Source organism: Agelaius tricolor, unplaced genomic scaffold, assembly GCF_023055355.1.
Source record: "Agelaius tricolor isolate 1412-34295 unplaced genomic scaffold, bAgeTri1.0.p SCAF_17, whole genome shotgun sequence".
In the NCBI taxonomy this organism is placed as follows: Eukaryota; Metazoa; Chordata; class Aves; order Passeriformes; family Icteridae; genus Agelaius; species Agelaius tricolor.
In genome coordinates this window covers 5,536-289,856 of record NW_027269277.1, presented here as the reverse complement: position 1 = coordinate 289,856, position 284,321 = coordinate 5,536, and the positions used below count along the sequence as shown (strand labels likewise).

General features: G+C 43.5%; 9 protein-coding genes, 3 long non-coding RNA genes and 1 other non-coding gene across 37 annotated transcripts; 7 read left to right on the top strand and 6 right to left on the bottom strand.

Annotated features, from left to right (window-relative positions):
- Window positions 1-44,149: 44,149 nt before the first annotated feature.
- Window positions 44,150-71,805, bottom strand: LOC139597128 (transmembrane 9 superfamily member 2-like). 2 transcript variants are annotated; one of them, XM_071442120.1, is made up of 17 exons: window positions 71,579-71,805; window positions 71,137-71,204; window positions 69,746-69,839; window positions 68,030-68,157; window positions 67,676-67,805; window positions 66,594-66,721; window positions 65,289-65,400; window positions 63,086-63,165; window positions 62,117-62,225; window positions 58,814-58,946; window positions 57,732-57,851; window positions 57,497-57,554; window positions 54,490-54,649; window positions 53,695-53,846; window positions 52,627-52,738; window positions 52,040-52,211; window positions 44,150-44,789 (listed from the first exon to the last, which is right to left on the bottom strand). In XM_071442120.1, the coding sequence occupies exons 1-17, from the start codon at window positions 71,693-71,695 to the stop codon at window positions 44,722-44,724; spliced, it is 1,941 nt and encodes a 646-aa protein (XP_071298221.1). In that variant the 5' UTR covers window positions 71,696-71,805; the 3' UTR covers window positions 44,150-44,721. The 2 variants fall into 2 exon arrangements, with proteins under 2 accessions (XP_071298221.1, XP_071298222.1); XM_071442121.1 differs by lacking the exons at window positions 69,746-69,839; window positions 71,579-71,805 and having other exon boundaries at window positions 71,137-71,201.
- Window positions 71,806-74,779: 2,974 nt separating this feature from the next.
- On the top strand, window positions 74,780-85,293 carry RBMX (RNA binding motif protein X-linked). 4 transcript variants are annotated; one of them, XM_071442118.1, is made up of 9 exons: window positions 74,780-74,886; window positions 76,123-76,252; window positions 76,450-76,556; window positions 81,987-82,158; window positions 83,234-83,350; window positions 83,702-83,816; window positions 83,933-84,058; window positions 84,150-84,238; window positions 84,744-85,293. In XM_071442118.1, exons 2-9 carry the CDS (start codon window positions 76,144-76,146, stop codon window positions 85,049-85,051), a joined length of 1,143 nt encoding a protein of 380 aa, XP_071298219.1. In that variant the 5' UTR covers window positions 74,780-74,886; window positions 76,123-76,143; the 3' UTR covers window positions 85,052-85,293. The 4 variants fall into 4 exon arrangements, with proteins under 4 accessions (XP_071298219.1, XP_071298216.1, XP_071298217.1 ...); XM_071442115.1 differs by having other exon boundaries at window positions 84,135-84,238; XM_071442116.1 differs by having other exon boundaries at window positions 74,787-74,886; window positions 76,126-76,252; window positions 84,135-84,238.
- Window positions 76,305-76,376, top strand: LOC139597531 (small nucleolar RNA SNORD61). Its single transcript, XR_011681634.1, has one exon. It is a non-coding gene; the product is annotated as a small nucleolar RNA SNORD61 (small nucleolar RNA).
- Window positions 78,367-80,814, top strand: LOC139597127 (uncharacterized). Its single transcript, XR_011681517.1, has 2 exons — window positions 78,367-78,509; window positions 79,087-80,814. It is a non-coding gene; the product is annotated as an uncharacterized lncRNA (long non-coding RNA).
- A 7,494-nt stretch (window positions 85,294-92,787) lies between the features above and the next one.
- On the top strand, window positions 92,788-131,762 carry ARHGEF6 (Rac/Cdc42 guanine nucleotide exchange factor 6). 6 transcript variants are annotated; one of them, XM_071442109.1, is made up of 23 exons: window positions 92,793-93,203; window positions 94,210-94,293; window positions 101,959-102,043; window positions 106,685-106,812; window positions 107,208-107,409; window positions 109,941-110,011; window positions 111,187-111,281; window positions 111,946-112,041; window positions 112,887-113,009; window positions 114,300-114,438; window positions 116,318-116,377; window positions 118,449-118,595; window positions 119,455-119,541; window positions 120,523-120,601; window positions 121,431-121,564; window positions 121,844-121,969; window positions 124,695-124,715; window positions 125,515-125,608; window positions 126,717-126,806; window positions 127,514-127,613; window positions 128,440-128,494; window positions 129,415-129,580; window positions 130,026-131,762. In XM_071442109.1, the coding sequence occupies exons 1-22, from the start codon at window positions 93,039-93,041 to the stop codon at window positions 129,553-129,555; spliced, it is 2,322 nt and encodes a 773-aa protein (XP_071298210.1). In that variant the 5' UTR covers window positions 92,793-93,038; the 3' UTR covers window positions 129,556-129,580; window positions 130,026-131,762. The 6 variants fall into 6 exon arrangements, with proteins under 6 accessions (XP_071298213.1, XP_071298212.1, XP_071298210.1 ...); XM_071442108.1 differs by having other exon boundaries at window positions 92,795-93,203; window positions 129,415-131,762; XM_071442112.1 differs by lacking the exon at window positions 121,844-121,969 and having other exon boundaries at window positions 92,788-93,203; window positions 129,415-131,762.
- A 3,883-nt stretch (window positions 131,763-135,645) lies between these two features.
- On the bottom strand, window positions 135,646-159,798 carry CD40LG (CD40 ligand). Of its 2 annotated transcripts, none has more exons than XM_071442949.1 (6): window positions 159,672-159,798; window positions 140,092-140,229; window positions 138,868-138,910; window positions 138,511-138,567; window positions 138,171-138,233; window positions 135,646-136,229 (listed from the first exon to the last, which is right to left on the bottom strand). In XM_071442949.1, exons 1-6 carry the CDS (start codon window positions 159,732-159,734, stop codon window positions 135,838-135,840), a joined length of 756 nt encoding a protein of 251 aa, XP_071299050.1. In that variant the 5' UTR covers window positions 159,735-159,798; the 3' UTR covers window positions 135,646-135,837. The 2 variants fall into 2 exon arrangements, with proteins under 2 accessions (XP_071299050.1, XP_071299048.1); XM_071442947.1 differs by lacking the exon at window positions 159,672-159,798 and adding an exon at window positions 142,402-142,614.
- A 1,434-nt stretch (window positions 159,799-161,232) lies between these two features.
- Window positions 161,233-166,859, bottom strand: VGLL1 (vestigial like family member 1). Its single transcript, XM_071442107.1, has 4 exons — window positions 166,516-166,859; window positions 165,530-165,949; window positions 163,379-163,438; window positions 161,233-162,754 (listed from the first exon to the last, which is right to left on the bottom strand). Exons 1-4 carry the CDS (start codon window positions 166,742-166,744, stop codon window positions 162,714-162,716), a joined length of 750 nt encoding a protein of 249 aa, XP_071298208.1. The 5' UTR covers window positions 166,745-166,859; the 3' UTR covers window positions 161,233-162,713.
- Window positions 166,860-171,541: 4,682 nt separating this feature from the next.
- HTATSF1 (HIV-1 Tat specific factor 1) lies at window positions 171,542-186,299 on the bottom strand. Of its 2 annotated transcripts, XM_071442102.1 has the most exons (9): window positions 185,985-186,299; window positions 182,225-182,429; window positions 181,870-181,917; window positions 180,599-180,753; window positions 179,434-179,597; window positions 177,748-177,847; window positions 177,124-177,213; window positions 176,507-176,644; window positions 171,542-176,141 (listed from the first exon to the last, which is right to left on the bottom strand). In XM_071442102.1, exons 1-9 carry the CDS (start codon window positions 186,159-186,161, stop codon window positions 175,857-175,859), a joined length of 1,362 nt encoding a protein of 453 aa, XP_071298203.1. In that variant the 5' UTR covers window positions 186,162-186,299; the 3' UTR covers window positions 171,542-175,856. The 2 variants fall into 2 exon arrangements, with proteins under 2 accessions (XP_071298203.1, XP_071298204.1); XM_071442103.1 differs by lacking the exon at window positions 181,870-181,917.
- A 2,734-nt stretch (window positions 186,300-189,033) lies between these two features.
- BRS3 (bombesin receptor subtype 3) lies at window positions 189,034-196,885 on the bottom strand. 2 transcript variants are annotated; one of them, XM_071442104.1, is made up of 4 exons: window positions 196,301-196,885; window positions 193,276-193,645; window positions 191,765-192,692; window positions 189,034-191,710 (listed from the first exon to the last, which is right to left on the bottom strand). In XM_071442104.1, exons 1-3 carry the CDS (start codon window positions 196,714-196,716, stop codon window positions 192,285-192,287), a joined length of 1,194 nt encoding a protein of 397 aa, XP_071298205.1. In that variant the 5' UTR covers window positions 196,717-196,885; the 3' UTR covers window positions 189,034-191,710; window positions 191,765-192,284. The 2 variants fall into 2 exon arrangements, with proteins under 2 accessions (XP_071298205.1, XP_071298207.1); XM_071442106.1 differs by having other exon boundaries at window positions 193,276-193,627.
- Window positions 196,824-233,533, bottom strand: ADGRG4 (adhesion G protein-coupled receptor G4). Its single transcript, XM_071442101.1, has 24 exons — window positions 233,341-233,533; window positions 230,457-230,807; window positions 229,036-229,140; window positions 225,490-225,567; window positions 224,948-225,042; window positions 224,498-224,550; window positions 223,741-223,780; window positions 223,408-223,433; window positions 222,193-222,341; window positions 221,141-221,273; window positions 220,534-220,652; window positions 219,592-219,802; window positions 218,308-218,473; window positions 218,037-218,186; window positions 217,104-217,226; window positions 215,343-215,388; window positions 214,414-214,517; window positions 212,973-213,094; window positions 212,087-212,355; window positions 210,808-210,901; window positions 209,464-209,753; window positions 208,782-208,883; window positions 207,233-207,391; window positions 196,824-196,956 (listed from the first exon to the last, which is right to left on the bottom strand). Exons 3-24 carry the CDS (start codon window positions 229,124-229,126, stop codon window positions 196,889-196,891), a joined length of 2,688 nt encoding a protein of 895 aa, XP_071298202.1. The 5' UTR covers window positions 229,127-229,140; window positions 230,457-230,807; window positions 233,341-233,533; the 3' UTR covers window positions 196,824-196,888.
- A 2,827-nt stretch (window positions 233,534-236,360) lies between these two features.
- Window positions 236,361-260,186, top strand: LOC139597120 (uncharacterized). 12 transcript variants are annotated; one of them, XM_071442098.1, is made up of 15 exons: window positions 236,361-236,524; window positions 236,608-236,688; window positions 236,766-237,851; window positions 237,950-237,977; window positions 238,062-238,228; window positions 238,312-238,392; window positions 238,470-238,569; window positions 239,502-239,562; window positions 239,639-239,680; window positions 239,776-239,819; window positions 239,921-239,964; window positions 240,047-240,087; window positions 240,179-245,282; window positions 245,414-246,670; window positions 248,544-252,360. In XM_071442098.1, the coding sequence occupies exons 7-13, from the start codon at window positions 238,557-238,559 to the stop codon at window positions 240,282-240,284; spliced, it is 351 nt and encodes a 116-aa protein (XP_071298199.1). In that variant the 5' UTR covers window positions 236,361-236,524; window positions 236,608-236,688; window positions 236,766-237,851; window positions 237,950-237,977; window positions 238,062-238,228; window positions 238,312-238,392; window positions 238,470-238,556; the 3' UTR covers window positions 240,285-245,282; window positions 245,414-246,670; window positions 248,544-252,360. The 12 variants fall into 12 exon arrangements, with proteins under 12 accessions (XP_071298199.1, XP_071298198.1, XP_071298197.1 ...); XM_071442097.1 differs by having other exon boundaries at window positions 238,470-239,562; window positions 241,459-241,552; window positions 243,642-245,282; XM_071442096.1 differs by having other exon boundaries at window positions 238,470-239,562; window positions 241,459-241,552; window positions 243,456-245,282.
- Window positions 260,187-272,161: 11,975 nt separating this feature from the next.
- On the top strand, window positions 272,162-273,260 carry LOC139597503 (uncharacterized). The gene is made up of 4 exons (XR_011681618.1): window positions 272,162-272,201; window positions 272,296-272,463; window positions 272,547-272,627; window positions 272,705-273,260. It is a non-coding gene; the product is annotated as an uncharacterized lncRNA (long non-coding RNA).
- A 1,847-nt stretch (window positions 273,261-275,107) lies between these two features.
- On the top strand, window positions 275,108-282,946 carry LOC139597119 (uncharacterized). Of its 2 annotated transcripts, XR_011681516.1 has the most exons (9): window positions 275,108-275,476; window positions 275,555-275,596; window positions 275,679-275,792; window positions 275,876-275,956; window positions 276,034-277,144; window positions 277,222-278,309; window positions 278,386-278,714; window positions 278,796-278,836; window positions 278,918-282,946. It is a non-coding gene; the product is annotated as an uncharacterized lncRNA (long non-coding RNA). The 2 variants fall into 2 exon arrangements; XR_011681515.1 differs by having other exon boundaries at window positions 275,109-275,476; window positions 277,222-278,714.
- The last annotated feature ends 1,375 nt before the right edge of the window (window positions 282,947-284,321 follow it).

The following is a 284,321-nucleotide window of genomic DNA, read 5'->3' as shown; positions in this document are numbered from 1 at the left end:
TGGATATTGGAAAGTATTTCTTCACCAAGGTGACTGTCATGCATTGGAACAGGCTCGCTGTCCTTGAGGCATTTAGATGATGTGTAGATGTGGCACTTGGAGGCAAGGTTCAGTGGTGGGTTTGGAGGTGCTGGGTTCATGTTGAACTCTCAGAGGGCTTTGAGGGCTTTTCCAATGTAAGCAATTCTATGTGTGCAGGTATGGGGGAACTATCCCATGCCAAGGAAAGTGAGTGAGCTGGGTACTCAACAGCAGGAACTGATGGAGGTCCCTGGATACCCTCCAGGCATCATGCTCTCACTATGTCTGCAGCTGCTTTCTGCTTCTCCAAAGAATCACAGAATCATCAAGGTTTGAAAAGATTTCTGAGATCATCAAGTCTAATTACTTGTTTACATATTACTCTAAGAAAGTGGAAGACCTGAAGCAAATTTCATGAGTATAATTCCTTCCTATTAATGAAACTATTAATGAAAGTAAGAGCTCTTCTCTGCCACCTCATGTCACCCCATCTCACAGCCAACAAGGAGCTCCCCACATCTCCATCCAGCTCCCAGGTGACTCCTGCATCCACGTGCAAAACCCAGAGGCACCACATGGACAGGAAGCAATCCTGGGGCACCCAAGCTCTGCATCCAATGGCAAATCAACCTCCCCTATCAATGAAGCTTGACTAGGTGCACAGCTGATGTAATATTGGTAAAGTACAAGGAAACATGAGACTTCAAATAAGTTCCATGCACCCTCCTGCACCACGGCATCACAGGGCCTCCACCAACACTGGATCCCACTGCAAGTGCCTGTGTGGTGCAAATTACCATGGCAGGCAACTGCTCTGGGGAGGAAGGGCTGCTGCCTCTCCAAAGGTACTCAAGTAATTTATTTTAACAAGTGTAGCTTGGTTTTAGTCATCAATAATTCTTCTGAGCAAAGCATCTTCGATTAAGTGGGCTGTAGCCTATTTTGTAAAAGTAATGAAGTTGGAGTAAGAGGAGGGCTCGTGCAGTGTTCTGCTGTTAATCACTGCCAATGAAAGTAGGAAAATTATGGAATTTGCAGATAAGCAAAGTGTAAATGAGTGAGGTTTGGTGCAGGCGAGATACTTTCACTTTGTGCTGAGAACAGATACAGCAAAGTACTCAACCCCTTGGTTGTATTTTCCAATCCTACATATATTGGTTGGGCTATTTGGGCTCTATTGATACAACAAAGAGATCGGCTGCTTCCCAGAGAGTGAGCACTACAGTTTGTAGCCACTGAGGAAGTGGAAAACAGCTGCATTTTGGAGGAGAAGAAAGAGGTACTGTTACCCAAACCATGGCCAAGTCAAGAGAAGTCACCTTCATTAGAGCTTTGTGACTGCCATTTGTTTGCACCCACACAGCACCAATGGTGTTTGTTACCAGCTGATCTTCAGCCTGATTTGCAGGCAAAGCCTCCTAGAGGCTTTGCCACTGGTGAGGCAAAACACCATATGACAGTTTTGATGTACCCAGACCCTTTAGAAAGCACACAGCCTGTAGCAGAGATGGTGACACACTCACAGGATAGCTCCTGCAGATGAACTTTATTGCTGCACACCGGTGCAACCATGCAGAGCTGCAGGAGCAGGGGAGTTGGTGTCCTACCCACCACACGGCAGCTTCCCCAGGACCTGCTGCACACACACACACACACACACACACACTCTGGGGCTGGTATGAGCCAGCGACTCTTCTCTCACAGCGGCCAGCGTAAAGCAGGCTATTGCTCAGCAATGGCATTGTATTCCTCCTATAGTCTTACAAAGCTCTGGGACTCTCCAGCGTCCCAAGAGGCAAATCAGCTCAGCTGTGGCAATACTAAAGTCGCAGGTCTCCTTGTTCCCAGGTGGGAAGTGAGGAACACCACATCTCCCCCTTCTCCAAACCCCTAGTCCTGTTTTAGCAGTGCTATCCACAGCTACAGCCATGGAGAAAGTGCTAATGCTGGTGTTGAGGCAAGCAGGAATTTCTGCACCATTTATTATGAAAAAATACGTGTGACTTAGTTTCTCTGAGAGCTGCTGACTTCAAAGAGAGAGTTTTGCTCCCAAGCCATGGAAATGCAGTAACTCCCATGTGATGCGTTTTGGTGGCCAACACAAGATAAGAGGAGCGGCATTTGTGGCAACCACTGCAGGGAAGCCCTTGTACAAAGGATGATACTAAGAGGTCAGGAACATCACTAAACTGGTGCAATTGCCCTTTTTTTTTTAAATTAAAACAATATTTTCTATCAACACTAAAGAAATTTTGCTGAATTTTTATCTACTGTTTTGAAGGCTGTTGCATCACATCGTTACTTTAAATTTCCATATTTGTCAATGCAAAATGATATTCTGTTAACATCAAAATATCTGGAGAACACTAGCTGACATTTCTGCTTGCAAGTGTGTTTGGGGAGCATTTATACATTTATTTGCCTGGAAGAAATATGGTTTTAACTGACTCTTGAGTTGCTCAGAAGAGATTATCAAAACACTGGATGAGAAGCTCAGCACAAAGCTTGGAAGGAAACCAGAGCAGAATTATCCTATAGGAACCGACCTCATATATCAAATCAGACTTGAATGTAACAGCCCAAGTCATTGCTGTGCCATTTGTATTTCTTTGCATCACTTTATTCTTCGGGGAGTGGGGGGAAAGGGCCACTTTCTCAAAGAATAGACGAGCCCAGCCACAAAAGCTCCTCCCAGCGTAAGCTGCTTGGCCCGGGAGAGCCCTTCCCGCAGCAGGGAGGCCGGAGGGGAGAGGCAGACCCTGCCCAGGGCAGCGGCTGGGCTGTGCCCGGGGTCCCCGGGCTGGGCAAACACGGCCCCGGCCCCGCGCTGCCTTCCGTCCTGTCTGACACAAAGCGCCAGAACGCAGCCTTGCGCCAAGCTGGCCTTCAACCAAAAGAGGGCTAGTTTGGAATAAAAAGAATTATTTTCAAATCCTTTCCATCACATTTTGCTTTTTATGGAGGAAAAACTAAATATGAAGTTACTTTTTCTCACTCTAAGGACTAGCCATCACATTTACCAATTTCACTATGAGACAACAGAGCATTTTCTCGCTCTGCAATCCAGCCGGTTTTGCTATGACTACCATTTCCTAGTGCCAAAAAAGAGGAGGGGGTCTGGGGGGAAAATCACCTGTAAAGAATTAGGTAACGGAGTGTGAAAGGTCTCTGCTATTCAGGAAATACTTACCGCTGGATTTAATTACAGATTGCAACTAAACCCCCCTTCCTTTTTTATTTTTTTTGAACTTCAGACGTACAATAACATGACATTTATTGAATGTGGTAGTGCTGCAGTGCTTGTGATACTAAAAAGCTTGGAGAACTCTGTTGCTTACAGTAAACTTAAAAAGTATACTTTATACACAAGATTAATGAGAGTTTAATGGAGAAAGCACGTTTCATCCATCTGCATAAGGAAATAGCAATTACAGAAAGAAGAGGGAATGGTGCCTGCCCAGGTGCCAGGGCTGTGCTGGCAGCAGCACTGCCCAGCCACATCCTGGGGCAATCTGCCTTTTACAGCCCAGCAAACTCCCTCCCTGCTCCCAGCACTCGCCTTCAGCCCGTCCCTACACATTTGGTCTAAATTGCATATTTTCCTCTCAGAGTCTCAGCTGAGATGAGCCGTCCTGATACAACAGTATTAAATGTCAAATGAGCAAAAAACAACGTGCAAAGCCAATGCAACTCTGTATTTAATTTAGGCAGTGTCAAAGCAAGGAGCAGAAAGGAATGGCAATTTTTTTTTTTCACATTTTTATAAAACCACCAAATCCAGCTCGTACTTGAGACTCCTGTCCTAACCACCTCGCCAGAACCCATTTCTTCCCTTATTCCGTAAGAATATTAAGTTAATCAGCCATAAGCAAAAAAATCTAGCAATATCTGCCTACATTTGAGTCACTAATTATACATGACAGTGTTAAAATTTTTGCTCTGCTGTGCATTTAATTTCCCCACTTTGAAATGAGACATTAGGACTTTATTTCTAAATGCATTGATTACATTTTGTCTCTGCTTTTGCAGGCAGAAATACAGCAGCTTTCCTCTCTGCATAGGTAACGAGGCATCAACACCCTGGAATTCATTTAAAAATTTGTATGCCATCATAATTATCTCCAGTCATTGTCCATAATAAAACAATTTGTTATAGATCAAATACTGTGCATACACATACATGGATTTGCTATCATGAGTGTCTCTTAAACTCACAAAAGGGAATAAAACTCAGAGTCCAGGCAAAAAATCTGTTCCCTGGAAGGTGTTATCCTGTCAGTGCTACGGGGTAATTTACAGGATCTGCCACATATAGGAGCCTGTGGCTTGACTTTTTTTGGCTTTTATGAGCTAAAGAACAGAAGCAGGGTCACTGGAGAGATTAAGTTTCCTTTCTGCACTAACGTTAGGGAGGGAGACAGAGAGAGACTCGGCAAATAAGTGCTCTGCTCTACCCTGAAAATTAAAATACAGCTGGATTACGGCTCTGAGGATGCCAGCTTTTACAGGGCTCATAGACTCCCAACACAGCCACGGGCACAGAGGACTTGTGTCCCTAGTATTTAACCAAACAAGGAATTGGAAATTGTTTTCTTGCCTTTTTTGCTTCTTGATTTGCTTTTTCACAAAACAAAAAACTGCTCCCGTTCATGCAGAGCACAGGGAAATCAGCAGGAAATTCTTCTGCTAATACATTTGTCTGCAAGGAAGCTGGGTTCACTGAGGTACCAATGCCAGTGGAGGCAGATTTTTCCCTTCCTCTGTGCTTCAAACAATAAAAAATTCGGGTTCTAATTTACTCCACCGTGCAGCACCCAAAGCAGGAGCACAGGTCCTCCCACTGCATAAAAAGCACAAGCACGAGGGATAAGGAAAAATAAAATTGGAGGCATATTCAATTTTTAAATCTTTTCTTTTGATACGTTGTAATTGTAAATCAGAGAGGGAATCAGATTTCACATTCTGCCTGCACTTTATACATCTGCACTTTTGATTTACCCAAGTTACATGGGAGCAGAAGAGGCAATGTTTGCCTCTATGCCTCTGAAATGAAGACATAAAACCTTATTTTGCAATTGCAGCAAGATATGTAGGCTAAACTAAGAAAGTATCTTTTTTTAAATTTTATTTTCCCTCTCTGTTTCCCACAAAAAAATAATAAATTTTACATTGCAAGTCTATTCTGGAGGAAAATAATATTCATTGTGGAAAGGGAATTTAACCTGATAAATCAGCTTTCTGCAGCTCTTGCTCGAAGTGGTTCATGTTAATGTTTGAATGAGTTTTCTTTACCTACATATTTTTGTTAACTGGTTTAATAAATTATGGCAGACCTTTAAAACAAATCGAAGTGTACAGGGTATAGCCAAACAGGGCAGCAGAAGGTTCACAATATTTTAGTGCTTTCAGTAGAAAGACTCTAATTTTTTTTATTATTATTATTTTCATAATCATGAAATGAATAGCTGAAGTTTAATGCTCTTTAGTGGTTATTTTTCCAAGTAAACTGCAAAAGCAGAAGGAAACCTTTTAAATCCAGAAACTATTTTGAACTAGTTAGTTGGAAAAACTAAATTAAAATATTGTACTAATATACTCAGATCATGGAGTAATTTAAACTGCAGCAAAACAACAAGAGGAAAATTAGACAAACAAATGATTTTTCCACCTAAATTCTTTGGGATAGTTTATGGTGTTAACGTCTCTCCTTCTTTCCATACTTCCTTACAAAGCATTTGCTACCAAAACCTCAACGACTTTACATTTCTTGGGAGGTGGCTGATGGGATCAAAATGCCATTTCTTAAACCAGAGAACAAACCAGGTTCGTGCCCTGCAGTTTTGTAGGTGTTGTTATTAAATGATGGATGGATAAGACAAGTGTACTCTATTGTGAACAAATTGTGAGATACCAAAGGGATAGTCCCTTAAAAAATAATACCATGTTATTTATATTTTAAAAGTAAATTTCACAATTTTGTAGGAATATTTGTATTTAGGTATTTACTGTGTTTAACATTATTGCAGAAATCCAAACTAGATATGTAGATTCTGCTTTTTTTTTTCTTTAATTGAGATCCACAGAAAATACAAACTAATTAGCCACATGTATCAAAATTATTAATGTAACCTCAGCTATTCAGTTGACTTGCATTATGCAATATATGATCCAATAAATTAGATAACATAACAAAACCAAAAATAAAGGCTTCGGTCTCAGTACAAATTAAACTATAAAACACTGTAGTCAGTGCTTGAAAATACCCCATCTTTCATTTCTAAATTATTTAAAAACTAATAAAGGTGGTTTCAAAAAGTAAGGAAAACAAACTTATTCCAATTTGGTGTGAAAAATAATTTAATCTGAAAATTTTATGAAAGGACTTTCTCTAAACAGAGCTACAAAGCGCAAATAGACCATAGTAATTACAAAATAGCCATAATCGTCTGACTGGTATTTTACGTGCTAGATGCTCGTAAAAAATGGAGATTATAAACTGAGCACCATAAACCTCCACACGGTCAAGAGGAGAAAACCCCCAGACTCAAGAGCACAATTGCCCTGCACCCTCCCTGTGCTGCAGCCTTTCACTGAGAGAGGCTTTTAACCAAATCTGGCTACAGGACGGGAATGGAAAAGGGAAGAAATATAGGTTTGTTCTGCACTTTGATTCCTTTCTCGTTGCAGTGTGAGAAGGGACCCTTGGGGTCCTGTTTGTCACAGGGCAGAATTTCTTCCAGTGCCCGTGGCTGGTCAGGGGCTGAGCTGAGCAGCCCATGCATTGCAGCCAAAGCTGGCTCCTGAAGCAGGGGGTGACTCTGTCCCTACCTGTGCCCTCCCCTGCATCCCGCCGCCAGCTAAGGACAATTCCTCCTACACCACCCAAGGGAGAAATTCATGCAAAAGGAAACAGCAAACTTCTGTTTAAAAGTAGTGACAGAGGCAACAATGAATGCTCCAGAAAAAGCAGACAATGCTTTAAGAATTTATCTAATTAAATTAATCTGGTGCTTATTCTCTGAAATATCACTCCTGAATTTAGAAAATCCATTCAACTGAACTCTGCATTCAAAGACCTCTACAAATCTTTAAAAATTAACTGATGAGGATTAGGAAAAAAAAAGACCAAAAGAAATCCCCAAAGCAGCCTCCCCAGCTGAATCAGTGTCACATCGGAAGAGTGAAAATACTGGAAATTTGCATAAACTTTGAGGAGAAATTTTGTTGTGGTGCTTGTTTAGGAACTACACTAAGCAAGAAAGCTATGGTAAAAACCGCCACCGTTTACAAAGGTAAGCTACCCAAACCAACACTGCTTTTTTTTTTTTTTTTTTTTTTTAATACCTTGGTGCCCCCTTTTGGTCTATACAGTTCAAGGCATTTTCCCCGTTTAAAAATTTAATCATAAAAATACAGTAACTTTTCACTAGTGAAGTCTTAATCGAGAGTCTCATGGCTGCTCCCTCCTAATGACAGTCCACTGTCCCTGCCATCGATTTAGCCCCTGTGAACACGCACGAGTAGCGGCTAAGGGCAAAGGAACGGGCTGATTTCCATTAGAAAAATCGCCCCAAGTGCAAACCCCTGTTTTAAATAGTTATCTTTATAGACAGTAGGAAAAAAATTTTAAATAATAAAAATATAATTAAAAAAAAAAGAGAGAAAAAGAAAAGAAAAGAAAAGAAAAGAAAAGAAAAGAAAAGAAAAGAAAAGAAAAAAGAAAAGGAGAAAAAAGGAGAAAAAAGAGAAAAAAAAGGAGAAAAAAAAGGAGAAAAAAAAGGAGAAAAAAAAGGAGAAAAAAAAGGAGGAAAAAAAGGAGAAAAAAAAGGAGAAAAAAAAGGAGAAAAAAAAGGAGAAAAAAAAGGAGAAAAAAAAGACCCATTCATTACCTTTGCTACAGTACACTCAATGGGGGAAGGCTGAGGCGGGTGTGCAGATGATAACTTTGCCTTGCTACATTTGTATGTGCAACACTGAGCAGAGGAAAGCGCCCCAGCAAGCGGAGCCTGTGCTCGGGTCCAGGTTCTTGGCATGCTGCTAGCACCCAAATCTCCCCGATCTTCGAGGAGAAGAAAGCAAAGTTTGATATATATTAATTAGACCAAAAAAAAAGAAGTCTCATCCTGACGACTTTCATATTGCGGTGCTAGTAATTATGCCACAGAAACAAGATCTTTCCACGTTCAACATCACTGTGTGAAGACGAGCTTATTTCCAGCAGGGATATTGAGTCCTGCCATCTGAAGGGCCAATCAAGTGTGAAGTACAGTATAGTTTTAGACTCAATTGAAAGGAAAAAGCTTGACTACTAGTTCATAGCATGACAACTTTCATGGATTAGCTCAGACCCTATTCTACTCCGTGAAAGGGTATCACAGCATGAAGACAGTTTTCAATGCACTAAACTTTAATAGCTGAGTGGGGGAGCCAAAGCTTCCTTTTGGTCTCTATAGAAACAGTATAGCCAAAATTTGAGCCAAAATTAAGATTCCTTGGTTTCAGTCCTGTATTTACCCTCCAAGATCTCTATTCACAAGAAGTCTTCAGACTACATATTGCTATATATATCTATATATATGTAGATATACACACATATTAAAAAAATAGTTATAGAGAAAACTACATACATGCTTGTGCATGCCATTTTTCCAGTGGAAGATAAAGTGAGTTAAATGCAAGTAACAATTCCCCAGAGCCCCAACACTGCTCTCCAGTGTCCCAGAGTCCTGGAAGGAAGCAGTGGGTGCAGAGGAGGCGCCACCAGCACTCACTGGCTTTTCCCTCCCATCCCAGCTGCAAAGCTGTACACCCTTCATATCCCCATCCCACCAGAGCCTTCACCCCTTTAGCATGCTCCAGAAAGTTGGAGATTTTATTTCGGCACCAGCTCCTCCTCTGAGCATCTCCATAGGGAATGCCATGTTTTGGCTGTTGATGCCAGAGGCTGATGGAAGGTTAACCTGCCGTGGCAGTGTTCAACCCAGCAGTAGAAGCTCCCCATCTGCATTTTAAGAGAAGCACTCTCATGATGAAATTAAGTTCTGAGAACAAGGGAAAAAACACTGTCCCACAACAAACTCTTCCCGCACTCCTCTTGCCCAGCCCATGTGGAGATGCAGGTGGGTTCCTGCAGGCATTGTGTCTGCCAGGCACACGGGACACAGGGCCAGCCACAGAGGGTGTGCCCTCGCACAGGGGTGCAGAGCTGACAGAGCCAGCTCCTTCACAGCGTTAGCCTCGGTCCTTGTTTCACACTTGACCGTGCATTTCCTAACTGCAGTTCCCAGCAAACGTTAGCCCTGAACACCGACACGCAGGCAAACACATTTTCTCTTCCCAGCTCTTACACGTCCTCTCTCTGCAATCCTTAGATCTGTGCTGCAGGACCAGGGCTGGGGCTCCCGTGGGGCTCCCTGCAGGCACACACGCTGCGCTTTCCACCCGTCCTGTTCAGGTTTGGCACCTGTGCCTGGGCACTGGCAGGGGCAATCTGGCTCCTTCTGTGAACTTGCCTGGGCCACAGGTGCCTCTCTCCCCCCTCTTCCCTCCCCGCACCATTGGGATGTATGAGTGCCTCCTATGGAGACTCCACATTTCGCTATAATGCTCCTACCCTCCCTTTCTGGAGCACTAATCCTAAGTCACCAGAGCCAGAAACTTGCCTTGCATGGCTAGAGAACTGATTCTACACCCCCTACTTTGGGTCTGAAATTAATCCAGCTCTGGGCAAGGTCTCTCCACAACTTCCATGCTATCAGAACTGTGAATTTCTGCAGAGATGCAGGTTTTGGTGAGGTTTTGATTGTTAAAGCAGGGCCATCCCTGGGATTCCAACAATCCTGACCAGCCCTCCTTGGCCATGCAGAGAGCCAGGATCAGCCCAAGGCTATCTCCTGCTGGGCAGGGAGCTGGTCTGGGAGCATGGACTCCACCACAGGGATTGCAACTGGTTGCACATGGAGGGGTTGTGCTGCCCCAGCTGCCCTGCTCTTTTCTCCCAAGGCTTTCCCCGGGCCCTGCTCTGCTGTGCCCTGGGAATCCCACAGACCCTTCATTGCCCTCCAGGCCTCCCCTCAGCAGCATCCCAGCAAGACCCAGGACTCCCTGCAAGGCTAAGGAAAGTCCAACATCACCCGTCTTCTTCCAAACCCCTCCCTACCATTTAGCAGATGTACACTACCATGTACATTTGCTGAAGGGCTTCTGCAAAGAAAAATTTTGAATAAAAAGTTCACCTACTCAAAAAGAAACAGAAATTCCACATTACTTTGTTAAGCCAACATGGTTCAAAGCTGCTGTATCCTCTTTCTTCACTGTTGCAGAGAGTCACAATGTCCCAGGACCAGCAGCTTCGCTACTCTCCCAGTACATGCTTTCTACAGAGGTGCAAAGAGCTGCTTGCTGTGAAACACCTCTCCCCTTTGGGACCCTCTGTCCAACTGTTCCCAGGTGAAAAGTGAGGTTCTGGGGCCGCAAAGAGCAGCCAAAATGAATAGACACCTAAATGTCCTTAATAAATTTCAGTCATAACCACAGCCCACGTAGAGCCTCCCTACTTGGGCATCACTTCAGAGGCTGAGTGCACGGGTCCAGTTTTCTGAAGATCCCATCTGTGTGCTCCAAGGAATGCTGACAGGCACCTCACAGATGAGCAAACACCTGCACCCAGGAGGAAAAACATCAGCACCTTGCTGTGTGACAAACAAACTCACATTCCCTCCTGGAGGAGGTACCTTTGGAGCAGCCAGGCCTGCTCAGGTGCCTGCTGTAAGTAAAGGCTGTGGTGGCACACTGGGCTGCTCCTGGAGAGCTCAGCACTGTGCGCAGGCTGGAGGGAAAGTTGCCTGGTCACAGTCCCCAAGGCCATCTCCATCTGGAGAAGCCTGGGCTAGAAGCAGCAATCTGGGGGAAAATCTGTCCTTGGAAAGCAGTGACTTTTCTTGGGCCCCGGTAAAAGGGATGAAATCCCTGTGGTCTCGGCCTCAGCAAAATTGCCTTTGATACTCAGACCCACTCATCATTAGGACTGTAAGCAGAAATTAGAGAGACATGCTTATGGTTAAACACTATTTCCTCTGTTGGTTAAACACCATCTACTTCTCTCTCTATTAGGAACAACATCTCCAAAGCCCCAGGGTGTAATAATAACCCTGAATGGAGACTTTTTCCTTTGTGCAGTGCTCAGCTATGGAGGGAAACAATTTGCAGTTGAAATGATTTCATTTCAACAGATTTGAGAAAGCCATGCTGTACTAATTACACACACAGTGGACAGGTCACGTACCCCCTAGTCACTTCCTGAGCAGCCAAGTATTTTTCCAAGGCTTCGATCAGGCCCAGTGCACCAAGACCAGTCATTTTTGCACAGGACAGAAGGACCAAAACGGGGTCCATGGGCACACACTGACAGCTCAATCGATGGCTGGGCTCCTGCCATCGCCAGTCATGTGCACGGGTGGATGAGTCAATGTTCTTATTTAAACCTGTTCCCAGGGCCCTCGGGCCCTACATGTGTCACTGTGTTAGACGCCATTGATGCTGCAGCAGCTTCCTTGCAGGACATCAAAGCATATTGGAGCAAATCCCTCATGTGTGAAGCGAAAGCCAGCCGTTTGCACTGAGGAATCCCCTCTATTCAGCCCCAGAGAAGTTTGTGTTTGGAGTCAAACCAGACAGACATCAGCGTGGCCAAGCCCTACCGGCGGGGCAATGCCATGGTGAAGCCAGCCTGAGCATGCCACTGCCACCCAACCCCACCCTGGGCGGGCACGGGAGAGGGGGATTGGGGAGCGGGCAGCAGGAGGCGAGTTTGCCTCTCTATCTGCAAGCACCCAAAGGGCCAGGAGCCCAGCCAGGCTCACGCAGGACGGGTGAAAGGTGGCAGCGCCATCCCCAGAGCAGAGCAGGGACACGATGCTGGCAAAGCCCAACTTCTCTGTTTCTCCAGCCAAAGCAAAGGCAATGCCTGCTCAAGGCAGCTCTGCCACTGCCTGGCCCAGCAGAGAGGCCTGAGAGCAAAAACCACCCAGCACCACACAGGTTCTGAGAAAAGCCAAGAATGGTTGATTACAGCCAGGAACTGCTCGGTGCCAGCTGCCATGGGCACAGGAAGGCACTGGGCCTCACTACAGGAACGATGCACACATCTTGCACCTCCAGTTACACTTGCAGGTCCTGCTTTGGCACCGTGAGACCCTGCACAGCCTCCAAAGACACCTCTGTGCCAGAAATGAAACACTGTTGGAAGCCTCACTTTGCTTCAGTTTCTCCTCCTCATTCAGCTGCAGATTCCCAAATGGCTCTTACTCTGATAATCCTTTTGTCCAAGGCACATCTGCTTCTCGTGTTCTCTGTTCAATCTGCAACCCAGCCTTCCCCCTGGTGGAATCACCTAAAGGATCTCTCACATTTTTTGCCGGCCAATTTTTGTGGTATTTGGTATTTGAGGCATAAACTGTTTGATAGATTCTGAACGGTTGCCTTTGTTTCCCCAAAAAGGTGCTATTTTGTTCACAAACACTCCAAGGAGCTCAGCAGTCTCTTTTCCTACATATCTTTTCATCATTTTAACACAAAAGCAAAAGCTTTTGAAATCCCCATTTCATGTTGGTACATTAGGTATCTGAATTCCTCCCACATGTGAAGCCTGAGTCTGAATATAAGCTCACCCCAAAAATCTCAAGTTTGCAATTTAGGCATTTTCCTTTGATGTATTATTTAAATACACGTGTTAATTATTAATTGAGACAGCTTAGCACTGTAATTTAATAGCCAAACCCTGCATTGGGACAGACCCTCACCTGCTGCAAATCCAGGCTGCTCCCATCCCAGCACCCCAGCTTTCCTGCCCCTCCCTCCTCTGCTCCTACCAAAGCATTTCATTCAATTATTCCAACAAGCTTCTCTAATTGGACTTCAAAGAATTCAGCTAATGAAATATTTAAACATTTCTGTACCCAAAATTAATCAATTTAAAAACACCTGGAGAAAACAAAATTATAGTTTTATGGAAAATCATGCTTCACAATGACTCTCTGGAGGAAAAATTGTGCCCCTGCTGTTTAACTTGAGGAAATGATCATCCATTACTTTTCTTGATTTCATGAGAAGTGGGACATCTCTACATACATTTTACCCTCTTTGTTCCTATATTTCCCAACCTGTTTAGTTGCAGTCATCATTCCTCCAAGAATGGAGTGATGATTTTTCTGTTCCTAACCCAGATGGGTCCATCCTTCCTCGGTGCACTGCTGCACCAAGAAGAGAGCAAAACTTTTTCCATGGCTTCTCCATGTGTGGAGAGAGCCCCAAGCAAAGTCACACTTTCTTGCTCATCTCCTGTCTCACTGGGACTAGAGATTCCTCCTCCTCAAATATCCTTTCATCAAGGTCCATGCTGTGCTTACCAAGTTCAACAGATGGGTGCAAAGGGGCAATGTGCACCATCTGAGGCAAGTAGAAGGGGAATGCTGCATCCACCCTGTTGGATGGGAAGAGTGCTCAGGAATAGGACTGTGACTGGGGCTGGCAGGAGAAGGGAGCAGCCCTGGAAAAACTGCAGGTGTTGGGGCGCATGCAGGGACTCACCCGGCTCTGTGCCCCCAGGCCTTGGGAGCACAACTGCAGCCAGGGGTCTTGAGCACTCAAACCCAGGATTCCTGCTGGATTTGGAGTGTGAACGGGGAGTTTCAGGGTGCTGAGCGAGCTGCAGGGAAGGCAGACTGCTGCACCCAGGTGCGTCAGTGCTGCCTGCAGCAGGTGCCCAGGGCTGCAGTCAGCTCTGCTCAGTGGGATCTCCTACATAGCACCACTGGAGCTCTCGGAGGGAAACATTAGAAGACTGCATGGCCTGCATACATTCAACAGCAACCTACTTCATCCTGCCCCCCAAACAAACCCCTGCTTATTCCAACAGATGAGCAGGAGCCTGGGCCAGCCACGCCCATGCCACAAGCACCAGTTTTACACATGCCCCTCAGCATTTCAGGCATCTACCTGATGAAGGTCTCTGCTGTCCACCAGGAATTGCTAAAGGTGATCAGCAAGCAGCTCCCTGGCATTTGCCAGGGTATCCATGTTATCCCTCCCTGGGCGTGCACTGATAGCCAGGAGGAGCTGCTGCCCACAGTGCAGGAAAAGCAGGGGCTGTGGAAAAAACCAGACTTTGCTGCTGCTGCTGCTCGATACCCACAGAGGAGCCAGAGGGTTGATTTATTATGGCTGTGCTTTGGGTTAAAGTCATATGCTCTTCAAACCATTATTAACTGCCATACTAAAAAAATTAAATAATAAACTACAATAAACAAAAGCCCAGGGGCTGCCTCAACATGATGCACTTTGTGTGATTACCCAGCACAGCACGAGGGTTGGACCTCACGGGCTGGAGTCACTCATCATATTCACCAGCACCAAATTCATCCACCCTAAATCTCCTGTCCTTCATTTCTGCTCCCTAGGTTGCCAACAGCAAAGAGATCTGAGTATGCAGGAGGCTTCGATATGTCCAGAAGATGTAACAAACCCCCACCCTGGGGAGCACTTCCATTTTGTCTCAGTGGTTGTAAAGGAGGCTTGCTATAATTGCTGCCTCTTCGTCTGCCCTCCGTCCCTGTCAGCTGCCCATGTCTGGCACTGATCAGATATGATTTGCTCACCCTACACACACAAACAGTCACCAAAAGTTAAGGCAATTGCAGCAAAAATTTCTCTACCTGCAATGGACACTGGGATGCCCACAACACCTAAGACTCTGGTAAATTAGCTGCATGCAGTGAAACTGAATTTGGTTTCCTTTCCACAAAACCATGAAGATATTTATATATAATTTATCTTTCTAAGTTGTCATGTGGCAAAAGACCTCTCGCTGTGAGGCAAGCTTCTCTTCCTACTTAGAGAGAATTACGTGATTAAATAGAGACCTGAAAAGTTGTGAACAAGCATTGAAGAAGAAAAGGTTTCCTCTTAAAGCCTTAATGAAGTGGGTTCATTCCTCCTCCAACATCAACTTAGCCTTGTGTAGTTTGTTTTCACTCTGGTTAATCACTGACCAAAGCTGTAGTGCGGACCACCAGTTTCCAATAACCCATAAAAGGCAGATCAGAAGCTATTGTTCTTTTCTGTAGGGCTTAGCAGACAACAGCTGAATAAACCTGTTCAAAGTCAGAACAGTCAAGGAGGAACAGAAGCCCAGCCATCGGCTGCAGGGAATCCTGAAAAGGAAATTCATTTATTATGACATAATTGATAGCACACACGCAAATACAGCACGCGGGCCTGGTGCAATCTCGGGTAATTAAATACAGAGCAATTACCGGGTCGCAGTTAGAGATACTGATGTTGTTCCAAGGGAAAAAATTGTGCCTGCTTGCTCCTCATGGATGCTAACACTTGGTGGGTGCTCCTGGCATCCTGTGACTGCAATTTTGGCAAAAATCTTTCCATGGGGCAGAAGAGGTGAAAAAGGGAAACCCATGCAAATGTGTGTCCAGAAACAGCACCCCTTAAAACTGTGAGAGCTGAGCGAGAGGTAGGAAGGGCTGGAACGTGCTGGGAAAAGGAAAAAGTGCCTGCTCATGGTGAGGGATTCAGGGAAGTACGAATGCAACCTCCTAAGGGAGGCACATTTGGTCTTGTTTCATTTGGATTTGCAGCACTTCTAAACATGCACAGGAGGTTCTTGGGATGCAAGAGGAGTTTCTGATGCCATGAAAGTTCATCCCTGTCCTACAATCTCCTACCCAAAAGGAAAAGTTTTGCAACAACATAACTATCCCCTGAAATAAAAAAAAATTCATTAAGTGAAGCATTGAGATGGTGCTTTTGCTCCAAATAGACTTCTGACCCTTCCCAAAAAATCACGTGAGAGTTTCCCTGGTGGCTGTGCCCCCTCCAGTTCCCAGCAGTGACTCCATCAATCCTTTCTGCTCTGAGACACTTCTCAAGCCCCATCCCAAGCAGGGTCCAGCTGAGGGAACAAGCTTGCTATAGCAAATTTAAAGAAAGGGCAAACCAACCACATAGCAAGCCTGAACAGACGTGCTGGTGAGGAGGAACACGTGCCCTCCAACCCACAGAGCAGGGTCCAGTTCAGCCAACTGTTCCCTGCCCCAAAATCTTTGAAGCCCGCTTGAAAGTGGCTCATGCCCTTCACCCCTGCACTGGCGCCAGCACGCAGGGTGAGATCTCCTGCTTTATGGTGGGAGGGGAGGATTCTCATCCCTGTGTCTGAGAGGGGACCCTCCCCACTGTCCCTTCCCAAGGCAAACAACAGCACCAGGCTCCCTCCATCTGCTCCAGCAGCTCCTTTTCCCTGCAGGGTGTCATTTCTATTCTCCACACTGCTGATGCTGAGCCATGCCTGAGCGCTGCTCTCCAGGACACCCAGGGCAGAACTTGCCTTCGCCACTGCCTTTCCTCTGCAGCCCAGAACCAGCTTGTCTTCCAGCTGAGGTGAAAGGATTTCCAGCATCACTGAGAACCACCCAAAAATGAATAGCAGGACCCATCCCAGTGAAGGTAGATGCCAGGCTCTGCTCTTCCCAGTGGATGATACACTCAGGTTAATGGGAAATTTATGACACACAAAACTTGTGGTTTCAGGGAAAACAGAAACCATGAGGAGAACAGCAGGCACCAGGGGGACAGGGTGAAATCCCTGTGGGGAGTTGCTCTGGAGTGATGCAGGCAACAGATTTTGGAGGTCCCTTGGGAGAGACGTGGCACTGGCTTTGGTCTTGGTGGGGGGAAGAAATAAGTGGAAAGATTCAGGGAAAAGCAGCAGGAGTCAAAGGAGCTGTTCTCTCACCCCATTTCTTGCCTGAGATAAAGCAAAATAAATAAGTGAAATGTGTGGGTAAAAATAAAGATTGAAGAATAATAAGCAGAGGATGATGAAGAGCAATGAAGTGTTTGGCTCAAACAAGGATTTGTTTTTGCTGCTGCCTGGAGCAGGGAGGGAGGGAGGGGTCATGGAGGAAGAGCCAAGATTTGCTGAGAGCACCACAAACTTTTAGACATAATTTTCTATTTTTCAGCACTTTATTCCTCTCACCTGCATGCTTCATGGGGAAATATTGGTTGCTTTAATTCTAACATTTGGAGTGGAACCCATTCACGAAACTTGCTGGCTGTGTGATTCAAACGAGCCTTCTCTTTCCTCTTTTTGTTCTCACAAGAAAATCATTCACTTGAAGAGCCTCTTAATCCCATTTTTGCAATCAACAATTGCCACTTGTATATCGCTCTAATAGATTAAGAAGTGGGATGATGCGGTTGTCTGGTCTAATTCAACCCTATTCAGGTAACTGCAGCCCAAGGCACTTTGTAGTGCCAAGTGTAGAGCTCTACAGGAAGACTTTTGCTATCATAATTTCCTGTGGAGCTATGCACTGCCCCCACTGAGTAGCCTGAATTACTTTGAATTAGGCCCGACAACCACAGAGAGCAGAAATCCAACAAGCAACAATAACCAAGTCTTTGAGCATGACTTGCATGGGTTATTTTTTTTTCTCTTTTTTTTTCTTTGCATTCGAACAGAAAGAAGGAATTTCAAAACGCGCATCTATTTAAATGACAGCGACCTGCCATAAATCAAGTGGGAAACAAAAGAGGAAAACAGTTTAAGTGAGAGAGAAGTTGAAGTGGAGGAAAAATTAATCAAAACAGTTTTCAAAAAAAACTTCATCGTAAGAGCCTGTGAAAAAAAATTCAGGCCTACAGCATCTCCATGGCAACGGAGAACAAGCACATGTTGGATATCAAAATCATAAAAGGTTTGTTTTGCAGGAATGAAACAGAGACAGATGGATCCATGTTAGTTTTAGCTTAATTTTTAAAAACATTTCAGGCAATTTATCAGCCAGCATGCCCAACTAGTAAAGAAATACTGGGAAAATCATAAATAAACCTTTAGTGACAGTTCTGCAACATGCCCCCCAAAAAGAAGCACCAGAGTGCATTTAAAACCATAAATATAAGGCTTAAAACTGAGATGTGACTTGAAAGTCAGGCTGACATCACATCAGGTAAACCAGGCTAACACTGCTTTTCAAATCATACAGGCAGCTCTACAAAGGAGTAATTCTGTGTTTAGGGGAAAAAAACAACCCTGGCATATGTTAAATTGTTGTCTGGTTCCAGAGAGTGAATAAATTGGACAACAGAGTTAAAAACGTGCCTCTCAAGGGGTACAAGTTAAAAATGCTCTGGGTAGCAAAACTCTGATCTCAGGGGAGTGAAAAGAGGTTTCTTTCCTTTTCCTTTTTTTTCCTCCCTCTTTTTTTTTATTTGTCATCATCCCTTAATTATTACCAACATGGCAAAAAATGAATTAAATCTAAATAAATATCGAAGGTTTCTCTTCTTAAGGGTTTCAATCGCTATTCCTACTCTTTTACCTTTCTGTGTTCAGAAAATAAAGAGAACAAAGCAGGAGCCCTACTGGTTCAAAACTACCAGAACAGACAAACAACAGAGCACAACTGTTCCCTCATGCATGCCTGGGATTAGGATAAAAGCAGAAAAGACTTCTGAGAAAAAGAAAACAACAAAAGAAACAGGAGTGCTGACAAAACTTTTTTTCTTTCTATTGAGGCAAAAGAGAGAGAAAAAAGGAGCCCTGCTAATAAAAAAAAAAAAAAAAAAAAAAAAAAAAAAAAAAAAAAAAAAGAGAAAGAAGGAAAGAAAGAAAGAAAGGGGGAGAAAAAAAGAAAGGAGAAAGAAAGATAGAAGAAGAAAGATTAACAAACAGAAGTAAAAGGGTTTCACCTCCTGTTTTACTTTTTACTTGTAGCCCAATCTGGTCAGGGAAACAAGGCGCAGGAAGAGAGCAGGTCCCAGGCAGGGCACACAGGGACAGGGGCCGTGCTGCCCTGTTCAATCCTGGGACAAGGACAGGGGCCGTGCTGCCCTGTTCAATCCTGGGACAGGGACAGGGACCGTGCTGCCCTGTTCAATCCTGGGACAGGGACAGGGACCGTGCTGCCCGGCCATCATTCAATCCTGGGACAGGGGCCGTGCTGCCCCGTTCAATCCTGGGACAGGGACAGGGGCCGTGCTGCCCTGTTCAATCCTGGGACAGGGACAGGGACAGGGGCCGTGCTGCCCTGTTCAATCCTGGGACAGGGACAGGGACAGGGGCCGTGCTGCCCTGTTCAATCCTGGGACAGGGACAGGGACAGGGGCCGTGCTGCCCTGTTCAATCCTGGGACAGGGACAGGGACAGGGGCCGTGCTGCCCTGTTCAATCCTGGGACAGGGACAGGGGCCGTGCTGCCCCGTTCAATCCTGGGACAGGGACAGGGGCCGTGCTGCCCTGTTCAATCCTGGGACAGAGGGACAGGGGCCGTGCTGCCCTGTTCAATCCTAGGACAGAGGGACAGGGGCCGTGCTGCCCTGTTCAATCCTGCGACAGGGACAGGGGCCGTGCTGCCCGGCCACCGCTCCCTGCCGCCTCCCCAGCCCCCGGGCACCTCCCGGCGGTGTGCCTGACTCTCTGCTCTGCTCTGCCTCTCCCCACCGGGGAGCAGCTCCACGCCATGCCCAGGTGCTCCTATTGCCCAAACTCTTGAGTTTCTAAATTAATTATTAAATTTAAAAATCCAAGACAAACCAGAATTGTTCCAAAGGGACCCAGAGGTCAAAGTGGTTAAGGAGGAAACAATTTAAGATCTTATAAACTACAAACTTCAATGAAGTGGGTCAGTCTCAGTTAAGGTGACCGACATTGCAGTTGGACATCAGCATCATAACACTGGTTTTGGCAACTCACCAAACTGAGACATACAACATATTTGCACTGGGACAAGAAAGACTAAAAAGTTTTCCCCAAAGCTTTCTGGGTTTCAGCAAAATTTGCCTGTTGAGACCCAAAATGTTATAGGGACATCACAAGTGCCCGTGGGACAGTTTGATCCAACACCAGTCACTGCACAAGAAGGGTCAATAGCCTTGGGCTGCGTGTGCCAGCTCACAAGGGTCTTACCTTTGTCCTAAATTCTCAAACGTCCAGATCTTGCAAACGGCACCTTACTGGCAGTCCTCGAGCTGTTCAGACCCTTGCTTATGGAACCACAGTTTCCCTGTGCTATCACCAGATATTCACATCTGTGTCATCTACAGATTTGAGAGCAGCAACAAGGAGCAGGAGCCTTTGAACTGCCAAACGTGCAGATGAAAAGCAAACGCTGCCCTCCCCCATGTGCCCTCCCTGCAGTGGCCCTGGGAAGGGACCAAGCCTGCCCAAAACAGATGGCAGACGTGGAGCAGGAGGACCTCAAGCCCCACCAGCTCCCACACAGCCCCAGACTTCTCTTGGGAGGGGAAAGACTGTGCTAGGACGATGTGCTAGGCACAGCACTGAATCCTTGGTATGCTGTGAGTGGGATACAGCAGGGCCCGGGTGGAGGCAGGCAGGGGAATTTCTGCTTTTCCCACAATAAAAGTGTTTGGTCAGCCGTGGGGTTCTCTGCACACAGTGCAGGACAAGCACTTTGGGGTCCAAATGATTTCTTTGATTTTGAGGAGAGGGAAAAACAAAGTCTTACATGAGACATTCAACCACGTACTGTTTTGTGCTGTGCCTGAGGTCACGTCCATTTAAGCACAGAAGGGTGCAATATGGAAATAAAGTTATTGGAGGCAAGGCACAACTCCAAATATAAACTAGTACAATTAGAGATATAGTATAGTATAGTTAGTTATATCTATTAGATCTAGTATAATTAGATAACCTGCCCCCCACCCATGCTCTGCCCTCTCCAATCATTCACACAAAATGTCCTCAAATTTTGTTCCAGCAGCTGAGTGCTCAGTAGCAGAAATTCAACCCCAAAATGCTTCACTAACATCTCTCCCATTAGCAATGTGGGATCATGACCCAGAAGATGGAAACATCAAAGCCTGCCACGCTCAGGAGCCTCTCTGGTGGATCCCCAGTGCCTGGAGAGAGCTGTGCCAGTGCGACTCCAGAGCCCCGCGGCGCCCGGCTCTGGGCTGGAGGGATGGCACTCATCCCGGATTAGCCCAGCTGGCCGCTGGTTGTCACTGTTGCACCATTAAAATTGAGCTATGGCCGGTTGAGCCCATCTGCACTTAAGGCAATCTTTAATGGCAGGAGTTCCAAAATATTCCTGGGAACACGGTGGCATTTACTCTCTCCAGTTGTGATGCTGGATTAGGTGCCTGTGTCGTGGATTTATGCTGACAGGTAACACCAGAAATACCAATGGGCACAGTATCCATCTCTCACCTTGGCTGTGTCTGCTCCCCGAGGTTTCTCCTAAAATAGCATCGTGTTATGCACATGGCAGCAGCAGTAAGAGTTACAGAACCACCCAGTGCTGGCACCTAAAGTTTGCAAGGTACCCCATCCACACAGGCCCCTCTCCTTGCCACCTCCATCTCCCACACCACGGAGAGCACTTTCCTTTCACTGCTTGCTGCTCCATGCTCCTCTCATGTTGCCTTGAATCTAGCTGATATGATAAAAATCCCTCACCCAGGATAATTCCTCTGAAACCAGCAAGACAGAAACACCAATCACAAACCCATCCCCAAGAACTAAGTCCAAGCCACACAGCTGTACACACCCCACTGCTCCCTGGAGTATCACCTGTGTTTGTGGTTTCTCACCAGGTTTATGCCCTGAACTTTCTACATCCTCTCTCTCCTGCCTGCATCTTTCTGCTGGGGAAAACACACTTGCAGTGCCCGTCCCCAAAGAAGAAACTGTCAGAGGGACAGGAACCCTGTGGGCTTCATCAGGGTGGGCTTGGGTTTTAAGGAATGGGGAAAGAGCAGAATAACTCTCAGGGATGTAAATCAAAATTAAAATAATTGCTTGCTAGTACTTTATTAAATAGGATCCTGGGCAAAGCTGCAGGCTCAGATCTCAGAAGTGCTGCTGCATCACATCCTAAATGGGGGAATGGATGTGTTCATGCCTTTTCCACCACAAAACAAACAGTTAGCAGGTGGTTAAAAAGCAAAATTCAAAGACAGTGGTTACAATCATGACTTACTATTCCCTCTTCATGGTCCAAAACCTCAGGCCTTTTAGAAATGCTAGTAATTCTTATTCCAACAGTAGATTATTCTCTGTCATCACTCCTATGGACCAAACACGTGCATGCCTTTACTTTTCCAAAGATTCTCTAGGGGATTTTTCTCCATCACAGCAGATTCCTAAAGGACTCTAAAACACAGGGAAGAACAACAACTGTCCTGCTGTAATTAAAATAAATAAGCATATAAATTGAGATTTCAGTGATTTTTTGCAGTTGTTCTTTTTTTTTTTGCAATATCCTAGTTTGCTGAACTTCATACACTGTGAGCAGTGCTCAAAAAACATGTAGAAGAAAGAGAACAATTCCACTGAAAAGTAAATATAAGGATCAAACACTGAGGCTTCATCCCCCTCCTCTGATTATCACAAGTTCATACAAAAATTAGGGAATAAAAAGTCTGTTTAAAAAATCACATGTCAAACACCCCAAACGTGAAATATTTTGTCTTTGAAATGTTTGGGATCTAGTCTGACAGATCCTTAATGTGTACATATCCTTAACACGTGCCTCCCGATCCATGGCAGGAGATGCTCCAGGTTCCTGTGCCACAGAGCTCTCACTGAGCTTGAAGAGGCTGATGAGAGCAGTTTTCCACAACACTCACCTCAAAGGATGGATCACAGCAGGGCGAGACCACGGCCTGGTGCTCCCCTGACTGAAAATGCTGTGGGGTGCAAAGGGGCGTACAAAGCTGTACAAACAATAATGGAAGGAGAATGAGGCAGAACCAGACTGGAAGGGAGATAGGCACTACAGCAATGGCTGTGCACAAAAGGGAACATCCCATGAGGTGATGACATGTTTGAAGAACATGTACTGAGACCATAATGCTGTTTGTCATTAATGTGTCCTTAAAAACATCCCTGATCACCAAAACCATGAGCATGTGCTGAATTGCACCAGAGAGCTCAGTTCCAGTGCTGAAATGCTTTGCTGTGTGTGGCCTGGGTGATGGGTAGCTCTGGTCCAGAATTTCTGCAGGGAAAGGCCTCCATAACAATCTGAGCAGGATTAAATCCTTCAAACTTATCCCAGAGCCCATGGAAATTTCATTCACCTTTCTGCCTGGATGTCCCTAGAAAGCAAATCATCTCAGTGGCTCACCTCCTGGCTTTTAAATCCAGTATTCAAATCACATGTACACAAAATCACACGTAACTATCAAGATTAATTATGTAATCAAGTCTCATTTGGGCAAGATATCATCTTGCTTGTACTAATATTTGATTTCTATTACAAATTTCTCATGCTGCTAAACCTCCCCCTCCAGATTAGTCAGTAATGTTTGGTGCTGAGGATGTACATAGAAGTAGAGAAGGAAAACACCAAACCTCCACACCAAGGCAAATTTCAGATTATTATTTAGTGTATTTACATAGAGATAGTTTTAGTTTTACAGTAGGCTAAAACACTGGACTATATGCAGAATTAATCTGACACAATGAAGATCATTTTCTGGGTTTATATAGCTCATATCTCTCTTAGAGGCAGATGCCAAGGACCAAAAAGGTTTTCAGATGGCAGCATCACTGCTTGGCAGGCAGCTCATTAGCAACTGAGCACTTGTTTCAGCAATACTGATGCAGCTACAAGTGTTGTATTAACTCCTGCTAGGTGATCTGGGCTTGATGCCACATGCTTCTTTAATAGCAGGAGTGTTTTTCAGGGCAAACAAATTTCATTCCTTTCATGTTCAAATATGAAACACTTTCATGCCACATAAAATTATGTTAAAACACCCAAACTTACATACTGAAGTTTATTTCTACCAGAGAGTCTTCAGACATGTACAGATAAAATGGAAGGATATTTCTGAGTTGCATATTATAAATGTTCATTGAAGTCAAACAGAGTGGCTTTCACTGACTTCAGCACACACTGGATGAGATCTTTGAAGATCAAAGGGTGCAATTATATCTTACTTGCTGCTGTGAATTTGAGGCTTAAGCAAATTATTCTGTTGGTCTGGGTTTTTTGGGGGTTTTTTTGTTTGTTTTTTGTTGGTGTTTCTTTTTTTTTTTTTTTTTTAATAGCATAGCTTGTCCTGAAAAAGAAAGGACAGCTTTGAGTTTGGAAGCCTGCAAATAGCCAAAAAAGAGAGTTGCTATGTTACCTAAAAGACATCTGTGATACCTACCAGACTCCTTTAGGGTGGGAAAACGTATCTTTAGAGCCATATTACAGCTAAAATGCCTCAGGAAAAATGAATTGTGCATGTAAACATCCGCAGCCACTCTCCACCAGCAGGTATTTGTGTGGTAAGTGACATCCCTGGCATCCACATAGTCCAAGGACACCACAGCTGCCAGGCCCAGGGTGCCCACAAGGTGCAAGTTCTCATCAAGAACAGCAGAGGTTGGAGGTGTAGCAAGGCTCATCATCCTCAAATTTGACGGTGGGTGCTTTTTATTTTTAAAGGGAAGGGGTAATCAGCAGGAGGGGGCATTTGCCATAGAATGGGACAGGCAACAACTAAGAGTACCTGATTTTCCAGAGGACTGAAAGCACTGTGGAACATCAACAATTTGAATTACACCAGGGTCAGAGAAGTCCCCAGGAGTTCTCTGCTCTTGCTGCCCAGCCACGGGCAGGGTAAGCCCTTAGCTTCTGCTTATTACCTGAATTACGCACTCATTACCCTCACATGAAGGAAGACTGGCAGTGCGCAATCATTTATTTCATTCACTAATTCTTTCCCATCCAAGTTTCTTCTTGACTTGACTTACTGTGAAATTTTCCAATGCACAGCTCAGCATTTTTTCTAACAGGGACACCGGTCAGCAGCTGAGAGAGGAAGAGCCCAGCCTGTGTCTCCAGGGCCAGGCTGTCTCCCACACACTGGCTGCAGGCTGGGCACGTGGCACTGACAGGTCCTCTGCAAGGTGTAACCACACAGCCAAAGCACACAGGGATGGGCAGATCCTGGGAAAGGTGCAGACTCATCTGAGTACCTTGTTCTGTACAGGGATTTGTATCCACTGTGATCCAGTACAAAAAACAAAAATGCATTCGTGCTGTCCAGAGTTTGGATGGCTCCAGACCTGCAGCTACCTTGGACAGTTGCCACTTCCAATTTTCACATGGCCATATCAGGGGGGTGATTTTGGTGCAGCCCCACAAAAACCACCTGCATTCAGAGGTTTGAACCAGCCCATCTCCCAAGGCACCTTTCTGGATAAGGGCTGAGGACCTGAGCACCCTCCAGGACAAGGGGCATTTTTAAACTAATTGCAGTAGCCTCTATCTTAGTGTTGGCTAGCTGACACAAATGTCACGTCTGGATAGGTAGGTAAAACTTGGCTGAACCTCCTGCACTTTATCACTCCTCCCATCCCAAACTGCGGCTGCTCTCCAGCCCCCAGAGCCAATCTCCAGCCCCCTCGCCATCCATCGATGCACAGCCAGGCACGTCCCGGGGCGCAGCTGGGTCCCGGCATCCCGGCAGGGCTGGGACAGCAGCAGTCAGCATCCTGCCACCCCGAGAGCCGCGGCGGGTTTCAGCTCAGTCGACACTGTCACCAGCAGAGCTGCACAAGGACTGCAACCCAGCCGCAGCAGCGGCTCCCGCGGGACAGAGCCGGAGCCTTTAAGAGCTTTCAGCGCTCAAGGGGGAACTTTCACCCAGCCAGAGAAGTGACAGCTGTGCACGGGGACCGTCCTCTCCCTGATCCAAATCAGAGACACGGTGCCACCTCCCTGCTGGGCACCGTTAGCTGGGGCCTCTGTACTGGTGCCAGCCCAACCATCACCGTGCAGGGCAGGAGGAACGCAGAAACCCACCTTGGGCAAAGACTGATGACAGAAAACGTATATTGCAACAGACCAATATTTTGTCCCAAAATGAGGACTGCTAGCAGAAGAGTCTCAGCAACCAGCTCTCACTTTACACGTGTGGCAGTAGCCAGCCACTCCTCAACCTGGCTGGTGATAACTGAGGGCAAATCACAGACTAACAGATCAAATGAGGTAGAATTAATTAATCAACACATGTAAAGAGGTTTGAAGACGACAAGGACTTGTAGCTGCTCTGTCTTGGACTCCAGTGGACCCTCCTCAAGGTCAAAGCCACTTTGCCATCCCCTTTCGCTCCCACAGGAATGGCCCACACCAACGCTGGGAGAGCTCCAGGGGCCCAGTGCCATCACTGGGATGTGCCCTTGCCCAGCTGTCCCCACAGCTGCTTAAACCAGAGCAGAGAGAGCAGAGCCCCAGAGGTGCTGAATTTCCCCATGATGTTCATTTATCCCTGCATTCCCTCATCGTTCCCTCCTTGAGGACTGTGATCCACCTGCACCCCAGCTGACGGCAGACAGAGGTAAATGAGATTTGCATTTATACAGCACTCTCCATCCACCAGTATTTCAGTGCTTTGATTAAAAAAATAAAAATAAACCCCACCACAGCAGAGATGAAAAACCTCTGAGGAGAAGTGCTGTCAACCCTCACAGAGCCCTTGCCTTTGTCTGTCCCACTGCCCCATGCAGGCTCACTTGCATTTAAAATGCATTTAAAGTCCAGCCTTTAAAATAAAGTCCCAAAACTTTCCCTGAACTTGGATCAAATCCTGTAACTATTAAATCTTCTGGGAGGAGCCCAATGAGTTTCATGTAATCAAGGAAATAGAACAAATTATTACAATAATACAGGATGAGTTTCAGTAGAAACCTCCCCACTTCAGAGATTTTCAGGTCCAGTTGTCCATTCAACAGACGGATTTGAAGCAGATAACACAGCAAAGTTTCACCGAATTAGCCCCAAAGTAACGAGTTTCTTGTTAAGTGCATTTTACTGCCATGTGCCTTGAGCACTTTTCTAGGCAGAGCCTGAGCCTCTCCTTTCCCCCAGCAGGAACTCCCCAGTTTGTGTGTATTCATTTAAATTCTGTCCTAATTGCTCCCTCATCAGCTATGAATCTTAAGAAGCTTAACTGTAAAGTGGGTAAACTGTGTTTACTGACAGAAAATGGAATATTCACTAATGATGAGATGGTGATGACTCAGGATTACTGTGGGGCCCTCACACCTAAGGCTTCGGCAATGAGGCAGTAATGCTTACATTGAGATTTTTGTCCTTAAAGATGACAGAGAGGCTTTTGCGTGGACTGTACAGCACAAAACACAACCCTGTGACGCCACTGGGTTCCTCTCCAGGCAGGGGATGCTGGAACAGCACCTTGCAGCCCTGCATCTTCCCAAGGCAGCTCCCTGCCCTGCAGGGAAGGGGCTCCACCAGCCCAGAGCAGGGTGCTCCAGTTTGACAGCACCTCTCCCATTTCTCAGCAATGTGCACATCAACAAGCTCATTTTTTTCAGATTTAACCCAGCAGAAAGAACACAAATATCGGTTTAAATTTCAAAATTCCCATCCTCTGGCTTTGGCTCAGTGGTGGCTGCTGTGGGGCAGCCCTGCATCAAGTAGTTGATATATTTATGAAGTCCTAACTTCCAAAAATATTGCCAGCAGCAGCTCATAATTCTCTGACGTGTGACCTATGGTTTTTAAATACTGACCTGAAAAGACTGGCTGCTGGGAATAGATGTGGGTTTTTTCTTTCTCAAGTTCTCCTCTGAGACATATTTGCTGAAATACTTTATTACCTCATCACTGAGCATAATTTAAAACTGCAGTTAAGCACTCAGCATTTAAGTAAGAGCATGCATCATTCTGACAGTGTTCAGTTGTGAGGGTATAAAAACTTCACAAACGTTAGTCCCAAAATTTCTTAAAATCCTCAGCTATTTCCTCTGCAAAAATGCTCTGACTTTGGCACATTCATTGACATGCATTTTGAAGCTTTAGGTTCAGCCTTCTGTGTTTCAAGGTAACTGTTATGGCTTGGCAAAACGTGTGAATTTAATTAGTGTAATCTAAACAAAAGAAGCATTTCAGAGCTGCTTTAATCCATACAAGACCAATATGCTGATTTGTCAATGTGAATTTAATTAGTGTCTTCGAGTCTAAACTCCAACTCCCTCTTCTTTTATCTAATTATCACATTTATAAAAAATATTATCACATATTCGTTGGCCTGACTGCCTTGCCGCAGTCACACTGAAATCTCAGTCATCATGCACTCCTAATAAGCTCAATCTGTTTCAAGGTCACCGCCCTGGGCACAATAGCTTCCCATACAGCCATTGCACACTCGCTCTCCCAGAGGCCAGGACAGCTCCTCCAGCATTGTGTCTTTTCCCCGTACTTTGCCACGCAAAGTGAGATCCTTCTGGTGTAATCATCAGTTAAGTGCATCAATTATGCACCATTCCGGGGATGTCCACCACAAGGCATTCACTTATATAAGAATAATTGAGCAGAGAACAATTGCTATTCCTTTCACAAGTGGTTCCCAAGGGCTGCAAGGGGACTGAAGCAATTCACTCTTTATCAAGTAAACATTCAAGTCATAAGCATGACCCAAATCTCTCTGAGGACGTTAAAGATGTTCTCATTTCTCCCTACAGTCCACATTTGTTAAATCCAGCGGGGCAGTTCCCGAGGCCAGTGCTCCAGCTGAGAGTGGGATGCCAGGCCCTGGGGAGGGGGCAGCCAGAGCCAGGGCCGCAGCTGCACCCACGCTGCGACCCCAGAGCCCCGGGTGGCCGAGGGCCTGCAAAGGAGCCGGGGGCAAAGGAGCTGCGCCTCCACTCAGGCCGCCCCTCCCGCAGCAGGGAAGCTCTCGGGGGTGGAGGGAGACAGCTTGGGCAGCTCCCACCTGGCCACCCTGACCTCCACGAGTGTCGCACACACCCTCCATTGCTCTGCATGCCAACAGCACCGGCTCCAAAAACTCCTTTCCATCAACTGCCAGAAATCTGCAACCCTTAGCTTTTAAGATGAACAGACGAGCCTTTGTTACAGGGAGCAAAAAATACGTACCTGGGCAAACTCAACCTGCTGGAGCCAAGCAAGGAGTGGGTGACGGCTCCACACCTGCACTAGAAGCAATGAATTCCCTTACCCCCAGCTCCAACAGCACTGTGACCTGCCTTTCCCCAAAGGAGAAAAATCCTTCTACAGGTTATTCTTAGGAACTGCAGCAATATTGTTCAAGGAGGTTAAAAATTTACACCCAAATACCGTTTTTCTTTTAAAGTTAGTCAAATTTCCGTAAATGCAACTCATTGAAGGTCATTCAAATAATACCTGATAAGTGATCCCAGATAATTCTTTTTCCTTCCACATTAGAAATTTGTAAATATCCTGAATTGTCCCCTTTCCCCTCGACAAGCAAAAATCCAGTGGAGCAAGGTCAAAGGTTGGATTTCAGACAAGCCTAGTACAGCAGCAGCCCATCCTTCAGGTCATCCTGCAGCCCATCCTCCTTAAGCAGGGCAGCAACATACAGCAGAGCACTATGCTCAGGGTTTTTTTCTTCTGTATAATTGTTGTATTTTAAGATAAACTGTCCTTGCTTGGTCAGGTTGTGATTATCAGCCAGTTTGGCTCAGAGTTATTGTCAAGGAACTTAACCACTGGACTACTGAAGAAAATAAGAGCTTTACAAGAGCAGTAGGATCAGGTTTCTGTTCAGAAACAGGCAGACAGCTCTGCCAGAAGAGCAAAATCCTTGAAATGCTCCTCACTGCACTTTAAAGACTAAACTAATGCCTGATTGCTCACCTGAGGTGGTCACCTTGCCTGTGCTACCAGCAGAGATCCCCCAGTCCGTGCCAGGGGAGGGGAAGAGCTGGCCTTGTGGAGGCCCACTGCAGGAACTGTGGGTGGGAAGCTAGAGAAGGAAACTTGAAAAAAGCAGCCTGGGAAGGTAATTTAGGTCAAAATTCTCTGAAAGTCTTGAACCACAGAGATCTGAGGAGTTGTTGCCCTCTAGAGACCTTGCCCCATACACGCAACCCTTGTGAATTTGGCCTCCCTGCAGTCAGTCTGGGCAGTGGGAGAGGGCAGAGCATTTTTGGGAGCTCACTTACATAGCTGGTACAAAGAGAAAAAGCTTGCTTTCCCTTTGGATGGAGAGACTTAAAGAAGCATGCAAACAAAGCCAGATTCAACTGATGAACAGCCAAATCCTTATGAAGCTTCCCAAAAAACAGTAAAACTCCAGGAGGCCACTGCTGGGAGCAGGAGAGCTGCACACCTTCCTCCAGCACCTGGGTCCAAGTTGCCCAATAGACAGCTTGGAAGGTGCCAGAAATCATAGGAAATTGAGCTAGAAAAGATGCCTGAGTCTCTTCCCCCACTTCAACGCAGACTGTATAAACCTGCATGGCTGCAGACGCGCTCACCACGCTGCTCTCACCCCACAGTGCCACAGATGTCCCGGGCAATCCCACCCTTTACACTTAGGAAGGGTTTCTCAGCATGAAGTCTACCCATTCCTGCTGCAGCCCAAACCCTGACTTCTCACCTTACCCCTTTCAGATACAGGGAACAAATTACTTGCGATCCCTGCAGCAGGTCTGGGTATTTGACTGCCATGTTCCTCTTGTGTGTATGTGTGAGATGGGGTGGCAGGAGAGGGGGAATCTCCACCAATGACAGCCACTTTTTTTCATGCAAAGAGATGAAATTCTGCATTTTTGGCAAAAGTGAACTTTCATTAATTCTCCCAGCTGGAGCTTCACCATTTTCCAGAGGAATTTGGCCATTTTCCCAGTGTGCAAAGCCTCTGTGGGTTAGCACCAGCAGGGTTTCATTTTCACAAGATCAGACTCCAAATACACAACACAGCCTATTGTCTAAATACAGTGTGAGCACAGCTCAAGTCACCTGATCAGGGCCTGGTTTCCTGGCATTTACTTTCCCCATCTGTTGGCTTTTAGCACAAATTGAAGCGCAAATGCCTACTAATGCTAGTCTCACATATGAACGTGCTCACAAAGCCATGTTCTATCATGCAGAGCATATTGGACCCAGTTCAGTTTGTGTGAAATGGAAGGCATATCCCAAAGGCAGAACTGGAATTGCTTTGAGGGTGTGCTCCTTGCCCAGACCTCTCCCTGCTGAACATACATATGCTGGAGACCTCTTTTGGAAAAAAGAGAAATGCACATAAATGGAAGCTTCCCTCAGGCTGGCTCTGATCCTGCTTCATTTCTCATCTGACCCCCAAACACGTTCCAAATGAGCTTGGAGAAACCAATCCTGTTGTGTGAGAGACACAGAGTTTTGAGTGATGATGCCCTGAGTTTCCTTGCAGGGACCGGGACGTGCGAAGCAGTGACGCAGGCCCCGCAGCAGGATGGCTCCTGCACAGCCCCACGCCATCCGAAAGCCAGCCTGGCATTCCCAAGCTGCCCACGGCTTTTGTTGCCTCCAAGGATCCTCTCTGCACAAGGGCTGCAATAAACCTGAGCTTCAAGACCACATTAAACATCTACCCTCCTAAAAGTGCAATGGATGAGTACAGAAACCAAAGCTGGTGTTTCACCACCAGTCATTTTCAAAGGATCCTCTTTAAGCATTCCAGATCAGTATTGTCTTGGGAAATTGGGAGTCGGAGTAGGGATTTGCCCTGTGCCCTTGGCCATTTCCTTCAGTCTTCTGCCCTGTGTCAGAGCCCCGTGGAGCGGGGCCCTTGCATGCCACCACCCAGCCTCAGGGATTGCCAGTGCTCATCCCCAAACCAGGTTTCTGAAGGTCAGTTCGCCCATAACCCGGGCAAGGAGGGATCATGCCAATTAAGAAGCTTACCAAAATCAGCACCTAGACCTAACCCACAAGGCTTTTCTGGATTTGTGTGCCTGTAATTTCAATAAAGGAGCTTCTTCCATATGTGCACCTTCTCAGCATCCCAGTTTGCCTTTATCTCTTTGATTCATCCTTAAAAACAGCTATAAAGTCTTGTGTCACATTCCATCCTCTGTTTCTCAGAAGCAGCTGAGAAAGCACCAGCTCCCTTCTCAAAAATGGGCAGTGTGTGACTCCTCTGATGGGGCTTGCACATTGCCATATCTGCTCCTGGTGATATATCCAAGGGCAGCTTCGGGGCCCCTTCTCCTTGAGCATCCAGGCAGCAGCACTGTGCTCCTGATGGATCACGTTCAGGACATCTTTTTGCTTTCTCCACTCCCAAGAAAGTGTGCTATTTTCTACTTTATATCCCTTGGCAATTCCAGACAAGGTCTTAACCACATCATTGCATGTGGACAGCAGACAAAACTCCTTTGGAGCCCAAGTCTCTATTCATCTTCTTTCTCCAGTGCCACATGCAAATTCTGTCCTCCGTCAGTGTTGCACGCACATAAGAAGCCAAGCAGGCACAAAGCCAAATGGGCAACAGAGGCCTCAGCAGGAGGACTGGGAGCAGGTTTGTGGTCCCAGGAGAGCTGCAGCAGTCAAGGGACAATGGACACACAGACAGCAGTGGTAGTTGCATCTGCAAGCCCGTTTTGTGGCACTCCCAGGGCTGGGGCAGATGAAACTTAAACTGGAACTTAAAGGGAGCTCCCTCAGAGACTTTTCCCTCCCTTTCCTGCTCCTGCCCAGGGAAGTATTCAGGTGTATTTTTCTACAGGAATTGTCACACTAAAGCTGGAGCAAAAGGAAAAGGCACAGGTACCTCAGATCTCCTGAGTCTCTGGCTAGGCAGCTGCTTGCTCCCAGCAGCCTTAGGACAGGGTGTTATTCCCCCAGAGAATAGGGCTTGGCAGGGATCGTGCTGTTCCTCCAGAGGAGCAGCAGAGGGATGTGGGCTGGAACAGTAGCACAGGTACCTCCCTGTAGAGCCAGATGCTGTTCTCACCACACACAGCCCCTGCCCACCCTGTGCTCATGTGCTGCACCAGGCACAGCCAGGGAGCCCCGGAGCGTGCCCAGGGCCCCATAGTGACCTGTGAGAAAGCTCCACAGGGCCAGGACTGCTTCCCATGCCCACGCAAGCTGTCCCACAGACTCCAGCCCTGCTTCCACCAAGAGCTGTTCACTAAGTGATGCCACATGGACATTGTCGCAATAAAGATTGTGCACAACTTGGCCAAGCATTTCTCCAAGAAAAAGCAAAGAGCTATTCGACTTGCACACACCCCGGGCAGCTCCCCACAGATGGAGTCTCAGCTCTGCCCTTCAGCACTGGCCATATCTGGAAACAGTCATTGCTTTGCAATGCCAGGAGATTTGTTCACCAGCAGAACCCACCCTGGGAGCTTTGCAAGTGGTATAAGACCAGCCCTGGGAGCACACAGCACTTCTGCCCCTTGCCAAACTCCTCCTTTAAAGAAAAAAAAATAAAATTCACCTCTCAAAGTACAAGGAGTTGCTTAGCAGTGCATCTAACTATCTTTAATGTAGCCAAATGGTGTGGCTGGGAGTGCAGCCCCACAGTCTGGCCCCAGCACTGGTGAGTTTGGAGATGCTGCTGCCCCACTTCACAGAATGGAGAAAAAAAACATTGATGTGACTTCCCTCTAACAAATTGTTTTGGTTGAATTTTGTTGATGTCCACCACCTTTCTGACAACAAACCAAAATCTCAGCTGCCAAACTGTTTTTTTTTTTAATGCTGAAGCCATAAATTCCTCCCTCCTGTGAGTTTACAGCAGGGAAGACTTTGCTGGTATAAGAAGGGGTAAAAAAAACTTGCACCACCCCAGACCTCCTCAACTAGATGAAAGCTGCTTTGTCACTTGTCACTTTGTCATTTCAAGATGGGTGGTTTTCACTCCACACCGCATTGTGACAGCTAATGGGCACCACAGCCCATGCCAGGGCATTGTCAGAAACAGGCTGGGTTCTGGCTGCCCCGGCTGTCCCCCTCACAGCAGTCCCATGCAAAGCACACCACCCCCTTGTCAGCCCTGAGGATCCCAAGTTCTGGTCCCGTCCTGGAAAAGATGTTCTGAGTGTGGGCAAAGACACCTGTATTACCCCTACAGGAACAGTCTCTTCAGGCTCTGATGTAACACTTCTTTCCAGCACAGCAGGGGTTGTGCCCTACTCCAAGCACTGGCAAATAGTACATGCTTTTAAAATGCAAAGTACAGCATCCAGCCCTCAGGCTGAAGTTTTTAAAATAGTCAGTATGATGTGGGCCAGTATGTACTGCATTTAGATGTACATGTGTCATTTGATAATCAAGACTAAGTAATGATTTTTTGAGTTTCTAGCTATAAAAACATCTTTCAAAGAGCAGCTTTGTCAGTACAGCATCTTTCCACTATGGCATAGAAAGAGGCAGCCAGCAGACACAGGACTGAATACTTGAGAAAGTGCCTTTGCACACATAGCGTGCAGAGAACCGAGCTCCTGGAAAAGCCTGCCTCAGTCAGACAAATCAGGCTTATAAACTCACCCCTTTTGGGAAGGAGGGAGTGCAGAGAGGGGGCTAATGGCTGCTTTATTGCATTAGGCAATATCTTCATTAAGGCAGAAAAGAGTAACTGAGGGGAATGTGCATGTAGCGTGACTGCTTTGCTAGAACCCCACAAACCACCAACTGGCAGCTCCTTGGCTCCTCGCCACCCAAATCCAAGAGACCATCTGGCAACTGGTTCAGTTATCCCTCCCCAGTTAACAGATGTACACTAGATGGTGTGGGAATGGCATTTTGCAGAAGCAATTAGTTTAATCCTCAGATAAACAGTTTAAATTCCAAGTGGTTTGAGGAAAAGAAAATCCAGAAAACAAACCAAGTTGTTTCCACTTTCAGTGAGAATAACTAATGAACGGCCAATTCAGCTGGTTTCACCACCAGTGTGTGCTCATGGGGCTTGTTCCTATTTCCAGCTTCATACGCTGGACAACACAAATCCAGCAGATTTATTCGGAGGCTGCAACTGCATGGCCCCCACTCCCGTGGCTGTGCAATAGCTGCACCCACTCTCCCACAGCCAAACCCAGCTGGGTAGAGGCTGCTCTCTGAAACACTGTTCTTTCCTGACTTCAGCTCTTTGTCTGGCCTTGGGCAAATCATTTAACCTGGTTAAATCAATTTGCCTGGCTCACACACCTCTCTGTCTCCAGAAAATGAGGTAAATTATGTGGTCCTGCTACAGGGAGTACTAAGGTGGAATCAATTAAGGTTTGTGAAGCACTTGGAGAGTCTTGAATTGGAGAAATTATCGAAATAGAGAACATCCTTATTAATTACACTAACCGATTAATTATTATTAAATTAGAACAACTTTGTTCTCTTGAGAGGAGAAAAATATTTTTTCCAGCCACATCCTTGGAAAAGCGACTTCCAACTAAAGAAGATTTAATGAAGAGCTTAACCCAAATAAAATAAATTGCCAGTAATTTCTGGTATCCCCTATGCCATTATTGAACAATTTGCATTTGAATCAGGGCTTTTTCTATCACAATCCAGCTTCACCTGATCCTGCTCTATAATCACCATCCCCATTTATGAAATCCCAGCATGTTGCCGTAGAAATTATGTCACAAATTCATCATTATGACTTCCCCAGCAGGAGCAATTGGAGCTGGAGATTGGCTGTAAAAGTTGCCTTCTTACCAGTCATGCTTTAAAGATATTTTAATATTTTTTTAAGGTAGAGAAGTGAGATTAGCTACCATAGGGAATTAGACAAGCATGCCATGAATATCCCAGGGATACAAGATTACATCCATGAGTCACAGGAAGCATAAAATATGATCAAGAGACTTTATGGAGGATGATCTTTGAAATTACCTCCTAATCGCTGAGCAGTTTGCATAAAATTGACTATTCGTTAAAAAAAAAAGTAATTCAAAATTCAAAAGTGAACCCGACTGATAATAGTGAAGTTACAGCTATTCCCATCAGGAAGGCTTATCTGTCAAGCCATTCCAGGCCTACAGCTTATAGGTTTGCACACTCCTTTGATAACATGATAATTGGTCAGGTACTATGGCAAGAAACATTCAGAGAGTAAACTTTTAAGGCAAGTTATTTAAATATAAATATTTTAGACTTTTCTTGCGAGGCTACACTCCTCCTGCTGCTGCTTGTGAAAGGCTGGCAGGTACTGCAATTCCTAATGAGAGCAACTGAAGAACCTGGACACAGGAAAGCCTCAAAACAAAGACTATTTCTGCTATAAGCAATGCACTTTGCCAGCAATTGTCTTATTATACCTCTTAATCATGAAAAACAAACATCAGAATAAAAGCCTCTTTTTATCAGTGTTAAAACTGAAAATAATTCAGTGAAAAAATAGCACCTTATATAGAGTGTAACACCCAGTCTGAGGGCCCCACACACAAACCTGGGTCTCGTCTGGATGCGTTCACACTTTCCCTCCTTCCTCCCACAGCCCCGTCCCCCCACGCAGCTGGAGCCCACCCGCTCCTCTCAGCTTTGGCAGCGAAGCCTGGGTGATTTGAGAAGCGCCTGGTCCTTGGCTGAGGAGATCAAAGCTACACGTGCCAGGTCCTCACTGCATCAGCTATTAACTCAGACTGCCATCAGGTCTCATTTGAGCCCACACAAATTATGGCAGCTGGAAAATTACCCGGCCGGGAATCACCACCGTGTGCTTGTCAACCAAGTTCTCCACTTGGATGCACAGAATTCTCCTCTTCTCCCCACCAGCTTTGCACCTTTTCTAAATTTAAAACAAGCAAACTAGGCAGCAGATATGTCCTGTATTTAGTTAGAATAAATGTTTTTGTAATGTTGTTGAGCAGTCTGGCAGGTTAATTAGTTCTCTGAGGTATCCTAGAGAACAAGGTTTGGCTGGTAAGGGACACACCATCCATTTAAGCCAACTAAAGACAGTGAGGATGAGCAAGAAACCCCAAGATTTTGCAGAAAAAAACCCCAACCAATGGAGGAAAAGGGGAACAAAAAAAAGCATAATACAGACAGGGGCTTATGCCTCCTGTGTCCCCAGAAGAGCAGCCCTACAAGCAGAGAGCAACCACCAACCTGCAGGTAAATAACAAGATCATTTAGCCCCAGTAAGCCTGTTAGACTGCAATTGAGCCCTTCTGCTTCTCAGCAGTGACAGGCAATAATTAATTAGCAGCAAACACTCTGATGGGTACTTGGTCCTTATTCCAGCAACTAGACTCTTTCAGCCAAGATGTCTGTCCCAGTGCAGCACAACTCATTAAGAGAAAGAGCGGGAGGAAACTCGGGAGTTATTCAGGGCTGGAACAAGAGGGAAGTAAAGAAGCAGACACACCTGGTTCCACACATCCTGTGGCAAGATTCTGAGGAGCTGGGTAACTGGATCACACGGGTATGTGGTTTTCTACCCAGGAAGCATGTGTCTGAAGCCTGGTCGTCTCTGGACAGTTTGTAAGGAGTATTGGACATAGTACACGGGAACAGTGGTTTAAGGTTGTTAACAATGAGGGAAGGCACCCTGTGCTTCCTAAAGGATACTTGCATTGGGCCAGGAAAGCATGGTTGGGCTTACAAACTACCCACTGAAGTACCTGCCACTCAAAGAGCAACCTGAAGAGAAAAGCTACCCACTGAATCTGATCCATGCCATGGAGCTATTCAGATCCTCATCTGGGGGGGCAAAAGGCACCCTCCTCCCTACATCACACAACACAATGCTATCTTACAAGGTCTGTAGGAGTTCTTTGTGGCCACAGCCACCCCAGTCAGCCCTTTCACAAACTCCAAACAATACAGACATGTCTGCCCCAGCCACAGCACAGGCCACTGGGTGACAGCAGAGCAGCTGAACAGAATACATGCCCCAAGAGCCTTTCTTGGGCAATCATAGGCTGGTCACCCATGGCGGGGACAGGCCTGTCCTTCCATCTCTGAGGGATAAACATAGCAACCAGGAGACAGGGACCACTCTCCTGGTTTTATACCCAAGGCAAGAAAAACCCCAGCTGATGGAAACATGGCAGGGTCTAATTCCCTGCTTTAAATGTCCCAATTCACCATAAAACACTTTGGTCTCAAGCACTGGACAAGTCATTGCCCCACATGCAGCACCAGAGCCCTGCTGTTTTCCAGAGAGCATTTATTTGCCAGTTCTTGGGGAGGTACATGGTCTGTGGAGAACAACAAGTTTGCTGTGACAGCAGCATCACAGCCTAGGGGCACAGCCACCATCCTGCCTAGAGACACTCCCTGCCCCAAGAGAGCCTCAGAAGCCAGCCCACTTCTGCCCAGAAAACCTCTACCCCAAGTCAATGGCATAACAATTACTGCCACAAACACCTCCCTTTTCCCCCTTTGCCCTCAGAGAGGGGAAGTTCAAAACCTGTGGATTGTTTAACTCACATCTTTTCCTGCTGTTTGGGATCGAGAAGCAGCAGACACTCCAGCCAACAATCCAGAACACACTCCTTCCCCCAGCTCCCTCTTCACCACACCTGAAAGCCCTAACAATCCCATCAAGTCACCGGTTTTGCTGCTTAACTACCCTCAGCTGCACAGGCAACACCAGTTCACTCAGTTCCCTCCTTTCTCACTGATGCTGAGGCTAGTGGATCTCCCCAGCCTGTCCTGCAGGAAGCTGCCCATGCATCCTCCTGAGACACGTGCTAGATCTGCTTCAGCTTCTCCAGTCCCCGTAGGACTTCTTCCCTGAGCATGAGATCACCCTGCAGGGCTGCTGTTTTGGAGAAGGCATCTGCCTTTTTGTTTTCTTCCTTCTTAACCAAAGCTTTCCTGCTGATGCAGCCTCCAAAGGAGGTGTTTGGAGAGGAGAGACAGGAGGAAGCTGGAAGCCGGCTGAGGCTGTATGGAGGCCAAGGAACCAGTCAGCTGAGTGACCCCACTTCCCTGGGTCTGGCAGGGAGCCTCCCACTGCCATCCCTTCCACGCCTGTGCCAGAGGCATGCCTGGACAGATGCAGACATTTCACCCTGCTTGAACATCACAGGAGCCTTGCAAAGCTAACAGTCCTTCTCTTTCTGTTCACAGACCACTGCCACTAAGAAACCTGGAGGGATTCTCCTGCTGCTGGCCTGGGAGAATCAGAAAAACTCGATTTGCTGCATCCCACATGTCCATGGTCTATGGATGACTGGTCTAGAAAGAGTAGCTATAACAGGCAGGATGGAGATGGTCCTGAGACACCCAGTGCCAGTAACAGCAGGAAATTTGTTGGAAAAAGTACTCCATGCTAAGCTCAGGGAAAACCACACTTTGGTTCCTTCCATTCTGATGGATTGCCTCTTTATTGGGACAAAGTCTAACCCCAAGGGCACATCCAGGCTGTACATTTGCTCATCTGGCAGATGCTGCTCATGCCTTTAAGTGCAGCCACAGTTCTGCAGTTTGGGAAAACCCCTTTCTGCTGGTCACTGCACCTCCAAAGACACAGTTTTTCCCTACAACCCCTCCCAAAATGCTCAGATGTTACTCGGACTGGTATTGCAGAAACCCCCAAGAGGCAGGGCTGTGGCAGCCACAGGGATCTCAGGACAGCGGTGGGAAGAGGTCTCCAGGCAGAGGGAATGTCTTACTGAGCCAACCAAAACAACCAGGACACTTAGCTCTGGGATATCCTCCCCAGGTCCATTCCACTGGCCTATTGCTTCTACCAGCTGGGGTCTGATGTGAGCCACGAAGCTCCAGCTTGCCCTGTAGAGCCATTCCTAGCTGCCTTCTAAACAGTTTCTTTAGTTTATCTCTTTTTACCTGCAACCATCATCCTTTAGGATGAGCGTTTCTCAGGTGCTGACATCCCGCTGAGAGCTCCAGCACAGTCTGGGAGCACCCTCTCAATCCACCCACTGGGATTTCTTGTATTGCCTTTCTCCCGAAGTTGCAGCCTGATCAAGAGCTCAGTTGTACATTGTCACTCCTCTACGAACAGAGGGAGATAGACATCCACTGGACATACAAATATAATTCTTCTCCCATAGACTACAAAACCTTTTGCCAAAGCACCCAGGACTTTTCCTCTACAGCTGAGCTTGTCAAAGAGCAGCAGGGAAACAAACCCAGAAAATACAAGAGACAGGTGTGCATGTCTGAATAACCCAACTTTCTATGATAAACAGAGCAGCTCAAGTGCCCTCTTGTCTCTATCCCTGTAATAAATCTCCCAGTTTTACTGTTTTGTGATGTAAAACACCTAAGAGCTTTCCCCAAGTTGCAAATAGAACATAAATTACATTGGGTAAACTCTGCAGACACTAATGTTATCTATAAAATCCTGGCACTAATAACTTCACAGAAAGTCTGCAGGCTCCCTGTTTGTATGAGCAAAGCTAATTAGTGTGTGCAGCCTGTAACTCAGAGGTATCAGGATTAGGAAGATGAAGCACCAAACTGGGAACTCCTGAACTGTAGCTACTTTGGATACCAAAACAGATGGTGACCCTGACCTGAAGTTTTTGGTTGGGAGCTGTAGCATCTCAACAGAACACAAAAGAAATCCATCCTGCTTTTATCCCAGCAAAGTTAAAGATATCCCACCCAGAGGCAAAGAAACCATTCTAAGAAGGATGAACTGTGCCTCTTGGAGGGCTGCATTACTGCTTATTATCTCAGGAAAAGACTAGACTGTTGTTAAACCTTTTCGTACTTTCTGCCATAAAAAAGTCCACTCTCCACAAGGAAATCACACTGTGGGCAAATTATGACTTCAACATTAATGAAGAAGCCAAAACAGTTTGACCTCTTCTCATGTGCACGAGCCCTGCAACACCTGCAGGGGCTGTGCCCTCCAGGAACTGCTCTGGGCTTGGTTCCTGCAGCAGTGCACTGGAGAGCTCTGGGAAATGAAGTCAGATCCCCTTTTTCACATTTTTCTGGCAAAAGGAGCTCTTCTCAAGGCAAAGGAGTTGCATGAAAGTGAAAGGGAAAATGGAGGCCACAAACCCAATTCCACCCACATGGCCCTAAATATCTTTCCTAAAAATAATGTAGTGCACACAATTCATATTTAATAAAAAATAGAAATATTGAAATAACTCATCTCCACAACATAAGTTTAGCTGACACTATTTTAAAACTTAGATTATTTTATGATTCAGAAACATCATGGTTGTAGGTGAAGAGCACAGCTTCATCTCTCCAATCTTAAGCCTGGAAGCACCAGCAGCTGCTCTGTAGAAATTATTTCAGTCCTACTTTGCAAGTGAAAATGCAAAGTTGGTATCACACTCAGCAGAGAAACAACGACACCCATGCTGAAATTTACCGCTTCATTTCCATTAGATTTGGTGATACATCTCATGGGGATAAGACTGGGCAGCCAAACATCTGGTGTAAGACTACAGAAGACACTGCACACCCAAGAATCACCCTTCTCTTTACAGCTTGTGACCAGCACAACCCAAATGTTTCCATTTGCTTCAGCAGTCATTGAACTTGGTCCTCAGAAACGTTCACACAGGTGTGTGCATGTATCCCATGTACACACCAGCCCCAACTCCCCTCCCTTGCTGCACACGTGTACCTTGTTGGCATTTCCTCTCAGGAATGATGCTGTAGCTGTTCAACACTGTTCAAGCAAGTGGAATGAAATGTAAAACATCACCTCTGAAATCCCCCTTCCTTTGAGGTTCTGTTGTAACTTGTCAAGTTTTACTTAAAAATATGACAAAATTGTCATTCTACAAAGTGTGCTGGATTTGGGTGGTTATTACCAGGAGAATCTCACACTGGAGATGCTTTACCTCATCTGTTGCTGAAAGCATCACAAAAACACAAGGTAGGGAATGCTTTACTAAGTCTATTGTTCTCACAGGAGTAGATGAAGAATGGTTATTTCCATGTGACAGCTATTATTCATAAATTAATATGAAAGGGATATCAAGGAATCAGTTGCTGGTATCTAAGTACTCAAAATGACCCCATAATGACCATTTCATCTTCAAAACCCATCACTGATTCAACACTAAGTGGAAAAGACCTTCCATCATGCTTGAAAACCTCCCAAAGAGTGCTAAGACTCATTAGAAAAAAAATCACATTACAGTCCATTCTGTGCTCAATAAAATTAAAATCAAGAATTTTGTCTGTTGCCATCTTATTGCAGGGATTCCATACTGTTGTCTCCTTATTGCAAAAATTTCATACCTTCTCGGTGTTTTCTCATGGGCAGCTCCTCAGAGCACTGACTCTTTCTTCTTCACAAAGCAGCCACTGACTCCAGCTCCCTTCTTAACCAGCCACCCACTCTTTATAGCCCTCTTCTTCTCATTGGGTACAGCTGTGGCCTGTTAAAGTCAGGCCTGTTCCTAATCTTTGATAATTGGCCCAGCTGCAACTCCTTAGGGGTAAGATTACTTTCTACACTATCTTCATTTTCTTATATTCTATCCCCCTAACATCTGTCTATTATTTTCTGGCTAGGGCTTACACCACCTTTAAATGACACACGCTCAGAACCATTCGTATTTAGCTGACAGCCAAGGGGCTTTCTCTATAAGCACAAAGCCAAATGACAGCTGGCTCCTTTTCTGTAGTCAAAAAAGGATGCCAGAAAATCCTGAGGGGATGTATTCAGATTCCCTACAAAACAGCACAAATCAGTGATATGGGGAAGTATACAGCACAAGTATTTAGATGTAGAGGACCTCAGGATGAAAAATGGGTGGTTGTCTCTTTGGCAGGGGGAGTGCAGCAGCAGTAGCAAATCTCACACACATGCACACCAAAGTTCACTGATAACAGTTTAAGAACAATCAATTTTACTTCACGACTTTGGCTCTGGACTGACTGGCAAGCTTCAGAAACCTGTTCAACACACTTTCTATGTTTTAGCTCAGTAGTAGTCACAGTAAAAGCACCACAAATACAATTTTACAACCCATTTTACCTTGCCTCTTGTGAACTGCATATTTATTAATTTGGCAAAATTTCCTGCTGGGAGTTTATGGCAATTGTAGCTCCAAATTCTTTCATCAATTAATTTCCCTTTGAACATGTAAAATTTAAAAGCAGCTTCATGCAACATAAGTATCCAATAAAATCCCCCCAACTTTAAATATAAAATTTAATAGGAAGGGCCCATATAAACAGACCAGCACCGATTCCAAGAGCATGAAATCTCTAGAGTGGTGCTCTTGAACCAGCTGATAACCAACCACAACCTGATTTCTCTGAGAGCAACACTGTTGTTTCCCACCTCTGCAAGGGAACAGAAGGGAAACAGAGGTTTTTCTTGGTAGGAGGGGAAAATACTTGTGAGGCCAAGTTGCCATCAAGAGCATATCTGAACCTCATTGGGAACTATGTTTACTGTAGCCAGCTCCTCCTGGTATGCCAATGCTTGACACTTTTTAAGTTGTGTAAAGCTTCATTTTTATTCCTTGGGCACCGTTCAAAAGATGTGGCCTGGCAGTGATCCCACCTGAGCTAGGTGATCTGTCCCAACATTTCAGTAACCTTGAAGGAACAGCTTCCATAGAGGCTTGAAATCCTCATACCAAAGATTACACTATTGAAAGGATAATAAACATTAACTGCAGACACCTGGTGTTTACATGACTATGAAAAAATACAGAGTCATTTTGGGTCTTGTTAAATTGTGGGTTTAGGTGCTGAAAAGTAGCTTCCAGTGATGAATGTTTCCATATGCCATTTAATAAGCTTTGAGTATTTCACCCATTAATCTGAGTGAATATCCCCCTACTCATCTCCAACAGCATCTGTAACACAGCCATTGGAATTACACGTCTGCAATGACTCTGCTCAGCTTCCAGGGCCATTCAAGATTTTGGGGAGCCTCTTTAAAACTTTGACATTCCTTAGAGAAGAGCCTTTGCCATCTTATAGCTGAAGAGGCTATTAAGATGTTCCATCTCACACAATCCAGCACTGAAGCTAAGCTCTGCATAGGAAGGAAAAGGCTTCACCTTTATGAAATACCCATTTCCAAGCCCCCTAGATTCATGTCTAAACTTCCCAACAAGCTCAATTAATCTTCACAGGATGAAAACTAAGGAGACAGATGTGGCAAATGGCTACAAGAAATAGAGGGTTAATCTTTGATAGAAGGCAATGGTTTTCCCAGCAAAAGGTATTTTGGGGTAAGCTGGAGAAAGCACAGAGATGACACACAGGTCCAGAAGCCCGTGCCCATCCTACAACCACAGATTCAAGCAACCCACCGGTCCTCGCACAATCTGCACCAAAGACATAATCAAACTGCTTATGAACAATATAAAACTCAAAACCAATCAACTGGTCCAAAAAATATGATCTGTGTCCAAGTAGTGAAGACCTAATCAACAAGAAAGGAAACACATCAGCTAGAGTTGTGCAGTTTTATTTGAACAAAAACCAGTGTCGATATTTTTAATAAAGTCTACATTACACTAAATGCATGTACATTTGTAAGACGATAACCTAGTTGTAAAGAAGGTGCAGGATAATATGTACAATCATAGTTTAGTTTAAAAAATTCACATTTTACATAGATTTACTTGACAGTCCTAGGCTTTCATGGCATATAAATGGTAACCAAAAGAGGTAACAAAAAAACCCAAACTCCAGTCACAAGGAAATTCAGCTGGAGGACTGCATAATGCACTCAATTTTTCAAATAAACTGTTTCACAGAATTCTTATTCATCCTAAATCAAATTTTGGATATAATTTTTGAACTACTATAATTAACATGTTCAATGAGTATATTGATGTAAACATTTTTGTTTATATCAAAATGGCAACGGTGCCATTTTCTTCAATAAAAATATGCATTTTTTGTTGTGGTCTGGTCTTCCACTTTTACAAATTAGAATAATTACACAGGATGTTTCTCAATACATGGTAAAAACTATCAAACAGCAAGGAGGATATGTTCAAAAGACACTTTGAAGTTTTTCAGTCCACCTTCACAACACTGTAAATCTTACTTACAAACCAGAAGCAGGCAAAAAATCCAATAGTCCCTGAAACAAGAAAATAATAATGGTTAGTTTATCTTCCAGCTTGCCCTGAGAGAGAAATCTAACATGTACTTCCCAGCAGGACAGAATATAACACTGTAATCCAGCTAACTACCCAGAAAAACACTTCTTAAATTTAACAACACACATTCATCCTCAAGCTAGGTTATTGATTTAGATCAAAGATGGCTTTTAGGGTCCAGGCTGCTTCACGTACATTTAAGCCACCGATGACCGTGTTGCCACCACTATGAGCAGGGGCACAAGCACCAATTCAGAAACTGACTTTTATAAACATGCCAAGCCAGCTCCCACCTGATTTTTTTAGGTCTACAATACTTCACTGCCACCCATGAATTATGACACACAACTAGGCCTTGAAAAAATTCACCCATCCCAGTTTTATATTCATCGTGCTCTATTTATACTTGAGAATAGAAATTTCTTCTTCTGTGTATCCTGTTACTTCCTTTTGGCAAAGGAATGCTCTGAGTGCTACAGCAGCTGGAAGTAAGCAGCAAGTGAAAGCAGCAGTGACAAACCAAAACACTGAATGAGATTAGTATATAACAATTTTCTATTTTTAAACTGATGAAGAAATTTGTCGTTTTCACCAGCAGTCACTTTTATTGGGCAACTGCAAAGACACTGTCCATCACATTTACTTTTAAATTACTTTAAGAATTTCATATGCAAGGAGACAGAGTTCAAATTTAGTCTTCAGTCTCTAAAGGAAGCAATTCATTACTCGTCACACTTTTACTAGTTGCAAACTGCCACAGAGATGTTAACCCTTAACAGACAAAAAAGGGGAAGATCTCAATTGCACAGAGTTCCCTCTCAAAAACACAGCTACAAGCCAGCCCTGGGACAGCCCTTCCCAGTTCCACTGCAGGCATTCGCAAGATCATGCACTCAGCTCCCTCCAGTTTCATATTATCCTTTTCTGTCTGTACAGCCCATGTTTAACATCCAATCTCTTTCACTATTGTGACTGACTTAATAACTAGAAGATTCTTTATGAAGCATTCGGGTTTTTTACGAGTTACATTTCTATCTTTCAAACTATATCTTCACATTTCCTAAGCGAACAACCCATCTTGGGATGCTTATTATCTGTATGCCAATTCTTACATTCCTCATGCTACCATGTATATTTTCAGTTAAAGGCTTTTTGACAGACTATTATTATATGCCACAGATTACCCTTTCCTTCGAAGTTTGCAGTTGTTGTTCTCTGGAACAGTAGGAGACAGCAGATTTATGGCCGTTGATAGGAGATGAGACAGCAACCGCACAAAGAATGCGATTCCTTTGTAGGCTTGACATCACTAAGTCTTTGCAGTTCACGGTCATATCCCGCTCCTTCCTACTGTGCCAAATATTCTAATACCAGCATTGTTACTCTAAACCTTACTCTCATAGTTTTGTTCTAATAACGGTTCTCAGTCTCTGCTTCCTGGTTTTTATAAAATAACTCTCTCCAAGCCTTTTATGGCTTTGAAAGCAGTTTCTTCCAAATGTTTAACACATTAGATACCTTAAAAATTGTGTTCTAGAACAAAAGTGTACTATCATAATTACAACTGTCCCAAGAATGACAGCTACTGTAGTTTTCTGAGCATGCCACAACTTAATATGGGAATACACTCTAAATCCACATATTTTCCTCTGATCCTTGTTAGTCTGAATCTTTATAACACATCAGTTTTCTATAAGACATTGCCTCAGTTATAACAGAACTTGAAGACTTCATACTGTGAACAAGCATTTTATCTATAAACAGATTTACACAAGTTTCAGTAACATTGATTTTCAACTCCCCCTCCTAAAAAGTCTGTTTAGCAGATCAAAGATGAAGTACACCCTGCTTATTTTTCAAACTTTATCAAAAATTCTGCCAATGTACTAGAAGCAGAGTAAGACACTTTTTAAGTGGTGATGTTTGTCAGATATCAGATTTGAATAATAAATTCAGGAGAGAAAGGCAACACTCATCACCAAGACACAGACTTAGGTAGTCAGAACCTTCTCTGGTGAGCACAGATTCCTTCTGTTGCTACCTCTACATCAATAATTGGGGCTAACCAGCACTGTAATTTCTTCTTCCCTCCCATGAACAAATATATCCTACAAACTCCATATGTGGATAGCTCTAAGGAGCAGAAATATCAAAACCAGAACATCAAACTAAAGACCCCATCATCTATCAAAGGTACCTCCTAAAGAGCCACTTGATGCTCTAAGTTCAGTTTAAAGGTAGTGGCACAAACTAGGTTGAAAACTGGTTATCAACTAAGTTAGAAATCCAACTGCAGATTTAGGAGTGCAAATGAATCACACCAAATCAACTAGGTGGTTTTAGTGCCTTTTTTTTTTTTTAATAACATGGGCCAAATAGACTAGAAGCTTCTAAAGGCTCAGGTCAGCAGAGTTGTGTTGACATTGCAACCAGTATTACTGGACAGAAATTAATATAAGGTAAGAGAACATTATTTATAAGGTTCTCCTGAACAGTAGCTTTACCTACATGATTGCTTATGTTAGTGCAAAAAAAAAAAAAAAAGCTCAATTTTTGCCTCTATTTTTAAGAACATGAACCACAGCACAGTGCCTGGTTCCACTGAAATTCAGTGTTTTCCCCCTCAACCCTTGGGATGTTTGTGATTCCATGAACACTACAAGGCCCAAAAAAGGTAAAGCAGTAAAAATGTTTCTGATTTCCTACATAGCAATAAATATTCCAGTCAAAGGGATCTGCAAAGGAGTAGCAACTGGGGAAAAAAACACTTCTGAACTAGCGTGGCTTGTTTGAAAATTCTAGCCAGGATGTTTTCCACATTTTCTGCATTTTAACCCATTTCACAAATTTGCCACTTGTTCCAGATTTGAGCACTTCATACTGGATCTTTAGGCTGGTGCTGACAAGTACCACAGGTTTTCAGATTCTCCTTTTAACTACTTTGTCTAAAGCCAATCTTAAAACACAGACAACTGCACACTCTGTTTCCTACACCTGTACCTCTACCCAGTAGAACTGCTATTATTAGTGGCACTAGTTAAAATCCAACCTTGCCATATCACATTGCATCCCTTGAAATGTATTTTCTTGAAGAGCATAGGTAGCACTTTAATCTTGACCATTTTTCTAAGCTCATCTTGCACCAAAATGAAAATCATCCCTTATTAAAATGAGCCTCTCATTAGAACAGGAGAAGTATTTAGGTAAGGATTAGATAAGACCATACCAGGATGTTGCTTTTATTTGTCTCTTTCAAAACAGATTCAAACTGAAACCCAAGTTTTGAAGCACTATCAACAAGATGCACACCTCTGCAGCTCAGGCTTTTCTCAAGACACCAATGAACACAACATGACAGAGAACAGATACGTAAAGGCGTTTTTGGAAAAGCTGTTAAAAAAAATTCTAACACTAAGTACTTAAAAAAAACCACCAAAAAACCACAACAAAAAAGACCCAAACAAAGCAACAAACAAACTAAAACTACAAACAAATGTGTAAAATACCCCGCTAGTTGCAAGAGTTGAGACCATTACATTTATTTTCTGATTAGTCAGAACTCCTTCACATTTTGAGGTTTTTTACATCTTTCACATGCACATGTCTATCAAATGACCCAGCACCAAGCCTAACACCAATTCCTCAAATGAGCCTTTCTAATCCGTTTGTTTGGTTTAATCCAATATAACAAATTAGTTGGCTAGTGTTTACTTTACCCAAGCCTAACCATTCACCAACTTAAACTGCATGAAAAAACACCTGAATGGTCTGCATTGAAGAACTCACTGTTGTGGGATAGATCCTTATTTTTCCCCTAAGCAGATGACCTGCATATTTTAAGATTCTACCTTTTAAAATAATCCCTACTATCCTAGGAAAGTGATGCCATCCCAGTGTACAGCAGCTCACTGCATGTCATTTACCATTCTAGGGAGGTACAGGTAAAGGATCTTTTGCAGGAGCCATTTAAAACTCACAAATCCAGACAGGAAGGTGACTCAAGACACTTCTTTAGCCAAGAAGCAAGATATGTCCAAAAATCCCTTTATATGTAGTGGGGAGACACTGACACCGTCTTTGTTTTTTGATGATCTTGTCCTCTGCTTTATATTCTGCTGAATAGTCTGGTCTGTAAAGATATACTCTCACTTTCTGGTACACAGAAACAAGATGCTATACACAAAGCCAGCATCTAACTGAGTAAGGGACAGTTATTAGTAAACCAGGTTAAATTCAAAATTAAAAACAAGGATTATTGCAAAGAATAATGTCAAAATACATTAAGCAGACTCTACTCATCTCTTCTAGCTTTATTGTTTAATGAAGAAAGAAGAATTCAAAGCACGAGCAGATTGTAAGAAAGCAAATAGAAAAGCACTCTGCACTTGGCTGATACTTCTCATGTACCTTAAAAGCTCTCTGTATCATACTGGTTTCAATCACCGCACAGTGGTGGGTGCTTCAGAATCTCAGATTCTAAACACAATCTACCCAGAAGATCAAAACTCAATTTTGAAAATGGCATTAACTCACAAGTGAAAATGATGTTCAAAAATAGAGGTCACTGTAAAGAAACATGCTTTGACTATGTTCAGGATTTTTTTGCCTCCACAAATAAAATACATGTAATAATGTAGCTACCCCCATCCAACTGCACTTGTTATTTCTTCAAAGATTAGCTGCACTTTGTACATTAAAATTAAATTGTCTGGTTTAGGTGTGCACACCATCAGATTTCCCTGGTCAGATTTTATTACTGTCAGTGTTGGTATACAAGCATTCAGTTCCTATTTACTTATTCATGATCTCTTTTGAAATGCCCTGGGTAACGCAATACGCTGCCCCTTGTATTTCTGTCACAGTTGCTGAGACCTAGTAGGCAAGAATAGAAAAAACCAAGATACCTGGCGCTAACTTAAGTGGAACAGATCATGGTCCCATTTTTGGAAGGCTATTAATGCAAGGCATGTGTAACATTACATTAGCAAACTCCTTCACCTCCAGAAACTGTGAAAAACGGAACCCTTATTTTCTAAAACTATGCCTGCTAAGGATTATTTTACAAAACAAAGCAAAGTTAGGTGTCTACTGTTTGTGCCATTTGTCTAGAACAGCTTACACTTCAGGTCCAAAATCTATCACCTAACTAAATATGGAAAAGAAAGTTACCACAGCATTTTACATTAGCAAGGATTTATTATGTACTCCATGCATCTGTTGTACTAATTAGCCTTCTAGTGACTAGCTATTCTATTAAATGTAAAAAAAAAGGAGGGCCATGTAGTAGCTTCCCTCATGAGCTACAAAAACAGCACAGGGAGCACCATTGAGGGTTTTTTTCAAAAGAAAAAGACGACGCTGCAAAAATAACTGCAGCACAGTTTATTATTGTACTTCAGGGTCTCACTGGCCTTCATATCAAGAACTCCAGGATGAGCATATCTGAAGCTTTGAATACCATTTCAGCAGCTGGCACGACAACCTCAATTATCATTTTATATATGAAAGGGACATTTTTAATTCTACCAATTTGCATATTGTAAGTGATATTGAAATTGGCAGGATAGCAACTAACCTATGCTAAAACTCAGACACATTAACATACTGCTTTAGCATAAAAGTAATTAAAACATTCTAGACTATCATTTTTGGGGTTTTCAAAAGACAGATAGATAGACAGACAGATAGATATTACAGAAGACATCTGGAGCTTGTCTGTTTCACTACAATTTAAGCAGAGGTTCAACTGGTAATATGCAAACTTCCAAGTTTGCTTTCTAACAATTAAAAACCAGAAAAGTTAAATCCTCCTAGTTTTTTTCCCTGCTTTTTTTTTTTAGAACTTTTATTGTTCTTCTTAGGAGAGAGACATTTCTAAAGAACAAAAACCAGCAATAAGCAACAGCTACTGTTATTTAATATAATTTCTACAGCATAACTGCTTTTTTCAAACACATACAGGAATTTTCTTCAGGTTTTTATGAAGAGTGGGTTTTTTTGCCTTGTGCCAACCAGTACTAGGAAAATTAAATACATAAGGATGAAAGAGGTCCTTCTCCCGGTTACACTGACAAACTTGAAGTCTGACGTTAAGACTTACCTTCATTACCTATTTCAGCCACTCTTTTTCAACTGCAATTAACTAAAAGATGCATTTCACAAAGTGAACACAATGTAATCAGAGCAGCTTTCAACAAACAGGCAGAAGAAGTTAAAAAGTACCAATATAAACTACCACGCCATCCGCAGAGAAATCCTCTATTACAAATCTTTGGAGTGACTGTCATGGCTGTTTTTATCAACAGCCCATTATACGCGAACAAGCATTTTCTCTAGTTCTGTCATTGCAGTATTTCATGAAGCCAAGCAGTGACACCTAAAAGATCTGACTTCATGTGTTAAATCTACATATACAACAGCAACAGTATGATGAACGCCAAGATAAAACACTCATGGCTATTTTTCAAGGCCAGTACCCCTTCAAAGAGCTTCTTATTTCACCAACACATAGTACATTTGGCACAAATTTCTCATCAAATCAGCCTCAAAATTATTGTTTCAGTCAAGTGACTATGAACATTAAAATAATCCTCTGGAAGATACTTTGTTTGCATGAGCTACATCAGAAAAGTTGGACAATTAACACTGGAGAGCCATATTTCAAATTGGTTCCTCCAGTTAAGGTACATTTCCATCATTATGAAGTGGTTTAACGAGCAAGTAAGACAATTCTAACAGTACTAAAACTCTATCTTGTCAACATTCACTTCTTCCCCAGCACCAGCCTCCTTCACTTGCTGATAGTGAAAGCTGAAAATATCTTTCATACTCCATATGCAGAGAGAAATTATCTTTAACTACAGAACTTCTAGAACCAATTATGAAATCCAGAGTCAAGTTAATACTCGATATCAATGAAATGAACAAAATACTCGATATTACATAAAATGATAATACTTGATAAAATTAACAAAAACAGGCCTTTGAAAATATAATGGCTTGATATTCAGTAAAGGAAAATTAATTCTACCATAAATAAATGTAATTTCAAGTCAGGAAGAAAATGTAAAAAATCTTACTGTGCTGTGTGGTGTAACAAACCATGTAAGTAACACCACCTAAAGAGTCATAAATTGTATTTAATATTTCATGTAATCTAAATTTCACCTAATGTTTCTCATTTCAAAACCAGAGCCCTCTATATTAATTTTAGTTTGAGCATTGTACTTACCTGTGAAAAGGAAAAAAATCAAGACCATGATCATTGTGTAACCAAAGTATAAAATGGTGCTGGCAGTTCCTGTTATCTGGAGTTTGGAGAAGAAGTAATGGACTGCATAGATAAAGAGATAAACTGCTGTAAAGCTGCTGGTCAAGAACGACCTCCACCACCAGTGATAGTCCTGAAAGAAACAATAAACCGCTTGCTAAGAATCACCATGTAGGAAATGGAGTATAGATAAGATGGTGAAAAATTAGCATTGTCTTATGAACACATTTAATTCTGTAAAACGTAGCTCAGTAAAATTCCAACATGGCATGTAAATATTTTCTTTTTTCAAAGTCAGCCGTATTGCTTCCACTACGAAGATGAAACTATTCTAAGATCAAACCTGTTTGGTTTTGCTTATCTGTTGCCAGCAGATGATTTTGAAGCAGAAGGCATATTTCAGAAGAGTGGCTAAGACAGGCATGCCAAGACTGAAAATGCAATCAGTTCATAGTGTCCAGCATTTCACAGTGTATGTGAATACCTCACCTGTATTTCTAACATCTTCCAGTTACAAGTCATATCTACATCAGAACTGCAACTTTTACCTCTGCACACAGGTGGAAGTAGCACAGCAAAACTGTAGCCTCTGAACATGTAATTAGAAGAATTATAAAAACTAGGAACAGGAATCCAAACATATAATACATCTGATGAGACCTAAAATTAAAAACAAATAAAAACACGAGTCTCATTTTTGGTTGTAGTTCTGAGTTAATTCACAGTGTCACATTACCAGATTCTGAGTCTATTGAGTGGAGGTGACAATTACTGTAGTACAGGATTTGACAGAGGGAGTATTAGTTGCATATTCCCTCCATGCTTCCCTTTCATAGGATAAAGGGAAGTGAAAGTCCACAATATACCTGTTTGTCAGGTGATTATATTTTTCAGCAGTTACATTCCACATTTTTTGAGGACTGATATAAAAAGTTAATCTAATGTACTTGCATTTAAGAACTGGTTTAGAAAACTGTTCTGTAAGATCTCTCAACCTATACACCATAAATGTGTAGATTGATGACACTGTAAAAACCCGGCACCTTCAGGATAATATTTCCCATTGAACAACAATGTATTAGACATTTCACGTTTACATTGTGAAAGTAATGAAAGACTGCACTGGTTTAAATTTTCACACACGGCTTGATTGGGTTTTACAAGATTCAGGAGTGGAGTGGATTGTTCATGGGGAGCAGATTTTTTGTTTTGCAGAACATGGAATCCCAAGATCTTGACCTGATTCTGATCTACACATTTGAAACTGTTAGATCACATTAGTTTCATAAATCATAATATAGTTACACAATGGATTAGGCTCTACCTAACCACAACAGCATGCAACCACATTTGTGCTGTACAGAGCCAGATGTAAAAGATAAAACAAGGCAATAGGACTCAGATAATACTATCAAGTTCTCCTTAAGAAGAATTAGTTTTGTAAATTCTAAGCACAGAAATAAATATAAAAGCTCCAGAAATTCCATAAAATTTGCAAAACTATCAAAAACTTTCAAAATTGGTTTATTCCTTATATTATGTGCTTTGGGATGTTCAAAATCACCATGTGTATTATCAAACCTGTATAAATAGAGGGAAAAAAAAGTGATACTCACCAAATGCTATTCAGAATGAAAAAAAGTTGAATAAAAATACAGCCAAAAGGCAAGATACCACCCATGATGATACCAGGCAATGGCTTTGTGAAAAATGACTGCTCTGGGATTTGGCGAGGAATCTGGTTTGTACGCACTGGATGCTCAATAGGCTGCAGAAAAAAATAATAGAGATAAAAGATTAATTATTACATCATAAATAAGATTACTTGTCCCTAGCATTAGCATATAAAGATTTATAAACATAACTATATTTTCATTCATAAGCCATCACACGTTATCAAACAAAAAAACCTACATACTTGATATCCATCACTAGGAAAAAAGCACATGTGCTTTAGACATTCCAACTATGGGCCAGTAATCAAAGCAGAACACAAAATAAATCTGTTCAGTCCTTAACTCAAAACAAAGTAAAATTTAAAAAAATCCAATAAGATCGCCTTTTTCTTAGCTGTCTGGCATTACTTCAAACTAGTGAAGTACAAAACTGAAGCCTCTCTGAAGTACTACTTCCAAACTCAGCAATACTACTACTATTGCTGAAGCACAAAAAGCAAGTAAGGGCTCCAAGACCATAATTAAAACCCGATTCTAGTGAATGGACAGAGCAAACCAGTTTGGTATGACATTACAAATACACACTCTGTTTCAATATCAAGAAAGTAAAATATCCTTTTACAATCATGGGATTACAGATGTTTCGATCCAACCAGATCCTGTCTAGAACTCTTGCTTCAATGGCTCAATTACAGAGGACAGGTGTATTTCAAATCTGTAATCAAAGGACCCTACCTTCTCTTTGAAGCCAAAATAGGCACCAACAAAGGTTAGTGGGACTGAAATTCCAAACCACATAGCAAGGATAGCAACTAAAGTGCCAAAAGGGATGGCAGCTGAGGAGCCTTTCACCCACAGAATGAGATTCATAATGAAGAAATCAGCAAAGACAATCCTGAAAAATAAGTTCAGAAAATATATTACAATATTCAAGAAAGAATAAATATCACTTAGTATTACAAAATGTAAATTATTTAAAATAAATGTAGCTTCTTTCAATTTTCCAATTTCCCAACAGTCCCAATTTCTTTCACCACTGGTGCAGGTAAAGTAAAAATGTCTGCACCATCCAATATTTGTAATGTAGGTAATGTAGGTAAAGCCATTATTTAAATAAAGACTCTGTACATAACACCAAAGAGTAACAGAAACATGCCATTGAAAAATCTATACAAAGAATGGAAAAATACAGAATAAATGTAAAAACTCCTTATCTGGACCTTCTTTCCAATTAAAACCATAATTTTTTTTTTATTTATGTCCCTTATAAATAGTAAATTCCTTCTGAATAAATATAGTGATAGCAAAATCTCCTATTAGGAAGCCCCATGGACTCTCACAACATGGACTCTAATGTGCTGCTGCAGTTTGTGTCACAAGGGGAAGGGGGGATTAAAGAGGGCTCTGCTCTACAACAGAAATATTTCTATAAGCACGGAGTTACACATACTAAGTAGCCTGTGCTTCTGGAGAATTTAAATAAAGACTGCACCATGATTTGTCTCCAGACCTGCTTTTCCCTCTCCCCTTAAACACATCTGCCTCATTTTCTAAACATCCTGGACAAAAGTTAGAAACAACTCAGAGACAAGAATCAAGGTGTTGCTGAATCAAGGTGAGATGAAGATTTCAAATATCCCATTCTGAAAACAAAGCAGAATGTTCATTCTGCAAAGGAACTCCATATTAAAAAAACTTGTGCTGACTGCCGTTATTTCTGGATTCAAACATAACACCTCAGAAAGGGTGCTGTACAGTGCACCACTGTCGGGGTTTTGTTAAAAAAAAGTGTTCCTGAGACAAAATTTAAGCTACCCCAAAGTGAACATGCACCCTGTACTTAATTGAAAAAGGAAGGAGGAAGGATTAGAGCAATAGACAGGCTCCTTTTTTTCCTAGGAGAGGCCTGACACTTGCCAAAACTGCTTGGGGGAACAGACTTGTTCAATAAGCACACCCAAGCGACCCCTGGTGTAAGCATCTTGTTTGAACAAAAAATAAAAATCAAATCCATTTTAAAAGTCTTTCTAATCTTTATCATTTACCCAGGCTCATAACATAGACTTCACTTACCCCCTCCACAATTATAAAAAATACTGCAAATATGAGCTCCCATCAGTCTACCGAGATTAAAAAGAACTTGGGCTGTTTATGATATTATGCAAATTCACTGAACTAGCACAGTGTAATCAGGGCATCTGTTCAGATTCTGTCAGCCTCAGTCATTTTACTTCCTCTGTGAAACTCAATTTATTTGGGAGTGTAACTGACTAGCACAGTATTCTTTCCATTGATATATATTTTCTTCTTTCTCCTGATAACATCTAAATGACAGCAGGGAGACTGAAGCACATTCTGTTAAGAAGTAAGACTTCTCATGGAAATACTAGACTTGATTTTTAACTTGTTTAATTTGATGAAATTCTGCTTTACTTGAAGCCAAGTCATGTTTTATTCATTCTGAGGCTTTGGGGGGGAAGAAATACCTTAAGAAACTTATAATCTTTTCTTCCACTTTTGCCAAAAATACTTGCCAAGGGATGACTTCATGTACTCAAAGTTGCAACCAATAAACATGGAAGACTTGCAGAAGAAATGAATTTCTGCTCCCTCTCCCCACTAATTCTCAAAAAAAGGTCATAAGAGCTATGAGAAAACAAAAGGTTGAAGTGCTATTGCCCTTCCCAAGCAGGACAGTATTGCCCACATTATATATAGTATGATACACACTACAGCCACATCCCAAACTGGACACCACCTACATTCATGTAACATTATAGATACGTATTATAATATTGGCTTTTTGCAAATATTAAAATGGATTCTATATGTGTGGTGCTAAAGTAACTTTGCTATAAAGATATCGTTTTTATTTCTGTTTTAATTAAGCTTAGACACAGTAGTGAAATAGCTGATATAAGTATGCTTGTGTTAAAATGCCTGCTTGGATGGGATAACATCCAATGAACACAGGATAAGGACACCTGCTACAGATATGCCAACTATCAGCACTCACAGTCCGAAGAAAGCATGGACCAAGGCCCAAACTGGAAGTGATAAAGAGAAGGAGCCAAAACCAGAGCCAAGAAATAGACATGCTCTAAAAAGGTGGAGGGGCTATGTAAAACAGTTCCTGGAATCTGTGAACTAGTTGGAGGAAAAGTTTACTATGCATAATTGTTTATGAATATGTAACAAGCTGATGCGATAGAAATGGTATATAAAGGGCGTTTTCAAAAATAGCAGGTGTGCTCTTGGCTGAGTGCCAAGACACATCCAGCCATAACATCTTTGCTTTATTGTCTTTGTCTCCTATTGTCATCTATTAAACTCTAAATGTTTCCAGGAGAGTGAACCATGTTTTTCACATGTAAGAAGATTATAACCAGAATCACCCAGTACTGCAGCACCAAACTGGAATGACCCCAGCACTGTGCCCAATGTTCTGGTGCAGTGATTCCCAAAGGCTGTGACACAACCTTGTGAGAGAGTTGCCCCATTCCTCCTACCCCCGCACCTGACAACAAAACAAGAAGCCAAGAAGCTGTGTTCCAGCTGTACCAAGGTCCAGCTCCTCAGAATTCACTTTTCTTTATAGTCACAGATAGGCAATGCACAAAAGTACCATACACAAAGTCACACAGACAAGCATCGTAACAATTGGCTTTTCCCCAACTCCTTCCCACTTCTGATTCGTTTATACTTAAGAATAAAAGGAAGAATGAGGGGAAACAATACTGACCCAGGGCACAGCAGAGCTGTAAGCAAGACATTGGTCTTCCACTTCTCACCTCTGAATGCTGAAGAGAAAAAGCAAAAACAATTTCAATGTCAAGACTTTTTCCAACTGTTTTGCAGAATGGCAGCATAAAGCAGATACACTGTCTGAGACACCAGCTCCAATTGGAGGTATATATTCAGCCCAGCAATTCTGAATTTAACACTTTGTGTCACATTAAATAAATGCATGTACTTACTCTTGTACATTCTAGCAGACACATAACCAGCTGGAGTTCCAAGTAAGACCCACAATACAACTGCACAAGTCATCAGAGCACCACGGTTGGCAGGAGAAAGGAAACCAAGGCAAGCTAGAACTAAAGAAACAAAAAGATTTAGTTATTTGTGGACACATGTCAAAATATCCCTGTAACACTACCACATATTTAAATGAAGGCTGAGTGCCTAAGCTCTTGTACAACCTCATCACATAAACATACCCCTAATGGTACTGCTTTGTTCAAAAGCATTATTTTCACCTCATCTCTTAAGTAGAAAACTTCTCATAGCCAAAACGCTGAAAAATAAAATGCCACCATCCATCAAAAGCATTTTCTCTTGCCACCAATTTCTTTCTATACTACTAAACTGATTGTGCAGGAAACTATCATTGCTAAGCAAGATACACAGTTGTGATCAACAATGACCGACAAGCCTTTCAAGAAAATTCTAGTAATCTTACAGTATCATGCAATAAATAGAAAAAAGCAGCTCCCCTATGAAAGGCCAAAATCTGAGTTAAACCTGGAGAACAAAATTTGAAAGATTCTTCTTTTGTACTAAGTATCAGTGTACTTTCCAATTCTACTGTACAGTAAAAAAAGGAATGCTCATAAAATTTACAGATAACCAATAATAAAATAGAATCAAGTAACAGGTCCCATGCATATACAGCTATTTATGGCAGGCTATCATTATCTCAACATTGTGTCAGTACTATTTCACTGGCGTGCACTCTTGCTCATATTTCTGTATGGCTGCAGCCTCATGTCAAACATATCGGACAGAAAGGGTTCCCAGAACAAAGAAACTTGTAAGAAGGAAGTTTGATTTCTGAATTCATGAAGAATCAGCATTAGCCCAGATATCACAAAGTTTTCAATGACAACGCTTACAACAGCCTTACTAAAGCTATCTAATTACTGTTATGAAATTGCCTTAATATTTTATCCTACTAAAGGAAGAACTCTATTTCCAAAAGAAGGCTTCTATATAATAATATTGCATCTTTCTTACTACTATTACACTACATACACATCATCTTAATGAAGTTACTTACATAAAGTAATAAATGTCATAATGAAAATTTGGGTTCCTTGGCCCAAAAAGACAGACAGTAACATTCCCTTCCTTGGAGGTCTAAACACATCTCCATGAACCAGCTTCCAGCCAAATTCCTCTTGGGCATCTTCCTGTATAAAATCAACAATGTCTTTAGCAGCAATACATAATGCAGTAGTGAATTAACACAAACAAGATGCAAAATACATATTTAAATTTTGATTAGCTTCCAGTTAAGATCCAAAGCCAGACTAATTGCATATGATTCATCACTCATTGATTTTATAACCCCCTAATGGTTCAGTGAAAAAGGCAAGATTTATGAAGAAAATTCTCATCTCCTAAAGCAAGAAAAAGCAAATGTAATTAGTCAAACCATAGAAAATCATTCTAAATTTAAACTAAAACGAAGCATTTAGTTTAGTTTTAACTTCAATCTAGTTCATGCATTTATTTTTTTCTGTTTTCATTTCCAAGTCCATTGGTCTCAATGACAATACTGGAAAAGAATGAAACTGTCTCTGTACTCCAGAAGGAAGTTTGCATCCTGGAATCATGAGGGACAAGTACAAACACTCTGGCCCACTGCCAGATGTGAATGGATGAAAGGATGGAATCGGTAGGGGGAAGCCTCGGTCCAGTGGCTCTAAGGAACCACTGCTGAAGAACAAAACTTTTCAATAAAGTCACTCAAAACAGACACCTCCCCTCACAAAAAACAAGCAAACAACAAAACTAACGCACACAACCAGATAATCAACCCCACAAGAAAACCCTCTACTCCTCATAAAGTTAAAAGCTACAAGTTCCATTCAGTGTAATACTGAGTTCAGTTCAAAGGTCTGCTTATCACTAGAATTAAAGCTTGCCAAAAAACAGGGGAAGAAAAAAAGAAAGAAAGGAGATCACACTAGTGAATGACATACAGATGATGTAACTTTTCTTTTTCTGGAAGACTGTCTTTGCTTTCCCCACACTGATACCTCTGCTTGCTAGAATTACTCTCAGAAGGCTGATATATGAATACAAAAATTGAAAACTATTAAACACAAGATAACACTGATTAAAATACAAAACCACAGCCTATACCTGATAGAAAATTATACCAGATATCCAGGTATAATTCCAACACATCAGTGTTCTTCCAGCAAAGAAAGATTTGTTTGGTCAAAGAAGCATAAATACAAAACTGAAGTCTGAACTTGAACTAATTGTGATAATAACAAGAAAATCGTTGAGGTAAGACAAAATAAAGGCTTTTCCCAGGTAGTTGTAAGTAAGGAATGGAAGAGTTGCAAAGGTTACCACCTGAAGCAAATCTCTGTTTCCAAAATGGTAAACACTGAGCAGGAATAAACGCTTAGTACTTCACTTCCTGATAGAACACAGAATATGTTTACAGATCTGAAATGACTCGTACAGAATCCTTGTCAACAACTCATGTGGGAAATGCACTCAAAATACACCTTCTGGTTCTAATGTGAACTTTAAAACAAAGAGCTACGTGGTAATTATTTTCATTTAAGAAATCAAGGGAAACCATGTATGGCAGATTGAGACCCTTGATTTATCCTATATAAGCCTATGTGCCACAGTTTGTCTCAAAGTTTTGTTTTTAATTAAGTTCTTTTATTACTGGCTAATTAGCTAAGAGTCAGAGTATTTTTCAGACTTCTATTCAAAAAATTCAGCAGTATTTCATACTGCTATCCTTACAACATAATAATAAGAAATATACAGCTAAACCAAGTAGTAAGCTGTATTTCAGAGTTTCAAACAATATCAGAGCAAAATTACTCTAAACTTTTCAAAGGTGCTGTAATCCTCATCTCACCCATTAATTTAGCTTAGTGCTCAAAACATTCTAACAAAGATTCAAGTCCCCTACATTCAAGCAGTGATTACAAAGATTTTAGGGAAAAAAACAACAAAACCAAGCAAACAAAAAAAACACTTTACCTCTCACTGAAAGGTGAAAACATACTGACACTCTTCAGTTCAGGAATCCTCTCTTAGTCATAAGACCCTAAAAGTAATCTAATGATTTCTGAACACTTCGTTAATGAATGTCTCACTAAATCCACATCACACTAAAAGCCAGCTAGCATCAGCTGAAACATGAAATGCACATTCTAAGAGCACAGTCACTGGCTGGTGCATTGATCTCTTCTGAAGTACAATCACCAGCATCCCCTAAATGTGAGATACTCCTTTGCTTCTCTGCATCTTCTTCAGCCAATGTCCTCTTTTGCACAATTGTTTCACACCTTTTAAATAAGCTCCTTGAGCTGCAACACATTTTTAAGTCTCTCACACCTGGCAAGAAAATAAAAAACTGTGGCTTTCTGAAAGTCACACCTATCCCTGATGTTACTTATAAAAACTAATCAAGTTTCTACAAGTCTTGCTCTTTATCACATTAAGAATGATCAACTAATAAAGACAAGACAGTATAAAATACTGAACACAATTTAATTGAGAGATCAAATAGAAGCCTCACAAAAACTATCAGTTAAAGGATGTGAGAAAAATCATTCCACTTTAAATCACTGTCTGGATTTCCATTAACAAAAGACATTCAATATTAAAACCACAAAGAAGAACAGAAGTATTTTCACACAGAATTCACAGTCAGTATGAAACATTTTTGTGCATTTTGAAGTATTTCTTTAACCAGATAGAGAGCAACAAAAGTGAAAATTCAAACCCTTCTTGCATCTGACATTACTTCTCATCTTTGAGTTGCAGATACCACTTTTACCAATGAGAAAAAGACTGAGTAAAAATTACTCTCCATCTACTGGTCAAGTCTTTCCAATTCACAATCAGTTATATTCACTTCCATTATGGAAACCTGCAGCTTTTCCATTTTAAGGAGTACATATCTCAAAAGAACTCACAACAGGTTCAGTTGGATAGTAACTTAAACAAACTAGACTCAGTTTAAAACAGCGATTACCATGGGAATTGTATTTACAAATAAAATAAAATATCATTTATGCCCATACCAAGTAGCTCTAACACAGCTACAGGTCAGAAGTTGCGTTGCCCATGAACTGCAATATTATGATCTCCTAACTAAACAAAGTAATTCCACCACAGTTTCCAGCCACAGGTAACATCAACTTGTATCAGCCTATGTTAATCAGAGTATCTCCAACAATTTTTAACCCCCAGAGATATCAGCATGTATCAAACTCATCATAGTTATACATCTCTCTAGACTGTACTCAAAACTAAGAGACAGACATCACTATGGACAGACAAATGTACTCATGTAAAAACTGTAAATTTTACTCACAGAAGAGTCGATCTGGTTATATCTTGCAATATCTTTATGAAGAGTCCTCAGAATGATCATAGCCACCATGCCAGATAAGAACAGAACAATTACGAGGGAATTCATTATACTGCAGATAAAGAAAATGTCAAACTTTGAATCCAGTAATTCAGGCTTCAGGAGATGTATCAGTTCATACTAGATGTACAGCTCAGATCTGAGGAAAAGCCTTAGATATTCAGACCTTTCAGTATTATCCCATTCAGAGAAGGGGAAAATAAAGGTACACGACTTAAAAGTCTGTGACTTCTTAGGAGACACAAGTGAGTAAAACAGTATTTCATGATACCTTGCTAATTCTGAACACAGTTACATATTGCTTTTCTTTATTTTCCTCCTTATATAACTGAGAAGTAATTTCCCTGGTGAAATAGCTACAGTTCTTAAAGTAGACTGTCAAGTAGGTTTTATATCTATCAACCAATGAAACTGATTTTGTGCCATTTAATATTTTGTAGAGAACAATTTATTTGGATTAGCCTTTTCAAGATTTACATTCCAAAACATTAACACTTCAACACAAATTATATACTTACTTAGTATAATTCCCATGCTATGGAGGGAAATAAAATAAGCAAGAGCTTTTCACATACATCTTTTACTCGTAAAAAAAGACCTTTTCACTGTAAGCAGCTGCTGAGTACAAAACATGCAGTATATATATGTACCTCTCACTTGGCAGTCAAAGCCAGACAGTAACATAAAGAACACTGCAGAGCTGCAATGACTCAAAACTTCTCCAGAATGGAGATGATAAAGTAAAAAAATGCAAGCTGTTTTCCTTTTGGATACTGTTGATGCATTCCTTTCACAAAATGCAGTAATACATTTGCTCCCAAGAGATGAAAACTTAATTCACATATGAAAGTACAATTAAGAAATCTTTGTGCTCCCCTGCAAGGTTACTCACTGAATAAATGCAAATCTTACCTAAACCACTGGATGTTTGTATGTGGCATGGACTCCAAAATGTAGTCCCACCTGGAAGCCCACTTAATATTATTCTTTTCCTATAAGGAAATGAAACAGTAATTAATAGAAGCCAGTACAAGTTTGTTGAAGTCTCAAGAGGAAATAAGCATACCACATCTCTTCCCAAACCTTCCAGTCAGCATTCACTTCTAAGCTTGGTATCAACCCTGGATGTAAGATCTCTCTTGCATTAATTCATCTCTAGAGATTCTAAGAGTGAATTTTCATTGAAATCTCCTATCATCATCTTCTACCTTTAAATTAGGCTTCACTAAGCCTCATCTTTCCATGATTTGGGATGTAGCTGCCTGCAGATCCCAACAGCTGAAAAACAATTATGATATCACTACGAGATTTTCCCAGCATAGCACACTGATCTTGAAATTTCAACTTTGTCAAACATACTCCAGAGAAAAATTCCAAGGGAAGCTAGAAATATGTTTTTCTAATCACTTTTAATGGATTTAGCACAGGCTTCTTTGCTCTCTGCCAGAGTGTTGGCTGACACAGACTATTTTCTAGTCTGATTCCTGGCACACAACTTTCATTTCCAGATATTCCTGTGATGGACCTTCATGTCTACAACTGAGGACTCTGACTCACAAGCCTTGTCCTCCCCATTTATTTATTTTTATTTGTTTTCTTTGGATGAACACATATGTTGTCCTGCTACTAAATTCTATCCCCTGACTGGCACAAAGTTCTGCTGAATTTCTTCATTTACTCACAAGGTGCTAAGTTTGCACAGCTAAGAACCAAACTGCTCTCATACTTTTATTTTTGTACACTTGTGTACTAAACATTAGAGCCATGACGATGCATACTTCTCACATAGTGCTAAATGCCTTGTCCATGTCAGTTAATTAAAGCAGACATGCTAACTTTTTCATCAGAAGTATATTAAGAAGGACCACAAAACAGTTATATATTTATGCTTTATGTAGTCAGGCTTGCTTAAACTGATGCTTTCCTATTTAAAAATGCTTCTCACTGATAAACACTCCACTTTCAAGTTATTTTGAAACTACTAATAAAAAGTAAACCACACAAGGTATTATTTCAAACCAAGGCTTATGGATGACAGAGAGAATAAGCAGTTTTGAAGTGCCACCTGCTGGAAGTATCCAAACCCACTGGATGTGAGCCTTATCTGCTCCATGTCAGGGAAAAAGAGTGTGGGTACCCAAACACCTCACCCATTGTGTAACCAAAGTTCATACTGAAGTTCTGAATCACAATTTACCTCAAGATGTAAACACAAATGTTAATGAAAGAAGGCTCATTCATGTAGGAAAATCAGAGTTGAAAGAGGATTGGGTGTTTCAACGGAAAAGTAACAGGCTACTGAGCCTTGCACCTCAAGGTCACTGGTTCAAATCAAATTCAATTTGGCAGGATGAAAGCTGTTGCCATATCATGGCTGCTTCACTGTCTGTACAAAACAAGCTTGTGGTCTCAAGCCAAACCTTTTAAGACTGGTGTGTTACATCAGAAAAACAGCCACGCTTTCAGGACAGACTGAAACAGAGGTACCAAGATTTGAAGTACCTTGAATCAAATTATAGTCACACCTACAGGAGGCTCACTTTCCATGCTGGGGTAAAGACCCATTTGCCAGAAAGAAACTTCCCCCTAACTCCTTACAGGCTGAATAAAGCATTAGTATATTAGTATACATTAGAGTATTAATTGTAAAAAATAAATGATCACCTACTCAAGAAAAAGCCAGTGAAAAAATAAACATCACACAAAATGACACAAACCCTTCAACTTCATGAGATAAAACTTCACAGTCAACATTTAACAAAGAAAATGTTCCCAAATATAAACTGTTCTTTAACATAAGACTCTCAGCAGCCTGACTGAAATCTGAAAGCAGAGTTTACCTCAAAGAAGACAACTCTTCCAGTTATACAATCTGCTAATTTTCTATTAGTAATAAAACTCAGGGGGGGGAAAGGCCTTCCTTTATATTTTCATAGTGTCAATTAAGTTACAAGAACAAAAAACCTGTTAAGATTTTCAGAAAAATACTACACAAGACCATCCTTACAGAATTTACACTGCTGTAATCCACTTACAGCTATTAGAAAGTTATCCAATTGCTCTGATTTCATTCTTTTGTGGAATTACATATTCATGTAACAGATTTAATACTTACTTCAAATGTCACAGAGTAGGTGTAAACCAAATTCAGTTTATTGGTGAATTCTCCAGGAATCTCCATAGGTGGGCCTTCACAGCTTAAGTTGTTCTCATCTGTATGCTTGTAGCTAACAAGGAAAAGAAGTTAAATAAAATTTTTAAAAACTTCAATTTTCTTTAAAAAAATTTAACATTGTGCTCCAACCACAAATACTCCCCATAAGGAGAGCTTCAAGGTTGAAGCAAAGCACCTGGTCAGAGAATGACAAAATTAAGGTTATGTGCAACCTAACTGCCCCCTTGTGGTCTGCACTGCCAGGGAAAAGGGAAATTCTCATTTTTCAGCCATTCAGGATGCTACTGATAAAGCATTTATGAAAAAATTAATAAGATTGGTAGAATCTTCCCGGCACTCATGGAAGGAATAAACTTGTATAGCAAGTATAATTCACTAAAAAACCACTGTACCTTTGCAAGACAAAAACCAAGTACAATCAAGTCATGTTGTACCAAGCATGTCTGTATGACTTCAGAAACTGTAGTAGTGTAATTTCTTAACTTACTTAATCTCTACAGAAAAGAGAGAAAAGTTTAGCTATAAAAAAAAACTACCTGGTTTGAAATTTTATAACTGGGCTGCAATTGCCAAATATAGATAAATATGAACTGTGTATGAACAGATTGACCAGAAGCCAAAGTAGCTGCTCCAGTGTTCTCCTGACCTCTGCGTTGTTGCACCTCCACTCTGGTCAACACAAAAACTAATCAGGTACTGTTTGAGGAAATCAGTTAGTCTTCCTAGGAAATTAGTTGTTGTCATTCAATTCTGAATAGCAGTGTTAATTTGTGGTATTTCAACTATACCTCTTATACAAACTTACACAGGAAAAAGTACACCTGTACATTCATCCAAAGTACATTTGGATGACAGGTAACAGATCTGACATGGGAAACTGTTACTCAGTGAAAGGGTGTTTCTCAGTATATCTGAAAACATACACACCCAGATACAAATCAAGCAAAACATGAAAAAGGCTCTGTTGTTTGGGTCAGGTTCTAAAAGTCTGTATAAGTAGCTTTTCCATCACAAGGGACTTCGGGAAACACTATAAAAGCAAAGTTAAATGACATTTACAGTGGTGGAACTGTCCTTGTAAACAGCTCCAGACATAAACCAGCACACTGAAAACTTTACCAGAAGTCAGAATAACAAGTTACTCAGAATTTATTAACTCCAATAACATCTCTAAGGAACTGTTCTGTCTGGAACAGCTGTTAGGACTCCAGAGTACCAGAACCTGATGCTTTAATGCACAATTACCTTTGTGGTCTCAGTCTTGCCATCACCAGTCTTGCACCAGGCCAGTTTTCATCCTTCCCGCTGTGGTACATGATTGTTATGTCAACGTGGTTGAAGAGGTAGAAAGTGTTCTTCTTGTTAAACTCTGACTATAAAACATGATCAGGAGACTGAGCAACTTCTCCAACAGGAGAGGGCGCAAGAAGTCAAGAACTTTATCATGAGACTGGTGTTGCATGAAGGAGCAACAAAGGCAAACACTTCAACATTAATATACCTGTATAAAAGACCACTTTCAACAGTCTGGGGAGCCTGAGGAGCAACTGAGTTGGAAGGTCACTGTAGGCAGAGTAAACTGAACGTGCATGATAAATGCAACACTTCAAAGAAGCATCAGACCTGCTGCATACAAATTAACTGACTGCACTGCACAAAAGCAGGAGGTCAAGTGGTAGAGCAGAGTCATGGGAAGCTCTCTCCCCACCAAGAGGAGTGCTGTCCCTCACCCAGGAGGGACAAAACTATCACTACGATCTGTAATTGTACTAGCTCACAATGGATCTCGCAGGATGACTGACACATTTCCAACTGTCAACATAATTTTCTCTGTCACAGCTGTGTTTATAAACCTTCAGCCACCTGGAAAAACTCTGACACATTTAACTTGTAAACTGTGCTAGACGTGACTTTTGCAACTAGAACACAGAACTCATTTCTAGGACTTCACTAGAAAGCCTCTATCTGATACTGATAAAAGAACATCTTGCATATGAACATGACAGACAAAAATTAAATAGGTACTAGGATGGAAACACATGAAATTTCAGAATAAAACCTCAAATTTTTTAAGACTTTTAAACGCCCACACCATTCTTTTACCTTTATTAAACATATATTAGTCAAAGACCTCTAAGAACATTTTATTTGAAAACTGTATCAGTGAGTCACTGCACACACAAGCAGCACTCAGCTCTGTCAGTGCCCACAGTCTGAACATTAAGCATGTTTACAAACACATCTGTTCTTTCTCAGGAAAACAAAGCTTGAAAGTAAAACCACAAATGAAACCACCCTATACTAACAAAGAAAGTTCCACCACTTACATTTATAACACAAGCATCTTTAACTCTACCATCTGGAGTAACAAAACATCCTATTGGAAATCCTGGATTACAGTATTTTTGTCCATCTTCCACATCATAACACCACGTTACAGGCATGTTATCGATAATCCTAGACAGAAATCATCAAAGAACACGTCCTCAGAAAGGGGTGCACCTCACTTCACAGTGACATTTCACATTCATGTAATGCACACAATTTTCAGTAATGCCTACAAGACGCACAGTAGAGAGACAATTATCACACAAAAGGAAGAAAGCAACAACTTAAAACATAGGTAACAAATGTCAAAAAGCAGAAAATAAACCCAATCTCAAGCATATGTCTTGGCTTACCAGTGATGCTGATAATTCAATTGCATTCCTTTCTTCAAAAAAGCCAGTTTGCTTTTATCAGCACTGTTTCCTGGGTCATATGATCTTGTACAAACCTTCTTGCAAGTTTCTTGCTTTTTAAAAGTGAACTGTTAGAAAAAGCACACATAAAAAAGTCACTTCAATTTTGCTTGAAAGATCTTTTAGCACTTTGGGTTATTTTCAGATAAATTAGGGAAGTGGTTTTTTAAATTACTTTAGCTCCTTACTGTAAGTTTCTGAAGGATAAACCCTGAGGACTGAAAACTGAAAATTAGCAGAAAAGGTAATGCTTTTTCTTTTACCAGTTTGCTTTATTTTGATAATTTCATCATGGGCTAAAACAGACTTTCACTACACCATTCTTGAATGTTTCATGTTAACTTTAGCTGGCTTTCTCCATGACAACCAAGTCAGATAAGGCTGCCAAAAACACAAGTTGCACAATATCTAAGCTTCAAGCATAGACATCACCTAACACAAACACACTCAAATTTGCATCTCCAACTTCTAACCCGGTTAGTATTTACCTGTTAGTGAGCTTAAAGCATGACTGAAAATTCTAATATCATTAAGGCCCAAATGCTAACCAGGAACAGCACTTCTTAATTACTGTTGTGTACAGCCATTTCAAACAGCTGTTAGAACACTTAATCTATTCATTATATATCCAGTCCAAATGACCCATCATGCTACATATTTAAAAGCTTCTTGTGACCACTAGTCATAAGACTTAAAATTACATTAGCTCAGACAATCAAGGAGATTTCTAAGGGCAGTTCATGTAAGGGAGAGGGCATCACCTACTTAACAGACTAATGAAAAGATGTGATCAGGTCCCTTAAGACTGAATAGCAGCAGACTCAGAAACTGCTGCCCCTTTTTCTCACAGGGATGTGGATTATCTAGCAATCGTCACAGACACACGTAGCACAGTCTTCAGCTTGACTGGCAAATCCAAGTCTGGAAACTGTATTTGAACCCCATACAGCTCTCAAACACCAAGAGCCACTGCTTGACCACAGCTCCTCTGCTGCTAATAACTGTCCCAAGCTGATGGCACAGCTTTTTAGATATGCTACATTTGGTCATTGCTAATGCAGGGCACGATACAGAAAAATACCACATACCCAACCCACAAAATATTTCCATGCATTTGTTTTACAGAAGGTTCCAAGTGATATGCATCAACCCTGAAAAATTTGGTTTCCAACAGCAGATGATAAGTATGTACAAGCAGAGAAAAGCTCCAAGAGAGCCATAACCTAATTTCCCCTTCCCATCTGGAAGTTGCCCAATACTACAACCAAGTATACAAAACAGTTCCTGAACTATCACTTTATAGTCTCCAATGTTACATTTAATAAACCAATTATTTCACATCATCTAGCACACCTTACATCCAGCTATTAAATAACTACCTAAGATATAGTTTCTGGACTTCTCTACCACAGAGCAACAGGCAAGAAGGGTGATCACTAGCTCAGTTTCCTAACTGTAATTAACCAACCTAAGATGCCTTCGGGTTGGGAGGAGTTTTATTGGGTTTTATTACACAAACTCCATAGTGGTTATATTAAAAAATATAAACAAAAATAATCACCCAGTCATCAAATCTTCAGCTATGTCTATGGATTACAGCCATCAGAACAACTACTATCAAATTTAAACAGGATCAACTTCAAGGGACAAAATAACCTTATATGGAGACGATGCTATTCTCTCCCCAAACAGCACTTGTCCAAGATTTTCTGATGGTCTTTTCTCTTCCTTATCTTGACAGAAGTCAAAACTGGAAAAAAGTAGCAAAGGTTCCCTTTTATTTTGAATTGACATATAACTGTAAATGCCAGCCTAAAACAAATTCTTAAATTATGTCCTTAGTAGTTTTCATGATTTTTAACAGTTTAGCCACTGGTAGTTAAAAATCTGAGAGCCTTTGCAAAGAAAGGTGATATTTATTTTAATATCAATTTCAACCAATACATATTCCAGCATATCTTTAACAAAATGGATGATGGTTAATTCACCCACCCTTTTCAAATGGCAATTTAAACAAACAATAGAATGTTTCATTTTGTGGGAAAAAAGGCACTGTGCTACAGACTTTTCTCACACAGAAAGTTTCTGAAAAACCACACTCCTTTCTTAAAGGAATATTTACAAATAGCATTTAACACAAAACACATTTCACAGAAGGAAAGTGGTTTTAGTCTTACAGTGCCACACCACCAAACAGCATTCACCAATTCTTTTCAGCTACATACAGCTCGAAACTGCTGAATACGGGAGAATGTAACCCTTCTGGCTTTGCATTAAACACAGGTAGCAGCACATTATGTTAAAAAACCCCAACATAACAACAAACAAACCCATACTTATCTTTGGAACATAACCATTTCCTCAATCAATGATCTTAATTCACTGGCTTCCATAAAGTTTAAAGGAAGTAGAGACGGGGGATTTCTTAGCTAGTCTTTCATCTTACTTCTACTGCTGCACTGCCCAGGGAAAAAACTAAAATACCTGCAAGTTTTCTTTTCTGTGCCCAGCAGCAAGACTGCAAATCATATTGTTTATCATTGCTTTGTAGGCCTATAAATATCTGCAAAAGCAGGTAGAAATTTTCATATAAAAGAATCAAAATTAAACAAAACCAAAACCAACAAACCAAGAATTAGCTACAGAGCTTTGGCAAAAAAAAAAAAAAAAAAAGGAAAGTTAACAGTGACTAGTTTCTGAGTTTCTTTCAATTATCAGGGGGAAAAAAGGAACTCAAAGCATCTTATGTCCTAGATTTGCCTAGCAGGAAAGAACTTTCAAACTATGTCAAACAGTCAACACTAAATCTTGTACTCAGCTCAAAAAAATGCACCCATAAGAAACCCTGCAGCCTTTTTTTAAACAGTAACTTAGGACGGTCAGGTGGCACGGGTGTGGCCTTCATCCCTCCCACCCTCTTGTACTTAATTCCTGCCACTGAGCACCGGATTCACTCTTCCATTCCTACAGCCACAATACTGACACCCTTACAGTAACAGAAAATCGTCTTTCCAAACACTTCTGGAAAAGTATTGGGATGTACTTACGCATCATATTCGTATGGCAGAACTGATTCAACAGAGTCCAGCCGGTTCACGAAGAGCTCAATGAGTGACTGAAACGGGAAAGGAGGAGAAAAAGCATGAAAATACGGACTTTCAGAAACAAACGTGCGGCCGGTATGAAACGCGAGGCTAACTAGCAAATGCTGCTATCCCATGGCGGAGTTACCCTTGGCTGCTGACAGGCCCCGGCCACGGCAGGAAGAAGGAGCTAAGGGTCCTCCCAGCGCTAGGCTGTAAAGTTCAGCGGGAAAAGGGAATACCAGCTAGGGGTGCCTGTCTTCCGGGACAGAGGCTGCCGCCCGCGGGAGGACAGCTACGAGCAGCGGGATTGGGAATGCCCCGCGGAGTCCCCTCGCCGTGGGAGCCCCGCGTGGGGCAGAGCGAGGGGATGGCCCACGTCGGGCCCTCCCGTGCGGGTTCTCACCTTGCAGCTCTCGGTCTGCTCGTTCTCCTCACAGAAGCTGACAGGCGCCAAGCCAGGCAGGTAGAAGGCGGCGCCGAGAGGCGCCACCAGCAAGAGTGCAGCAACCAGCAGCCTCATCTTGCAGCCTGGACGGGCAAAGGCACCATGAGGCGCAGCGGCAGCCCCGACCGCCCCGGGCAGCGCCTTGCGGAGGCGGCCCCAGCACAGTCGGAGGCGGCGGCAGCCGCGTCACGGCCGGGTCGGGGCCACAGCGGCTGCGCGGTGAAGGGGGAAGCGCCGGGCGCCATCTTGGGGGAGGGCACTCTGAAGAACCGGAGGCGACAGGACAAGGGGGAACAGATTCCCGCTGCCAGAGGGCGGGCTTAGACGGGATACTGGGGAGAAATTCCTCCCTGCGAGGATGGGTGTGCGGCCTGGGGCCCTGGCGCAGGTTGCACAGAGAAGCTGTGGATGCCCCATCACTGGAAGTGTTCAAGGCCAGATTGAAGGGGGCTTGGAGCATCCTGGTCTAGGGGAAGGTGTCCCTGCCCATAGCGAGCAGGATGGGGGTAGTGAAATCAGGTGATTTTGAACGTCCCTTCCAACCCAAACCATTGCAGGATTCTATGATACCAGAATCTCTTTTCAAGTTTTAGCCGCCAGCAAAAAGCACAGAATCAATTCGATTGGAAAATACCTCAGATCATCGAATTTAACACAGGACTGAACACCACCACGTTAACCACACCACAGTACTAGGTGCTACATCCAGTCTTTCTAAACACCCCCAGAGACAGTGATTCCACCACCTCCCTGGCTAGCCCATTCCAATGTCTAAGTACCCTTTTTGTGAAGAAATTCCTGCTAATGTCCAACCTAAACCTCCCCCTGCACGACTCGAGTCTATGTCCTCTCATCCTGTCACTTGTTACTGAGAGCAGTCAGATCTTCTTCACCTGGCTACATCCTCCTTTCAGGGAGTTGTAGAGAGTGAGTGAGAAGGGCTTAAGAAAAGCTCAGAAATAAGGGGTTGAAATCCAAGTTTTCATATAGCAATCTGGAAGAATTATATTTGGTGGTTTTCTTGATGTAGCCTGTAATGTTTGCAGCCACAACACGGCCTCTTGGTACAACATGGTCACCACAAACATGATGCCAAGCTCCAGTGTCAGCTGTTTAGGTGGTGATGGCAGGAGCAGTGCTCCGGGACAGCTGCAAAACATGTCTGAGGAGCAGGGTAAGTGCAAGTGATGGCTGCAAGCTCTGTGCTACCATGGCAAGATGGGTACTCACAGCTGAGACATTGTGCTAAAGGCATTCCTGTCAATGATACAGAAAGTATCACTGAGTAGCAAACACCTCAATCTCTCTGTATTTTCCATTTTGGCTAGCTGTTGCCACTCATGTTTCCGGAGAGTGACACTACATTTGTATTGCCCTGCAAAACATCCATGTCCATTCATTTTAACCAATTCATCAATCTGTAGTGAATTGCCCTTACCATAGAACAGCAACAGGCAAAAGGAAAAAGAATAAAGGGGAGCACAGGAATTCTCGTGTTTTTTCAGCTGAGCCTGGAAATTAGAGTTGTCATTTCAGGCAGGTCCAGCTATGTCTTAGGGACCTATGTTCCACCTTGTATGGCTCAGCTGAAAGGAGCCAAAATGAGATCCCAAATAGGTGATTTGGGAGAAGCACATTAAGGAGTTCCAGTTTAGAAATGGCTGATAAAGTCCATGCCAGAAACAGTTATTTTGTGCTGTTCTCATCTACTCTAGTCTGAGTTTTACAGAGGAAAATTCCTGAATTTCTATAAACACCCATCAACTGACAGTGCCTAGAAAATTGCTCCTTGTTATAAAATTATTACGCTCATTTTTCAGTTATTAGTTTTTGATTGCATATCTAGAGTGAATAACATTCCCTTTTTTATTAATTCTGAATGAATCTTTTGTGATCAGATTATTTATGTATTCATTAGTCCCCATCCCTCAGCTCTCCTAAACTTTTTATCCAGTTTAAAACCAGAGCATGATGAACTTGGTAAAAGGCCAATATTTTTGATGAAAATATGGAGCATGGTACATAGTACTTGCATGAACAAGTTTGCAGTGTAAATTCAACAGCACTGTTAAACATGCAGAGATTCATTTAAGAAAGTGACAAAGAATTATATACCCTTTAATCCTCTAGGAAAAGATCTGACTGAATTTGGAGCAAGACCATACATACACTGTGTAGTGAGAGACTGTAAAATACCATTCCAGTTTGCAATGAAGATGCAACTAAGTTCTGATGAGAAGCCTCATGAAGATACTTTTTAGAACAACGGGCAGAAGAATTTTTAGAACAATGGGTGGCCCTGATACAATTACAGCATTTATGTTCAAATGCTATTTCAAATGTCATTATGTTCATGCTAATCCCACCTAACCACATGTTCAGTACATGTTAACAAAATGTTACTAAAATGAAGCCTGGAGTTACTGTGATTTTCCTTCCAAAGAAGTGATAGATCTGCTGCTTCACAAAATCAGTTAGCATTGGAAGGGATCTCTGGGAGATCATCCAGTCCAATCCCCCTGACAAGGCAGGGTCACCTGGAGCAGGTGTCACAGGAATGTCTCAAGAGAGGGAGACTCCATGACCTCACTGGGCAGCTGTTCCAGGGTTGTGGTACCCTCAATCCAAAGTTCTTTCTCATGTTGAGGTGGAACTTGTTTATGACCATTGCTCCTGTCACTAGGCATCATTGAAAAGACTCTGGCACCATCCCCTTGACACCTGGCTTTGGGATTTTTATATGCATCAGTGAGATCCCCTCTCATTCTTCTCTTCTCTAGACTGAACAGCCCCAGCTTCCATGTCTCTCCTCGTAAGAGGGACGCTCCAGACATCTAATCATTATTGTGATGATTACTATCTCCAGTAGCTCCTTTGTCGTGCTGAGGAGTCCAGAACGACACAGCACTACACATGGGGCCTCAATCCTTCGGGACGGGACGAGGCACAGCGGCAAACAAAGCTCTACCCCTCCTTTCCCACGGCCCGCTCCCGCTGTTTTCCCGCCGCTCGCGGCCCGCTCCCCCCTCCTGGCGGGACGGGACTCTCCGCCCCTGTGGCCCCGTCCCATCCGGGCCCCGTTGCCCCTCGGCCGCGGCGGGAGCCTCGCGCGGGCCTTGGGGGGGGGTCTCGGGCGCCCCCTACCGGGCTCGGCGCTGCCGTGCCGCCGCATCCGGGGCTCCGTCCGGCGGGTGACGTAAAGCTATAAAGGCCCGCAGCGCCTTTGTTCGCCCCCATTGCGCAGTTGCAGATCGGCGCGGGCGGAGGTGAGCGCTGCTGCGGGTAGGGCTCTGCGGGCGGCACCGCAGGACGCTGCGGAGACCCGCGGCGAAAGGTCCGCGGGGTGGGGGCCGCGTGGCGCGCCGCTCGCGGCAGAGCGGAGGCACGGCGGAGCCGGGCCCGGCCCGCAATCCCTCCCTGCCCGGCTCCGGTTAGGACGGCGGGACCCGCGCCGTTGCGGTGGGGCGAGGAGGGTCCTGGCGGTGTGAGGCGCGGTGTCCGCCATTTTATGTGCGGGGGTTCTTGAGCATCCCGGGGGAGGACGAAGGGGGCATGGCGGGCGCGCCGCGCCGATGTGTCCGGACGGGCTTGAGTCGCGCGGTGGGTGAGTGCCGAGCAGGCCGCCGGCGCGGGGCCGGAGCGGAGCCGCTGCCAGAGGTGGCCGCCATTTTGTGGTGGTGCCTGAGCCCGCGGAGGGTCCGACGCCCCCCGTGCTCACCGTGCCCGGAGCGCGGCTGAACCCGCGCCCCGTGCGGCCCGGCCCGGCCCCGCCGCGGCTCCCTCGGGGGTGCTTTGTCCGCGCTCCCGCGTGTGCCGGAGCTGGCGCGGGCCTTCCCGCCATCGCGCTGGAGACACGCGGGCAGCGCTTGTCCGCAGGCGCCGGGCGGCCTGCCAGCCACGGGGGGTTTGGCTTTGTCTTCGGCTCTTGGGCTTTTTTCTTTTTGAGCCCTCCCGCCCCCGCGACTGTAAGTGTGACATTGCTGTGTAGAACTGCAGTGGTGGTCTGGTGTCAGTTCAGTCTCTCATGTTGTGTAGGCCAGGACTTTAGCATAGGCTTCATGTACTTTAAATAATACAGAGAATGAACTTAATTTAAAAACACTGACCAAGATGCTCTGAAGAGTTAACAGTTGAGTATTACGTTGACATATTAAGCAAATTACTTGAAACGTCCAGGACAAAAGGAACAGCACTTCTGGAAGAATTTTCACATTCACCAATATTGCTTCATTTTAACAGTGCCTTGTTCCACTATTCCAAGTTCTATTTAATGTCTTTTAAATACACTATATAATGTGAAGAAGTAACTGTTAATACTACTTCGAGTTGCTTCCACTGCAAAAAATTGTAATTACTTGATTTTTTTTTTATACCTCATATTTCTTACCTAATATCTTTCTAAAGATAATTTGCTTGTACGTTTGAGGACAGAAGTAATTTATATACCATGAAGTTCCTATTGCAGTCTGATGTTTTGTTAATAACGGCCTCATTCTTTTTAGTAGGTCATTTACAGAATCAAAATGGTTGAAGCAGATCGTCCTGGGAAGCTGTTCATTGGGGGCCTGAACACAGAGACTAATGAAAAAGCCCTTGAGGCTGTATTTGGCAAATATGGACGCATTGTGGAAGGTAAAGACAACTTTTCTTTAGATAGCAATAGTATAAAACAAACAACAGCATAGCTGTGATGACTTTTTGGCGTTGATCATCTGAAATGATGGTGCTTACGTGTCCTCTAAGAAGTTCTGAGCTTAAAAGGTTAAATAAAGGTTAAGTGTTCCTTACAGGGAATTACAGGGAAGGCTGATGTGACTTTGTTTCTGCAGTCCTTTTGATGAAAGATCGGGAAACAAACAAGTCCAGAGGATTTGCATTCGTCACGTTTGAGAGTCCAGCAGATGCAAAAGATGCTGCCAGAGATATGAATGGAAAGGTAGGAATTAAGACTGTTTATATGTTGCAGTTGCTACTGACCAGGACAATTAATCTTCGGGGTAAATCAACTGGTAATAAAAGTTGGAAAGAGAATGGATTAGAAGATCGTGGAGACAAGTTGTAACTTTAAATTTGACAAAATGTCTCTGTCTTCATGTTTCTCCTGTTCATGGATTTGCTAATAGAAAATGGAAGTCTGGCTGGCAATCAGCTATGCTCTCTTTTCTTATTGTTCCTTAATCGGTGATGGAGGAATCAGCTCTTCATTCTTGCATGTTTCAATAATGATTTTTGGGTTAATTTTCCTTTTTGATGATATTTGAATGCAGGATTGTGTAAATTACACTTCAGGGAAGTATCTTACCTGAAAATTAGTAACTGTTCTTTAGCATGGGTAACTGTGATTTCCCTTGAATGCTGGAGCACTGATGAGCTATCCGGTATTCTGAGTATAATCTCCTGCATTTGTGACTTGCATCATTGATCTGCTTGGTCTGTGTGAGGGGCATCTTTCTAGTTTATGTGCACTGGCTTTGCAGTTAGCCGGCAACCGAATTTATTCATTTACGCCCTAAAACGCAATGGTCTAGCTTTAAGAGCAATAAGACGTGTAATGTTTTTAAAACTAAAACTATAGGCGTTTGCAGCACAAGTTCCAAGATAATACCAGGATAGTTTGTCAGAGAATTGTAGACTGCTGTAATCTCTATCTGTTGTGGCATGTGTTTGCAAAGGTAGATGTAAGTTGGCAATTTTTTGGTGAACAACTGCTTATCTTTATGGAGGTGCTGTCTCTTCAGGCAGTGAAAGCCATCTTAGGTCTCTTGAATTGCAGACTCTGGTTTTCCTGCGTTGTGTGAATGGTTGTGTTTAGGTCACACTGCACTGGCCTTGTAAGCAGCGTCTCTTGAGATGCCATTCAAGTAAAGTGAAGAAACATCAAGTGATTGTGATTAATTGACACTTGGAATTTTGGTATGTTTGTCTTGTTAGTTTAAGAAGTTGAAGTGAGAGAAAAATGTCAGTTATTGCAGTCAGTAAGTAAAACAACTTTAGGAATAAGAAAGTGAGCTTTGTGTAGTGTTCGTGAACACAAGGTTTGTAAAACCTCTTGTTATTTGTGTTGTAGCAGGGTATGTGTTATAGAAGGATAGTGGGTTTTCTACTCCATGGACTGATGTTTCTGGATGCTTCATGACAATCTTGTCACAATTAGGGTTATTCTCTTAGAAGACTTCCTTCCCTTTTAAGCAAGCTAGTAGTTTTGTCAAGGCAGAGAGTGGCAAATTCAGATGACGTTCTTTCTATACCAGCCTAAACATCTGTCAGGGTGCTCCTTTTATTGAATTTTATTTCTCCACTGTCTAGTTTGCCACAGTTCTGAAGACTTGTTTACTGCCGTGCTTAAATAATTTATTTTCTCTGAAATGGTCATTGAATCCTCACATAAGGTAATTTCAAGGACCAATAGGCAATTGTCAGACCGAAAGGAATTCGGTCACTAATCGTGTGTTTGTGGAGTGCAGCTTGCAAATCAAAATCCCTCTGAAAATAATCACCAACTGTTTTACATCTTGAATGTTGAGGCCTGTGTTTAGTCACATTGGAAATATTTGGGAGAATACTGCTTGGTAAAGTAGCTAAATGAGGCAATGTTTGTGGCTGAGGTTATGTCTACTTGTTCTGGAATGCACAATCTGCATTTTTGGCAAGAAATGCTAGAAAGGACGGCCTTGTGGATCATCGTTCTCATGGGTTTGTCTTCACTATAAATCTAGAAGTACCATCATCTGCTTTGAAATTGGAACGGCAAATAGTATATGAAAAGAACATTCTCAGATGGGATTTGCTCTAGAATGTCTTCTGGTCCAACTTGCTTTGACCATGGATATGAAAGATATTCATGCGGTGGTCTCTCATGCTCATCTTCAGGAAGCCTTCTGGACAACAGGTACTGCTTGTATTCCAAAAAGACTCTGCATTCAAGGTGTGAGGGAAGAGCAGTGTTTAAAGCCTGGTGTGAGAAGAGGCAATTATCATAAATCACAATTTGAAGGTCTCTTTGTCCATTTGGAAAAGATGGATTGGAGCATTCTTGAGATTTTAATGCCACTGAGAAGCAGCAGCAGAAGCACTGTGCAGACTGCAGTTCAAGCAGTCTGTAAGGAGTTAGGTGATCTGTCTGGCCGGGGGAAGAGTTCTGCACTGCCTGTCTGTTGCTCATTCTGTCATCCCAAAGGAATTTGAAGTTGTAGCCAGTAGAAGAGGCTGACTCCAATAGATTCTGCAAGAATGAATTTGCATTTGATTTTTATTTTGCAAATGTTTATGAAAATATATGCAGAGTTTTGCACCAGTTTGGGTGAGGGGTAGTATGTGAACAGCTATATTTCACTCTATACTGGGACAAGCATAGACTAGTCAAAGCGTGCTTGTTGAAGATCAGTTTGTCCTGCAGAAAGAGATCACAAGATAATTATTTTAGAGTTGGGATGGAGATTTCTCACTTCAGTCACTTTGTCTTCTAGATTGAATCAATGCTATGATGTCTGAGCAGTGCAAAAGAAATGTAGAACTACTTAATAGCAGTTTACCAGCTGAAGAATTAAGAAGAATCTTAATTCATGGCTGTCAAGTCTACATCCTGATGCCACAAAATGCACATGCTTACCTGGACATAAATGTGGATACTCTCCAGTCTGTAATGGTTGTTTGGTGCAGTGGGCTGTTCTCATGACCTTCTGATTCTACATCCTTAAGATGAAATGGATAATTAAAGAGAGGATATGACCTTAGGCAAAGGGTCAGGACAAAACAAAGATTTTATTCCAGTGTAGACCTGCCAAGCCAGCTGGTCTGTGTTAAGAGGATGGAAGCAGATGCTACAATCCCTCCAGTGTAAACTGTACTCAGCACTGTAGAAGATTGTCTAATTGACAGAAAGTGCTTCCTGTTCTTTGGGGAAGAAGTGATACAATGTACAGAAGCTTGGCCTCTTGAGAAATGGATCTTCATTTCTTGGATATATATGGCAAAATGAAACTCACTTAATGTGCCATCAAGGAACATGGAGCAATGGAGTCATTGCAGCATCAACAGCGAAGTGATCCATTGAAGAGGAAAGCCCTGGGCGGTGCTAGGACCAGCTTCATGCAAGTTACTGTGACAGTTTCTTTGAAATACTTGATTTCTTGCCCCGCTCCCAAAATTAAGCAAATTTCATTCATCTTTTCTGTTGAAATGTGGAACAGCTTGCAGGGTAGTTCTCTAATTGTGTTTGGTTAAAATTCCCTGTCTCACTTTACAAATATGTACAGATTATTCATTCCACACATAGGAGACTTTGATTGCCAAACTATTACTGTCCTAAATTACTTGTAGCTTAAATTATTTTCATGCTTATTAGCACCAGGGTGACTTCACTTTCTGGTGCTCATACCATATTAAAAATGCTTCTATAACACTCTGAATCAAGGTTATAAAAAGAAGCTAATGAGTGTTCATGTTGACAGCTTGTGCTTTGAGCTCATTGAAAAAACTTCCTTATTCTGAGATGGGTTGTGTGACTTTTATGTTTGGTGAGGTAAGACCTTTCTTTGAGCTAAGAAATCATAAAACGTCCCCTCTGCTTTGAAATAGGACTAACTTTGACAAATATTTTCTGGTTAGCAAAAAATACATTCTTGTATCTAGTGAAAGGTCTTTCTGGACCTATGGAATAGCTTTTTAAGACTACTTCTGTAAAGCAGTCTGGAAGGAAACAATCTTTTGCCAAGGTAAGATGCTTAAGTGCAAGGCAGAAGAAAACAGGAGGAGAAATTACAAGGAAAACTGTACCTCCTACCTAACACAAATGAAAGAATTTAAACCTAGCATCCAGGTTTTCAGAACCCATGCTAGCAGAAGGGGACAGTGTTTGCTTTCTAAACTTACAACAAGCTGTCAAGACCTTCCATGAAATGAAGGACAGCAGTGGCCATAGCAAAGCTTAAGGCTTCAAGCCCTCTGTTCATGCTTCAGAAGGATGAAACTTAGAGATTAATTACAATGGCAAATCAATATGATGCAAACTGAGAAGTTCCAGTCATTAGAGTGGATATTTCAGTTTGTCATGCCAAAAGGCTTTTTGAGAAACCTTCCATAAGTAAAATATTTCATTAAGTCAAGCCAAGACCAATATGATTCTGCTGGTATGTCTTACTTTTTGTCCCTCACAATGGATCAAGTTGAACCTGTGTATGTACACTCAGGTTTTTAAACAATCACTACAACTCTGAGCTGGCAAAATACATCCACCATTACAGTGAATTTTCAGAGAGCTAGATTTTGACAGAGAACAAAAAATACTCAGTGCTTCTATAAAATACTAATACCAGTGTAGATAAAGACATTACTAGCAGTCTAGCAGTTACGTTTGTTCATTTATTGCAGCGAAGAAGTGCAATGAACAACACTTTCTGCCTGATAATTAATTAGTTGTCATGGCAGAGTTAAATATTTAACTGCTGAAAAAGGCAAATAAACCATGTTTGCCAGGATAGGCATGGAATAACCTAATTTTAGCAGGGCTTGTGGTCTTGATTCCGCTATAATAGCCAAACGTGCGGCATCTAAAGATCATCCAGAAATTTGATTAACTAGGTTGAATTACTCAGCTTGTTAGTACCTGCTCATGTTTGAGGTATATTGGCTGCAGAGTTCCTGGTATTGCAGATCTGTATTCCAGCAAAAGCTTCTACTTTTTTCATACCACAAAAAAAAATACAACCACACAACAGAACCCACAAACAAAAATACCACAAAGCACCTTCCCTGTGGAAAAGCAAGTAATAGAGTAAATTGTGACAGTCACCTTGATTGAAAACCCAGCTTGAAACACTAGAAAAAAGGGGTGAATTGTCATACTCAGTCTGCTGTGTAGATGCTGAAATAGCTTCTAAATACTTCAGCGATCACCGTTTTATCAGGACGTCAAGAAAATGTGCTAAACGGCCTCCCCATTGCCAGAAATTCCAACTGAAGCTAAGTTACCTTCAGCTTAATCTTGTAACTACAGGTGCACTCCTAGTTTGGTACAAAAGTACATGGCAATTGAAAGTAAATTGTAGATCATATATCATGTTTCATTTACAGAATAAATGACGTGGGGCTGCCGTAATCATTGGACACTTGTGTTTTCACTGAAAGTCCTTTCTGATGCTGCTCTGTGGGTTTTTTGCCATCAATACCACAAGAATGAAGTACTGTAGAAATTGAAATTAGGCCCAACATGCTGCTGAGTACTTGGGGACTAATACTGAAGACTGAAATCAGTTCTAGAATTGCTCTAACTTATAAAATGGAAGCCCTATAAATAATGAAGCAAGAGGGGCTTGATTTAAGAAATACAAACATGACTGAGCAGTAAGTAAAGCAGCTTCTTCTTTAGTCATTAGATGGGAAGGCAATTAAAGTGGAACAAGCAACCAAGCCATCCTTTGAAAGTGGTGGTAGGCGTGGGCCACCGCCCCCTCCCCGAAGCAGAGGTCCTCCCAGGGGCCTTAGAGGCGCAAGAGGCGGAAGTGGCGCGAGAGGACCACCTTCAAGAGGGAGTCACTTGGGTATGTATTGACCTCTCTCATTATACACTTCGACAACACAAGACAATCCCATTGGAAGATGACAATAATCCTACTGGAAAAAAAAAAAAAGTCAAACACCTGAATAGTGCACTCCTTGTTCTTTATTAAAATGATGAAATACGATCTCGGCAGTTTAGTCAAAGTTTTGATTAGGCAAGTACACCTTAAGAAAAGGCTTTCAGATGTGAAGATTCCTTTCTACAACTAACACTCCACTTGACTTTTGCCTATGAAAGAAAAGCAGAACTCCTGCCTTGCACGTGAGAAAGGAAGCTTTCTGGTATTCAAGTTGAAAAAGTGATTCGCTACCGCCAGGGAAAGGGAACTGCCTTTCATTCTTTATAGCAAGAGGTCTAAACTGAGAAAATTGTAGGGCTGATCCTTCCAGATCAGAGTGAGAGGGCAGCTAAACCGTTTTTGTTAAGTTGTTGAAGCATTCTAAAGTACATTACTTGATACTGGATATTCATTAAGATGCAGCTATTTATTCAGACTTTTCAGTATCAAAACAAAACTCACTTAACTAGCAAACAGTACCTGAGGTGTAACAGTAAAAGCTGTAATGCTGGGAGAAAAACCCTGGAAATAGTGAAACTTCTGTCTTGAAGAGTCTGTAATAGTAGGTTCTGCAGACTCGGTAGTAGTACCTCTGTTTCCTCTCTGTAGGCTCTTCTCTAGTACATCCTCCCAAGTGGCTCTTCTGAGAACAGTAACTTGTTAAGCATTTAAGCTGTGACTGATTACAGGTATCAGCTGTCTTTTTTCCTTTGTGTCACACCCTGTAGCTTTTGGATAAGTTCTAAAAGACAGTTCTTGACAGGAATTTAGGCTGTGGGAAGTTTGGCTCTCAATTCTGCCAGTAGCATTTAAAGTGGCTAGAAAACAGGAGAAGGTCTAGTTTTAGAGATTTAGACAGGAGAGGTCTAGTTTTAGAGGTTTACTGTTGATCATGTAGTGGTAATAATGGCACGTTTAGGTTGTCGTAGTTCAGGCTTTAAGAAAATGCAGGTGAGTATCACAGAAATAATAATTGGTTCGTGGCTTCTCCTTCTAGGGTCTTCTCGAGGGCCACTTCCCATGAAGAGGGGTCCACCTCCACGAAGTGGAGGCCCTCCACCTAAAAGATCTGCACCTTCAGGACCAGTGCGTAGCAGTAGCATGGGAGGAAGAGGTAAGGACTTCCTGACTAAATTAATTGCTTGGTCAGCTCTAGAACCTCAGTCTTCCCTTAGGAACTGGTGCAAATCATTGATTCGAACTTCAGTCAGCTGTGGGATGGTGTACTGTTTCTCTAAGCTTTGGTTCCTTTCAGACCAGTATAATTTTGTAGCTGTTGGGAACAATTTGGTGCAATTTGGATATGTTTTGTCTAGTGCTGCTTTCAAACTGTACTTGCAGAAATGTAAAGTGCTCTAAATGTAGGCTCTGGAGATATTATTAAATTGCTTTAAGCTATTTGCTAGCACTTGCCTTGAATGTTCTGCATGGCTAAATGCTAATTAAATGGACTGTTTCTTTGAAGCTCCTGTGTCACGTGGAAGAGATGGTTACGGTGGTCCTCCGCGCAGAGAGCCAATGCCATCACGGAGAGATGTCTACATGTCTCCAAGAGATGATGGCTACAGCACTAAAGACGGGTAAATTCTTCTACTGTTTTATTTTAGTGAAGTGGTTTTTGTTTGGAGAAGGATCTTGATTCCAGACCTTCTGTGGTAGGACATGTGGCTAACATCTCAGTTTTTGTTCTTTGTAGTTACTCAAGCAGAGATTATCCCAGTTCCAGGGATACCCGGGACTACGCACCACCTCCACGAGACTACGCATATCGTGATTATGGTCATTCCAGTTCACGTGATGAATACCCCTCCAGGGGATATAGGTACCTACTGTTGGAGTTTTCTCCCTGTCACTTTATTTTTGCTGTAATGTTAGTGATTTGTACTAAGTCTTAGTAGTCTTTCCTCCTATAGCGATCGTGATGGATACGGTGGTGGACGTGACAGAGACTACTCGGATCATCCAAGTGGAGGCTCCTACAGAGATTCATATGAGAGTTACGGTAAGAATCCATTTTGAGGACCATATAAACGTACAGATCTCATAACATCTGACTTTGACTAGGTTGCTTGTGTTTTAGGGGGAAGTGGCGCAATTTTTTTCCCCTACAGTGAAAGTGCAGTTGTTGGTTAACATTTGAACGTCTTTGTAATAAGCTGTAAGCTAAAGAAGCAAAGTCTACAGTTCAGAATGACAGCTATCTCTGGAAAATATGGCTGAGTTTCTTCTCTAAAATAACAAGCTGTACTGGAATACCCAGTTAAAGAGCCTGCCTGAATAAACAAACACCGTCTTCATTCCTTCAAAATCTCTAAATCCACTCACTGCCTGATATGCAATCCCCACTTAAAAATACCATTAGTGTGGCAGATTATATTAAGACCATCTCAATACATATAAAAAGAGTAGCAGTAAACATTTTAATACAGCAATTCTGTAAATTCAGATTTGAAATTGTTCTATATAACTTACGGTGTTGCCATATGACCTGACCGTTGACCCTGCAGGTAACTCACGTAGTGCTCCACCTGCTCGAGGGCCCCCGCCATCTTATGGTGGAAGCAGTCGCTATGATGATTACGGCAGCACACGAGATGGATATGGAAGCCGAGAAAGTTACTCAAGCAGCAGAAGTGATGTCTACTCAAGTGGCCGTGATCGTGTTGGAAGACAGGACAGGGGTCTTCCCCCATCCATGGAAAGGGGCTATCCACCTCCTCGGGATTCTTACAGTAGTTCAAGCCGCGGGGCGCCCAGAGGTGGTGGCCGTGGTGGAAGCAGATCCGATAGAGGTGGAGGCAGAAGCAGATACTAAAAACACTCTTAAACTTTTGGACCAAGACAGATTATTTCTCAAATGTGGAAGCTGTTCTATCTTTACTACCAGAGGACTACTAAAAGGAAAAGTTGTTTTTAACCTTTTTTTATTGTTGCCTGTTAAGTTTTTCCCTCCATGACTTTTATGCTTTTGTGAGAAACAGTTGAAACAATGTTTAATATCATTTCAAAATTGTTAACATTTCTTTCAGAAAGCAGATGTTAAATGTATAAGCTTGAGCTGTGTACTAGTGTTGTAATTTTCAAAGTAAAGTTTCCCTGAAATGCCACACTTCCATCTGATTTTCGTCATGAATGGAACAAGCTGTTCTTAAGATCTTCCGCACAACATCCAACCATCTAACATGGAGATGGATTGCTCTACATGTTCAGCATCTCATTCTGAAAGTATTGCTTGTGATTTGGAGGGTGGTGGGGATGATTCCACATAAAGCTCAGTTATGCCTAGAATTTGAAGTCACAGTATTCCCAGTACAAAATGCCTTCAGATCCTTGTGTAAAGAAAAATAGAGGATTTCATTCACTTAAGCCAAAAAAGCAAGTGGATAATACTATATTCTGCCTTCCTACTGTTTCATGGGGAGTTTAAAAAGATCTCCCCTGCAAAAAAATCATGTTCATGTAAGTCAGCTACAAAATACTGTTAAACAACAATCCGCAAACCATTGACCAATTCCATCAAAGAAGCTGCAAATCGATGCTTACTCACACTGTTTCAAATTTTTGCAACTCTGTAGTGTTTCACTTTTAAAGGAACATCTTTGATTCCAAAGGAGAAAATAAGATAAGCAAAGAAGTCTTTCTCTCCAACTTCTGAAAGGCTTATGGCTTCCTAAAATAAGTGAATCTTTCAGCATTCCACAGCTGATTAAGAGCATCAAATGCCTGTGAAACAGCAAAGATGGTAAGCAAAGCAAACTAGTTTTTCAGTCTAAGTCAAAATTGAAACAAGTTACCTTCTTCTAGTACAGTAAGACAAGCTGCATGTCATGGCAATGGAAGTGCTGTATAGATTAAAGAAAAAAAGGAAAATAAATTCCCCAATGCATTAGAAATTCTCCAAATTCAACAATCCTTGGATAAAAGCATTTATGGCACCAGTTTTGAAACTAAAGCTGTAATGCAGCTCACTGTAGACGCAGTATTGCCATGTAGTGTGGGGAGGGGGTATTTTGTGACCAGTATCTCTCAGTGAAGATGCTTAAAAAGGCTGCATATGCAGCATATTAACAAAATTTAAGCCTTATGAAGTGAGGAATTGGTTTAGGTTGAGACATATCAGCTCAACTATTGGGAGTTGGAAGCAAGAAATGCAGACTTGATGTTTAGTTGGATGCCTAACTCTGTTTAGTTTGACACTGCGTTGCAGGGATACCCAGGGATGCATGTGGCACAGTCTGTGGCAAGTTGTTATAACTTGGGTGAAGCCATGAAGTTCAAAAGATACTCTTGAATATAGTAAACATGAAGACCTCCAACTAAAAAACCAAACCACAAACCCAAAACCTTTGTACTACTGTTTAGTCCTCAGTAAATTTTGTCGTTCAACTTATGGATTTAACATGGCAGTGCACCATTGAAAAGGAATGAGAATCCATAAGCCATGCAACCTTTCTCTAAGCCATTTCAGTTCATTCCAAGCCAGTGAGTGAATCCTCCACCATTTAAAGAAGTAGTAAGAACTTGCAACTGAATAATCTGCAAACGAAACTTGTGCCATTTTTTTGAAATGGGGGCAATTACTGTAGGTTAGCTTGTGCTGTAAAACATATTTTTCTCAATTTGTTGTCTCTTCTCTTAATTGCAGGGGGATAACTTCTAGAAGATACCACTGAAATAGTGCTGGTTCATCTGTTGACTGCAGATGTGAGTGGTGCCTGTACCAATACGTAAGGTAAATATTAGAGCAATGTAATAGCTGCAAGGAAGTTCCCTGGTCATTGTGTTCGTAGGTTTGAATGGATGTTCTTCATGGCTAAGTGTTGTTTTGACTTCTGGTTAAGTTTTGGAGGAGGAGGCTTGAGAAGGCTTTGTAAACCAGCCAGTTTGGGAATGGCAGCAAGACACTACTTGTCTGCAAAAACAGGGCCAATTTGGGTACGGCTAAAGAAAAACATGTTTACAACTGAACTTCAAGTCATGTGGCAGAAAGTGCTGAGCATGAATTTTTATAAGAGCAGATCATAAAAATCAGAGTTGTAATAATAAATGTTAGTATTTACATTTAATCAGTCTTGTTAAATGTGCAGGATTAACAATTAAAGTGAGTATAATCTTGGATTAGGAATTGATCTCTGCAGAGGTCCTGGGATTAAGCTGCAGACTTCAGGTGCCTCCAGAATGGTTGGAGACTGTAGAACAGCTGTGTTTCTTGGCTCTAAATCCTACCCTATTAAAATAATTTTTCAAGAAGATTGAAGAGCAGTAGTCTTTGGATTTTATGTGAAAGTGTGACTTGCTCCTATTTCTCTGAAAACTCAGAAGAAAAAAGGTGGTAGTGGCTGTCATGTTAATCTAGCTTTCTGGAAAATAAAATTTCTCTACTAAATGGTTGCTAGTAAAAAAATGGAAGTAACTTAGAGCGTGTGCAGAATTTAATCTAGTACAGATCAAAGGAAAAGGACAACTACCTTTTCTGAGAGAAGCATTTATGTAAAGAAGCATGTGTACTCCCTTATGTAATTCTTTATTGAGTCTGTAAATGTAAGAACCTCTTTTGCTGCTAGTTTCAAATTCTACTTTCAAGAACCAACTTTAAAATGGTAAAAAAGAAGAAGCTGTAGTTTGTATAGTTGGTCTATCTGCTAGCTGGTCACTGTTACCAGGGAGATTCTATCTTGTGGGAAGGATAGGTTCTGTTGTATACTGCATGATGTTTGTAGCCTCAGTTGGGCTTCAATTCATTCTCCCTATAGAGTGTCAGTAACAGCAATTCAATAAATGTGCAATGCCTTTGTCAGAATATGCTAATAATGTTTTATAAATACTCCTGATAAATTGCTGCTCTTACCCTGATAATAAAGGAAAAATATGCTTTATTTCAGGGTACTGGAATGTGTTTCAGATAAAATACAGAATCATCACAAGTGTTTTCTGTTCAGGGGATGCGTGTAGTTAAGCAAAACAGAAGCTTCTGCCCTACCAGCTTTTTATTTTTCTGATGCTTGATAAAATTTCAACCAGCAAATGCTGTCCTTGTCTTTGTTTTCCTTTTAAGATGTGGGTGTTGAAATATTTAAATTAGAGTCTTACTGAAAGGACACTTCACAATAGATGTTTCTAAAGGTTAAGAAAACTGAACCTTTTTCATTCAAAAATCACTGATGTCACTAGTGTGCCACTAAAGTGGATTAGGGAAATAGGTCTAAAAGTAGCATTTCCCCTTTCATTTCCCCAACCACTTGCAAAAAACCACGAGGAGTCAGTTTTTAAATTTATAGTTTGACCCAGATGGAGGTCTTAAATTCTCTAATGAAGAGATGAAATGCTGTCTTAAATGCAGCATTCTAAGAGACTTTAAAAGATACTGACAAATCATCATACAGGTTGTGTCAGAATGTTTTCAACTTCCTGTGTGTGCACCTCAGTTCTCTCTGTTAGCTGGAAAGCTGAAGCTTAATTATTCTTGACAAGTGAAAAAGCTTTCCTTTATTAAAAAAAAAAAAAAAAAAGGTGCTTTTTTCAGTTTAGTAAATCTGTTGTGACCATGTTGTAATAAATACAGGTATTAGAGACAAAAGCACACTCTTACCAGCCTTGTCTTCAGCTTCTAAATGTTTCCAGATTCTTAGCAGGCATGGTACCAATGTTAAGGGACAGTAAATAGATCTTGTGGCAAGGAAGGTAATAATAATAGCCTTGTGGAAAATCAGGGTGCAAATGGAATTGCCAGGCGTATACCTTCCCTTGATTACAAGTTTGATTTTATTTATAGCACATTATTACTTACAGATTAATACCAGTGTATTACAGAACTTCTGAGTAGCATGCTGAGGTTATCAAGAGCTGGTGGAATTTTGTGGTGAGTAGAATTTGAAGGGGGAATTCACTCAGGAATTGTGGTACTTAGTACCTGCCCTGGAGACAGTCTTATACAAGCAGTATGCATTAATACAAGTTGTCCTCGGGGCATTTTGATTATTGTAGTTAGCTATTGATGTGGTTTCATACTGTTGGAACAGATCGAATACAATCCAAATGTATTAACTGTATATATAAAATGAATTCAAAGATAATCTAGCATTTTTGTCTCTTGGCTTCTGAGAGGGTACTAACCTGCATTTCCTTTTTCCAGTTACAGTGAAAGGTGAAGGTGGCAGCGCAGCAGTGGATGTGCATTGGAAATCAAAGGATAACAAATCACAACTGATACAGCCTGGCTTTCGAATGTAGTGCTGCCCACCATTTTCTAGAGGAATGTGTAAGCATTCTGGAGTTGCCTTTGAAAGTAGCACTACCGATATCTTGGACATACATAAAATTTATGGTGGAAGCCAACTGCTGTCTGCCATAGCTCACACCTTCCAACAGTCCAGAGTGAGATGGTTCATTGCTCCTTGCACACACATCCTACAGCAGTGAAATACTTTGGTTGCCTTTTACACATGTGCTTGCCATTTATGCTGATAAAAAGAGCAAGTTACACAGAAGTAAGTCTTAGTCCACTTGAATACAGAGGACTTCACCAAGAAACCACGGAAAGTTCTGCTATATTACATTAACAGTTTTGTCCCAACCTTCTGGATGAGAGGAGGGGAGTATTGCTGTACTGAGACAATGTTAGTGATGAATGGCCAGAATAATTAGTGTTCCTCGATGTACACTGGACATCTTGGTGCTTCCTTCAAAACTTTGTCTTGATTTTGATGCATTTTTCTCTTACATACATGTTGATGGGCCAATGTATGTGAGAGGAATCCTCAGGCATTGGTATTTCATGTAGAAAACTCATAAAGAATTATGGATAATAAAATTTATACTGACTTCTGTGGTAGACATAAACTGATCTCATTTAAACAACCCTCAGTCCATAATGAGTGGCTGAAGAAGAAGAAGAAGCATGCATACCTTGTCTAGAGAATTAAAACTTTGTTTGGGGTGAGGATATCACTTTAAATCTCAGTTAGGGGCTGCAGATTCTAGGAGTAAATCTGTGTAGCAGATTGGTAGAATTGCAGTATTTCCCAGGGCAAATAAATTTACTGTTAACAAGAATTATGGGTTTGAGGTTTTATTGTCTAATTTAAAAGAAAAACATATTCTTCTTGGACACACTTGGATGGTGGTCGAGATCGCTAGTGTTACATTTGGAAGGTTATCTATCGTTACAAAGCGATCTCAGTATCTCTTCTGCAAGAAGGAGTAACATTCTGTACTGCTTTTCAGCAATAGCTTAGTGTTGAGCGCTGCTGTTCAGGCTGAACTGGATAATTCTTCCTAAAGTGTAATGCCAAAATGGCAGCTACTGTATGATCAGTTCCTGCCTAAAATCCTACTTAATGAGAATGTACCCTGATCTACAGTATTAGCTCATGCACAGAGTCAAACTTTTCATTGAAGGCTATCAGTTGAAATGTATCAATAGATTCTGCAGCAGACAAATACTCCAGTGCTGTTCTTTGTGGTATTTTCCCTCTGCTGGAAAAAAAGAGTGAATTACTTAAGCATGTGTGACTTTGAGAAGAACCACTCAAAAATGGTTTCTGAGTATGTGACTGCTCATCTTACCTTGCTCCTGTCGCTGTGCTGTTCTGATGTGTATGCTGCCAGAGTCACTTGGTCATTGGGTAAAGGAAAGTTCACCCCCTTCTAAAATAACACTGTGGTATAAATCAAGCTGTAAATAAGATTTTTAACTAAGTTGACTCTGCAAGAGATGATTGATGATTCACTTGATTTGTTGCTGTCAGCAAATAGACAAAGGTGAAGTCTTTTCAAAGACCAGACACTGTTCCTTCCTTAGTGGCTCTACCTTCATACCTTGGGTTTGCCACAGAATTAATTTTGGTGTGAAAGTGGGTAAACAATCTGGAATGTGTTTAGAAAGGACTCTAAAGGGTGTGAGGTTGGGGTTGAAGTGGCTAATCAAAAACTCCATACATTTTTGGACTTTGTGAATATCTATATCTGCAGATTCTCCAAGCTGTTGATAAGTGTTCAAGATCTGGGAAGTATTTTCATTTAATTGTACTTGCAGACATTAGTATCTTGGCTGCAGCAGCTGCATGTGAAATAATCATAAAACTAAACCTGCCCATCTATACCAAAGGTTTCCTTTAGAGGAGGGAGTGGGTGAAGTACTTCAGTGTTCAGGTTTGTAACGCTGACTTCAATGAAGCAGGTGTGTGATTCTCCCAGTGTTGGAAGTACTTCTATTTACATCAGAAACTGCTGTGTTCTGATGCGGTGGCTGAGGTGTCTTCTACATCCAAGTGCGTGTCCCCTTTGATAAATGAGCGTTAGTAGTTATCTTGGCTACCTACAGATTTGAAAAAGGAATTACGAAATTATGGATACTGTATGTATTTCCTTCTGCAAAGCAGTAGTGCTCATGACAACTGGAAAAAATCCCAAAACAACTGAATTGCCAATTAGTCATGATTTTGAAATATTTTGCACACTGCTCACCAAGTGCAGTGAGCTGTGATTGAGCTGTAGCCCACTTTATTCACAGTGCCTGCAGCCATGTGTTATGAATATTTCCACACTACAGAGACCTGGAACTCATTCCAGAGTCCTGAAAAAGGTCAGAATTTGTCTAAACCTTTGCTGGTGGCTCTTAAAATTGGTCCATTGGTAGGTCTCAGTACCTGTCATAAAACTTGCAAAGTACAGGCAAAACCATGCCCATTTACTGTGTACAATTTTATCATTCTGCTGCTCTGATTTTTCCCAACCCTTTAAATCATTAGTTTGGTAACACTGGGTTCTTGAAAGCTGCTTTAAGTAACAGGGTAGGAATTGGCTCAGAACACTAACCAAGAAATTCTGGTCTCTAGGATACTTTGTTCCTCTTGGATTCTTCAAGCCGTGATGTTCCAGCTTCATCATCAACAGAATTGCTTCATTTTCCATCTGTTCTGGTGAAAGGACAGTTACAAAGATGACTGGACTTTTCTGACTTGCTATGATAAGTAGTGATGGTTAATACTGCCCGGGCAGGGTGGAAAGCTACCTTCAGTAGTTCCTGCAGTGGTATTAGAAAGGGACATCTTAATAAGACAAGTAAAATAGTGGGGAATTTTATTCTCAGCTTTGGATGACTTAAATTCCTGACCTTTTTGAAGTTACCCAGATAATTGTTTTAAGAGATTATCATCTCCTAAATAATTGTTTTGGTTTATATGTGGACTTCTACACAGCAGTTGAAAAGAGGCATTATTCATGCGTAAAGTGCATGTTCAGAATTTATTTTCAAAAGTCAGACAATAGAAAACCACTGTAAAAGGCAATTTTAACAACTACGTTTGCCACATAAGGTTGAAAATCTCTATTTAGTCCTTCATTCCTCCAAAACATCACCATTGTGAATTCTGTTTTAACACTGGAAATAAATTGTTCTTTACAGTATTAAGAAATTTATTTCTTTGGGCAATAACCTTAAGTTCAGACTAAATTTACTAGGTGATAGGGTGCTAGCTGCCACAAAGAGGAAGTCCCTATGTGAGATATTTTGGTGTAATAACTATTGATACAAAATATTTGCATTTTCAATAATTTTGCAAAGATGTAGTTAACAATCTGCTTTCCCTGTTTCCTGCTGAGTGTTAGAAACGATTTTATTTTGACAACAGTTTTGTACCTTAGAGTTTAAGTTCCTAAGATTTGGTTTCTGTACTAAGCCAAAAAAAAAAAAAAAAAAAGGTAGTTTCACACTTGAACTGCAGCAGGAAGATGTAATCACGGATGTGGGTTCCAGTACGCTGTTGTACAGGAGAACAGCTCTGGCGGCAGAGCTCTCCGCCATGAATCCAGAAGAACAGATTGTAACATGGCTTATTTCACTAGGAGTCTTAAATTCCCCTAAGAAAATAGTGGATGATCCAGAGGGGTTCCTGAAAACCTCTCTGAAAGATGGAACTGTGCTTTGCAAACTCATTAATCGGCTGCTTCCGGGATCTGCAGAAAAGGTAATGCTTTCTGATGTATTTTGCTGTTTTGAGACAGCCCTGCTCAATGAAACCCTGCACTGGGCATTCTGAGGCCTAGCTACTCTGGTGAGAGGAGCAAGGAGCTTCAGAGAGAGGTGTTTTACATTTAAGTTTCTGATTGAGAGCCAAGTATGATTGTAGCTTTGGTTCCTTGATTTTGTTTCTACATCCAGAAAAAAAACCTGCAAGGTTGCAGTTGATTCGCTTACCCACGTTCAGTCAGCGTCAGGAAATACTTGGCCTACCAGAGATCAGAATATCTTGATTTTAAATAGAAGGATTTGCAGTGTGTCAGTATTTACATCAATATAATTAATTGCAACTGTAAATATAGTCAGTCTTTCAAAACTCTTACTGCAAAATGCTTTGTTAGTCAGGAAATGCACTGGAGAAGCAGATTGGAACAGGAATAAGCAAATAACACTTGCATTGTGCCATTTGGTCTGTCCCAAGACCAGCAAATCCATTGGTACTGAAGCCATGTGAATGCCTCCTGTTACAGTTTGACAAGGCGTGTATTCACAGTCCAGAAGTGTGTAAGAATCTGAAGGAGAAGAAAAAGGGAAGGAGTCCAATGAGAGATAGGAACTGGCAACACAGAAGAGAAGCTTTTAAAAAGCAACTACACAACAGGTTCTCCACCCCATAAAAAAGGAGCCTTTCATTATGCAGAAATCAATTTTGCTAGCTCCTTATCTTTTTCTTACTTGCGGTGGTTCGGGGCAGCATGTTGTTAAAGGTCATCAATTTCCCACTGTCAGTTAGGGCACTGTCATATGCTGGCATTCAAAACAAGATGCCGACAGTTTCTATGTGTGCATCACTTCCTCCAGTGGCTTTCTTCCTGCTTCAACAGCTTGCCTGCCACCCCCACCCGCCCCCTGAAGAAGCTTCCCTAATTCAGTATAAAAGGTACATGTCAATATTCATGCAGGCCTTCTCAGTACAGGCAATGCAATGAGATCAGTGGATTTTCTTTCTTTAGTATTGCCTGGAGCCTAAAAATGAAGCTGATTGCATCAGTAATATTCAAGAGTTCTTGAAAGGCTGCGCACTTCTGAAAGTGGAGGTAAGTCAACTTAGATCCTTTCTTTTATTGTAACATGCCAGTTTGATCAGCCTTCTCAAAAGAAGCCAGATATCAGAGGGAAAAAGTTGGTATCTTTTGTATTAATAACACAAATCAGAGCATAGATGATTCAATATTCATTCTGGGTAATTTGGAAACAGTGAGCTTAACAGATTCTCATCTCTCACAGTATTAACTGTGAGCTTAACAGATTCTCATCTTTTGAGACAAAGCATGCAGCAATAACAGGAGATCTGTCTAAACAGACTTAACCTAGACCTGTTCATAATTTTTTTTTTCATTATTAGAAGGAATTGCACATTTTAGCCCTGCTTTAATTGGAAGGTGAAGTATCCTTAATACTGCACTAGTTTTTCATCCCCTGCAACTGTTGTGTAAGATTCTGCGAAACATTAAATTGTTCCTTACACACACACACAAAAAAAAAAAAAATCCTAATGAAGTCAAAAGATACCTTTCTTGTGGCTATTCCCGATCCTATCTGTGTAGATTCTTATGCTTAACCATAGCTCATATTTGTAAGATCAGAGTCTAAATGAATCACTTCACAGTTCAATTAATTTTGCCATCAAATTTGTTACTATCTAAAGACTTTTGTGTCACACTTAAATTCCTACAGTAAAAAAAAAAAAAAAAAAAACAAACCTGTAACTATTTTGTTTGAAATATGCTCAAGATTGTGGAAAAATTTTCTGAAGATGAGAAAGCAGGGACAGAATCCTTGGACATTATACAGAATATTCATGCACCACAGTGAGAAAAGTCCAACCCACAATAGCACTGTTCCTGCATTTTTTCTTCTGAAGGTCTAAACAAGAAAAGGGCCTTTCTGCTCTTTAGAGCTTTTTAGCTAAGCAGCATGAAAATGTGCTCATTCCAGAACTGTCTCCCTGGTCTTTTGTTGCCCAGTGATGCATTTCTTGGAGCCTGCTGCAGCAGCGCAGTCTTAGGAGCATTTATATATATAGAGAGAGAGATTTATAATCCCTGAAGGCCTATTGCATCAGAAATCACTTGTTGCTAGTCTTCTGGTACTGACCATGTGATTTCCTCCATTTTTCTGAGAGTTTACTTTTCTATTTGTAAACTAATAATAAAATGGTTGTGATGGAAGGTATTTTTAAAAATGGGAATCTTAAACAGCTAAAAGGTAGGACAGAACAGTCCTCACCTGTTGTGCAGTGCCATCTCATAGCTTTGAAGCTCATTCTGCAATATTGCAGTCACACTCCAGAATTTTCAGATACTCAGAACAGGCAACATGGTGTGTCCATCTCTAGGTGTTCCTCTGATCCTTCATGTGCCTTTTCTTCTTTGGTTTTAATAAAGTCAAGTTTTCTGGCTCCTTTTTTCTTCTGATTTATAACCCACTTCATCTTTGAAATATTCTGAGCCTTCAGTAGCTTCCCTTATGCTCACGTGTGCCTCTCCTGTTTGCTGTGAGAGGAGACTTCAAAAGCTGGATAAAAACTTGAGCCTCTCTAGCTCGAGTTTAAATTTTGCAGTGAAATGACAACAATTTCTTCTTGGTTTGTTTTTTTTCTTTTCCAAAATATTGTCATTTTAGAACACCAAGACATAAATTTTACTTCTTCCTAGTTCCTCTGTAGCCTCATGTAGAAGGCTCAAGGTAGGACAGCTGAGATGGTGGGCAAGACATGGCACAGGCAGAGTGCTTATGCTTCCTTCCGTCTCTTCTCCCATGTTGCCAGCTTTTCTGAGTCCTCTCAGGCAAAGCCTCTGCCATCTGTTCCTTCTAAAAGCCGCTCTGTTTGGAACATCTTGACAAGGAGACTCTAAGCAGCATTCCTACCAGTGATCCTCCCTCAAGCCTGACCCCTAGTTTGCCTTGGGAAGGGCCATTGCCCTTTAGGAGGGGGTTTACTGTGTCACATTAACTCTGGAAGCGTGTCTGGAGCATCAGAACAGGCAGAGAACCTTCTGCTTCCAAGATCTATCAGCATTTAAGTTGCAGTGATCAAGTATTAGGTAAAAGGAAGATGAGCACAGAATAGGGTTCTGTTTTGCCTCAGCAACATAGCCTGAGGAAAGAGTAACATCACGAAAGGTCTGGGCTTAGTACATTTTAATTCTGTGACAGCCATCCTGCTGCTTACCCAGACCATGGATATGAAAATCAAACCCCAGTGGTTCTCTCAAATTCTGCCCTTCTCCAAGTGCCACAGTGAACTCTTTGCTTCTTAGATGTGAAGTACCCTAGGGTTGGACCTGAGCCACTTCTGTCTTGAGACTGACAAGGGTATGTTAAGGTCAAATATTCTGTTCCTGTTGCACATGTGAACAAAAGAGGGTATTTTGAGGAGAGTTCACAGCTTATTTTCTGGACGCTGACTTGTACAAAAGGGCCTCATCCTGGGAAATCTTAAATATGACATTAGCATGCCATCCTGGCATCCCTTGGCTTCATTGTACTCTACCTTCCATTTGCTTTTGTCATGGGTGTTTGTGCAGCTGCCATGTAATACACCACTTCCCTGGACATTGCCAGCATGCAGGAAAGGTGGTCAGTGTGGAAGGCAGGGTTTCCAGCAGCTTTTGGTGGAAACTCAAGTCCCACCTCCCACTGAACAGACACTGCTTGCCAGTCTTTCCCGGTAGGAGGGAATGCATAGAGGTTACTCTTTCAGAACTACACATACGCACTTCCCTCCTACCCTTTGTTGTCCTGGTAACTCAGCAAATGGAAGAAAGACACAGTGAGGCAAACAGCAATTTCTCTTGTTTACAGGTGCAGTGAAGCATTTGGACATAGGGGTAGAAGGACACTGACCTTCCTGCCATGAGCTGGCTCCATTAAGATGAAGCCATTCTGCAGGCTGGAGGTGTGAGCTGGAAGAATCCACCTCATGGCAGAGTATAAATAACAAAACTGTTCCTTAGCTTCAGCCCAGGACTGAAGCCTGAAATCTTTTGTTCTTTCATGTGTGTTAGTCCTAAAAGAGATGGCAAGCAGGGGAATCACCCCATCCTTCTAACCAGGCAAGTGTTTTAATGAGGTGATATAATGAGACTGTGTCCAAAACTTTCCAACAGCTTTTCAGTGCTAGAATTTGATCCAGGTTATAAGAATATCAGTCAGCCCAGCTCTGCTGAGGCAAAGGACTAGTCAAAACACATGGGCACTTCATTGGAGCTTAGGTGTCCTTAGAGGATTCTTTCATGGTTTGGACTGAGGAACAGTGCAGAAATCCTGAATGTGCTTCATTTACACTGTGGCTTCAGCATCTGAGCAGTGTATGTGACCCAAGAGCTGGTCCAGTAAATGAGCGCTGCTAAGGTAATACCAGCTGGATGCTGGTGGGTTGAAGTGGAAAGTGGACAACAAAGAGTTTTGTCCTGATGGTGAGGTGGAGTCTAGTGTAGAAAAGACAGGGAAGAGATCATGACTAAAGAGAAAAATCATAGAAGGCTCCTGGCCTAGCTTGTTCTTGAGGACAAAAATGGGAACTTTGATTTTGCTCTTGACACCAGTGTGCATATAACAACAGTAGATCAATAGCTAAGCACCATTTGTTAGTGAAGAAGAACAAAACCCTCATTCAGTAGCCGCATTTTATTAACTACAAAACTTATGACAAGGTCTGAATTTTGTGAACTAAGAACAGTATACGCAAGATAAATCAATAGCTGGATTAACCTGGCTGTCCAGAACAATTGTAGAATATGCAGAGGGTAATTACCATCACGGGCAGCAAAGAGGTTATTTGTGCTATTGGAGATGCCTGCAACCTCCAACAAACTACCTGGATTGAAGGTGTGGGAGAGCAGGTGAGAGATCATCACCCATTTAGCTCCCCATCCATGCACTCCCAAAACGTGCTCTGCTTTGGCTTCACTCCAAAGTGACATTACCTCTCCTACCTGGATAACATCAGAAGCGAGAGCTCCTGCCCAGCACTAACCAGCACAAGCACTGGAGAATGGGTCTGTCTGCAGTTAGAGTGACCCAGTGTACCAGAGACCCCTGGCTCCAGGCGTGTGCTATGTCCCTGCATGGGGTTGGGACAGCTGGGCTTCACCCTGGATATCAGTGCAGTGCTCCATTCCCTGTCCCCACTGCAGCCTGCTGGTGTGCTGAAGCATCTGAGGATTTTCCTGTTTCCTGTAGAACAATGTTCCCCAAACAAACGGGCACGGGCAGTACAGGACGCAGGCAGTGTCACTGCCTCAACTGAACTGGGCCATCTATGGGCTCTCCTGCAGTGTTTCTCTTCACAGTGGTGCAAACCTGCTGCAATTAGTGTTCCAATAGTGTGGGTATTCCTTTTCTGTTCTATCCTTTCCTGTCCTTTTAGATTTTTCTTTCCCCTTCCCCTTCCGCTTCCCCTTCCCGTTCCCTTTATTCACTTTTTCCCTTTCCCTCCTCCCTCCCCCCCACCTCCAGCCTTTCTCTTCTTCCCTTTCCCATCTCGTTGCGCTTTGCTATCCGCTTCGTGCTCCTTCGGGGGTTTCCCGGAGCCTCCGGCCCGCGGCCGGCGGAGGGAGCTGCGGCCGCACGGCCCGCAGCGAGCGGCGGGGCGGAGCGGGGCGGCGGCGCCGCCTGTCACTTCCCCTTCCCTTCTCTTCCCTTCTCCGCGCCGCGATCCGGCTCCGGGTCAGAGCCGCAGCGGCCGCTCCGCAGCACCGCCCGCGCTGCCGCCATGCCCCGGGGCTGCACGCCCGCCCGCCCGCCGCCGTGAGTACCGACCGGCTCCGTGGCCCGGGGGTCCCCGCGGCTGTCCCAGCCGCTCAGCAGGGCTGTCTCCGGCCAGCTCCCGCGGGTGTCCCCGCTGAAGGGGGTGAGGGCACCGCGGCACCCGAGCAGGGCACCCGGGGACGGAGCGGTGCTCGAGCTGCGGGTGCTCCGCGGGGGCAGCGGCGCTCCCGCCGCCCGCCCGGCTCTGTCTCGCCGATGCTGGCGGAGCTGCGGCCGCACCGCCGCTCCCGCTGGAGGCAGAGGCAGGTCCAGTGGGAGCAGCCGGGTCAGCGAGCGCCCGGAGCGCCGCATCGCTGGGGGACGCGCGGCTCTTGCCCCTGTCCTCGGGTCTGGAGGGGTCGCGGCCGCGCCGGGCTTCGGGCTTGGCACCCAGCTGGGGGCTGTCCAACTGTGGACAGCTCGGACCCCGAACGCAGCCCGGCTTTCCCTAACTTTTCTGTGCTTCCCGTCGCGGGACTGGGATTTTGGGTGTTGATAACTTGCTAGCCGCACCCGGGTTTGGGTCTCCTGTTCTCGTCCTTCCCGAAGAGCCGGGTGCTCCGGTCGCGAAGCACCGGCTCCTGCTCATCCATCCCCTCGCTGCCTGTGGCGGAGGCTGGCGGTGCGGCAGTGCGGAGCTTCTCTTGCCCGGTGCGATGCTTGACGGAAACAGCCGGAGTGTTTTAGCGAGGGGAGCTGCAGTCTGTGATTCTGGAAGTCAGAATAGCGTTTTAATGGAGATCCTCAGATGACAGGTGTAGATTTAAATGGGGTTTTAGTTACATTCACCCCATCTTCCATGTGTTAGAAGTGAAAAAGCCTTTTCTGCCTCTATTTATCTTCTAGCTGCAGCTTGTCTTTTAGCTATGAATGGAATTATCAATGGATTGTGCTGGAAAAAGTAAATTTTAGCTCATAAATGAGGACTTTTTTGTATGAGGAATTTATTCTGGAACAAGCTGCAGAGTATATTTACATTACACTAGCTGACCCCACATAGCCACTGTTCCACAGTAGCTGTTCCAGAAAATTTCCCCATGAAGAAGTTCTAAATGTTATTACTTGCTTTTGTGCTAGATTTTTTTGCATATCTTTCTTCCTACCATTTTCACCTGGACTTTGTCAGCCTGATGACTCTGAGCTTACAGCATTATTCTCTGCATTGAAGGATTTGGGATGTATTTTTTCTACTTTGCTCCTTAGGAAAAAAAAAAAAAAGTGTTAATTCAAGGCAGGACTTTATTTTTCTGGAATTACTGAAGTGGAAGCAAAAGGATATGGATGAAAAAATGACACACCAGAGAGATGCATGCAAACAACCCAGCCTGGCTGTTGACTTTCCTCTTGTGCAACTGTAACGTCCCATTCTGCAGCAGCTGCCAACGGGGTCAGCACACGCCCGGGCTCTCTGTTACCGTCTCCCTTTCCACGGAGATGGGAGCATCGCTACTCAGGGCTGAAGGCTGTGCTTGCATGACGCTGCCTGTAACTGCAGGGCGGGAAAATTGCTTCCATGCTCCAGCTGGCAGAGGGGATGGGAGTTGCATGGTCCAAAGGAGCAAACCCAAGTGAGTGCAGGTGATAGATCAGCCCAGAAACAGCCCGAGGTAGGTGGGTATGTCCCTGGAATGTGCAGAGCAGTAGATGCGATTGGAGCTGAGGAGCTACAGGATTAAATATTTGTAATGACAGCAAACTGCCCCCATGCTAAGCATGGATTAAATTTCTTCAGGGTAGAACATGTCTTCCAGTATTGAGTAGCTGAGTCAATCTGCAAACATATTCTCAACAAAGAGCAGCCTTCGTACTGTCTGTGTTGGACTTTGGTGCTGCTCTGGTGTGTCTGTTTAAGAGGAGGAGATGCTGCAAGCGTCCAGGGCTGTGAGAGAGGACAGTCCCCTTCCTATTTGAAATATGCCAAGCGTACTCAAGGAGCTCTGTGTGGAATGCAAGAAAGTGCTGTTTTAAAGGGCAGTTCTAGCCTAAAGGTAATTAAGACTTGTGTCCTTATTAAGCAAGATACACTCATTAGTGTGTTGGAAGTGTTTGTAATTAGATGGTGTCTGCCAGGAGAGTGTTAAAATCATCTTTCCTGTTCATTGGATTTGTGTATCTGTGGTCTCGATCTGCAAGAAATCATGTATTTGGGCATTAGCAGATGGTGCCATGGTGGTACCACCGAGAGGGACTTTTTGTAACTCTTATCTTTGCTTCATTAATGGTAGGATTTGTACAGTCTGTATGAAGTTGAGAGCATTTTTCAGGTGTTAGAGGGCGTTGAAGTGTTTTGGAAACTCAAACTGCCCTCAGTGTTCTGGTGGTGATTTCTGAAGAGTACAAGGTTCAGGTTATTAGTCATGGAAAATAAGCCCTTGCTAACCGTGTATTTCTGTTTCACCATTGAGGATTAGCAGCACCAAATTCTTTAGGGTGAATTTTTTTTATATAAGATAACTGGCTTTGTCTTCCTGTAAAAAAGTGTAAATAAACTATATATTGCAATAGCAGAAAATTCCATGTGTGTTAATTCTGCTGTGGAAAATATGTGTGTGTTTATACATAGATCTGTACGTACAGCCTCAATCTCTTCAGCTCTTGATGACAAAAATAGCAACAAAATCTTTCTTTCCCTCAAGGCCAGCAATAACCTTCTTGGTGATTTTCAGAGGAGTCTCTGCTCTGCAGACAGCACTGATTCCTTCCCTGTTCCCAGCCTTACACTCCAAATGCTTCTGGGCTCCCCTGCTATTCCCACGCTGCCTGCCAGGGGTGCCCCAGGAATTCTCTGGCTGTAAAGGAAATGGAACTTGTCAGCCCTGAATGATCACCCTTTCCCTGCAGAGACACAGGGCTGCCCAGTCACCACTGTCACCCTCCAGCACCATGGGCGGCTCCAGCAGCCGCTGTGGGATGTTTTGGGCTCAACTGACTGAGTTCATCTTTCACAGGTGTTTGATCCACATGATTTGTACACTGGAGATCAGTTCTCCAAGGTCCTGAGCACATTAACAGCTGTAAATAAGGCTACTGAAGGTAAGAAAAAAGGGGTTCTTCTGTTGTCCTTTCAAACTATTTCTTGTGTGTATGAAGGGCTGGTTTTTAATTTTGTTAATTCCTACTTTATGGTGATTTCTGGAGGTTTGTCAAATTGTGCTGCTAGCACTGATGGCGGGATTGACATTTCAGGCTTCTGCCAACTCTGGGTTAAAATGTGATGTTTCAGAGTTGCTGCATGAACTCTGCAGAGCTCAATTATCACTTTACACTGAGGGACCTCTGTTCAGTTTTGAGCATTAAGCATTAAGGGGCCTCAAAGTAGGTCAGCATAAGTGATCCTCAATGTAAATGAACATGCACCTCCCAAAATGCAAATATCAGATTTTAAAAGAGTTGTGTTTTAAAGCTGAAGAGAAAAAACAGCTTCATCTGCATAATACCTTTCCTGAATGTCAAAATAAATGTTGTTGCTAGCTGCTCAGTCGATTGTATTGATGTTTTTCTCTCTCTCCTCTCCCTGGCTCTGTGGAGTAGCCTCCTGGATCTGAGAAGCAAGCTGATGGCTTGTCCTGTATCCCTGGGAGCAGGAGTAGGCTGCTGAAGCAAAACAAATCACCTTATCCTGATTCCATCCCAGATATGTAGCTGCTCCCTACAGATTGCTTTAAAATTATATTCAGTAGCATAGTCTGTGAAAGGAGAAGTTCAGCGGGGATGGGGATGATGGCACAGTGGTGCTCTGGGGAGGGGTGAGGGGATTAGAGTCTCTTTTCTGAGATGATGAGGAGCAGGTCTGCCTGGTGCTGGGAACAGTTCACAGCTTCTTGTCATAGAGGTATGTTAGGACAAACTCCTGTCCAGCAGGAGAAGAGTTCCACCAAAGTCCAGCAGGAGAAGAGTTCCATTTCCCACTTGCAGGTTACATTTGAGATGGTTTAAAGGAGGGAATTTCAAAATGAAAACTCATTACTTTCCTCTCATGGGAAGGCTTTTCTTTTAGCTTATTGCATTATGCCTATATATTATATAAACTGGTGTGTTATTTATTGTGCATATATCATACATCAACATATATAATAATATATGTCTAATAATAATATATAATGTATAATAATAATAATAGAATGCATTTGTAAACCTCCTCCTACCCCCTATGATTTGTACATACATATGTGTGCGTGTGTCTGTGTGTATAATGCTGCTCTGAAGAAGTTCAGGTTCTGAGGATGCTGTTCTGCAGCCAGGACTCAGCTCTGCTGGCAGCTCACTCTGTAGAAGTTTGGGAATGGGAGTGCGGCCTCAGCACCTCCTCAGTTACCAGCAGCACCCGCTGACCCTGTGTAGAAGCTCTTGCAGTTCAGTGTGATGGGGGATATAAAATGTAGGTTAACTTGACTGGGAGCAGCCTCTGCAAATGCTGCTATGATTGATATTTGCTTCATTAATCTGAAAGCAAAAGGAGAGAGAAACTCTCTTGCCTCTGTCCTTGCCTGTTGCTGAACTGGAGGGGTGTGATGGGGTGTGTGCTGGCAGGGTGGCAAGGCTGCAATGCCATTTTCACATCTGTCCCTTTATTTATAGCCCCAGCTCCATACTTGCAGCCACTCATGTGCCAGCTCAGCACGGGACAGGGCTTTGCTGGGGAGTAGTTCCTGTCATATTTTACTGACGGGGCTGTAGAGAAGCCGGGATCCTCTTGGTTTCATGGCAAACATCTGTTTGAACATATGCTTTCTGTGTTTAAATGGTAAAAAGCGCAATGCCTGCATATAATTAGCTGCTCAGGCAGAGATCACCCTTGGGAAAAGTACAGGGTAAAATAAATATATGTCTCAAACATTTACTTTTTGGTTGCTTAGTCAAATTCCTGAGGAGCCTGTGTCCTACAAACTGCCACTGCAGATGGTCCAGTTTGTCTATTTTGCCAGAGGCCACAGGCTGAACAGAGCATCGGGGTAAGCCTGGTACCAGCTACTGCAGTTGCTGCTGTCACCAAGGCTCTGACATGCCTGCACATCCCAACACCCGCAGCACTGCTGCATCCCAACACCCTGGCTGGAGGCAGGGGGAAGTAGGTGTCAGCTAAGGAAAGGTTGTGGGAATGTATTTCTGAGCATCCATTGGAAGTCCAATCCTTGTGTCTTCCTTGTGTCTTCATGGATCTTTCTATGTAAATAACTTGAGGCATCATTTTGTAGTGGATATACTTGTAGTTCAGCAGCTGTCCATCAAAACACAGCAATACAGATAAGCATCAAATAAGCATCATGATGTTTTTTGTCTGCAAGAGAGGGCAGGGGAGGAAAACCAGCTGTGCTGGATCAGACAAGGCTCATCTGCCAAAAATAGTGTAGGAATGTGAGCAGAAAACCCAGCTATTTTAACCGTAGTTTAAGCAACATATGGCAGCAGTGTTCCGTGCTGGACCAGGCATAAAATAGGACACTGTCATGATGCGATATAAATGATACGCTTTCCTGCCAAACTGTCAAAGGCAGTTTTACATTTGTTTCTAGGTTGCTGCAGATATTTATAAAAGCTTTGGAAGATTGGGAGGGGCAGGGAGAGTCATAAAATCCACAGTAATGGAGTAATTTCCGTGGGACTGTGGCTGATGACTTGAATAAGTGAAGTCTGGACTCAGGATTTATGCCCTCCCTTTCAGAAGGAATCAAGGGAAGAATATCTCACACTGGCAGCCAGCCACACCCCTGGCCTGTGAGTCACCAAGAGCAGCCAAAACCACTCTGCTCAAATATCAGGATGCTTCAGAGAGAAAAACCCACTCTGTTGGCCAAATGGTTTTTACATGGGGAGGGGTTTTGCAGTTTCCACAGCCCAGAAAGCTGGGAATTCACCATGCAGTTGTCGGGCAGTTGTGTAATGAGCAGGACAGGAGAGAAAACTGACCCACTGACAGCACACAAGGTTTACCATGGATGTTGTCCATCTCTGGAGCATGGACTGACTAGATGGTGTGTGAGTATGGCATGGCCGGGTTTTGTAAGGCAGCAGCACCTGGCAGCCACAGTCAAGGACCTGGTCCCCATTGTGCAAGGGTTAGGAGAGAGACAAAGCAAGTCCCTTCCCCAAGAGCTCACAATTTGTGTTGTTCCAGGTCCAATCTAAGGATAAGGTATTTTCCTATTGAAATAAAAATCCTCTGAGGAGAATAAAAGCCCAGCTGAGTTCCTGTAACTCCTACCAAACTTCCCCTTCAGAATGAGTTTTCCATGCTGACATTCAGACTGGAGGAGAATGGAGGAAAAGCAGCCTTGCAGTTTGTCTTTTCTGATTTCTGCACACGTTTTATGGCTGCATCACCCTCTCCTCTTGCAGTGTTTTTAAGGCAGAATTCCAAACACGGTCGATGGACTTGCACACCCAGCACAGGGATTCCTGCAGGCTGCTCTGTTCTGCTTTCGAGGTCCATGGAGACATGTGGTCCCCACTGCAGGTGGAAAACTGCAACACTGGAATGCAGAAAGGTCCTAAAATCTGAAGAGAAGCTACAAGACCAATCTTAAAAATCCTTCAGAGTTTACTGAAATGATATCTGCTGTTGTGTCTTTTGAGCACCATGGGACACACAAAGGAGGTGATCTGGGTGGGTGGTGTCCCACAGTGTGGTATGCGCTAGAGTAGCAGTGAAACACTGGGAATTACTGGGTGGCTTGTATCCCATGTTTTTACACCTCTGCAGCATCCAACAGGATTCTGGGGCTCAGCACTGCCAGATTCTGCCGGAGCTGGAACTGCTCTTAGCAACAAGGCTACTGACTCAGTCTCTGCACAGTTAGGACCAGGAAACTTTTTACCCTCTGGCAATTTTTTTGGTATTAATATAGAAACAAATCACTAATTACAAAAACAGATGTGTCAGAGCAGCAGCATTGCCTCCAGCATCGGGTGGGGAGAAAAACAAGCCTAGAGACTGGTTTGCAAAGCATAGAGCTCTGAGTGTGAAGGAGGCAGCTCCAGGAGCTGCTGGGATGATCTGAGCCTTTCCATGAGCAGTTCATCTCCTGGGGATGACACTCCTGTCCTTCCTCGGCATGGCTTGAATCCCTCTTTCACATGACTAATGGCAACGGTCCATGAACAGCAATCAAAATAGTGCCTAGCCTCTTTCAGCTGGATAATGAACCCAGAAGGACTCCTCTAAATAGAGGAGCAATTGTGTTGACCAGCTGTTCAGCATTCCTCCCTGCTCAGTGTGGATAGCCCACACTGCAGCTGCAGAGGTGACCTAAGAGCACTCACTGGAGAGCTAAACTTTGACACACCTTCAACAGTACTTACTTTGATCCCAGAAACACCCCCAGTGGGAAATCATAGTACTGAGTACTATTCTACTTTTCTACAGTTTTAAGGGGGATTTCAAAGAAATACTGCAGTTGGATGTGTGGCTGCAGAGCTGGCACAACCTAGGAGTGCCTTGAGATGCAATTCAACTTCTTCCATGATGGAAGGGTTATCCCAGCCCAGAAAACCACTCTCACTGCTGACTGGGAGTACCCACGCTGCAAATGCCATGCACTTGCTGTCTTGCTCTCATAGATGCTCTTTGAACTGTTGTGACCTGTTCCTGTTCTCTTTACAGGCTCTTTGCTTTGCTGTGATGTGGAGGGATGGTGGACAGCTGAGTAAAACTCAGATGTTGTTTTGTTTCCCCAGATCAGCTGTCAAAAGGGCCATGTTCACATCTGTCCTCTCTTAACTCCACGGCTGGAGAGCCCCAGAGTGACTCCAAGAGCACAGCTTCCCAGTCAGCCAGGGTGTTACGGAGGCAGTCCAAGCCTGTGGTACCCTTTATTTAATGTGTAATCGTGGGTTTGGTGGCCTTGGGGGGAGGCTGTGATTGGTGCCTCTGGGTCAGCACCAGAGGTTGTTCTCCCCTGATCTCCATCATGGGTTTGCTGTCTCAGTTGGAGAGAGTCCTGCAGCTTCTCCAAACTGCAGTGTTTCTCTGTGTGACATGAGAAGAGTGATTCTTATCTGGAAAACTAAATTAATGCTTGGGAGGGACCTTGTGGTCCTCTGAAGGCAGTGTTTACACAGCAGCAACATATTATTGGTTGTTATACAGAGCAATACTGAGAAAACAGCTGTCACAACAGAGAAGAACAATGGCTTGTCCTAGTTGTTTCTGGTTTTTTTTTGACTATTTACTGATGTTTTTCCACGTTTCTTTCCTTAGGAGATGACCGAGAATGGCAGTCACCAGCTGGTGGTAAAGGCCAGGTTCAATTTTAAGCAGACCAATGAAGATGAACTCTCTGTTAACAAAGGAGACATTATTTATGTCACTCGAGTTGAAGAAGGGGGCTGGTGGGAAGGCACCTTGAATGGAAAAACAGGCTGGTTCCCAAGCAACTACGTCAGAGAAATCAAATCTACTGGTAAGCAAATTGCTTTCAAGGGCTGATTGAATGACAGTGGCATAATGCAGTGAGGACCCTCATGCCTTTGGGAAATTGCTGCTATTTATTAAGGTCTGTTTGTGTACTTCAGGCAGCTGGGCTAATGGAAGGATGAACGGAAGGGTAAAGTGCAGTGTTTCGGATGAATTGCTTGAGAGCTGCTTCACCTTCTTCCCACTACATTGTGCGTTTCTCTTGCTTCCCCCGAGCCCCAGCAGCATGTAAGCAGGGATATTGTCAGAGGATGAGGACAGAGATGGATGTGGGTCCCCTTTGTCCTGGAGAGCTGTCAGTGCCTGAGCTCAGAAGTAACTTTTTGTTAGAGACCTTGGTCAGGCAATGTATTTGTGTTTGATCCTGGCTTTTCAGGCATCAGTGGAATGGATGTTCACCGTCACAATGTGGAATCTGATAAAAACTGCATGGCCACAGGGCATTGTCAATGTTTTGGTCCAATAGTGATGGTTGATTTCACTGAGTACATTTTTCCCCAGATGCTTCTCCTGCAATGTTGAGAAAGGAAGAGAGAGGGGATGAACTGTCTGATGACATCTGCCTTTATTGAGCTTTGTCTTGAGTGTCCTTAACATTTTCTGTGATGTGTTTGTACCCAGACGTAGGGTGGTGATGATGTGAAGCCCCTCCAACTGCCCTGTGGCATTACACATCCATTCAAACAGCTCACCCCTGCCCAGGCCTTTGTGTGAAATTAAACTGTTTTTTTGCAAAATGCAACTTAACTCCTTAGTGCGCCTTGAGCACTTACCATAGACAGAGACCAATTGTATTCTTGGTGCTGGTTCTGTGGCTCAGGATCTGCTCTGGCCTCAAACACTGAGATGCCAGCAGGGGTCTGCAAAGTAGCTGCAACATGTGCAGCCCCTGTTAGACATCCTTTCTTCTACTCTTGCAAAAATAAAGCAAAGGAGGGGAAAAAAATTCACAATATAGTGCTCAGAATTAGGTCAGTTTTTATTTGATTCTAAATGAAAAAAAATCATCTCATCTCCCACTGTTTCCCTCTGGGAAATGATGTCTGAGCTGGAGCAGGAATTTGTAGCAGGGATTGAAGGCTTGTCTGGCACAACTCAGGAATCACTAATTTACTCAGTGAGGGGAGAAGAGAGATGTTTTAAACAAAGGAGAGCAAACTTGAGTCCTAAAGGGAAAATCAGATGGGAGCTGCATGACGTGACAATGCCTCACTGAAGTTAAGGGCCAGTCTCCCATGGATCCTGATGGAAGAGCCCATGAGATTTTTCTGTCTGCAGAGCTTTTCCCTCCAGATCCTCTCTCAGCACCATTTCATGTGGCAGGAGGGTTCATTGCCCTGGTGTGTGCGTGCTCAGGAGATGTGTCTGTATTGCAAGTGAGGAGTGAGGGACCATCAGTAAAGCCTCCCTGCCCCAGGAGTGCTGCTGGAGCTGCAGCTGGCAGGGAGCTGCTTTTCCCACCTCCACAGTGTAAGACTTCAGACACGCTCTGAATGGAGTTACTTGTTTTTCAGCAGTGTCCATACCTCTGCTGTGTCCTAGGTGTGCCCTTTGGGTAGAAATACTCTGTGATTCTGTGAAATAACTGTGGAGCTGAGCTCTTCTGAGCCTTTAGCTGGAAGTGACAGAAAGCACAAGGGTGATCTTTAGACAGTACATAAAGAGAATAAATGCATCAATTTCAAGTTTCTCCCCTGCTATCAGTGTGCAAGTAATTGCCTTGTGTGAGCAATTGCAGGGAGCCAGGGGAGCCTGGCTGCTGCACATGGCACAGAGCTGTTTCAGTATGTGCAGCGTGGCCAGGCCTGGGGCAGCCTTGCACTGCCTGCCTGTCCCAGCCCAGAGGGAGCATGGCGTTGCTGGGAAGGCCTTGCTGCTGGAAGGGAAGGGTCTTCTCTAGGGAGAGAAAATTGGAGCGGGGATTTGTCCATGTGTGTGTGTTTGTGTGTGCACGCATATGTAGAGAGCTGGAGGCATCCACAGGGATTTATCAAATGCAGAATGAGAATTGATTTCCAGGGTTTTGTGAGCTTTTCATTTAAATCTACCTTCATTCAGAGAAGGATTTTGCATCACAAGTGACTGTGGGGATAGGAGGTCAGCATTGGAGTTGGTTTCAAATGCCTTGTAATCACCTGCTAAAAAAGATAGTACCTGTCATTTCTGACAGACACCCAGTTTTAAAACCAAATTTAGTGGGCCAGGTGAAGCAACACTATAGTTCCCAACATTGACAGATACTGGGCTGCTGCCAGGGATTTTGGAGCAAACCTGGACGTTGGTTGGGCAGAGGCTGCACAAAGCTTCTGGTGTGACTTGCTTGGCCACTGTCAGTGTCGTGCATGCCACTGGTTTTATCCTAGTTTTTTTTTGAAACGGGGAAACAAACCCTGAAATTGAAGTTTTGTGGTCAGAGGGGTGAAGTTATATTTGCTGGACATAATGCGGCAGTGTCTTTTCCTGATGGAATAATGAGAGCTGTGCACTGTAATTTATTCATGGGTTTTTTTTGTACAGATAAACCACTCTCTCCCAAAGCATTGAAAGGGCTAGAAAACACTCAGATGACAAAGAATTATTACCCTGTGGTAAGTTTTAAAGTGCTGATCATACATTTTAATAAGTACCATGTTATTAATCTTCTGAAGTAGCTCCTTCCCTTAAAAATCATTGATGCAATTTCAACAACTGGGGATGTGACTCTGTGTTTAAATGCAGCTGTTTCCATTCCCTTGATTCAAGGCCATTGAGACAATAAACCACAAATGGAAGTGGCTGCAAGGTGTCAAAAGTAGAGACTTGAAGTAGACAACTGAGATAGTTAAGGAGAGGTGGCAGCTTTCAGATCAATGCCAGGGGAAAAGGGAAAACAGTATTTCCTGTTGATAAAGATAGGGAGATAATGTCATGGTGTAAGCAAGCAAAATCAGGGCTCTGGCCCCTTTCTTGAGTTTGGCTGGAGATGTTACACCCCATGGTGCCTGTCCTAGGCTTCTGCCAGCAGCTGCAGCCCTCAGAGAACGGGCAGCTGCCACAGCTCATGGCCTGGCTTTGTAACTGGGCTTGGCTTTGGAGCAGCCTGCCAGGCCATGAATTGCTGCTGCAGAAGGGGTAGGGAAGCATCCCCTCCTTTACATACTGCTGCCGAAGCAAGGAGATCTGGTAAAGTAGGGGCAGCTAGCACAGCCCCCTGTGTCAAGGCTGTGGTGTAAGGGAGTGAAGATGCCTCGTGTGAGCATCCCTGGCTCTCAGTGCTGGAGCTGAATCCTGCTCATCAGTATGTCTAAATACATATCAAGCAAAGCAAAGCAGAAGCAGTATGTCCAGGGAGCTGGAAACCACCTCCACTGTCTCCAGAGCTTATCAACACTAAGAAACTGGAGTGCTGACTGGGAGTGTGCAGGCACTGTCTGCTGTGCAGCCAGAGACAAACCAGCTGCTGAGATGGATTAGCAGGACCAAATCCAGATCATTACATCCCTGAAGTGGCAAATGAAGTGTGCCCTGCTTGATCTGCCACAGAAGCCATCCTTGGTGCAGCCTTTAACGCCTGCGTTCCAGGCCTCCCCAAGTTTGCAAAGTAAAATCTCAATATTTGACCACCAGGACTTCCCTGAGTGTTCTGGGTTCTGCATTAAGAAATGTAATTTCTGGACTTAAGATACACTTCCATGCTTTGCCAGACTTGGAAGCTGATGTCTCATGTTCTTTTGACTAGTTTTCTAGTACAAAGATCTTCTCAGCGCTCTGTCTCTCACCCTAGGTGTTGCAAAATATTCTGGAAACAGAACGAGATTATGCAAAGGAACTACAGTCACTCCTGGGAACTTACTTAAGACCCCTCCAGTCTTGTGATAAGTAAGATAAAAGGGCATCTGTGATGGAGAGAACACTGTGGGAGCCTTGGGGTGTCATGGACAGAGGGCACGTGTTTAGACATTGTCCAGTCAGGAGAGATGGGAGAGTCATATTCTAAGGCCTCTGTATTTCAGTCACTTCTCCCTTCCCAAAATCTTCATGTGGGAAAATTTTTGTGCTCTCAGCCTTGTAGGCCTAAATGAGAGTGTTATGACTCTTAGGATGACAGAAGCAGGCACATTAGCTTTGGAAACACCCAACCTCACTCAAGGAGCAAAGAAGCCCCTACCTGTTGGACCTTCCTCCCATAGGGAAACCCATGGCATGAATCCCTGAAGACAAAACTCTCTGTCTGTGCACACACCTCCTTCCCCAGCTCTGGCTGCAATCCCATCTGTCTGTGTCTATTAGACAGCTAAAGATCTGAGAAGATTAGTGGGATTAAGTGATTTAAATCCAATTACGATAATCCTTGGCAGCAGACTCCTTCTCTCGGAGACTGTGGTCTGTAGCTCATAGACCATGAATTTTGTGTTCTGTCCGATGCTGTATCTGGGGAAGGAGAAATTTTTGTGTCTTTTTGGAAGGTCTGCTGACAAATAAAAATGGGGTGCTCCTGAGAGCAACCTCTCTCTGATGGTGACTGGTGATGTGGCTCTTGTAGGCTCAGCACTGGGGACATCACAGCATTGCTGGGAAACATGGAAGAAATCTCTGCTTTTCAGCAAACACTGAACCAAGCCTTGGAAGAAGTTGCAAAGTAAGTTTGTGTCATAGCACGGAGGTTGTTAAGCTTTTTAACTGTAGCTAAAAATAATAGAAAGGCATGTTCATTAATATTTCTCCTGACTGCTGTCTTAGACTTGTTAAATATAGAAGAAAATAACAGGACTGAGGAAAGGTTGCAGGCAGTGCTTTGGCAGGAGGAAAGGTAGAAGGAACTCTGAGACTACTGGTGTTAAAGCATCTGCTGAATGAGTGTCACTAGAACTGACACAAAAGTCTGCCTAACCCAAAGATGCAGGCACATGCAGGGTGGGAGATCTGGCAGGCATGAAGATGGGAATTGCCAGGGAGCAAAGAGCAAATTATTAGAGGTGATAATTTCCTGCAGGGAAGCTGACAGACATAATTAGCCTTAGGTAAGGGCTGAAAAGAGATGGGGAAAGACGGAATATTGAGAATATATTCAGGCTGTGGCTTCTCCTTCTTTCTCTGTCTTTTCATATTCGTAGGCAGCCCAGAGAGTGGTACCCCCCCACCCTCACACTGCCCTTAGTTCCATCCTCATCCTCATCCTCATCCTCATCATCCCAGCTGTAGCTCTGCTGGTGAGACATAACAGGTTGAGTCACAGGTTGTCTGAGGCTGATAATGGGTTGTGATTCTCACTGTCTGCATCACAGGAACCCAGACCCACCTGAGGATCCCCCTCTTCCTCCTCCCCAGATGGCAGGTGTGGATATTTTGCTCAGTGCTGCAGTTATGAGGTGACCTGGGAATGTCCCTGAGCAGTGGGTAGTTCCTGGGCAGGTCCCTGAGAGTGCTGTAGCTGCAGGGTGCAGATCCAGAGGCTTTACATAGCTGGTGTGTTGGTGTCTGTAGGCTCCCTGAGAACCAGCAGCGTGTGGGAGGCTGTTTCATGAACCTGATGCCCCAGTTCCGCTCCCTGTACCTGACGTACTGTGCTAACCACCCTTCAGCAGTGAATGTCCTCACACAGCACAGGTAAGTGATGGAGAAGGAGATTCAGACTCCTTTAAAAAGTTAATTTTTGTTATTAATGCTTGGCCTGGCATGGCTGTTGACCTATGTTTTGACAATAGGTCATTGCTATTTCCTGCTGCTGGGACTTCGGGCTTTTCAGCAGGACCTTCCCGCTTCAGCATGAAGACAACTCACACTGCTCATGTTCAGAGCTGATCTCACAGGTCCTTTTTTGCACAGGACTCCCACCTTGGGTCAAACAGGCAACCTCAGCTTTGGCAGTAGCGTCTTCTGTGATTTTTACTTGCTACACAACCCAAATGCTGTTTCAGGTCTACTGCTCAAGTGCTCACACACTGACAAATGGGAGTGTTCCCCTGTGGCACCACGGTGGGGAGCACATCACTGCAGAAGGAGGATGGTCATCGAGTCAGCTAGTTCCCCAGTTTATTCATTGAGCTTCTATTCAACCAAATGGTTGATTTTCAGGGTCATTGGTAGAACACAGTAATAACTTCTTTCTTCAACGTGACCCACATGAGTAGACACTTGAATTTGTGTGATGTCCTGCTCAAGAGTGTGCCACGCCAAGATGCTACAACTGTGTCATCCCTAATATAGGTTAGCTGTCTTCCCTGCAATGATGGGAAAGCCAGGACCACATGCATAGTGTTTAAGTCTTCCCATTCTGCAATGGGAACTCATGGTGTATTTACTTACCTGCTGAAATCCAGCTTTAATTCAGTGTAACAACAAGCCTGGCTCCAGCAAATGACTTATTCATGTGATTCCTCAGTCTGACCCCTTTTCCTAAATCAACCAAAGAATCAGCTTTGGCAAATGTGCTGACACACAGAAGCCATGTTCTCTGGAGCAATGTACGTGCAAACACCTGCGTCACAGTTTCCAGCAGGCTCCCAGTGCATTGCTGCAGCCTCCTCCAGCACAACACCAGCCTATGCAGCCCCTGCCCCCTCCCCGCTCTCCCCATCCACCAGATACCTGCCCCTGTGCCACCTTGCTGTGCTGGGGGACCAGCTGCTGGCACCAGTGTGCCCCAGAGCTGTGCATTCCAGCACCTGTGGCCACACGACATCCTCTCCTGCTTTCCAGAGGAGAAAGGTCTTGCTTGGATAGAAGCTCCCTGCCTGCTCCACGGAGGGGGTGGAGGGTACTCAGAGGGGAGTTTGTGCTGCCTTTAAGGAGGCCCAGCTCAGAGCAGAGCCCTGGCCATCAGGAGAGCATGGGCAAAACACAGCCCTCAGCTCTGAGAACCCTCCTTGTGGTTTTTTTTGTTGTCTCTTTTTATAGTGATGAGCTGGAGAAGTTCATGGAGAGCCAAGGTGCGGCCAGCCCAGGCATTCTCATCCTGACCACAAGCCTCAGCAAACCCTTCCTGAGGCTGGATAAATACGTGACACTGCTGCAGGAGCTGGAGCGGCACATGGAGGTCGGTGGGGTGTGGGGCTGCTGGGCAGGCTCTGCCTGTGGGTGCTGCCAGAGCTGCTCCCTGAGCTTCAAGAGACACCTCTGCCTCTTGGTATTTGAGCATCATGTGGCTAAAAGTACTAACCACATCTCCAAGGAGATGTCCCATGTCGCCCAGACATTATCCACCTTTCAGATTAAAAGGGAGAAACTGGTGGAAGAGTCTGAGGAATGTTGTGGAAGCACATTACCTGTTCTTCACCCCAGCCCTCCCTCAAAGATGGGCCATTTCCAGCACAAGTAAAAGCAGAGTCTAGGGACGGGCTACAGTTGCTGTTTATTTGCACAGCCAAGAATAAATCTGTGGTTTTGTTATCATTTGATGAGATTCCTAAGCCTGGCCACTCACTCCTGTGGCTCGCAGGCACATTCCTGCACATTCCCACCCCTTGCCCCAGGGTTGTGCTCCTGGGTGGAGGCAGAGCTGCACAGACATGGATTTGGCCACCAGCACAGACACAGGGGTAGAGAGCGAGCCCCTGGGAGCAGGGAGAGCAGTCAGGGGCACAGAGACTTCCTTGGCAAGAAGCAAGTGTGCTTCAGGACATTTCTTGCCCCAAGGACTGTAGAGATCTCTGCTACTGGAGCTCTGCTACTCGCTGCTGGTGCACTCCAGCTGCAGGAAGGCAAAACTCAGGGGTGGTGCAAGGGGCTGAAGAAAACAGAAGTAACAGTCTGTTTTTAAGCAAGTTTCCTTTTTCTCCTCATCCAGTTTTAATTACCAGTTAATTCAGCACATTTATCCATGACCTACAATCAAGCCAAAGGATTAAAACTTCTATGCTTGAGCCCGGGATGTTCCTGCATAGGAGAGGGCATGAGAGCCTGCAGGGCAGGCACACTCCAGACCTACCTGTCCCTCTCACCTGGCTGAGCTGAGCCGCAGGGGCTGAGCTGAGTCTGGCCATCCCTGCCCATGCAGGGATGGTGTGCTCTTTGCAGGATATGCATTGTGCTCTTTGCCTGCTCTTCGCAGGCGGCTCAGCCGTGGGTTTGGGGACACACACATCACCTATTTGTCTTGGTTTCTAAGCTGAGTGTGGGAGTTTTGTTGCATGAATCAGTAGGCCTGAGGTTTAAGCTGTGATGCAGTGGGAAGAGGACGGCTGCGTGCAGTGGGGATGTACACCACAGCATTCCCTGCACTGCTGCAGAGCTGCTGAGGGGGCAGGTGTGTTCAGGGCAGCCACTCGTCCCACATTGCAGATGAGCAATGCCAGGCTGCCGGGGCAGGTCCATCACAACCTTGACACCTTATGATTTGCTTGGCATGAGGACTTGGTGATGAGGAGCAGGGCCTTAGATCCAGGAGAACATTCTGGGAGAGTACTAGCATACAGCTGGGGTCAGAGATAAGGGGCACCATTCTGCTTTTACCTGGCCTAAGAGCTCTCTGCTTAGACATGCCCTCCCTTAAAAGCAGAGTTGAAGCCCCCTTGATGGTGGTGGGCTTCCACCCTTGATGGGCAGTGGCTGGAATATCTGGCACTGCAATGGAAGTTTCCTTCCTGAAGGTGCACCCTGCACCACTGCCTGTTTTCATTGATTTTTCTTTGCAAGTCAGATTTTTTCTAAGTCCAGTCATACCTACTCTTGCTCTGGCCACTTCACACTCATTAAATTGGTATCAGTAAATTGCATAGCTGCCTTTTGCCATGCCGTGTTGAAGTGGGTGGTGGGGAAGGTACCTGGGAGACTTTGACCTCCTCCTGAAGACCATGCTGCCTGTATTCTCAGCCCTGAGTGTAGTGGAACATGGGGGATGCTCATGGTGGGTTAATGCTCAGGGTGGGTGCTGCTGCTGCTGCTGATGGCTGAGGAATTTGCTCTTCCTTCACTAGGAGGCGCATGCGGATCATGAAGATGTTTTGAAAGCCATCACATCCTTCAAGTCCCTTGTGGTAGGTGGCAATTCTTAAAATAGCCCTCCATTTCAGGTCTGCATTTCATGAAGAATGAGTCAAGCCTGACATTTGTCTCCTCATTAGGAAAAAAGGTCTTTTGGAATGGAAAAGATGGGTTACAAAGAAACTTCATTTCACATTTCAAGCCTAGAGCTGCTCCTCTGGCTGTGGCAAGTACATGTTGGCTCTATGGTGCCAGAGCAGAGATGGTGGATCTCCAAGTTTCTCCTCTATTACTGAAAGCCATGTGTGGACCGTGGTAGCAGCAGGGTCCCTTTCATGTCCTGTTCCCTTCAATCTCTAATCATTTTCCACCTGAAACTAGACCACTCCTTGCTCATTGAGGGAGAGGTTAGCACGGCTGTGACTGACCCAAGTGCTGGTGCCAATGGGAAATTTTGCTGAGGTTTGCTCCACAGGCATCAGGAGGCTTGGACCACATTCCAGTAATTTGTGGCTCCAGGTGGTAATTTGTGGCTGTCGGTGGGGAACAGAGAGAATGGGTGAGTCAGAGATAACAAACCCATTTCTGTGAACTCTGTAGCCTGCACCCCTCAAAGTCCTGCTGCACTGAGATGAAATAGAAGGGGAAAAGCCATCCATATGCACAAAGGTTTTACCTGGAAAAGCTTTTTATGGAAAAAAACTCTGGTCTCTCTTGCTTTGTAGCCACAGAGGACCTTTCACTATAATCACTCCAGATATGGTCCAGCTTCCTTCCTTTAGCATAGCAGATGTCACCTGTTTGTGACAAAATGCAAGTGTTTAGCAGTGCAGATAAAAGATGGGGAGGAGAAAGTTCATAGAAAACAGGAAAGGGCGATCATGTTACATTTACTTAGAAACTCAGCACCCTTTCCATTTATTCTGGAAGCTAATAGGGGAATAACTCATTTAAATTACAAGGTGTCATTAATCTTTAGGAAATCTCGTAAGCGCTGGATGGTTTTACTTGAAATGTGTACTTGGGTGATGAGTAATTTAATGTCATTATGGCACAGCTAAAGAGGTTCAGTGTGAATTTGACGTTAGATGAGCAGAGATGCCCCTTGTGATGGGCATGTGGTCCTGTTATAGGACCAGGAAGGCTCCCAAGCAAAGGCAGGGAGGGACCAAGGAGCCGCTGTGAGTCACAGCAGTGCCTCTGCAGAGACTGTGATGAACTCCTGTGGATTATATTTGGATTTTTATCCTGGGAACGTTGGATTCGGACAATTGGGGAGCCATCAAAACATACAATAGTTGTAGAACCAGAGTAAACCCCAGTTTGGTTCAAATGTGTGTGGTTTCAATCTAGACCCAGTGCAGCCCCTCTCTTTGCAGAGCTGGATAGTCAGTGAATTGGAAAGGAGGAAAATCTCTGTCAGATAAAGGGGTTTGGAAAAACCAAGCAGTTGGTGAAAATAGCCTTGGTTTACCTTTGCAACAATTTTCCCCATTGGCAGAGGGGTCAGTTAAAGAAGGTATTGCTTGGATTTGCAGGACTCTGTTCAGTCAGCATTGATACTGCTCATTCCCTGGAGCTTCTCCAGTCCCCAGCTTCCCAGCAGAGGTGCAGTCTTTTCAATAACAGCACTTTCAGAAGATTCTTTTTTGTGCTAATCTACAGCAGCACCTAGTCCTGCTTTTGGGTTCCAGATTTTGGTTGGAAAATATCCACCTATCTGACTTGCTGGGGACCTTGCAGTGCTACAAGTTCAACTCTGCTGTTTGGACAAACCTTCAAAATCCCTCTAAGCAGTAGCAAAATTAGAGACATTTGACTGTGCAGCCGTCTTGGTTTGGAAATTGTGACCCTGAACTCTTAGAGTTAGGGCTGGTTTGGAAAGAAAAGTTTGCTCAGAGCAGTTTGCAATTTCCTTGACATTTGAATGTAATCATTACTTCATAAATCACTGGGATGTGATTTTTTAACAAATTTCATGTAATGGAGCCAAAATAGGCTTTTCTGATCCCTGACATGACCATCTCTGAGCCCACAGGGCTGTGTGAGTTGTTGCTGGTGAAACTGGGATGGTTTGGGTTGGCTTCTGCCCTTCAGCTAACGAAGCTCTGCTGTGATTCCCAGTCACAATGCCAGGAGCTGAGGAAGAGGAAACAACTTGAGCTGCAAATCCTTTCTGAATCCATCCAGCGCTGGGAAGGAGAGGACATAAAAATGATGGGAAATGTCATCTACATGTCCCAGGTTATGGTGCAGTCTGGGGGAAGTGAGGTGAGTGTGGTGTTCTTCTGCTGGCTGTAGACTTCATGTCTGAATACCCATTTGCTCCCGGGGTAAGTGATGTGAGGTGGTAGTTCCTCTCCTTCCAAGCCACAAACTGATGACAAATAATGCTGGTAAATAATTTTACCTTGGGAAGATCTGTGCAATGGGACGTGCATGTCTTTGGAGTGAATCAGGCACCCTGTAGGCTTAGTTTCAGGCCTTTGGTGACCCACTTTTCAAGAGAAGTAGTATCTCAGTGTCATTTAGCGCATTAATTTCCCTCTTTCTCCCCTGTGACTTACTCTTAGAAATGAGAGTGACTAGAAAATGTCCTATCTGCATCACAGGGGCTGCTCTGACACCCCATCCCAGAGCTGACTGTGTTCTGGAACTAACTGGAGTGATTCTTGTCCTACTAGTCCTAATGCATCGCACCAGTGCCTGACACAGACCTTCCACAGTGGTGCTAAAGCCATGTGTGCTGCATGCTCAGTGTGGGAAAGTATCTCTTAGCCCTGAATTTATGCTGTTGCAGTTTTTCCCTGGGAAGGGAAGACCTGTAAAACAAACCCATGCAGTATCTAGTCCCAAAAGTCTTTCTTGTTTGGGATGTGGGATGCTGGGGAACACAAGGCCTTCTGAGGCACTCTGCAATGGTTGGAAGAGGATTAGCGGGATGCAGACAAAAATCTCTGCAGGGAAAATTGGCACATAAATGAGATGCCGTAAAGAAAAAAAAGCCAGAATAGTTGGTTTAGGGGTGATCTCACAGGCTGTGATTCCAGCTGCAACAGGTTCAGTTTGCTAGAGGCAGGTGCTTGTGATGCATTGCAGACTGGACTAACTTAAATTCTTATCCCCCCAGGAGAAAGAGGAGCGGTATTTCTTGTTATTTTCCAATGTTTTGCTGATGCTGTCTGCAAGCCCACGGATGAGTGGGTTCATCTATCAGGTAGGCCTGCTTCGTTTGAAGTTGCAAGGCATTCGGTGTAAAAGTGCCAAACAGGTCGTTCTTAGCAAATTTGTGTCCTCTGCATCCTTTGAACTCTCTGTTGTGATGCAAACACCCCAGGCTGGGAACCAGGGCTTGGCTTTACCATGTGCCGGGTAGTCAATGCCTTTGTCTTGATCTTTGGTTAAGCAGCATTTGGTAAGTGAATGCTGTGAAATAAAAAACCAAAAAAACAAAAAAAAACACCCAAAAAAATCTCAAAACCTGTTGTTCTACCTGCTGTTTTTGAGAGTAGGGTCTGTCTCTAAGGTGTCCTGATCCAGCTGTAGGGTTTTGACCAGCCAGCTGGCTCTCAGTTTTGTGCCATCTCTGGAAAATACTTACAAAGCCCACTGCAGAGTGCATGAAAATTCCAGTCCATGAGGTACTATTACATATAACTCTGCATTTCTTGTGTTTTACCATTTTACATACCCTCCAATGGCTGTTGAGAGCTTGGCTTTTCTCCAGCTGTCTGAAACCATCAATATTGCCAGGAAAAGGATGCTCTTGTTTTGATGTGTCATATTGTCGTAGCAAGGAAGATGAGAAAGATTTGGGAAATATTTGGCTGGGTTTTCTGGCTTGACCCACTGGTGGGAGTAAGGTGAGCAGGCAGTTCAGCATGCAAATCAGAGGGATGGGGAAGGCTTTCAGAAAAAGCCAGAGGAAATTGATCCTTCTGACTTGACTGTGAAAAAGGTTTGCACTGAACGAAGGGAAAGGGTGGCAGATGAGCCAGGGATGACTCAGTTGTCATGGGAGCCTCATCTCTGGGGTTTGACCTAGTTGTGCAGGGAAATCTAGTTCCATACATTAAAGGAGACTCTTCATGCGGTCTGAAGCCTTCACAAATTAATTTTAAATGGCAGTTTCCAAAGAGAAAGGAATCAGCAGAAACAAGCAGACCTGCTGACACTGACTGCTCTTCAATTCTCCCAGGGAAAGCTGCCTTTGGCAGGAATGATGCTGACAAAGCTGGAAGATGCCGAAGGGAATGAGCACATGTTTGAAATCACAGGTCAGTGGGGCCCTCTGCCTGGGGCAGTCCTCCCAGTGCAAGCAACAGTTGCCACTGGAAGTACTGGTCTTTCTCCTGCTCTTTTACCATGTGTTGTCTGAGTTTCTGAGCAACTCTGTCCTGCTTGAGGCAATCTCCTCCAAGTGCCCTGGAGCTCTGCCTCTGGCTGCCTTTGGAGACCATAGTGCTTTGTATGGGACAAATCTCTCGCCCCAGTAGCACTGCTCTGCACTGGTGTGCCCTGTCTGCATCCAGTAGCCATGCCTTGTAGCTCTGAGTACCTCATTTATTGACAGATACATGGTTCTGGTCATGAGGGAGCTTTCATCCTATTTCCCCATTCAGTGTATCTCATTACTTGTAGGTATACACAAGTCATTTCATGCTCAGTGCCTGGGCTGCAGTGCAGCTGGTTGTGCTGGTGGTATTTAGTGTCAGGATCCTATTCATCACGGAAGTATTGTGTTTAATGACCTTCAACATTAAATAAGCCTCACACATTCATCTTACTTGTTCCCTTAGCATTTCTTGCAGCTCCCACACTGTGCCTGGAGCAGGATGGGCAGTCTCATCGTCATGCTTAGGGATGTGGTTTAGTGGTGCACCTTGCAGTGCTGGTTTAACGGTTGGACTTGATGATCTTAGATGTCTTTTCCAACCTTAATGATTCTTAATGATTAATGCTTCTATCTTTGCCCTAACCTTTTTGGAGCCACTGGACTGTGCAAACTGAGGAGCCATTTCCTGCTGTGCTGAGCTGATCTCACCCTGTGTTTCCTCCTGAGTCTCTACCACTTGCTAAAGACAGTTATTTAACCCTCTGCCACAGGGAACATGATGGAGCGGATCACTGTGTCCTGCAGCACCAGCCAGGACTTGCACGAATGGCTTGACCACTTGCAAAGGCTGACCAAAGGGACATGCAGTACCGTCTCCAAAACACAGTCCTGGAGTCCTCATTCAGTAAGTGTCACCTCCTGGCCTCTGCTGCCCGGGTTCCTCACTGCTGCCTGAGCTCTCTGTTTCAGCAGCAGCCTGACTCTGAGGTAACACGACAGCTGTTAGACACATCCTGCCTTTTGCTTTGTAACCATGTTGTGCTTGTACCATTTTACATGTATCCTGCCCTATTTTTGTTGCAACTTAGGTGTCTCAGTATCTCAATGCTTGTCCATTCCCCTCCACTTCTCTACCTTGTTTGGTGGTTAACAGTCTTGGTTTGCTTCTCATCTATTTTCTCAGACATTTAGTTCAGCTGGGCAGATCCGTGGGCCTCTGGAACCCCCCAAAATCCTCAAGCCCTGGAGCTTGAGCTGCCTCCGTCCTGCTCCTCCACTCAGACCTTCGGCAGCACTGAGTTACAAAGAGGTAATAATCCCACCTGCCTATCCAGGACCCCGATTTCACACAATCCCTAGACCTTGTGTACAGGTTTCGTATCCCACAGCAAGGACACAGAAATGTAGGTTCTTGGGGATGTTGAGAGAAATTACTCTGCCACTTTGGCCCTAGTCCTATGATGGATGTAGGTTGCTGTCCTGGGCTTTGTGCTACACGGGACTCATGAGTACATGTGTTTGCAGGCTGAATGTTAGCTGTTGGCTGCCATAGCCAGCACTCTCAGCTGCTGGATTTCACCAGTCCTACATCTGGGTGTCCCATTGGGCCCTGTTTTTTGGAAGTGCCATGGTGGAGCTGCCTTCTCTCCTCCTCCCTGCCTTGGTCTGAGATGTGGACAGGGGCCTGCTCCCTGCTGGAATGTGTTTCAGCTCCAGCTGTGCAGCAGCTCAGTGGTTCAGGATTGAGAAGCGATAGTGCACCATGAGGAAGAGGCAAAATTCCTGGCCATGCTTCTTGTGTCTTCCACGCTGTTTTGGTGGCTGGAGCAGGACGTGGGGCTTGACCCTCCTTTGCCACCCACCCAAGTGTTACACAGCAAGGTCCTGCTGGGAGGCAGCAGCCAAGGGATGGCTTCATCTGCAGGAGTCCCAGCCTGGGAGCTGGGAGTTTGTGTGGGAAAACCCAAAATACAGCCTAGTGCTGTTGTCACCCTGCACCACAACTGTAGTGCTCTCCTTCCCTACCTCATGTTAAATTTTTGGAATTACTCACCAGTATCTCAGGTAACGTTCCTCTTATTGAGTGAGCACTCTGGGTCTGAGTCAGCTGCCTTTCTTGGTACAGCGGCCCTGGGAGTGTTTCCGCCCCAGTGGGGATGGGGACAGGGAGGGGGCTCGGATCCCCTCAGCCCTCCCAGCACTTAGGGATGGAGAGTCTGGCAGCTGGCAGAACTGTGGGTCTGCTGCTGCAGGTAGAGGTTTTATGTAGCCTCATTGCATCTTGTTGCATTTATTTCTTAGAATTTGTAAAGTAACACATTTCAGTTTGGGAATTAACTTGGTTAAATACTAACTGAGCAGACTGAAAATGACCCATAATCTTTGCATGTTCCAAATTCCTAATGGAGGCTAAACCCTTTCTTGCTTGTGTGGTCAATTAAAAATATTGGCTTGAGGTAAAAGAGAAATTTTTCTGTGAGAAAAACGACAGATTGAGGGATACAATACCATGGTCCTTTGCAGTTTCTTGTCCCCTGCCACTCATAGCTGGAATTAAACTCTGTGTCGAAAGCAGGGGAGAGGTTTTTGCCACAGGGGCCTAGCCCACAGCGAGTCCCAGGGGATAGGATGCTGGATGGTATCCTGCAAAATGTCATAGGACCAAAAATGTGGCTTCTATGGGAACAAGCCGTGCTGACCATGTCAGTAGAAACCCAAAGGCCAACATGTCCAGCAGAGCTGGGCAGGCACAGCCTGGTACTCAGTCCTGCCTGAGCCTGGAGAGAGACTCATGGACACAAGCCTGTGATGACAGATGGGGAATAAGTTTGGTTGCTGGCCCAAGCAGATCCACATCTGTCTCATTTCTTCCTCTGGGATGCTTAATCCCTAAACAGAATCCCTATTTCACTGTATTTTAGGTTTTTTAATTTAAAGCTGAGCACAAAATAAGCAATGCTGACAGTTCCATCCAAGCACCTTCCTATAATGAAGATGTAATGAAGGAATACAAATTTTAAAGGCTACTTGCAGGGAAATGAGTGGGACAGTTTGATTTAATGAGCTGAGATTTTTAGACATCCAGTGTTACTTTATTTGTCTTCTCATAGCGTAAGATAGGATGGCATAGTCTTGTACACTTCCTTGTACCCAGCTCAGGAAACCTCAGACCCTGCTTGTGTATGGCACCTCACTCTTGTTATTTCCATTGAAATTGGGTATTTTTCCTGTTCTGTTTCCAGTAATCATTTGAAATGACAGAACAGGTAAGTTCTGTGGGTGTCTGGATTCAGTTTAGCAAAGGGAAAATTATTTATAGATCGTTTCTTCTACTATTGTTTTTTAACTGGCTGCTTTCCATTAGGTGAAGACTTTATAACATCAGGGTTCAGGACTTTGCTGGGCCGACCTCATGGCTCCCTGGGTCAAGCATCCCAGGGATGGGATCCAGGGATGGAATCCTGCACAGGATGTGCAGGGAGCTCTCTGTCCCTGCCAGTGAAGCAGGGAGGTGTTGCAGTGCTGATGCCTGACACGGTCAGGTCTTTGGAAGTCAGGATGGAAGGTCCCCTTTGAGAAGATGAAGTCCCAGGAGATTGTCACCAGGGTGGGCAGAGTGTCCTGGCATCCTGACTAGGCTGGGTTGAGGCCCTTAGAATTGGTGTTGAGGGCAGGCCCTGAGCGCTTCCTGGGACTTGGATGGAGCCAGGCACATGGGGCTCCTGCTGTTGTAAGCACCAGTTTAGGCAACCAACATCTACAGACACCCACTACTAACCAAGAAAGCATGTTCTCTGTGTTTAGAGTGTATTAATGCCCACTCATCCTGTGTCTCACATATAAATTTTTAGTTTTGCATGACATGGTGCTCCTTTGCATGTTGATAGTGCTTTAAAACCAGGACAGAGGGGGTGCTGCATTAATCTCAGGACTAACACTGAAATGTGGTTTAGAATTGTGGATTTAATTGACTTGGTGATAAAAATCATCAGTCTCTCACACTCATCTTCTCTTTCTTTGCATATTCATTGTAGAGGATGTCTTATATCTTAAAGGTAAGGGTAGATACATCTCTTTGGCTCATTGTGTCACAGAGTGCTTGTTTCTGTTAATGCTTCTTGTGCTTGCATGACCCTAATTTTGCCTCGTTATATCAGTAAGTTATTGTCAGAGTCAGTAGCAGCTGGCAAATATATTTTAAGATAACTCTCAGAAAGCATTTAGTGTTATGGTACGTAAACCTCCTGGCATGCCTCTTCTCCTTTAAATCCCTATCGCATGTAACCTACTAATACTCTAATTCTTTCCAAATCAGCAAGACTTTTAACTGAGTGAAGAAGATAAAAACTTGTGTTTCTTACTCATGGAGTCATAGCAAACATTAACTTTATGTGTGTTTGTCTCTTCTCTGTGTATATTTGTGTATGGGATTTATACTCTCAAACTGTGGGCATTTAGAAGCAGAGCTATTTGCCAACTCTTTTATATTAGTAATTAAGTCAATGGAATAAGCCAGATTTTAGGGTTTTCTAGCACAGACCACAGAGTTTGTAAGCAACTAAAAGTGCTATGAATGTATTTGAATTCTGTGGATAAAGGATTTTAGAGAAGAGCTGCATTTATTAGAGGAGTCTGTCCTGGCCCAAACCTGCAGGTGCAATTCCCACTGCTGTTCCAGGGAGCAGTGGGTACATGTGAAGGGAAAAAACTATAATTTTCCCCAACTTTGTCACTGTCTGCTTTGTAGCTTTCTAAAGTGTTGTGTGTAGCATGGGTAGCTGCATCCATCTGTGCTGCTCCACTGTTCCAACTGCCATTGGTTCTGGTTAAACACAAGAGTCTATTTCTCTGTAGGATTCTAGCAAAAGTCCAAAAACAATGAAGAAGTTTCTTCCAAAAAGGAAAACTGAGAGAAAACCATCTGATGAAGAGTTTGTTATTCGGAAAAGTAAGTGTTGCCCAGAGATGCTTTGGCTGCCCCATCCCTGGAAGTGTTCAAGGCCAGGTTGGATGGGGCTTGGAGCAACCTGGTCGAGTGGAAGGTGTCCCTGCCCATGGCAGGGATTGGGACTAGATGATCTTTAACCCCAACCATTCTGTGATGCTATTTTTCTTTCATTTCTGGAGATTTCTGTGTTCTCAGTGATCTCCATGGGACTTTGAAAACACCCTTTCTTGCCGTGCAGGATGTGACACCATGCTCTCACTCTGAGCCTACATGCTCCTGAGCATGGGAGACTTCTGGAAGTGCATGGGTCCTCAGCCTCTGACAGATTTCTCCTCCCCTCCCAGTTATGACTGCTAGACATGCCACCACCCTCTTTGTGATTGCTAGCACAAGGTCATGGGTTGTGGGTGGTCTTATTCTGAGTATGAAGCCAAGGAACTACTTCCAAGTAGTTAAAAACTGCATTAAACTGCACATCAAGAGTCACCAAAATATGTCTGACAGCTGGGACAAACCCCTACCTGGCCATGCCAGCATGTCCTAGAACAGTGTCCATGGGGAATTAGGAAACAAAAAGGTCCCCATCCCAATAGGGATGTTCACCTGCAAAGAGGGGTGTCCTGCGAACTCCCTAGAGCCCACTTGGGGCACACCTTGGTGGCTTTATATGAAAGGCCATGGTCAAGCCATGGTCATGCTGCCATGTACAGCTCCAGGATTAGCTCTCTCCCTTGAGAAGATGGCACTGAGTGGAGGCTGGAAATTAACACTTCATGTTTCCAAGTCCTGCTCTGGTGCTGCTGTACCAGAACTCCCACACTAGGGTTGCTTTGCCTGCCCATCTCCTGGTGCTGCCTGCACCCAAAGTAGGGCATCACCCCCTGAGTTTTGCCAAGATGAGCAACTAGAGATAAGTTTTCACACCATTTGTTCATGGTACTTGATGCCAAAAAATGTAAAGGACCACAAAACAGATTGGGCAAAGTCCCAGAGGCAGTAAGCCAAAGAAACAGCATGATCTCTTAAGGGGCTTGGGAGCAAAGACTGGGAGAGACAAGGCCAGAGTACCTTGGCTTTTGTGCATGCTATTGTTTGCAATGTTTTACAGGTACTGCTGCGCTGGAGGAGGATGCTCAGATCCTGAAGGTGATTGAGGCATACTGTACTGGGGCAGGCTTCCAGCAAGCTCTCAGCTCAGGTGGGCACACAAACACATTATTTAGCTCCTACTCTGCCCACAACACTGATAACCCCTTTGGGAAAAAACAGATGTTGCATCATACAGCAACGAGACTCATGCTAGGAAACTGTAGTGTTCAATCTTTGAGATAAGGAAGCTTCATCTGCCTAGTGGTTTAGTCGCCATTGTTTTTCTCCTAAACACAGAGAATGAAGCAGGTAGGAGGGCAGATGAGACACTGCTATTTCACCAGTGATTACCTGATGATATCTCAGGTTGCTTATAGCTTTAGAAAGGAAGCATGAGTATTATCTCTCAATCAGCTGTGTGTTTAAGAACAACCTGCTTCATAAGAACCTATCTAACATCTTCACCTCTGGAAATATAACTATTTATCATTGCTGGTGAGATGTCAGCCAATTAAATCTCTGAAATTTCAAATAATGGTACATATAAAAAAGGGAGGCCATGGTTCTTTGGGGAGCTCTTGACCCTGGTCGAATGGTTTCATTTATAAGTCATGATGTAACTTTAGATGCAATAAGTACTCTTGAAAATTTTCCACTTGCTGCTGTAGCTCTGGGTTAGTGGGATGTAGCTGACATCTCCAGTCTGCCCCAGGCTGATGGTGGAGCAGGAAGAATGAGAGCTTCTGTCTCTGATGTAGCAAGGGCACCAGGGAAGATTACCCCTTTTTCTCCCTCATGAATATTTCTTGTACACAGGCTCCCGTAAAGACTCCATCCCCCAAGTCCTTCTTCCTGAGGAAGAGAAAATCATCATAGAGGAGACACGAAGCAATGGCCAGACGGTCACTGAGGAAAAGTGAGTGTGGCTGGTCTCCACTTGCAGATAGATCCCTGTGTCACTTTTTGGAAGGGCATTAAAAATGATGCCCTCTCTTTCTGTGCCTCCACAGAGGAGCAGGCCTGGTGTCATTGACTGCTGCCTTAGTTCTGGCAAAGAACCACCAGACAATATCAACAGCTACTTTGTCCCTTTTAAGGACAGGGCCACCCTCCCAGCTGTCCTGACATGGCTGTATTCCTCTGGGAGTCTGGATCCCCATTTTATGGCTTATCCAGATGTAGGATAATGGGGTCAGTGAGAACAGAACCAAACAAGTGGTTCTTATTTTTTTAACTACTGATGTACTGAGCTGTTTCTGCCCCTCGGGAGCCTGCCTGGCACCTGCCTGTGAGTGCTCCCAGCCTGCTCTGTAACTTGCACATCTGGATGACTGTGTTGAGCCTCTCCCTTTCCAACCCAGTCAGTGTGTTCCTTTCACATTTGATTTTTTGCAGCACAGCCTCAAGGAATCAAGGCTGCTTTACAAAAGATACTCAGGCATTTCCACCTTTAAAGTCATTGTTATTCATTGCCATAGCATAAACAAGGAAGCCAAAGCCACAGACCTTTGCTGATAACTCAAAGCAGAACAAGGTATCAAGGTTTGAGAAGAGAGCCCTGAGTTTTGGACCAGTGGCATATAAATGCTCCTAGGCTGTGTTTCTAGAGTCCCCTCCCAGGCAGCAGCCTGATGCTTGGGAAGCAGAATCTGGCTGCAACTTTCCTGTCAGCACCTCCCATGCTATCACTGTTTTCCTGCACACCAACTCTAATTTCTTTTTTCTTTAATTTATTTTTTCAGAAGCCTTGTTGATACAGTTTATGCACTGAAAGATGAAGTCAAAGAGCTGAAGCAGGTAATTTGGGTGGGATTGTTTGTGCTGGGAGTTGAGTGACAGCCAGCCAATCTGTGCTGGATCATTTTCAGCTGGTCAGTGCCAGGTAAAGTCTTGCTGATGCTGGTCCAATCCTGCAAATTCCTAAATGAACATTAGTGTTTTTCTGGTTTACCTTCCTGAATCACAGAATCACAGAATCTTTAAGGTTGGAAAAGACCTCTGGGATCATGGAGTCCAACCATCAACCCAGCACCATCCCTATGTTCACCACTAAAGCATGTCCTGAAGTGCCATACCTACACATTCTGTGAACACTCTCAGGAATGGTGACTCTACTACTTCCCTGGGCAGACTGTTCCAGTGTTTGTCAACCCTTTCCATGAAGAAACTTTTCCTAATATCCAACATAAACCTTCCCTGATGCAGCAGGAGACCACTTCCTCTCATCCTCCATGCTTGAGTGCTAGAGAAAGCAAGAGGGAAGGAGGAGCCGGTCTTTGTAGTAACATGAAAAACTTTCCCCCTATTCCAAAAGCTCTTTCAACTTGACCATTCATTTTATAGGGGTCTGGTGGACACCAGTTCTTGTAGACTCAGAGGAAATATGTCTTCTTCCTTCCAGTCCCAAGTCTGGAGGTGGGAGAAACCATCAGAGGGGAAAAGGGTTCTTCAACCCAAGATAAAATTATGTTTCAGGGAGGATGTTTCTGTCTGCCCAAAGTCAGGGAACTTCTGTGCAGGTCTGTGAGGTAGTAAGACTCTGTTTGGGTTACTCGTGGTCTGATCCACTTAGGTTCTTCATCCTCACAAACTCCTATCAAATGTCTCTGTTATTTCATCACCTCTGAGGCATCAGGCAGCAGATGCATGGAAGTACCTCATTGCATAAAGTGCATGGGCATAACTGCATCTTTATTCCTTTGGTTTTCACCTTGCAGGAAAACAAAAGGATGAAACAGTGTTTGGAGGAAGAGCTTAAATCCAGGAAGGACTTGGAGAAGCTGGTGAGAAGGCTGCTGAAACAGACAGATGAGTGTGGCAGGGAGGACACCGGGCGCAAGTCATCCCTGATCGCTTGAATTCATGGAGAAGCTGCTGGCAGTGGTGTGTGACCTCAGGTGTATTTTTGGGAAGTGGAACTGGATCCTTTGCCTCTTCTTGCTCCTTATTTTGTTGGTTTGGGGTATTTTGTTACCAAAAAAAAAAAACCAAACAAAAAAGTCATAGAGAAAAAAATAGTTTTTCTTCCATCCAGTAAGGAAATAAAGCAGAAACAATCAATCACAACAGAACCAGTAAGCAAGCAGTCCATGATTCACAATTCATCTGCAGCAACTAATACCTCATTGTACCTGCTACTGGGAGCAAATACAAACTCTGCTAGTGATTGTTGCTCACAAAGGCTTGGGCAGCAGTTTCCTAGAAGAAGCTTAAGCACTTTTTAATGCTTTCATTCTTTCCACAAGCACCAGTACCTATTTATCGAATGAAAACATTACTGAGGTGGTATTGAGCAGAAACCAAAAAAGCACCATGCTTCTCTTTTCAGATAATCACAACTGGGGAAGATTTCCCATCCATCTTCTTTTTCCCCATTAGTTGACTGTAGCGAACTAGAGCCCAGCAATACTGTGGTTCCTGTGTGGCCTTGATACTGATTAAAATGTGCAATTAACATGAAGATGTTTGAACTCCTTGGGGGAAGCCAGATCTGGAGCACCTGTCAGAGTGCATAGGAAGGTATTTTGCACAGTGCTGCCTCCTTACAGCTCGTGATTAGCACAACAGGTAACTGCTGTTCTGCCCCCATCCCTTTTCTTATGCATGATGTAGAATTCCTGCCCCCTGCTTTGTTTTCACATTGAGTGTCCAGGTAGCCTAGGAGATGATAATTTTGCTGTGCTTCCTCTTGCAGGACATGCTTTTCTCCATATGAAATGTAAACACTGCTTGACAAAAAAAAACCAACCCTAAATGTGCTGGTCCCCTGCTCCCTTCTGCCCACTTCATGCTTTCCATCGCTCCTTCCCAAAGGTTGGGAATGTTGCCAGTGGCCACTTCTCCCCACATCACCCCACAGGGACTTTCTGCTAGGAAAAAGAACTTTCTCTTGAGATAGGGAAGGTATTTATGCTTTGACAAGAGCTGGAACGCTCCTGAGGCAAGGATGTGCAACACCCTCCCAGATCCCTGGACAGCTCCTTGAACACAGCATACAGGCAACATGCATATGTATCAGCTCTCCTTATCTTATTTGGAGTTATACCCTAGTTTAGAACTGGTGTTCTCCTTCCTTCCTTCCTTAACAGCATTATAAAAACAACCTTCTGTTAATTATGTCTTATTTATCTCACAGGGCAGCATGGTCCCAGGGTGTGCAGAGGCACCACAGCTCATTACAGTCACACCATATGTTGGTTGTGAAGGACATAACAGAGGCAATAATTACAACTCTCTCCTTGCCATTAAAATTCAGCCAGGACATTGCAAATGGTGTTTCGGGAGATACAGACTCCAAAACATTTCCAAGAGTGTAACAAGAAACCCTCTTTAAAGGGTTTCGAGAGCAAATTCTATTTCTAGAGCAAAACAGAGGTCTGGTTACATTTGCCATCCCCAGAGCATCCCAAGCAGATAGCAGCTCCCCACATCCCTCCCTGGGCACACAGCTGAGTGATTTGGTCAGCAGTCAAGTCCTGCTGTGCTTGTGAATTGTTTTCCAGGAGCAGGACCTTTGCTACACTCACTGCTGCTCAGGGAGGCCATGCCCAGACCCCTCGGTACTGCCCGGCCCTGCTGCCTGCTCCAGGCTGGCCTGGGGACTAGGCTGCTGACATGCAGAGCAAACCAGGGGCCACTGACACTGCAGGGAGAGGGTGGAAATGTGTCCTCGCCGCCCCCAGGCTCAGTTGAAACCCGTGCTATGTACATATGCATGTTTGTGAGATGTAATGTGACGGAGAGCACACTGGGACTTTTTGGATCAAGCATTTGTCAAGAGCTAGAAGCCAAAAAAAGACAAGAAAATAAAATAAAAAGGAAAAGAAGCCATGCCAGATGGACAGCAATGTTTCCATATTTACTTTGTTTACAGTGCTTTGTAAATAGGTTCCAGTGAGTCTGTCTTTAGATGGATGTTGTGTCAGCTGCCTTCCAGTGTATCTTTGTCATGTAGGTTTATTTACTGTAAACTACTTATGCAAGTTCAACTTTTCTAACATGTTTTTATTTTGAACAGTTTTTTAATCGACATTTTCAACAAATAAAGGATAAAAGTCACTTCTTAGCCCTTGGAGCTGCTTCCTGTGTTTCTGCCATGAAAGCAAAGCCAGTGCTTGCTTTGGGCATCCCCGATTTCCTCAAAATGCCATGGCAGCATCATACCTCTCTGATTTACTGGTAGGAATACTGGTGTGAAAGGTGATGCTGGCACTTGGACTGTTGCTCCCATCATCATCCATACCTGCAGTAGGCCAAGAGCACCTGGTCCCAGGGCAAGAGATGCATTTCCATCCCTCAGGCCCCACATGCACTCTGTTCACAAGGATGCTTTATGGAAAACAGACTGCTCTGCTGCACCAGGCAGTTGCTGTAGATAAATGACTTCCTGCCTGTTTGAGATTTTATTTTTTTTAGTTAGTGTGTGGTTTTTTTCTGGCAATTAGGTGTGGTGACAGGATTTCCTTTGGTCTACCACCACTTGGACAAGACGTCTCCTGCAGGCTGGGAGTTTTTTAACTCTTTGGCGGAGATGTGCCATGGTCTGTGGTCTCAGCCCACAGTAGAAGTGGAAGATCAAGGGCAGGAGGGCTGGACACTCCTCTCCTTCCCCAAACACAGCCTTCAGAGTAGGAAAAAGAACAAGGGAAAAAAGAAACACTAGCCTTGGGTGCATCATGGAAAAACACTGAAGTCCGAAACTTCCAGAGGGCAGGCTTAAATGGGATATTAGAAAGCCTCATTCTTCCCTATGAGGGGGGTGAGGCCCTAGAGCAGGTTACCCAGAGAAGCTGTGGTTGCCCCATCCCTGGAAGGGTTCCAGGCCAGGTTGGATGTGGCTTGGAGCAACCTTTTTTTTATATATATATATATATATATATATATATATATATATAACATGTATATATCTATATCTATCTATCTATATATATTTAGTGAGATCAGTGTGTATTGAACCATACAAACACCTCTCCCAGCAGATGTCCATGCTGCTGCTTGGGCAGCACTGCTCATCCATCACCCCCTGTGCCAGTCCTGCTGATGTGCCCTGCAAACTCATAACCCTCTCAACCCCTTAACTCAGAACAAAAATTAGTTTGGAAACAGTAAAATCCACAGCCTGAGGACTTGCATAGAGGCCTCACATTAAGGAAAAAATCAATGTATGGACAACCTTTAAACTTTCCATGGGGAGAGCAAACAGTGCCAGCTATGGCAACAGGCAGGGCTGGGGGAGAAGGACACAGCGGAATGGCAGCAATTGCCTCTCGTCCCCTCTCACACACTACCTCACATCTGAATCCCATGGGCTATTTTTGGCAAGTTAAGAAACAGAGGCAAGAAACAAAAGCCCTGAGAAAGGCAGCCGTGGGGGCAGGGGCTGGAGTTGGTCAGGCAACCCACAGGCAGGAGAGATGACAGCTGGCATCTGCTGCCCTTGCTGCAGAATTTATGGACTTTTTAATGACTGTATTTCTCCTCCCCTCTTTGTTTTCCTCAACCATGCAATTTGCAGCTTCTGGATCCCTGCTCAGTGATCTGGGCTGGGGACCACAGCCCAGCCCAAGGTCTCTGGCAGGTGCTCCTGGCCATTGAGGCTGGGGGCTGCAGGAGGCTTCAAAGTGTGCACTGATCACAGTTTCTCCCTGCCTGTGATGAGCAGGTTTTCTACTCCTCGTTTCTGGCCACACACACACACTCCTCACAGCTCTCTCCTCCCCATTCACTTGCTCCAAGCTTCTCCCCCCGTCTCAGACCATGCTAGTTTGCACCATTTTTGGTTTCTCCTGTAGCTCCCACCCACACTCCCACCATGACCGAGCACCTCCACCTCCCCTGTGGAGGTTTGTGGTTCTTCAGGCAGCCCAGCACTGCCTCCAGGAGCCCGGCCCACAGGGCTGGCTGTGTTTCAGCAGGAGCAGGGGGATGTGGTCAGACCCACACTACCACAGGGCACTGGGAGGCAGCAGCCACCCAGCTGCACACACAGCATGCACAGCATCCATCCCTCTGCTCTGAAGCAGAGACATCCCTGCAGGCTCCATGACCTCAGGACAGGCAGGAATTATCCTCTTTCAGTCAGGTGTCCTAAATCCCATTAAAACTAGTCCCCACCCTCTGTTTCATTGCTGTGCTAGGGGCTTCAGCCTTGGTGTCTCACTGCCCTCCCAGGACAGGGGCTCTCTGTTTCCTTCTGCTGCCAAAATGTCCCTAGTGTTGCCTGGCCCTGGAACCTCAGCATGCCCCAAGGAGCATGGTGGAATGGCTGCCCCTGGAGGCTTCTGGGACTGGTTGTCCCCTCTGTGACCCCCCAGTGCCACCCCACTGCCCTCTTGGTCCCCAGACCCCCAAGCAGGACCCTGTGAAATCTCAGCCTTGATTTGTGAAGGGTGAGCAGCGTTCAAAACATACAGAGCCACCTATGTCTGAATCCATGAATTGTATTAATTGTGGGATGATCAGTGGAAGAAACCCCACACTGTGGAAGGGGGAACCACGAGCACTGAATTATGCTGCAAAACGCAGCATAATGCACAGTGCTCTGGCATTCGGTCTCTTTGGTTACAAATATAAGATGGGTTTAGTTAATATAAATAGTCTTCATACAAGATGTCAGACAAGAGTGGTCCAGCCCCTAAAAAAGTTAATTTTGGAGAACATCCAAAAAATACTTACTAAATTATAGTGAAACCAAACAGTCCCTGAGCTCTATTGGTTTGGAAGGGGGCTGTGCTGGGCACCGAGCTCTGCAATGAGCTGTGCAAAGAATGCCCTTTCTGTACCACCAGTGCTGGCATTTGGGCACTATGTTAGGACTAGGCCTGCAGCCTCCAGTACAACAAAGCCTAAAGACTGTCCAAATCTAGAAGCTCTTTCATTTGCAAACTTGTTGGTGTCCAAGATTATTTCCAAACTTCGACACTCTAAGTGTGACCTGTAGAACCAAAAACCCCAGGCTTGTCACATGCATCATCTTCAAACCTTTTTTAAAATGCAATCAATGTCCTTGTGCCCTGATCACCTTCCCTGCAGACCAAGCTGGAGAATAGGGTTGGGAAGACCTTAGTCTGCAGTGTCACCCAGGTACCCCCTGCCCAAGGGGGCATCTGCACAGTCCTGCTCTCTTGGAGCTCCAGAAAAAATGCCTCTGTGGACACGTCCTCACTGAGGACAGTCAGAAGATGCTCTGCACACATGTCTTGGAGGGAAGAAGGAGGTGGTCCTGCCACCCCTGTGGTTTCCTGGTCCTCCTCCTTGAGTAGGAGGGGTCTCAGGAGAAGATGCAGTTCCAATTTTGATGGTGGTGCCCAGTGCCCCTTCCACAGGGTAGTGAAAATGTCCACAGGCAAAGGTTCCTCTGCCTGCAGAGGTGGGAGGACAGTCTGGTGAATTGATTCAGGTCACCAAGAGCAGACCACCACTAGTGCCCTACTTTGTCTCTGCCTTGAAATCTGCAGTCCTCCCTCAGCCACCAATCACCCCTCTGGTGTGGAGTGACTGTCACCAAGTATGAACCCAGCCAAAGCAGTGCCACCCTGAGGAAGCTGGTTGAGTTTCACTGACAGGCATGGATGGAAAAAAGGGGGTTCTCCAGATACAGCCGACAGCTGGAGTGGCAACATTGCCTCACCAGCAGCTACCATGCAATGACAGTGCTGGACTTACTGATTCCTTTAGAGAAGATGTTCCTAAGCCTTTTAATGTTTTTCCATTGATGTTTGTAAGCAGATTGGTGCCGGAGATATGCATGAACCCAGCTTGGCTCAAGTGCCCTGAGCCATCGTACATTTTTAGGAAAGAAACATTGATGGCAGAGTTTGGAAAACAAAGCTCTTATGATGTAACAGGGACATTGACCCTGCCAGGAATGTGGGGTGTGGTGGACCCAGACACACAACACCAGTATGTACCAAATCACTGGCTGCTAAAGAATAAAAACTGAAAGCAAATAATAACAGCTTCAAACTTTGTTCCATTTGTGTTCTCAGGGCCCTTTGGCCCTCATTAATAAATAACAAAATATACAAATTAAAAAACAAGAAAAACAGAGAGGCAGGGGAACATAAATAACGGGAAAAGGGAAAGGCACTTTGTTCAAGAAGGTTGGCCTGAATTCCCAGCTCAGGACAGCCCTTTCCTCACTACAGCTTGAAGATGCCAAAGTAGGTGTAGCCATGGCTGTACCTCACTTTTGTGGAGTCTGTCACATTGACAAAGACCATGTCATCTTCCCTGAGGTTGAAGACACCTCCCACACGGATGGACTGGAGTGCACAGACGGTCTTCAAGTGTTTTTCATCATGTGTCTTCAAGGAGGTCTGTGTCTTTTGTCCTTTCAGCAAGAGCCGGTCCTCTTCCTTGGGGATATGTAAATAAATATAGAGGGTGAAGGGTGCCAAAGACACATCTGGGGTGCAGAAGCTGACTTGGGAGTAGATGTAGTAGACCCCTGCTTCCTCCACCTTCAGTTTCCCCTCCTTGTTGGATATCAAGCTGTTTGTGGGGCCATACACGGTCTCCCTCCACTCCAGCACTGTAGGGAGAGAGCATGGCAGGTGAGATCAGAGAAGGAGACTTCCAGTTTGGCAGGCTGATTTGGGGCGACACCCACAGACATCTGGCCTCAAAGCCTCTGTCTGTCTGTGAGGTGCAGTTAGTGGGATACCCAGCCCAGGACACCATCCCCAGCCCAGGGGAGCGGGGACCCTTCCCCAAGGCCAGAGCAGATTTAACCCTTGTTTGCTGATCACTGGCTTTGTCAGCCTTGACAGGATAGGTGAGTGGAGGTACGTTTAGCTTCCTTCATCCAGCCAAGTGGAAATGCTTAGTGGGGAGGAGGACTGCCTGTGTTTACCACAACAGACAAAACAGTGTCACTTCCATTTGCTGGCTTCATGGACTTCAGTGGGATACCCTCCAAACCCTCAGAGCACTACCAAAATATGCTGCAACTCTGCTCTTCAGAGCCTCCCATCCCAGTTTTTTCCCGTCTGGGGGCTGCCTTTCCTCTAGAGTCCTTCCTCCTTTTGGCCTCTGGAGATGGCAAGGCTTTACCAAGGAAGTACAAAAATTAACATCGCACAATTGCTATCCCTACCTAAGTGCAGAGCTATCCCTACCTAAGTGCAGCACTCACTGTGCTAAGCAAGGGCTTAGCACAGTGAGTGCTGTTTCCCATTGCCAGGACCATGGCCCACACAGATCAGGTGATGCCATGGATTTTGGGACACTTTTGGTGTCATCACAGTAGCTCATGTGGTTAGTGCAGATAAGCCTATACAGAGACCTGGAAGCCATGGTTGTAAGGGCTGAGCTCAGCTATGACCTCTGGAATTTGGACATCTGCTTTCCCCAGCCTACAGAGACACCTGGAAGAACAGCCAGGGGGAGCAACTTGGCTCCAAGGAGAATAATGGGTTTGACTACCCCAGCCCAGAGACAGTGCACCATGGGTAGTCCTGGAGGAGCCACGAAGCCCATGGGCCCTGACCAAGCATCCCACAGGGATATTTCCCCACACAGAGTTGAGCTCAAGGCAACTGCTGCTCTCTGAACTCTGCTTTATAGGCTCAACAAGTGTTTGAGCAGGGAGTTTTAAAATACAGCGAGTTTCTCACTTCTCTGATCTTATCTAGCACTAAGCTTTCCACAGGTAGACTGAGCACTGGTGAAATGTTGCATCAGAGACGGAAAGAGCAGTTGCCGATTACTGTCAGTCACTCCAGAATTAAATCAGAAGTGCTTAGATTGTGAAATCCTTGCCAGATGGAGTGACTGACTGTGCAAGCTCATACTCACTTTGGTAAGCCTTGCTGTTGTGGGAAGTCCCTAAGCTAAGGCTAAGCCGAGGGATAAAGCAGCAAGAGCAACCACAGCCGATACAGTGGGATGCACAAATGCAAAAGGACTCAGGTGTTTCTCTCAAACCTGATGTGGCCATGGCTGTGAATAATTGCACCTTGACTAAACCAGTTTGGAGCCCTGTGTTGTGACTGTAAAGCCCTCAGCCTGCCCATCTTACTACCAGGAGCGCTCTGGGTGAGAAGAGGATCAGCAGATGCAAATACAAGCAGAGCCCTCCAGCAGCAGCCACCCTAGCAAGAGATGGCCAGGAGAGCAAAAAGATCTATTTTGAGAACAAAAGAAAAGTGGGAGGTTGCTTTCCTTAAATACAAAGCTAAAAAGTTTTCCACTCATAAAAAACACTGGAAAGATTAAGCCCTTGTGGTGCATTTCTAGGAAGGCACACATAGGGCTACTGAGGACAATCAGGATGCGTGAACCCCACATGGCACAGGTGCACATGGCGACGTGACTACTGGGAGGTTTGCTGTGTTTTGGGGGCACATTTTTGTGCTGGAGTTGTTCTGTCCCATTCCCCACCCTTAGAGAACCACAGGGCAAGACTAGGAATGCACACTGCTGTGTCCCTCTGGCTCCCTGGTCAAGGTAGGACCAAGTGAGTCTGTCTTACCTGAGCCTGCCTTGTTGCTCTGCTGACCTGCCAGGTGAACTGCAATTGGCTCCCTCTTCTCTGCTGCAATTTAGAAAGGCCAGTGTTATTAATGCCTTGGCACTCACTGTTTCCCCAGCGCTCCTCTGCAGGGACTGCAGCACCTTCCGCCCTAAATGTTTCTCTACAGGCAAAGACATCATCTCCAGATTCCACCCCCAGCCCGGAGTGAGGCAGGACTCCACTCAGCAAAGACCTGCAGGTGCCTATGAGGTAAAGCCTCTGATGGATGAAGCCTGCGGAGGAGATGGTGCCACCTCGCCCGCCGTTGGAACAGGACCTGGATGTGCCCACACCTCACCTGCCACAGATGTTTCATTCTTGTGTGTCACATGGGGATGCTCATGGTGCTCAGGACCTGCCACGTAAAAAGGCCACAGATTTAATTTTGAGCTCAATTTCAACAACTTCAGACTGTCTTCTCAGACACCCAGAACCGCCTGCCCTGGGGAGACAGCCATGCCCAGTGTCCCAGTCTGCCAGCTCACACTGAGCTCAGTCCTACACCCATGGGGATGCTCCAAACCCCAACCCATACCCTGCCTCCACACCATGCCCTGAGAAACTCATGGGCTGTTGAAGGAAACCCCTTCCCAGGCCAAGGAACTTACCCTGCCCCAGCAAGTCATGAGTGCACTGGCTACACCAGGAAACTCACCTCTCTGCATTTCAAACTTAGGCTGCTCCTTGGGGGGTCCGTCCTGTTACAACAGCAAAAATATATGGGTTTTTTTAAAAATCAACAATTTTGAAAGTTTCTATATAAAAGATGCTCTGGTCATTGCTAAGGTTGGTGATATTTAGCTCCAACAGCCCTGCCAGTTCGTGACAGAGCATATCTGAAGCCAGAGAGTCCCTCTTGTACCTTCCCCAGCTTCACACATGACCTTGGGCTGTTTGCAGCAAGGAGTTTATAGGGTTTATCGTCTTAGGTTTTATTCAATTAAAATGATGGGTAAAGACTATTGAAAACAATAAGATAAACAAGAAAAATCTCCTTTTCATGTGGGAGAGCCGTGATGTAAGTGCTGCCAATGTACACCCCTGCCCTGCAGTTGGGGTTTTCAGGACTGCTGACCACAGCCTATCTCAGACACAATTTTTGGTGGTCTGTTGGGTACTGTTGCAAACCTGAAGATTTAGCTGAGGCAGGTTTAGCTGAGGCATTTGTTGTCATCAGGCAGTGACAATGAAGAAGAAATGTTCCTCTCCTGTCTACTCCAGCCAGCACAGCCACTCCTGAGCAGTGAATTCAGGGCTGAGCAGGATGAGAGCACCTCATTGCAATGCATGTTGCAATGCAAACTGGCCCTTCTGCATCCAAATGTGAGGAGCCTGATCCAACTAGAGATGCCATCCCTGAGTCCATGGCACGGCAATTTGCATAGCACCCTCATGCTCCTTCTCACTGGTTTCCAGGAGCTGTTTCCTGGCCCAAGCCTTGCACTGTCATTGACACCTGGGCAAAGTGGGCAGAAACGTGTTCCCAGTGGCAGGTGGCCACAAGCATCCTCACAGCCACCCAGCACAGGACTGGAGCAAGGTGCCAGACAGCAGAAAATCAAATATTTTCAGACTGGAATCAGGGAGAAGTGCCAAGGTGGCTGTAGCTCCATCCTGCCCACCACAAGGCACAAACACACCATGGCATGTTGCAGCTAGATGTCCTCTGATCAAGAGCATTTTAGGAAAAAATCAATGTGATTTCTCAATAATATCAATATCGTGTAAAAAGAATACAGTATAAAAAAGGGCATGTGCTTCACAGCCTAAGAGTAAAGAGCATCCATGGTTTTAAAAAAAGCTTGGGGTGAAGCTCTGTGTGTGATTAGGAGCCCCTCTCCTTCTTCAGTGGGATCTGTATCCACCCAACTGCATGTACCTTGCACTGGATGTTCTGGAAGCCCTTTATAACCTTTTCACAGTCCAATAATGTCGACTTCTGACCTTCTGCTGTCTGACACTTCTGAACTTTCTTCAGGAAGATGTAATCCTCATTTAAGCTCAACACCTCTTCCATCTGCCGACAGAGGAGAGAAGGGAGGGTCAATGGGATGTTAGTAGGAAACCCGCAACGGCTGGCAGCAGAGCCGTGCTGCATTCCTACCGGCAACAAATCCAGCCTGGGAAGATCAGGGTCGGATGTTCAGCACTGGAATGAGGTGGGCAGACAAACCATGGGCAGCAAGAGCTCCCACCAGACACCCAACACAGCATCTGTGCCCTCATCCACTGGGAATTGAACCCATGGAGCTCACCCTGAATGGCAATGCTAGGTGACAGGAGGATTGCTAAGGATCTGTGGGATTCACATTCTCTGAACCTGAGAGAATCAGTGAGAGAAAAGAAAGAAAAAACCAATTCTTATCTCAATTGCTACTCCTCTTGTTGTTCACAAGTGGAATGCACTGTGGGAGATTGTTTACCTGAAGGAAATTGGTAATTGAATTCTGGTGTGAGTATTTTGATTCATTGACCAATTGAATCCATGTGTGTGTGTCGGGACTGTTGGCAGACAGTCACAAGATTCTGTGCAGTCGAGTGCTTTGTGCAGATTCAGTTTAGATGTAATGTAATATAGAACAATATAGTATAATAAAGTAATTAATTAGCCTTCTGATAAGATGGAGTCCTCCTCGTCATTTCTTGCCTTCCTTGGGCTTGCCCTGCTTTTTCAATAAGGATCTATCTTCTATCACCTTGATAATTAATTTAAATGTCCATCTCTAACTTTTCCTAAAGAAACAGAAATCGCAGTGGGTGGCTCAGGAGTTTTGCAGGTCCTTCCCCAACGGCCTTAGCAGGCAGCTGGGATGCTCACTCAGCCCCTCACTGCCCTGTCCACTCAGAGGGGTTTAAAACTTTTTCTACTGACTTATTGACTAAAAGCATTGCCAGCAAAACAAAACAACATGTAGGTTGGGGCTGAATTGTGCCAAGATCTTCAGATTAAAAAAAAAAAAATCAGAAAGCCAATAAGAAAATAATTAAATGCATCCAAATACTGATTTTTATATTTACACCTGTTTGGGTTTTTTTTTGTTGGTTTTTTTGTTCCTTGTAAAAATCTAACATTCAGTTAAGTGGTAAAGAGGAAGTGTAGCTGGACATGAAGACACACAGCCAGGCAGAGAGTTCAGCACAGGTAGCACCAAGATATGGAGGATCAGATTTGAAGCCCTGCCACAAGCACTGAAGGCAACTGAAATCTTCTTGCCACCTGTGACTGCATTTCAGCTGCCTCTACAGATCCTCAGCCATGTCCCCCTGTAGCCGCATTCCCTCTGCCAGAGACCCTCTACACATTCCTTCATGAGAGCCTGTAACCTCCATGCAGTGAAGTCCCCTTCAACCCCTCTAATATTAAAGCCCCTCTAGCTCAACACTGTTCTCCACCCTTGTAGATCAGAAACCACACATCTAAATATCAATTTAAGGTGAAACGACACATGTAAAAATCAGTAACATCCACCGTATCAGTGTATCAGGTAAGAAAAATGAATTCTGGGTTTTAGGCACCTATTTCTTTAGCAGGCAGTCATTTTTGGCTTGAAGGAAAGTAGCTTTAGATTAGTGATTTTAGGCATCATGCAGTGCAGCTGCAGCCATACCAACCTCAAAAACGTCTTTCGGGACTTTAACTTTTTTGTAGATATTGTGTCAAGTATGGGACAGGATCACTAGTACTGTGTACCTTCAAAAACAGAGGAAGTACTAGGGTCCAGTCTTTTCTTCCCTAATCTACATGACAGCACCTGAAGTGAGATGTTGATAAAATCACCGAAACATGAAAAAAAATTTTTTTCTGGACCTTTCATTCTCTCAGTTAATGTCACAGTGCTAATAAGTGCTACAAAATCAGAAAAAACCACCACCAGCCTCAAACAGCCACTTGCATGCCTAAACCACACCCTCTTGTCCTCAGACTAGCCACCAGCTAGCAGATTAATTCCAGGTGTCTCTTGGCAATTGGTCATTCTCTTTTTGTTTGCAAGGGGAACGGATCTCCCACATATTCTCATGGCAAATTAAAGCAGAAATGAGAACATGGATGAGATAAATGATACTGCTGCCTCCATCCAGTGGTCAGCACCATTTTCCACCATGTTCATCCTCCTGGTGAGCAGATCTCACCAGACCTGAAGTCAAAGCATGCCAGCAGGGACAGAGACAACTTTCTCTCTCTGCTTACCTTATCCATCTTCATGTGAAGATACAAACAGAAGAGCACTGTCCCAATGGTCTGCACTACAATAAATACACTGAGGAAGCCCATGAACATTTTCATGGTGCCAGGGGATGTGCTGCTGATAGGACGGGGTGCCTCAGGGCTATAGGGTTCGTTCATCCTCCGTGCACGTTGCTGGGGCTCCTCCAAATGCACTGCTTGCAAGTAGCATGAGAACTGTGGTGCGAGCGCCTGCTGCTCAGGGGATACAGGGTACAGCAACCCACACTTCCTGGAAAAAAGCTCTTCATAGTGGGTAGGTTTGTTCACTACCATCTCCCACAACAAACAACAACAAAAAAGTTGCTTAGACTTTCTGTTGCACTTCCATGCTTTTTCCTACTGTTATACCAGAAACAGAGAAAGGTTCTTATTTTGTATATTCATATCTGCCCTTGAATCAAAAATATTCCCTCAAAAATATTCCCCGGTGGATTTTTTTTACTGTTGTGGATGAAAGTTTTGTGGCAAATTGCCTTAAAAGAAATGTACACTGAATACAAATACAGAGCTGCTGAGCAGTATTATGGGCTGCCAGGGGCTGGGAAGCACTCAGAAATTTGGTTGTTTCTCAAAAGGGGAAGAATAGCTTTTTCCTTTTGATTTCCTCTAAGAGAAGGATGATTTCTGCAGTGAAGATGCTTGGCTGAGGCAGGTGGGTTGTGCTGGTTTCTGCTTTCCCTCGTGCCACCCCTGGATGATGTCTCTGCCTGGGTAGGCTGGATGATCTGGGAGAAAGGACCATCTGTACAGACACTGTAACCCTGGTGTGGGCACAGCTTTCATGCTCCTTAGCAGACAATGGGACTTTGAGCTTGGTGCTTGGCTATTAGTTTGCAGAGACAAGTTTTAAGTTGCTTTCTTGATACACTAGTGAGGTGCTCACCCTGTACCCAAGGGCACAAGCCATCTCATACCCTGCCCCACTTATTCCTGTTACCTGTATCTATGTACCTAGGCACAAAAAGGGGTGTTGGGAATGCCAGATACTCCGGCCAGCTTCTGACCTTCCATCATCACTGCCATGCAACCTTGAGAAACCCATGTCCCCTCTACACCCTGATGCCTCTCGAGCTGGCTGCAGGGAGGTGAGGTCCTGCCCCCGAGCTCTTCAGGAATCCAACATTCATGAGTACATGTAATGCTGCTAAAATAATACACCAAGTAAATACCAGGGGGTCCTCATTGCTTGCAACAGGGGACAGACCTCATTTTCTCCATGTAAAGAGAATAAATGTGGGGGTTTGTTGGGATGCAGAGGAGGGGGGGCTGCAAGAATGTGTTGAGGAGGACTGGAGTGCTGGTTTGAAGGCTTCATCAACCATCATGTAGAGTTGTTTTGAAAGTGGTATGCTAGAGGAGATGTTCTTATCAGATGTGCACACAGCTAATACAGGGTTGGATCCTGTTGGTGGGGGATGCTGAACAGGTCCTGCTTGCCAGCAGCCCCAGGAGAGGAGGGTACACAGTGCCTTCTGGGGCTGCTTAGAGCATTGCAGGATGGAGTCCAGCATCTGCTTTTCCTATCTGCCTTCTTTCCCACATCCTGCCCTGTGTGGTTAAAGTGTTATGAGCTGCAAATGCAAATGCTGGTAACAAAGCACAAACACCTCTGCAACTGAATCGGGGTTTGACCTTAGCAGGTCACTGTGCTCCTAAATATAACATCCTAATCACAAGTGTGGGATGGCTCCAGGGTCTTTGTGGGCAGCATTTGAGTAACAGGGCAGAGGATGCCTTGGGGTTGAGGTCCTAGCTGGTGCTTTGGAGTCATGTAACCCTTCAGCTTGCCAGGACTGTCACACCTCTGCAGTGAGGAGTAGGGCTCATCCTTTGGGAAGAGACTGCCAGCTCCGAGGTCAGCTCCCCTCTTGCCTCCTAGAGGAGAGAGTAGCTGCTGAAGTCCATCCCCCTGAGTGCCCGTACTCTGAGGGCTGCCCACACACCCTGACCATCCAAGGGCTGCCTTGCTGCTCAGCTCACCAGGGCTTTCCAGTCTCCTCAGGAGTGTCCTCCCAGTGGCAACAAGGTGTCATAAACAGTGCTGGAAATACATTAGTTGTGTCCCCAAAGAGGGTCTCCTCAGTATCACTGAGCTTTGGACCTGGTCCCTCAGGCTTGCAGCTCTGCTGCGCAGAGGACCAAGCCCACTCACAGCCTGGGGCCCCTGCCAAGTGCCTGATTTTATTTATTTTTGTCTTAAAATTGCCATAATCTTTGGAAAGGCCCAGCCTGGTCTCCTCTCAGGCATCTGGTCTGACATCAAGCTCCTGCATACTGTCCCTATCATGGCAAGTTTGCCATAGGCAGAAAGCCATTTGAAAATCCCCAATAATACTCCAGACAGCTGAGGGCCACGAAGCCACAGTGGGGAGCAGCATCAGCTCCCCGAAGTTGTCATGCTTTGCCTTAGTCCCACCACACTCAGCAGCATTTTCCAGGGCTCTTTGGCATTTCCTCTAAATTTAACGCATCTGGGGGAAGTCACTACATGTGAAACTAAATTACATGACAAGTCATCATTTAATACTATGCCCGAATGTGTTGGGACAGAGGCAGCCAACAACGTGTGAAACCACAATGCTGAGTGTTGCAGAGAGTTTTTGCACAGCTATTCCTGAGCCCTGGCTTTCTCCAGTGAACAAAACCTTTCCAAAGACATTTCTATAGAGCCACCTGCTTCACTGAAATGAGAAGAGCCTGAAGGAAATGTTGAAAAAACCAAACATGTCACTGGTCCCATTGCATGCTCTTTGATGGAGGCTGGAGCCTTAGATGGGCTGACAAGTTTGGTGAGGAGGATGGGGAAGAGCTCCAGTTTTGAGTACCCAGCACAGAACATCACCGTTGGCCACCGGTGCTGCAAACCAGGAAACTAAGTTGCTCCTTGACAGCACCCTGATAGGAGAAACCAGGTGGAAAATATGACAGTGGGGATCCTGGCAGAGGTTCAGCAGCAGCAGCTCCTCTTCAGGAAACCATTGCTCCACACCAGCAATCCAGCCCCTTGCTGCTGCAACTGGCAGGGAGCAACCCTTGTGAGCTGTCCACTTTTCAGCACCTGGTCCTGAGGCTTCTACGGCTCAACCTGGACCACCACAGCTGCAGAGCAGGGCTGTTGGATCAGACAGGAGGAGCTGACCAAGCCCTGTGGCAGGCAGACCCCCAATGAGCCGTTCTGGCACCGTGACTGTTCAGAGCCAGGCAACCCAGGGACCTGCTGCAGGGTATGTGGAGCTGTCGGCCCCTTGGGACATACTCTATTGCCACCTCAAATGGATAGTAGGGATGGGGGGGATACATATCCCTGACTGTTTGGCTGCTGTAGGAACATGGGGGAGCGTAGCAAAGTGGGGAACACAGTCTTAGGGAAAGTGGGACATGATCCAGAGACATGATGGGCAAGGAAGAGAGGACCCAACACCAGAAGGAACAGCCTGCCTTCATGGGGTAATCCCAGGGAAGATGAAGTCACATTTCACCTGGTGATGAGCCCATCACCAAGAAACCGATCGGGTTTTCTTTCATGTCCCAAACTCTCTGAATGTAACCATACCCACCCACTTGTGAACCCAAACTGGTACAGTTCCCCCAGCCAGATAACCCCTTGGTGAGACAATGGGAAAATGTGATCCGCTGCTTGCATTCCTATTGCCTGAGTTGTGGTATTTCCACTGATCAGCAAATTGTCTCCATTCGTATTCGGTGTTCTGAGTTTTGTTTACTGAGAAAATATCCGGTTGCCTGCCCCTGTGATCTGTCAAAGGCTGGGAGCATCTCTGAAGGCAGCAAGGTGAAAGCTGCTGAGAAGAGAGTGATGTTTTGGGGTTTTCTGGGTGCACGCTGTGGTTTCTTGACTAGCTTTTTAAAATGTGATGCTTGCCCCACATGCTCTTTATAATTAACAAAAGCTGGGTGTAGTGCAGTGCTAAGAGCAATACACTCGAAAAGAAGATTTTATTCTGAGTCAGAAAAGGAGTTTTCCTGCAATGCCATGGGAGAGATGCAGAAAGGAATCTATGAGAGAAACCTAAATTAAGTCCCTTGAGCCCAGGGCCGGGGGCAGAAGGGAAATTTGAATTTTTCTGCCATTTGCTTTTTCATTTCTTTAGATTTTTCACTCTCCTGTACCTTCTGAGCTCTCATGTTTCCAGGACAACCCTGCCATCAGAGAGGAAGAGGAAACAGATATAGCCAGAGCACTGCAGAAAACATCACCAGCATCCAGAGAAGGAAAGGTTGCATTACGGTTTCTGTTCACTACCTACTTCAGTCGAATAAGATAAAATTCTTGGCATCCAGAGCAGCAAGAAGCAGTTTCAGGGAGTGAAAAACATGTCAAACATTGTGAAAGCCACATCCCCCTGTGGAAGAGAAGAGCAGAATATGCTGGTTGTAGCCACCATGGTGGCAATGGCAGGCTGCAACCCCATTGCTTGCCATGGTCCTCAGCCATAGAGAAACCCATGTGGAGATGAGAAAAAGTTCCAAGCTCCAGCAGATGTGAACACAGCAGGTAGATCAGATCAGATGTACAGTGTCATCTCCACTGCATTTTCCCTGCAGATGTGAGAGAACATCTGCCCCTCTAGACATCTTCTCTGCCACCATCCAGAGCAGCAAAGAACAATAGAAAAAGAGCAACAGGGGGTGGCACTGGGGTGCTGCTGTCCCTCTGAGCAACCCTGTTACAAGGGTCACTGTCCCCTGTGCCCCCTTCCCTCCTTACCCACTCACCTCCCTGCCCTTTTGTACAATCCACAGTTGCACCCGAGCCAGACTTTTCCCCGGGGAACTGAGGTGGGTGGAGAGCAGGGAACAGCAAAGAAACAAGCCCCAGTGACCCCACAGAGGATGGAGGGCCCTGGAGGGCATGTGGCTTTCATGCCACATTTGGGTGACAATGCCAGCCTTGCTGTGCTGAGCCACAAAGAGCACCTGGCCTCAGAACTGCTGAGCTTTGCAGTAGCTGCAAAACCACAAATGGCACTAGAAATTTCTTGCTGTGAAGACTCCACCTACTTGTCCCAACTTCCTAAAAATAGAGCCCAGCATGGGGAGTGGGGAGGCCCACGGCCCTGGCCCTGCCAAACAAGCCCCTCCTGCCTGAGTCACGGCGGAAGGGAGCAGAACATCCCATGCCTTCCCCCACTCTCGGTGAAAGCTGCTCTCCCTGCACGGGGTGCGGGGGCCTGCACCCATCAAAACCACAGTGAAACGTCCCGGCAAGGCTCTGCCTTTTCATGTTGTGAAAGGAGAAGGGAGGAGTGGGGGAAAACAAAACCCGGGGAGGCTGCGGGGCTCGCAGTACCAGTGCTGCCTCCCACAGCATGGCACGATGGGTGGGTGGGGAGGGTCCTAAGCATCACCTTTGCATCTCTCCTTCCTCTCTGCCTGTCCCGTTGGGACAAAAAGGTAGACAGGACTGCCTGTTCAGCATCCATGTGGGACACACAAACGAAACAAAAGCCTCAGAAGGAGAGCGAGGATGCTGCCATTCCTCTCCCCACTGTGGGGCTTCGACCAGTCCAGCCACGACTGCAGCTGGCTCCAATCACTTGCTGGGCTCCACAAACAAACCTTGCCACTACCCAGACTTGCCACAGCAGAGCCACCTCAGCTTCCGCCACCCCACAAGGGTCCCTGGCCACCAGCAGGGACATTCCAATGGATCGAGGCATTGAGTCTCATGGATAGCTTCACAGCTCTTGACCAAAGTCCAGGAGATGTGCAGCTCTGGGATGGATGGGATCACAAGGATTTCGTGGGGGTTCGTGTCCTGGGAGGTGGGTAAGACACAACCTGAATCAGCTGTTGTTCCACTCAGTCTTTCTTTCCTTTCCCTCCCTCCATAGGTTGAGGTTTGCAGTGAGCCTTCACCACGGCTGAGTCCAGGGCTGGCCATGCTTGGTTATTCCACTGGGGCTGCACAGTGACACATCCTGCAGCAAATCATCTGGATCCTGATTGAAACTTACCAAGACATAAGCAATCTCCCAAGGCAGATTTTGGCAGCTACTTGTTCAGTCTTTTGCCTGTTTCCTCTCCATTAGACCACAATCCCCCTGCCACAGCAATATTAATGCAAATTACCCATTTTTTCCCAAACCCTTCACACATCAAGCTCCACGAGGCTCTCATCACAGGGCTTTCTTCACTGCTATGGGAATCACATCTGTGGCTCTTCACTCCTCCCCTTTCAGTCTTTGCTGTCATTTATCCTCTCTCCTCGTTGATTGTGGATCCCTGGGGGGCTTGTGCTCCAACCTCTAGATAATTAGGACCCCATTGGGGTCACACACAGCCCCAAGGTGAGCAAGAGAGGGTGGCACTGCTGTCAGTGGCAGGAGATGAGCCAGGAAGGGTGAGTGGCCAAAGGTGTGAGGGGCAGACTCAGGAACGCTGCTCTGACCTGAGAGCTTAGGGGAGGAAATCCTCAGCCCCTACTTGGGACTAACCAACCCCATGGAGAAGGCAGCACCAGGGGCAGGTGGAAATTCACATGCAGCCATCTCAGTCAGGGAGCCCAACCAAGACACAGCGTGCATGGTCAGAGGCAGTTAACCAGTCTTTAATCTCTTGCAAAGCAATGCAAAGGCAGAGCAGTGCTGCCTTCCATGCATGTTTAGACACTGCAGTGGTGTGTCACACAGCCCTTTTGCCTCAGAGCTGTAAGCCTGGGTGCTCTGAGCAGGTCATGTTGGCATCGCATGGAGCCCTTTCCCTACATGCTTCCACTCCTGTCTCAGCTGTGGCATGATGATGGGAATGCTCAACCCAGCTCCAGCCTGAGCTTGCTCCTTGGCCAGGCTGAATACCTACGGCTCTGGGGTAACAAATATCTTGGTAACAAACCCCCCATAAAATCCCTGTGAACTCTGTGAGAGAGCAGAGAACAACTCTGCCATCTACTGATTCCTCCAGCTCCTCTCCCTGCCTGATCCACATCTCCATCGCTGCCTCACACAGCCATCTGGAAAATTGTGGCTAAAAATGAAGGGTCTCCATGCTGGAATGTGATGCTGCAGGAGATGCCAGAGAAGCCCTGCAGTCAAGCCCACATCCTGCCTCACCTGCCCAGTGGCCCAGGGATGTAGCCACAGTTCAGGCTGCAAAGGCAAAAAGAGCAAAAGTTGCAAAAGCTGCTGCTGACATAACACTGTACTTTGTTCTCATGCCAGGGACAAAACCTGCTCAGAGAAAATAAGAAGTCTGGTTTCCATAAAACATGGATGTTTCAGGAATTCCTCCATCTGAAGAGACGTCAGGTGCAGGTTTCCTTTGCAAGGAAGTGGAACCTCATGATTGGTGAGTGCATTGTGAAGGTTTACAATGGCTTTCCCCACAATCCATGGGAGCAGGGCTGGCTCAGTGTGTGCTCAGCCCAAACACTGGCAGCCACAGTGGGGAAGAGTGGGTGACAGCCCCAAGCCAGCCTGGCAGCCCTGACACCCTGACCAGAAGGGGTGCAAAGCCTGGGCTTGGGCTGAGCACTGACCCTGCTCAGCTGGTTCTGCTGATGGCCAAAGGAACATAGACAGCCCCCAGACAGCAGTGAATGTCCTCCCTTTTGTAGAAACTCCTGACTGTGGGCTGAGTAGAGACATCTGAGCAGCACAATACCCTACAGAACCATCAGAGATGGCTCCAGCCTGGGTGGATCACAGCCAGCAAGGCTCTGACATGAAAGCAGGTCATCTCCAGGAGGATGCTGCAGCCCCAGCTCCTGCAACCTGCTGATGCTGGGAGCAAAGCCACTACAATTTCTAGGTACCAGAGGCTCTTACTGGCAGACAGAGGGTGCTTCTTGGACCTCACTGTCTATTTACAGAGGCTTGGAGACCTCAGCTCATCTCATATTTACCACAGCGGCCAGAGGTGCATCCAGGTAGCATCTGCAGAACACCAGCCTTCTTATATCCCCATGCCCAGCCTCTCTCCCACCATACTCAGGCTGTGGCAGGCTGGTGGCTGGAAACCCTTAAGTGTGTAAACCCTAGCTGCTTCATCCTTGCTAGAGCTTTCCCATAAGATGTGAAAAAAATTGTGTAGAAAAAACAGAGAAACATAGGTTGTTCAAGCACTCTGTTTCAGGAGATGATGGTGCTAAAAAAAACCCAAACCAGAGATGATTATCCACATGCAGGTCCCCCCGGGATGAAGTCACACCAGAGGAACAAGTTTCTCATGGAGAAGACTTCTGCAAACATAACTCATGCACAATAAATCAGACACATGGCTATATGCCTCACGAGTGGATGCTACTTATGGGTCCAGATCACCACATCAAATTGCAGGGCCATGGGATTTCAGCTTCTTTGTTGGTGCCCAGGCTCATCCAGAGTCCCTGGCAGCAGACGAGACCTGGCCTGGGGACACACAGATGCTTTTCAGAACACACATTTTCTTTCCAGAGCAGCTCCCTAATAAGCCCAAGCTGTTGGACATATTTCTTCTCACTCACTTGAATGAGTCACCAAACCCCAGAGGCTCTAATTCTCTTTTAGCAGAAAAGCAACCTTATTTCAAAGTGGAAAATCTTTGGCCTGAAGCACCCTGCACAGCTGGAGGGAAGTATTATGCAGAGGTGATGCAGTCAGAGAGGCTTGAATGCTGGAATGGCCACTTCACTGTAAAATACAGTGAAAGGAAAACCCCAGACACCCTGTTCAAGGAAAACACTACTGGCACTAAGCCTAAGGACAGGGAAAAAAGGACCATTTCTCCCCACTGTTCAGGGAGGGGAAGATGAACATGCAACAATCACCATTTTGCTGAGCCACAAGGAAATCTACCCACGTAAGTATTGTGTTGTCATCTCTATGACAGTAATTGGGGAAACCATACCGGAAACTGGGTTCAGTGGTTGGACAGGAAGGAAAGCAAACCTAGAGCACATCCCAATTTGTGTCCTCAGCATCAGCCTCCTTGCATCCCCTTGCAGGCCATGGGCCAGCCAGGATGTGGATCCCATTTGCCTTTGGGATCTGGGCATATAGATGGAGAGATCTGGAAGGCAGGACACTCACTTTCTCTTGCTGCCTGGGTCTGGTTGCTTATGATATCTTAGATAAGTCACCTGGTCTCAGTTTCATCACTGGTGAAATGAGGCATCTCTGTTTGTGGGTAAAGATCCAGAGATATAAACAGCCAAATAGATTCAGCCTATATAGAAAATAATCACTATGCCAGCTCTAATCTGCAGAGCAATATAATTTCAAAGTGCATTGTATCTTGAAGTGAGGCTGCAGGATAAGCAAAATCTTTCCCCCCTCCCCCAACGCTGAGTCTGTTTTGGACATGATGGTAATTTCAGAGTCATATCCAAGCCCTTATGTCAAAATTTTTTCATCTTCCTCCCCTGTCTTGTTGAGTGGCTGGGTGGGCATCTGGCAGCAAGGTCAACCCACCACAAGGTCTCGGCCCTCCCATGAGCTACCCTTGAGTTCCTACTCTGCAATGCAGCTCCTGAGGAACATCACTGCTCTTCCTGGCTTCCTTTCCCAGGAATTCATCCTAATTTTCCAAGAACTGAGCTGAATCACTACAGCTATTAATGATGTAGTGCAATGCTGGGTCTTAGTGCTGCCACAAGCACATAGCTGTGAAGCTCTGTTGCACTGACACATGATGCAGAGAGACTAAGTCACAGCCTGGATTTGGTGCAGGAAGCCAAATTTATCCCAAATTTCCTTCATAACAGCAGAGCATGCAACCTCTGCAATGGTTGTTGGGGGTCTTTGAAAGGAGGAGCCAGGTGGGTTTTTTTTAAGTTTTGTAGGGCAAAAAAATCAATGGGACCAAAAGTAGGTTCACACCAGAGTGCCAACCCATGCACAACTATCACAAACCACAAAATCAGGTAATTACACAAACTCCTTCCAATGTTTACTAGGTTCATTTTCTCAGCACTGGCTGCTGCTTACAGCAGCCTCAGAAGACTTTAGGTAGAAAGGACCTCTTGGTCTGCAATAGCCAGAAAACCCATTGAGCTTGTCCTAGAGGGTAGAAGCATATGATTCAGGTTTCTGAGAATGAGCCCCAGTTTTCAAATAATCCTGAAAGAGTTTTGTACAAACTCAGAGCTCTCACAGCACCTTCATTCACATACCTGAGATTACAGGGAGAAGACATAAAGCAAAATTTCCACCCTGTGTGGTGAGGAAGGACAGGCATCTCCCAGGAGAATAGAGCTGAAGTCCAAGATGCCTTGGAAAGAACTGTTTGGAAGGGTCAGATCTGATTGACAGCAGGCAACGGGTATCTCTCAGACAAACTGTGTCCTTTAAGCCCATTGCAGGAGCTGCCAAACACTGTCCCCACTGATATCCACACCAGGTTCCCCAGGTTCTCTTTGGTCATGGCCAAAGGCACTATCACAAAGAAAAGAACTGGATAATCACTCCCTGCTCTAAGCAGATTTACCAAAACCCTGATATATATCTCTCCAGACTTGGCAAGAAGCACAATTTACAATCCCTTCACACAGGTGGGGGCATGCCATCCTGCTTGCATGGCACAGGAGAAGCAATATTCCCTGGAAACCTCCACTGCAATGTCCTCTTCATAGCCTGTGGATAATCTGTGTTCATAGGATGGGGCAACTTTCTGCTCCAGCCCAGAATGAAGAGGAAATTTCTTCCCTAACAACCACCACTACAAACCCTTTGCAATGAGGTGGCTCTGCTGGGTGGCCATGTGGCAGTGAGTCCTTCATAAAATTATGCCTCAGGTAGGAAAAAGGCCAGAACTCTGCACGGGAAATTAAAAGCTCTTGAAATTCCATAGCTGTCTTGGGGATATTAATGTACAAAATTAATGAGGAGCCCTTGGGGGTCCCATACATCTGTCCAATGTGCAGCCTTGGTGAGTATGAAACCCCAGCATTTGCAGCTCTGGGATGTGATTAAGGCCAAGGAAGAACTGACCAGACACAATTCCTGAATTTCTGTGTTCCTGCAGGGTGTGGTGGTGGCAGGGGCTCTCACATGGATTGGTAGCACATTGCCCAGTGGTTTTGGTCCACACACACAACATCAGAGGATGCGAAATGGGGTTGCATGATGCTCAGTACACACCATCACATGGAGCAAGGGCTGGATTATGATTCCAGCCCAGCCCAGTCTCCCGAGCTGGAGGCTCAGGAGACACAAGGCATAAAACCCATCCTACATTAGGATTAAAGATGCAATTCTGATCTCCAAGAGCAGCTGATAACCAAGGAAATTAAGGATTTGTGCACATCAAAGTTTGCTTGTAACTTCCTACACTGGGGGTTACATCCAGAGAGTTGCATTTCAGAGAGACCTGTGCTTCCTGCTGTCCCCCACAGCAGCCCTGAGCTGGAAGCATCACAGTTTGGTCACACACTGCAACAGAAGCACCTCTATCTCCTTGCTTCACCTAGTCTGATCCTTGCTGAGCTGCTCTACAGCTTTCATTTCCTCAGCCCTGAGAATTTGCTGGTTTTACTGATGAAGTGCAGTAATGTGGCACTTCTCCAAGCTGATGGAAAGTTTGCCTCCCACACTACACTGCTTGACAGCAGCTCTGGGACACAACGTGGTTCCCTGGGAAACAGTGGTAGCTGTTGAAGCCTGGACCTTAGGAAGAAGACCTGGCTTGCCTACAGCCTGTTAGAGTCCACCTTTCAAGGACTATGGCATGTGCAGAGCACTGTGCCTCGAGCAAGCATGAACTTTGCATTATTCCTCTTCCACTGGGCATTGCTGGTGTCTTTACCAAATATCTTTCTCCTTTATCAAAAGGCAAAAAGATATTATTTGTGTTCCTTGCCCTAAACCATTACTAATTCTTGGGTCTTTTGTGGTTATACAGCCAATGTACTGTTTAAAGACTGCAGCAGTAGTAGAGTGTGACAAATGTCAAAGTCTTTGGGTTCATTGAGCATCTTTTCATTCTGAACACCTCCACAGCAGATGAGACTTGTCTGGGTGGAGTCTCTTGGAATTATATGCCAGCATCATGACATGGGATCTGTCACCCAGGAGCTGCACATGTATCTCTCACAAGCACCAGGAGCTCACTCACAAACCAGAGGCAAACTTGATGGCACATGCGCAAATACTTTGCACACCCTCAGGCACACAGAGTGGTAATTACCAGGTGCTGAAATATGCAGAAGTAGTCAGACATTTGGATTTGCTGTTATGACTGTTTTCCTTCCATCCTAGAGATGGAAGTAACACAAGGCAGGAGATAAAGAGAAAAACCCCAGAAAGCAAAGAGAGATGCAGCATTTGCTTGATCCAATGACACAGAGGACTATACACACGTGTGAAAACCTGTTGCAGAAAAATACATATAATAACAGGATGAGATCAAGCAACCTTCCTGACTAAGCTGTACTGACACAGCTGGACTTCCCAAGTTAGGAGTAGATGCTCATCCTCTGACCTTGCTGCCCACACACCAGCAGCACCCAAGCACAACACAGAAGCCCAGCAACCCCTAGAGTGTCCCTGCAGAATAAATAATCACAGACAGCACAATCACCAATACTAATATTTTTTTCCAAGGAGACCAGCTAAGAATACATCAAATTTTTTGAAGCGAGATTTAGGGAGGTCAAAGCTCTGAAAACAAACAAAAAATAATGGATCACATTTATCCCTGAATATTCAGTTATAGAGCAGCACTCAGCATTCAGAAAAAATGCAAGACCAGACTAATTTCCTAAATGGGCAATAACAGTATCTTCTTTCATGGCATAAAGACTATACACTCTCAGTGTTTTTCCTGTATGCTAGATGAATTAAGTAGAGCATTTTGATTTTAGAGCCACCAAGGAATTAGTGAGTGAAGCCATTGCTTCCAAAGGGCTCTAAGGGAAGTTCAGAAACAAAACAGATCTGAATGCAGGCTAGCAAGAAGGTCTCTTAGTTTTACATCCAACCACATTTGATCAGTGATAACCCAAAAACTGGTTATTACCTGAATAATTCATCCAAACCTACTTCTGAATAATCATAAATCACCAAAGTAGTTGTCAGCTGAGACAGCATCAAGAATACATCAAGAGCCAATGTAACAGCTTTAAAAAATCCTGTAAATGCTTAGAATGGTTTGACTCATTTAATTGCTTAAATCAAGCCAAAATCCAATGTAATGACACCCTTATATACAAAGAATATGTCACAAGTAATGCATCAATAGAAATGCATGTTTTACACAAAGAAGTAAAACTGGTCCTGTGGCAGATGCTCATTTACATATGTATTGATTTAATTATAGATTTCTCTCCCTCCTTTCAAGATTGCCAAAAAAGATGAACACAATCCCAGAAATGCACAAACTGAGCCAGAGACACTAGGGACAGTAATTTCTTCCTTTGATAATTCCTACAGAGATGCGCAACATTCCTGCTCTTATTGACTTAAACAAAGTCAGAGGCATGGGCAGGACTGCCACAGCTGCAGCTCCTGATGCTCCACTGCATCTGAGGGAGCCTGTGTCTACCCTCATAAGGATAAAAGGCAGAATCAGGCCAGGAGATCCTGGGCTTTCAGTATGTATTAAAGCAGATTTTTGTGTCTGCTGCAGCTGTGTGTATGAGAAACCAGGGGTTGGATTTGCACAGCGGTATAAATCTGGCTTTTGTGCTCCCCGGTTTGTAAAACCACAGAAAGCATTTTTCCCCGTCAAGGAGAAGCAATAGAGAAGGCTCTCATTTCCCTGAAGCCCCTCCCTTCCCAAACTTCTTCATAAAAACAGGCAGCCATTCTCATTAGTCACTGTTACACGGTTGTTTTGTGCCCTGCAGCCTGTCAGTGTGGGAAAACTGCCTGGAATCAGAGCAGCCTGGCAGCCTGCTGCAGCATCAGCACCCTGCAGGATGATTCCAGAGCTGCTTCCCAAACTGACATTTCTCAACAGTAGTTTCAGGCTGCTTTCCTGTGAAGCAAGAAAAAAAAAAAAAACCAACAAACCCCAAACAAATGTGACTGCTTTTTGCTTCCACAGTCTGTGGGCAGACTACAGGTTTCTGTGCAGGCAGGGGGCTCTTGCTTGCGCCTGTGCCAGGAGGATGCTGCCCAGGATGCCTTGCAGGGATGAGGCACATCCCTGATTCGCTGTCTGCCCATGTCTGTGAGCTCCACTGTGACTTTGCCTCCTTATCTTCCCCGTTGTCCCACCATCCCACGGGTGTTCCTGCAAGACAAGCTCCACAGCAGTGTGTTTTGAAGGGCAGACCTAGAAGCCTCCTCTTCAGACCCAGCTCATCCTCCAGCCCTCTCCTGACTCATGCCCTATCAGCAGCTCAGCCCTGGCCCGGGGAGAGGCAGGGGGAAGGAGTCCCACAGACCAACTCTGCTCAATGCACGACCTTAGTGGTGATACATGTGGATTTTATGCCTTAAACCCGTCTAATAAACCAAATTCTCTGTAATCATTTTTTTGCAGGAAACAGTGGTGCAGCCATGATCCTGGTCCTACAGATTTGAACAAACCCAGAAAAACAGTCCAAATTGTCCAGGGCAGGTGTTGGGTAATCATTTCATGCTCTGCTTGCAAATGCAGATGTCAGCAAGAAGGTGCTTAAATCCTTCATGGAGTAGAGTGGAAACAGGCCCAGCCTCTCCTGCCCCTGCTCTTTTACTCAGAGTAAAACACTCACCTTTGTGCTATGCAGCAAACTCAGGTTTTGGGCACCCACAAGTGGCACAATCCTTAATGCTGTTTTTCTAGCATAGTCCCTTTGTCATTTGCAAGCAAAATAATGCCTGACCTTTGCACACTTGCAGTCAGCAGTCATTAGTGCAACCTTGGAAAGGAGGGGAAAAAAGAGTGTTTTCATGCTGTTCTTTTCTTAAAATGTGGCACAAATCCAGCACCAACAATGTGGGGTGGAACTGTGATAGTAGCACATGCCTCAAATGTCTTGGTTAGGTGACAGTTTAACTAAAGCCAGGAAGTTTTCCTTAGAATCGACTTAGTCTACCTTGGAAAAGAAAAAACAAACAACTTTATGCATTAAAAAGTCCAGCTGGAGGACTTTCCTCATTGCCCATCACTTTTAATTAGCTGATGTGTTTTCCCCTGGAGTGGGTCGAGCACAGCACCCAGACTGCACACATTGTTCCTTGGCTGGGGAGCTGCACATGGCAACTTCTCTTACATATCATTTATCCTGCACATGCTTGAGACTTGATGATGTTTGGCCAGTTCACATGGAGCCCATGCAGCATGGGTGCTTCTGCACTGCTCTCTAGGGTGACAGGGTCCAACAGACAGCTGGTACAAGATTATTTTAGGCTGAGCTCAGTCACTAGAGATGCCCTTTGGGAGTTCAGTACATTCAGCTTCCTCCCATCCACTAAATTTGTTTTTCTGTTTGGCAGAGAGATCTATCTAAAGTGACACCTTGCTCTGGGAAAACATGGTATTGGGAGCTAATGGATTGCTTTATAATTCTGAGCATAGAAACATTTTATTTTTGTGTGGGAAAGAGCTGTTACTTTATCCCTATCTCAGGTGGAAAGGTCATAAGCAAGAGCTGTAATACTGTTGCATTCCAGAATGAAATGCTGCTTGATAATATTTTTATAAGCCTATGCTGATTCCAGCATTAGCCTTTTAGAGAGAGATAGATGGGGAAAACACAAATGTCCCTGGACGGACACAAATCCAGAGCTTGCAAATCTTGGGCTGGGGCAATGGAAGGAGATGGGGGTACAAGAGGTGAGGATGAAGGTCAGGGAAGCAGCCACTTTTCTCAGGGCTTTGCTGTGCCCAACTTGACCCCCACCTAGAAACCAGGCTGGCGGACAGCATGAATCAGCAGTGAATTCCTGGCATTGGGCTCAGCCAGGTCCATGGTGTCTCACAGGGGACCCTGGGCACTCCTGCTGGACCCTGTTTTGTGGAGCACCACATCTGAGTTGGCTCACACTGGCTCAGCCAGCTCCATTATGGCTCCAGGCACCTGAAAACATCCTCTGTGCTTTCCTGGACAGCCCAGCTGCTGCCTGCTCAGCACTCAGCTAGTTTTGCACCTCCTCAGTAAATAAATTGTGATCTGTAGCATATGACCACAGTGCAGCTGCTTGTGCAGCTATATTGTCAGACCAATAACACACAGCCCTCTGACACAGCCTGTGATACTGAAACCCCTCCCAGATACCAAGGCACCAAAACCACCAGTTTGCACCAGTTTTCTGCTGAAATCCTCCAAGTGTAATGATATATGCTAGCTCAAAGGAGTACCAAACCAAATTCTCAGTGGGTCAGTGGCTAAGTAGAATAGAGCCCTGAGCCCAAAACATGCAATGTTTTAAACCAGGCACTGCAGGAAAACAGAACACAGAACAAAGTGGTACAACAATGCCTTTACCCTGGATCATACTTGGTAAAGCCTGCAAGAAAAGGGGATTAAAAACCACAAGACAGTAAAAAATTCCAGTGACGAGTGAGTGTTTGCCAAAGGCTACATGCCACATGGGTACATGAGGTGTCCCTTGCTCACCTGGGATGAGACAAATTAATTGACACCTGAACAGAAATGAAAGCAAATGAAAGCTCATGTTCCCTTTGAAAGCAATGAGCATTCCTATTTTTAAAAAAAATATATGTAACACTTTAGGTTTTTCTTTTACAGCAAAAGAATCTCTCTTGTTTGTCACCGCAGTCTGGGGCTATTTTTAACACTGCTAATGAGTGACTAAAGCAGGGTGGAGTAGCTAAACCAGCTTGCTGCTCCCAGCCATCCACAAGGTTTTTCTGACCATCAGAGGAGGATCAGAGCCAGCTCATGTGAGGAGTCAGAGCTAGGCACCTCTCAAGTGTCTGTGTCCTGGGACACAGATGGTGGAAAAAATGCACACCTGTTCCTGCAGCTGAGTAAAAAAAGGCCTAGACTACACACAGGGCAGGTATGTCTAGGGCTTGGCTTCAATCTCTGAGAGTAATGCATCTCAGAGATGCATTAATCTCAGACCAGAGCTCATAAAGCATGCAGTTGGCATCTCACCTGTCCATCAGAAAAGACAGGAGAAAAGCTATCTGTGCAAACAAGTTATTCCTGGATTAGAGGACACCCAATTCAAGGAAAGTTGCGGTTTCTCACAGGGTTAGTAAATTAATAGAAAATCATAAAGTCATTATGGTTGGAAAGACCTCCCAGATCATCAAATCCAACCATTAACCAGCATCACTGTGTCCACCATTAAACCACAGCCCTGAGAGCTCCATCCACACACTTTTTGAACACTTACAAGGATGTAACACCTGGCCCCTGTCTGTTCTTCATAATGGTCTTGGCAGAGGTCCATTGGCATTCAGGGGATCAGAAGCTGTTGAAAGGGGAACATCCAGCATCCCTTCTCCCATCACCTCCAGGACTGCTGCATTCAGAGGAGGGACTGAAGACAACTGGAAAGTACCAGATTAAAAACGCGGGTGTTAAAGTGGTAAGTGCTGCTGCCTATCTCTTGTCCCCAGCAAGCCTCTCTTGTTGAAAGACAGGCTGAGTTAACATTCAGGCGATGCAGTCAAACCTCCACTCAACACTCACCGCAGCTGCCTCGGCCATAGAGGCAAGAAAGGCTCTTTTGCAAGGTTTTATTCCAGCAGAGTAACACAGCTGCCAAAGGACAAACCCGGGGAAGAGAGGATGAGCCACGTGGAGCAGGAGCTTATAAAGGGGAAGGGGTGGGGAGCGGGGCTGAGGGCTGGGCAGAGGGGCCTGGCCTCCAGGGGTAGGGGGGTGGCCACCTGGGATGCCAAGCCAGTGACAGGGAAGGAGAAACCCGAGGAAGTGGGAACACCAAGTCCATGGGGGGAGACTGTTTTTCCCTTTGGGAGGGATGACTCTATGGTAAGTGGCTAATGTTTCCAAGGCTGAGGGCTTGGGCATTGACCAAGGGGGGAGAGTTCATGGGATGCTACACCAGACGGCAGCTGCTGGATGCAGCATCCCAGTTGCCAAGTCCTGGCCAGCAAGGAGAATACATGCTGAATGGGAGTGAAGACAGTCATTAGAGCATGACAGCAGCAGGGCAGCACAGGAACACAGCAACATCCTGGGCTTGAACATCCTGAATGCAAGAAACACTCCACTCCGGACAAACAATATTCTAGAGGAGCCTATATGTGTATCTATATTGTTTTAATCTATACATGTATAAAGAAAAGCCTACCTGATGTAGGAAATTGCTGTGAAATGTTCAAAACTCTCTTATACTAAATCATTAAAGGCAAATTGCAGTGATGGGTTAACTACGTTTATTGCAGAAGAGCAGTGAGATGCCATAAACCCGGGCACACTGGTGCATGGTGCTGTGATGGTGTAAGACAAAATGCCAGAGTAGCAGAGCGTCTGGGCCACAGCCCTCTATTCCATCCTCATTCCTCTAAAGGCCAGGGAAGCGAGCAAGCACCTGTGTGCCGGGTGTGGAGCCTGCACTGGCAAGGGGTCCCAGGGACCTTTGGGCTATTTGGACACTTGTTCCCTTTCCCCAGGTCTGCCAGACAGCTGGACAATGAGGACACAAACCTTGCAGCAATGGCTCAGCATGACCCTGGCAAGGCAGAGCCATTGATGCCTCCCTGTTCTTGCAATAAGGGACATGCATTTAAAAACAAGAGTTTTCCCCCCCACACTGTCCAACCCCATTTGTCTGATTCACCAGAAACAAGGGTTTTATAAGTAATCTTGAATATTCCCAGCCCCCGAAGGGAAGCACTACATTTAAGACCATTTAAATAGACTATCTTTTCAGACCTTGCAGGGAAATTAAATAAGCATTTTCCTTTGGAAGGGATGGAAGAGGGAGGAAAAAAAAATAATATTTTTAATTAATAGAATTATAATTCAATAGAATTATAGCACATGCCAGTATGACAGATTTACACAATACAGGTAGGAAATCTTTGCTATGGCTCATAGAGGAAGTCAAATTATATTATCATGTAGCCTTAAAAATTAGGTTATTAAGTGAGTTGGGATAACAAAACTACTTGGATAAATATTTTTAGACTTAAAAGAGAAGAAAGGGATTTTTTGTAGAAATATTAAAAAGGAGTGGGGTTTTTTTTCAGTGCTTATCTATAGCGAGACAGGACATTGGTGTATCTTTTATTAGTTTTAATTAAAACAGTTCCCCTTGTGATCTCAGATTGAGGTATAACATGTAATTGCTAGAGCAAACTTGTAAAATTAAAAAAAATAAATCCTTTAAAAAAATCTCAGTTTGTGAATTAGTACCATAAACTCCTGATGTTACTAAACTCATATTATTTATAAAATTACACAAAAGATGTTATAACTGGAGCTGTGGCAGCAGAGATATCTGATATAACAGTCATAAACATTTATACCAGTTCAGGATTTGTTCTATAAAAATCACAAGCTCTGCCATCTCAAAGGTCAAATTGCCTTCAGCAACTACATAGAGCTGTCAGAAAAAGCTGATCATGCTCTATTATATTATATTAATGTATAACCAGTGGAGAAGGAAAATATAAACCCACAGAGCTTATTTACAAAAGGAATCTCTTACATCTGCAGAGAGGCTGGGAAAATAGAACACTCCTACCTGCAGATTTTTGCTGAATGGTATTTTAATTGCACCCAATGAGAATCAAGGTTTCCTCTCAGAGCTACTATGAATTCACTGCTTTCTAGAGGACGATGATACATTAGTGAGAGGACAAAACAGAGCCTTCAGGCATAAGTATATTATATACCTTCTGAAGAGTATCCCTAGGAATTGCAAGTATGGTCATAAATTGCAGCACTTTCGCAGCATAAATAATGTGCTTTGCTGGCCTGTGGTTGAAGTCTCTTGCCAGTGGCCTAAGACTTTTTTAAACAATATGGAGATATCAAATCAAGCTAAGAAGTTGCAGCATTGAAATTATGCTAACTGCATCCCTGCATTTACGGGTTATCAACTGCATTGATAAGAATTGCACTTCTTATCAGGAGGTGGTAAATTAATAAACACAGAAAGATTAAAAGGGGCAGGAGTCCTTTCAAGAGGGCTACATGAAAAGTCTTAAATAGACAATATATGGCCACAACAAACATATTGCCCAGGTTAATACCTCAAACATTAGAAATTATGGTATAGAAGTTACTATATAGAAAAGGATTATTTTGTCATTCCCCAAACAGTAAATAGTACATGTATTCTTCCAACTGAGAGAAAAAACACAGGATAGCTGCTGTTCATTTCTTCTTGATTCACAGTTGCAAATAATAAAAGTTCACAGAATAACTTTCTCTTTCAGAATAAAGTAGAAACATTCAGTTGCTAGAAGTACAAATCTCGTCTTCTGTCATGAATCTGAATACCTGAAAGACACAGCAGCATCAGGACAGTCAAACAGCACAGTCCTTGCAATCTCTTAAGATGTTGCGCAAATAAAATCGCACCTTTGGGATTGGTGCAAAAGAACCCTTACTAGAACAACCAGAATGACCTATTCAAAGTATGCCCAAAACATTGCACATCAAAGAACCACCAACGGTTGGTTGTACCAAGAGACTAACAAAACTAAGAAAGTCTGAATGCTTTGGGAGTAATTTCTTAGAGCCCAGCAGTATGGTGGGTTTGTTGGTGCAAACTGCAGCAGTGCTACCACATGCATGCTTGAGGTATAAAGCAAGGGCTGTTCTATCTTTCTGGGATCTGAAACTTGGACAGCGAGTGCAAAACAGGCATTGTGAAATGGCAGCCTGAAGGTATAAGCACAAAAACTAAGGTGAATGGGGTAAAAAATCCCCATGTATCTCATTTTAATATAATGTAGTGGGTTTTTTTCTTCTTTGTTAATGTAGTTATGGGAGGTGGTGGTTCTATCTGGGGAGAAAATGAGCTTTTGAAATACAAAAGCAAACAAGGAAGATCTTCAATACTACATGCATAAGCAAGACTGCTGTCTGATTTGTTCTAAACTTGCTGGTTTCTTTACTCACCTGCAGTGGCATGGCTTACACCGGGATTTTCTGAGCCTTGGTAAGAGCTTTCTTTCCTCTCTTAAAAAAAAACAAAAAAAACCAAAAAACAAAAACTACTGTCGATGAGCAGAGATTCAGCACAGAGCTAAAAGTAGACCACAGTTACTAAAGAAACCTTGTGCTTTTGCAGCCCAGCCTATAGCACAGGTGCTGGGGAGCTCTGTGCTGTCTGGCACAGCAACATACACTTCCATAAATATAAATATCAGCTGTTCTTAAACATGACACAGAGCAAGAAGAAGTATATTTAACAGATAGAGCCAGGAAACAAGGACTCCTACAGCTGAACTAAATGTACACATCCTAGGGATTTGCCAAAGACTCCCTATCAACATGGATCAGCCATTTCTTATTGATCCTTGTTGTGTTGTTTAATAATCACAAGGATGGCATTACATGTGTGGTGCTTAGAGGCTCCCGAATATTCAGAAAGGCCCTGTATACATCCTGAAAGAAACAGCTTTAATTGGTAATGGCTGGAGAATACTGGGCTGTTTAAATTCTTTTTCAATTTTTTCCTCACTCATTTTCTTTTGGAATTTTTGGGAAAAAAAGTCCGCTGTTGTTAGTAGTGCTTCCCTGTTATCAACACAAGACTAATTTAATGAAATAGCTCTTTTTCTGAAGGAGTCAGTTCCTGGGGCTCCCAAGCCTTGATAGGCTTGCATTTCCCCCTTGGGGGAAGAGGGCACCTTAGCTTGTTCTTAAATGAGATCCCAGTTCAGACAGTGTCTTTAAAGAAATTAAACTCTCATTCACTACCTACACAAAGTCTAGGGTGAGCGCCTATGCAACACATACAGAAAACCTCTGCTCATATACCACAAGCAGACAGTTTGCATTCCAGCTGAAGACACAGACACTCTCCCTTTAACATGAACAGACAGGCATTAGACATTCTAGCAGTAATGAGTTAGCAAAACACTTACGGTCAGGGTCCTCATAACAACATAGATCTGTTGTATCCTCAAAAGAGGAACTGTAGATAAACTCCTGCTTGTATCTGCAGGCAGTCTTTAGCCCACATTCTGCCAAATTCCTGTTGATGCAGTTTCGAAACTTGGTAACCAGGAAGTATTTCACAGCTGCTTATTTTTCAAAACCTAAGCCTCAAGATTGCTTCTTCACATGCCCGATGTTTTTTGATTAGAAGAACCAGGAAGGACGCACTGTATTTTTCCAGCAGACTCCCTAAACAATTTCACAACCCTTTTCCTTGCAGACCAGTGTCAAGTTGCCTGACTGGGGAATGCCCAGGAACAGCAATGCAGATGTACCCCAACAGGCATCAGCACTTTGGCCCAGAGACCTTCTCAAAGGCAGAATTACTCACAAGAGAACATTTTATCCAGCAAATCTAGATGCTGTGGGGACATAAATGAACTTCAGGCTGAACTTCTTTCTGCTGTGCACTTGTAGTACCTCAGATTGGGATTCCTAGTAATTGTCGATAATAAGCAACAATCATCACTGTGTGAATTGCATTAGCTCTGGGAAATCTGCAGAGAGCAGACATAGCCTTCGGCAGGCAGGGCAGCAGCACCTCATGGCAAGGAGCTCTTAGCCAGGGGACAAGGCAAGGCTGGTCCACCAGCCCCTCTACCCTCACCATTCCAGCTACAGACAGAGACTGGGAGGGAGAAAAACCCCTGGCCATGCTGGTAAGGGCTGCAGTTTCCCACCCTATACTCAGACCATAATTAACAGCCTGCAAAGTGAGAGAGGCTGCTCAGGGATCTTTCCTGGCCACTCCTTTCTGGTCCCAATGAGGGAGCATCTGGTATACACCACACCTAATACCTATGCTTATTAGAGATTAAGATAGCACTATGAATAATGCTTATAGTCACTTAAAATGTCTCTCCAATGTAAGCCAGAGGTGAAATATTGTGTGAGTAGGCACATTTTTTTGCACATTTTTTGATTAACGCATACTATATGGCTAATTGATTCCAAGTACCACAGTACATACCAGGGTTATTTACTGTAAAAGATTTCTGTGAGTTTGCCAGAAGTTGGATCCGGCTTGAAAAGCTTAGGAACAGATGGCATTATTCTGTCACTTTACATCAGATGTCATCAAAGAATAAAGTGATAGTATTTTCTTACCTCCCCCAGGAGCTGAACTTTGACTCATATTTTGTAACCTCGCAGGTCCAGTCATACAAGCAGAACTTGAGTGTTGCTTCATGGTGCATTCTTGCATGGATGTTAAGCACCTTTCCTGTTGCAGAAGGCCAAGAAGAGAACTGTATTTCCTGTCAGAGATCAGCTCATCGGCTGCATGCAGGTCAGGGAGGGTGTGAGGATACACCGAACCAGTGACACTGGGAGTCCCAGTTGGAGGGAAGGGCCATAGATCTGCAGGTTGAGCTGGACGACTCCGCAGAGGCGATGGCTGGCACTGGCCTACCACACCAGCAGCAGAAAAATTCAGAGCAGAAGTTGCCATGCTTGTTGAAGAAGATGATGGATATGGTTTGTAGCAATGCGAAGAGAAATTCCACTGATGGGGAGACATGCTGTCTACTTAAAAAGAGAAAAAAAGCATCTGAAGTCTCATCAGTTCTTTCTTTTTTCCCAAGGCAAATTCCAGCAGACTTCTAAGGGAATGCTACCAGATTGCATATTCATTTTTACAGAAACACAAAATCACTTTAGTGCTGCTTATCTTAAAAATCAACCACAAATTCATAATAAAAGCAGATTAAACCACCACCATCAATCTTTCTACTAAGTATTTCTACTGTAGTATGTGTACTACACAACCACCAACTTAGGCAGGTTTTTGACAGCTGCAAGCTTAGACAAATATATTTTTGTGAAGATGACAAGCCATAATGCACTTATTGCATTCAGCAGTGATGGGGACACTTGGCTGGAAAATGATGACCTAGTCCTGCCAACAGGCCCATGGAAAGCTTAGGAATCATTCCACCAATCACAGGGATTTACCCAGGAATTCCCAGCTACATAGCCTAGGGCTTTACAAGTATGATTCTCTTGCTTTCTGTTTGCACACAATTTCAAATTTAAGCTCAAGGGATCTTAAATTCCTTAGTAAAGCCAGTCATCCCATCCAACACCAGGCCCACACAGGGAAAGGAGCTCACCGTTTTTCAGGACAACAGTCTCACCCCTGTGCTTTGTGCTCAGGTCTTGGGGATTCTTGACATTGCTGAGAGCTCTAGAAAAATGTTCATCTACCATGCTGTTAATGTCCCCTTGGAAATAGGTGAACACCACGCTCTGAGATTCCCATTCTGTTTTCACAGGCTCTTTGCTTTTACTCAGCTTTGGGGAAAGCTTCCTTGTTTCTTCCATTTTCAATGACCAACAGTCCCTGCAAAAAAGAAAAAAAGAAAACCAACAAAACCCAAAAACACAAACCAAGAAAACCAGACAGGTCAAAGAGACAATATTCAACTTCAAGTGCCTAGTGAGTGGTGAGCCCAGCTTCCTCCCAAAAATGGTAGGGGCCAGAAGAACACTTATTAGTAGGAATAGATTCTCTGTTTTTCTGCTTTTTCCATGCACCTCTTCTTTACTGATTTTCCTATTAGATACTTCTAAAATGAACTACTTGGGCAGAATGGGCATATCTACCCACCAGCTTTCATTTCTCACCCTGACTTTGTAAGTCTGGGCTTAGGATGTAGTACTGTGCGAATGTGCCCTCTGGAAGAACTGAAACACTTAAAAAATAATTCAGAGGTGGCACTATCCCTGAATGAAGTTGGGGGGTGAAGTTATCAAAATGCTTTGTCCAATTTAGGTTTTTGTGTTGTTCAAAAAATAATGACAAAGTGAAAAAAAAAAAACCAAAAAAACAACAAAAGAGGAGCAACAAAAACCCCAAACCCCACTATACTACATTAGAGCTGAAATTAATAATTTTTAGATAAGGTAAAGTCTGAAGTACCTCAATCACTGTCAGCACAGATCTCCAAAACAAAAAGACTTCTAAGAGTAATTAGTTGCTTCACCTGTTGGAAAACGACATTCTGATTAAATTATTGGAAATCCAAATCATGGCCAATTCAAGTAAAAAGCCACCACAAAACAACAACAAAACAAATAAACTTTTCTTGTTTGAAACAATTTACCTAGGAACATGGTGGTTCTGCCAGCTGCTTAAAATTTTGGAGCAAGGCTGTAAAACACACACTGTGGGTCAACCAGAATTTAAGGTTGACAATCCAGAATTTAAGGTAAGACAACAGATTTAAGGCAGGAACTCCACTAAAATAGTTTGCAGGAAGTCAACAGAAGACTATAAGGCTCTTTTTTATTCTCTTTAAACATCTCTGCTGCCAGGTATGGTAAGAGTAGGACAAGGAATGTCACTACTTGCCCTGGAGAAGTATCATTTTCATGCATTTGTACAGTTTCTGGTCACAAGGGAGCAACTTCCCAGCCAGAGCTCACAAGTCCTGCTCTAATCAAAATCATATTTAGACTCAGGCTACAAATGCAGTGAAGTGCCTGTTGTTTCTATTCAGTTTTCCAGTCTCATTGTCAGGTCGTGACACTGCATAGTGTAATTGATTTACCTCAGTAGCAAAAGGAAGGCTGTTATTTTTCAGAGATCAGGGCAACCTTTAGCCAATAGCCATCCATACTGCATAAAACCTCATGAATCATTAGATATGTGTTTCCATCCAACTAACTCTGTAATACACACCACTGCTTAACCCAGTTAAATGCATTAATCTGATTTCTTTCCTAGTCATACATCCCCTAATCCTCAGAAACTTCCCAATAAACACCACACTCATCTGTGTCTCAAAGGATACCCTGAAGTGCCTGTGAAGTCTGCCTTCAAATGGTTTCTCAGAATTTTCTTGCACATGAAAAAAACTGCTCAGGCTGCAAGACAAGTATTCAGAAAGTATTAGGAAACATGAGGATTAAGGCTGTCAAGCCATAATCTATCCCCATTCGGATGCTTAAGCCTTCACCTAAAAACTTCTTGTCCTTGTTTATCATTTGCTTCCATATTTAGTTTTGCTTGTTTACCTCCATCTCCCACCAGCATGTGCTCTGTTCAATTCTCCCTGACTCATGGTCACTTGCTCAGCCAGCCCAAATCTCCTGTCACCAACTGCTAACTCATATCCAAACTCAGGAGCTCCTTAGTCCTTATTTTAAAATTTCTATTGCTTTATCCCATCCTCCTAGATTCACCTAAACACAGCAGTGGGAGCAGGACTGCAAGGTCACTGATTCAGAAGACAATCTTTCACAACTTCAACAACCCAGCTTTCCCAGACATAGAAAACTTAAAGAAACACTTCCTCCCAATTTACAGGCACCTTTCCAAGGCCCATGAGGGGAAGCAGGAACTAGCACAACCCAGCCACACAACTGGAAGGACTTTGAGCACAGGAAGAGATGCTGTTTTTTCCCAGCCTTGTTTTAGAAAGCATCCTGCAATTTGGGTTAAGGAACTTTACGATTGCTCAGCCAGGGGCCAACACTTGCCATTGAAAATTCCAATCCAAGAATTGGCAAAGACATGAGCAACCAGATGGCCTGAGAAAGGACAAGAAGTCATCTTGACAGCAATAAGCAAAGCAGCTTTTCCTACTCTGCATCAGCACTACACATCAACATACAATTTAGGAAGCATTAGTGCTGGCCCAGAGGATCACTTTTCCCATTCTTCACTCAGTACAAGGCATTATGTCTTTGTACCACTTTATTAACATGCTTAACTAGCTCCTGACATTTATTCTGGGCTCCTTTAGCATCATTTATTTGTGCGCAGCAGCTTGTGTGATTGTGACCAGTTAAAATACTGGAAAAATAAAGTATTTTAAGGGAAAAAAGGTCATTTATCTCTTTTTTTTTTTTCCCAGTGTTTCCCTTAAAAATCTCTTGCACTTTCCAACAAGTAGGCAAAGGAAGGCTAGGTATAACCTAGGTTACATCTCAGTCCTCTCAGTGATCATATGGGCATAAGGATTCTAACATCCCAGGAGACAGGACCTGAATTTGTAGCACTATAGTCTTCACTACCTGAACTTCCTATTATTCCATCACCCAGCACAAGGCTGCAAAAAGCAGAAATCCTTCCAGCTTGTGACTGACACAAACCATTGGCAAAATAGAGTGGAACTCAGGATGAAATGGACTCAGCTCATATCTCGCTCCTCTTAGAATGGGTTAATAAGGGCAAAATAGTGCTAGTATTTGTCCAAGCTATTTCTCCTTCAAGTGGACAAGGATCCATGGTCAACACAGGCTTAAAGAGTGGTGGCTGTTGACAGCTCACCACAAGACCTAATACTTTACAATATTTTCCACATTCCCCACACTTGCCAGCAGTACTAATTTAGCAGCACTGGAGTATCTGACAGGGAACTCCTCATTCTTGATTTCATGTAGCTCAAAACCGTTTTAAAAACAAAAAACTCCCACTTCTCAAGTATTAAACCACAATTTAACAAGCAGGCATTCCCTGTCATCAACTTATTCCTCAAATAAGGGAACATTTGAGGAAGTCAGTGAATTGTCCTACCTTAACTCACTGTCAGTCAGATTTTCCAGATGAGGGACACTCATGTTGTGTCCAGCAGGTCGGGATCCTTCCTGGGCCTGGCCAGCTCTGTGTGCACTGCAGCGACTGCAGCAGAAGACAAGCCACGTTCATGAACTCCCCACACTTTCTAGCCTCCAGCTGCACTGAACGAGGCGTTTCCTTCAGCCTATCTGCTAAGAATGCATGAAATGCACTCCAACGAGTCAACCAGGTTAGGAGGTTTCAGGAATGAGGAAAATAGGATTGTAAGTAGGTTTAGGTTTGTTTGGGTTTTTTTTTTTTTAACGACAATGTGTATACAATAAAGAAGATACTGTGGACTTTGGAAAAGTTTGGAGTAGGGTGATAAATGAGATATGGCAATGAACCAAACTTGCCCAGGATGATAAAGGATTTTTCCTATGTTACAGAATATTCACTCTTAAATTGGTAACAACAAACACATATGAGAAAAAGACCTGTTTCCAATCCAGATAAACTGCATAATCAATTTTCTCACTTTTCTTTGCTGGATGTTTTAGTAACTACAGGGAAGAAAAAAAAATCATTCTTGTTCTGTAAGGGCTGTTGCAGGAAAGAGGGTTTTTTTGTACCAAGTTTTCCAAAATTAGCAAATTTCAACCATTCCAGAAATGCTGAAACAGGGTCAAACTTGCCAGTCTCAGCTGGAAAAAACACACTGAGGAACTAGTCACCAAACTGGTGACATTATGTCTTTTATAGAGTAGCTTAGGAGTTTGTTTACTCACCCAGAAAGCTGGAGAACACAATCCAATTCCCTCTGCCTAAATACGTATGAATCCACCCTCTGCCCTTCCCAGAACAACTTAACTACCAGGCTAGGAGAGTTCCCGTGACAGTGCTTAGTCTTTTATTGACACACTGTTTGCGCAAACACGTTTTCATTGTGAGACAGACTGGATTCCAGTCCACCAGCAGGGCAAGAGTCTTCAACATCTCCACTGCTCTTTCTCTGACTCCCTTTTCTAAACTGTCTCATACGGCAGAGATTTCCTTCTGCTAAAGCTTTTCAAGACCTTATTTGAGATCTTCCTCTTGTGCTGACAGTTAAAGCTCTCCTCAGGTTAAGATGGCATCAGTTTAAAGCTCCTAGAAAGAACTACCAGGTAAAATGGGATTTTCATCCCTATTCTTCAGTACAGAAATTGAACGACTGATTTCCAGTGCTTTTGAAGCATTCAAAGTGTCAAAACAAAAAAAAAATTAAAAACCTTTGAGAATAAAAATTAAAATTCTACTTGTCCTTATTAAAAACTTCTTCACAATCTCAATTTTAACTACAGTGTCTGCAGTGATCCCTCCTGCTCCTTTTCTCTCCATGCAGGTCCATTAATATCCCAAGCCAGGAAGAAGGCTGAGACCAAATCCATAAATAGGGAACAAATACCATATTCCCACTTACAGTTCCAGCAACTTGTCTACTGGGTCCAGCTGGAAGCTCTGGCACATTAACATATGTGGCTTATAAACTGAAGCTCTTGTACACCAAATGCTATGGTATCTTTTACTGAGGAAAAAAAGACAAATACGTTACCTTGAAACTAATCAGCAGAGACTTGTTCTGTTCATGAGTTTGTTTATTAAAAAGGTAGTATAAAACACAACCCCTTTAAGAAACAAATCAAACAAAGGGTATTCTCAGATGCTGTCACAAGTCTAGACATTATTCAAATAGCGCTTTGCTTTGTAATGTTGCTTTTTTAAAGGATAAATGAAAATGATTAATTTATTGAAAGAAAAATCACCTGTCAGAAAAAATTCTGAGTTTACTTACTGAAAAGTTTAATCTAACAATATACTTTTCATATTACAGAATGAGCAAGAAAACAGCTTGCTGCAAAAGATTTCATAATTCTATAAATATTTTACAGAACTTTCAGAGTATTCTGACAGTAAGATGTCAAGCTACAACGAGCACTACAATACACACAAGTCAAATCAACACAAATACACAACTCACAGAATTCATTTACCATACTGCAGTATGTTTTCGCAAACGCAGAAATAAAAATAAGAATTTAAAAATCCAAATAAAATCCATAGGAATACATTTTTTTTTTCAAATTCGGTTTGGTTTAGTTTCAAGAATTCCAGGTATGAATATTGATGAAAGACAAGTTTGGGTTTCTATGAAGCATCCAACACCTTCAATTTTCTGAAGTGAATGAAGATAATTATTTTTAACTGTTAATAGGTTAACCTTAACTGAATAATGTGTAGGATGTGTTTTAGCTAAAATGCACTGCATTTAGCATATTAAAGACTTTAAGTGAATTGCAATCCTTATACAAAACCTAAGCTATACAAGGGACTGAAATTCAATTTTAAAATTTTAAAAAGCCAGCAGGAGAAACAGATAAACATTTTGATGCAAAATGAAACTAATTCTCTCTTTACACCAGTATACGAACATTTGAGAACCTGCAAAAAAAGAGAAAACCTTCTAAAAAGCCTTTTATTTTGAGGCTTTTTGTCTCCAGGTGTCTACCTTGGCCATGCTCCTCCAGCCATGTCATGTCTGGTGAATACCTGTAACTCCATAAAAACTCCTTCCTGCAAACCACTGAACAGCATTTGATTTTAAAGCAAACTACCAATTTATCCTGAAGCTCAGCAATTATTTTGGATGGTTCAGAAAGTGATTCTGCCAAATTATGGTCAAGGATTAGTTAATACTCTGTCATATTGTATTTAAGTGGCTTTACATCCATATTGTTACACTGAAAATTGGTAGAAACATCTATTCCTCTAGTTCAAAACTGAGCAAAAATAATTATCTACAAATTGTTTCAGTCTGCTGCTAGTTATTGTTTCTATCATATACAGAGGAAAGGAGACAGATTCTCTTAAAATGAACCTCTCACCAAAAGCACAGGGATGGAGCAACATGCAGTACACTTGAACACTGGAATGGGACCTAAAAGAATAACCTTAGAAACTGAGCAAAACAGTTGTTGTTTCACTTCTAATGAGCAAGGAAAGTAAACAGGAAACACTTTTAATTAAAGAAAAAATAAAGTGAGAATTCCTTTAGGGTTTTAATTTCTTACAAATTTATGTATGATGCTGATTACTAAGAAAAAATATGTAAGTTTAAAGAGGAACTCCGCTTGTTCAAATTTGTTAAAATTTCTCATTAAACATTACTGCTCTATACTCTAAGAATTTCATAATCATAGTTCAAAATAGCAATTTTAACTTCTGTGAAAATTCTTGATTTTTGTTCAGACTGATTTATACAAATTTCATAAATTCAAAATAACTTCATAAATAATTTCAAAAAGGAAAATATCCAAAGAATTTGGTTTTAATGAAAATCTGCTGAAAAGAGTCACAGCTGCATTAACCTCTCCTTGGACTACTAAATGCCTCAATAACTTAATGAATAGTTTATAAAAATACATTTTTACATTTTACTAGGGAAAATGGAGGTAGACAAAAGGAAAATACAAGTTTGAGTATAATTCCACACTTGAGAACAACATATTTGCATGGAAAAAGAGCTTTTATTACTTAAGAATCCTAGTTAATAGGAAAGCCAGTAAAGCATTTGGTCTCAGTCTTTGTTGGTGCTCTACTTTAGTGTGAGGTCTAAAGGAGAAGGTGAAAGGACTAAGAGCACATTGAACTTCCACACCAAGCCAGTCAAATTTGCACATCAATTGGAGAGAGGAACATACAGCACATACAGCAATTCCTTATTTTTCAACATCTTATTTCAAATATTAATATTAACCTTGTTCTCCATATCTGATACCATGATAAAACTTCATAGAACTTTACAAGTTTTACACATATTTCCACAAGTTTCCTTGTATCAGGTGTAATTCCACTGTAAAACAAGTGATTTAACCGTGTAGTGTTACAACTGGGCTCCCTTAAAAAAAAGGCAAACAAAACACAAGAGAAAGACATCTAAAGCCTGAAGTCCAGAAGCTGGAAGAAAAAAGGAGCACTGAAAGCAATACTCACCACACTAAACTACACTCCTCATATGCAAACGCTTCCAGCTCTCAAAGGTCTGTGGTGCTTATTACCAATAAAAATAACTAAGGCAGAACCAACACAACCCAGGAATGTGCCTGAATACACCACTATGTGCAGCTACTAACCAGGCAGTGTTCCAGATTCCCTGAATTCTTCAAACACCTGCTTTACTGAAACACACAATCCACACACTTGGAAAGATGAGAAAATTGACTTTTTTTAGCTAGCAAGAGCTACATCTCTTCTTTATAATGCAATTCAAAATGGGAAATTTGTCATATCAGCATATGATGAGCCCCTGGACTTTTAAGCCCTAAATTTAATTATGACAGCAATTTTTTCACAAAAGAAGTGACTTATAACCACAATGGCAGTGTTAACTTAGATGCTCTTGTTGGCATAGCCACCCACACATACTGCCTATATATTAAAAAAACTCCAACAAAATAAACTTAGAAAACCATCTAGAATTCAGGAAAAAAATCTGTATGGTAATCTCAGAGCACAAGGTTTGAAAATAACATTTTCAGAGTATTCTGATTACCTCATGATGGAAACACAGCATCTATAGTTTCTTGCAATCCAATATGAATTAAAAAAGTTAAAAGGATTCTCCTTGCAAATATGTACTGGTGATCACCCATATAAACAGTATGCTATAAATTTTGAATTGTTTAGTGCCTAAATCCATGTTCTTCTATCCGTACTTATCAAAACAGTGGAATTCTAAATTAAGAATGACTACGCCCAAAACAGTTCCCCCCAGTTATTTTTGAAAGTCTGCCACTTACTAAAATATCTTAAGTTAGAAGATATTCTAAGTCCTTGCTTTTGGAAATATTTTGAAGAGGAGTACCACTTGCTTTTTCCATATAAGAGCATTATTTGAAAGCATATTTTAAAGTACTCTAACTTTTGCACAATAAACTGCAGTTCGAGCTGCCAAAGCATTTAAATTTTATGAAAGATAGAAAATCCTCCCCACTGTGAAGAGCATACAGAGCTAAATGAAAATGTCGAGGAGAACTCACATTCAACATGCTAATGAAGTTTACAAAAAACCCTTACTCTAATATAAAAGCAAGAATTAATAAAGCCACCAAAAAATCAAAAGCCTGTTTTGATACCTACTACATACAGACCATGAGAGTGTAAAAACAATATGTCCCAGAATTCTATGTCCCAGAATATGTGTGTTCATGCAAGTCTACTGCTAGTCTCCTTGAGACAATTCCACTCTCTAATATCAACAGAAGATCTAAACAGGGGAAGGAAAACTTCATTTGCTGAATGCTCTGATTTAATAACCTCTCTTCACTCAATTTGCCTTAGGGTTGCTGTGGCAACAGTGTCTACCACTTTCTTTAAGCTTATGACCTGAGACTACTCATCTGCCACCCAATACATAGCAACAAATCCAATGCATTCACCCTACCTGGATCATGGCACATGTTCCATAAAATTATCCAACATACCAGGACACAAGTTATTTAAATACTGAGATCCAAGGGAACTTAACAGAAAAATTAACAGTACAATCCACAAATCTTGTAAAAGCTTCGCATTACATAAGTTACATATAGTTACATAAACTTAAGGGCTGGAACATATTTCATACTCACATCATGAAACACTGACAAGCATAGTTAGAACAAAAGAAGCCTGATGAGTTTTACTGTGCTCTTGAAAACTTGAGTAACTTCACCTGAACAGCCAATTAATACAAACTTTTAGACCCCCACTAAATGAAAACTTCAAAGCATACAGTTGATGACATTCTAATGACACCTATATTCATATGAATATTGCCTGAAGTCACCCTGAAGAAAGGGATACACTCAAACATCACCCTAAAAATCATGCTTTCATAAAGCATTAAAGATGTTATGTATCAGCTTCACCATCACTGCCTGCAAGGCTGCTGTCTGTGGATGGAGCTCCATCTTCATTAATACCCCCACCATTATTCTCCCTCTTATGAGTTTCCTCATTTGCATCCTCCTTAGGTGTGTCATTAACCGCTGGAGGCTGTTTCCCTTCGGGCAGTTTAACACTACTTGATGCAGAATGTGAATCAGATGTAGTTTGCTGCTCCTTTGCATCAGGATCCCCTAAAAATGACTCCCACACCTTGAGCCTTTCTTCCCTTTCTCTTGCAGTCTCCTCCACCTGTTAAAGAAGTGTTTATACACATCATTAGAGTCACACTTGTCAAAATGAGTATTTACACAGATGAAAATAAACAAATATTTATATTACAGAAATATCTCAATGCTGACTGTGAACTAATGATCTGTATATCCAGTGGCTAATCTTCTAAGTTGACATCTTCAGTACTCAAACAGGTCCTCTAATTTTTTGCTAAGTTGAGTAATTGAGAATGATTTTTGGAGACATTCTACAGCTTTTGAATAGAAGCAAGGTAACGCAGGCAGGGGAAGGGTATGGGGACAGGAATGCCAAGGACTCCTAGAATTCAAGGAGGTTTACTGTTTGGAAGACACATTGGATAAAATGGAACCACAAAAAGCTACCTGATAATCCGTTACACCATCCCATGTTTCAGCACTGAGCTGACGGCCACCAAACCACCTTCCGTTTAGAGTCAGCTTGCACAAATCAGCTTCTGTTGCTTCTTTAAATGACACAGAAGCGACGCCATCAGGGTGCCTCTGTAAGGACAGGCAACTTGCATTTAATAATATTCTAACTAATGCATTCATTCCAATACCCTTTATATTGTCTTAGAGATTCAATCAGGATATAGCTCCATTCTGATCATACATAATCATGTTTGAAAAGTTCAGTTTTCAAGTTTCCATACGTTGTTCTACTGGCACACACAACACAATTTTTGAACACAAAACAAAAGTTATTTCAGCTAGCTTAGCTACAAATAATGTACCCATACACTTTCAAACTTGTAACATATATCCAAGCTCCTAGGAAGAGCTAGCTGCCTTCACATAGGCTGAAGGAGTGTGCTTAGACATTAGGTCCTAAAAGTTTTAAAGTACTGAAAGATTAAGTCAAGTTTCCACAAAGTAAACACACCCAAATGAATGCTCCACTCATATTTACAGCAGCCTAAACGTTTTGCCCCTTTGCACATTACATCAATTCTGCCAACACAACATATAAAAATACCTACATCAAATATGAGAACCTTCTTTACTTGACCAAACTTTTCACACTCTGTCCGCAGATCTTCTCTTATCTCATTTAGCACTAGAGGATCCTCCTACAAAGCAATTACACAGCTTTAAAGACAAGCATTCACTTCCCTCAGCTCTATTTTAGATCCATCAGCATGTGGTACACATGTCGATCTGTTAAAAGTCCATAAATGAAGTGCTATTATGCTACATTTTCAAAGCTACTTAGGAGTTGGCAGACAGCTCTCATTTGCATTTAATAAATACTACTTGTAAATAAAGCTATTCTGTGCTCATTTCTCCATTCTAACTATTACTGTTGTTTACTCCTCTTTCCATCCCAGAAAAGAGTATTGTCAGTTATATAGGTTTTTCAGACAGTGAAAAACCCCAACTTGAAAAATACATTCTTATCAACATTTTCCCCTTGCTTTTGGAGAGAGATGAATGAATTTAAAGCAGATGTTTGGCACAGGAGAACATCCTTCCCAAACAGCAATTTAATTTTGCTTAATTTTGTTTTCATCCGCTTAGAATTTTGCTACAATTTGTATGGCAGAAAGTTCAGACATGTTAACGTCTAACAGAACAATCTACAGAAGCAAACTGCATCTTCCTACCTCGAAGTCCTTGGGGTGAAACATATTCCTGATAATGACGATGCGTTCATGCCTCATTCGAGTTGCCCCATCTTTCTTCTCCGGCCTCCAATCCAGCTGTCTAATGAAATGAAGCAACAGTAAGAAGATATTGCTGCGGCTCTCTTCAGTTTCTACAAGTATTTGTTGAAAAAAAAAATCATTAATTCCGCATTTCTTGTGCTATATTAACATATATTTTGACACAAAGAGTTAAGTTATTCTTCTAAAAAATACAGTAACTACCCAGGTTTACTACTGCTACAAAGCATTTGAGATTTTAAGGTACTTAAAGGAAGGAATACAAATAATTTTTGAAAGTAAAGTATTTTTTAAAACACTGAGAAAATATTTATGAAGTATTAATTCCTTCCTAATATCAACTCAGATAAAGGAACCAGCTATTTTCAAGTACAATTAAAATGTCAGTATTTTACCAATTTTTTCTAACTTACTCTGGAAAAAAGGAGATCCACTATTCCCCTAGGTAAAATCTAACTGTTTTTATTTAAAAGAACATGTAAGAACACATCAACTCTTACACTGGTATTACCAGAAGATGTATTTTGTTCCCCGGTATAGAGCCACTAACATAACCTAGTCACATAGAACACATGTGCTGCAAATCCAGCACATCTAGGACTTTGCCTTCTCACAGCAAACCTTACTTCTTGTAGAAATGCCTACTTCATATCCTATTACAAAAACCCCCACATGTTTACTTACACTTTTAAATCTCAAGATCATACACTGGGGTGGGGAAATCTTAAGTTTCTTCTTGTACCTGCTACTTCAGCTGAAGAAAACTTGGATTTCCAATGAGAGTAGTTATACCAGTAAATTCAACTCAAAAGGAACACAGTCCTTTTATTCACAGAAATTGCTGTCAAATGCTAATTCATAATTTTCATACACCTGCCTACACACTGGAGACTTCTTACAGCAGGAATCATCAGTGTATTTTTGGGGCAGATATATTTCTGGCTTTAATTGATAAGATATCAAGTAGCCTTGCTCCCCTTAACTATTTCTGCATTACTATTTACAATGCTTAGTGAATGTTGCTTTCACTGAAATACCAAAAATATTCAAAGTTTTTTCTTCTTTAATCTGCATCTTCTTGGTTCCAAGAGGCAGAAGAACAATTTTTAAGAGACAAAATGAATCAAGGTACAACTCAAAACCCAGTGTATTTTATAACAGAGAGAGACGTCTGGGGAAACCTACAGAGATAATTTAGTATTTGCTCCTAACAGCAGGCATTTCTTGCCCTTTGCAACTACTGCAGTATGACACTAAATATATGTAAGCAGCCAGAATGTTATGACCTTCCAACAGTAAGCCCAGATACTGTGGCAGGACTTGCACACTCTCATCCACCGAAGAGGAAGAGAGTCTTACTTCCCCAGAGTTGTACTATTTTCTTCTACATCTGAAGGCATCATTGCTCCCTGTGTATTAATTTAATGCATGAATCGCCAAGAAGTTCATTTTATAAACACTTAATTTAGGAGTTAGCCCCTTTCAAATGTGCAGTAGTTAAGCTTTTTCACTGTCAGACAAGACTTTAACCTTTGCAAAACTTAGCACTGTATTTCAAAGAAAGCATCGCTTTACTAATAGCACTTAGAAGTCAAGCAATATTTTACTGAAATAAAAAATACAAACTTCTGCTGTTGTGACAACTTCTTCTTGTAGTCTTTACATTTCTTCTTCTTTTTGCTTGCATCATACTCCCCCTTCAGTTGGAACTTTGCAACTTCCACGTGCAATTTATAGCCTCGGATTTCTGCTTCATCCAGAAGCCTCAAAGCAAGTTGAACTGATTCTCTCTATTTGAAGATAAAGCACAGTACAAACTTTAAAGCACATGGCAAAATCAAACTGTATTCCAATAAGATGTCATTAAGTATACTGTGCTAAGAATCAAGTCCCTGTCACTGAAAACCATAATGCTGTCTTCTGACACACAGCTGGCACTTGTTTTCTTCACTCCTGTTGTAATTGATTAATACTTCCAAAACCAGCTGCATATTTCATTCAAATACGTCATAGACATGAATCTGCAATATCTAAGCAAGCTGATGAACTTAAAAGCAAGAATAAAAAGGTTTCAGGGAATTGATTTCCTATAAAACTTGTATCACTTTTCCAAGAACAGCAGATGTTGAGACTCTTAAGTAATTTTTAATGTTTTCCTAAAAGTCCTTTAGAATGAGGACAGCGTTTATGCTTGTGCACTCCATGGTCCTAACTACTACAATTGCAAAAATAGCACAGACTACAAGCCATTTGATTTAGTACTGCCTTGTGCTTCTTGCAGAGCTAAAGCCGGCTGCACTTGCAATCACCAACTTTCCGAACTATTCACAAGTGCAACACATAAGGAAATAGTACTGCGGCCTAAACTTTTAAGGCTTAATAAAGAATGAAAGCACAGTTTTGAACCAAGCCAGTTCTCAATTAAAAGTTTTAAGTACAGGACTACAGTATGTTTCTTCCTGGCTCATTATTTCTCTATTTTTGGTTACACAGTGGCATATTTTCAAAGTAAAAGGTGAAAATCCTCCCATTTCAGTCCATCATCTCTGGCACCCAAGACAGAAGCATGTAGAGACATGTTCAGCAGGTATTATGGCCATTTCCAGGCCGAGGATGAGGTTGGGTAAGAGGAAACAAATGAGCTTAATGGGCATTTCTGTGTAAATCTTTAAACCAGACACCTATATTCCAAACTGTGCTTTACATTTTCAAGTCTTCTGAATGTGGTTCTGAAATAATGGCCATATGTGCCCTCAGCGTGATGGAAAACTTCATTTCAGTGCACCCTGACCTTCAGATAACAACAGAGGCCATCTCCTTTAAGATTTCCTTCCTTATCTTTGTACAGTTTGATCTTGTGTTCTTCTGTCTGAGGATCTCGCATGATGATACCACATTTTGACATGACTTGTACAAATTCATCTTTTGTAATGTCTGGAGGTAAACCTGCAAAATAAATTCAAACAGAAGGCTTAAGTATGGTCTATTTTTAAAAAAGCCTCATTAGAACAAATATTCCTGTAGCATTTATTTAAACTAAAGATATCAAAAAGGACAACAATTTACATACACTGCAAGAAACCACTGCCCGTGGGCCTTACCTTCTAAGCATTACTTCATACTAGTATTCTGCAAATCCTTGTACTCTGTGCTCCCTAATATGCACACCTAGAGATTTCTTGTCACACATCATCCACACTGCAGCGGACACAAAGACCTCTGCAAATGTAACCCTCCTGCCCAAGCTTGAAGTCCCACTGCACTTCTAGGTATCAGAGACAAAAAAAACCCCATAAGAACACAACCTATAAACAGACAAGTGTTTTCTTCACTCAAAAACTCAATAAAAAGAGTAGCTGATAATGTATAAAGATTTTAAGAACTGAACTCTGAATTGAGGATAAGAAAAAACCAAAGCAGATGAGGAAATTATGTGGATGTCCTATGCTAGTTTGGCCTGCATGAAGATTTTTGAATCTTTTTGAAAATGATTGTGAAAATGCAAGTATGTGCACTCCTGTGACTGTTCACAACCACCAAGTGTACCTAAGTATATGCATCTAAAGAAAGCACCCCACCATCCAAAAGAAGTAGAAAAACACTGTAATAAATAAGTGCACAGATAATTTCATTTGAGCTTTCACATTATTTTCTCATTCTCTTCCCAACATTTTTTACTGTTTACTCCTTCTTACCTAATAATTATTAGAGCAAATAAAAATTATAGATTAAGTGATGCATATAGTTGATCCACTGTCTCATCATAAACTTGTCATTATCCTATCCCTTAAAAGCCTGCAGAAAATGTTTTTCCTATAGAATAATAAATTAGTGACTTGGCTGACACAGCTCAGAGAATACCCCATTTAACAGATAAAAGCATGGAATCTGTCCATTCTACTTCTTTCCCATATCTGCAATTTAAAGGTCACAAAGACATTATTCAGTCATGAATATAACATTAAGCAGCTTGCAAGTGACAGATTGAATAGATAATATTAGAGACATATATGAGTCTCTTTTACCATCTTTAGCTCAAAATATATAAATAAACACTCTTACCTGTCACATAAACATTTGTGTTCCTATCTTCTTCAACATGAAACCACCCTAAATACAAGAATCTAATTCAGTCATGGTAATACATTAAACACAGGAGCATAAACATCTATATTCCAACAGATTTATGAGAATTTTTTCTTGCTCACAGAGAAATGCTGAACATGCCTTGCTTTTTTTCCTTTTATATACAGATTCAGGAGGATACTTATGAAGCACCACACAATTTTAGAACCATTCTGCAAATTACCAGCACAACCTTATCTTTGCTGTACCAGATAACAACAATTAACTGCCAGTTTTCCGTCAGTACAATATAGGTCATAGCCTACGCAGAGGGAAGTGCTTTGTCACTTACCTGGCTCTAGCTTCCTTTTTTCCAATTTTTGTTTTGGATCTGTTTGTTTTTGTCTTGTCTCATTGGCTGATGGTTGTGTTCCTGATTTCTTAGAACTTACTGGTTGCTTACTTTCAGTGGCTGTACCAGAAGTAGATGAAGTATCTGTCTCAGCTGCATGGAAACCATAGTTGGCATGATAGGTTGCCAGGAAATCTTCTGTTATCTGAAAAGAAATTAGGAAAATTAATATAGAATTTCAAAGAAGTATAAATACAGGTTTGTATTTTAAAGTTAGTTAGGTGATGGTCATTTTCTGATCTGGCAACATAGAAAATAACAATATTTTAAAACGATCTTCGCAAAGCCATACACACAACAAGAACAATCAGTTCAGGCATTACTTGAACTAGACCAAAACACAAACTCCATACATATGCATATGTAGTTTTTACACAAACACTTCACAGGTTCTGCCATTTTTCAAACAAAGCTTTCTGCTTTCCATGTGAGTTGGATCTGCCTGGTGGACAGAAATCAAGTGCTCCTGGCCATGGTGAAGTGTTAAAGTGATACTGATAGTAAGCCAACAATTTATCCACATATGATGATGAATGACTGACATTTGCAGGTATCTTCCTTTTCATGGAATCCTTTCCAGAGATGTCATATATTTGTGTTGAGAGGCAGTAAATATTACACTTAGAGATGTTAACACGTTGCTTCCAAGGCAATAGGCTTTACATTATATCGTACAAATAGACAGAGAGACTATATTTGGATAAAATATAAGACTCGCCAATGCCTATGCTTTAGGGATCAAAATAAAAGAAAAAAATCACAAATTATACACAGTACTTCCAGCCACTGGCAATCCCAGGCAAAGAGATACATCATAGCTTCTTCTGTTAGCATCCCCACATTATGAAGTAATTTCTGAAGTTGCACACTCTGAATTATTTTTTCTCAAAACTGAGCCTTAACCTTTGAAAAATCTTATCTGACTCTGACCTTTGCTGCAGTTGCTTCATTTGTATTCAAAAGGAAACAAAACTATGTGCCATTAAGCTATTCTAAGAGAGCAATTTCAAGTGTCAGTGATGAAAATGTAATCTCTTATATTCCATAGTAATTTGAAGCTTGATGTTTGAGCTCTAAAATTTCATTATGACAAATCAGAAATGCAAAATTGACAGTAACAGGCTTGTAAGGAATAATGCAAGATGCCATGGCGTCCCATAACTTTAAAGGTGAACACAAAATAACTCTTAGGCTAAACAAGATTTGCTGCACACCTCAATGAAGAATGTAAATGGCTGCTCTTACAGGTAAGACGTAACACAGCATCAAGACAAAGTACAACCACATTTAGTGAAAAAAGGAAGACACTGCTCTAATCAGGTACATTATCTTTGACATTAGCTATCTTAGTGAATCCTTAGTGCCACAGTTGATGAGATCCAGAGAATTAAGAAGCTTCTGTACTTGCTGGTGAACAGCATTATTTATTTTCATCAGAGAACCTACTCGTAAATTAGTGATTAAATCTGCAAAAGCATTATTTTTCAGCTTCTGGGGGAACTGCACTCTGTGTAAACCTCCATTTACTCTTAGCAAATTATCCACCACAGACTGTAAAATTTTGCCACTCTGTAACAAAGATGTTTTTTGCATAAAACACTATCATCCTACCATATAGCCATTACCACTACTTTACCTTAAAATGTCTTTTTACAAGCAGTTTATAAACATATAAAGGCTTTTATTGGAATTCCTGTCATGCCTGATGGCACTAGAAACAAGTAGTCACAGAACCACTTACTGGGGACTTCAATCCAGTTCTGGTGGAGCGCATCACAGAGATCAGTCCTATCTACACACGCACACAGTCACGCAGTTTAGGGTGATTAAGCTTATAGAAAAAGAAGCACAATACTACAGAACATGTGGGTGTGTAATTAACTGCTGGTGCCACTGAAAAGGAAAGAAATAGAATAAAACCAAATGAAGAACAGATACCTTGTGCTTGCAGATGACAGCCAATGTCTGTATTTTCACAGCAAGTGATGCAAGCAGCAGATGAATTTCACATGTTATTTTGTGCTATGTCTGTGAAGCACTAAAAAAGTTGGAATTCACCTATACAGTACCATTGAAATTAAAATAATTAAATAATGAACAAGGTTGCAATTGCTTCTATTAAATAATTTACTGTCTGCAAATTTTTCTAGGGAATGCTAGCAGAGAATATCATTCACTTTTTGCACTGCTTTGAAATTTGCCATAGTGGAAGTTCAGCAGACACTGTATTCCCAAAGCAGAGCAGCAGTGCAATCCCAGTCCATAGATAAAAATTACTTAGACCAGTCAGAGTATCTTTTGTCAAGAAACAGATTAAAAATTTCATTACTGCCCAAGGAGAAAGAAGTACAGCTTCTGGTTACAACAGTCTCCTCAGTTTATCTAGATAAAAAATTCTGTTAGTAATCATCAGAAAAACTCCATGATGTATGGGTAAAGAATCTTTGTGCAGCACTGTGGGTCATGGATAGGTCACCAACTTCTACTATACATCATATTCACCAATGAACTTTTCTGCTCCTATTTAACCTATCCAACCCTTAACGCTATCTCCTCTCCAAGACGGAACAGACAAGAAAAACACTTAGGAAGCACAAATGCTACTGAGAAGACACACATTTCAAAAGAGAGGTAAGAAGAAGGGGAAGAAATGGGAGCAAAACAAGAAGAACCCTCTTACAAATTACTGTAGTTACTGGATATAGCACCCCACAGGGAGCCAGAAATACTTATTTCTCCACTGCTCCACTTTCTGAGTCTGGATTTTTCACATTTTTACCCCTCCATAAGCCATCTGCTCCACAGACACCTTCCTAGGTTTACACGCATTCAAACTTGGCACTACAGGCTTCACTCTCTCTCAGATTCTCTGGATTGCAATGAATTCACAGTCAAACACAAACTAGAATTCACAAACTAGAACTGGCACATTACATCCATCAAGTAGATACCATAAAAGTCTTAATACTAAATTAAGTAATTGCCCTCATTCACTGCTACATGATAAGAAAACTACTATTTCACTCGCAAATCAGTAGATTGGCTCAACATATTAAATCTATGTTCACTCGCCCTTGGAGGAGCCATGTTATTACAGCAAGACCATATTTCATAGTTAAAACATTTAACAAAATTTTAAAAAACTAAAAACTGTAACCTATTTCCATGTTGTGGAATGCCACTAAGATGAATACACTTATTTTTCAAATGTGCTTCCAAGACTAGAGGAGATGGAAAAACACATCTCTTATTTGACATAAGTCCCAGATAACAATAAAAGAGACATAATACTACTCTGTTTTCATCTAGACTTCGTAACATACTAATTAATTTCTACACTGCCCACAAAGAGATCACCACAGCTACTGTGGTGAGACTACAGTGGTGAGCTACAGAGACCTAAGCACATCCCAGGCACCTCTGATCAACATGCACAAATATAACCGTGACTTCATCCCAGGCCCGAACAACTCTACAGATTCTCCGCCCAGACGAATAGCCAACGCGCAGCTCCTCACGACAGCGCAGCCGGTCAAGGACGGAGACGACACCGTGGTTTTGCCTTTAAAAAGGTATGTTTTGGTGCTGCTGAGACTCGCAGCAGACACGATGTGGGTGAATGCGGACACCTGCGTACCGACGAGATCCGGCATCAACCGCTCCTTCTTCTCCCCCTTCCTCGGGGCTCCCCCGTACCTACCTTGGGGAACCAGGCCTTCTTCTCCAAGTCCCACTCGTAGGCAGCCCCGTCCGCCGGGTCCACGTAGGTAAAGGGGTCGGACTCGCCCTCGCCTTCGCCCTCGGCTGGCTTGGCCTCGTACTGCTGCTGGAGCTGCAGCTGCCGGTAGAATTCCTCGTTTCCATCCTCGCCGCTCATGCTGCCCCGTTCACTGGGCCTCGAACACCAGCGCTCCTTCCGCCGCTGTCTGAGGCAGGCACGCCCGCCTCGCCCCGCCCCTCTCGGTGGCGGGAGCGCGCGCGGACAACCCCGCACCTCGCGCGGCGACAGCGACCGTCCCGGGCCCTGGCGCGCGCACAAAACCGGAAATATCCCACCCGCCGCCGTACCTTCCGCCCGCCCCGCCCCTTTACCCTGAGCTGTAGCCAGTGAAACGAGCGGTGTTGGGTCATGCGGGGAGCGACGGAGCCAATGGGAAGCGGAGGGGGAAGTCCTTCCTGGGGAGGGCGGACGCAGGGGATGGGCCCCTGGTGTCAGTGCGTCCGTCGTGGGACAGGGGCCGTTGCCACAGCGCCCCTGCCTCTTTTTCTCTTCCCGTGTTTTTTTTTTTCCTTTCCCTTCACCCTCAGGCTGCAGCGGTGTTTCACCACACACAGGCAGGGTCTCTGCGTGAGGGCAGCTGCCTCTGGCGCACCAGACTGCTTTGGGCGAGAAGCTGTACCTTGATCGGCTTTGCATGGAGTCTACGGCAGCTTTACTTACATGAGAAATAAAAGTTTAGGGCACAGAAAGTCCTCCCTGCTGCATCTGTTTCCCTATTACGCCTACGACAACACTGGACAGTGAAGCGGCTTGCTGCCAGTGGTGCTGTGCAAGGCTGGCTGCCGTTCGGCACTGGAAGCCTACTCATGTCCTACTAGAGGCAAAGGTAGAACCAAAAATAGAAAAATTAGATTGAAATGGCACTCTAAATGTCACGAAATTATATTGCTTCTCTCTGCCCTCTTGGCTGAGAGTGTCCAGCGGTTGTGTTCCCATAGGAAAGGGTTGATACGTCGTATTAGTGGGATGAAGCTTGGCTTCAAAACACTCAATTCCTTTTGCGTTGATGAAGTCTGCAATTACTACTCTGTCTGTGGATACTTAAATATTTTAAATACAAATTTCACCCAGTTCTTTTAAAAGCCCTTCATCTAATGCCATCTAGTGATTTTTACAGTGTAGCCTAGACAGCATTACTTGAAAACCTTTAATTGCTCTTGTATTTTAAAGTATTTCTATTTAGAGGATGAAGCAGCACACTCTTCATGTTTTCTTTGGCAAACCTTAACCTGGAGTTATAAAACCCCGTGTATCAGTGTACATGTTATAGATGAAAACTGAGCTAAACAGCCCCAGCAAAGCCAGCAGTGGCTGTGGCTAGTTGCCAGGGGCAAAAAAAATCTTTCCACTCAGAAATAAAAATAATAAACAGAAGTTTTCTGGAAATCAGTATACCAGGAACAAATATACAGACTGGAATGGTAATAAAATCAAAGATGTGATTGTGAAGCAGGGAGAGATGAACATCAGCTCCCTGCCTGGGCACCAGGCTGTCAGACAAAATTGCTGAGGATATAGAGTTCTAGTAACCTTTGCTGTTGCACAAAGAACATCCAGCCTAGTTAATGACATCTTTGATGCTTCAAGAATTTTCTCTAGGCAGGTCTATTATCGTAGTTGTCCAAAGATTGCTTTGTGATCCCTTATAAACTTACCACCTAAGGGACATTTGTCTTCACTTTCAAACAGTTATTGGATTTTGGAGTGGAGCATAAGAGGCTTGACATAACCTGTTGCTTGCTTATAAAATTTGGAATTGGGTATATATTTGGAAATCAGATAATGATAGCCTTGAACTTGTAAGAGAAATATAATTTAAGTCTTAAATTGCTTGTTTTATTTTTGCAGGGCTTTTAATGTTTATTACCTGAGTGTTTGCAGTGAAGTCTGTACAGCTTTCCCTGCTGTGCAGATCTGCCTACAGCAAGGCACTGGGTTAATCCTGGGGAGCAGGAATTCCAGATTTATTCTCAATCCAATGGGAGTGAGAGAGTACTTCTGTGCAGCAGGGATAATGCTCAATAAAACCGCTCTGCACACTTTGATGTAGTTATGAGGACAAATTGCCTCGAGTTCCCTCACACTTCCATTGCGTAACAGAATGTGTGACAGCAGCTGCTGCGGCGCAGCCTCCAGTGGTGTCACTGCCATCTGTTACCTCATCCTTGGTAAAGACACAGTGAGCGGTCCAGGGAGACAACTCAGCTGGAAACTCATAATTTTGTGGGGTCAATACAACTTTCCTCTCAATCACACGCTTGAAAATACACAGATCATGGCTGCACAAGCACTGCTGCTGCAAGCTGCATCTTCTGAGGAGGGCGCAAAGGGCTCAAGCGTTCCACAGCTTGGATCAGTCCAAGCTGTCAAGAAATGATGTTTTAAATTCTGGCAAAATGTCTCAAAGTAAATATTAAAAGGAGGCATTAGCATGATGATTCTGTATCTGTGTCTGTGTGATGCAAGCCAATTTTGGCTCATCAGAGCTGATTGATGTTCTAAGGATACAACCTGAATGTTGTTCTAGAGGTACCACCTACTAAAAGTATAGATAAATTGGTTTTCCTGAAGTGTTTTGCTCCTTTTAATAAGGGAACCAGCAATTTGCTGGCTAATCCCTTATTTGGTAGACACCTTATTTTCCTGAGCTGCTTTGTTATGTTAAGTGAAGGCAGTAACTAATGACTAAGTACAGACAGGCTACTCCTCTGAGCTTTTCAGGGGTCTGGAGCCTGTAGCTGTTACACAGGTTACTGAGAGTGATGAGGAGTCTTCATGGTAGGAAAAATTACAGAACCAGTACAGATGTACTAAAAATTCAATATCATGTCTCGTGCATGGAAATTCCACATCACAGTTCATCTTGCACTGGGGGGACCATCTGTGGCAGACCCAACAACTAAATGCTGATTAAAACCCATATTACATTTTTAAAGTAACACTGATTGAAACGTGTAAGTGCTGTAGCTGTGTGCACCTTTGGGTTATTGTTTAATTGTAATATTCTCAGCAGAAGCACAGGAATGTCAACAGGCAGCCCATGTAAAATAAAACAAAACAGTTTTTATGGGAACAGGAGCGGGAGCTTTAAAATGGCTATAATTGTGTAACTAACTTTTATATCCCAGTCACTCTCACTTTAGCAGTGTTTTGACAGAGGTTTCTTAATTTTTGTGGATTTTCGGGGGATTAACTACTGATATTGAAACTGTTGCTAATGTGCACATGAAATGTCTACATCTCATTCACAAAACAAACTAAAAAAAAAAGTGCATCCTAGAAATTGTATTTACTTTCTCAGTATGACTCCATATGGACAGAACCTTTGAGGGAGTCAGCCTTTAAGTACTTTGTGCCTTTTTTCCTACCTATTCTTATGCTGCAGACATAAATAGTGAACCCCTAATTATTCATCCCTTTTATTTGCTAGATAATACTCAGTACTTACGTAAATAGATGGTATTCCCATATGCTTTTAAAGAATTACACTTGTATTACTTAGGGGTGAAAGAATCTGGTTTTGGAACACTGAGAAAAGATTGCAAAAGAAGCAACCCTTTTCCCCTAAATCCAGTAATAGTAATGTGGAGACCTTTTATGCATAATGGTATTGTGGGGAGTAGATGTAATAAATAATATCAGATTGGTTAGATAAAAATATATGTCGACCCATATATCACTCTAATACATCATGCCATGAAGATTTGAATGTACAGAATTATCAATGCATAAAGTACACAGAAATAATTAAATTGTGGCTTGAAATATTGCCAGTCTTTAAACAGAACATGTGCAGAATATAGCAAAACCAGCTGTTTTGTAACAAGATATACTCGCAGTAGAAAGACAATCGGGTTAGAGGAGGAGTTACACAAGCAAAAAGTAACTGCATGCAAATGAAGAGAAACGGTGAATTAGGAAACTGGGTTTTAAGGGTTAGCCAAAGATTTTACAGTGGGAAATTTGGTCTCTGACAGAGACAAACTGTGAAGTCCAGAAACATGTAGATCTGTTTCCCAAAGGCATTACTAAGCTAAAATAAAAAATGCTGTAAGCAACGGTATTGTTGGTGGATAGTTCCTTTGTTTAGAATTTCCTATAATAAGATCCAGGAAGATAAATGTACATTCATAAGTGTGTAGGCTTATCTACTTATTTCAGTCTCACCCTGCAGCTCCACAAAGGAAAGAGAGAAGAAGAAAACAGCAGTGCAACATGTTCATATTTGTACACGGCTCTCTTCCAGGCAATGTGTTACATTGAGACAAAGAGAGTAAAATAAGGTCTCTGGAGTCTGCTTTGCCATAAATTGTATTTCTGTACTATTGGATTGCCATTTATTTCAGTGATCCTGTCCTGGTATGCAATTGGAACAATAAAAGGAGGAATCCATTTGAAAAGTAGTACATGTAGCCTTGCAGCTTGTAACATGAGGACCATAGTAAAACGAGGCCATGTCTGATGGGATTAAACTGGTCTGTCATTAACTGGTTTATGATGATGACAGAGGTTGTATTGCAATGCCCCTGGGATTTATAGTTTGGCTTTATTTTTCTGATTAGAGCAGGCAAGAGAGAGAGTCTGTAAATACGTTTTCTCATCTTATAATCGACTTAGTTAATGATGCATGAGTGGATGGATCTCCAGCCATATGTTGCTAAGGGGCTCTGTGCAGTTGAAGGGGGGCTATACCTTCAAGGGTTAGTTAAAATTGAAGGTTCTGTGACTGACAGAATTATTTTAGTTTCTATGTTGCAACTTCTGTTCTATATTTTAACACATAAATTCTTTCTTGGAATAGAAGTGCCTTCGTTTAAACAATGGAAAATCTATTGTGTTTTCTATCACCAGCTTCCACAGAACAAAATTTTGGTTCAGGGAACATAAAATTCATAAAAATAAGTGTCACTCAAATATTTTGTAGCATGGGGTAGGAAGACTTGCCTCCTGTACTTCCTGATGGGAAGGCAGTCCCTGCCAGCAGTGTTGCTGTGCATGGACAGGCTGTCCTGATTTGCCTCTGCAAGCCCAGTCATAGAATCAGTGGATTTGAGATTAGAAGGCCTATGGCATTAAGACAGCCTATCTTAATGTTAAAAAGGGATATAATTTGAAGAATAGAAAATTAGTATAGCAGAAAAAATCCAGCTCTCCCAGTGTGCTTGAAGATGTGTAAACCACTCAGATACAACCACATACACTACAGCAGGAGTGGATCTGTGCCGGTAAAGGGTCAGTCTGACTCTCCACACTGTACATTTTTCACTTCAAACTCACTCTAGTCTGGTTTGGTGGATTGGACACACAGTTCCATCTTAGAGAAATCCAGGTTGTGCACTCAAGACCACTTTGGGATATAAAGTAAGGCAGGAAGGGATGTTTGAGCACTTCAGAAGTGCACCATAAATCCCAAATAGAACCCTTGATACAGATCCACCCCAATTTATTGATATTAAATCACTGTAACAATAAAAAGCTCTGCACTTTCGAGATGTTTTACCCATATATCACAAAGAATTTTACAAGTGTGGTTAAAGGTGATTATAAATTTCTCAGAGAAATTATCACCTGCTCGTTCCCTTGACTTCTTAGGAACATCCATCTCACTACAAAGCAGTCAGCTCTTACCCAGAATTTCTGTGTCACTGACAGAGCAACAGCTACTGTGGATCTGGCCTATATTGCTTTTTTTTTTTTACTTTTCAGTGCTACAAACCTTCTTTCATTTTAGCATTCTTTCTCATGTGTTTACTCATTTTTAACATTCAGGACAAGAAAATAAATAAATCAAAAATGTGCCTGGTTGATCATGTTATGACCAAGTGGCTTTGCTTGCTTGCTGCGGATGCAAGTAGTTGTCAGAGGGAGCTCACAGTCATGACTCAAAAAGCAAGTCACCAAGAACAAAACTACCCTTACAGCCAATTCTTTCACCAACTCTGCTAAGTCCCTTCCTTCCCAGTCCAAGAATTCCAGCTAGGAACCTGTGTTCATGCCTGGAAACATGAGTAATCCCTTTGAGTTTATGCTGGAAAGTTCAGCTGTTGCAGCTTCTTCCCACACACAATTTGATTTCTTTATTCTGTATTTTGAAAGATGAGGAACTCCTGATGAACACACTTTCACAGACAGGGCAAGCCATGGCACCTCTTTCCCGGATACCAGTAGCAGGGACTTGATAGCAGTGACTCAGTTTCTGTCCTTCTTCTTCCCACATGACTAAACACTTTCCTCTTCTTTCATGATGCTATAATCTGTTAGCAGCGTAACACTGATTTCTGAGCCACGCATGCTGCCTGTGACTGACAGGGCTCTGGTAGGAGAATTGCTCTGGGGAGCACTGGGAGGCTTTGCACAGAATGCTGCCTTGCAGCATGAGACTTGCTTTTTAAAATGTTGCCGAAAACTTTTACTCAGCCAATATAGAGCAAAAGGGTTGACGCAGGAATTGCTGAAGGCCAAGGCACGGGAAAAAATAGTTGCTATCAGATGAAAGGTGGAAGCATTGACAGAAGTGTGGTATGTGAAAGAGCGGTACAGGTAGAGGATGTGGTTGGGCAGCCAGCAGAAGGCAAACAGAGCCACAAGCACCAGCACTGTCTTTGCAACTCTCTTGCGGGATTCAATCTACAAGAAAGAAATGCATAGCTGGTAGTAATAGCAATTAGTAAAATATTTGTGTTGTGGGTGCTGATTTGCAAAGCAGTGTAAAAGTCTAAATGCTTGAATTACCAAAAAAGCAAAAAGTAAAAATAAAATGAGCAAATAAAACCCCAAACCAGAAGACCTAAACCAGAAAATAAATCTATTTCATATTTTTTAACGAAGTATTCCCAGTGAAGAGCAAATTTCCATTATACATCATATGACACTCTCATCTAGACTAGGACTTAAAAATACAGTAATTAATGTGTCAGCTCACATGGATGAGGTCCCAGTGTTTAAAATTCAATGTTTTAACTCTTGAGTTTACAGGGTCACGATAAAACACAGACCTGTCTCTCTTTAGAAAAGAGTGGACACTCACAAATGATGAGTCATGAGCATGTGCCTAAGTGCACAGATGAGTTTGGATTCAAATTTGGTACGGGCTAAGTTTTTGGAGCTTTTTACTCCATTATGAGGTAAAGTTCTGTACTTAAGAATTAGTATTTAATCAACACAATAGACTTTGGAAAATTGGAGAGTTTAGTGCTTGATCAGAGCTTACCTGCTTACGGGCATGAGAGTGTTCTTCTGCTGGCATGTTGGATGTACTTTTGTATAAAGTTCTGGCGATAAGAAAGTAGTAGACAGAAATGACAGCTAAGGGCACAATATAGAACACTAAGAAGCAAACCAGGGAGTGAGCTTCCTGCAGGATCTTCTCAGATACAGGATAGGGGGCACACGCCTCAAAAGTTACATTTTTCTCAGGATTGCTGAAAGAATACAAATCTGAAAAGACAGCCTCTGGGATAGCAAATATCATGGAGACAATCCAAACACAGCCCGCTTTACAGCAGGTCTTCAGGAGCGCATCTGAAGTCTGCAGTTCCAAGGGTTTAACAATGGCTCTGTACCTAAAATGACCAACATCGCTGTCAGAATAAACACAGAAATAATGTGAGCACATACTGCAAAATTCTTAGGGCTAAAGCCATTACTGTTCTTGCTGAACAAAGGGTGCTGGAATTCTCTTGGAAATGAAAGTAGACACTAGCTCTTTGGAATTAAAATCAAAATGTAAAAATTAATTTCAGGCATGTATTTTAATGGATTTACAGGCAGGAGTTGCCATTAAAACCTTCCTACGTAAAGATGACTTCTGAAGTTTGGATTGGAATCACTAAGGGCAATCATCACTCCTAATTTTATGACACTGCCTTGAAAGATAAATGAGGGAATTTGTATGCAACATTGATGAAGGTATGAAACAGGTTAACTATTTTATAAATAGATGAAACCACACATGTTCGCCCCTCCTTTCTTCTGTCTTCCTAAGACCCCTGCTGAGTGCAGTGATCTGACTCAAAATAATGCCCCAGGATTCAGTCTTATTTATAAAGCAGGAGAGGGCACTGCTGTTGATTCATGCCTGTGATTCTGCAGCATATGGACTGAGTCAGGCATACAAGAAGAATCTGGATTAATCTATAGATGTGTGATAATCTGTGTGGAACTGGGACATAGACCAATTTCCATGAATGTGGATGAAGCACAGGAAACAATATACCCTGCTCCTAAAGGACCAGGGAGTCTTGATAATGCAGAAAGAAGCAACCCCTCCAGGGGAGCACAAGGCTGGCATGAAAAGAAAGGTGGTGAAAAAGGACCCAGAGGATAAGAAAGCTTAGTTGTATCATTTTGCACAAGCTGAGGATCTGGTCTTTTTCTCCTCTAGGCAAATTTAAATAGAAAGCTGGAAGCTGGCTTGCTATTTATCAAATAAATATCATTTTTATTCACTTTGAGCTCTTCTAGCATATTGGAACACAACAGTCTGGCATTAAGCCCATGACTGGTCTGAGCTTGCTCTGTAAAAAGTTGAGAGATGTAGTTACTCTGTGAGAGTATGTAGTATGAGTATTTATATAACAGCTACCATGAAGAATTAAATACAGAAACAAGTGTCTAAACCATAGAATCAGAGGAGAGTTGGGGTTGGGAGGAATCTTTAAAGGTCATCTAGTCATGGTGAATTCTGAATTGACATCCTACAGGACCAAGACCTTGGAGCTACATAGATAGTTCAACGTAAACATTAGTTTATCTTCAGCAGTAGTTAAAAAACCCTAAAATAAACCCAAACCAAAACAACAACAAAAAAGCAAAATGTTAGGTAGTATTAGGAAAAAAATGGAGAACAAAAGAGACAATTGTGCAATTATCTGTATCCCTGATTCATGAAACTTTTTATTATCGTGTGTTTCTCTGCACACCTTAACTAGAAGAAATACAACCTAAGGATGGATTACAACATGAATAGCCTGGAGACATGAAGAGGGATCACTGTCTCCCAACACAAGTGCAAGCACCATCAAATGAAGCTATGTGCAGTGCAGAAATAAAAGGAGTTACTTTGTACAGGCAATGAAAGTCATTGCTAAGCAAGTTCAAGAAAAAGCTGAACAACTATCCAAAAGAGAAATTCTTTGAGATGATATTAAATAGACAGAAACAACATCTGTTCAGTGTCATCTGAAGGCATAGGGTTAAAAATTTAGTTCGATAGAGGTTTTTTATTCTTCCTACATGTCTTTTTTTTTGTCCTTATACTACCACTGCTGGAGGCTAGTATTGGTCTACATGGATCCTTGATTTGACCCTATGCGGTCATTCCCGTGCTGGCTGATTATTTTGTAGTACAGTAACAGTACCACTGCTAAAATTCTGGACACATGAACAATTTGCTATTACATACAATCCACAATTGCTGGCAGACAAGATGACCTTTTTCCCCCTCTCAATACTAAATTTCATTTTTTGGTTTTCTACTCCTCAATGCTCCTGCTGATTGAACTGAAATCTCCTCTTAGTTTTGTTCATTCAAGAAAGAAGTACACAGAAAACAGATTCAGCACTTACTGACAGCAGTCAGAGCACTGATCCCTCCTAGCAATGCTGTCATTACAACCTGAGTTTAATTTCATGACCCCTGGGCTAAAATATTTCTATAAAAGACAGAAGAACTACAAGAGAAAAAAAAATTATATATATATATACACTTCTCAAGGTGAAAATTACATTAGCCATCAAATCACGAGAGTCATTCCTTTGTCCCCCAGTCTGTTCTGTGTTTTCTTTTGGCTTTTTATCCCATGTCAGTCTTTTATGTTTTAGGATTTTAAAGCATCCCTGAGTACATAGGTTAAAGAATTTTCTCTCATAATCAGTTTTATTTTTCATCTTCCTTGACTACTTTACTGTACCACTAGATAGCACCAATATACTGTCTTTTCCCAACTTAAGCCGTTTCCTTTTTCTGTGCAATTGAGAAAAACCCTTGTACTGTATCTCAAACTAATAAAAGGTCAGAAGAGTTAAAGAGTTTTCCTCACCTCACTCCCTTAAAAAGAAGTGCTACAATTTTACTATCACACATTTTTAAATTACATGGAGGGCTGGTAGTTTGGGATTTTTAATCTATTGAAATGTGCTGTTTAAGACTGTGCAAAATTATGGTATCTGCTATTTTATTAATTTCTAATTTCAAACCTGCAGCATCTCCTGGCAAATCAGTTGCACAGACCCACCTGTCAGCACTGAGAACAGTCAGGGTAAACACTGATACTCCAACTGATGTTAACTGGATAAAAGACAGCAGCTTGCACCCAATTCTTCCGAAGAGCCAGGTATCCACAATGTAACGTGTTGCATCTATCGGCACACACGTTAGTAAAAGCAGCAGGTCTCCGAATGCCAGGCTGGTGATGAAGATGTTGGGAACCGTCTGCATTGATTTAATCTTGAAAAAAACTTTGATGAGTATTGCATTTCCAAGGAGACCCACTGAAATGATCACAGCGTATGTAACATAAATTGTGCACAATATTTCTAATCCTGGAAAGGAGTCTTCGGTCCATTTTTCATTCGTGCTTTCATTATCAGAGCTTGATTCCACAGATGCACACAAAGTCTGATTAGCTGATTGCAAGTACAATTGAGACATTTCTTTAACTGTTTCTTCTCCCCAGGCTGGACTTCAATTGATAAAAAAAATGTTTAATATTTAGCTTGCAGCATGTCAGCAGGGTCAATGGAAAGGTAGAGGCTTATGTCTGAAACTCAGATTCCTGTTGCACATTAACTACTTTCACTCCCTTCTGGATCTCAAAACATGCCTAGGAGAAATGCACATAGGTCTTGTTCTGAACTGGAGAGGAGGAGAATTTTTTTATTGGCTTTTCAGCTAGTGGAACAGAGAGGGAGGAGGAAAAGAGAAACAGGGTTCCTTTAAATACATTAGTTGAAATGAGGTGGGATTTTTACTGCAGATATACTTATGATAAGTAAATATCATATTGTATCAAAACTATAACATTAGGGTTTGTGTATTACATAGCAAACATTTATTACTGTTGTTCAAAATTTTCTAAAATGAGAATATAATGAAAACCTGAAATAGTTTTCTCAATAGTACAGGTAAGCAGAGAATATACTAAATTAACAGAAAACTCTTCAGTACACATTAATGGCAGATAAAATGTATCAGAATATAGTTAATATTTTCTGACAAAGCAATAGAAACAGACTATGCTCTTGTTGCAGCGTGGCAGGGTGGTAGAAATGCTGCAACCTTCTTTGAAACACCTCCTTCAGAAGCCACTCAGAGCAAGGCCACAAGAACAGCCATTTCGAGTCCATGCACATGCCACAGATAACTCAGCAGAGGAAAGGCAGAAAGGATCTTTGCATGATATATTCCAGCAAGGGGTTTATTGCATTCACCACGCCAAAGGGACCAGAGACAAAAGACCAAACCGTGTGGTCTGCACGACTTAAGTGTGGGGTCAGTGACCAATGACCTGAGGGCACAGGTGAGGGCAAAGGGCAGGACCAAGCGCAGCAACCTGCAGGGGGATGAGGGATGAATAATTGGGGTGGGCAGTGTTACCTGGCCAATGGGGGAGGCAATCTGATGTAGATTGACAGTAGTGCTGCAGAGCATCATGGGTTAAGTCTTCTCTATAAGCCTAGGTGGGGAAAACTCTATGATAGAGTCTTCCCTGAGGGGGAGGAGTCAAAGGATTCCACATGCTCTGATTAGCCTTTCTATCACAGAAATGCAGTGACCTTCCAAAAGGCAATATAAAACCAAAATTTATGGCCACAGTACTGGTAACACTTAGGTTTTTTCCCTTGAAACAGTCCCACTGTTTCAATTTATGCCAAAGTATGAAGAAGTTTACAGGTAGTTGCTGGATAGATACCTGTTATCTTGCAATAACCCATGTACATATTGGCTTTGAATGGTACAACTGATGAGTCAAATCTTCTCAGAGAAGATTCCTGATTTCCTGATGCTTTCTTAATCAGACATGTTAGTATTAGTATGGGTTTTCTTATCTTTAGATAAGTCAACAGTCAAATCTCAAATAATCTCATGTGTTCAAATCATCTTACTTTGATGAACTCCTGCTTAACTTTTTGGTAAACTAAGATACAAGAAATGTGGTGCATTGAGCTAAATCTCCTAAAATTAAGAAAGCCAAGATCTAATTTCTAAATAATGGGAGTGGAAAAGAGATCAAAGGCCTGAAGCCTTATGCCTTGAAAATTAAGATCAGTCACTGGAGTATTTTTCCTTTGGATTGTTCTTGAGCTGTGACATTGGAGTGGAGAAGGTACCCTGCTCAAATCACAAAAGCAACCTTACAGTCCCTTTAGCTGCACATATTCTGACACACAAAATCAAGCTTGTTTCATTTACTCAAAAAAAAAAATTCTCTAAGTATTATGCATGAAAAGCCTTATTCTTTTCCTCCCCTGGTCCCAATCCTTTCAAATATAACCATGCCATATATATCAGGTGGTGAAAGACCAGGTGGTAGAATGTACATCAAATGGAAGATCTGTGCTGTGTCACGGTGGGAGGAGGCATTACTGATGGAAAGAGGATTCATGGGTTAAAAGTTCCAATTATACTTTTTGAAAGTGCTTTCAGAAGAGAAGCTCTTGTCATCATCAACCAGAATATGTCCTTTCATGCAGGTGCAGTATGTAGGTTGCTCACAGATTAAGGTACCTTTGAGGATCCTGATTATGTTGTCCACCCACACTGGCGTAGTACCATACATTATATTTAATACAGACTTCAGTAACTGTAGCAGATTATGACAACTTAATGTCAGATACTTACATAAATGTTTCATTTTCCTGGATGGGAGATTCAGGGTGTCACCAAACATTGGGAACTAATTGTACTCCACCAAGTGTTGAGTACTCAAGGGTGTCATCTGAACGATGCATCAGGTGTTTAGCTGAAACTGGAATTGAGCTGAAAGAAGCTCATTGCTTGTCTTGAATTGCACTAGAGGTTGGTTGATGCACCAAAGCTTGGCCAGCAGTAGAGATCCCAACCAACACTAACAGTGCCTGAGCTTCCAGAGCTGTTCAAGAGATCCAGGCTGGCAACGTGGACTCTGAGGTTCGGTGGTTCTGTCACTTGAGCATTTTGGATGCTGAGATGAAGGACCTGAACTGGTATTCCTCTGAGCAACTCATAATCCACAGGACTGGATTCTTGAGATGTTAGTTGCTCCCAGCAGTTGGACTGGGGGATGATTCAGGTATGAAGGGAAAGCAGACAGACCTCCCAACCCATATTAAAGCCTCTTGAGGATATCAACATATGTCACAGCTGCAAGCAACTCCAGAAAGTGGCAAAAGCTTAAAATTCTCTTTATTCCTGGTACTTCATGTGCTGTTCATCCCAAACTGGACCAGAGTTTGTGTATCCGGACCCCAATGCCCATTCTGATGCTTCATGCTTTAGAACCTCCCACTATCTGGAAACACAGACTCATTTTTCCCTGCTCTCTCTCTCTCTCTCTCTAACAGGGCACAGTACACATGTCTAACCCTGCTCAAAGCAACATGAAATTCTACTTGATTTTCTCTTTCCACTGAGAGAATGCTTTTTTCCCATCTTTTTGCCTCCCTGGAGGAATGTGGCAGCAGGAAGTTTCATCATTTCTCACAATTCTTTCCTCAGTCCTTTTATTACTGGAGGTTTTAGGTAGTTGTCCAGCTTCTCTCTTTATGGAGCGTAAAATACTGTTTTAGTGGATCAATAGGAGGTGAAAACCACTATTTTCAAAACGCACACAAAATAACAATGACTAGACCCAAAATCTGAAAATCTGAAGGATAGATAGGAAACCACTATCTGCAATTGTTTATGATAGCAGAATTTCAGCTATTTCTGATAGCTTTCTGTTTTTCAAATCTAGCTCTAAAGGAAGAGAATGGCATTGTTATTCCAAACCGTAAAGTATTGTAAAGCATTATTTTAGAGTTTTGCCTCCTGGCATGAAAAGCAATTGAAATAATTCTGGCTAGTTTTTCAGGCTCAAGCTTCACAGAAAATAAATGCTCCTTTTGAAATCCTTTTTGAAAACAGCCAAAATCTTAACTCACTCATAAAGAAAATTATTTTCCAAAATAGTAATTTTTTTGTTGCTTATTTTTGGTATTTCAAGGTGCATTGGTCATGCTGCATTGATTGCGATTTATAAAAATATGTCAGAATGCTTTGCAGCTAAAGTGCTAGGAGCACAAAACGGATACATACTAACCGCTAATATAGCCTGCCTGGTTAAGATAATTTCATTAAAGTTAAGATAATTTTAACTCTTTTTTTTTGGTTGTTATTTGTATCATTTCTGAATAGAACTATTTAGTAGTCTTAACTCTTCTTTTACGTCTCAAACTCATTTTAAACCCTTTGATTGTCTCTCCTAGCAGTTTCACCATCTGTTTATTGCTGGCTGATGCATCCTTCTGTCTCTCCACTAAGTGAACTGATGTTTATGTTTGTCGGGTGTTAACAGTAGACTGATTCTGAATAGCTTGCCTATCCTAGTTCTGAATTGGGTAGACTCTGTTGTGGCATCTTCTCTTAAAAAAGGCTTTTCTTAGGTTAGGATCTCTCCTCCAGTTGAGCCTGGTTGCTGTCCATGTGCCCAGACTCTTTAGTGCAAAGCTGGACTTTCTGCTGGGACACCACAGGTGCACTCCTCAACTCCTCCCATTATGGAGAAAACTGATTTAAATCTAGCAGTCTGACCAGATCAATGTAAATCTGTCCCTTTTAGCAAATCCCAGTAGCCTTCCTTTTAGGCCATGTTTTTCTGACACGATGGAAAGCTTTTTGCTCCTTCATCAAAAAGTCCTGACCTGGGGTCCTTTAACAACTCCAACTTATAACACAGACTTTGCATTTGTAACTAGGATTTCTGAAATGTATTTTTCTTCCTAGTGTTTTCTGAGCTGGCTTTGCCACATTTGTTTTGGGAAGAGGAGTGCCTGCTCTAGAGACAACCTTCTCAGGGATAGGTGTGAGTAATTGCCTTGTTTCTGACTTATATCAGTCAGAACATGTAACAGCTTTATTGTCTTCTCTTTAAACTGAAATTGCCAATGGCAAGACATGTAACGGCAAGATGAAGGGACAAAAAGCCATTTTATGGCTGTGTGACTGTTCCCAATCCATTTTCTAGTTTTCAGGCAGGCAAGTATTAAGTGGAAAAGCCTGAATGCATGCCGGAGTGAGCATCCATGTCGGAGAGAGCAGTTCATGTTCAGAGCAGATTACCAAAACATTCAGGGCTGCGTTCTGTTCTGCTCTGTCCTTCTAGGAGAATGGGAATACGTCATTTCCATGTACCACATTGAATGCCTCCCAAAACAGAGAACATCACCTCCCTATCTTGCCAGGCATCTATTTCAGAGCGACAATTCTCAGGCAAAGGGGAGGAATGTTGCAGAGGGCACTGCCCACGCTGGATTTCTTCACTTGTGATGACAAGAGCTTGATTTCAGTGTCTGTCAGTCTGGTGTTTTTCACCACTAAGTGGGAACATCTTCTCTATCCTGTACTGATTTTTTTTTACCATTGCCCAGTCTCCTGAGCAGCTGGAGACAAAGCAACTACTAAGCTATGAAAATGGAAAATGTTTTTAGTACACTTCAAAGACAATTTCCTCATCTGTGTCACATTCATAATAGAGTGTAACCATTTATTGTAAAAGACTACACATGTAGGAGAAAAAAACATTGGTTTATTTCTGGGTTTATCTGTGTGGAGTTGATTTTACACCAAGGGCAGAGGGAGCCGTGCAGGTACTGAGACTTGGGGCACCAAATCCTGCAGCAACATTTAATTGGAGCAGTGTCCCTGTTTTTTGAAACTAAGATGAGATACCCAATTAAACTTTCAATTACCACAAGACTTATCAGCATGCCTAGGAGCAAAAATAACACCATCTCAGCCCTCACTGTTATGAAACTGAGATGGAAGGTCAGTTCAGAGGAGCTGTCCAAAGGAGCATTTGGTGATGCAGCAACAAGATGGGGTATCTTTTTGGTTAAAATTTTAGAAAAGAGTTTCAGATCTTGTTACAATGCCCAAATCCAGACTGTTCAGTGGAGTTATTGTGATGCAATTTGCCTGCAACAGGATCTCAAATGCTGTCATTAATCTATGGTTCCACATAACTTTTATCCTGTTTTTCTATTCTTGCATCCCTTCCAGCCCCCTTTTCCAGGAGTTTTCTCAGCCAGTTTCAGTATGGGAATGGCCAGTGAAATATCGGTGTCATTTCTTAGAAAAGAGAGAAAAATAAACACTGGAACGAAACCCATGCACTTCTCTAGTTACAGGAGCAATCAGGCAATGAAATAATATAGCAAAGATAATTCTTCTGGGCATCCTTGAAACTCTCCATGATTCATTTACTTTGGGACCATTAAAGTGCCATGACATGCTAAATACTTTCTGATACCTAAAAGCACAGAGAATTGTGCATTAAGGCTCAACAGTCATCTTATGCAATAGGCAATTATCTTCCCAGTATTTTGATTTTTAATCTCAAATCATTTCCCATAATGACATTTCTTTTGTTGTCCCAGTAATAACTGTCTGCTAAATGTAGAAAGAGTCACACATCTTGGGTGTACTGCTACCAATACTTCAGATTCACACAGGCAGGAGGAAGCTTAAACAAGCTGTACTAACCTTTAGCTGTCATCCTATGTAAGATTTATCTATCCCAGGGTTACCAAACCACTGTACATATGCTGAAATAGAAGACAGCTTTAGCTACTTGTCCGTGAACAGACTTAAAAAGTCTCCAGGAACCCATGAATGAGCTGCCTACATCTTGGATCTGCACCCCCTGACTTAGCTAGGATGAAGAGTGGTGGAGTTTTGTGCCAGTCTTAATAGTAAGGTGGGAGTGGGGAGATTTTGTTCTATTTGCCACAACTTCTGCTGTGATTTTACTGTCATTTTTTGTGGAGGGGTAGACTTTAAGAAAATAAAGATAGTGCAGAAGGTAGTCTCACACCTGAGGATTTGCAGCTGTACCAGTCACCAAAGATTAAGAACAGGCCTGCTCTTAATAGGCCACAGCTGTGTCCAATAAGAAGACAAGTGCTACAAAAGAGTGGGTTAGCTGGTTGAGAAGAGAGTTGGACTTTGTTGTCTGTACTGTGAAGAAGAAGGAGTTAGTGCTGTGAGGAGCTACCCATGAGAAATCACCGATAAGGTATGGGAGCCCTGCAATAAGATGACAACAATTTTTTATTTCTTTTGTATCATCTAACCTATGTGGATGATACAAAAGAAGATCTCAGCCCACTGAGATCTGATTTCAAAAAATTCAAATGAATATACCTTCTGAAATCCTTTTATTGCTTTAAAATAGAGCACACATTTCCTAGTGTATGTATCACTAAAAATAAACAATCTGGGAGTAAACTGAGAACAACTTAGAAATCTAAGTTGCTTTTACATTGAGTCGTAGAATCATGGAATGGTTTGGGTTGAAAGGGACCTTAAGATCATCTCATTTCAGCCTTCTGCCATGGGCAGAAGTCAACTGATAGAATCCAAATGGGGAGGAGGAGGATGCACTTGTCTTGGTGACACACTGGTCACAGCTCCAGCCAGGGCTGCAGAAGCTGCTCCCATCATTTAAAATTATCAGCATGTAGAAATTTCATGAGATTTGTTTCTGTGCGTGCCCTCTCCCTGTTAAAACCATCAATGCACAATTCTGTGACAGAATGTCAGCACAGATATGCTGGAGAAGAGCAAATGCTACAGTGCTGGTGTGGAAGATATTATTTCAGCCCGAGGAAAATTACACATCTTCATTCCAGCTGACAACCTACACAATGCCATGCTTGAAACATAAATGATACACTGTTTAGCTGGAAAAGCCATTAGGCATGTAGTGGAGAGTGGAAGTGAGCTAACCGCCTTCCCAGAACAAATAGCGCTTTACATTTTATGTGAGCAACTTGACACAGTTTTAAAAATTGACTTTCAGATTTTGCTTTTTTAAAAAAAACAACAACAACAACAACAAAAAATCAGTAGAAAGAATGGAGACCTCCACCTGTGCAGCTTGCCCTTCTTCCCACTGGTACACCTCCAAAGTGTAAAGGCATGCTGATGGATCTGCCCAAGAAATGGCATTTCCAAACTTTTCTCAGCAGCCTGAGAAGTCTTCTGTACTGCAGCACTTTTCTTGCTGCTTGTCCAGCTTTTACCTGAATCTTTACTGCTCCTAATCCTTTACAAGGACATGTAGCAAAAACTTTAGAAAATCAAGGTGCATTTCAGCTTTTATCAAGAATGTAAAAAATAATTACAGCATGCAGGAGACAAGGCTAGTCTTATGTTGCTCTCATGTTTTGCCCTCTTCTGCTGTCTTTTTATTTTAAATTAGAGTCATAGAAAATACATTTTGGAGGACTTGCTCTAAGGGAAAATCAATCTATACCAATTCTGGCAGATATTTGTCTTATCACCCTGAGTGTTTTTTAAGACCTGCGGTGATGGCAATTCCATGTGCTCTCTAGGCCTCTTATTCCTTGAAAATAGAAATTGTTACCTAATGTGTATTTGAAATGTAAGCCTATTATTTTCTGTCCTCTGAAGTGAATGTAAAAAGAATTACCGCAGGAAGGAGAAAGTGCGGGTTGATGGAGACACATCAGACTGCCTACCCACCTGATCGTATTGATGTAGTAGAGGCAAACTGGTCTCAAAGGGGCTCAGGGGAGGACTAAATCTCCAGTTCCCCTAAAAAACTGGAGAGCCTCCTTCATCAGTCTCTCAGGATTTCCCTGGGCTGTGCAGCAGCCAGGTTAGCGGTAGAGGGGGGTTAGGCACAGCTTTAGCGCCACAGCACAGTGTGTTGTGCTTCACATGGGAAAACTTGTATTCAGCACCAGATTGTGGAACAAAGAGTTTACTGTAGAAAATAAAAAAAATGCAATAGCTCATGCCCAACAAATGAACTACCTTTGTTATTGAATTTCATTCCCCTTGAAAGCAATTTCAAGGTAGAAACACGTGGGTATGGGGTGGAACTTGTTTGCCTGTTTTTAGTGCCAAGATTTCTCCCACAAAGCTCCAAAAAAAAAAAAAAAAGCTCAATTTTCTCCATAAAGGAACTGAAGGACATCTGTCTGATTTCAAGTAGATTGGCTGTAGGTAATGTACCTTAAAATACTCATCTTTTTCCACTAACTGCTATGTGGGAGTTATTCTCTGACTGAAAGAACCTTTTGTATTTTGTATCATACATACCAGCTCTAAGACATCACGTCATTATATTATTTTACTCCTCTGTCATGGGTACAGCTTAGTATTCCACTATATTAACAATCATTTAAGAATCTTTACTTCAGTGATACAGAGAAGGGCATTCAAAACAGAAACTAGGACTTGGCTGAGCAGGCAAATTACCAGTTTGAACACATTTGCTGAAAGAAACCCTCTCCTCAGCAGATGAGGAAAGTTAAGTCTCTCTTGTGATGTCACGAAATGGAGTTTACAACCAGTGGTATTCGAAGTAAAGCGACGCTAAAGGGAAAACATCATTATTTCCAGCTCTAATGATAGTAGGGGTTTATCTGCTATTGTTCTGTTTGGGTTTAGTTCTGAAGTTTTTTCAGGAGAGGTCATCTGAAGCCTATATCATACATATGGACACCCCTTGAAGGTGGGAATTTCAGTTTTTATTGTTTCCACATTCCATTTGAAAATACTGGGCAACATTTTCAAACATTTCAGATGTAGACATGCATCTACGTCTCTTTAGGAATCAAAGTTGAAGTCACCAATGACAGCATGTCTGAAAATAACATAGAACGATTGGAAATCTGCATCCAATTTCTTCAAGTATAAGGTGGTCCAAGTCCATTTCAGAAAAGTAAGGAAAGATACTGGTCAAGGATTCTAGATATCAACGCCTGGGACAGTCAGCCAACAGTCTCAAAAATATCACTTGTAACTCAGTATTACAGGTATTGAATTCTGAGATAAGTATCAGATGAAGATGGAAACAGAGGGCTATCGGGACAGTGGAAAGGGGGAAAAAAAGGAGGACGAACTATGAACGCGGCTCAGGATGAGGACTGTTTCCAGTCTCTGTTTAACATGAGGACTAATCTGGGAAACACAGTGGGACCAAATCCTCTTGTGGTCAGTACTGCTACTCCTAAAGAAGCCTAAAGCTGAGTCATGGGATGTTTAGCTCTATAATTGTGTCCAGAGTGATAACTGTACAATAGATGTAATTCCTTAGAACTATGTTTGTTTCTACAAGTCTCAAAAGGAACCACCATTAGATAAGCAGAGGAAAAAAAATTCATCATCAGTGTAAAAATCCTACTTTCTGTTTATAGTGCAACCCTGTATCCATGGATAGTATTCTTTGTGAAAAAGGATGGTAGGTCTCATCATCTGGAGATACAGCACTGGGATTGCAATGGACTTCAGCTGTGGGAAAGAATTGGGAACATTTTTGCATTATAATAACTTGGTTTAATATGTTCAGAAAGAACTTGCCTATGAAGTTTTAATGTCCTTGGGGAAATAATAGAAATCAGCATTTTTTTCAAAAAACAAGTAGGAATGTTTGGTCCTATTCCTTTTTCAGAATACAGCCCTGCAACAATTTCTCTATCTTTGAAGGCAAAACCTTCTGCTGGGATTCTACTGGTTTAAAAAGGCTCACAACATGACCTGTTTAGCTTTCCGTAATCCCCAAGATCTTTGCTCTTTTGGGAATGCAACTCCAGTTAGAGAGCACCATAGTCTATCTCAAGACAACGGTGCTCCCTAACTGGGAATAGGTCCCATGTGAGTGTCAGCCAGCTGGCAGAGGGTAGAATATTCCTTAGGTGCCTAAGGTGGCAGCTGAGCAGGGAGTTCCTGTCCTTTTGTAGAAGAGCCATCCCAGGATTTTAAGAGCTTTCTTATTTTCCCTAGTACAGCAAAAGCCATCTGTAACATTGCCATTAATTGCCAAATGGAAGCCTGGCACAGACAAAGCAGTGAAAAGTTTCCTTTTTCTTTCCATTAGTTAGGATTTGACTGTCACCATATGGAATTTATTGTGGTACATATCCATTATAGTCTATGCAGTGTACGCAGTTTTTCTTACCAATCTTAAAATTCGTATCTGGAGAAGTCATGGGAAGCAAATCTGCATTGAAAGTTGAACTTGTTCCATTAGAATGTAGACTCCACAAAGCCTGGGATGGTGATCTGTGGTTTAAATGCTTTGGTGTAGATCCAGAAGTTGCATCTGACCCACTCCAGTCTGAAATCAGAGAGTGGGAGATGCAGAAATAAAATTATGTACAGGTGCCACATCTCAAAGTACCAGAGAGCAGAAAGGAGAATGGTCTGTGCTTGCTTTCTGTGCCATCCTTATTCCTGCCTAGAGGCTGGGGGGCTCTGTGCCTCACAGTGCACAATTCCCGATTTAATTTTTACATTAGCTCCATTACGCTTGTGCAGGTGAGGCTATACACCAGCAATTCAGTATTCTATTTCCCCTTGAGGACCCAGTCTAGTAATACTAATTTGATAAGGTCACACAGAAGGAGGCAGGAGTCACACAAAGGGTAGGAATTGCAGCCTCATCCTTCTTGCATCACACAACACTGTGCTGGCTCCTGCTCAAGGGGGAACAGTCCGGTAGCTACTGAGGGCACTTGTGCTGAATTCTCCCTCTGCAAATGGAAAGCTGCCTCTTCCTCAGCAGCACAAGGTGCAAGGGATGCTGGTCACAAGACACAGGTATTAATACAGGATTTTTAGTCTGGTTTCCTGAAAACCAACTAGTTAAGCTTCTCCTTTGTTATACCCATTCATACCATCATTTAATTTTGATAGACACACAGAGTTATTAAATTCTTCCACATTTCAGTAAAAAATCAACATCACTGGAGTAGACCAGAATAAGCCCATGCTATTCCTTGCTGAGCTGGCAAATAAAAGAATCTTAGAATAATTTAGATTGGAAGGGAACTTTGGAGGTCTTTGCTCCAACCTCCTGCCCAGAGTTGGATCAAGTGGGTCTGGCATCTGTCCAACTAAATTACTCTTCAAGGAAGGGACTCCCTCCACCATCTCTCTGGGTCACTACCACCCAACTAGCAAAAAAAGAGTGTTTATTTATAAATAATGTGAATTTCCATCCCTTGTGGCTTGGGTCCATTGCCTCTTGTCTTCTTGCTGTGCACCTCTGAAATTCCATCTCTTTTCTGTAACTGCCCCTCAGATAGCCAAAGACAGCAAGACATCTCCCTTCTTCCCAGGCTGAGCAAATCCAGCTACTGCACATAAAAATTGCAACTTGTATGCCCAGTATTCTGTATAAATTTCAGAATCTCAGCTATATGAAGACTGGAAAGCCACCAAAAATATGGCTCACATAAGGGAGCACTGAATGGCATGTGAGAACAGAATTAAGAGACCAAGCTGAAATACATTTTGGAAATCTGCAGTTTTCGCTGCATGCTGTCACCCTGTCATCATATCACAAGCAGTTAATGCAAGAGGATAAAGACCTATTAAAGAACAGTTATCCAATGCAATGCAGAAGGGCTGTTGAGAGGAGCCTTATTTCTTAATGCAGAACAAATGTGACACCAGTAGCAGACGAAGATTTATGAGTCAACTGAACAAACCCCTTCAGTGCTTACCAGAATAACTACTCAGACGAAATCTTCCCCAGCAGAAGTGTACTCGGCACTGCTTCACTACTTCATCCTTCATTAGGCAGTGAAACACAAAGATAAAGAACCCTAAAGAAGAAAGGAGAGATTCATGGGTTTTCATGTGTGTTCTCCAATCTGCCGCCCCTTTTCTAAACTTCTGTCATGCCACTGATACCAATGTGTTCTGTGCGGGCAAAGTGTCCCTGGCCCAGCACCAGGATCTTTAAGATATCTTCCAACCCAAGCCACTCTACTATTTTATAATCATGTTGGCCAAGAGTTGCACTGACTTCTTCGTGCATGTGAAGGTAATAGGAAGAGTTTTCTGCAGATCTGGTTTAAGAATAATCTGCAAGTTGATTCTATCAGCCCTTTTTACGCCCAGATGAAAAGGATCGTACCAGTTCCTGACAAGGTGCATTTATCGGGACCTGTGTTTCCAAGGCATGAATTTATGTCTTTAATAGTCTACCTATCACAGCAACTTATCTGAACACTGTCATCCCACTGTAACAGAGCTTTCCTTTTAAAATGGCTAAAGCCTCTAACACAAAAGCAGTATCAGTTCTCCTCTTCCCTATGCTTGAGTGACATGATATTACAGATGTATTGTTATTTCACATTCCTAAACCCTTGTGTTTATAGCACTACTCCATTCTGAAATTACCTTGCAAGGTGTTAAAAATGCTGAAGAGATACAAGAAAAATATCCTCACTGCTCCCCAGGCAAAAAAGGCAAAGCCCCACGTTAACCCCAAAAGAAACATCAGGCTGAAAGCACTTTTGAGGTCTTGGAGAGCACCCCGTTTCCAGAATCTGGATGTCTTTTGTGTCCTTGTTTTCACAGAGTGGATTTGAAGGAGAACAATGATGAACATAGCTGTATTCATCAAAAATATTAAGAAGAAATAGGCCACGACAGAGATGTAGAACACAGTGTTGTCCTGGATCCAGCAACTGCAAGAAAGAGAGGTAAGTATTCAACAAGAAGTTTTGTGAGGGGGAAATTCAGGAAGCTGGTTCCCCAAATAAGCATTCTGTATGGTTATCCAATGCCTAGTTAGGGGCATTCCCTTGCACTTGTTATTTTCCCCCATTGAGGACATTCACAGAATGCCTACACTTGTCTTTTTTATGGATGTTATGGAAATTTGGTACCTTTAAGACACGGATATTTCTGCCAAATTTAGATAAACCTGATGATTGTTTCACAACCTAATAACATATAAACACAAAGACATGCTGCCTTAGGAAAACCAAGTTGAATATGACTTAGCTAGGGGTCTAAATAATAGCATACCACTGCTTAGCTTTTCCTTAGGCATGAATTAGTGAATTTTACTTCTATTTTTCTTTGTGTCTTTTTTGTTAAAGATGGGGACCAACTTTCCCTTTGAGGTGTCACAGGTGTGTAGCCTCTCTGATGAGAGAAAACTCAAATACTCCAGGTAATCTTCACCAACAAGTGATTGTGCTAAACAAGAAGCAGGTGGAAAAATGAAAGCATTCTTTGCTATAGAAGCATTTTAAAAAAGGATGAAAGAAGGCAGTGTTTTCCCACTGGAAAAGGGAAGAGTTTGAGACTACTGAAATAAAACTACTTGAAATTATGATGAGACAATGATGTGAATTGACATTAAAAAAAAAAACATAACAGAAGGAAATGTGCAAAATACTGGAGCAATCATTGTGCCTTTAGATTTTTACCAGAAACCCAGAACATGCAGAAGCACATACAAATATCCCATTAGACTGCATTAATGCAATGAAAGAACAGAAACTAAAAATGGAGTTGACTGGCAGAAACCCTCCCTGTCCTCAAGCCAAGTTCACCGATTTGAAAACTACTCCATGTAGTAGCCATGCATTCAAAATGTTCCTATGAACCAGAACCACTGAAAGGAGAGGGTAAAGATGAAAGAGAGGAGACAAAAGTGAGTTATTTCTGGTTATCCCTTGTATTTTTCATATATTCTGGTGACCATCAAAAAGCTTCAAGTATTATACTTACAAATTGCTGTAAGGATGGCTCTTAGAGAGTGACCCATTGCCATAGAAGTCTTTATTTATAATGAGCACAAGAGTAATCACAATAGCTGGTATTCCTCATGTGGAAAGCAAAAGAAAAATAAATAGTTTGATTCAAAAGAAAAAATTCAGAATATGGAAAGATGTCAGATAATCTCTGAGATGTAATTACAGCAGACATGTGCATCTTTGGATCAAATTCTACCCCCAGAGCTCCTTGTGAAACAACTGTAATTAAGTGTGTAGCATAGCAGGTTTGATCTCCTTATTTATGCAAATTACAAATGAGTAGGCATAAAAATATCTGTGTTTGCAAAATGTTTCTGAGCCTTCAAACATCTCCAGAAGGGATCCAATCTGGTAAAATAAAACCAAATGATTATTACAAAAGCTGAGTGTCAAAGGATAAGCAGACCACAGCATTTTGTTTTAAGAGCTCATAGAGACATGTGTTTCCCAGGCAGTGCTTTATCAGTCTTCCCTTTCACACATTTCCCAGTTTTTTTTCAGTTCTGGCTTTTTCTGTAGAGAACAGCTGCTGCCAACAGCACCATCAAGGATGGCTGCCCCTAAGAACAATTGTGTGGGACATCAGATTTGAGGATAGGGATGATAATATGCTGCACACTATTCAAGAGCAAAAAAAACCCAAACCTTTAAAACGGCATCTAATGGTGACCCAAATAATACAGCCCAAATTCTGCTCTATGTCAGTGCCTCTGGTAACACCTTTTCTAACAGGTGAACCAGAATTTGGGTTCTTTTTGGTACGTTTCTCCCAAAACAGGTCTCTGATACTTGTCAAGGGAAGTCCTTGGGAGAGCCATGAATGAAAGCCAAATCCATTCTGTGCATGGGAATCAGTTAGAGAATGCCAAAAATGGACACAAGGCTCAGAGAAGGAATTAAAATCACCTCTGAGCATCCTCACACAGGGGTGAAGGCTGTGGGCAGCATTACTGCCACTCATGTGAGGTACCCTGATAAATCATCCTGTAAAGAGAAGAGGAGTAAGAAAGCAGTGCCTTACACCCACTTTCAGTTGCATATGACTGTGCAGGGACCAACAAACACTCTCTGCTAATGTCTCCCAGGACAGAAGAAATTTAAGCTGAACAGCCTAGAGGAAGAGATCCATCCTTACAGCGCAGGGTGTGCATCACATTTCTGCGAGCTCGGTGTCTTCACTTATTTCTGTAAAAATGCCCCAATCTTAGAGAAGCTGACAAGCACAGAAGTGGAGAGGAACTCAGTCTACTTACCCCAGCCAGCAATGCAGCATTTTAGGATGTACTTTGGGACATAAACATTGAAAACTTTGACAAGAGCCAAATAAAAGTGAACAGACTCCAGGCACATCCACGTGAATGCTGCAAGAAGGAAATAGTGGAGGAGCATGGCCACAGTGATGCAGAGGCCTGGCTGGTTGAACGAGGTCAGCCAGGAGTTGGTGAGAAAGACAATGTTCAGCATCAGCAGCGCAGCACAAAGGTTGAGCAGGATTTTTGAGGGGTTGTCTCTCCGCACCTTCCTAAAAGAAAGGGGAAAGTCCGCAAGGTTATCACTGCATCATTCAACTTACAGCCTATTTACTCCCTACAGGAGTGGGTTTGCAGTCTAACCCTAACCCTATGCACAGGAATATTCCAGATTCTTGATGTAATATCTCACCCATGTCCAGGGGTAAATTTTTGAAATTACAGGAATTTTTACTCTTTACAGACATTTTACTGTGAGAGTGGTGAGGCCCTGGCACAGGTTGCCCAGAGAAGCTGTGGCTGCTCTGTCCCTGGAAGTGTTCAAGGCCATGTTGGATAGGGCTTGGAGCAATGTGGTCTAGGGGAAAGTGTCCCTACCAATGGCAAGGTGGTGGAACTAGAGGACCTTTTAGTAATCCCTTCCAATCCAAAGCATTCAATGACTTTGTGAAATTTAGGAACATAAAAATTGCTGAAGAGTAAAGATAGGTGCTTGTATTGAAGTAGAAGTATTCAAATCTCTCTAATTTTGCACCAGACATCAAAATAAAGCAATATTTATACCTTTTATGCATCACAGCATCAAATACTAGCAAACATTCTGATAATTGCTGCAAATTCCTTATTGCCGAAATATTGAAATCAGTGTAAGAAAAAGGATCCTACTTACTCAAGGGTTAGGTACGTCATGAGCGTTATTCCCAAAAAAAGTGAAGAAGCACCACATCCTGCATAGCTTATCAAAGTTAATATATGATCATGTGTGACATCTATTTCTGTCCGGGCCAAGTCCTGTGTTACAAGATAAAGAAACACAGTTGTTTGCCAAGACAGATTTAGAAAATTCCTTTCACATATTGAAATTACTGTTCTGCTTACTGCTACTTTTGGAGATTTTCCATTAATATATTTATGCGTTTCTTATCCTATAGTCCCACAGAATATTCAAACTAGTAAATGGCAAATTAGCCAAAAGTATCCGGCAATAAGTTGTGAAGCTAGAAAAGCTGTTCTTCAGAAACCACAAATTGAATATGGATTCCAAGATCTTACCAAAATTATTTCACCGGGAGCTCACTTTGTAGGAGGAACTACTTTGTTTCAGTGGCAGCTGCCATGCTTGGGAACTGCACAAATCTACTAAATGCCTCAGAGCATGGTCAATCCTCCCTGTCCAGGAAGCACCACTGCAAAATCAGACAGGAGGCTGGGCCCCGCTTCTCCACAGCTGCTGCCAGGAGGAACACTGAGAGGATTTTGTTTTTCCCTGACACAGCTTCTCTTCTATTTTGACTAGTAACCTACATGTCCAATGTCCCATGGATGATGCTGCTGAAGACCTGTAGCTGTGCTGATTACCAAAGTGACAGTGCGAGGTGTGATCTGAAAATCAGACTGAATTCTTCTTGCTTGAACAAAAACTTAAGCAAGTGTCTGGAATCTGAACCATCTCAATTCCTTCTTGTAAAGCCACAATTTTACTCCCAGGAGAGCTTTTGCCTCTGGAGCAGGGTCATGCTGACAGGGGAAGCATCCAAAGGCAAAGGTGGGGCCTCACCCCATCCTGTGGGCTGTGTCCTACCAGGAATAGACAATTTAATCTACCTGATTTGCTTAGAACCCGCCTGTCTCTTTGCCTTTTGTGCAGCCCATTCTCAGGCAGTTGTACCAGCTTTTGACATTTTGCTTTTAGGGGCAGTTTTCTCTATATTGCAGAGAAATAAGAGGTGCTAGATAATGACATCTCCTATATTTATACTAAACTTCACTTTCTGATGGAGCATAGATAAAACTTTCAAGAAGGTGTAATGTCATTAGTTGTCGCTGGCAGTTGATAAATTTAACACAGTATTTCCAACACATATTAAGGTTGATTAAGTTACACTGCAAAGTACAAACTACATCTGTAAAACAAAACTGCCTCAAAGCAGTTTAAAGGACTTTACACCATTAAATTATTATTACTGTTTTCTTTGTATTGCTGATTTTGGCAACATTGCAGATATCTAAGAGCTTGTATAGATATGAATCTCCCACCTCTTCTCCAAAGCTAGAGATGACTTTGTTTAGCACCACGGGACTTTCTGGGAGATGATTCATGGTGTACTCACCAGTAGGACTCCAAAATGGGTAAGATGGTTACAGAAACAGATTGTATAATTCATATCTGTATATTCCATTTCACACCCTGATGTATTCCAACCACCCAGTCCATCTGTGTAATAAAGAAAAAGGATTTTTAAGCAGAGTTAGTCATCCTCCATCATTTATAGCTCTGCAGCTTGCAGGGTGTGTGAAGACAAGCTCAAGTTAGTACAGATTGCAGGGTCATTTAGCAGCACACAAGTGAGATTTCACACTGAAACACATCTTCTGTAGTTGCCTGAGGACCTCAAAATTTGGATGAAAGCTTTTAGTGGAATGAAGAAATATTTAAAGTCATTTACATATCTGTACTCATAGAAAGAAGATAAAGAACCTAGTGCTGGGGGAGATTGTGCTGGAGGGTGCAGAAACAGAAGAAAAGAAACACACACAGGGCAGAGGGTTTGTTTAGGCAGAGTGCAGCACTGAAACAGCCAGGTCTTCCCTGGTAAGACCGAATGTTATGACCCTATTTTTGTGGTCTGCATCATACATTCAGAAGCTAAGATTCTGATCAAAAACAAGCAAATCATTTCTACTCCTAGTGATTGCAGAGGAAACCTCTCCCACATGCTCCGAGTTAACCCAATTCACAGTTATCTCTCTCCGGTGATTGTCTGAGCCATTTTAAAGACCTAATCCCAGCAAAGCCCCTATTGTATTCCCTGAAGTCATGGTAAGAGTTCATCTGAATTTCTGCCTTTTTCTTTAGCAAAGTCTTCTTATTTGTGCAGATGCAGCACTGCACACTGCCATATCCAGGTCCCTGGGGAAAACACTGAGTACTGAAGTGTTGATATCAACACAAAGCAGCAGCACACACTCAACTTTCAAGGTGCAATGTCAAGAAACCAAAGCCTCTGGGGACAGAGCCAGCACAGCAAATAACACTTACTGTTTTTCCCGAAGTCCCAAAAGACGCAGTGTACTGCTGCATTGCCCTGGAAACAGAAGAAAGGAGGCTGTGACATTTCTTCAGGACATATGCACTCCGTCTGCAGTTGCAGATGGTGTATCTCACCTCGAATTGGGGTGTATAACCAAGGCACTTGGATTTGATTACCCCTGCACTGCTTGGCAGCAAAGCCCACTTATGTCTGTGATTATTTGTGTGCGGTGCTGCAGGGGGTCTGTGTGTGAGTGGAGACACCACGAAATACGGGGCAGCCAGACACTTGGGCTTGAGGAGCCAGCCAGGATATTAGCCATCTCACCCATGGCACTAAACTAGCAGAGCCCCACTTTTTGCCTTCCCCTTTACCAAGGGAAATCCTGCGAGTCAGTGATTTTCCCAGTTTTACCTGTATCTTTCAATACCTTGTAGTTTTTTAAGGACAGCAGCAAATCTGACAAATTGTTCACCTTAGACCAATTCCCGTGTCTAATCTCATTGGGTCCATGCGGTGTCTGAGATGTCACACCAAATTACTGGTGAAATTCAAAAGTTATGACTAAGACCTGCAATAACAATCTGAGATTTTATACATTTGAAAAAAAAAAAAAACCTACAAGAAACCTTTACTTCAGAATTTCAGTAATTCCCTCTCTCTGAAATCAGGCAGGAAAGGCAAGTGAGAGCTGAACAGATGTAAATGGATATTCAATCCAATAATTTCTCTTGGAGACATTCTAGTTTGTTACTCATAATGCTGCAAACTTTCCCAGGGCACAGATTCATTTACTTTTATTATTATTATATCATTAATAAAGTCTAATAATGCACAGAGTTTACAGGAAGCTGTTAAGATGTGTGATTTGTAGGCTGTCAAATATAATTAGGCACAGAGCCAAAGATGTAGGTTTGGATGACAACTCATTAAATATTTAATTAAGATAATTTTAAAAGGTCAAGGAAAAAAATCTGAAAGGTGCCAGATGGTCTGGTAAAAATGACAGAAGAGAGGGAATATCTGGGTGAAATTTCTGGGTATATATTTGCTGGATGGAAAGAGCATTTTGCCACGAAAACAGCAATTACAAGTCCTCATTAACTCAAACTCTAACCAAGTTCATCTTATTGAATAATTTTCTTCTGCCTTGGGTTTGTAATGTAGTCATGAGGAGGCTGGACCTTAAACATTGGCGGCACAAAAATTCTGAGGAATTCAATCAACAAGTTTGACCCATGCCCACTTAAAAATAGACTAACCTCAAGTCTGTTTAGACTTTGACTAAGTTTAGACTTTAGGTTAAAGTCTAAACTTAAATTTAAAATAGACTTAAACAAAACAAAGCAATTTGATTTTTAAAACATCTTCACAAGGTTTTGGGTTTTTTTAAAGTTCCTCTCTTTTGGTGACCTGACCTATTTTCCAAATTCAGATCAAGGATAAATCATTTCAGTCCAATCCAAGCCCCACTATTTTCTGACAAACAAACTATTCTTTGAAAAAAAAAATTGCCTAGATCAGAACAAGGAAACAGTAAGAATGTCCCTTGTTGCTAAGTATGGATTTAGAGTGCAGACACAAGCTGTAGTGACCTGCAAGGAATTATTAAACACTGAGATGTGTGTGGTCAGTCAGTGTTTGGGTCCATGCATCATGGAGAGGTGAGGCAGCAAGGTATTTTAAGTTTATTCCTGTTCCCAGTTTATTGAAAATGTGAAGTCAGCTTTGCCTTTTACCCCATCTCTGATGAAATGAACACATCCTACCCTGTTCTGGTCTATGTGGTGGAGAGTGACAGTCACGGGCTCGTTAAGGTTCTGAATTGATGCATTTTCAATGCTGGCACTCACAACATAAGTGTTCAACCTCTCCATCGTTAAACTGTCATCCTGCAGGGGGAAAGCACACACATGCAAAATGAATTCAAGATCTGGCCTGCGCTATTTTTTTTTAAACTGTATTCCTTGGATATGGTGATCAGCTAAACTCCAGGGGATGACCGATGTAATTTAGCTAATTGCTACATCATTAAAACAAGTAGTTAGCTGCAACTCAGGGACAGCATCAACATCAGCTGAAGCTGAACTGAGTTTCCAATGCACCAGCTAGATTGAGAAAGCTGCGTAATTGTTTCAGTACATTTAAACACTTGGTTGTACATCACTAAGCTCATTAGACAGGAGACACAACTGTGAATGCTCCTTCCTTGCGCAAAGCATTGTTCGGCGCACTGTACAAGCCATCATTTCAAAGAAACGTCTCCCTTTCTAAATTATACCCACCTGGCCTTAAGGAAAGTAAGTACTAGAATAGTCATAAATCCTGCACATCCTGCTGCTATATTATTTTAATAGAGATAGAAGGCTCGAAATTATTTTTGTGGTACTCGGCATATGCTATGCATCATCCTTACGATCAGAGAAGGTTAGGGGGCATGTTCTTTGCCTGCATTACAAGAAGACTAGAATAACATCAGCTACAGAAAATGAAAAAAAAGTCTAAGGTCTACAGGCACTTCTCAGAGCATCCTTATGTCAGAGAAGGTTTTGCTGCCTGAGTACACTTTTCCTGCACATGCATCAGTCTGATGCTAATATGCCCAGAACAGATGATGCTGGGATTGGGATTTCTTTTTGTAGGCACTGAGAACAGCTGAGCCCATTCCTGCTGTGTTAGGGTTTGTTGGGAGCCATAGTTACCAGAAAAAGTGAAGTAGTGCCAAAAAACTTGAACTGGATCTTTGAACGCTTGTCTGGGTCAGAGTACTCGATGCCTAGGAAGTTCTTCAGGGATTTTGGCAAAAACACAGAGGCCAAAGCCTTTCTGAAAGGGTTTTCTTGAACACTGATCTGCAGGAGAAAGATGATATGCTCAGAGGTGTCATGCTCAGGTCAAATTCAAACTGAGGCAAAAGAGTAGGAGAATTGTCTGGTTTAGTCAGTGGTCCCTGAGGTGATACTTTGCTCTCACCTTGATATCCACACCTCTGTTGTAAGAGGCAATGCCAAAGGCCAGTCCTCCAAATAGGCCGGGATCTGGACGCAGCACCAAGAGGGCCAAGGACGTGGTTGTGACTGACATATTTCTCTCTGTGGAGCTAACCTTGTAGCCCATCTCCTCAGACATCTTCAGGATACTTCAACAAGAGCAACAGAAAGAAAAAAAAAATAGAACTCTTGAAATGTAGTGCTGGTTTCATAATGCACACCCAAGAGACTAAAAGCCTTTGCTCTGATTTATGATCACCAGGAGCAGCCACTAGAGCAGAATGGGTCCATTTTGGGGTAGATGGCACTTTGTCTGCACAGGCTCAGGTGATGGCAAGCAGTTGAGTTAGCATGATTCAGTGGCCTCTGGCAGGTGGAAGATACTCTCACTGCGGGGACCACAGAAGGAGGTTCTGAGAAGACTTGAGTAAAAATCCACACCCAGTCAAAAACTGCACGTCATCTGGAAGGCAGTAACTTGTAAAATCTGCTCATTTGATTTTTTTCAATCATCTAATTGTACCAGGAGATGAAATACTGGAGCCAGAAGAATTTAGTCCGGTAGGAACCTCTGGAAGTCCATCCTCCAAATCCTCACCATGTCAGGCAGGATATGTTCTGAAGGCAGAGCTATTGCTCAGGGTCTTGTCCAGCAAAGCTTCAAATGGGCAAACTCTGTGGCCTTGCATTTGTCCTTGCCAAGGCCAGCTGCACTGCTCTGGACAGTGCTCTGCTCAGACATTCAAAACCAGGCAGCCGAGTTCCCTTTAAGACCTCAGAGAAGAGAGGTGTTTTTAAAGCTAAGAACCTCAACTTTAGCATGTGTGAAAATCACATCATCGATGCAGCATCCTAAATACAGATTTTGAAGACTAACATTGCATAGCTGTGTTTAAAAAGTCTTTATCAACAAGGGTAGAGGGTGGAAGAGAGTTATGTCCCTAGGCTGACCTGACCTCAGCCCTCACTGCTGAGCCACAAAGATCCTTGTGAGAGGAGATGACAGCTGGGCAGTCCCTGAGCTGCCTCCAGGCTGGGATGCCCATAGGGAACAATGCTGGAATGAAGACTTCTGCAGAACTGGCTCTGCCAAAGGCACCTTTGACAACACAATAACCAATTTCTGCTGGTAAAAACCTCAAATATGTTTAAGATCAAAGTATAGAAATTGCTAGCTCCAGTGATAATATTTCAATAGACTGAATAAATTACACCATAGTGCCATTTCAGCCTAGGAAGCCTCCTCTGGGCAAGTTATCTTGCTTACCTATTGGTTATTTTTCTAAAGTTCTCATCTTCTATTTCTTGCAGCAGAACATAGTCTAGTATAGCCAATACACTCTCTGCAAGTGTCACACTCACATCTGCAAGCTCTTCAATATCAGAAATTTTACTTGCAATGATTTCTAGCTCTTCTGCATGCAGTGTTGCATTAGGTAAGAGGTATAAAATATGCTGTACAACATCTTGTGCATTCTCTGGAAAAAAGAAAAGGAAGCGCACACAATTTATGTGGCATAGCTGTCTGTCCGGCCATACAGCTACATGTTTCTCTCGAGTGCTCCTGATCTATTACAAACTTATGTCCTAAGGATAAGTCAAAAAGCCCTCAACATGTCAATGAGACTGGCACAAACTTCTAAGTAAAATCTGCATACCCCACATGGTATTTTAAGGAAGAAAATAGCATACTTTTCAAAAGAATACCATCCGTCACCTGCTTTTGGATTTGTAAAGACTATCCACAAATAATATTTAGTTCTAACTTTGGTTGTTTACAAGAATTTGTGAACTACAAACTATTCTCACTGTTAGGCATAGCTAAAGTATAAACAGGTGGTAGAGTTCATCTCATAGCTTACATGAATTACAGCACCAGATGCTGATTAGTGCTTCTTTCCATGACATACGGTAAACTGCTTTATAGTGGTGTGCTAACAGAGCATATAGACGGGCAAAACCTGCCACATTATTCACTGGTTACTTACCTAGCTATAAATCTAAGTGTAGACTTTGAGACTAGATGATTCAATAGAGAATTTGGAAGCTCCTGCAAAATCCATCAACAATAAAAACCTTTAAGATGACCAGACGCGCAGGATGCACAAAAACAACCTTATTGCTTCTTCAAATGTGCAGCGTGAGCATTATCTAACTACAACTATTTTTACTGTGATTGACTGTGTCACTGAAGTATCTGGTGCCATACCGTCTGTTAGCTTGATATCTCGGAGGTCTAGAATATTATTTGGAAGTTTTTCCATTAATTTGAATTTAGTCACGTTTGGTTTCTTCCAAAAAGCTTGCTCAAGTTCAATACTAATTTCACTGAAAAATGAAAACAAAGCACATTGTTACAAGAAAAAACAGGTACTCATGATGTTCCCCATATTTCCCACTTAGGTAGCCAAGAATGCAATTTAATAACCCAACTTAAAATGGACTTTCAAGTCAGATCTGACTTAGCACTCATCAAGCAGAATGGCAGCAGAGCCCAAATGCCAGACCCACATGAAACACGCCTTGAGGTTTCAGAGGAGCCATTGAGAGGAGGCACAAAATGCTAAGGGGCCCGGTTTCCCCTTCCTGCCCAAGCAGAAAGTCGGGTCCCTGCAGTGACAGCAGGTTCTGCCTACAGGTGATGGGAATGATGCCACACCCTTTTCCTGCAGCCCATGCAGGACAAGCCCTGGATTTCTTTGTATATTCATTGGCATGGCACTGCTGTGTGCCGTGGCAGACCACCATCTGATTTGCCATTACAAAACCTGCTGCTCTTCCATGGAAGGATCAATACAAGATGTCTTGTCACTCACCAGCTCCTCTGAGCAGACTGCAGAGCGTTTTTCCTGCAGCTGACCTCTGTCTCAGAGGCTGGACTTGTTACAGGCCAGGAATAATTCCCGTTGTACCTTGTGATGAAAAAGCTTTCTGGACAACCCACTAGTGCTGAGGAGGAAATAAATAAAAGCTCTTTACAAAGATTCAATAGTCAAAAACAAGACACCGCCCCCACACCAGGTGGGCCAGCTGCCCTGTAGATCTGGTTTCCTGATGGGAATGAGTTCTAATTTGCAGACCAGGTAAGGGCATTTTACTGAGGTTTACGGTCTATTAGAAAACATTTTGTTTAAATATTTCATCTCTTCTCCTACATTTTTTTTCTCCTTTGTTCGACAAGTTCAGTTCTCAGGTAGAGAGTTTCCAGCATCACAAACCGTATTCAATGACGGAACACCCTCCAGGCTTCTCTAATCTATCAGAAAGTGCTTTACATTGCCCCTTATTAACCCCTCAATGTCTTCCCTCCAGACTTGCTTTATCATCTGCAACTGATATTTCATAAATTATTGCTATAAAAAGGGTTTTGAATCTCAGGTATATCTGTTAGCTCTTATCTCCGGCTTACTCCTGTTTTTTAAGGAAGAACAGAGACAGTAACCAAACCAGCAAAATACTTATTTGCCATCTGAGGATTGTTCCAATGTGCAGAGGCATTGAGAAAATGCTGGCAGGTAGATTTGGTTCGGTTGTTTGGTTTCAGTCTTCCTGGGGTACTTGCCACCACTGGGAACTCCTGGATTTGTAGTTCGTCAGCTATACTCTGCCTTTGTTGCAAAGGTGTTCAGACCTGCCTGGACTCTGGGATTCATGTTTGAACTGGTCTCCATTCATCTGGAACCCATGTTTCTGATATTGCTGGCACCGCATGATCTTCTACAGATTGTACATCACATGAGGTCGGTCTGGTTACTTGTAAGGATGTTTTCTAGCCTAACCTCTTCACAGAATATGAATTTGACAAAAATCACCGATAGACAGAACTGCAAAGTATATGAATTCCAGTGAGGCTTCAGTGAAGTTTTACCTATTGACTTCACAGCCACATCTTCAGGTTTCACATACAGGGAAAATGGTCCCTCTTTGTAAGTGTCATTCAACAACTCTTTGATCTTGAGACTCAGGACTTCTGGTATTTCCAGGGATGTGGTCTTTACAGTGGCCTTACAGATGTAGCTACAAAGAGAATACACAAACGAGGCTGCCATGTTGGTAACATTTCACAAATATAAGCGGTTAAAAAATTAAGGAGTAACCCAGATAATTACACTGAATTGGATAATGTATGTGTTTTTCTCACCGTAAGTGCAGCATTGAGGAAATGTTTTCTAAAGTAGAAAATACTAGGAATACAGGTGCAAGAATCTCTGTATAGTTTCATGGTATATGCCTCTAAAAGTTTCCTAATAACGTTATCTCAGCAAAGGAACACCCCTGTCACAAGTAAGGGTTTTTCAGCATTCAAAGTTCGGAGAGAGCCAGTCATAAAATAGTGAGGTGCTCGTGACCCTGTGACTCCAAGGCTTTCTGGAAAACCAGGATTTAACCAACCACTTTCAGTGTTTCTGGTGGATCCCACTTCTCCTCAGAACAACTTTCGCTCGAAGTAAATATGCTCGCGGACTCTGGAAGGTTTGGAAAGACTGTATGAGTGGCTTCAGGCATGTCAGAAAAATGCCTGAAGCCACTCAATGTCAGAAGAACCCATGGATGGACCACCTCATGGACCTGTTATTTAACTGAGGGCTAATGAGTGAGAGTTCCTTAGGGCTGGGATATTTCAAGCTTTTTCAATTCACACAGTTGTCCACCACTCATCACAGTCTTTCTAAACCATTCATAGCCCCTTGGAGGTGATGGAAATTCACCTCCTCCTCCTCCTGGCCTGGGGTCAGAAGGCAAATAGGATTTCCAACAGAAGAGTTGCAGGATTCATCCTGGTATCCCTCTTGGGCACTGTCCACTCACTGCTTCTGGCCCCAGCTCAGGGTAGGCTCTTAGAGGGAAGCATAAACCTCACAGCTTGCCATGGAATCACTCCCAAGACCTGGGGTATGAGAAGAAAACCTTGGATGCCCAAATACGTTTCCCCAAGTCAAGCATTCCTGTGGTTCTGACTTCCATGTGTACTTTTCTGGTCACCCTGAAACTCAAAGAGCCACGGATGGATATAATTTCTCCTCCTCCTAGAAATGAAATCAGTACAAACTATGTAAATCCAATTCATAACCCTGGGTCTTACCTTTGTGATATCTGCTTTACCTTCCCCTTCAGTTCACATGGAAGGACACAGAAAGTTAGAAAATGGTTAGAATCGACAGGCACAAATTGTTTTTTAAGGAAAGCAATTAGCAGAAACTCAATGTGCTCTTTAAAACAGGGCCTGTTGCTTTAAATGTTACCGGCAGAAGCCTTTGTTTCACAGTACTGTAAGGGGTTCATCAAGATAATTAAATAATTTCAACAAAACACAATAGCATTGACATTTAGACCCTTTAACTACTATATTCTCTATGCAGAGGTAAGAAAAATATATCTGTCTATAAAAGGAATCGGAAAATAACTAATTACATACGTGAGTCCTCTTATAGGCACTGTGGTATGGATAATTATCCCTGAAAACAAAAGGGAATAGAACAATTATTTCACGGTAGCATGTAACTGTAACATGCCCGATTCTGCTACCACCTAAAAACAAAATCTTGTGACCACAATAAGCTAGACTTTACAGCTTGGAAATCATCTTGAATTCAGCACAGGTATATCTACAGAAGTCACCAGAACCGAGTGCTATAATTGATATGCATGCCAGCAAAAAAATGTTTCTTCCAAAATGGGAAGAACCTTCCCTTAATGTTTTATGGATGGGATTCATCCCATGTGAACATTGCAGTGTGTTACTGTATTGTCATTTATAAAACCAACAGTACCTGTGGAAGTACCAGAGTACCAGAGCAGTACCAGAGAAGAAAGTAGGAAGTAAAAATAGATATAAAATGACAAAATTCTGCATCCATGCATGTGACATGTTTACAAATTGCTAAAATATCCCTCTCTGCTGCTCACAGTTTGGATGTGAATACAGTGGATTGGCCTAAAAGGAACAAAATAGGGGAATCTGTTGCAAGAAACCATTGTTTCTAGCAGCATTTTCAAGCTGTAACATCCTTTCATTAGACATTGCCACATGAGAGCCAGTCCCCGGGGTCTGTGAGCCTTGTTCCCCTCTGTAACCCCCAAACAGACCGGTCAGTTGGGAAATGGGTGCCTGGAACGGGACTGCTCAAAGCACAGAGGGTCAAGGTGACACCACCACACAGCCAGAACCTTACCTGACTTTAAAATTTGTCATAACAAACCCTTGTCCAGTAAGTATGATATTAAACTGGAAAGAAAACAGTAACATTTTAATTAGCATGATATATCAATACTTTTTCTAGACCTGCTTGTAAAATTAGAATTTTCATCAAAGTCCTAAATCCCAATGAAAGCAGCTAAGAATTTTTGCAAAATTTTTACACTTTTCCCTTCCTTCAAAATTTCATTTTGTCCTGTTATACATTGAATAATGTGAGTCTGGAACACCACAATTGTTACATGGATGCTCATTTCTGTGTTGTCCCAACAGTTTGCATTCTGTACATTGGGTGTGGGACTAGATGACTTATAGAGGTCCCTTCCAACCCATTCTATTCCAACGCAAAGTATTCTATGATCCTACCAGCTGTCCTCATGTGATACTTGCTAGAAACACATGAGAATGAGAAAAGGAAGCTACTCACCCAGTGTTCAAGAAGCCTCCTTGCATCACAGCAATCCGGTGCCTTCTCCATTTTATAGAGAAGAGAGAAGTTCACGTGCACATTAAAGAATCTGACTGTAAGGAGAGGACAGAGGTGAGAAACATTCTGCAGCTTGCACAGAAGGCGCCTGCTCCCCTTCTCTTCTCCTCACTCTCCTGTAGGACCACGGCTGTGTTCCCATTCCTACAGCACCGAGTGTCTTTGGGAAACCCCAGACCACAGTGTCCAAGTCTATGTTACTGCTGCATCGATAGGAATTTTTTTAAAGACCTCAAGGGCCCAAACACACAGTTACATTATCACACATCAACAACCAAGCTGTGGTTCATAGCCGAGGGGCACCATCTCAGTTTTTACTGTTTGCTGAGAATGCACAGGCAGAGACAGGAGCATTTGCTGACATGGGACGCCTTGCTAAGCAGCAAGGGCTTAAACACGTGACTTCACTTGTCACATCTACAGTGTTAGTTAGCGTCAATGACAACCACATCAACCTTTAAGACAGCTCCCCGAGCACTTACGTGGCATGGTACCATTGGTACTGACTGGAGATACCGGGGACAGCATAGGGGCCCTTTTTGAGGATGCTTGACTGAAGGCTGCTGGAAAGAACCATAAAAGGCCTGAGAATCCACACTAGCAAAAGTGCGAGGGAAAGCACAGTTCATGTGAGAGAAAGGTTTGAGTACTTCTGTGAAGGTCATTTTTACAAGGACCTGCTGTGGTTCCTCAGACTTCAGCAGGGTGAAGGCAAAGGGCAAAATACACCCACACAGGGTGTTGTTCTTTATATAGAGAGGTCAACACAGCATAGCAATGGAAAAAACAAGATTTAGATCACAGGGAAAACCAGACCTAATGCACTTTTATCCTTTTTCATTTCTTGTGTTGGAGAACAGTTATCCGTGTTCCCTTCTTGCCCGTGTAAGCTGTGCCAGCCTTCAGGGAAGGCATTCGTAATGTCTGTGAAAGGAACATTGATATTCATCGCCTCAGGGTTCATGATAACCTGGCATAAAGATTCCCATTTTAAATGCTGGCCATCCTGCCTGTTGTTTTCAAAGTAAAGAATTCCAGGCATTCATTCATAGCTAATTTTCCTTGAAGAGAATCACCTTGTCAAAGCAGATATGACTTTTGCATTTTGCATGAGATCTGCCACATCACCAGGCAGACAGGGATGGATGATGTTTGTCACCTGCGAAAGGAATGAGCGTCTTTACAAATAGACTGTTTGAGCCCACTTGTAGTTAAGACCAGAGATTGATAGATAAGATAGTAAGGGAAAGGAACCATAAAATTCAGAGGAATAGTACTAATTGACAGAACAGAGATACAAAATGGGGGGGGAGGGTTGCATATTAGGGGGGTCATGTAGCAGGTGATTCGGTAAGTCTGTACCACTCAAGTAGCTCAGCCAACAGAGAAAGAGAGAGGATGATATGCCCAGGAAAATAGGATTAAAAGGACGCCGTGTCCTCCAACAATTTGAGAGACCCTGGGGGAAATGACCCACAGCCTCTCCCTTTATTTGAATAAAGTTACAGGCCTCCTCTATCTCCTTTTTGGATGCAAACCTCTGCACTGTGAATATTTTTGCACACACGTACAACAGAAAATTGCAGTGAACTGAATCACCCTGTTACATTACAGGCCTGGATGCTGAAAGAAAAACAGGATCACAAAATTTTGCCCCAGAAGTGCCATTTCCTCGCGAGGCTGGTAATTGGTATTTTTTTAGTTCACACTCTGACCTGACTGTGCGAAACTTGCCATTGCAGCTCTGTCTATGAGAAATAAAGTCAACATATGAATACAAAGCCACATATCTATGAATAAGGAGCATGGTCAGAAAGAAGCAGGGTAAGACTATGCTTCATACATAAAACATTGTTCTCTCTACTGTAGTTCAAGTTAAGGACACTCATCCACGCTCAAAATACAACAGTCCAACTCACTCAAATCAATGACAATTCATCCATGGACAATAACAGAAACAGGGGCTGGTAATAACTTGAAGTCTCCTATTTTTATTCTAAATGACTTCAAATTGTCTTCTGAAGTTCAAAGGACAGCTGAAATCAAAAACCCCTTCTGAGCAGGCATGCTACAGTACCTAAATTTCTACTTGCTAGGCACAGAATTGATTTCTCCCTTTGCACTAAGCCAAAGGCTATGAAGTCAGCACAGAATCAAACTGGAGCAAGTGGACAGTGAAGCAACTAAAATCCAGCTCTGCAACGTCAGGCATGCTGTATCACTGGAATAAATATGTTTTTCTTTCCTACAGAAATATAGACATGATATTAGGATATGATCCACTGAGCCACATTCCAAACTATTAGAACACCTGGGGCTCAACTAGTCTCCCTGCACATTCCAGTGCTGCAGATTCTCTCTAGGTAGAATTGAATCTGCAGAGGGCGATCACAGGCTCCACTCCATTCCTGTTGTTATCAGTGCAATATTTCAAAAACCATTGCCTCACAAGTGATGTGATTCTGCTTGTGAAAAGAGGACCGAGATGTGATGGCAGACGAGGTCTGAAGCCATGAGTCTACTGTACCACTGACTTTTTAAAGTCCAACTCAAGGATTTTGATTTAACCATTTAATAAATGGTCTATTTGGCACCCTGTAAATATGTATGGTTTCCAATAGGTGAGCATCAAAAATGAGACTAACCAATAAGAGGATTGCAATAAATATATTTCTATATTATTAGCAGTCATTTTCAGATACTGAATATTTATCCCTCTCTCAGATTACTTAAAATTAAGAAGAAAAACAGAAAGCAGTGTGTGGGTGAGGTAGAGGGAGGAAGAGATGCAGACTGAGTCAGTGAGAGGATGAGAACACACACTTGGACACATATTTATCATTCCTTCCCAGTAAATCCAGGAGTTCTCCATAAAGAGAGCCTTCTTCTGTAAGCAAACCACGTTGGGAAAGAGAGTAAAAAAAGGGAAACAAAGTGTCACTTCCAAAGAAAAAGCTGCCCTACATCCTCATTTGAGTACCTCTCCACATTATGATTAAAAAATTTAAAAGTTTATTCAATTTCTTGTTTCTGCTACCTTTGAAATTTGAGACTGCCCAAGCTACCAGTAAAAAGACAAGTTTAACTCCGCAATAGAAAACAAAGTCCTCAAGACATGTCAAATAGGAATCAATACATAGTTCAGCTCTCTAGGGTCCATGTGGTCCAGTACCAGGTTGGGTGTTTGATTTTTCTCATCCAAGGCTGAGAGAAAGTTGATAGATTTGGCAGCTAGATATTAACTCAGTCTTTTTATTATAAAGGTTTTCTTTGGGAAGAGACTGAGTTTTCCTCAACAGGCCAGTGGGCTGAAGTGACCCCAGTCCTGCAGGGTGCATTTTAGAAGCACAAATTATCTCCGTGTCCTGCATTGTTCTTGAAGACAAGTGAAAGAAAGGAATACAAAAACTGGCATAGAACTAGTTATTGTTTTGCTGGGATTTATGTTAGAGCGAAAGGATGCTGATCGTGTTCACGACACACAGCTTACCATGCGGAACTCTAGGCCTGAATCATTACCGTAGAACCTGGTTCTGTCAGCAGCTTTGTGCATTTCCCAGGACACCGAGGAGCAACCGGACAGCTCCTATTTTACAGTGACCAAAGTAAAACTAGAAAAAGACTATGCAGAAATACAGAAGACACCCAGTAGGGAAAGAAGTGAATAATGACAAAACACAAGCCTTTTCACCTCCAAACATGGATGACGGTTGTGATGCCATCAAAACCTGACATTCCACTCCTTAATGCGTTTTCTTATTAGTACTGACTCATCTGCAGCCCAGGAAAGGGTATGAATTGTGTCCAGACTTGGCCAGTGTGCTTCAGGGACCCTCATAATGGCTGAAGGGAAAGGGCCTGAATAAGAACTGCTGCTCTGGGGCAGAACACAAGGAAAGTGGGCTCCTGTAGGGATAAACTGTGTGTGCACAAATCAAGACACCATCAGACACTCTCTGGGCTGGGGGATTCCCAGAGCCTGCTGGAAGCACCATTCATGTGATTAGTCCTGAGCAGAATTACTGTACCTGTCAGGAGAAAAAGACAAGCAGCAGCCACCAAGATGCAAAAGACCTTATCAGCAGAGCGCTGTTCAGGCCAACGCAGGAACCTCTTCATTTTCTAGGCATGTTCTGAAAAAGAGATGTTGGTGAGCACCCCCTTCCCACTTGGCTGAGAAATTCAAACTGCTCCTGCAATCTGCTGGAATGGCATTGACAGCACAGAGGCCCAGAAGTCCTCGTTCCCTGTGATGGGGCTGAGTCACTAGATCAGCCATCTCTGTAAAGGTCACAGCTACAAAACCCTCTGGATTCTGCTGGTTTCTAAAAGAGATGAAGTTCATACAACAACACTGAACACATTTTGGTCATCTGTCACAACTCTGTAAGCCTGTAACCAGCTTCCAGTCTGCTTTGACAAAGTGGTGAAGTTCCTAAAAATGTAGGGGAACATAAGAAGAGAAAGCCCTACCAGTGCCTCTAAGCTGGGTGTGCTGACCTGCAGTTATATCCTACAGACTTTGGTGGGATGGTAATCCACACAGCAGCAAACAGGGCAAAGGGAGAAACAGGACACTTCTCACAGACAGCAACAGCCAGTAAAAGTATTTGTTCTCACTCCAGGGCTCTGACTACAAGCAAATTTTCATCAGTGTAATTCAGCCGTGGGAACATGTTTATAATTGAGACAGAGCTAGTTCCAGGGTATAAGCATATACTGAACACTTAAATCCAAATATGCCAGTCTAAGCAGAAAGGGCTTTATTCTGTTTTGTGCTTCAGTTTGACTAAAGTTGCTTGCAAAATGACTAGAGTTAAACCGGATCAAGAAAAAGCGGACAGGCAGCCTCGATGTCTGAGAGCCCCAGACTTGCTCCCCACGCCCTGCAACTCCCCCTGTGCCACTCTACTTCCTCTACTCACTTCACCAGGCCTCAAAGGAAGGACTTGGTTCAGCACCACACTGGATGAAATCTTCACCTATTCACGAGTTACATAAAATGACAGTGAGGGATGAACTAGCTCCTCAGATCGTCTAAGATGGCCACGCTCCGTTCCGTGGAGTCACCTGGCTTCACATCAGACGCAGCCCTCACCTGGGGCTCTCCACACAGGGTTACAGCATCCTGCCCACTGGCAAAATGGAAGCTGTCCCTTTGTGTTCGGACACTAGAAAATTATAAAAACCTCTGAGCTAATAACAACTCCATCCATTTCCTTTAAAAATTGCACTTTACAAAATTTACAACGTTAGGAAATGGCATCCAGTTTTCCATTTACTGCTGTGACAACAAATCTCTTCTCCCAGCTTTCAACGCTATCACTCTGGCAATTTTTTGCTGATTTTGCAGTAACATTTGTGCTCCCAGCCTGTGGCACATAAATATATTTTCATACTTTCTTCTAAGAACACCATAGTTATTTAAAGGCTCTGCTCAAAAACTCACCTCCCTGTGTAGCGCAGCTCAGGTAGATTTTTGCTCCACACTGTTTCTTCTGTCAGATGCCAAAAGACCGGTGAAGAAAATATGAAGAGGAAATCAGATGGGACATTGCGATATTTTCAGTGGGTCAGGAAATGAAGAGCAAGTTGTTCTGTTTTGAAACCACATTTCTAAGGTCCTGGAAAATCTGCTGCAATAACAAATCTCTGCTTTCAACCCTCTCTTTTATTACTCCAGAAATGATTTGTTGACTTTTGCAATAATATTTAAGAAACAAATCATTACACTCCCAGCCTACGGTACGTCACAGGGTCGTGCAGGTTTTGTCCAGAGCAAAGTCCAGAGTATGCAGCACTGTAAAACATAAATTAGACAGAAACAACTGAAGAGATCCCCTCGTTTCTGTTTCCAAAGCAACTGCACTAAAGAACACTAGTTGAAAATTCCCCCCAATAGCTAGCCCATATTTGTAGTACATAATACTATAGTGTAAAGATCAACACCAGTTTCTTCCTTCCTGCAAGATATTAATTAGTCATTGCCAAGTTCCAAAAATACTAATTATCGCTTGCTGCTGAGAAAGATTTCATGAGTGAGGTCTCAGAGAGAGTGGCCCCTGAGAAGGACACCCCTGTGTGCCTGTCACTTTGGTCAGCCAGAGATCAACTTCTGAATTTTGTGAGTTAGCTCCAGAGGGACAAAATTGGCCCTGGAGGCCAGGTGGCTGTCTCCTGCAGGAGCGTGATCTTAAATGTTCTGACAGCAGCTCCGGGTTGTTCACTCCCCTTACTGGATCTGAGAGGGATGTAAGAGGAACCGGAGAAAGCCTGAACCTCCCAAGGCTGCTGAGCACGGCACCCTGCTAGTCCAGGCACTCTAGGCTCCAGAAGTAATAGAAGCATCCCTCCCTTCAGCTTTCCTACATAACCTACCCATCCATCGTCACCTTATTGCTCACAAATCTGTCTCCTCCTCTTGGTTACCCCCATTTAAACACCACAGACTTCAAGTTTTTCCTCAAAAAACTGAGAGCACCCCTTAGCCAAATTGCTTTATATCTCAGCAGCTCTTCTCCTGCTTTGCCTTCCCCCTGTGCACCCGCACAGACTCTCTCACAGTCAAGTAGCTGCAGCTGAGCAGCACCCTCCTGCCATCCAGCAGCTTCGACCAGCAGGTCTCAGTCTCCTATCATGGGCAGGTCACATCCACGAAAATTGCTTGGCAAGCACTGCGTCTCACCAAGTCCATGCTGCATAGCTTCTCCTAGCTTCTATAATTTGCATAAACTCTTGCATGGAGAGCCTTTCTTTCCTCTGAACAGGGACTGCACAGGACTTTTCAATGATTTTCATTTCCTTCATCTTCTTTTATCTGTTTCCACGTTTTTTCAGTTTACTTCAATGCTTAAAATTATTCAGCACAGGTTGTTTATCAGCTTCACTGGAGCTGATTGCAAAGGGTCTGGAACGCCACGAGAGGGCCTCTCTTTCTTAACTCAGAGGCAGACCCCGATTGAACAGCCAGCATCCTGCATCCATTTCTAGTCAAAACTTTCATTTAGAAGATTTAGAAGATGGCCTTTAGGACTTAGAGCAGGAAAAGACCGTGTCTGAGGAGTACAATGAAATGAAGCAGAGAGCCAGAACACAGAACTTGTTCAGGCTCACTAAGGCCATTCAGATAAAAATAAATTTTGCTTTACGTTGGATGAGCGAAGATTTTTGCCAGGAGGTTGCCATGGTGACTTTTCAGCTCTCCTAAACCTCCTCATACTGTAATTACATCTCAGAGCCCAGGAGCTAAGAATCTGCAATTCTTTGGAGGAAGAATGTGGGTGGCTGACTCTTCAGGATGTTTGTTAACCAGCCATTTTTATTCTAAAACAAAAAGATCCATATACTTTTCTTTTAACAGGTGCTTGCAGTTTCTGTGAACTCTTCAGGCATTTCTGGCTGCCATGTTCCAAGACCTGCTTGAATAACTTTTAAACTAAGAGGCTCCCTATTCAGAACACCTCCATCCTGCAAAGGTTAATTAAAGGATGTTTAGCTCCAGTTGGGCTGAGCTTTCTTCAAATCACTGGACATTTCAGTTTGGTACCTAAACTAAAAAGCACACAATGACAGGAGCATTCTTGCATTTCCTCAGCTTTTGTAATTTAGGTTAGTTGTCACTGACTGAGCACTGAAAACACAGAAACCTGTGCAAATATTATTCACGCTCTCTAAACATCAGACTTACCCAGTTCTGCCCAGCTCCCCTGAGATAAGGCACCATTAAAAAAGAATTAAAGCCCAGAACACATATTCTTTGATTCAGTGTAAAATACTGTACAGCAAAGGGAACCGGTACTAAGTTTCAATACACAATTCTCACTCTTTTTCTTCAAAACAGATGCATCAGCTGCCTTTTACAGCCACACAGCACAGGGGCCTGGTTGCACAGGGCAGTGGGCCAAGGGAGGGCTGGAACTACCCTCAGAACACTGACCTGTAAACAGCATCACAAAATCATAACAAATACCATTTATAGTTCATGAACTAGAAGCCAGTAAATTTTATTGTAAAATATTAGATTTCTTCACTATGTAAGGGCAAGAAAAGATAGCAGGGTGTTTAATTTCCTGAGAGCTGACAGTTAGTCCATACAAACTTCTAGATTACAAATTGCTTTAAGTACGAGATTGACTTAGTTTTTTTTTTTTTTTTTAATTTCATAGCTCGGACAAAATCTTTTTGACCATGAGTTACTGAGTCCTGCAGCAAGCATTCCAGAAATCTGGCTAAAACCCCCCCACCTCCCACTCCCAAGATGCAGCAGCTCCAGGTGTGACCAGTGAGGATGAGGAGGGGGCAGCTCCTGCCAGAGGCTGCTTTCAGAGGGTTACCTGGGCACACTTGCACAGGGAACTACCAGCCCAGAGAAGGAAACGGAAGTATCCCGAATGTCCCTCGGGGAACGACGGTCGGAGCATCCGGCAGGAGCTGCGGAGCAGCCGGATGCGCCCGGGCACGGCGCCCCGCTTAGAGAAAATGCCGAGGGAGGAGCCCTCTTGCCAAGGGGCAGCACCTGAGCAGGTGGGGCAGCATGCGGCGTCCTGGGGGGCTTTCAGCTCTTATCAGTCCCTCCCTAGTGCCCCCAGAAAAGGGAGGGATTACTAGGAGAAAGGGGATCTAAATTGAGGGGAAAAGGTTCCTTTCCCACAATTGCCCACATTCAAATTGAAGAGGAATCTGCTTCCCCGGCAACTTCAATGGTCTCAATCGAAGGAAACCCTACCTTTTCCATGCCGTTACAGGTATTAATTGACAGGGAGTCCCCGTCTTTCATTATTTTGCAGTTTAAATGGAAGGGGAAAACCTCGGTGATGCTTTACTATGTGTTTGAATTAAGGGTAGCTCTGCCCTTTTCATCATCCAAAGGCTGAAATGGAGAGGGAAGCCCAACTGTCCCTCCTTTTTAAGGGTTTGAATTGGTGGAAAAATCCCCCGTTTTCCATCACTGGAGAGATTCAAAGTGATGAATGCTCCTCTTTACCCAATATTTCAGGGGATTAAATTAAAGGGGAGAAGCCATTTATTTGCCACTGTGTTAGCTTAAGTGGAGGCAACTGCCCTATTTCCTCATTTTAAGGGGTGCACTTGAAGCAAGCTTTGCCTTTTTCAGCATTTTAGGGGTTTAAAACTGCATTTGAGGGCACTTCTACCAAATATTTTGGATGGGAGAAAGGCCAGCACATGTGCACATATGTACCACTAATACTATGTGGGAGTTTATTATTTTTCCTATTTTTATTTATAATGTAGATAGCCCTAATTAGAGGTTCTAAGGAGACTTGACTACTTATATCATTAGTATTCTTCTCCACCCTACTTAGTCACACATGAAGTAATACTTAGCAGTCACTAAGGAATAATTATGTAAGTTAACAGCAACTTATCAAGTTGCTGTTAACTTACATAAATTACCTAAATTACCAAGCTGTGCTGCCTAAACGCAAAGTTTTATTTCTTACCTGTTTTCTGCACTTTTGCTCCAAGTAGCTGTAGCAAAAAGAAAGTGCTGCTATTTCCCTAAAGAGCTTTCTCCTATATCAAGCCCTTTACTCCCCTTGAACTCAAGTCAGAGGAACCAAACAGCTGTAGCCCCTTGGAGGGCTTTTATACCTGGTGGGATTTGCCCCCCCCCCCCCCCCCCCCCCCGTTTTCTGGGGTATCATGGGAATGAGAGGCGGTCACAATCAGGGGTATATTAACCCCAGCCTTTGCTGGGGGGCCTTCATTCCCTCTCTGGGATCAGCTAGGATAGGAGCTCTTCTCTCATTTTAGTGAAGAGGCTCTTTCAGTTTATCTCAGCTTGTTTTTAGCAAGTGCTTTCAGATGTCTAAAGCAATAGATACTGTGAAGAAAACAATGTAGAATACAGGGAGTATTTAAGTTCACAATTTTGGGTTTTGTGTTTAGGGGTGGTAAGGTGCATTTGTAATTTCTAGTTTTGTTCTTATTTTGTTTTGTATTTTTTTTTAGGAGAAGTGCAGCTTCCAGAGGCTCCGGGTTGTGTTAACTACAGCACTTTTCAGCAGATGCATCGTGTCACAAGAGGGATCTGCCCAGTATCAAAGATGATGTTTGAGATTGAGGCTTCAGGTGAGTTGAGGATTGTGACTAGGAGAGGGAGGCTGAGCAGGTATCCAGTTAGGAGTTATTGTTGGGGGGGTGGTTTTGAAGGCAGCAGGGTGAGAAAGGGTGTTTATTTGAGCCCCCCCCCCCAAGGCTTTTTAGAAGTGTAACAGAGGCCTTCATATATCTTACAGCACACAAGGTCATCCACTGTACTCACAGGAATGCCATTTTACTTTGCATTTCTCTTACCCAGGTGCCACTCATAATAATGGCCACAGCTTTAGAATCAGGATGAAGCTGGAGCCTGAAGGAGCCAGGCACACTCAGGAGAGGGCAAGTATCTGACTTGCTGGGATTTGGCCCACATAACTCTGTACTCATACTTTGGTTTTGTTTTTCTTTATTGTAGCTGACTGAGAGGCTAACAGGCCATCACGGGGCCCTCCGAGGCAGACTCATTTCAGGCGCAACGCGGATCCACATCACCGATCATCCAGAAGATAAGTTGGGGCCACAGCCTGGAGATGGGACGATGGGAGAGTAGCGGGTTGGGAGTTCCTGGGACAGATTTAAAAATTTGCAGAGGGAAAAGTAATCCTCTCCAAGGGGCCTCTTAGGACAGCTAAAGGGAGAGGCTCTACTTTTGATGGCAGCTTTTAGGCGGGCAGTGCAGAACAGTTCCGGTCCACATCGTGTTGTCCGGTGTACCGTGTTACCTAGTGTGTCTTTGGGGTCCCTTTTGCCTTTTCCCCTCAAGACCCTCACCACAAGCATAATGTGTCGTGTTTAACGTTCCCCCGTTTGTCATGTTCTGTGTCACGGGTGTCTGCACATATTTGTGCTGGAGCTGCTCTGCCCTGCCCTGCCGCATAGCCTGCTGCAATAGGACAAGTCCCAGGGACTTGCAGTTTGTGGGGTGTTGCCAGACTCTAGATGATATTCCTAGATAGACACAGGATGTTTGGAGCTGTGAAGTTATCCTGCAGCCCTTTGAATTTTGTCCTCACTTTCTTTCAGACGCAGAAGGATAAAACCCAGGGCAAAATCCATCCACCCATCCCGAGTGAGGAGGTTCCCCTGAGCAGGTCAGTCACCGTTTGTCTCTGCAGGGGGAGTGTAAAGTGTGACTTTGTTACAGCACTGTTCTTTTTCTTTTTAGGAGGTAAAGCTGGGTATCAGCAGTCAAGGTGAGCATTGAGTAGCGTCCAGAAGCAGTTGTTATTGCTCAAGTCTCACTTTCCAGTGCAACTCTAAGCATCCGTTCCTGTTTCTGCGCTTTAGGCAATCCACTCGGAGTACACCAAGCCCCAGTCACCGACCGGCCGATGCACCGGGTGTGCCGCTCTCCCGAGCCCTGCGGAAGAATCACGGGACTTGGCGATGAAGCCTCTGCCCTTTCTATTTAAAGGTGTCACCAGGGTAGCCTTCAGCAATGGCCGAGGAGTTTTGGTGAGTCAGGGAAGTAGGGAGGAGGAGCGAGGGTCCGCTCAGGTTTGAGCAATGCCACATCACCTCGTCTCCTTTTAACCCAGGCTTACCCCGTGACGATGGCATCAGCCTTGGAGTGTGGCCAAAGGGTGCAGCCCCAGGAGACAGGCATTCTTAGGAAAAGAGTGAGTAGCAGAATTGTTGGGTTTTGGCCAGTGTGCTGCAGAGATCATGCATTGATATTTGGATTTCTTTCATGTAGCTGACTAAGAAACATCAGGAAGATGTTGAACAACAGTGCCAGCAGGAACTTCCCAGCTGTCGAGACCGCCTTCTTTTGTACTTGACACAGACCTGCATCCCCAGATGTCCGAGAGATAAGTAGAGGGCTACAACCCACAGAGGGGATGAAAGCGGGGCGCAGGGTAGGGACCCACCGGGAGGGGTTTTTGAGTCACCTTTGGAGATGGGGGTGTCCATGAAGTGGCCCCTTAGGGCCCATAAAAGGAAAGTGTCACTTTTGATGACAGAACTGAGGTGCGCAGGGCAGAGCAGTCCTGGTGTGTATCGTGTCCCTTGTCTATTGTGCATTATGTGTTGTTTGAGTATCTCATGTCTTTTACCTTAGCCCTTTGAGGGGCCTATCAGAAACCCTGGCATCATTCTTAGCATCTGTGATCTCTGCATTCCTTGGCCTGGTACCAATGCCATAGAACTTTCAACTTGGGAGCTCAGACAGGCATCAGACTCTCTTCTCTTTTTATAAGCATCCAGTCAGATGTCTTTTCAGGTCTTGTTCTGAGCTGTATGGACAGCTATGCCCCGCCAGGGTCCATTAAGGCTGAGTTGGACTTGTAAGAATGTGAGGGCAGGTAGAAGATTCTGACTGTAGGATTTCTGGGTATCCATCTTTGCAGTTCTTGGAATAAATCATTCAGTTAGTATCTTCCTCCTTCAGTGTTTTCTGAGCCTCATGGTCAGCTCACCATCACTCTCACCTCGATCATCTCCTTTTGCATTCTCTGTCCTTGCAGCCATTTTCCTTGCCAGGAGATTTTTGTCTGTGTCTTGTGCCCGTGGTTTGTCACGTCCTGTCTGTCCTGTGTCACGGGTGTCTGCACACATTTGTGCCAGAGCTGCTCTGCCCTGCCGCATAGGCTGGTGCAATAGGAGAAGTCCCGGGGACTTGCAGTTGGTAATGTGGGGTGTAGTTGGACTCTAGATGGGATTTATAGATGGATACAAGATGTCTGGAGCTCTGAAGTTATCCTGCAACAGTTTGACTCTTGTCCTAATTTTTTTTTCAGATTTGGGTGGATTTAATCTGTGTCAGAGCGCCCCATCCCAGGTGAGCTATTTCCCCTGAGCAGGTGAGGCACCGTTTGTCTCTGCAGCAGAAGTGTATGTGGTGACTCTGTTACAGCTCTGTTCTTTCTTTCTTTTTAGGAAGTAAATCTGGATACCAGCAGTCAAGGTGAGCAGTGGAGAGTAGTTGTTATTGCTCCGGTCTCAATTTCCGGTGGAGCCCTAAGCTTCCATTCTTGTTTGTGTGCTTTAGGCAATCCACTTGGAGTATGCTAAGCCCCTGTCACCAGCTGGCCAATGCACCGGGTTTCCTGCACATGTGAGCCCTGTGGATGCATTGTGGACCTGGTGATGAAGCCCTGAACTTTTCTCTTTAAAGGTGCCATCCAGGCGGCCTTTGGCAATGGCCCAGGAGTTGCGGTGAGTCAGGGAAGTAGGGAGGAGGAGCAAGGGTCCACTCGGGTTTCAGCCATGCCAAATCACCTCATCTCCTCTTAACCAAGGCACCTCCCGTGATGATGGCCTCGGTCTCCGAGCGTGCCCCAAGCGTGCGGCCTGAGCAGCTGAGCGTTCTTAGGACCATGGTGAGTAGCAGACTTCTGGGGTTTTGGCCGATGGGTTGATGAGATCAGGTACTGACGTTTGGTTTTCTTTAATACAGCTGTCTCAGAGACACCAGCCTGGTGCCAGCAGCACCTTCCCAGCTGACGAGGTGGCCTTTCTTTGCACCTGAGACCGGCATCCCCAGATGCGCGAGAGATAAGTAGAGGGCTATGACCCACAGAGGGGATGAAAGTAGGGTGCGGGTTTGGGAATTACTGGGAGGGGTTTTTGTGTCCGCTTTGGAGGAGGTGGGGGGTGTTCATGAAGTGGCCCCTTAGGCCCCCTAAAAGCAAAGTCTCACTTTGGATCACAGTGCTGAGGTGCGCAGGGCAGAGCAGTCCCGGCGTGTATCATGTCACTTGTCTTTTGTGCATTATGTCTTGTTTGGGTATCTCATGTCTTTTATCCTAGCCCTTTGAGGGGCCTGTCAGAAACCTTGGCACCATTCTTAGTATCTGTGATCTCAGTGTTCCTTGCCCTGGCACCTATGCCATGGAAGTTTTGACTCAGGAGCTCAGGCAGGTATCAGAATCTCATCTCTCTTTAGAAGCATCCAGTCAGATGTCTTGTCACATCTTGTTCTAAGCTGTACAGAGAGCCGTGCCCCACAAGGATCCATTAAGGTGGATTAGGCCTTCTAAGAATGCGATGTTAGGGAGAGAACTCTGACTGTAGGATTCTCGGGCATCCATCTTTGCTGTTCTTGGAATAAATCATTCAGTTAGCATCTTCTTCCTCCAGGGCTCTCTGAGCCTCATCAGCTCACCATCGGTCTCACCTTAGTCATCTCGTTTTGCATTCTCTCAGTCCTTGCAATCATTTTCCTTGCCCAGAGATTTCTGTTCCTGTTGTGTCCCAATTGTTTGTCATGTCCTGTCCTGTGTCACGGGTGTCTGCACACACATTTGTGCTGGAGCTGCTCTGCCCTGCCGCATAGCCTGGTGCAATTGGACAAGCCCTGGGGAGTTGAAATTTGTAATGTGGGGTGTAGTTGGACTCTAGATGGGATTTGTAGATGGACACAAGATATCTGGAGCTCTTAAGTTATCCTGCAGACCTTTGACTTTTGTCCGAACTTTTTCTTTCAGATGCAGGAGGATAAAGTCCAGGGCAGAGCACCCCATCCCGGGTGAGGGGATTGCCCCGAGCAGGTGAGTCACTGTTTGTCTCTGCAGAGGAAGCATAAATGGTGGCCGTTACAGCATTGTTCTTTGTCTCTCTTTTTAGGAAGTCAAGGCAGAGGGCAGCCGTCAAGGCTGAGTGGGCAAGGTGAGCATTGAGTACTGTACAGAAGCAGTTGTTATTGCTGAAGTCTCAGTTTCTGGTGCAGCTCTAAGCATGTACTCTTGTTCTTTTTATTTTAGGTGGTCCACTTGCAATCTATCCTGGCTAAGCATGACCATGCCAGGTGGGTGCAAGCTTAAGGTATTGGTGTGGCATCCTTGTCAGATTTGGGAGGTTGTGTTTTCACAGTATCTCAGCATGCTTTTCTGCTTTGTTTCTTTTCAGGTGCTGTCGCTGCCCTAGGCACGCCAAGGAACAGAGAAGGGCAGGTGAGCCATTGTTTAGGCAGGCTGACTCCTAGGTGAGCATTACACAGCAGCATGCTAAGTGTGTACCTTTTTCTTTTTGCAGGTATCTTCTGGCCAGCCTCCGGAGTCAAATCAAGATTTGAGGTGAGCCGGGGCAGTGGTACAAAGGAGTCCTGGGGATTACTGTTTTTGAGGGCAATAGTCACCTTTTCTGTTTTGTCTTACGTACCCTGAGGAGGCTCTTAGCCAAAGCTTGGAAACGGCAGCACCAAAGCACACGTGGAGGACATCTCAACGTCCAACCAACGATGGCTTTTGTCCGCTTGTCTTCCAAAAGCTAAGTGTCAGGGCCACTGGTTGGGAGAAGGGGAAAAACCTTTACTATCACAGGGAGCAATCGATGTCCGCTTAGCAGAGAGGTCTGTAGCGGGACAGGCTCCCTGGAAGTAAAGGGAGAGGGTTTCTCCTCAGCCTGACCAGAGCCTTTGCCGGGCAGGGCAGTTCCGATCCATCTCCACGTTCTCGGGAACTTTGCGTCGTCCGCCTTCCTCGACTCGACGTCGTCACGGATCTTTCCCCCGAGGAGCTCGCCTTCACGTCCGGAGCTATAGCCACGGTCACCCGGCAGTCTGCTTCTTTGTCTAGGTTTACGCAGCCTCTTGAGCATCCTCTTAACTGCTTTGCTACTAACTTCTTATAGTGAGTTACGTTTCATCATGTGCTATCATCATAGGGCTTTCTTTCCTTTGGCATCATCGGCCTCTGGCTCATCTTGCAGTAGGAATCTTGGGTCCATAAGGTCAAAGTGCCAGGCAGTTTCCAATTGTCTGTTATGTTGTCTGTGTCTGGTACGTAGTGTGTGTCCATTGTCTTCCGTGTAGTAGGCTTTTGTTACGTCTCGATGCTTTATCGGCACTATTCTGTGCCATATAGGCTGTATTTTACTCACGTTCCTTCCCCGATATCGCTTATTCTGGCATCTTTCCTTTTTTACTCTTTGAGACAGGAAGGATTACACAAGGTGTCATCCATCTTCCTTCTCACTACTAGCTTTGGTAGTGCCTTTTTTTCCATGCCATTCTCTTGGACTTCTAGAGGGAGTGTCTTACTCCCTCCTCAGGTGACTGCAGTAGTTCTGTAGGTTCTATCTTCTCAAAAGGTATATGGCTCAAGAATTAATCTTCCAGAGAGTTATCTGAAGTTCTGGCTCACGCTGTATGTACAGATGTCCCCTTATATTGTGTGTACTTACACTATACATACACTTGCACTGTATGTGTCAGCTTATATTGGGTGTACTTATGTTGTACCACTTATAACTGGAGCTGCTCTGCCCTGGCACATAGTCACAGGTAGAACAGTTATATAAATTTTACTGTTCATCTGTCTTCTATGGGTAGATAGAAGACCAATGAACAGTAGATAGATTTTGGGTAGAAAATTTATCGGTCCAGAGCGGGGACAAGTCCTAGCTATCAGATAGCCACTTGTTGACCGCTTCCTGTCATCTCACAGGTACCCGAGGCTACTGATTTCCCCAGAATCTACCATTTGATGTCAAGGAGCGGCAGCCAGAAGATGCGTCGCAGCACGTTCTTCAGTGTCTCAAGTAAGGGCTGCAGTGAGTGTAAGTTGGAAGAATGTGTGAGTGTGTGTGACAGTATGTGACTGTGTCTGTCTGTGTCTGCTTGTCTCTGCACATGTGCATTCTGACTGGATTTAACCTTGTGTGTGTGACGTTTGCCTTTCAAGTTTTTCAACTCATTTTTAAATTTAGAATAAAAAATCCCCAGCCAGAGTCGTGTCCCCCCCCCCCCCCCACCCTGCGGCTGGGTTTTTTTCCCTCTGTCCCAGTTGGTCTGCGAGGTGATGTTCATCGCTGGAGTTTGGGTGTGGACCAGCCAGGGACTGGGGTTTTCGTCAGGCAGGAGGATTGTTTGGAGGCTCCTGGGACCTGTGTTCCTGAGGCATGGTGTGAATGTGTGCCGGGGGTTAGCAGACTGGTTGAGGTGTGAGTGTGGGTTTGTGTGTAAGCTGAAGGAAGTGTGTGTGTGGTATTGAAGGGTTCTAGGGTTGTAACCTTGTATGAGTTTGGCTTTTCAGGTTTTTCAACTCATTTTTAAATTTAGAATAAAAAATCTCCAGCCAGGGCCTGTTTTTTTTTTTTTTTTTTCCCCGGCCTGGGTTTTTTTTTTTCCTCTGTCCCAGTTTGTCTGCGAGGTGACGTTTGTTGCCAGAGTTTGGGCATGGGTTTTCGTCAGGCAGGAGGATTTTTTTGGAGGCTCCCGGGAACCACGTTCCCAAGGACCAATGATTGCTGGGGTGTAATTTAGCAGTTGTGACGAGAGAGATGGTGAGTTTGTGTGTAATGTGAAGGGGGTGTTAATGGTAGATGAGTGTTGTTTTCTGTGTGCTTTTGTTGTTTTGGGTTTCCTATAACAATAAATCAACATGTAATGAAAATATAAACACAAGATGATAACCTTTTTGTATCTGTGTTGCTTTGCATTGCTCTGCATTTGCATTAGCTGCTGCATTTCCCTGTATTGGTCTATATGTAAATTAGACTTTTAGCAGTGCGTCTATGGATTGTATCTGCACTTGCATTTGTATACACTGTTTCCATGTGTTTTGCTGAAGTGTAAATAAAAACATTCATTTAATAAAGTTGAATCACCCCTAATAAAGATACCCCCTGCCCTTCCCTACCCCCACTGTGGCTCCTGTCTTTTTTTGGCGTGGTTTTGTCATTTCTTTCCACTGTATTTCTTCCTTTTGCTCCTCACTTTACTTTTCTATTTCTACCTTAAATTCTATCTATGTCTAACCCTTTGTTTCTGTTTCTCACTGTTTCTGACACTGTGTATCTGCTTCTGTAACTCTGTTTCCATCTGCTTCCTTTTTTCTGTTTGTCCATTTCACTATTTCTGTCTGACTGTATTTATTTTTCTCTCTTTTGTCTATACTTTGCACCTTATTTCTTTTTCTTAATAACTTTCACCCTCACTCTTCTTGCTTCTTGTTCTCCCTGTGTTCTCCTTTTCCTTGGTGTGTCTTTTTTGCTCTTAAGGGTAGAGTGATGAAGGAAAAGACTAAGTTTTCACTTTAACTCTGATCCTAACCACTTTCTGTTCCTCTAACTCCTGTACTTCTTCAGTTTTCCTACCCTCCTTTTCTTCTCTCTGTCTCCTTTTCTCTCTGTCTTCTTTTCTCTCCATCTCACTCACCTTTTCTCTGTTGCAACCTTGTGCCTGAAAACCCTGTCGATGATAGAATATTGCCTGGGCCTGTGCTGGCACCTGTTGGGGGGGTGCTGAAATCACTGTGGGGCTGGTAAGTGGATGGTGGGGCTGGGACTTTGAATGAAAATGGAAAAGGTACTAGATCTGAGCAACCTGTCATTTTTATATGTGTTCCTTGGTAAAGGTTACAAACATCTTTGTTGGCTGCCTTCCTTAGGAGCTAAAAGTGCCTGGTGCAACACGTGCTGACATTTCTGATGTTGCTTACAGGACTCAGGAGCGCTGTGCCTGTGGCCAGCTCTGCAGAATATTCCACCAGCTTGTCTTGAGGAGACAGCCTATGAGCCTGCATTTCTTGTACCATGGGCTCTTTTGCAGCATATTCTACTGTGGCCTTTCACAGGTCTTGGCTGTAGTGTGCAAAATACAATTTTCTTCCACTCCTTGTTTCCCCAGCTGTCACTTGCATTTGAATCAGTGTGTGAGCCGAGTGCATCCATGGACTGGGGTGAGCTCAGTTCTGCCAGCAGGAGTTTGACAAGACTGTCTGATGCAGGGCATCAGTTCACTCAGCATTACCTGGATGGTTGCATCCTTGTCTAAATTTTTTGATTACAGAAAATAATCATGTTTATATATATATATATTAAAAAATAGATATTTTATAGCGGTTGCAGGTAAACTCTCAGGGTTGGTTTTTGAAATATTTTTTAAACTAAAATATCCTACAATCATGCATGTGATTTTTAACACTTAATACACAAGAATAAATTTCTTGCTGGTTTTAGAGTCTTGCACTGATAGTCTGTGTGGTTTCTCTTCTTTACCTGTTCCAGGGAATTGTTAGGAAACCTCTGTATCCTTGAGGCAGTTTTTCTGTGTGTTCTCAATTGTCTTCTGAAAACCAGACCATTCACTGTGCTGTGCAAAACATGTCTTAGCCTCCCATCACATTAATTCTGAGCACACTGTGTGTTTGGCGCTCCGCCTTTTCCTCTGTCCTTCTCCATGGCCCACTCCTGTTCCTTTTTTATTCTGTGTGGTGATTTCCATGCCATTCTTTCTCACTGGATGCTTGTGAACCATTCCATTTCCCTCTTCTTTTTTAATCCCTCTCTAATGCTGCCTGTCCCAGTCTGGTTTTCTTTGGTTGGTTGTTCTTTGATTTTGGGGTGGTTTTTTTTTTTTTTGGGGGGGGGGTGTTGGGGGTGTTCTTGTTTTGGGGTTTTTTTTGGTGGCTGTTTTTTGTTTATGCCTTCTTTGTATTCCTTTTATATTCTTGGTGGCTCTCTGGTGCTCCTGTGTGCCATTCCCTATCCCCGTTCCTTTTTAATTCCTCTCTGTTATGCTGCCCATCCTGGGTTTTGTGGTTGTTTTTTCAACTTCATTCTGCACCCCATTCTTACTTTTCTTCTTGTGTCCTCTCTGCTGCCCCTCCCTCTTTCTGCCTCTCTCCTGTGACTGCGGGGCTGGGGAGGAACTTCTGGGGGCTGCCCCCCATTCTTGTTGCAGCAGAGTCACTTTTGGGGGCGATGTACTCATGGAAAGGGCTTGAATAAAGCACCACTCTGCTGTCCAGGGCAGTTTGATTCCTTCTGTGCCTTCTTTGGGGGTGAGGAAGTAAGGCTGAGGGAGAGGGGCTGGAGACTTGGGGGCTCTGATGTCATTTGGGGCACCGCAATGTCCCTAGGAGGGAGAGCCAGGCTGTAGCCATGATATTTTCTGAAAAATCCTTTCCTTAGCATTTTTTCTCCTGAGAGGCTGCAGGAACAAAATGTAAACAATGATTATCTGCTGCTGTGGAATGCAACAGGTGGATCTGTGATTGGTGTCATGTGGGTGTTTCTAATTAATGGCCAATCACATCCAGCTGGCTCAGACTCTCTGTCTGAGACACAAGCCTTTGTTATCATTTTTTCTTTTTCTGTTCTTAGCTAGCCTTTTGATGAAATCCTTTCTTCTTTTAGTATAGTTTTAATGTAATATAAATCATAAAATAATAAATCAAGCCTTCTGAAACATGGAGTCAACTCCTTGTCTCTTCCCTCATCCTGACTTCTGTGAACACCGTCACACCAGGCTGTGATGGAGGAGCAGGTGAGGGGGGAGTGAGGGGGGGGGGGTCATGCTGGGTTACCCTCCCCCAGAGGGACCAAAAGCTGCCAGAAAATTCACGCGGAGGGGTGGGTGTAGAACACCAAAACCTGTCAAGTTTTTCGTTTTTATAGGTATTTTCAAAGAATTGGAATTTATCTCTAAAACCATTTGGAAAGAATGGTTTGGAACGAATCTATCCATTCTATTGTATACGGGAATATAGGAAACTCTGACTAGAGATGCGCAGTCGTTTTGAAACCAACGCTATAACGTTTTTACCTAGGAATGAACCAATCAAGTGCCCTTAAACCGTAGGAACAGCTGCTGGGGCTGAAGGGAATAAATACAAAAGCCTCTCCGGCAGCTTCGGCCTCCGTTCCCTGCCTGCCCCAAGATGCGTCCAGCCCGGCCCGGGGGGGGGGGTGCTGCCACCTTGTGGGCACAGAACGGTACTGTGCACAGAGAGGAGCGGTGAAGCACAGTTAGGGGTGCAAAGGGGCGTGGCCGGGCTTGAGCGGCCGCCGTGCGGGGCCGTGGCTGGGAAGAACGACAGCGGCGGGGCCGGTTTCGGCGGGCGGCGGAGGCGCGGAGGGGACAGAGCTGCCATTTCAAGACGGCGAAGCGCCCGCGTACCAGGACCCTGCATGAGCCGGGTCGGGCTCCAGCCACACTCAAGATGGCGCCGCGGGAGGACTCCGGCAGAGGCGGCGTCGCCGCCGCTTCCTGCCGCGGTTCGCGGGGCTCCGGTGCCGCTGACCCCGCCACCCGTTTTCTCCCGCCGGGAAAAGCAGCAGAAAATGGCGCTGAGAGTGGATCGGCGTCGGAACCGGGTTGAGACAGCCGGCAAGAGAAACGCCTGTGTGAGGAGCGGGGGATGCTTAAGGGTACCACAACAAAGATGGCGGCTCGGCCGGGAGTGGCTTCTGCCAGTACCAAAGATTGCGGAGAGGAAATCCAGGAGAAATGGCTGCTGGGATCCTGGGCTTGCCAGGCAGGTTTTGTACTTGATTGCAAGGCAGTTTTCCTGCCTCTGCAGGGGGTGAAAACTGGAAAGGGGAGACAAAAAAAAGGTCACTTTTACGCCACACCCAAGATGGCGGCTCAGGACGGCACTCACTTGCCCTTGCAATGATGGCGGCAGTGTGCTCATGCGCCTTGGGTAGGGAGAAGAGAGGGCGGTACGGGAAATACCCCGCTCCGTCTGATCGGAAAAGTGCTTTCTCCTGGGTCTGGGCGGCATTGAGGTCACAACGAGTTCCAAATTATCCTTGTGCCTCTTCTGTTGTGACTAAGTCGGCGTTCCCTGAAGCCTGTGCTGGAGAATGGGAGGAAGATCCCTGCTGGTTGCTGTGTCCTCGGTGGGCAAAGAACTCTGGCCAGATGGCTTGGTGAGTATTGAAAATGTGAAAAGTGCGTATTTTGTGATTGTCTTTTCTCAAATATTAAAATGAATATTATATGTGTTGTGTTAGAAAGTAATGCTGTATTCTCTTAAGTAGTGTGTTAAATATAGTTTTAGGTTATAACAAAATGTTAAAGTAGAAACTATGCTATGTAGGAGACTTTTTTTAAAGAAAGGACTCACAGCGAGATAGCAGTCACAGGACACCTAAATCTTTCAGAGAAAAAGAATTTATTGCCCTCTTATCAGAAGAAACGAACTTCTTCCTGCCTTGAAGGCGCTGTTAGGATTCAGAGGAAGAAGTTGATGATGACCAGACAGAATCCTGTGTTTGAATGGAATTTATGCATCATGTATGAAGTGTATGACTATGCAACAGGCTATTGCTTTTAAGGGTTAATCCTTTGTTAATGGGGGTCCTTTTTCAGGCTCGTGCTGCCTGGAAAAAGGTACCTGGACGTCCGTAACTCTTTGTCTCTATTGTCTCATATTTAATTATATTTATCCAAATTATTATTACTCTAATTGTATTACTATTTTTATAACCATTTAATTACTGTTAAACTTTTAAAATTTTAAAAACAAGCGATTGGCGTTTTTCACAGGATCAATCCTGCTTCCTTTTCACTGAATTGTTGTAATGAGTCATCAGCTTTTAGCCAGCCTCAGTTCAGTTTCTTTTTCACGAATTTTTTTGGTTGTTTTGATCCTGAACTTGCCAAACCCTTAAGTTTGCTAAATTAACCCTGAGAAGGTTCTACAAGCCAATGCTGAGGGGATTGGGGATTGGATAGTTAGGATCTTACGGCCCTTCAAGGGTTGGGTTCACCCCCTGATTTTGGTGCCAAGGGAAACTCCAAGTTAACACGGATCAAAATAGGAAACAGTTCCCTCATCAAAGTCAGCTTTCCAAACCTCTGTTCAGGATCCAAAAGAAATGGGAATGCCCTTGGCAAAAAAGGTGCTTTTGAGACAAAGTAAGCCTAAAATGCCTGTAAGCAGGAAATCCAGGAGAAATGGCTGCTGGCATCCTGGGCTTGCCAGGCAGGTTTTGTACTTGATTGCAAGGCAGTTTTCCTGCCTCTGCATGGGGTGGCACCTGCATCCCACTGGAAAGGGGAGAGAAATAATTCCCCTCCTTCCCTGGCCCAGCCCTGGAGTGGGAGCAGCTTGCCCTTATCCTGGAGTTATCCTGCTCCTGCCCAGCATCCCTCTGGTACCCTCATGTGCTTCCCAAGCTCCCAGCACTGATGGATCTAAACATGGAGAACAATCCCTGTTTGTTCTCTTCTCCATCCTTGATGTTCCTGGGCCCTGCATCTCCGTGGCTATTCCCTGTCTGACTCCTCATCTCCATCCCACCTTCTCCTGGTCACATCTGAGCCTGAGATGCGTTTAGCAGCAAATCCATTCCTTTAAAGGAAGCCCAGTGCAAAGAGCAACCAGCTGCAGGTAAGTCTTCCTGCATTTCATTTTTCTCTGTCTGCAGGCTCTGTCTTCCTGCATTTCATTTTTCTCTGTCCAGTTTTGGAGGGTTTCTCTCTCCGTGCTTTCCCATGACCCAGATGTGTCCCTTCCTTTGTCCAGATCCAGTGCCAAAGGATTGAACAACTGATGAGTGGGGTCTGGGATGAGAATGGTTCTGCTAAAATTAGGGAAAGAATGCTAGAAGAAAAATGAGCTTTCTTTGAATGTCTGGAATAAAAACACTGGGAAAGGGCACTTTTTAATTCAATTTGGTGCCACCTCCCCGTTTTTTATGGCTAAAACTCCATGGTGAGCAATCCAAGCCAAAAGATGAAATGCAGGAGTCTTTGATTCTGCAGTGAGCTTAACTTCCCTTTTCTCCTCTCTTTCAGGACAGGGAGAACCACTGAACTTGTCCTGGCCTTGCCAAGGTGTTTGAGCTGCCAAATCCAAACTGGTCCTGATGATGGAGGACTTAAGAAATTACTCAATCCAACTAAATGCTTTAAAAAGGGAGATGGTTTGGTTATAAAAATATTTCTGCCTGAGACTGGGAAGAGATTGGGAAGAGTTAAACCCCCCAGTTCTGCATAACAGCACAAGGATTTTTTAATTCTTTGCCTTTTTTTCCCTTCCTTTGAATGGGTTTGTTTGTTTCCCCTTGGAAACTGCACACACAATAGGCAGATTTTTCAATTTAGCCATTTTTTCCCACTTTTAGTCTTCAATGGAGCCCAGGTGCCAATTGTTTGCTGCTTGGTTTCTGCCTTCCCTTTCCTGCCTACAGCTTAACCCCTTTCTCTCCTTCCTGCTTTTTGGCCATCACTGGTCATGCAGATGATGCTGATGCAGATGGCTGATAAATAATTATCAAACAGCTTGGGAATAGTCTGTATCAGGTATCAGTAACATTAAAAATGGACCATCAACCAATGAATTTAGCAACAGTTGGATAGTAACTAATCATCTTTCCTTTGAAGCCCTCTTCATGGCATATTTACTTGTAAAGGGAAAGCGTTTGGTTTTTATTTTAAAAAATACTACAAATCACCAACAGCCAGCTTAAGTGAGCATGGAAGACTGACAAAGACATTGTAATGTTTTTTTCTTTTAAATCCCTCACAAACCCATCACGTACTGGGGAGGCAGCTCAGCCAGTTTCAGCCCACAGCTGCCATCCTGTGCTCATGGAGAGCAACCTCTCCAGCTGTCCCAGCCTCAGGAAAGCACAGAAGAGGGCTTTACACAGATCAGGGATTAAGCTAGACCCAGGTTGGGCTCAGCTCAGTCACCATGGCACTGTTAGAAGCCTTAAACCCTTTTTCTATCAGATTGATTGTGGTTGCGGTGCAGCCACTGTGTTGCTGTCAATGTGCTCCCCTGCAGCCTAGCCTGACATGGTGAGCAGGGGCTTGGGGTTCTGCCTCATGTGTTAAACATCAAACCAGAAGATAAAACAACAGATAAAACCCCTGCCCTCCCATGTGCCTCACTCTGCACCACTGCTATGAGAGGAGGGTGAAAGACCCAGTCAGTTTTAGCTCTGTAAAGAAGCTCCAGAGCAGTGATGAGTGCCTGAATCACATCCCCTGCAGCCATCAGGGGAGTGAGGGCAGGGAAGAGGGCAGAGAAAGGGAAATAAAAAAACAACAGAGCCACCAAAACTGGAGGATGTGAGGATAAATCCAAAACTATGCTCTGCAAGAACTGAAAGAACACATTTCTTAAAACACGACATCCAAACTTGGAATGAGGGACTTGCACTCTTTCCAGATCTTCCCAGCACCATAACCCATTAAAAAAAAAAAAAAAAAAAGCCATCTGGTGAAATGGGATGCTCCTTTAAACCTTGCAGAGACTTTCTCCAGCACCACAAACCACCCTTCCTGTTGCTCTTCCTTTACCACTCAGGGCTGAGCCATGGAGACATGCTTCTTTAGTGTGTGTGTGTATATTTCAGGGTTTTTTTTTTAAACCAAGAAAAAAATCAATATCATATTTTTAAAAGAACCCCCAGAGCTTTGGGGAAAGTGGGCATAAATGTCAAACAAAACACAAAGAAAGACTGAGCTACTAAGGGATCTTAGAGCAGCAGTGGTGGGGTGGGAGGGAAGAAATATAGCAGACAAATTTAACACCATTTAGGAGGGTTTATAGACAATGTTTTCATTGCAAGCAGCATTTAGAAGTGACAATTTAGTGATTTATCATATCCCAGCACACTCCTTCCCTGTCAAAGTGATAGGCAGAACCAGCAGAGCAGCTCTGAACACACTGTTCACTACAAGGCACCACCAACAAACCCAGAACAGCTCCACCCTTGCCCAACCCTGTCCCCTTGGGCCTTCTGAGAAGCTGGGATTTAGGAGAAGGCCATGCAGGGGAGCAGTGTTTCAAATATCAAAGGATTTAAAAATATACAGGGCTATGAAAGCCAATGGGACCTGAAAGAATTGAAGGAGAAGGTGTCTTAGCAGAGCATCTTTGGCCAGTGCAGCCAGATAACCCTCAGCTATCATTACTGGAGGATCTGGGAGTGAAGCCCAGCAGGAGATGTTGCAACATGAACTCCTGCCCAACGTGAGAGGTTCCCAGGGACCAAAAACTCCGTGCAGAGCAGACAGGATCTGACCACAACACCTGCCTTGGGCAAAACCTGCTCTTCATTTCTCACGAGCCACAGAGAAACCTGGTGTATTTATGATCACTTCTCTCACCAGACCTGGTTGCAATCAGCACTGGATCCCAAAACTGAAGGAGAAGCCTTGCGTAGACAATTCCTCCTTCAAGGCTCAGCTCTAGTACCAGGCTTAAGACCTGGCATGCGCATGCATTTGGCAGGGAGTAGCAAATCGAGTGAAAGAACATTTCAGGGTTTTTTTCAGCTGATTGTTTAGGAATTTACTTGGAATAAGCTTCCTCCCCAAGAGGGATTTCAATTCTACACATGCACAAAGAGGAGAAAACATTAATGCAGCATTGAGACAGCTCCGTGGTGAGAGCAGTGGTTTTAAGGTTAAGGCCCTTGTATATCTGGGAGGGTGAAACCTCTGTGTTCAACCCTCTGGGATCATCACTTGGGCTTCCTGTGCTTCTCAAGCTCTCAAAGTAAAATTGACCCACAAAACTCATCTTTGTCTCAATCCTAATCCCTGCATCATCCTTCGGGTGTATTTCCTCACAATTAAATTAGAGTAGAAAATGCTTTAGGAAATGCTTTGCAGCCCCTTCTTCCCCAAAGGCCCAGTCTGCTTTAATGCAGGGACTAGGAATGCTCTTCAAGCCCAAGGTTTGGATGCAGCCAGTGAGACTCACATTTCAGAGGGACCATCAATGGTCTGATAAATACACAGCACTTTGAAGCAGGCTGCTGGGACTGAGGAGGGTATTTGAAGCCTGTTGAAATGCACTTCTAGCAGAAGTGCAAAATGAAATGTAATGTAGTAGCACTGGAAAATGAAATGCTGTTAGACAAGGCTGCTCCCCAGATTGGCTCTGCCTGGATCCACCTGCCCTGCAGCACAGCCTTCTCCCTTTCTCCTCACTGCCCTTTGCTCAGCACCAACCCAAAGCTGGGCTATTTCAATTCCTGTCAGACACAGAGCAGCTGATGGGCAGCAAATGCAGCCTTCCCAAAGTGGCTGCCCATGACCCGGCCTGCAGGGCAGAGCTCAGGGAGGAGGTGGCAGCTTCCTCAGTGGCTTTTCATGTCCTCTCTCTGCCATGCAGACACTGGCATGCATGGCACAGCTCTGTTTTGGCAGCCGGTCCCTTGGCAGGGTTGTGTGAGCACCGGGTGAGCACAGGATGAACTCTCTCCTTGCTGTGACAGGGCTGACACAGTGACCTCGGCCAGCTGATGCTGCCTGTGCCATCACCTGGCACTGATGTGTTTGATGAAAATCCTTTTGCTGGGATTTTTCTCCTGAGAAGCCTCAGAACAGAAATGAACCAATAACGATCTGCTGGCTGTGGAGTGTGGGCTGGAGATGGTTTAGCAACAGGGGCATCTTGGATTAGTCTCCTGTGCAGTTTCTACTTGATGACCAGTCATGGTCCAGCTGTGTCGGGGCTGTGAGCAGTCCCAGATTTTTATTTTTCATTCCTTTCCAGCTTTCTGATGTCTCCTTTCTCTTTTAGTATAGTTCTAATATCTGATTTTCTTTTAATATAATAGAGATCATAAAATAATATTTCAGCCTTCTGAAAGGTGGAGTCAAGATTCTCGTCTCTTCCCTTGTCCTGGGGACCCTCAAACACCACCACAATCAGCGGCCGAGCGGGTTTGTGCGAGCCTCTCAGTAACCCTCGGCCGGTCCTGAGTCGGCAGACACCGGGGGGGCAGCCCCAACACGGCTGACAGCGGGGAGACACTGTCTGTGCCCCGAGGGTACTGAGGGCACCTGGGCTGGGGGTAGACACTCTCTGTGCCCCGAGGGTACTGAGGGCACCTGGGCTGGGGGCAGACACTCTCTGTGCCCCGAGGGTACTGAGGGCACCTGGGCTGGGGGCAGACACTCTCTGTGCCCCGAGGGTACTGAGGGCACCTGGGCTGGCGGGGAGACACTCTCTGTGCCCCGAGGGTGCTGAGGGCACCTGGGCTGGTCGCCTTTGCAGCAGAAGAGACACCAGAGACATCAGTAGAAGATAAAGGGCCGACTCTTAGCAGGGGTTAATCCAAGGTTTTATTAGGAGTCCCAAAGGAGCTCCTGCACCTCAGGGCCTCCTGCCGAGAGCCCCGGGAGATGTGCCAAGGTTACATTTAAAGGGAGGTGGAAACCAAAAGTAGATAACATCCTACCAACCATTAAGTGACCCTAAGGGATGGATGCTGGGGGATAGACATTTAGGACAGCGTATGGGGCAAGGCTTGGGGGGCTGACTTCTAGCCTCTGGCTAATCACTCGACGATTTGGACCGAAACTTCTGGATGGAGGGGATGGGAGGCTGAGTGATTGACAGAGAGCCAGGGTAGGGGTTTGGGGATGATCTCATCCTGGGAGAGGGATAACACAGGTAGAAGGAGGGGGGTACAGTTTGGGATAAACCATTTGGGAAAAATATGGGGATACAAAACAAAATTACTTCAAAGTATTAAAAAGTATAAAAATGCACTACAGCAGGTTTGGGCAGCACCAAATAAAATGTAATAAAATGCATTAAAAATAGAAAAATTAAAAATAAAAATTAAATAAAATTAAAATAACAAAATTAATTTAAAATAAATGAAAAACAAAATAAAAACTGTAAAGTGCCGTAAAAGTTCCATAAAAGGTAGTGCCGTAAAGCAAGACCCTCAAACACCACCACAATCACCAGCTTGAGTTGGTCTGGGCAGCACCAGATAAAAAAAAATAAAAAGCTTTAAAAATAGAAAAAAAAAAAAAAAAAAAATAAATTAAAAAAAAGAGCTTTAAAAATAGAAAAATTAAAAAATTAAATAATAATAAAATTAGAAAAATAAAATAAAAACTTTAAAACTAGAAAAATTAAAAATAAAAATTAAAAAAATGAAATAAAAAATTAAAAATGCTTTAAAATTAGAAAAATTAAAAATAATAAAGAAATAAAAAATAAAATTAAAAAAAGCTTTAAAAATAGAAAAAATAAAAATAAAAAGGAAATAAAAAATAAAATTAAAAAATAAAATAAATGCTTTAAAACTAGAAAAATAAAAAATAAAAATTAAATCAAAAATAAAATTAGAAAAAAAATAAAAAGCTTTAAAAATGGAAAAATTAAAAATAAAACTTAAATAAAAAATAAAATTTAAAAAAAAAGAAGCTTTTAAAATCGAAAAATTAAAAATAAAAAAGAAATAAAAAATAAGATTTAAAAAAAATGCTTTTAAAAATAGAAAAACTAATAATCAAAATGAAATAAAAAATAAAATTAAAAAAATGCTTTAAAAATAGAAAAACTAAAACTAAAAATGAAATAAAAACAAAATTAAATAAATAAAATAAATTCTTTAAAAATACAAAAATTAAAAAAAAATTAATAAAAATAAAATTAGAAAAATAAAATAAAAAGTTTAAAAATAGAAAAATTAAAAAATAAAAAAATTAAAAAATAAAAAAAAGTAAAAAAATAAAAAGCTTTAAAAATAGAAAAATTAAAAATAAAAAAGAAATAAAAAATAAAAAAAATAAAATAAATGCTTTAAAAATAGAAAAATAAAAAAACTGAAATAGAAAATAAAATTACAAAAATAAAACAAAAAGCTTTAAAAATAGAAAAATTAAAAATAAAAATTGAATAAAAAATAAAAGTAAAAAAGTGCTTTAAAAATAGAAAAATTTAAAAAAAATGAAATAGAAAATAAAATTAGAAAAAAAAGGTTTAAAAATAGAAAAATTAAATATAAAAATGAAATTTTAAAAATTGAAAAATAAAATAAAAAGAATAAAAAATACAAAAATTAAATATAAAAATAAAATAAAAAATTAAAAAATACTTAAAAATAGAATTTTTTAAAAATTAAATAAAAAATATAACTAGAAATATAAAATAAAAAAGCTTTAAAAATAGAAAAAATAAATAAAAAAATATAATAAAAAATATTACAAAAAAGCTTTAGAAATCGAAAAATTAAAAATGAAAATTAATAAAAAATAAAAATAAAAAATAAAATAAATGCTTTAAAAATCGAAAAATTAGAAATAAAAATTAAATAAAAAATAAAATTAAAAAATAAAACAAAATGCTTTAAAAATAGAAAAATTTAAAAATAAAAGATTAAATAAGAAATAAAATTTAAAAAAATAAATAGCTTAAAAAAATAGAAGAATTAAAATGAAAAAATAAATAAAAAATGAAATTAGAAAAAAAAATTAATTAAAAAAAAATGAAAAACAAAAACCATAAAGTGCTGTAAAGTACCACAAAATTTCCATAAAAGATAGTGCCGCAATGCACGACTGTCGTAAAACCGCCGTAAAGCGCGACTGTCGCAAACGGCGCCGTAAAGGACGACTGTCGTAAAAGGTGCCGTAAAGCGCGACTGTCGTAAAAGGTGCCGTAAAGCGCGACTGTCGTAAAAGCTGCCGTAAAGCGCGACTGTCGCAAAAGGTGCCGTAAAGCGCGACTGTCGTAAAAGGTGCCGTAAAGGCCGACTGTCGTAAAAGGTGCCGTAAAGCGCGACTGTCGTAAAAATGCCGTAAAGCGCGACTGTCGCAAAAGGTGCCGTAAAGCGCGACTGTCGTAAAACTGCCGTAAAGCGCGACTGTCGCAAAAGGTGCCGTAAAGCGCGACTGTCGTAAAAGGTGCCGTAAAGGACTACTGTCGTAAAAGGTGCCGTAAAGCGCGACTGTCGTAAAAGGTGCCGTAAAGCGCGACTGTCGTAAAACTGCCGTAAAGCGCGACTGTCGCAAAAGGTGCAGTAAAGCGCGACTGTCGTGAAAGTGCCGTAAAGCGCGACTGTCGTAAAAGGTGCCGTAAAGGCCGACTGTCGTAAAAGGTGCCGTAAAGCGCGACTGTCGTAAAACTGCCGTAAAGCGCGACTGTCGCAAAAGGTGCCGTAAAGCGCGACTGTCGCAAAAGGTGCCGTAAAGCGCGACTGTCGTGAAAGTGCCGTAAAGCGCGACTGTCGTAAAAGCTGCCGTAAAGCGCGACTGTCGTAAAAGGTGCCGTAAAGCGCGACTGTCGCAAAAGGTGCCGTAAAGCGCGACTGTCGTAAAAGGTGCCGTAAAGGGCGACTGTCGTAAAAGGTGCCGTAAAGCGCGACTGTTGTAAAACTGCCGTAAAGCGCGACTGTCGTAAAAGGTATATATTTTTGCGACAGTCGCGCTTTACGACACTACCTTTTATTGAACTTTTACGGTACTTTACAGCACTTTACGGATTTTATTTTGTTTTTTATTAATTTTTAATTAATTTTATTTTTTAATTTAATTTTAATTTAATTTTTATTTTTAATTTTTCTATTTTTAAAGCTTTTTATTTTATTGTTTTAATTTTATTTTTAATTTAATTTTTAGTTTTAATTTTTTTGTTTTTAAAGCATTTATTTTATTTTTTTAATTTTCTTTTTTCTTTAATTTTTAGTTTTAATTTTTCGATTTTTAAAGAATTTATTTTATATTTTATTTTTATTTTTATCTTAATTTTTAGTTTTGATTTTTTTATTTTTAAAGCATTTATTTTATTTTTTATTTTTTATTTAATTTTTTTTATTTATCTATTTTTAAAGATTTTTATGTTATTTTTTAATTTTATTTTTGTTCAATTTTTTGTTTTAATTTTTTTATTTTTAAAGCATTTTATTTTTATAATTACATTTTTTATTTCATTTTTATTTTTGCTTTATCTTTTTTTAAAGCATTTATTTCTATTTTTTATTTTTTTGAATTTTTAGTTTTGATTTTTTTATTTTTAAAGCATTTATTTTATTTTTTACTTTTTATTTAATTTTTATTTTTGATTTTTCTATTTTTAAAGCTTTTTATTTTATTTTTTATTTTATTTTTTATTTAATTATTTCTTTTTTTAAGCATTTATTTTATTTTTTTAATTTTATTTTTTATTTCATTTTTATTTTTTGCTTTTTCTTTTTTTAAAACATTTATTTTATTTTTTAAATTTTTTTTAAATTTCATTTTTAGTTTTAATTTTTTATTTTTAAACTATTTTTAAAATTTTTTTAATTTTATTTTTTATTTCATTTTTATTTTTTGCTTTTTCTATTTTTAATGCATTTATTTTTTTTTAATTTTATTTTTTATTTAATTTTTAGTTTTAATTTTTCTATTTTTAAAGCATTTGTATTATTTTTTATTTTTTACTTAATTTTTATTGAATTTTTATTTTTAATCTTTCTACTTTTAAACCTTTTTTATTTTTTATTTACTTTTTAGTTTTAATTTTTTTATTTTTAAAGCATTTATTTTATTTTTAATTTTATTTTTTATTTTTTATTTTTTTATTTTTGATTTTTCTGTTTTTAAAACATTTCTTTTTTTTTTAATATTATTTTCATTTAATTTTTAGTTTTGATTTTCTATTTTTAAAGCATTTCTTTTATTTTTTCAATTTCATTTTTATTTAATTTTTAGTTTTAATTTTTCTATTTTTAAAGCATTTATTTTATTTTTTAATTTTTTATTTAATTTTTATTTTTAATTTTTCTATTTTTAAAGCTTTTTATTTTATTTTATTTGGTGCTGTCCAGACCAACTCAAGCTGGTGATTGTGGTGGTATTTGAGGGTCTTGCAGTTACCCCGATTAATAGGTAGAGATGATGTTTGGAGGCCACAGTGTTACAGGTAGGGGTTAAACAGTTTTTTAGGGTATTTCAGGTGATTTTTCAGGGATTTTTAGGGATATTTTAGGGTTTTTTTTGCAGGAGTTTTTTAGGAATTCTCTGGAAATGTTTAGGATACCTTTAGGGCTTTTTCAGGGCTTTTAAAATAATTTTTAGGGTGTTTTAATGACTGTCTTACCCGGGGCGCCCCAGCCACCCAAGCCCCCCCGTGCCGGCGCCGTGGTGCTCCAGCCCAGCCTCCTGTCAGCGCCACCTGTGGTCGCTTCCCCTCTCCTGCCGCCACCGCTGCATGGCGGGCCGAGCCATGCCTTCCCCACTGCACCCTCCCGCTTCAGAGCTGCTGGATGGCGTGGCTCCGCTGCCTCCTGCAACCATGGGTGTCCCGGTGTTCCCTTCCACGGCCACAGCCGCAGCCCCATTCCCGCAGCTCCGCCGCCTCCCGCACGCCCCGGCCCGCCTGCCACCATGATGACTGCCCGCGCTGCCGTAGTGACGGAACACACGCATGCGCAGTTGCTACAACCCCAGCACCAGTGATATCAGTCCGTGCTGACTCATCGAACCACAGCGCTTCTTCCGGGATCAGCTGCACACATGCACAGTTCTATCTCCACGGCCCCGCCGCCACCCCGCACTGCGTTAGCCACAGCTTTGATACAGCGTGGTCCCGGTTCCGAGCCGCTGCGTGCCGCTGTCCAGCCACAGCCGGCATCCCTGTGCCCTGTCACGCCACTTCTGCCGCCACTGCGTCTATACACGGCACCACAGCAGGGGAAAACTGCAGCACCTTGCATGTATCCTTCCGCATCTCTCCTTCTGCTGGGCACCGAGAGATCCCTCTGCAGCGCGTAACCCTGAGCAACCGATACCTGGTGTGCCTCCGCATTTTCGCCTTCACACTCCTAGCACCCAGTGGGACTACTTTGTGTCACGATTTGTCTGCACAGCCACATCCATGCACACAAACCATGCGAGGAGGAGGAGGAGGAGGAGGTTGGAATATGACAGCTGCTTTAATAAATACAGGACAGACAGAGAATTATTTTGCCCCTGCAAATGCCAACCCTTTGATCCCAACACAAAAGAATTTCGAAAAAGAACTGTTCCCAAATAGCTCCAGAGTCCCCTCAGTGTTTGGGACAGATTTCTCAACCCAAAATTAGACAGTAAACCCTGAAAATTCGCCAGCATTAATGCCAAAATTAGAAAACTCACAAAAATCTTTTGATAATTTTCACATTACAGACTGGTGTGAAAAACGCCAATCACTTGCTTTTAAAATTTTTGAAAGTTTAATAGTCATAAAATGGTTATAAAAACAGTAATACAATTAGAGTAATAATAATTTGGCCAATTTGAATTAGGACAATATGAGATAACAAAAACAAAGAGTTACGGACATCAGGGTACCTTTTTCCGGGCAGCACGGGCCTGAAAAAGGACCCCCGTTAACAAAGGATTAACCCTTAAAAGCAATAGCCTGTTGCATAGTCATACACTTCATACATGGTGCATAAATTCCATTCAAACACAGGATTCTGTCTGGTCATCATCAGCTTCTTCCTTCTAATCCTAACAGTGCCTTGGAGGTGGGAAGAAGTTCGTTTCTTCTGATAAGAGGACAATAAATTCTTTTTCTCTGAAAGATTCAGGTGTCCTGTGGCCGCTATCTCACTGCAAGTCCTTTCTTTAAAAAAAATATCTTACATAGCATCGTTTCTATTTTAACAGTTTTTGTTACCTATAACTATATTTAGCACACTACTTAAGAGAATTAATACAGCATTACTTTCTAACACAACACATACAATATTCATTTTATTATTTCCGAAAAGCCAACCATAAAATACATGCATTTTTCACAATCCCCACTCTTATTCTTTGTAAATCCTTTGGCTTGAGCAATATTTCTTATCTACTTGCATCTTCTGGACTATGCTGGCAAAATAAAACAGGGGATTACACAAGGAAGAAATATAAAAACAGTTGTAACACATAAAATGAAAGATCTTAATTTCTTCTAATACATTACCCTACCAGCTAGGTTTTAACATTGTTTTCTAATTTTTTGACTGGTACCTCAGTTATTATATGCATATATATTTTTTTTTTCTTCTTCGATTTCTTTTGCTTTTTCTAGAATGACTTTTCTGTGGTCATCAATTTTCAACAATTTGATATATTAAACTTTCTACAAACACTCCCTTCTTTGGCCAATAAATAGTCTAAAGCCAACCTATTCTGATACACTACAGGTTTTGTTTGGCTTAGCTGACTTGATAATAACTCTAAGCCTGGGCGGCTCCATTTGCTATCATTTCCATAACTGCTTGGAGTCTTGTAATACGACTCAATAGATAATTTGGGGTCAATACAGAGTTCAATTGCTGTGCTGGTTTTACTTTTTTGTTTATTATTTGTTTTTTTTACCAAATCTTGAACCATATCTTCAAGATTAAATTTAAAACAAATCCATCTCTCTCCTTTTGGACATTCAATTCCAAATCTATTACCACATTTTCCTAAGTTTCTTGTAATCCAATAATTTATTCCGTTTTGCCTACAGGTTCTTAATTTGGATGGGTTATAACAGTGGCTGTTGACGTAGGTGTGTGTAATAAAAGAGGAACTTTGGTTTCTTTCCACGTGATGCTTTCTGTAGCATTTGTGACACGATCTTGCTGGTATCCCGAAAGGGAAAAGAGAACAAATGAGTGCCAGAAACAGGAATAACAGAGGTCCAGTATGGCTTATACTCCCACCTCCCAGGCCTGTGAGGTGGCAACCCACAGCAGGTGTATTTGATCTTCTCGGTGGCGAAATACAGAGGCCAATCTGGTCTTGCCCTCTATTTCCTTGTCACTTTCTCTTAACTAATTTCCAGGCAAATTGGTTTGGACACCCTTTAACTGTGGTCTCTTACCGTTCTTCAGGTATCTCTCATTCACCAGGCACTAATAATTCCCATCCACAAAGCTAAGTTATTACTTTAACACTTTTTGCAATAAGAGCATAAATTTTGTGAACTACAATACTAATTATTCTCACAATTCAAGAATTTCCTTATAACCCAGCTAGCATGTCCAGTATTGGAATGAATCAAATAAAGTTTACTGATGGAAATGGTAATTCCCCTTCTCCCCTGTACAATTCTCAGGCTAAGGTCAGAACACAAAAACAGTCTTGATCCTTCTATCTGGAGTATTCCTCCCCTAAGGAGATGTTCTATTCAGGCAAGACCAGAATAAAACCAGGCAGTGCTTGAAACCAGTGGTATAAGCGTTGTCTTAATTCTTAATTCTGTGTTATTCTTTGTACATTTCTTGGATCATTTGCCTTTTTCGAAACTATTACCACTCAGTCCCCATTGGAAAGTCAGTTCGGTATCACCCGGTTTAAATGCGATAGTCCATTCCTCAGGTTTCTTCACAAGTCCTTTGATTCTGCTGGCATGAATTCACCCTCTTTCCGTGATTCTGATTGCTGCTTCAGTAGTACCTGGAAAGGACTTCTTAATAGCATAGTAATAAAAGAAAGATAATACTGCATTAACTTTTACCAGTCACTTTTCTTCCAAACTTTCTGGGTTTAGCTAAAAGCTTTCTCCACAGCAGCCTCTTCTTCTTCTATCCAGCTGTGCTAATAGCTGCAGAGGCAAATTCTTCTTTTTGTGAGTTACAGTTAGTTAAATAAGAAAAGCTAGACCAATTTTAACACGAGATGTATCACATCTATTGCTTTTTACTTTTTGGGCAGCATTTAATTGTTTTAGCCTTACAAACCCATTCTTCAGGAAAAAAAAACCAACAAACTTCTTTTTAACAGCAAACAAAACACACAAAAGAAAAGACCAAAAACCTTCTTACTTAAGAAAAACAAACCACTTTGTGAGGTTTGGAGAGTCAGCAATCTCTGCTTTGATTTTATCTTTTAGTGCTAGCCCCCCTCCCGCTCTTTTCACGGCCTTGCTGTCAATGCCGTGCTGCCACTTCGCTGCAGGGCCGGAGCAGGGGAGAACAGCCACGGGCATGGGGACCCTGGGGGCAGCCTTGGGTCCCTTTTGCCCTCTCTCTCTCTTCTTCTCTCTCTTTCTCTTTCCTTCTCTGTCTCAGCCCACTTACCAGGGCCGACGCAGCCATCCTCGACTCGGGACCCCGGCAGTCTGGGAGCCACCCCGGCAGTTCCGCCACGGAGCCAGCCCGCTCCTGCCCAGCAAACCCGTGTGTCCCCTGCTGCCAGCACCGCCGCTGGGTCACCTCCATGGATCGGTGCCTGCCGCAGCCTCCGAGACCCTGCCGCTCGTAGGGAGCGGTCAGACACCTCCCAGCCTTGACAACGCCAAACCTGGCGTCCCCAGGTGCTCCTGACATTCTTTTCCTTTCTCTAGTCAACTTCTCCTCTTTTCCCTTAAAGGAGAGCCCATTTTGCTAAACCCTTTCTGGACCTCAGTTCGGCATTGAATAACCTCCTAACAATCATGTGTTAAGACACTTCCCTGCCTTTCATGCAAAAACCCCGCATTCACACTTCTGCTCTCTTCTAGCACCAAGATGTCATCACTTCACATTCTAACATCTCAGAGTTTGCTAACTACCTCCCTACTTCAACTTCTCTCTTTCTTCTCTTCTTACCTGTTTTTTTTGATTCAACGCACCTCAGACGGTACGAAGTGAACCTAACTCAATTACTTCCAAAAGTAAGCTTACAACTTTCTTTTACTAGGATTGCAGTAGCTTTTAAATACCTACTGGCTAGCTGTGGCTTACTGAGTCTAACATCTTTGATATATGAGCTACTAGATATTTTTTTACTCTTCCTTAGTCTTGAATTAAAATTTTATGAGGTACTCCATTTTCTGTATTTATGTATAAATGATAAATGACTTTTCTAACAAAGGTAAGCTTAAAGCTGGTACTTAGGCTAGTTTTAACTTAACTCTTTTAATTCAACAATATCTTCTTTGGTCTGTTTTATATAATCTCCTTCTGTCAGTTTTTTTCATACACAAATTTTGCTACTTGTGCGTACCCCTCAATCTATAATATTTCAATAATCTAGGTAAATTTCTGATCTCTCTCTTTGAAGAGGGAGGGAGAATGAATAAAATTCTTGCAATTTTCTCATGGTTGGTTTTCCAGCTACTTTTATTTATTAAGTGTCTAAGATATTTTACCACTGGGTAGTGAGTCTGAGTTCTTTTATTATGTCGAGGTTTAGGGCAAATTTGGAGGAGAATTTCCAAATTAGGGCTCCTCCAGTAAGCAAACCCACACAGCCCCTCCCCCCAACCGGTTCAGGAAGGATTTCTCGGAGAGGAGTGGAAAGAACCTGTTTATTTAACAAACACAGCACCCCCCAGCACACAAAATGAACAATACCGGATGACACCACTCTGAAAAAAGATGACAAATTCAGAAAGTCTCTCTTGGGGGGTGGTCACTCTGTTCTCAGCCCCTCCGGCGCTGGGGCAGCTGCTGCAGCCACAAGGTGCAAACTCTCGGTGTTTCCCAGGTCCCAGTCCGGAGCAGGTTCAAAATGATCAGAAAAAGGAAAGGAGAAACCGTCCAGGAAGAAATTGGACAGTTTAGCTGAACTAGCTAAAGAGCAAAAGCAAGCAGAAGCGAAGCAAGCAAGAGCGAGAGAGCAAAAGCAAAAAGCAAAAGCAGCAAAAGCAAAAGCTGCAGTCTCTGTGTCCCGCCAGGCTGATAAGAAAACCAAAACAAAACTTTCCCTCTTCAGAGCCGGTCTTAAAGGTACAGAACATAATATCCAACATTAACAGAACACATGAATGGGGATACAAGCATCATAACATCACCCTAGGACACTCCCTTAAATCTTGTACTAGTCTATAACTCCCATCAGACTTTACTGGGGGAATACGGATATTATGAGGAGACATACAAGGTTCTAATGCCCCATCCTTTATTAGTCCTTCTATTACTGACTTCAAACCTTCCCGTCCTTCTAAAGATACAGGATACTGACGTACACATATGGGACAATCTTCTCTCTCAGTTGTAACCCTTATGGGGTCGATATTTAATCTTCCCCTATTTCCTTCCCCACCTCAAACTTCTTTGTTGATTTTTTTTTTCTTCATCCTCTTTTAAATAATTTTAAAACTCCAGCTGTCATTTTCCCATTTTCTGATATAACTCTTATTCTTAATTGCACTTTTAAGACTCTTCCCGATAAATTGCTACCTGCCGCTGGGACCAATAAGACATCTCCCATCCAAATTTTAGTTTCTTCCCTCAATTACTACATCTTTAATGACCAGAAATGTAAAACTTTCCCTCTTTGCCCCTGTTACTTTCACTATATGTTTGCTCACACTATAACTTTCTGGAATATTTAACAGGCATGTTCTCTCTGCCCCTGTGTCTATTACAAATTCCAATTCTTCTTCTTGGGGACCCACTTTTAAAGTTATCACAGGCTCCAGATGGTATTTGTCCTCCCCAGAAAATTAGAGCTTATGACCTCCCCATTCCTCCTCTGTGCCCATCTCTTTAAAGATTTTCAGATCTTCTGCTTACTTAGGACCATTTTCCTATTTCTCTTAAGTTTGTTTATCTATTTAGTTGTAGTTTCTTCTTTCCCCTCGAAAAGCTGTCCCTTAAAAACCATTTTTTCCCCCCTGCATTTCGCCTTTGATATGCTGTCGCATTTATTCATTTGATTATGTAATTACAATAATTATTCATGTGTTTACTCCCCTCCTCATTATTTTTACCCCACTCAGGAGGTACAGTTGGCATTTTGTCTTCTCTGAGGGTCCCCGTAGATTATCTTTTTTCCTAAGCTTTTATTTCAGCTGCTCAGATTAATTGCCTTTCTTCCTGAGGAAAGTATTATTTTCATTACAGACCACATCGCTTCTGAAGTATAAATGTTTGGACCTAAAAATTGGTCTAATTGTTCAGCTATGCCTATGGGATCCTCCAAATATCCCTTTTATTTATTTCTTAAAATTTCAGACCTCAGACGAAGTCAAAGGAGCATTTACAAACCCTGGTCCGCCCCTCCTATGCGAGCCTCTTTTAACGGAAATAGACCAATCCCTTTATCCCATTCTTTTTGGATTTTTATCTTCTATAGCTTTTCTCCCGTATTTTTAGGATGAATCAGGAGACGGCTTTCTTTTACCTGAACTTTTAGTGTTTCGATAAGGTGATTCCTTTAGAGAGTTCCCCTGAGCAGCCGGAGCTGTGGTTACCAAGGGAACGGAGCTCAGGGCAGGACGGGGGAACTCGGCACAGCTCAGGGTCTGGGTCCTCCAAAGGCGGGGTCTCCAGGGGGAATCGCCCGAGGGGCTCGGCACAGCTCAGAGTCTCGGTCCTCCAAAGGCAGGGTCTGCAGCCGGGACCGCCCGAGGGGCTCGGCACAGCTCAGAGTCTCGGTCCTCCAAAGGCGGGGTCTGCAGCCGGAATCGTCCGAGGGGCTCGGCACAGCTCAGGGTCTCGGTCCTCCAAAGGCGGGGTCTGCAGCCGGGACCGTCCCAGGGGCTGTTCCGGTGCAGACCGAGCTGGAGCGTGGATCGACCCCACGTGGCTCACGGCGGCTGATCCGGCAGAGACAAAGCCGGCGACTGACCCCGGCTGCAGCGGCGGGAGCCGAGCAGAGTCAGGGCAGCCGGGGATGGGACAGACGGGACCCCCCCTCGGTGCGGTCAGCGCGGTACCCACGGTGCACACGGCAGGACGGACCCCCCGCCCCTTCCGCCCGGCACGGCCAGCGGAGCGGCCGCGGGCCAGGCGGTCGGGACCGGGACAGACGGGCCGGGACAGACGGGCCGGGACAGACGGGCCGTGCCGGAGCCGGCACAGGGGCTGGGGCAGCCGCGAACGAGTGGGGGAACAAACGGGAATGGATGAGGTAATATTTCGTTCCCAGCCTTATACTTTCACCGTTTTTCTTTTATTGCCTTTAAAAATGTTATTTTCTTACAATCTCCCTCCTGCCCAGCATGTGGGATATCCTTTTTTTTTCCTGGATTAAACGGTTTTTACAAATAAATCCAGAGCTTACCAAAGCAAACTTCTGCTTGGATACTTTGAAATGGTCGACGAGTTAACTCACGACCTTCTCATGTTGTTTTTCTCACCACCTTTTTATTTATCCTTTGGCAAATTATACATCTTTCAGTTACTTGTTTTTCTACTCCAAAAATCGCAATGCATCCATAGTTCCTTAAAAAAAAGTGATCACACAAAGCCTGAGTATCCCACTGGGCGTTTTGATACATGTCCTCTGCTATTCCCTAGTAAGCATTTTATTATCTGTCTCCCATCAAGATGTTTCTCTTTCCCCCATTTATCTTTTTCACCACCTATCTTGTTTTAATTCGCCTTTTTTTTTTTGCTTCCCTAAACTTTGGAATTTCCAATTTTTCCTCATTTGGAGTTAATATTAAAGTCTTTCAGCTCCATTTTCTGCTGCATCTTTAGCTTCCTGATCTGCCAAATTATTTCCACGGTCTTTACCCTGCAAATGCCAACCCTTTGATCTAACACAAAAGAATTTTGAAAAAGAACTGTTCCCAAACAGCTCCAGAGTCCCCCCAGTGTTTGGGACAGATTTCTGACCCAAAAAGAGACACTAAACGCTGAAAATTCATCAGCATTAATCCCAAATTAGAAAACTCACAAAAATCTTTTGATAATTTTCAACTAACAGACTAGGATGAAGTCAGAGGCCAGATTTGCAAAGAAGAAAGTCTAAATCCTCTAGCTATGCCTGTGCCATTCAGCCAGCAAGCTGCTGGTCCTAGAACACGGGTGGCTATCCCACTTCATGAGATAAAAGAATTGCGAAAAGCAATAAGGGACGGTGGTATCTGCTCCCCGTATTTTAAGCAACTGCTGAAAAGGACAGTCCTGGAAGGACATACACTCACACCAAATGACTGTAAAAATCTTGCTAGTATAATTCTCACAGACTCACAATATATGCTATGGGAACTCAAATGGAAAAGACTGCTCACAGGGGTACAAGCCACTTATAGACAGAGTACCGATGCAGACCTTCGTACCCTTGTCATGTCTAAGCTGACTGGTGACCCTCCTGATGATCAGAATGATAATCGAGTGAATTTACCCAAAACAGCATTAGATGACATTAAAAAGATGGCTCGCAGAGCCTTTTTGCAAATTCAGCCTGCAGGAAGTTTTGAAAAAGCCTATAATCTGATTAGGCAAGACTCGTCTGAACCATTTACCACATTTGTGGACCGCGTAATGCAAGGAGCAGAAAGACAATGTGGCGATGATACAGCTCGCCCAATAATGATACGGGACATTATTGAAAATAATGCCAATGCAGAATGTAAAAGAGTTATCAAAGCCCTAGGAAAAGAAAAACCCACAGTGCCTGAAATGATTGATGCCTGTAACAAAATTGGGAGTCCACAGCAAGTGGCAATTATCTAGGCAATTGGGGGTCTCCAGGGTGGCACAGAGATGCTGAGAGGCTGAGGGCGGGGAGCTTGAGGGTGACAAGAAGAGAGCGAGGGGAAGCAGATGCCTTGAGGGGCAAAGTGGGGGCTGCTTGAGGGTGACAGGTGAACCACCCCTCACACCACCCCTAACCAGGTGGAGAGTGCACGGTGGAGGCCAGGGGGCCAAGGGACAATGTCAGAGGTCTCGGGGTGGCACGCAGACATTGCGGGCTGAGGGGCAAGGAGGGGGAGGCTTGACAGACGGAGAGTTCACACCGAGGGTTAGGGATACAAAGGACACAGGGTACCAGGTAGGGTTAGGGTACAGGGGCAGCAGCCCTCAACCAAACCCCAAGGTAACCCTAAAGAGCACCCCTAGGACCCCAGTTTTCCCCAACAGCAGCACAAGGCAATAACCCCAATGCTGGGACAGCCCCAGAACTCTCCCAGCAGCTGCAGGCAGCAACCCTAATAAAAACGTTGCAATGATGTTTGTGGTCTAGAGAGTGACAGGTAGGAGTTGGGGGCTGAGCAGTTTTTTAGGGGTTTTTTTAGGGTTTTTCTCATAGATTTAAAAAAGGATCTTTTCGGGCTTTTTTGAAGGAGTTTTTCAGGAATTTTCTGGGAACGTTTAGGATACTTTTAGGGCTTGTTCAAGGCTTTTAAAAGATTTTGTTAGGCTATTTTAAGGGCTTTCTTAGTACTTTGAAGAATTGTTTGGGGGGGGATTTGGGTGTTCTGGGGGGTTTTTTAGGACTATTGAGGGTATGTGGAGGACTTTTTAGGGCTAGGGTATTTTTAGGGTTTTTGAGGGAATTTTTAGGTTTTTTCAGGGTCTTATCAGGGCATTTTAAGGATTTTTGGGGTATTTTTAAAGCTCCTTTTGGACTATTTAGGGTATATTTAGGAATTTTTAAAGGTTCTTTGGGGATTTTCAGGGGTTTTTTAAAAGTAGGGTATTTTCAGTGTATTCTAACATATTCTCAGGCTATTTTTAGGTTTTCATGGGGTTTTTAGGACATTTTGAAGATCAGGAGGTTTTCAGGGAATTTTTAGGTTTTTTTAGGGTTTTTCATGGCACAACACATGGAGGCTGAGGGGCAGCCTGAGGGGCATTGTGGGGGCTTGAGGGTGACAGAGGCTGGGAGCTGAGGGAGGAACAGGGAGAGGGGACAGCGGGTGACACACAGAGATGCTGAGGGTGGCAGGGGCAGCTGTAGGGTGACACAGACAAGCTGGGGGCTGAGGGGCAAAGGAGAGGGGTCAAGGGTGACACACAGGAGCTGAGGGCTGGGGGGCAGAGGGACCAGTTGAGGGGTAAAGGGCTTCAGGGCTGGACAGTCCAGTGGAGATCAGGGGTACAGGGTACAGCTGTACCACCCCTCACCCCAACCCTAACCTCAGCCTAAGCAGCCCCCCTAAAAACAGCCTTTTCCCCCAACAGCAGCACAACACAGCAGCCCTAACAGCGAGACCAGACAGCAACCCTCACACACTAGGACAATGACAGAACCCTCAGAGGACAACAGACCCACTGCAAAAAGGTAGGGACGACATCTGTGGGCTAGACAGCAAGAGGTAGAGTTTGGAGACTGAGTATGTCTTTTTGAGTTTTTTTTTTTCCAGGACTTTTAAAGGTATTTAGGGGATTTTGGAAGGGATTTTTTGGGACTACTTAGGGTATTGTTGGGGCATTTTCAAAGCCATTTTACGAGTCTTTAGCATATTTGGAAGATTACGGTCAGGGTCATAGGAAACACCCTCCAAAAAGGCAGAGTTTTAGGACTGCAGTGGAATGCTTTAGCAAGGGGCCAGCGGTAGCACAGCGGGTTGGGTCCCACGCCGCCAGTCCGAAGGATGTAAGTTTTAGACCCAGCTAAGTTGTTGTGGTTAGGGTTAGATGCTCTCAGCTTTGGTCTGGGAGAACTTCTGCACAGAAAACTCACCCCCCGCGTCTCCCGACGCCAGTTTGCAGGAGGTGCTCGGCACTGCCAGGGCAGCCCGAGTTCTCGGCGGGGGCAGCTTTGCTCCCGGAGAAATCCTGCGCTGGCCCTCTTCCCCGTAAAGCCAAACTCAGCCCCGCTGCGCGTCGACGTCCGTTCGCAGGAGGCACGTGGCCCTCCAAGGGCGGCGAGAGTTCTTGGCGTCGGCAGCCGCGGTCCATGAGAAATCGTTCTCTGCGGTTTTGGAGGCCGAATCGCAGTTTCGGCCACGGGCACACAGAGAGGAAAGACAGTTAGTTTCCTTAGAAAGGAAAGTCTGGCAGTCCATGGTTTAAGGGGCAGACGAAGGGCTGTGCAGGGGAAGGAACTCCTCACAGGACCTTTCTTCACCTCAAGCCCCACTCCAAGGTCTAGCAGCCCCCCGTGTGACCAGCTGCTTTCAGAGGGTTACCCAGGCACACCCGCACAGGGAGCTGCTAGTCCAGAGGGGCTAACGGGGGCATCTCAAGGGTCCCTCCAGGAACTACGGTCGGAGCATCCAGCACAGACTAGGGAGCAGCCGGACCCACCCGGGCACGGAGCATCACTTTGAGAAAATGCCAAGGGAAGAGCCCTTTTGCCAAGGGGCAGCATCTGAGCAGGCCAGGCAGCATGTGGGGTTCCAGGAGAGGGCTTTCAACTTTCCCCTTTTACTGTATCAGTCCCTCCCCAGGGCCCCCAGACCCTCCACAGCACTCCCAGAAAGGAGAGGGGTTATTAGGAGAAAAAGGGTTTAGAAAAAAGGCAAAAAGCTTCCTTTTCCTTTATTTTTTGTGTTCAAACTGGGAGGGACTCTGCTTCCCCTGCAATTTTAATGGTCTCAGTTGAAAGAATCCCTGCCTTTTCTATGCTGTTAGGGGTATTAATTGACAGGGAGTCCTCATTTTCTATTATTTTCCACTTTAAGTAGAAGGGGAAAACATTGAAAATGTTTCTTATGGGTTTCAATTAAGGGTAGCCAGGCTCTTTTTGTTGTCCTGAGGCCTAAATTGAGGGAGAAGCCCAGCTATCCCTCCATAAGAGTTGGAACTGAGGGAAAAATCCCTCTTTTTTCATCACTGGAGAGATTGAAAGTGATGATAACCCCTCTTTTCCCAGTACTTAAGGAGAATAAATTAAAGGGCAGAAGCTATTTATTTGCCATTGTATTAGTTTCAGTAGAGGTAACTGCCCCATTTCCTCTGTTTAAGGGGTGCACTGGAAGGAAGCTCTGCCTTTTTCAGCATTTTAAGGGTTTAAAACTACATTTCAGGGCCCTTCTTTCTGTGCCATAGGACCAAGTACCTCAGAGCTGGGTGAGCCTGGCATGCACTTAACCCTTACACTGCCTGGGAAGCTTTTATTTTTCTTATTTTTGCTTATAATGTAGATAGGCCTAATTAGAGGTCCCAAGGAGACTTAGACTATTCATATCATAAGCATTCTTCTCCACCCAGCTCAGTCACATGTGAAGTACTACTTAGTAGCCACTAAGGAATAATTATAAGTAAGTTAATAGCAAATTACCCAATTTATCTAGTTATGCTGCCCAAACAGAAAATTATATTTCTTACCAGTTTTCTGCCCTTTTACTCCAAGTAGTTGTTGCAAAAAAGAAAGTGCTGTTATTTTTCTGCAGAGTTTTCTTCTATAACAAGCCCTTTGCTCCCCTTGAATTTGAGTCAGAGGAGCCAAACAGCTGTAGCTTCTCTGAGGGCTTTTATGCCCGGTGGGATTCGCCCCCCTCCCTTCTCCTGGGTGCCATGGGAACGAGAGGCGGGCACCATCAGGGGTATATTAACCCCAGCTTTTGCTGAGGGGGTTCATTCCCTCTCTGGGCTGTGCTAGGATAAGAGCTTTCCTCTCATTTCAGAAAAGAGGCTCTTTCAGCTTATCTCAGCTTGTGTTCAGCAGGTGTTTCTGGGCATCTAAAGCAACAGAGGCTTTGAACATACTGTGAAGAAAACAGCATAGAATACAGGGAGTATTTAAGTTCACAATTTTGGGTTTTGTGTTTAGGGGTGGTAAAGTGCATTTGTAATTTCTGGTTTTGTTCGTATTTTGTTTTGTATTTTTTTTTTTTAGGAAGAGCACAGCTTCCAGAGGCTCCAGGTTGTGTTAACTACAACACTTTTCAGCAGATTCATCGTGTCACAAGAGGGATCTGCCCAGTGTCAAAGATGATGTTTGAGATTGAGGCTTCAGGTGAGTTGAGGATTGTGACTAGGAGAGGGAGGCTGAGCAGGTATCCAGTTAGGAGTTATTGTTGGGGGGGTGGTTTTGAAGGCAGCAGGGTGAGAAAGGGTGTTTATTTGACACCCCCCCACCCCAAGGCTTTTCAGAAGCATGGCAGAGGCATTCACATGTCTTACAGTACACCAGGTCATCCATTGCACTCACAGGAATGCCATTTTACTTTGCCTTTCTCTTACCCAGGTGCCACTCATAATAATGGCCACAGCCTTGGAATCAGGATGAAGCTGGAGCCTGAAGGAGCCAGGCACACTCAGGAGAGGGCAAGTATCTGACTTGCTGGGATTTGGCCCACATAACTCTGTACTCATACTTTGGTTTTGTTTTTCTTTATTGTAGCTGACTGAGAGGCTAACAGGCGGTCACGGGGCCCTCCGGGGCAGACTCATTTCAGGCGCAACGTGGACCCTCATCACCGATCATCCAAAAGATAAGTCAGGGCCACGGCCTGGAGATGGGACGATGGGAGAGTAGCGGGTTGGGAGTTCCTGGGACAGATTTAAAAATTTGCAGAGGGAAAAGTAATCCTCTCCAAGGGGCCTCTTAGGACAGCTAAAGGGAGAGGCTCTACTTTTGATGGCAGCTTTTAGGCGGGCAGTGCAGAACAGTTCCGGTCCACATCGTGTTGTCCGGTGTACCGTGTTACCTAGTGTGTCTTTGGGGTCCCTTTTGCCTTTTCCCCTCAAGACCCTCACCACAAGCATAATGTGTCGTGTTTAACGTTCCCCCGTTTGTCATGTTCTGTGTCACGGGTGTCTGCACATATTTGTGCTGGAGCTGCTCTGCCCTGCCCTGCCGCATAGCCTGCTGCAATAGGACAAGTCCCAGGGACTTGCAGTTTGTGGGGTGTTGCCAGACTCTAGATGATATTCCTAGATAGACACAGGATGTTTGGAGCTGTGAAGTTATCCTGCAGCCCTTTGAATTTTGTCCTCACTTTCTTTCAGACGCAGAAGGATAAAACCCAGGGCAAAATCCATCCACCCATCCCGGGTGAGGAAGTTCCCCCGAGCAGGTCAGTCACCGTTTGTCTCTGCAGGGGGAGTGTAAAGTGTGACTTTGTTACAGCACTGTTCTTTTTCTTTTTAGGAGGTAAAGCTGGATATCAGCAGTCAAGGTGAGGTGGGCAAGGTGAGCATTGAGTAGCGTCCAGAAGCAGTTGTTATTGCTCAAGTCTCACTTTCCGGTGCAACTCTAAGCATCCGTTCCTGTTTCTGCGCTTTAGGCAATCCACTCGGAGTACGCAGAGCCCCAGTCACCGACCGGCCGAAGCACCGGGTGTGCCGCTCTCCCGAGCCCTGGGGAAGAATCGCGGGACTCGTCGATGAAGCCTCTGCCTTTTCTATTTAAAGGTGTCACCAGGGTAGCCTTCTTCAATGGCCGAGGAGTTTTGGTGAGTCAGGGAAGTAGGGAGGAGGAGCGAGGGTCCAGTCAGGTTTCAGCAATGCCACATCACCTCATCTCCTTTTAACCCAGGCTTACCCCGTGACGATGGCATCAGCCTCGGAGCGTGGCCGAAGGGTGCGGCCCCAGGAGCCGGGCATTCTTAGGAGAACGGTGAGTAGCAGAATTGTTGGGTTTTGGTCAGTGTGCTGCAGAGATCATGCATTGATATTTGGATTTCTTTCATGTAGCTGACTAAGAAACAACAGGGAGTTGTTGAACAACAGTGCCAGCAGGAACTTCCCAGATGTTAAGGCTGCTTTCTTTTGCACCTGACGTGGACCGGCATGCCCAGATGTCCGAGAGATAAGTAAAGGGCCACGACCCACAGAGGGGATGAAAGCAGGGTGCTGGTTTGGGAATTACTGGGAGGGGTTTTTGAGTCTGCTTTGGAGGTGGGGGGGTGTCCACGAAGCGGCCCCTTAGGCCCCATAAAAGGAAAGCCTGACTTTTCATCACAGTGCTGAGGTGCGCAGGGCAGAGCAGTCCCGGTGTGTATCGTGTCACTTGTCTTTTGTGTATTATGTTTGTTTGGATATGTCATGTCTTTTACCTTAGGCCTTGGAGGGGCCTGTCAGAAACCCTGGCATCATTGTTAGCATCTGTGATCTCTGCATTCCTTGGCCTGGCACCAATGCCATAGAACTTTCGACTCAGGAGCTCAGACAGGCATCAGACTCTCTTCTCTCTTTAGAAGCATCCGGTCAGCTGTCTTTTCAGGTCTTTTTCCGAGCTGTGTGAACAGCTATGTCCCGCCAGGATCCATTATGGCGGACTAGGACTCGAAAGAACGTGAGGGCAGGTAGAGGCTTCTGGCTGTATGATTCTCGGGCATCCATTTTTTCAGTTCTTGGAATAAATCATTCGGTTAGCATCTTCTTCCTCCAGGTTTCTCTGAGCCTCATCAGCTCACCATCGGTCTCACCTCGGTCATCTCCTTTTGCATTCTCTCAGTCCTCACAGCCATTTTCCTTGCCGGGAGATTTCTGTCCGTGTGGTGTCCCCGTTGTTCGTCACGTCTCGTCCCGTGTCACAGGTGTCAGCACACACATTTGTGCCGGAGCTGCTCTGCCCTGCTGCGTAGCCCGGTGCAATAGGAGAAGTCCCGGGGACTTGAAGTTTCTAATGTGGGGTGCCTTTGGACTCTAGATGGACACAAGATATCTGGAGCTCTTAAGTTATCCTGCAACAGTTTGACTCTTGTCCTTTTTTTTCAGATTCAGATGGTTTAAATCTGTGCCAGAGGGCCCCATCCTGGGTGAGTGGTTTCCCCCGAGCAGGTGAGGCACCATTTGTCTCTGCAGCAGAAGTGTATGTGGTGACTCTGTTACAGCTCTGTTCTTTATCTTTCTTTTTAGGAACTTAGTCTGGATACCAGCAGTCAAGGTGAGCAGTGGAGAGAAGTAGCTGTTATTGCTCCAGTCTCAGTTTCTGTTGCTGCTCTAAGCTTCCATTCCCTTTTTTGTGCTTTAGGCAATCTACTCAGAGCCTTCCAAGCCCCCATCACCAGCTGGCCGATGCACCGGGTTCCCTGCATGTGTGAGCCCTGTGGATGCATTACAGGACCTGGTGATGAAACCCTGAACTCTTCTAATTAAAGGTGCCATCCAGGTGGCCTTCAGCAGCTGCCAAGGAGTTGTGGTGAGTAGTGGAAGTAGGGAGGAGGAGCAAGGGTCCACTCAGGTTTCAGCCATACCAAATCACCTCATCTCCTCTTAACCCAGGCACCCCCCGTGACAACGGCACGGTCTCCGAGCGTGCCCCAAGCGTGTGGCCCGAGCAGCCGAGCGTTCTTAGGACCACGGTGAGTAGCAGACTTTTGGGGTTTTGGTCGATGGGCTGCCAAGATCAGGCACTGATGTTATATTGTCTTTAATACAGCTGTCTGAGAGACAACAGCCCAGTGCCAGCAGGACCTTCCCGGCTGACGAGGCGGCCTTTCTTCGCACCCGAGACCGGCATCCCCAGATGTGCAAGAGATAAGTAAAGGGCCACAACCCACAGAGGGTATGAAAGCAGGGTGCTGGTTTGGGAATTACTGGGAGGGGTTTTTGAGTCCGCTTTGGAGGTGGGGGGTGTCCATGAAGCGGCCCCATAAAAGGAAAGCCTGACTTTTCATCACAGTGCTGAGGTGCGCAGGGCAGAGCAGTCCCGGTGTGTATCGTGTCACTTGTCTTTTGTGTATTATGTTTGTTTGGATATGTCATGTCTTTTACCTTAGGCCTTGGAGGGGCCTGTCAGAAACCCTGGCATCATTGTTAGCATCTGTGATCTCTGCATTCCTTGGCCTGGCACCAATGCCATAGAACTTTCGACTCAGGAGCTCAGACAGGCATCAGACTCTCTTCTCTCTTTAGAAGCATCCGGTCAGCTGTCTTTTCAGGTCTTTTTCCGAGCTGTGTGAACAGCTATGTCCCGCCAGGATCCATTATGGCGGACTAGGACTCGAAAGAACGTGAGGGCAGGTAGAGGCTTCTGACCGTAGGATTCTTGGGCATCCATTTTTTCAGTTCTTGGAATAAATCATTCAGTTAGCATCATCTTCCTTCAGTCTTTTCTGAGCCTCGTCAGCTTGCCATTGCTCTCACCTCGGTCATCCCATTTGACATCTTCTCGGTCCTTGCAGTCATTCTTCTTGCTGAGAGATTTCTGTCCGTGTTGTGTGCCCATTGTTTGTCACGTCCTGTCTCTCCCGTGTCACGGGTGTCAGCACACACATTTCTGCCGGAGCTGCTCTGCCCTGCCGCATAGCCTGGTGCAATAGGCCAAGCCCCGGGGAGTTGAAAGTTGTAATGTGGGCTGTACTTGGACTCTAGATGCTATTCCTAGGTTGACATAAGGTGTTTGTAGCTTTTGAGTTATCCTGCAGGTGTTTGACATATGTTCTAACTTTCTTTCAGGTGCAGATGCATTGCATCCATGGCAGAGCCCCCCATCCTGGGTGAGGGGGTTCCCACAAGCAGGTCAGTCACCATTTGTCTGTGCAGGGGGAGTGTCAAGTGTGACCCTGTTACAGTGCTGTTTTTTGTCTTTATTTTTAGGAAGTATAGCTGGATCCCAGCAGTCAAGTTCAAGAGAGCAAGGTGAGCAGTAGCTTTTCTTGTTGCTGAGGTCTGAATTCTAAGGGGGCAAGTCTAAGTCTCCATTCTCGTTTTTGTGCCTTAGGCAATCCACTCGGAGCACACCAAGCTCCCATCCCCACCCGGCCGACGGACCGAATTTTCCACCCTGATGAGCCCTGTCTTCTGGGTAGCAGTCAGGAACCACCGAGGAGTTGCGGTGAGTCAGGGAAGTAGGGAGGAGGAGCGAGGGTCCAGTCAGTTTTCAGCAATGCCACATCACCTCCTGTCTTCTTAACCCAGGCGTACCCCACGACGACGGCGTCGGCCTCCGAGCGTGCCCGAAGCGTGCGACCCGAGGAGCTGGGCCTTCTTAGGAGAAGGGTGAGTAGCAGACTTGTGGGGTTTTGGCTGATGGGCTGCCAAGATCAGGCACTGATGTTTGGTTTTCTTTAATATAGCTGTCTAAGAGACAACAGCCCGGTGACAGCAGAAACTTCCCAGCCGGCGAGGCGGTCTGTCTTCGCACCTGACACGGACCGGCATCCCCAGATGTCCGAGAGATAAGTAGAGGGCTCCGACCCACAGAGGGGATGAAAGCAAGGTGCTGGGTTGGGACTCCTGGGATCGGGGAGGGGAGGTCTTGAGTTGGCTCTGGAGATGAGAGTAGCCAAGAATTGGCCCCTTAGGCCCCCTAAAAGCAAAGTCTCACTTTGGATCACAGTGCTGAGGTGCACAGGGCAGAGCAGTCCCGGTGTGTATCGTGTCACTTGTCTACCGTGCATTATGTCTTGTTTGGGTGTCTCATGTCTTTTATCTTAGCCCTTTGAGGGGCCTATCAGAAACCTCGGCAGTATTCTTAGCAGCCACGATCTCCACGTTTCTTTGGCCCGGCACCCAGGCCATAAAACTTTTGACTCGGGAGCTCAGCCAGGCATCAGAATTGCAACTCTTTGTAAGCATCCAGTCCGATGTCTTTTCAGGTCTTGTTCTGAGCTGTATGGACAGCTGCACCCTGCAAGGTTCTATTATGGTCGATTAGGACTTGTAAGAATGTGAGGGCAGGTAGAGGCTTCTGACCGTAGGGCTCCTGTGCATTCATCTTTGCAGTTCTTGGACTAAAACATTCAGTTTAGCATCTTCCTTCTCCAGGGCACTCTGAGCCTTATCAGCTCGCCATCGGTCTGTCTTACCTCAGTCATCTCATTTGGCATCTTCTCAGTCCTCGCAGTCATCCTTCTTGCCTAGAGATTTCTGTCCGTGTCTTGTGCCCATTGTTTGTCGGGTCCTGTCTGTCCCGTGTCACGGGTGTCAGCACACACATTTGTGCCGGAGCTGCTCTGCCCTGCCGCATAGCCTGGTGTAATAGGAGAAGCCCCGGGGAGTTGAAAGTTGTAATGTGGGCTGTACTTGGACTCTAGATGCTATTCCTAGGTTGACATAAGGTGTTTGTAGCTTTTGAGTTATTGTGCATGTGTTTGACATATGTTCTACCTTTCTTTCAGGTGCAGATGCATTGCATCTATGGCAGAGGGTTACGGTTACGAGGTGCCAGGCCTTCTTAGGAGAACGGTGAGTAGCAGACTTGTGTGGTTTTGGCCGATGTGGTGCCAAGGTCAGGCGTTGATGTTTGGTTTTCTTTAATATAGCTGTCTAAGAGACAACAGCCCGGTCACAGCACAACTTCCCAGCTGGCGAGGCGACCTTTCTTCACACCCGACACGGACCGGCATCCCCGGATGTCCGAGAGATAAGTAGAGGGCCACGACCCACAGAGGGGATGAAAGCGAGGTGCTGGGTTGGCACTCCTGGGATGGGGGAGGTTTTGAGTTGGCTCTGGAGATGAGGGTAGCCAAGAAGTGGCCCCTTAGGCCCCCTAAAAGCAAAATCTCACTTTTGATCACCGTGCTGAGGTGAGCAGGGCAGAGCAGTCACGGTGTGTATTGTGTCACTTGTCTGTTGTGCATTATGTCTTGTTTAGCTGTCTCATGTCTTTTATCTTAGCCCTTTGAGGGGCTTACCAGAAACCTTGGCACCAGTCTTAGCATCTGTGCTCTCAGCGTTCCTTGGCCTGGCACCCATGCCATAGAACTTTTGACTCGGGAGCTCAGACAGGCATCAGACTCTCATCTCTTTTTATAAGCATCCGGTCAGCTGTCTTTTCAGGTCTTGTTCTGAGCTGTATGGACAGCTATACCCCGCCAGGATCCATTATGGCGGACTAGGACTTGTAAGAATGTGAGGGCAGGTAGAGGATTCTGACCGTAGGATTCTCGGGCATCCATCTTTGCAGTTCTTGGAATAAATCATTCAGTTAGCATCTTCTTCCTCCAGGGTTCTCTGAGCCTCATCAGCCCACCATCAGTTTCACCTCGGTCATCTCCTTTTGCATTCTCTCAGTCCTCGCAGCCATTTTCCTTGCCAGGAGATTTCTGTCCGTGTCGCGTCCCCGTCGTCTGTCCCGTCCCGTGTCACGGGTGTCAGCACACACATTTGTGCCGGAGCTGCTCTGCCCTGCCGCGTAGCCCGGTGCAATAGGAGAAGTCCCGGGGACTTGGAGTTTGTAATGTGGGGTGTAGTTGGACTCTAGATGGGATTTGTAGATGGACACAAGATATCTGGAGCTCTTAAGTTATCCTGCAACAGTTTGACTCTTGTCCTAACCTTTTTTCAGATTCAGATGGATTAAATCCGTGCCAGAGGGCCCCATCCCGGGTGAGGGGATTCCCCCAAGCAGGTGAGGCACTATTTGTTTCTGTAGAGGAAGCATAAATGGTGGCTGTTACAGCATTGTTCTTTGTCTCTCTTTTTAGGAAGTTAAAGCCGAGAGCAGCAGTCAAGGCCAAGTGGGCGAGGTGAGCATTGACTAGCGTACAGAAGCAATTGTTATTGCTGAGGTCTCGGTTTCTGGTGCAGCTTTAAGCATCTCTTTTTTTTTTTTTTTTTATTTTAGGTGGTCCGCTTGCAATGTATCCTAGCCGAGCATATCTGTGCCAGGTGGGTGCGAGCTTAAGGTATCGGTGTGGCATATTTGTCAGATTTGGGAGGTTGTGTTTTCACAGTATCTCAGCCTGCTTTTCTGCTTTGTTTCTTTGCAGGTGCTGTTGCTGCCCTAGGTACACCAAGGAACAGAGGAGGGCAGGTGAGTCAGTGTTTAGGCAGGCTGACTCATAGGTGAATGTTATGCAGCAGCATGCTAAGCATGTACCTTTTTTCTTTGCAGGTATCTTCTGGCCAGCCTCCGGAGTCAAATCAAGATTTGAGGTGAGCCGGGGCAGTGGTGCGGAGGAGTCCCGGGGATTACTGTTGTTGAGGGCAATAGTCACCTTTTCTGTTTTGTCTTAGGTACCCTGAGGAGGCTCTTACCCAAAGCTTAGAAACGGCAGCACCGAAGCACACGCGGAGAACATAGCAACGTCCACATGCGACCGAGGATGGATTTTGTCCGCTCCTCTTCCAAAAGCTAAGTGTCGGGGCCAGCGGTTGGGAGAAGGGGAAAAACCTTTACTATCACAGGGGGCAATTTCACGTCAGTTTAGCGGAGAGGTCTGTAGCGGGACAGGCTCTCTGGAAGTAAAGGGAGAGGGTTTCTCCTCAGCCTCACCAGAGCCTTTGCCGGGCAGGGCAGTTCCAACCCATCTCCACGTTCTCGGGAACTCTGCGTCGTCCGCCTTCCTCGACTCGACGTCGTCACGGATCTTTTCCCCCGAGGAGCTCGCCTTCAGGTCTGGAGCTATAGCCACGGTCACCCGGCAGTCGGCTTCCTTCTCTAGGCTCGCTGAGCCTCTCGAGCATCCTCTTAACCGCTTTGGCACTAACCTCTTTTAACGAGTTACATTTCATCATCACGTGCCATCGTCATAGGGCTTTCTTTCCTTTCTTTCCAAGATCGGCCTCTGGCTCATCTTGCACTACGAATCTTGGGTCCATAAGTTGAAAATGCTAGGCAGTTTACTCTTGTCTCTGTTATGCCATCCGTGTCTATGTTGTGTCGTCTGTGTTATGTAGTCTGTGTCTATTGTCTTCCGTGTCATAGGCCTTTGTTACATCTTGACGCTTTACAGGCACTATTTTGTGCCATATAGGCAGTATTTTACTCACATTCCTTCCCAGATATAGCTTATTCTGGCATCTTTACATTTTTACTCTTTGAGACAGGAAGGATTACAAGATTTTCTCATCCATCTTCCTTCTCACTACCAGCTTTGGTAGTGCTTTTTTTTCCATGCCATTCTCTTGGACTTCTAGAGGGAGCGTCTTACACCCTCCTCAAGTGACTGCAGTTGTTCTGTAGGTTCCATCTTCTCAAAGGGTATGGGGCCCAACAATTAATCCTCCACAGAGTTATCTCAAGTCTTGGCTTATATTGTGTGTACCAATGTTGGCTTATATTGTGTGTACCTATATTGCATGTACCTTTGTTGGCTTATATTGTATGTGCCTATATTGCGTGTACCTGTGTTGGCTTATATTGTATAGGCTTATATTGTATATACTTGTATTGTGTGTACCTGTGTTGGCTAATATTGTATAGGCTTATATTGTATATACTTGTATTGTATATGCTTATATTGCGTGTACCTATGTTGGCTTATATTGTGTCTACTTACTTTATGTACACTTGCACTGTATGCGTTTGCTTATATTGTATGTACTTATATTATACCACTTATGATTGGAGCTGCCCTGCCCTGGCATGTAGTCATAGTTAGGTAGAACAGTTGTAAAAACTTTACTGTTCATCTGTCTTTTATGGGATTTTGGGTAGAGAATTTATTGGTCCAGAGTGGGGAAAATTCCTAGCTGTCAGCCACTCGTTGACCACTTCCTGTCGTCTCACAGGTCCTCGAGACTACCGATTTCCCCAGAATCTACCATTTGACGTCAAGGAGCAGCAGCCAGAAGACACGTCCAAGCACGTTCTTCAGCGTCTCGAGTAAGGGCCATAGTGAGCCTGTAAGCAGGAAGAGCGTGTGAGCGTGTGTGAGAGCACATGACTGTGTGTGTCTGTGTCCACTCGTCTGTGTGTGTGAGCACATGCTGACTAGTTTTAACCTTGTGTATGTGACTTTTGCTTTTCAGGTTTTGTAATTCATTTTTAAATTTAGAATAAAAAATCCCCAGCTGGGGTTTTTTTTCCTCGGTCCCGGTCGGTCTGAGAGGCGACGTTCATCGCCAAAGTTTGGGCACAGACCATCCAGGGACCGGGGTTTTTGTCAGGCAGGAGGATTTTTTTGGAGACTCCTGGGACCCACATTCCCGAGGAGCGGCGTGAATGCGTGCCGGGGGTTAGCAGAGAGGTTGAGGTGTGAGCGAGGGTGGGTTTGTGTGTAAGCTGAAGGAGGTGTGTGTGTGTATGTGTGTGTTGAAGGGTTGTAACTTTATATGACTTTTGCTTTTCAGGTTTTTTAATTCATTTTTAAATTTAGAATAAAAAATCCCCAGCCGGGGGGTTTTTTTTTTTTCCCCCCCGGCTGGGCTTTTTTTCCCGGGTCCCGGTCGGTCTGCGAGGCAACGTTCATCACCAAAGTTTGGGCGCAGACCGTCCAGGGACCGGGGTTTTCGTCAGGCAGGAGGATTTTTTTGGAGGCTCCCGGGAACCGCGTTCCCGATGAGCGGCGTGAATGCGTGCCGGGGGTTAGCAGAGAGGTTGAGGTGTGAGCGAGGGTGGGTTTGTGTGTAAGCTGAAGGAGGTGTGTGTGTGTATGTGTGTGTTGAAGGGTTGTAACTTTATATGACTTTTGCTTTTCAGGTTTTTTAATTCATTTTTAAATTTAGAATAAAAAATCCCCAGCCGGGGGTTTTTTTTTTTTCCCCCCGGCTGGGTTTTTTTTTCCCGGGTCCCGGTCGGTCTGCGAGGCAACGTTCATCACCAAAGTTTGGGCGCAGACCGTCCAGGGACCGGGGTTTTCGTCAGGCAGGAGGATTTTTTTGGAGGCTCCCGGGAACCGCGTTCCCGATGAGCGGCGTGAATGCGTGCCGGGGGTTAGCAGAGAGGTTGAGGTGTGAGCGAGGGTGGGTTTGTGTGTAAGCTGAAGGAGGTGTGTGTGTGTATGTGTGTGTTGAAGGGTTGTAACTTTATATGACTTTTGCTTTTCAGGTTTTTTAATTCATTTTTAAATTTAGAATAAAAAATCCCCAGCCGGGGGTTTTTTTTTTTTCCCCCCGGCTGGGTTTTTTTTTCCCGGGTCCCGGTCGGTCTGCGAGGCAACGTTCATCACCAAAGTTTGGGCGCAGACCGTCCAGGGACCGGGGTTTTCGTCAGGCAGGAGGATTTTTTGGAGGCTCCCGGGAACTGTGTTCCTGAGGACCAATGATTGCTGGGGAGTAATTTAGCAGTTGTGATGGCAGTGATGGTGAGTTTGTGTGCAAGCTGAAGGGAGTGTTAATGGTAGATGAGTGTTGTTTTCTGTGTGCTTTTGTTGTTTTGGGTTTCGTGTAACAATAAATCAACATCTAATGAAAATAGAAAAAGGTTATTGCTTTGTGTTAATGTGTATTGCTCTGTATTGCATTTGCATTACCTGCTGCATTTTGCTGTGCTGCTCTGTATTGCTGCTCTGTATTGCTGCTCTGTATTGCTGCTCTGTATTGCTGCTCTGTATTGCTGCTCTGTATTGCTGCTCTGTATTGCTGCTCTGTATTGCTGCTCTGTATTGCATTTGCATTAACTGCTGCATTTTGCTGTATTGCTCTATATGTAAATTAGACTTTCAGCAGTGCGTCTATGGATTGTATCTGCACTTGCATTTGTATACACTGTTTCCATGTATTTTGCTGATGTATAAATAAAAGCATTCTCTTAATAAAGTTGAGTCACCCTTAATAAAGATACCCCCTGCCCTTCCTTCCCCCACTGTGGCTCCTGTCGTCTTTTGGTGTGGTTTTGTCATTTCTTTCCACTGTGTTTCTTCCTTTTGCTCCTCACTTTACTGTTCTATTTCTAACTTAACTTCCATCTATCTCTAGCCCTTTGTTTCTGTTTTCTTTATCACTGTCAATCTCAGTCTTCTTGCTTCTTTTTCTCTCCATGTTCTCCTTTTCTGTGGTTTGTGGTTTTTTGCTCTTAGTCTTTTCCTTATTCACCCCACTCCTAAGTTTTCACTTTCATTCTAATCCTAACCACTTTCCTTTTCCTCTAACTCCTGTCCTTCTTCAGTTCTCCCCCCTCCTTTTCCTGTCTCACTCTGTCTTCCTGTTTTATTTTCTTCTCTGTCTTCTCCTCTCTGTCTCCTCTGTCTTCTCCCTCTGTCTCTGTTTTCTCCTCCTCTCTTCTTTCTCTTTGTCCCTGTTCTCTCCTCTTCTCTCTCTGTCTTTTCTCCTCTCCCTCTATTTTTTCCAACTCTCTCCTTCTCTCTCCTTCTCTCTCCTTCTCCTTCTCCCTCCTTCTCTCTCTTTTTTCTCTCTTTTCTCTCTTTTTTCTCTCTCTCTTCTCTTTGCTTATCTCTCTTTTCTCTCTCCTTCTCTCTCTTTTCTCTCCCCCTCTTTCTCTCTCTCTCTTTTCTCTCTCTTTCTCTCTCCCTCTTTCTCTCTCTCTTTTCTCTCTCTTTCTCTCTCCCTCTTTCTCTCTCTCTCTCTCTCTTTTCTCTCTGCCTCTTTCTCTCTCTCTTTTCTCTCTCTCTCTCTCTTCTCTCTCTGCCTCTTTCTCTCTCTCTTTTCTCTCTCTCTCTCTCTTCTCTCTCCCTCTCCCTCCTTCTCTTTCTAACTTTGTTTTCCTTCCTAGCTTTAGTTTAGTTTAAAAAAGCAGCACTAGAAACTTTCAGGCTCCCTGGGAGTAAAAAAAAAAAAAAAATTAAAAAACAAACCATTTACTCCCCGGGAGCCTGAAATTTCCTACTGCTGCACCAGACATATAGTTTTTCTTCTTTTTACTATATACAGTATATAGGGATCCCACCTGTCAGCAATCACCACTAATCATAGTCCCCACCCACATACACACCCCTCCCATGCTGCCCCCACCCACACATCCCACACACCCCGCCCCCGTGGCCGCCCCCCTCACCAGACCCACCCCCTGTCATTTACATGTAGATCAGGCAGTCACAGCGCCACCTGCCGTTTACTCGCGAGTACTGCACGCACAGCGCCACCTGCTGCTTGCCGGCCGGTACTGCATGCACAGCGCCACCTGCCGTTTGCCGGCCGGTACTGCACGCACAGCGCCACCTGCTGCTTGCCGGCCGGTACTGCATGCACAGCGCCACCTGCCGTCCGCATAACGGTACTACACTCACAGCGCCCCCTGCTGCCCACTCCCCGGTACTGCATGCACAGCGCCCCCTGCCGTCTGCCGCGGCACACTGCACCCGCAGCGCGCCCCCGATGACGTCACCGACGCGACACGCCCCAGAAAGGACCCCAGTGCACAGGCGTCCACTCCAGTCGCCCGATCGAAACGCCGCCCCCCTCCCCACGCCCCCCAGACCCCCACGCGCGACGCCGCCGGCCCCACGCGAACCGGAACGCCATTCCAGCCCCGCGCAACCCGCGAAAAGCGCGCAAAACCCGCCCAAAACCCCGAAAAAAATCCCGGTCCCGGCGGCCGCCATTTTGCCGTAAATGACGTCACCCCCTACTGCCGCCATATTGTCCCCCGTACCACGTGACCCCCCCTCGCGGCCGCCATCTTGCCCCCCCCCGCACCACGTGACCCCCCGCGGCCGCCATTTTGCTGCCGTAAATGATGTCACCCCGCACGGCCGCCATATTGCCGTAAATGACGTCACCCCGCACGGCCGCCATATTG

What these genes read in the sequence shown, in the direction of transcription:
- LOC139597128 (XM_071442120.1), bottom strand. Translation starts at nt 71,695, where the DNA reads ATGAGGCTGCTGGTTGCTGCACTCTTGCTGGTGGCGCCTCTCGGCGCC. An exon ending in ATTTTGGCTTCAAAGAGAAG is followed by an intron (nt 53,847 to 54,489) that starts GTAGGGTCCTTT and finishes TTTTTTCTGCAG; the next exon opens with CCTATTGAGCATCCAGTGCG. An exon ending in ACTTCCACCTGTGTGCAGAG is followed by an intron (nt 52,212 to 52,626) that starts GTAAAAGTTGCA and finishes TGTTTCTTTCAG; the next exon opens with GACTATCACTGGTGGTGGAG.
- RBMX (XM_071442115.1), top strand. Translation starts at nt 76,144, where the DNA reads ATGGTTGAAGCAGATCGTCCTGGGAAGCTGTTCATTGGGGGCCTGAAC. An exon ending in TACCCCTCCAGGGGATATAG is followed by an intron (nt 84,059 to 84,134) that starts GTACCTACTGTT and finishes AAGTCTTAGTAG; the next exon opens with TCTTTCCTCCTATAGCGATC. An exon ending in AGATTCATATGAGAGTTACG is followed by an intron (nt 84,239 to 84,743) that starts GTAAGAATCCAT and finishes TTGACCCTGCAG; the next exon opens with GTAACTCACGTAGTGCTCCA.
- ARHGEF6 (XM_071442109.1), top strand. Translation starts at nt 93,039, where the DNA reads ATGAATCCAGAAGAACAGATTGTAACATGGCTTATTTCACTAGGAGTC. An exon ending in GGAGGCAGTCCAAGCCTGTG is followed by an intron (nt 106,813 to 107,207) that starts GTACCCTTTATT and finishes TTCTTTCCTTAG; the next exon opens with GAGATGACCGAGAATGGCAG. An exon ending in CAAAGAATTATTACCCTGTG is followed by an intron (nt 110,012 to 111,186) that starts GTAAGTTTTAAA and finishes CTCTCACCCTAG; the next exon opens with GTGTTGCAAAATATTCTGGA.
- CD40LG (XM_071442947.1), bottom strand. Translation starts at nt 142,557, where the DNA reads ATGAACGAACCCTATAGCCCTGAGGCACCCCGTCCTATCAGCAGCACA. An exon ending in TTCACATGAAGATGGATAAG is followed by an intron (nt 140,230 to 142,401) that starts GTAAGCAGAGAG and finishes CTCTGTCGGCAG; the next exon opens with ATGGAAGAGGTGTTGAGCTT. An exon ending in TCCAGAACATCCAGTGCAAG is followed by an intron (nt 138,911 to 140,091) that starts GTACATGCAGTT and finishes CTGTTGTAACAG; the next exon opens with GACGGACCCCCCAAGGAGCA.
- VGLL1 (XM_071442107.1), bottom strand. Translation starts at nt 166,744, where the DNA reads ATGGAAGAAACAAGGAAGCTTTCCCCAAAGCTGAGTAAAAGCAAAGAG. An exon ending in CGGTGAGCTCCTTTCCCTGT is followed by an intron (nt 165,950 to 166,515) that starts GTGGGCCTGGTG and finishes TCTCTTTTTAAG; the next exon opens with TAGACAGCATGTCTCCCCAT. An exon ending in TGTAAGCCATGCCACTGCAG is followed by an intron (nt 162,755 to 163,378) that starts GTGAGTAAAGAA and finishes TGTGTCTTTCAG; the next exon opens with GTATTCAGATTCATGACAGA.
- HTATSF1 (XM_071442102.1), bottom strand. Translation starts at nt 186,161, where the DNA reads ATGAGCGGCGAGGATGGAAACGAGGAATTCTACCGGCAGCTGCAGCTC. An exon ending in AAAAAGGAAGCTAGAGCCAG is followed by an intron (nt 181,918 to 182,224) that starts GTAAGTGACAAA and finishes TCTTGTATTTAG; the next exon opens with GGTGGTTTCATGTTGAAGAA. An exon ending in GCCTCTGTTGTTATCTGAAG is followed by an intron (nt 179,598 to 180,598) that starts GTCAGGGTGCAC and finishes ATCTTCAAATAG; the next exon opens with AGAGAATCAGTTCAACTTGC.
- BRS3 (XM_071442104.1), bottom strand. Translation starts at nt 196,716, where the DNA reads ATGTCTCAATTGTACTTGCAATCAGCTAATCAGACTTTGTGTGCATCT. An exon ending in ACTGTTCTCAGTGCTGACAG is followed by an intron (nt 193,646 to 196,300) that starts GTGGGTCTGTGC and finishes TTATTCTGACAG; the next exon opens with CGATGTTGGTCATTTTAGGT. An exon ending in ACTCTCATGCCCGTAAGCAG is followed by an intron (nt 192,693 to 193,275) that starts GTAAGCTCTGAT and finishes TCTTTCTTGTAG; the next exon opens with ATTGAATCCCGCAAGAGAGT.
- ADGRG4 (XM_071442101.1), bottom strand. Translation starts at nt 229,126, where the DNA reads ATGAAGAGGTTCCTGCGTTGGCCTGAACAGCGCTCTGCTGATAAGGTC. An exon ending in CCCATTTTGGAGTCCTACTG is followed by an intron (nt 213,095 to 214,413) that starts GTGAGTACACCA and finishes CTTGTAACACAG; the next exon opens with GACTTGGCCCGGACAGAAAT. An exon ending in AGATACGAATTTTAAGATTG is followed by an intron (nt 196,957 to 207,232) that starts GTAAGAAAAACT and finishes CTGTTCCACTAG; the next exon opens with CTGAAAAGCCAATAAAAAAA.
- LOC139597120 (XM_071442087.1), top strand. Translation starts at nt 257,759, where the DNA reads ATGGCGTGGCTCCGCTGCCTCCTGCAACCATGGGTGTCCCGGTGTTCC.